This window comes from Macrosteles quadrilineatus, unplaced genomic scaffold (assembly GCF_028750875.1).
Source record: "Macrosteles quadrilineatus isolate MER2022 unplaced genomic scaffold, UCM_ALF_1.0 Scaffold_8__2_contigs__length_117827958, whole genome shotgun sequence".
NCBI classification, from domain to species: Eukaryota; Metazoa; Arthropoda; class Insecta; order Hemiptera; family Cicadellidae; genus Macrosteles; species Macrosteles quadrilineatus.
This window is the reverse complement of record NW_026542601.1, coordinates 76791426-77038222: the sequence shown is the minus strand read 5'-3', so window position 1 is coordinate 77038222 and position 246797 is coordinate 76791426. Positions and strand designations below refer to the sequence as shown.

The 246797-nt window shown below is 35.4% G+C and overlaps 9 protein-coding genes across 11 annotated transcripts; 3 read left to right on the top strand and 6 right to left on the bottom strand.

Moving 5' to 3' along the window:
- The first annotated feature begins 5090 nt into the window (after positions 1–5090).
- On the top strand, positions 5091–16656 carry LOC129000252 (TCF3 fusion partner homolog). 2 transcript variants are annotated; one of them, XM_054427212.1, is made up of 7 exons: positions 5091–5447; positions 11982–12052; positions 12785–12896; positions 14155–14356; positions 14772–14851; positions 15238–15340; positions 16481–16656. In XM_054427212.1, the coding sequence occupies exons 1-6, from the start codon at positions 5319–5321 to the stop codon at positions 15322–15324; spliced, it is 681 nt and encodes a 226-aa protein (XP_054283187.1). In that variant the 5' UTR covers positions 5091–5318; the 3' UTR covers positions 15325–15340; positions 16481–16656. The 2 variants fall into 2 exon arrangements, with proteins under 2 accessions (XP_054283187.1, XP_054283188.1); XM_054427213.1 differs by having other exon boundaries at positions 15238–15372.
- A 356-nt stretch (positions 16657–17012) lies between these two features.
- LOC129000251 (ras-related protein Rab-40C-like) lies at positions 17013–36166 on the bottom strand. Of its 2 annotated transcripts, none has more exons than XM_054427209.1 (5): positions 35785–36166; positions 32495–32688; positions 31014–31133; positions 27788–27890; positions 17013–21205 (listed from the first exon to the last, which is right to left on the bottom strand). In XM_054427209.1, exons 1-5 carry the CDS (start codon positions 35957–35959, stop codon positions 20988–20990), a joined length of 810 nt encoding a protein of 269 aa, XP_054283184.1. In that variant the 5' UTR covers positions 35960–36166; the 3' UTR covers positions 17013–20987. The 2 variants fall into 2 exon arrangements, with proteins under 2 accessions (XP_054283184.1, XP_054283185.1); XM_054427210.1 differs by having other exon boundaries at positions 35791–36166.
- Positions 36167–43910: 7744 nt separating this feature from the next.
- Positions 43911–53141, bottom strand: LOC129000247 (zinc finger protein 436-like). The gene is made up of 3 exons (XM_054427206.1): positions 52874–53141; positions 46882–46927; positions 43911–45652 (listed from the first exon to the last, which is right to left on the bottom strand). The coding sequence occupies exon 3, from the start codon at positions 45419–45421 to the stop codon at positions 44165–44167; it is 1257 nt and encodes a 418-aa protein (XP_054283181.1). The 5' UTR covers positions 45422–45652; positions 46882–46927; positions 52874–53141; the 3' UTR covers positions 43911–44164.
- A 1758-nt stretch (positions 53142–54899) lies between these two features.
- On the bottom strand, positions 54900–71405 carry LOC129000489 (piggyBac transposable element-derived protein 3-like). Its single transcript, XM_054427451.1, has 6 exons — positions 71367–71405; positions 66961–67127; positions 66598–66785; positions 57490–57585; positions 56854–57119; positions 54900–56522 (listed from the first exon to the last, which is right to left on the bottom strand). The coding sequence occupies exons 1-6, from the start codon at positions 71403–71405 to the stop codon at positions 54900–54902; spliced, it is 2379 nt and encodes a 792-aa protein (XP_054283426.1).
- Positions 71406–78184: 6779 nt separating this feature from the next.
- LOC129000488 (protein PFC0760c-like) lies at positions 78185–126615 on the top strand. The gene is made up of 9 exons (XM_054427450.1): positions 78185–78281; positions 90789–91156; positions 109210–109611; positions 119027–119112; positions 120283–120449; positions 121811–121979; positions 123167–123340; positions 124949–125083; positions 126217–126615. The coding sequence occupies exons 2-9, from the start codon at positions 90796–90798 to the stop codon at positions 126352–126354; spliced, it is 1632 nt and encodes a 543-aa protein (XP_054283425.1). The 5' UTR covers positions 78185–78281; positions 90789–90795; the 3' UTR covers positions 126355–126615.
- Positions 126616–138291: 11676 nt separating this feature from the next.
- On the bottom strand, positions 138292–190621 carry LOC129001659 (uncharacterized). The gene is made up of 7 exons (XM_054429033.1): positions 190394–190621; positions 156016–156195; positions 143487–143687; positions 142478–142631; positions 140742–140886; positions 139699–139922; positions 138292–138694 (listed from the first exon to the last, which is right to left on the bottom strand). Exons 1-7 carry the CDS (start codon positions 190482–190484, stop codon positions 138493–138495), a joined length of 1197 nt encoding a protein of 398 aa, XP_054285008.1. The 5' UTR covers positions 190485–190621; the 3' UTR covers positions 138292–138492.
- A 2011-nt stretch (positions 190622–192632) lies between these two features.
- Positions 192633–197761, top strand: LOC129001516 (protein BUD31 homolog). The gene is made up of 4 exons (XM_054428834.1): positions 192633–192829; positions 194814–194936; positions 196188–196354; positions 197618–197761. The coding sequence occupies exons 1-4, from the start codon at positions 192736–192738 to the stop codon at positions 197666–197668; spliced, it is 435 nt and encodes a 144-aa protein (XP_054284809.1). The 5' UTR covers positions 192633–192735; the 3' UTR covers positions 197669–197761.
- Positions 197762–201306: 3545 nt separating this feature from the next.
- LOC129001129 (26S proteasome non-ATPase regulatory subunit 12-like) lies at positions 201307–210932 on the bottom strand. Its single transcript, XM_054428327.1, has 9 exons — positions 210860–210932; positions 209393–209567; positions 208557–208793; positions 204934–205074; positions 204051–204187; positions 203176–203400; positions 202439–202613; positions 201641–201718; positions 201307–201523 (listed from the first exon to the last, which is right to left on the bottom strand). Exons 2-9 carry the CDS (start codon positions 209555–209557, stop codon positions 201308–201310), a joined length of 1374 nt encoding a protein of 457 aa, XP_054284302.1. The 5' UTR covers positions 209558–209567; positions 210860–210932; the 3' UTR covers position 201307.
- Positions 210933–212719: 1787 nt separating this feature from the next.
- Positions 212720–231011, bottom strand: LOC129000487 (katanin-interacting protein-like). The gene is made up of 21 exons (XM_054427449.1): positions 230934–231011; positions 230381–230556; positions 229405–229782; positions 226863–227095; positions 225232–225429; positions 224213–224350; positions 223603–223743; positions 223008–223142; positions 221919–221998; positions 220827–220986; positions 220259–220424; positions 219015–219155; positions 218737–218874; positions 218459–218596; positions 218181–218318; positions 217764–217898; positions 217468–217623; positions 216529–216668; positions 215161–215262; positions 214439–214545; positions 212720–213239 (listed from the first exon to the last, which is right to left on the bottom strand). Exons 1-21 carry the CDS (start codon positions 231005–231007, stop codon positions 213155–213157), a joined length of 3159 nt encoding a protein of 1052 aa, XP_054283424.1. The 5' UTR covers positions 231008–231011; the 3' UTR covers positions 212720–213154.
- Between the last annotated feature and the right edge of the window lie 15786 nt (positions 231012–246797).

Here is a 246797-nt window from a genome sequence, read left to right as displayed (position 1 = left end):
GGCAGGCGTACGCAGGCGCGAGCAACAGTCAAAATGAAATTGACACCCGGGGAGGCTCTCCTTCCCTCTCCCCTTCCCGGCTCCAGTGCAGCTGGAAGTTGCCAACGGGTTTCGTTGGGCAGACATACGCAAGCTGTCTGCTAAGAGGGATCTGCTGGGAGCTAAGAGCCTCCCTGGTCATGGCCATGACGTGTGTATTTGTGATGTAATGTTTAAAGGACGTCCTTGAGAAGTAGCCAAAATAATTACCAGCTTGGCACTCTGAGCGTAAAGGAGTATTCTTTTGAGAATGCCTTCCAGCTCCTCAGATTCCATCATTTGCAACTAAAGAATGTTGAAAAGTTGAAACTGGGTGGCCTCTCCATCTCGATTATTCTAATAGCTGTTTTCTCGTTTACAGGTGGAGACGTAGAGCAGCCCTGTGGCTGCGAGCCGCTGTTGCGAGAACTACACAAGATCAGGAAGAGGCACCAGCAGTAAGGGAGATGGAACCAGAGCGCTCCAGTGTAGAGGTCAGGCCTTCCGCGGAAGATAGACAGGGCATGCCCAGCCTGCAACTTGTTGCTGAACTAAACCGCCCCCGATTGCAGTCACATTGGGTGGCGTAAGTTGACTAGTGCAGTGCGCGCAATAAGTAAGTGGCAGGACACTTTTAAATGGAGCTCCAGACATTAATAGATTCTTCTTTTTCTATTATTATATAATTAGTATTCTTTCTGTGTAACTATTTCATAAGTATTTTATTAATGTACTGTTAAAAAGGACTATCGGTTTTACAAGTAGGCGCCATGGGACAGGTAGCCGAATGAAACAACGAAAATGCACTACGAATAAATGATTTATTTACTTATAATAAAAACAGTAGTAAAGTATTTAGCTATCGACTTGCTGTATAATCCTATAAATTTAGTTTACAACACAAATAAGTTATTGGGGGACATAGCCTCCCGAGGAGGCTATGGGGAAAGGCGACGCGACGCGGAATTTACATGACCGATTGAATTGGATTTAGAATTTAGACTAACTGAACTGAGTGCGCTCTTCCCATAGCCCAGAGTTGGGCGTGGAGGGGAACCAGCCAATCACGTTGCGGCTATGCCGCGTGACGTCAGTGCAAGCCCTGGACGGTGCTGCTGCCTAACGATTCATCAGGGCATTAGGCAAACTATAGTTGCGCATTAACTGATTTCATCGAGCGACTTGCTGAGCTGTATCAGCAAATTCCAGCCATGCGCGTTACACTTTCCGAGAACGTTGGCCTGACCCAGCGCTGAGCCATGCTGAGGGAATATTCCATGGTGAGGCAACTGGTTGACGCAAAAAGCTGGGAGGTTAACAGTCCAATATTACATACCCTCTTTTTATATTTGAAATAAAGCAAAGCTTCTGTGACGGTAAAGACAGGGTTTCCTGAGGGTGTAACCAAAACCTCCCCAACTGATATGTAATGGGTCTGGGAATTTTTGGGACCGTCACATAATTAGTATCACTGTACTTCAACATATATGAATCAGGCCGTAACTTGAAATAAACGCTTAGGCCAGTTACATTTTTACCATCCAAATGTAATATTATTTCGCCAAACAGCGTTGATCAATTATTAAACGGAGGAAAATGGTACCAATGGTCATTATCTTGTGAAACCCCCCAATTATTTATCAAAACAAAAATCAGGTTAACAAAAATAAAGGACTTTGGCTTTGACTTTTTTTCAGGTTATAATCCTATGTCAAATTTGTATCTAATCGTATTATACTGTATAATGAAACTGCTTGATGCGTAATTAAGTTTCAAATTAATCAGTAATATTATTTTAACCTATGTAGATACGATATACTGCACATTGTGAAAATTGTTTAGTCGAGGATACATTTACCTACCTACATATAATCATCATCATTATTTAAATATTTAATTGGCCAGCCCAAATGTTGTGAACATTGTTTTGAAACTGCTACACATCCGATCATAAAGTTTAAGGTGTCGTTGGATAGGTCGTGACTTGTAAATTTGCCATAAAACAAAACATTTTGAAATTTCATCAGGACTCTGCCTCAGTGGCCTTCAGCCAATTGAAAGCGTCAATATACGTTATTCAATTTATTTCATATCACGGACGATTACTTAATATCACACATTAGAAATGACAAAACAAGTGTAAAAATAAACGGTATCAGCATTCTGAAACATACTTTCTCCCATAAGCTTGTTAACATCCTTTATCCTGGGAAAGCGGTGATAGTATATAGTTAAAAATCATTAAATCTGCAATAACTTTTGGACCATAATTATTACAGGGTGTTGTACTATTTTTTTAAACATCATTTTTGTTTATGTTTATAATCCATGCCGGGTCTTTTCTAGTATTCGTGGTCTAATCACAGACTAAATACCGATCATTTCACCCGAATTACCTTTTGAATTCAAGTGAATACAATTTTATTTCCGTCTTGCTTTCGCAATCACCATTATATGGCACAACTATCCCTGACTACTGCCGGTTTAAATTTATAAAATGTATGCTTTTCACACGTATTTGGCGTGCGCACGTGGTGGTAGGTGCGCATAAAAACTTATATATATATATATATGCCTAATGAAAAAAAACATTGTTTATTCACTAGCAATTAAGTAAAATAATTCGTTTTTGGTATACATTATCATATCTCATATTAATACGTGAGGGCTGTTTTTTGTGAACACTACTCCTCCCTTATTTGTGGACAAATTTTAACGTTTAGGGTGTTAAAAGATTCGGCCCAATTCGTAGTTTTGCATTAAGATTTTACAATTTAATACTTACTACCCTTAAGGGCGTGAGACCCTTTCAAATGTCGGGTTTTCACCATGTTAATAATTGTATTACCTATCAATCTTTCTTCCGAAAATAAACTAAAATTTCCAGAAATGCTATTTAAGAGTTACATTAACTTTCTCTAACTTAACTGAATCAACGTACAATATATTTAATGCTACAGAATATAAATCCAACCGATTTACGACAAGAGTGCATGGTGGTGTGTTTCGAGGTGGCACGTTGTCACCTATGAGCGAGGTGGTGCGTTGACGGCACCGAACACTGAGCGTACACGTCAACCCGCCACCTCGTAAAAGAGTGGTGGCGGGTTGACGGGGTGGCGCGTTGTCGCCTACGTGCGAGGTGGCGGGTTGCCGACATCGAACATGGAGCTTCACGACAACCCGCCACCTCTGATAAAAACTGGTGTTGGCGGGTAGTCGTGGTGGCATGTTGTCGTGGTGGCTCATTGACTTGAGTGTGTACGACAACCCGCCACCTCGGAAAATTGTATGGTGGTGGGTTGTCATGGTGGCCTGTTGTCGAGGTGGCGGGTTGACCTATACATACACGTCAACCCGCCACCTCGGTTTTTTTGTGGTGGCGGGTTGACGCCTCTGACCAAAACACCGAGGTGGCGGTTTGACGTGGTGGCGCATTGACAGCGACCCGCAGTAGTTACAGTTACATGCGTATAAGGGACAATAAGAAGAGTTCGGCGTTTATAGCAGATAGCTCAGCGGTGGGGCACACGGGAGGGACTAAGGCTAACGCTAACATATCTTGTAGTGTCAGCGTTCGCCGCTAGAACTGCTAAGTTGAAAAATTTAAATTAATTTTATTTTTATTTTTAGTTATACAATAAACTTTTTAATTATAAAATATTTTTTTTAAATTATAAAATAAATTTTTAATTTTTAAAATTAAACTGTCATAACATAACCTAACCAACCAGACTTGCTGATAATATAAAAACTATATAAGATAAAATTCTAATTAATGATTACTTATAATTTTTAATTAATTATAAAATTAATTTTAAAATTTAGTATTATAAAATTAAACTGTCATAACCTAACCAACCAAACTTGCTGATATGAAAAATTTGTTGACAAAAAGTTAGTGCTGCCAGCGGGATTCGAACCCGGGACCTCCTGAACACCTATCCGAATCGCTACCAACTACGCAACGAACGTCGCTGAAATCACAATGTTTCGTTACGGTAATCGTGTCGAATCAAGAGAAGACATTTGCCACTAGAGATATGACGTCACTACACCTTTAGCCTTAGTCCCTCCCGTGTGCCCATTCCAATAGCTCAGTGATAGCAGACAACAATTTAGTTTTGGTGGTATTGGACATTACGACGGCGCTGAAGGGCCACCAACTATAAAAAAAATATTTTTCTTAATCTCTGAGAAAAAACTTAGAATTCTGAGTTTAAAGTCAGAATATAACAAGTGGGCGTTCCACTCTGAGATTAAAGTCAGAATTCAACTAGTGGGCGTTCCCCTCTGAGATTAAAGTCAGAATTTAACAAGTGGGCGTTCCTCTCTGTGAAAGGAGTTAGAATTCTGAGATTAAAGTCAGAATTGAATTGTGGGCGTTCATCTCTGAGATTAACATAAGAATTTTACTTATCTAGTCTCTACTACCACGACCACCAAGGCGGCCGTACTCTACTGTAGTCTTCTCACGGCCACCTTAAACTCCAGGCCGCGGCCTGGTAGAATTGGCAACGTTGCAAGTAGAAGAACACAGTAGAATAGACAACAGAAATGATATTTATATTATTTCTTTTGTCTAAGATAGTAGGGATGATATCATCGATATGCTGATAATATCGTTGCAATAAGAGAGGAACGCCCACAGTTCAATTCTGACTTAAGAGTTGAATGCCCACTAGTTATATTCTGACTTTTTTCCCAGAGAGGAACGCCCACAATTCAATTCTGACTTTAATCTCAGAATTCTAACTCCTTTCACAGAGAGGAACGCCCACTGGTTAAATTCTGACTTTAATCTCAGAGGGGAACGCCCACTAGTTGAATTCTGACTTTTATCTCAGAGTGGAACGCCCACTTGTTATATTCTGACTTTAAACTCAGAATTCTAAGTTTTTTCTCAGAGATTAAAAAAAATATTTTTTTATAGTTGGTGGCCCTTCAGCGCCGTCGTAGGACCTAGTATTGGACTTGGAAATTGGAAACACTGAAACACTGAAATTGAAACCCTGAGACAGAAAACAAAAACAAACAATAATAGTCTCTAGTCACTAGTCAGTAAAGTAAAGTCAGTCAACTCAACCTCAAAACACGATAACGAGTAATTTTTATTCATTCGGATTTCTGTTAAGTTAAGAATATTTACTAATATAATAAATAAAAATAAAGATAAGTTAAAAACAAGAATTCTGAACATAAAACTAGATGATTACTGATTATGTTTAACATACGTTTTATGTAAAAGTGTAATGTTATGGTAACAAAGGATCATATCCACTGAATAAAGTAATAATTTCATGAATGAAATGATAGTTCCAAGCTCTGACAACTTGTACTCAGATGAGTCAGAAGATGGAGCTGTAGAAATTGACATTTACGTCCGAAAATATCAGCTTCTTCTAGAAAGGTGTGAAGTCTTACAGCAAGTAAGTGTGTAGGCCTACTTTTGATTTGCCAAATAAGTTACTCCTAGTGTAGCAGCAAAAATTCTATTCGTCTTCCTCTCTTTTCCTCCTCACCATCACGTACTACAACTCTCGCTCACCCTGTGGGCTACAACAAAAGTGCTGTGTAGTGATGGGCGATACGGACGCGTATCGCGATACAGCGATACGATACGTATCGGAAAAAAATATCGTATCGCCGTATTGAATCGGGCGTCTGTATCGCGATACGCGAATCGTATCGTCAAAAATATCGAAAAACGATACGTATCGTATCGTTTCCCCCCCTCCCCTACCTAACCTAGAAACAGCAAATTTATTTAAGTACCTGGGGACCGAGCTTTGCTCGGAGAAAATCATTAGTTTACTCTGAAAACAGTCTTAGTATTGCAGATACATTAATCCATTCCCACACTACTCCACACTGCTCGCCTTTACTACTTCCTTCACAACTCCCTACGTCTTGGACCTGTTTCCCTTTCCTTCCCATAGCATTTTAGGATTGCAGATAAATTAATGAAATGTAATTGCCACAGACAGTTGACAGTTTCCACAATCTGCAGTCTGCACTGCACTGCTAGGCTAGATAGAACGCTAGTGGAAATGGACTGGAGACTGGACTGGGATGGGACTGGTACATTATCAAGTAAAAACCAAAAATATAGACGCTAGATAGAACGCTAGTAAAATGGACTGGAGGAGACTGGACTGGGATGGGACTGGTACATTATCAAGTAAAAACCAAAAATATAGACTCTAGATAGAACGCTAGTGAAAATGGACTGGACTGGGATGGGACTGGTACATTATCAAGTAAAAACCAAAAATATAGACGTCACAAACTCCTATTTCAAACTACACATCCACAGAGTACAGATTTTGCAGTTTGCTTGGCCTGCGCAAATAAGCTTACAAATATCGTTTTGACATGAATCGTATCGCTCTATGTGCCGATATAAATACAAATATCGTTTTAGGCGATACGATACGTATCGTTTTTTAAATATCGTATCAAAATATCGTATCGTCCCTCGCGTATCGCGATATTCCGATACGATACGATACGTATCGCACATCACTAGTGCTGTGTATGTGGCCATTGCCGTTCGGTATACATACTGTTGTCCTCATTCGAATGAAAATATTGATTATTCGATTGTTTCATTCGATCCTATTGTTTGGTTAGTTAGGTTAGGTTTACCTTACATAACTAACCAAACGATATAATGTATCGAGAATGAAACAATCGATTAATCGATATATCGATTGATGCAAAGTGCATCCGAATATTTAAAGCAATAGGGCCATTATAAGAAGAATTTCTTGTACTGTTTTGTGGCAGTTAGGTTAGTTTTGTCCAGTTTGGCTTGTTTAGCTCAATAAAAAACTAGGTAAGTTTACCGGTAGGCCTAACATTTACAGGTAGGCCTAGGCCTATTTATTTAACATGGGAACCTGAACCTATATAGATTTATATATCACCAAAAACTAGATTTTTTAGCTGAAAATAATGGTGCAAAAGTTTTTCCGCGCTCATAAATATTAACGGAACTACGGCTGTTTAAAGTTTTGTTAACTTATGTAAAATGACTAGGTCTAACCTATTTGTTAGCCTACGATATTTCCTTGCTAGAAAATTGATATCTTGCGTTAATTCTAAGGGCAAATATTTACCGTATTTACACTGGGATATGATGTAATTTTTATATGTCTACTTACAGTATTTTTAACGCTGAATCCAAAAATACAATCAGTTTTGGTCGGAGAGATTCCTAAGTGGCAGTAGCGGCCGTAAAACGAAGGTTAGGATTACGAATCTAACAAGGATAATTGAGCGGTACTGAAGGTAATGGTACTTTAATATGGCGTGGTCTGAACGGGTCCGTACCATTGTCCGTACTGAGTGAAGAGTGAGGAGTGAGGACTGAACTGAGTGAGAAGAGCAAACAACTGTTTATACTTGATCTAATGCGGAATGAAATCAAATCAATTCGTTTTGAAATCAAATGATCAGTTCATCAATCAGTTCTTATTTAGGCATGTGAGGAAGGTAGGTCGGGTTTTATGCGGATTCGTGACTGTATTAAGTGTTTTGAAGTGAGGTTAGATTAGGAAGGTAAAGGTTAGGTTATAATGAACTGATTCATTAATTTATGCAACTTCAAGACTGTTTTTGCACAATTAAATAGTGGGTGAAACACAATGAAATAACAATATCAAAAATGCTGGCGCATTTTTGATATCGTTATTTCATTGTGTTTCACCCACTATTTAATTGTGCAAAAACAGTCTCGAAGTTGCATAAATTAATGAATCAGTTCATTATAACCTAACCTTTAACTTACCTAATCTAACCTCACTTCAAAGGACTTAATACAGTCACGAATCCGCATAAAGTCCGACCTATCTTCCTCACATGCCTTTTCTTACATAAAATGCTATTTAAATATCAATATTAAGGTTGGGTTAGGTTAGGTTAGGTTAGATTAGGTTACCTTAGTTTAAAATATAATACATAACTTATAACTTTCCTACTACAGTAATATATGCAGAAAATATTCTAACTTAACCTACCTTGCTTAATATTTTGGCCTATACAGCTTAGCTGCGGCCTTGTAAAACGCGTGGACTCGGTTGTTGTTAGGGTACCTTTTCTTGAATTGGAACTCCGCCAGGTACCCGATGAAATGTTTGGACCTCACCCCGTATTTGGGGATGTGGTCTCTAACGTCTCTCCAACACCGCTCAATTCGGTTTGTATGTGCACCCGTGACGGGATCAATAAAGTCAGTACTGTGGTTCACAGTTAAATGTTGGAAGCCGTACTCCCGCAATCTGCTGTACGACTTCCAACAGTCGGTAATAATCGTACTGCCGGGCAAAACCCAGCGGCGGATTAGTCGAATTAGCGTGCGCCTTGAGCGGTCAGGAACGGGGATTAAAAATGTTTTGGTCGAGCCTCTCTGCACTCCCCCCAACACCCAGTTTCCCTTCACTCGCCTCCCTCGATTGTATTTACGTTTACCAAATTTCGCCTCATCAATTTCAACAATCTCACCTGGCCCGCCTAGTCTTTCAGAATTTGTTACACAATCGTCAATGTACACTTCTCTAATAAACGAATACCAATCGACAACAGTTTTACTTGACAGATTGAGATTTGTTTCCAGGAATCTTTGCCGGGGTGGGTCAAAAAAAAGATAATGATTGACTAATCGCCAAAGCGTACGAATTTGTAGTCTGGATTTGCCGAAAAAAGTGTCTACTCTGCAAGATCGTACCCACTCACACCTTTTGGCTTTCTTCTTGTTAATTGAAACTCTGTTCCAGCATCTGAAAAACCACTTATCGTTCAATTTAATGTTTGAATGACACCTCGGACAATTCGTTTCGTTATTTACAACCCCGTGCTTAATTAAAAAACTTTTAATTTCATTATCATCGAACACAACCGTTTCATAAAAATTTTGGTCACAAGCATTGCAAATATCAGCCATTACTAATTTCTAAATCGGCAACAATAATTAAACTTACTTGATAATTAATAAGTTGCTATTGCATTATGTTATTAATCTGGATCTATTTTCTGGGCGCATTTTAGCGTAATAATCCATTGGTTGGTTAGCAAACTACATTACAGCAATTCAGTGGCAGTGACAGTTGACAGTATCAATTTGGCATTTGGTGATGCGGTCGTGTTATTGTATAGGCTAAAAATCCTCGCGATTTACGATAGTAAAATTACATTTATTGATTAATGATACATGTTGATTTTATTAATAGTTCATATAGGCCTAAGTTATTGTTTTTGTGTAATTGTATTTTTGGAACGTCTTAGAAGTCCGTCTGCTTTTAGAAATTGAATCATTTTAAAATGTTATTCCGATTTTCACATGTCATGTTTGGTTTTGTCTGTTTAGTGAATGTAAACAACTGTCAGCTGTTTCCACACCACAAACCTTCCACCCCTTTTAGTGTTAGTCGCGACTAGAACTTGGACTCGTCCATACCACAAATATGTTAATTAATCAACAAAACTGAAGCTTAATATTAATTATATAACTGTACGGCCACTTAGGAATCTCTCCGCCCAAAACTGATTGCATTTTTGGATTCAGCGTTAAAAATACTGTAAGTAGACATATAAAAATTACATCAAATCCCAGTGTAAATAGGGTAAATAATTACCATTCTAAGTAATTAAAGTAACTATTAGAGTAGGTATTAGACTCACTTTTAACCTGAAAATAACGGTGCAAAAATTTTTGGAAGTCACAAATAGGCCTATTAAATAAGATAGTTTGAAGTTTTGATTAACTGAAATGAAATGAAAATACGAAAACTGAAGGAGGAGAAGAGAAGAAGATCAAATAAGTTAGGCTAATGCAAAGGCATTCAAAGTACCTACAGTTTTACAGACATCTAAAAAACAACTGAGCACTGAATTTTTCATATCTTATTAGGCATGTGTGGAAGGCAAGTTGGGCTTTATGCGGATTCGTGGTAACTTCTCAGTAACATCCTGTAGAGTTTAGGCTATTGTTCCCAACGCCGAAGTGTGGGAGTAGAAATGCTGGGATTCCTAGAAAGCGGCAGTAAAACCGAACCGCTCTCAAAACAAGGGTGGTTAAAACAAACTGTACGGTAATATTTTACGAACGAGGGCAGATAATCCGATTATCAGTTATTTAACCCTCCAAGTGTCCATAGTTTAGGCCTTAATGTCCACCTATTTTTGGCGCATTTGCAAGGTTTTATTAAAACGGATCTGAGAAGCTTAAAACAATGTTAATTCTAATGTTCTATATACCATTTTGTTTGGAAAATCATGGGCTTCAATATTATATATAAAACATAAGGAACATTTAAAAAAAAAAAATTTTAGGTAAAAAAAAATATTATTTAGAAAATTTTCAAAAAAAAAATAGGTTCGCGCTCAATGAAATTGTATAAATTATAGGCCTACAAATATTTGAAAATAGCCACTTTGTTCTAAATTTTATGAGGATTACAAACATATAATAATATAAGGAAGTAGATTTGCAAATTAAATAAGTTATAAGCAAAAAACAGATTTCAGTACATAGCGTTTAGCTAAGAATGCATAGCCTAACCATAGCTAGGAATCTGGCTGATAATTTACATTAATATCACTACCTACTTCTTCAGGATCATCAACCAGCACTTCAAAACCACTTAAATCTCCTTATAATGCAACACGTATATCACTACTTTTGATTTTTAACACTAAAACAATGATAAACGTAATAAAACACATCAGTCATCGGTCCGAGGGTAACCTAGCTGTTTACAAATACACGCACACGCAAGTCAGCTGTCTGCTACAATTAATTACGATCGGCTCAGAGAACGTACAGCGCTGAGACAGACCTCTGGAGAAAGCTTAGAATATTACGGAAAGAACGAGTTCCAGTTCAATCCGATTCAGTCAGTCATAGAGCCTTCGCCGTAAACGATGTCTGCGTGTCGAAAAATCGACAAGTAACACTACACAAAGTGTGCTGCTTGTCGAATTTTCGTCAAGTAACACTGGGAGGGTTAATGTGAGGTCGGTTACGATTAGAGGGAGTCTACTGTATTAGGCTACATCGAATGGAATATTTCAATTGATATTTATATCGAATTACAATTTTATCCTAAAATATATTTTAGGTTCTATGCGTAACTCTAATCGTATAGCTTCACCGAGTAAAAATTTTATTTTGCTTGTTTTTACGTTAGAGTATTTTTGCACATTTAAAATAACGAGTTAACACAATAAATAACAGTTTAAAAAATGCATTTAATTAGTTAAGTAATATTAATCGTTTTACTAATAAAAAATTCAAGACCTTGATATCAGACTCCATTGTCATTAATAAATTATGTAAAGAAGTTTGTCTTTTTTAAAGTGTGATTGAAAACAAATTTAAAACACCATTGAAAATCCTTGAACCATCCTGTAGCATACTACACCATAGGCTAATCATTTATTTCAGTTTTGTGTTAGCTCTTTATAAAAAAATAGTAGGCTATAACAGGAGTATGGAAAATGAATCAGACTGGCATTGTGCAAATTGTAGCTTTGGTGTTTAAGAATGGCGACCAAATCAGTAATAGAAGTTGGTGTGCCTTTTTTCTTCTCGGGCGGCGATTATTAAAAAAACATAATTATGTATTGTTTTTCCAGGAACGTTGTATTTAACCACAACAGGCTCTGTTGCTAGTTTTGATATAAAATTCAATATTGTATGAGAACAATTTTTACAATTATCTTTCCTATTTTTAATTTGCTTAGTCTGTGGCTAACTTACTTGTGTGTTATGTCATGGTGTGGGACTATGCGCTTCTTTTCCGTACTTTAAATTAATTTTAATAAATCACAAACATATCGACAGGAACATAATCATAGATCGTACCTAGTCTAGACTCTAGGCCTGTTAGTTGTAATTAAAGTCCCACTCATTTCTTGTTATTATTTAGAGATACTACTGAAAGAATGTTTTTTTTTTTTAGGATAATGAACGACTTGCCAATCGGATTCAAAAAGTTAAGAAGCTGTTACGAAGAAACAGGCGAGAGCGGAAGTAAGCTTTATCCACAATGAACTATAAATTTTACAAACAAGCTGAAGTTATGGAAGAAAAACTTGAAATTTATTTGTTTTAAACTTTAATTGTCCAAATAAGGAGGCCTAAGTTTTTTTTATTTTTTTTATTAAAGGCTAATCATTCTAGAAGCTAATTTTAAACAGTTTTATACTAGTTTAGAACAGTAACAGTCAGTACAGTGTATTTTCTCAAGGTTAAAATTTTGGATTGCAACAAAACAAATTTAGAAAATTTATGAACTAATGAATTTCCAAAATATCCTAGTTCATGAAGTCTATGAAAACTGTATGGGTTTTAATCCTGGGATCACGGTCAGTTTTTATAATTTGAAGTCCCAGGATTAGACACTTATCCTGAGGTTAGTAGGATTAAATTTTTTTTTTACTTGAGAAGTTTTACTCGACACAGAACTTGAAAAACGCTATTGATAAGGCAAACATAACATAAAAACTGGTTATTATTAAAGTATTATTTTTCTTAATGTTGTAAGTATAATGCTGTAACAGACCAATTGTATTATCAAGAAGTTTATATTTTATCGCTTATTAATTCAATATACACCAGTGTGCTGATTAATTATTGTATGCACCAAACTGCTGCTTCATACATGTGCAGCTAAACCAAATTTTGGTTATTTGTACTAATCTTGTTTTATTGCTGACAACATGAACGTTAATTGCTGTAATGATTTTGTGATCTCAAATATAGATTTCTTATGGAACGATTGGACCGGTATGGGGACAGTTGGCGATCTCTTCCGTTGCCGATAGAGTTGGACGAGCCCCTCGATGAGCCTTTTACGCATCCAGGTAAATCTAAGGTAAGATGTCTTTACGCTTCCTTCCATTCATCTATCAAGGCTCTTAATGCTGGGTAGAAAATATTGGAATATGTGTTCTACAAGCTATCATGGGCTTAATAGCAAAATATGCCAATTAGATTTTTTTTTAAGTGTTATGACAAATATTATTAGATTCACATACCTTCAATCTGATTGTTCTATTGATTGGTATAAAATGGTTAACTTGGTTGTGAATTAAAAAAAAATCAAACAATGCTTCTTTCTTGTCTTAAGAACAGGGCCAATAACTTTTATAATTCTTCTAACAATTTCTGGAAATGTATTTAAATCATTTCTCTAACTAATACAGTATTGTACAAAGTAAAGGTGTTTTGATAAATTACGCTATTAACCAAAATTTGGAATGTTGCAACATACTAACTGTTATTAATTATTATTATGACATAGAAGACGGTGATGCGTAATTAAGGCAGAATATGAATGAAGGGGAATAATTGTAGAATAGATTTTTGTATGGTTCTTTTACTATCAAAGATTCATCTGTTTCTTTGGTACTTTCTTGTTAAAGGGAACATTCATCATTATCGATGATTTCTTTTCGATATATCAATATTTTTGTTTTCCTTTACGATCCATATTCCATCTGTTTTAATATCTTCAAACGCATTTAAATTACAGACAGACAAACAGACATAGCAAATATGTTTAAGTTATACTTGGTTTGGTTCAATAACCGAGTTGAGTTATAAGCTCGTATTAGAGAATAGGATTAAGAACTAATCTTGTTTAGGCAAAAATATTAGCCTATATATTGGATTAAGAAATTCTATTCTAAACTAACCTAACATAACTAACCAAACTTACTGTAGCCTAAGTTACCATTTCAAAATTTCGTTTGATAACAGAAAATGAATGGGGAATAGGCTATTAAACGGAATTTTGAAATGTTACAGCAAGTTTGGTTATTTAAGAACAATTACATTTCAATATATATATATATTTTTTTTTTTATTGTTTGTTGATACTGGACAGTATTTATCGTAGTTGTCAGCTGATAAGTTTCAATTTGTTAATATCAATATATCAGATAAAAAAATATTGATATATCGAAAAGAAATCATCGATAATAATGAATGTTCCCTTTAACAGGAAAGTGCCGTTTCTTTTATACCATTTCAATGAGAGCCTGATAATTAGGGACAGCTGGGCACAGTTTAAACCTTTACCACTTACTTCTCTCAAGAGTTAGATTTATATCTCATTTCTTACCTTACAGATAATACCTACAGCTCCTACAACAGTGGCAGCAGAAAAAGCTAGTACGAGCCGCAAAAACCAAGCAGGTGGTAACTCTGCACCAAAACGCAAAACAGCTAAGGCTCCAGTAGATCCCAATGCGCCAAAACGTCCTGCCAACCCGTTCTTCCAGTTTTGTCAAGAACAAAGAACAACTGTGCTGGAGAGCTTGGTCGCTCAAGGTTTGTATTGTTTAAAACTATAAATTAAAAAATTGAATCAACTGTTTTACAAAGTTTTCTAAAACAGGTTTCAGCTTATTTGAAAGACATTCTAGGTAAACAATTATATTATATCGAAATAGTACATAAATTATTGAGTTACACTAGTATTGGCTAAAAACGTAGTGCTTTCTAGATTACTACCTAAGGAGCAAGAAAAGCAATGAAATTCTGACCATGTTGCATCTGTTAACATTATTAGCTATGCTAACATCATAGCGAAACAATCGTATTTGGTCGGGTTTTAGGTTTCCTTGAAGCAATAAACATAAAACATCCTCCTCTTGAATTTTGAAACTCATAATTTTAAATAATCTATTTCTATCAGTCACTCTATAATCTGCCGTTGTAACCTATCTGTTGTCATGTTTTTTAGGTCTTGGTGAACCTAGCAAGCAGGAGGTCACAAAACAACTAGCCATTCGATGGAATGCACTTCCCTCCAATGAGAAAAAGGTGAGTCAGGATGTCCAGCCGACCTGGAAAACAGGAAAACTGGGATATTTAAATAAATTTTGATGACCGTGAAAAAGCCTTGAATTTTAAGCCTAGTATGAATAGGTATGTTTTTTCTTTTTTGGTTGGCAAGTTTTGTTCTGGTAATTTTTTACTTTGGAAAACCTGGAATCATCCTAGAATTTTATTTTTATGGGACGCTGCACACCCTATGGTTATACGTATTTCAACTGCTTATCACTCGAATACCACTTAATTTACTAAATTAAGTACTTAAATTAGCTGCAACCTTTTCCTTTTCAAAGTGTAAAATTAAATTGGTATTTACTGTTTTGCATGATCACAGATTTGGTAATTAATTAATCTGTATTCTATTGTTGTTATAGATATACTATGACATGTATGAAAAGTCAAAGGTCCGTTATGCTGCTGACATGCAACTATACAGCCTCAACAAGGCTTCGAAATCGTGAAGTGGATTCTTGCTGTGTAAGTAACTCAGTGGATCATGCTTATTACAAGTAAGGGAAATTTCACACTGTTATACTTTACTAATATACTTAATAACTTAAATAAATACAGTAGAATTTCAACAAGTCATTTAAGCAGTATAATTTTAAAATATACTTACTTTTACTTACTTATTATTACCTCGATAAGAAATCAACCTTGATAACAAGTTATTTAACGATCCCCATGTCACTTGTCATCGAGGTTCTACTGCAGTACATTTTTGCATTAAAGACAATAAATGAAACCATTTGAAGAAATTTAAATGTATAAATGGTTTAATTAAGAAATAAATTATTGCTTAAAACGTGTACTGTTATTGAAAATCCTACTAGATGTGAGGTATGGGCTATAATACAGGTTTTGTTAGCTATAAACTTAATGGTCACACTTGAGGCTTAAATTGATATACAAAATTTGTCTTTCCATGACAGTACCTGACCTCACTCGGCAAATTGCACACAAGCTCTTTAATTTATTCAAATACATTATTTTCCTTTAACCACCCTACAGCCCATACCTTGCCCCGAGTATTTTCAAAAATTAAGACTTTGTATTAGCACTCTTGTTTGTGAGTCATGAGGGAAGAGGAACTTCAGTTAGGTTTTACCATAGATAAAACATACTCCCTTAGTAGATTTCTCATCCTAATGGAACAGCTGAAGACAATTTTATTGTTAGTTCTGTACGGTTTATGTAGAGGTCGTGTTTTGTTTACAATTTGTTTTCCGTTAATACAGTCATTTAAAACCTCGTTTAGCCAAATAATACGATCTAATCATAAACAATATATTGTCCCCTAGTTATTTAACCAAACAGTAAAGCACAAATCAAGAAATTAACCCTAAAATAATAGAAACAAAATTTCGTCGACACTAGCGCCCAGTGTGGCGTACATGAACTAGACATGAAAAACGAGCTTCAAAATTTACAATGGGATGAGAAGTCTACTTGTGTTGGTTAGTTTATGGTTTTACCTAGCCTAAAGGGTTATTCTACGTCTTGAGCAGCTTTTTATTTTATTCTGTTCTGTACTTTCTAAACAGCCCTCGTATATTTATCTCTCCCCCATATAAAGTTCTATAAAAAAATAAATAAACTTGTCATTGTATCTTCCAGCTCAATACCAAGAGAAGACAACCCACAAAATGACTTCAAGATTAATTATCAACACATCAATGCGGCTGGAATGTAACAAGGAATGATTGTTGTTTTTCTTCTGCTGGAGTTTTAACTTGTCATTTGCTGTAACATTTTGTAAACTTGTAAAAACAAAATTGTGATTGTGAATAATGTTTTTGTAGTAAAAAAATAACAATTCAAAATGCTGTTTTTCTTTTAGAGCTACTTATTATTTTTAAGCAATCAATTGATCATAGAAAGCAAAATCAATCAGGAGGATATAATTTTATTCTGAAATAACATTGATTTGTAAGAGGTTGCTATGGTTAGATTCACCATTTACACTGGTGGTGTTACAAATTAAAATCACATTGCTGCTTAACTTTGATATATGCGTACTTAAAACTTCATAAAGGGATATGTCTGGTTCAAAAGTTGATATTGCAATTAGGATTAAAAGGTTGTATAAAGTTTAACAAGCTTTGAGGATCTTTTTTAAACTTTAAGGGTTACAAAAATGAACTCACCATTACGTAATTACAACAATTTTATTTGATATTACAATGCTAAAATATGACGAATGGACAGATTCAACCAATTCGGCCCTTTTGGATGGATTAGACATCAATCATAAGACAACCTATCATTCTGCAATTGTAAAGGACTTTCTAGGCTGACGATGCTCTTCCTCAATCAACAATAAACATTGAGGTAATTTAACCTTTACCAGTGACTAGATATTATTAAGCTTGAGCCATTTTTCTGTCCCTAAGTGAAGAAAGTCCTTACAAGGCACTCTGAAGTTTCTCAAGATGTTTAAATGTTGTGGGAGATTTCATTTTCAAAATACCTTTTGAGCCAGTCATTTGTAAAAGAATTGTATTGCAAACTTTCAACATCTTGAAACACTTCAATACTTTCCCACACAATAAATACAAATCTAATACAATCTAAATGTAAAAATGTACAATCGAAACTACAACAAATATAAAAAATGTACAATAGAGTAAGAAACTAAGGACATGACAGGACATAAACTCAAGAAAACAACACAAACGTTTACAAACGTATTTACAATGCCAAACTTTGTGACGAGTTTCAGAAGTCTCACATTTTGTGCTGGTTAAAATACTAAATAAGTTAATGGGTTTTAAAAATTCACGAGAAAACTGTTTGTGCTAAACAATAACAATTTGTTTATCTACAACCTGAACAAAAGCTAAATATCACTGTTAAGAGTGTTAAGTAATTGTAATAACTGATTTGAAATCTGTATTCTTAAGTTGTCAGCACAAAAAATGCTTTCAACTTTCCCATTAATTTGTACTATTATCACCAAGAAACAAGTATGTTCGAAAGTATCATAGATTCTTTACAGTTTTATCAATCAGTAAAATGTGTAAGTAAAAGCTGATGCAAAACCTGTGGGAGAAGCTAGTTGTCAGATAATTCCTTCAACTTCGGAAATCCAAATAAATCGTTCTTCATATACCAAATAAAAAAGGTTGGCAATTTTAATGTTTAACTTTTATAAGGTTAAATACATACTGTATATCAACTTAAGGTGTGAAGTACTGTTCTCCTGTTTCATTTATTAGTTTTAACTGGTAGGAAGAATAAAAAAATTACATAGAAAAGGTTGAAGTAGGACTAGGTCCCTGGATTATGTACACACCAGCGTTATGGCCTTGACTTTAGTGTTTGTTCTCCTTAAATGTTATATATAGTCTTAAATATGTTCAACCTATATTAGCAATGACAAGTTAAAACCCTAGAACTGTTTTGCAAAACTGCTTTCCTTCAGCACGACGGCCAAAACAATTAATTTAACGGTAAAGAAGGTATCTGTGTTATGGTCTGTATCTAGAATGTCTAATGTTTTCATTTGCAAAATCGTAGTTATTCTTTAATACTCTTGACTGATATGGCGACCGTACAAAGGTAGGCCTAGGTATTTTAAAGCAATTATGAATGTTGATGAATGTAGGATGAGTGGTGCGATATTGTAGTCTTGTTGGTGACTAAGGCTGACATGTTCCTAACTGTTAATTAATAGCCCATACAGCCAAAGGCAACTAAACTAAGGGGCCTACAGTTTATATTGAAATCCGAACCTCATTTTTGCCAAGTAATTTACAAATTGCTCTAATTATCAGGATAGTACTGCGGATAGTAGTAGTACTCACTAATGTGAACGTTCATTCACACCAGGGAGTATTGCATCCACTGGTCATGCCTATAGATATCCATAATTCATGACTACAATTCAGCTACTAAGCTTTAGAATATAGCCGTAAATAAATTTAGACTGCCAAAGGAAGGTTCCACGATGTGCCGCTTGCATGCTCAGTGTTCGTTGATTTGCTGCCCTAGTCTACTCACTGTCTGCTACCAGCACTACTACCCTTGCAAACAAAAGGCTACCAACGTATCAGACCCACTTTTCAATATGGGTGAAGTACAAAATTCTCAAATCCCGTAATTTTAACAAAAAAGCCCATTTTTTATCCCTGGAAATTTTTTAACACAAATAAATAACGGAACAAACTCCTACCCCCCGGATTCTGGGGAATTCTCCAGAAGTTGGCAATCTTGGCTCCAACTACCAACTTGGCATGGTAACGCTCACTAGCACTTGACACTGCAACGGTGTGCGCCGAAACTCCTAGCGGTGGACGTCAGAATATATGCTAACCGCAGCACTGCTGTTGGTCTAAATTCAATTCTTTTGTCTATGATAGAGCCTACCCCCAAGAAATGCTTGTTAACATGTAGTTTCCTTTGTTTTGAGAAATAATTGTTTTAGTTTACAGAACAACATAGCAGTTGGCTTATTTTGCTTTATTTTTTTAACTAAAATAGGCCTAAATGATAAAATATTGGAAAAGTGACATTAGTTAGAGGGGATGAAAAATGAAGACAGGTTTTGAAAAGCTCTTGGTGTGACCGTAAACCTCAGGTTTGGGTGGCCACATTGGTAAAGTAGGTCAAAAAGTAGGTCAAACTGCCAATAGAACATAAATATTGAAAAAAAAAAATTATCTTGCTAAAGGTTTGCAATTAGCTATGTCAGTTTTATTTCATCAGCTCTTGCACGAATGAACCTATTTTGTAGCAAGATTTTAACTGAATATGTTCATATTCATTTGAGATGGGGATGCCACCTATGTGTATATTTTAACCTAAATATGAGTGAAGGATGAGTGTAGAATGGAGTGTGATGCCTTGTGTAGCTTTGTTACTGACTAAGACCAGCTGTTTCATTAGTCAGGACATTTATTGAAAGCCCGATGATTAAGGACAGCTGGGTCTAGTCACATTTACATAGTTACGGTAAAACATATTTGTGATACATGGTTGCCAGTTCTAGGGTTAAAACTAGTTCTGACAATATGCTTAAGTTTCACAATGTAACTATATTAGTTAAGAGTCTCCATCACAACTCTGATCGACTTAAGCACTGTTCACTGTTTCATTTTCATTTAACAAATCATAAAATAAACCTTCTATTACAAGGAAATTATAACAATAAACTCTACTAGAACGAGACTATTGAAAACTTAATTTTTCAACAATAATGTTGAGAAAACACTTTTTAATCTTGAAAATGTTGAAGAGAATTTTAGTAGGCAAAAAAAATCTACTACTACAAACAACCTTAACATATTTGTTGTGCTCTAATGCATGAACAGGCCAAAGTAGACTGGACATTTCCAGCCTGTAGTTCACCTATGGATTGATTGATGGGAGGGGGCAATCTATAGGTCCAGTCAGTCAACTGAGAATAAGTAAACTGTTTTAGTTTGCTTGTTTATGGATATATTTTGATCAAACTTGGCAAATTTAATTTATACTAAGCTATTAATATTTAAAAAAAACGCCCTTTTTTACCCTCCCTGTAGCAGCAAACCTAGGTACCCATTAAACCTAATGTCACTTAAATAGATTTAAGTGAAAATCAAATCAGGTAAATGAAATTCTCTTAGTCTACAGGTGTGCTGAGGCGGGGGTATTTTTTACCTGTAAAATAGGTCACCAAAGTACTGACTCCCAGATTTCTTACACAGTAAATTATTATCTAATTTCTTTAGAAAACTGGTTGACTGGTTGAAATTGTTGGTAAACTCAAAAGTGTAAAATCATTTAACTATTTGTTATCCTTCTAATGTATAGACTTCTATCTTATGTAGGTACAAAAATAAAGTTTATTGTGTTGTAAATTTTTTTGTGTGCTTTGAACTAGACACATGGAACTCTTTTCTCAGGTTGTGCATCCATTCCTTCTTCCTTAATTCCTAGCCAAGTGATTTTTTCTCCAAAAAACTTATTGTTGTATCCAACTCCTTGTTGCTAAAAAAAAAAACCATTTGACTGATGAGGGTACTTTTCAGCACCAACTAATAGTACAACAGAGCAGTGATGAAGACTCTTTACAGATATCTAAATGCGAAAATCTCGTATAAAAACATTTTAACCTACACAGTTGGCATCACTGGTGCGGGTATCACGACACAGAGCAAGAGTGGCGCGGGGTGGGGTGTGGAGGGGTGGGGGGTTGTGGTCGCTTGTCTCCTCGGCACCGTGGCGGCATCGTAGTGAATGATGTCAGCGCGTACGACCGCAGGTGATTCTTGATAGTCGTGGGGAGGGGGAGCTGGTCTATGCCGTAGACCGTGGTGCGTGCAACAATACTGCGGCAACACAACTCCTGCAGACTCACCACTGTAACAGACGTTTAATTGTAACTCTTCAACAATTGGCTACTCGTTAACAATTTGAATAATTGTTCAACTCACTTCTAGTGTCCTAAGAATAAAAGGAATTCCATTGCCTTCTGTAAGGCAAACCAGGCTTATATAGTCTTGCACTCGTTTTAAATTTTTTTTTTCACTCTTAATAGCCATGACAGCAACAATTTTGTGAAATCTCTTTGTCTACACTTAAAAATGTCCGGGAACAAAATAAATGTTGTGTGTGTGGGTGTGTTTTATGTGTTCTCTATAGTTTACCTGTACCAGTACTTCTTTTAAAGTAAGATAGGTGCTATCTCTTTACTCTACTAATCAAAATCCTGGCCTAGAGCCTTTCCTTAAAACAACTACATACCGATACCCTAGGTAATCCTTCATAGACTTTCCACCTCTCAAATAAGAAATGAAGGCCTACAGAAGAAATACTTCTTTGCCATTACAGTCCACCAACTGACCTTGTACGGATGGAAGCCACTCTACAGGCACACATTTTGTTATCAACCTTATAACAACCTTTATCGACCCAAACAACCCATGTTTAATTCTTCCTAACGTGAATGTGTAACGAGTTATTTTTCCTAGGGGGGTAATTATTTGCTATTTGGCCGCGCACCTATTGCTGACATAAGCAAGCGGCGGCGGCGAACCTGGCTAGCGCTCTTTGACCCGGCTTATCAGTTCGGATAAGCTTGGGTATCCTGGGACTACTGGACAGCCGAGAACGGACATTCTAGTCGTGGATCCCGTGCAGTGAACAGCTGGTTCGTGATTGTCGAGTGAGACGAGTAGTGCTTTGGTGACATCGGTGTGATATTGGTGCTCAAGGCGGGTTGGTGTCAAGTTGGGTAGTAAGTCAGTGACCCACTTGAGGTGAGTGGACGACTTGATATTATTAGTTTGATAATATTAATATCTGATTTATTTGCGAGGGTTAGAGTTGTAACCGTGCTAGTCAAAGCCTGACGATAGTTAGGATTTATTTATTAGTCAGGAATAATATTAAAGTATATTCCTGACGGTTCTGGGCAGGTGCTAGAGCGCAAATAATATAATTTATTGACTGTAGTAGTTATTATTTTGCGTTGTACCAAGAGTTAGTTATATTACTAATAACTCTGAGGCCCGACAAACCTAGGTTGCACGATTTAGCGTGCGTAGTTGGAAACACGTGGCCAGTAGGCTAGTAGCTAATATTATTAGCCTATTAACAGAAGCCCAGCTAAGTAACATAAAGTTGGTAGTAGCAGTAACAGTAGTAGGGTTGTTATTGTATATTCATTCGATTATTTTAATTTAATGGTAGTCCAACACGTTATCTTGGTAGCTTGGATAGCGGAGTACCGGCTATCAGATAATATATTTATCTAGTGTTTGGAACGTAGTTAATATTTATTCATCTGCTACTAAGTTGCTCAATAATTTTAATAGTGCAATTGCCATTTAGTTTTGCTTGTTTAGCTTGGTATTTATTGAGACCAGCTACTAGCGGTGTAGTCACTCTACCTATAGTGTACTTGTATATTATTATGTGGTACGATTATTGAGTGAACTGTTTGATTCTTAGCTTGGGCATTAGAGTTGTGTATTGGATTATAGTGGCCTAGTAGACCCCGCCTGGTGATAACACGCGTTGTGGTTTTTATTGGCAAGTCGTCGTGTAACTCACCGTGTTTTAGGCACTCTGGGCTTAACTATTGGATAGTTAGGACGAAGCCCGAGTTGCGTAGTCAGCAACGACCCCCTAGGAGTGTGGAGAATCGGCGTAGGCCTGGTGGTGATTATTGCACGTTTGTTGTGGTGACTTGTTTTTGACTTGTTCACAGTGCCCGTGTATGAGCCAGTCCTATACCGGTTAGACCCGGCTATTGGCCTAGTGGTTTCCCTGACCTTATCGCAGACCCTGGAACTTTACCCAGCCATTGTAGGCTGAGCTATCCCCGGCAAACGGTTGCGACTGCTGCACTTTTAATATTTTTTTTTTCCAGTGCAGAAATTATCATCGCAAGATGGCGCCTGCGAACAGGGACTGAGGTTGGCAGAGGTGCTGAGTTGCTGACATATTAACGGCGCCCGAACAAAATAATTTTATTTGTGCAGATTTGCTGCGGACTTGTGCAGATTGGCTGCGGACCTGAGCTGTTGAGCAGAGTTTTAGGCAGACCTGCTGTGATTTTATAGTCGGTTGGGTAGGCCTAACCTGTTTTCTGTTACAGCGTGGTGTGTTGTGAACCCTAATTTATTTAGTGGTTGTATACATAGATATTAGTTAGTAATTTAAATTTTGCTAATTAATTGAGCTTTATCATTGAATATTATTTGAGTGAGAACCCTTATTGTGTATTTGTGGTTTGACTTTCACACCCATAATTGGTTTGATTTATTATTTTGCTAATTAATTGAGCTTTATCATTGAATATTATTTGAGTGAGAACCCTTACTGTGCATTTGTGGTTTGACTTTCACACCTATAATTGGTTTGATTTAATAGTACGGTGTTAAATAGATTTTAATCGGTTTCGCTCTTATTTTTGCGGATTAGTCGTGGTATTTGAGTTTTAAATATGGTTGTCACTACGAGTACGACGTCTGTGCTGGGCGGTACGCCTATTACGTCTGCTATTGCTACGACTAGTTCTGGGGTTAGCTCCGAACTGTCGGTGATGACGACGTCGTCATTGTGGCCTGCGTCTTCGCCTGTTTGGCCGACTATTTCGTCGGTCGTGGGTACGACGGTGACAACGTCTCTGACCTATTCTGCGCCAGCGACTATGTCCTTGGGGTCGCAGCCCCGGGACGGTCGCGTGGGTTGGATATATGACCTCTCGAAAGGGGAGCTCATGAAGACGATGGACCAGTATGGTTTGGTGACCACTGGGACTGCTGCAGAATTACGGCAGAGATTCTCGTCGTTTTGGAAGCAGCGGAATGCCCGTCGGTACAGCGATGATAGGCTGTGTACAGCTGGGGCTGCTGCACCGACATATTTACCGCCCGCTACTACAACTGTGGAGCTTCCTGACCCCCAGAGAACCGTACCTCAGGTACTGGGTAATACGGAATCTAACCAACTTAGCAGGGAGTTAGAGGCGGTTAAAGAGATCCTTGGGTTGTCTTTGGAGACTGATACCCGGACTCTTAGAGAACATCTGGCATCGGTGGTGCGACAGGCGAGAGGCTCGCCGAGTAATGAGGTCGGCTATGGGTTCGAAAGACCCGCCAACCCTACGTCCCCTGTTGTGGCTGCTCCAATGCCTACCTTTGGGTTACCTAGTAGACCCGAGGGATGGCAGCGGCCCAATGATAGTTCTGAGAGACCAGTCCGTCCTTCTAGCTTGGAGCTGCCTCGAGGCTCGGATATGCTCTCAAATGAGGCCAGCAGGGTGGAGCCAAAGGATTGCTCCAAAGTATGCAACACGGTACGGAAGTGGGGTTTAAGGTTTGATGGCCGACGAGACCCTGTGTCGTTCCTGGAGCGCCTTGAAGAGCTGATGGTCTCGTACTCTATAACATCAGAGGACCTGCTCAGAGCGCTGCCGGAGCTGTTGCAAGGCTCAGCGCTTCTATGGTACAGGAATTGCAAGGAGCTCCTGTATTCCTTTGAAGCTTTCCGGCGTCAGTTTGAAATCCAGTTCTTCCCACCAGGATATTGGAGGAACTTGGATGAGGAGATCCGGAAAAGGACACAGGGTGAAGGCGAGCACTTCCGGGACTACGTTGTTGCCATAAGTACCTTGCTTAGGCGTAGCGGTACGTTGTCGGAGCATGGTAGATTAGACTTAATCTACAGCAACATGCGTCCGGAATACAAACTGATGGTACGCCGGCGTGACTTCAGCAACCTGGCCGAGATGGTGGAGTTGGCTGAAGACTATGAGGCCTATCTGCGAGAGAAGGCCGCCTTCCGACCTCCTCCTTCACCAAACGTAGCGCTGGTTTTGGAAACCGCCTATGTTCCCAAGAAGAAGGCTGGGAAGTGTTTTGAAACGGCCGCGGTCGAAAGACATAATTTTCAGAGACCATCCCTTGAGGCAAAGTCGGTTGGGCAGAGAGTAGATTTTGACTCTAACCGGGTCCATGAACAAAGGCCCGTAATGACTAGGGAAGTTGCAGATGGTGCAAAGGATGTGCGTTGTTTTAGGTGCCAGGAGATTGGTCACTTTGCTAGAGGCTGTGGCAAGCCGAGGACCGTCTCCTGTTTTGGGTGTGGGAAACCCGGTCTTACTGTGAACCAGTGTGGATGTCGTGCGGGAAACGGCAGGCCAGCTCAGACATCAGGAGGTCAACTGGGCACGGCCACCGAAAACGAACGACCTCAGAAGAGTGGTCCGAGTGGCTCGGAAAACTGAACAGCCTGGTTGGTGGAGTAGACGAGGACCGGCTAACTTTGGACTCTAGGCCCTTCGTTGAAGTTGTGCTGATGGGCAGCGTTTTTGTGGCGTTACTGGACACTGGGTCCGTCGTCAACTTGGTTGGGCGAGGAGTCGCTGAACATCTTCAACGCCAGGGGATAGAGCCTTACAAGAAACCCGCTCCTCTAAGGATGGCAGATGGGTCACGGTCTAGAGCCGAGTATTCATTCCGATTGGCAGGAGAAGCTGCGAGAAGACGGTGGGTAGGAGATGCCTTGTACGTCCCCACCCTCACCATAGACATGATTCTGGGTATGGATGTCATCCGAGACCTCGGATTGGTGACATGTGGGACAGAGGTAGTAAGAATGGGCGTGGGTGATTACTGTTCTGGCCAAGGGCAAGGTGGCCGCATGGACAGTGTCAAAATTGGTGACGAAGACCCCGAAGGCCCTTGCGATGGAAATCTCCGTCTGGTCCCTGATGCCAAATCATTCAGCAACGTGTTGGCTGGTAGTGGCGAGTAGAAGAGTTTTTCTTTGTTTTAAAGTTCGAGACCTGTGGTGTAGGGTTCACCATTGGGTTAGGGGTTGGAGTATTTTATTTTGGCCGGAGTTCAAAGATTTTTTTTTCTTTTTGGCCGTTTTCTTTTTTTTCATCCCGATGTAAGTGGGGGATGTAACGAGTTATTTTTCCTAGGGGGGTAATTATTTGCTATTTGGCCGCGCACCTATTGCTGGCATAAGCAAGCGGCGGCGGCGAACCTGGCTAGCGCTCTTTGACCCGGCTTATCAGTTCGGATAAGCTTGGGTATCCTGGGACTACTGGACAGCCGAGAACGGACATTCTAGTCGTGGATCCCGTGCAGTGAACAGCTGGTTCGTGATTGTCGAGTGAGACGAGTAGTGCTTTGGTGACATCGGTGTGATATTGGTGCTCAAGGCGGGTTGGTGTCAAGTTGGGTAGTAAGTCAGTGACCCACTTGAGGTGAGTGGACGACTTGATATTATTAGTTTGATAATATTAATATCTGATTTATTTGCGAGGGTTAGAGTTGTAACCGTGCTAGTCAAAGCCTGACGATAGTTAGGATTTATTTATTAGTCAGGAATAATATTAAAGTATATTCCTGACGGTTCTGGGCAGGTGCTAGAGCGCAAATAATATAATTTATTGACTGTAGTAGTTATTATTTTGCGTTGTACCAAGAGTTAGTTATATTACTAATAACTCTGAGGCCCGACAAACCTAGGTTGCACGATTTAGCGTGCGTAGTTGGAAACACGTGGCCAGTAGGCTAGTAGCTAATATTATTAGCCTATTAACAGAAGCCCAGCTAAGTAACATAAAGTTGGTAGTAGCAGTAACAGTAGTAGGGTTGTTATTGTATATTCATTCGATTATTTTAATTTAATGGTAGTCCAACACGTTATCTTGGTAGCTTGGATAGCGGAGTACCGGCTATCAGATAATATATTTATCTAGTGTTTGGAACGTAGTTAATATTTATTCATCTGCTACTAAGTTGCTCAATAATTTTAATAGTGCAATTGCCATTTAGTTTTGCTTGTTTAGCTTGGTATTTATTGAGACCAGCTACTAGCGGTGTAGTCAATCTACCTATAGTGTACTTGTATATTATTATGTGGTACGATTATTGAGTGAACTGTTTGATTCTTAGCTTGGGCATTAGAGTTGTGTATTGGATTATAGTGGCCTAGTAGACCCCGCCTGGTGATAACACGCGTTGTGGTTTTTATTGGCAAGTCGTCGTGTAACTCACCGTGTTTTAGGCACTCTGGGCTTAACTATTGGATAGTTAGGACGAAGCCCGAGTTGCGTAGTCAGCAACGACCCCCTAGGAGTGTGGAGAATCGGCGTAGGCCTGGTGGTGATTATTGCACGTTTGTTGTGGTGACTTGTTTTTGACTTGTTCACAGTGCCCGTGTATGAGCCAGTCCTATACCGGTTAGACCCGGCTATTGGCCTAGTGGTTTCCCTGACCTTATCGCAGACCCTGGAACTTTACCCAGCCATTGTAGGCTGAGCTATCCCCGGCAAACGGCGACGACTGCACTTTTAATATTTATTTTCCCAGTGCAGAAAATTTCGTCGCAAATGCTTACAGTACGAAGCAAGAATTATTATAATAATTTATTTAATGTTGATTGAATTGGATCAACACAGTATGTGATAAGTCATACCTTTGTTAGACCGCCAAAGCCTCTCCATACCGTTGCGTTGCAAGGCCCTTCTGGACAACTCACTGAAGCTCTCCCTAATGTTGAAGTCGCACAATGGGCTGACCTGCAAAACGGTGAATCATCACAACAAACTAACTGTGATAAAATAAATAATGTAAACTCTTACCTTAGCAATCCTTATTATGGTTGTCCGATATTAATTTCAAACCCGTAGGTCCATCTTCAGTCGGAAGTTTAGGTAGACCAAATGTTTATTATAAAATCCACCCGATGGGCTTCGTAGAAATGTAGACATTTAACATGAACACGATACACATTACAATTGACATAAATAATGTATGGAGTTTAGGGATAAAAACCATGGTTTTATAAAACAGTGGGATAACCTCAGTTCAGTCAGGGAACACGTTCATTCTATAAAATGTTCCGTTTTATAAAACCATGGTTTTTATCCCTAAACTCCATACATTATTTATGTCAATTGTAATGTGTATCGTGTTCGTGTTAAATGTCTACATTTCTACGAAGCCCATCGGGTGGATTTTATAATAAACATTTGGTCTACCTTAACTTCCGACTGAAGATGGACCTACGGGTTTGAAATTAATATCGGACAACCATAATAAGGATTGCTAAGGTAAGAGTTTACATTATTTATTTGATTATACAGTCTAACCTTGATATAACGAACCTCGATATAACAAATTCCTTGTTTTAATCCCCTAGAACTCTCCATAAGACACAATGTATATTTTACCTCTACATAACGAACAAACCATAACAACGACCTTGATTTAACAAATTTTTCGTGATTTTGGCTAAAATAAGACACCTCAATATAACAAATTTATCATTGTCAGAACCTCTACATTGCGAATTTAACCTCTACATAACGAATTGTCTATGTCTTTCCCTCGATATTACAAATCCCCCACCCAATTATTGTTTTGGGAAAATCTGTTTCTTTATCAAATTAAATGGAAAGGTCACGTCATCGCTTGCGCTAACATTCGTCTGCTCCGTTTTACATCTTTGTCTGCTGTCGCTGCGCGCGCTATGTTGCAACTGAGAACTGATTTCATTCACTGAGGACTGATGACGACGTAATGTTTAGTAAGCTGTGATTGGGCGATATGGGATAACTATGGTGAATTGTACAATTTTTGGATAAAGAGAAACCTAAGAAAGAATATAAAAACAAAACCAAAGAGAAAGAATAGCAACATCGTTATTTTAACATTCCTTTTACGAGTGTTTTTATTATCCTTAAGTTGGCTATGATTATACACTTTTATAATGACTTATCTAATAATTTATTGTTTTCAATACGATTTGTTTCAACTAGCAACACCAATGCTATAGTTAATAATTATTATTGACATTCCTCTGTTGTGATAAATCAGTACTGTACAGTAAGTAGCCTACCGGCCTATCGCGAGCAGTAGCTTACAAAACTTTCTACTGTTTTGTTTTGTTCTTTACATGGTTTATGACTACGCAATACAGTGTTTGGCTAGGTTTTAGGAGGGTTAGAACAAGCTGTGATTTTGAACTTACAGCTTTTAACCTGTACCAAGGTCAATGCCATTGTCATGATTGCGCAATATTCAAGATCCCTCCTCTTTATTATGCCGGATAATTTAGGTTCTACTGTACAATGTAAACACTGTACTATAAAGTATTGTAGCCTATGCTACTTTAATTGTATTTTAATGAGGTCAAATCCCGACCTATATTGACCGACGCTGGTTCTGAACCTCGACTTAGTGAAATTCCTGCAAACCTAACCTCTACATAACGAACCTCGTTTTAACGAAATCCTTGATATAACAAATATTCAGTTCGGTCCCTTCAGATTCGTTATACTGAGGTTGGACTGTATAAGCAATCCAGATGCTGAAATGATGGATAACTGTGATAGTTGGCCTTAAAATAAGCTATGGTTTGTCTACAAAAAAGGGTATTTTGTAATTAGTAGAAAGGGCAATTAGTATTAGGCTCAATGGTTTTTATGGATTGTTTCCAAAAAAATTATAAAATAGTCTTCCCTAGACTGCATATTTAGCTATATTCAAATCCTTTAATGTTCTAAAATAGGTTTAGGTTACTTGTTTGCTGTCTAAACGATCCTTAGGTACTAGTAGTACTATGACGACTACAGCTGTTTCGTGCTTGTAGAAAAATAGCACATGTTCAGGTCAAGAATATCTTACTAATAATCCCTCATGAGGAGTTCGTAAATTTTGACACTGAATGAATACGAAACGCGGTTCCGATGAAAGGTAATTCACGACTGTCGTGTGTCGGCATCGTTGACCCCTACCCAGTCGCAACTTACCTTCCAACATTGCCGCATCTCTAGGGATTATTAGTAAGACATTCTTAAGCTTAAGATGTTCTACTGTTCTACAAGCACACAACAGCTGTAGTCGCCATAATAGTACTTGTACCTAAGGATCGTTTAGACAGCAAAAAAGTTACCTAACCTAGATTAGTTGTTTTCCTAATTGACGAACCTGAGGTCAATTCATCGTGCCATTATATTATAAGAACAAATTCCTTAAAGTTAGATGGAAGAAATGTTCCCTGTGTTAGCAGAAATCTTAGATAATTAAATACGTCATGATTAAGCCCACTTGAGCAAATCTTATGGAGATTTGAAATAATGTTTTTGATAGTACCAGAAACATAAAGCCCCTTTGAACAAGAAATATGTCGAACTGTTTGAAATTAACACTAACTTAATTTAAAGCAGATTATAGGATAACATTTTTTATGTTAACCTCCAGATTACATTAAATAGGTTTGAACATCTGCTTATGTGTAGGTAATGTAAGTTGGTAGTGCCACAACTAGTTTCAACTTCTCATCCCCTAAGGCTTTGAAGGTGCCATAACCGCTTCACCAGAAGGTCGTTGATCAGTGACACATTCAACTTGTAGACAGACACATGAAGACAAACATTAAAACTACACATTAAAACGATTATGACAGTAACAACGGGAACGGGGAATTGAGTGACACAACCGGATGGATGTAGAGATTGAAACTAGTTGCAAACCTAGCAACAATTTGGATTGGGCACAGAAGCAGGTAATTAAACCAATTGCTGTATGTTAACATTTTGTACAAAAACATAAATTACAGCCATTTAAATAGTTTTTGCATACCATTTAAAATTTAAGTAAAACTATCAAAGTGAAATGTCTGCCTCTGTCAAACTCACCTCGAAGAAAGCCATGCCGTTGCGAGATGCATATGTTTCTGCGTCCCGTGTGCATACTTGCCTCTTGAACGCAAGATGCAGACGGTTGCCGACCAGAACCTTGGGAACCCCAGGAGCATGCTGCAACATTCAATCATTGGTTATTATATAACATTATAAATTTGGATTGAATGTGATTGGATTCAATATCAATATCCTCAAGTGAATGCAGGCCAAAAATAAAATTCAAATTAAGAAGGCTATTTAACTTTTTTTTTCTTTAGATCAGGATTTTGAGGCAGATAGGTTTAACAGCAGCTTACTTTACAAAGAAAAATTGCAATGAAGAAAATACACTGTAAATGAACAAATTGAATTTTCTGTGCTAGTAGCTTTACTACTAAAGAAAAAGATTGTAGCTACCTCCAAAACATTTACGTGTTTTTGTCCAAAACATTTACGTGTTTTTGTCCAAAACATTTACGTGTTTTTGTCCAAAACATTTATGTGTTTTTGAGCATTTTTATCTATTTTCATCAATTCGGAAAATCTGTTGTTAAAACTTATCCACCTCAAAATCCTTACAAAGGCTTACAAATTATTATATTGATGAAAATAAGTAGGATATATTATAATTTGGATCTCAAAATATCATAAAACCCTTTATATGCATTGTATACTTAGGCCTATATGAAACAGATTATTTTGGCATCAATGTTCTATTAGACCACTCCATAAAAAATAACTTGTTTTAATCTGTATCTAGCTGTCAAACTATTCAGACAATTTAGATAGGCCTATGAGAGAAATGAAATAGGCCTAGATACAGATATGTTATTATTTTCCTGTTAGTCAAAATCAAAAGGAAATGAGTAGGCCCATGACAAATTAAATATATTAAATTTCTGGTTCAGTAGTTTAAAAGAGCAATTGACTAAAAAAATGAGTTAGTAATGAGGTTGTGATTATTGTGATATGAGTCACATAAGTATTACACATATGAGACCATTATTAGAAACTCAGGAATCTAGACAAAGGTGCTGAGAAAAAGCTGCTAGCATTTAAAAAAAAAGTACTTTGGAAAATCTTGGGACCAAAACAGAATAGAGAATCAAGCATAATAAGGAATTAAAAGATTTGTTTCAAGCACCTGATGTGATTGCTGAAGCAAAATCTAGATGTCTGACATAGACTGTAGGCCTACAGTAAGCCTAACAAAGAGGGTGAGGGGATGAACATATCATAAAACCAATATAGCTTGAAGGAAAAGTGGGTCTAATCTGCAAATGTTTGGGTTTCTTTCATCCAAAATGAGGCCAAAAACTAATGTTAATACTAAAAATCAGATAGCTTAATTCCTATGGGAAATTCGCTAAGAGTTTAAATGAAAAGTAGACACAGGATCTGAGGAAGTGGGGGCAGATTGTTGGGGGAGCTAAATCTCTTCTTGGATAAAAATGGTCATCGGAAACTAATTGATTCAAAGCCATATGTCAACTCACATTCTCCACCTCCTTGAGCCAGCGGTCCAGTCCGTCGAAGGACCATTTGTTGGTGATGTCGTAGACCAGGAGGATGCCCTGAGCGCCGCGAGAGTACGACCGTATGATCGTACAGAACCGACCTTGGCCCGACGTGTCCCATAACTGCAGCTTCACTCGCTTGCCGTCAAGTAGGATCGTTGTAGTCTTGTAAGCTGTTTAAACGTGAACAGATTAACTTCAGTTTAGGATGCTGAATTGGACTAAGGCTAAGTTAAATCAGCAATAGTCAACTCCATTAAAGTCTAACTTGTTCAAATAATAGCCAGGAGAAACAATTTAAGCACCGGTTCATCATTGATCTGTTGAACTCACAATCTGTTAGTATATGAGTGAAGGGCAAAACTTTGATATCCGAATCTGTAATTACTTTTTAAAAAGTTAGTTAAATCAATTGTTAAATTCAATCCATATTATGTTAGGCCTAGAATTTTGGATTTTGGTAGGCAAAGTATGCTTACAGTACCATCGAATCTATATTTTTATGCAATGTTTAAAATCCTAATAATATGGAGTCGGATATCAAAATGAAGTAACTTTTCAGTTAACTTACGCTACATCACAGATGTGTAAATTTTTCCAGGATTAGGTTAGGTACCAGTATGATTTTAATAGGCCTAACTAAATTCCTTAAGTAAACAGAGTTTACACCCACGATGAAGGATAAGATTGAATGTGATTTAAAGATAAGACCAACTTATTAACCACTGCATAGCATAGTAGGCCTCAGCTTACACAATTTGAAATTAATTTTACTTATCCCAGATTATGCCCATTTCCTATCAGAAAACTGATTTAAGTTCAGTGTGCTAGCCTATTTTGAATTCGCTTAACACGTTTGCTGCGTTACGAGATGTATAGGTCTCGACCGCTATGGTTGCCCAGACGCGATACGAGACCCCGAAATTACGTTGCTCAGTAATCGTTTGCACATCATAACCTCACAAAGAAAGGAGAGAGAGAGAGAGCACTCTGTGTTTGTTTATGTGAACTAGTACAATGTTGACAACCTTCAGCCAGCCCAGGAATTAAATATGACGTAACTGTACGAGACCCTGAGATTTTGTATCGCACAGCTAGCCTATAAGACCAACAGATCGTAACATTACAGCTGTTGTTTAGTTAATTATTTATTTGCATTAACTCTTTTCAAAAAAAAAAAATGAAGTATGTGTTTTCTATTTACGAATAACGGTAGGCTACCTAATAATAGTAACAATAATGAAATACCTAGATATTTTATCTTTCTATTATCACTTTTCATAATAATGCGTTGGTACTTTCCTGTTAAAGGGAACATTCATTATTATCGATGATTTTTTTTTCGATGTATCGATACTTTTGTTTTCCGATCCATTACAAATTGACAACTGATCTTGTTTAGGCTAAAATAGTCTATTATATGGATTATGAAATGAAACTGTTCTTAGCTAACCTAACATAACCAACCAAACTTGCTGTACTATTTAAAAATTCCTTTTGATAACAGAAAAGGCAAGTTAAACACGGAAATTTTAAATGTTACACAGCAAGTTTGGTTAGTTATATTAGGTTATTTTTTTTTAAACAGTTTCATTTCATAATTGTTTGTTGATACTGAACAATATTTATCGTAGTTGTCAGCTGATATGTTTCAATTTGTTAATATCGATATATCAAGAAAAAATTCATCGATAATAATGAATGTTCCCTTTAACAGGAAAGTACCAATGTGTTTCCTTATGGCTGATTTCAGCATAATAAAATACAAATGAAAGTAGGGCCTACGTTATAATTTTGGGGTTGGCAATGACCTAGAAATGAGCGCGGAGTGGGGGAAGAGGTGGGTGCGACCTTGAAGCTATATTTAGACTTGCACCACTTCTCGAAAAGGCTCGCAAGGGGGATTCCAATCACAGGACAATGATACAAAGCTGTTTTTTGGGAATTCCTTGCCCGGTTTGACATTTGATTGTCAGTTTCCACGCTTAAAAACTTTTAATCATCAAAAACATCATTTGAAACCACAATTATTTGATATTGATTTGATATGAAATACTAGGGACCAGAAGAAATAAGTTATTCATTTAAATTCAAATTAATGCCATGATTTGCATACCATTTAAACATTAAAATACAAAATTGCGCAATCTTGATAGCCTATATGAGATCATGACCTATAGGGCCTACTACGCATCCGGTAGGGCTGTTTCAGAAGAGAAGCACGTCGATAATTATAAATTGATGTTCCCGTAGTTGAAAACAATTATTTTGTAAATCTATAAAACATTAGATCCCAACTCATAAAGATAACAACTTTAAAAAAACATCATTATTCTTTCTCTGTGTTCTTCCATTCATTCTTGGGTTTCCTTTCATTCACGCATTCGACAAGTTGTTAAGTTTAGGTACTAATCACCTGCAGTAGTCTCATGTGGCGTTTGGAATTCGGTAACTATATTTGATACGAGATCCACAGGTCTCATATCGTAATAAAGAAAAAGTGTATTAACTTATTTCAGTGTGTTACAAGATCTAAGTATATAGCCTATCTGGTTCATTTAATCTTTACTACATAGTTGTTTCATCAATAAATAAGTCTATGCATTCTGTATAGGCCCCTACCAACGGTACAAGTTTAATTTGTTTACAATAACTGTAGGCCTAGGCCTACCTACGATGGAATATCGTTTTTTTCTTAATCAAAAATCACTTTATTTAAGAACATGAAATAGGTAAGTTACTTTACAGGAATACATACATAATCATTGTAAGAATAGTATTCCCTCGAATGGACTACAAGTCCGTGCTCGAGGGAAGAAACCGTGTTGTAAGAAAATAGGCTAACTTAAAGGGAAAAGCCAAATTAAGGATCCCACACTACGGGCTAGGTACGATACAAGACCTAAGGATCTCTCAACACAGTGAACAAGTTAGGTAGGCCTAGGCCTTACAACTAGCCTAGCTAAGCACATTCCTTTAAGACGTTAGGCTTAAATTCCAATTTTGGCTTGTAGACCTAGACCTAAGTATTACCTACTTAAATACTCCCAATAATAGTACTAAATACTTAAAATACTTGTTACATTTGTATGGTCGCCATTTCTAAGTTAAGTAGGGAGGTATTAAAGTATTAAAAAGGGAGTAACTTAGCTTGAAAGTACATAAACTTAGGCCTATTATAAAAACTTATCATAACTAACTTAACATAGGCTATAACTACTACAACAGTTAGGGTAGCCTGAGACGTCAAATGAGAAAAGGATACTAACACCTACCACTCCCGCTACAAAAGGGCGATTCGGAGGAACCGTCCTCAAGTCCTTCAGCACTTAATATTTCTTGTTTTCCAACGTCACTGTCACCTACTAGTAAAAATTTCAACAAGTAATCATATTGTTTCTGTTGACATGAAACAGTCTGTTGCATTCTTTCGTCCGTTGCCATAACATAGGCTTACACTTTTATTTCTCGTACGCATAATAAACGTATTAAAAATAATATTAAATACAATCAAATGTTGCAATAATGAAGGCACAATAACTCAAAGGTAAAACTACACCATCTCGACAACATAAAAGTGCACAATAGTTCAACTTATTGATTAACAATAAACTATGACAAACACACGAAAGGAAGCCATTTTTATTTTGATTTTGGTTCCTCCTGCTGGCTGCTGGGTGGACTTTTTTTGACTGTTGACTTGCTTTGCTAGAACGAACACCTGGTTTGGTTAGCGATTTTCAGCTGCTACGAATTTTCAAGCACAGATAGTGTCATAAAGTTCTTTTATTTACTAAATTCCACGTATCATCATAGATTATTCATGTCATTTGGGTGATGCATAATCAATGATATCACCTACTGCATTTCAGTGAATTAATACATTTGTTAACGCTTTCAAGAAAATCATTGTCTCCCTTAAACAAATTCTTCCTTAAGTTTTGATTAAAATATAAGCAGTGAAGTATAGATATACTGTACATATAAAACATGTAAAAAAAAATCATGGATGTTAAACATGGTGGAAGGAAAAAACATAGGTGTGCTATTCCCACATATTCTGACGTCACTCGGATTGCAAACAAAAGATCACCTGATTGTAACTGTCAAATTAGTATGTATTTGTTTTGATTTGATTGTTATTGTTTTTATAATAATAAAAACAATAACAACCAAATCAAAACAAATACATATACTAATTTGACAGTTACAATCATGTGATCTTTTGTTTGCAATCCGAGTGACGTCAAAATATGTGGGAATAGCACACCTATGTTTTTTCCTTCCACCATGGATGTTAAAAAGTGCAACCTTGAAGAAGTTTATAAGTGGGTTCAAAAACAGCCTTACCTCCTACAGTTTCTATTGATTTCATTGAAGAATTGTTTATTGAATTTAGCAACAATAAAAAAAACTATCTTCTTGAATTGTCCATTATGACCGGTAAGACGGGGACGGACATCCTTCCCTCCATTGTTTAGGAGGGAGCTAAGATGTCTTGTAGCAAAAAAGAAACAAGTACATACGAAATTCAAGAAGTTCCATGATCTTATACTGACCTGGATAAATTCAGAGCCAGTGCAAAAGGCTAGCAAGAAGAGTGTGCCACTCCGACTACATCAATAATAGAATCGGTGAGAGTCTAGACAGTGACCCCAGTCTTTTGGAGCTATATTCGCAATCTAGAAAAATCGCCTTCAACGCAGGAAATTCTTCATCTAGGCGACAGAGTTGCAACTAATCCACTCGATATTTGTGAAATGTTCGCTGAGTTTTTTCTTCCATATAAAGACAACCAGTGAATGAAGTCCCGGACTAGTCATACAATATGGGAATCAATTTGGCAAGCATAACTGTTTCAGCATTCAAAATTGAGAAAAAAACTTAAGGATCTTGATCCTAAAAAGGGGGCTGGACCAGATGTGATACCAGCCAGTCTGCTCAATTATTGTGCTGAACCCTTTTGGCTCCAATAATAACTCTCTATTTCAACAAATTTTTGCGAGTGGGAACATTTCCTCGAAATATGAAAGAGGGGTTCGTTGTACCAATTCATAAGAAAGGTGATTTGTCTGACGCCAGAAACTACAGACCGATCGTCATTCAGCCAGCTCTAGCAAAGGTTTTTGAGAGCTTGGTCCTCGATAGAATGTCCTTGCCTTTGCGATTAAGAACTATATAATCACTGAACAGCTTCAAGCCAGCCAGGAAGATCAACAACTACGAACCTAACCGTATTTACTGGTCGTATCTTATCTGCATTTTCCAATGGAAATCAACTGGATTGTATCTTACTTACCTGGACTTCATCAAGGCATTATTTGATATAATCAGCCACCCGCACCTGTTGAACAAGTTGAAGGCTTTTGCTCAATGCTCACCTGGGGGTAAATTTCCAGGGGGATAAAATTCCGGGCCGTTGGTTTGCTGGCCAGGGGATAAATTTCCAGGGATAAAACTCCGGGTTATACATTTTCAGCTAAACTTATGAGGGAAGTAAAATTCCAGCTCGAACACTCCTGTTCATGGGCGCCCTGGCTAAAAAATAACACATACATTTAATAACCATAATGTTCTATTATCACTTTTATTAATCAAAAGTAGGTTTAAGAAATTATAAAAGTAAGTTCATAATGGCCATTTCTAAAAAAATGTTTTAAATTTATGTTTCAATCAAATAAGTACCGGTAGTTAACTCACAGATGTACCACTCTTTCATACTTAAACAAAACTTAACTTTAAATTTATTTTACTTTCTAATTAATTGTCAGGCTTGTGGATTTAACCATATACATTATACATAAGAACTTAAATAGCTTATTAGTTTTTATGTTGGCATAAATACGAATACTTACCCTCCTTGATGCACAATATACCATTTTGTTTTCGTTGGTTCTATGGGTTATCAAATAGCGTAAAAATATGTATTAAAACACTATATTTTCAGAGATTTTCCCGGGGAAGACCCCAGACCCTCCCAGATTTTCATTAGACCTATATATTGCACCCCCTGTTTGAAATCATGCGGGCACCCATGCTCCTGTTTTTTATTGATTTGTTCTGATAAAATTCAAAACCGTGAAATGATGCTTTAATTCCAACGTGAATTTATTCAATTCATGTTGTGTGACCGTGACCCAAAAAGTTCAGGTGCGGAATTTTACCCTCGTGCGCTGATACACAAGTTTTTCTCTGTGGGTATAATTCCGCTACCTCTGGATGTGTACAGACTCAAACGTTGGTCCAATTTGATGAAATTTGGTATGTGAGGTACCTACTGTACTACGAATCCATAGTATCTATAGGAATTCTTCCATAAAAAATATATATATATTTTTTAATGGTGGTTCTTCAAACTAACGGAAAATTCTGAGTATTGTACAAAATACGATTCAAACAATTTTGGTGGAAAATGTGTATGTTATACTAGTCTTTTACACCCTGAACAGAAAAGCACAATCCCTAATGCTTTAAAAATTACAGTTTGAAAGTAATTGCAATTGTTAACAATTTAACTTCTGGAGATAACAGTACCCACATTACCAAATCTCTTCAAAAGCACAGGTGTAGTCTGTAAGTTCTGTTCGCACTCGCATACAATTTTGCAATACTTCGATTGTTGATAAAAGACTTCCTTGCATTAGATTTCAATGAATCAATTTCATACGTATGGAATTTGTCTGATATGTTAAATATAATATGATATATCTAAATATAAGTTGTTGAGAAACTCACAGCATACGATGTAACCTGTTTTTCAAATTTCAAGTATTATACATAGAAACAAACACCTGAATTTCACAGTAATATAGCAGTTCATATTTATGTTATTTTGGTTAAATACATCACCAGCTGCATTATTTTTTGGTCTTTGTAAGGGAAGAGCCCAAAACTCAGACTCAAGGTCTTGTTACTGTGAAGACTTCAAGCACCAATATTATAATTGCCATGTGACAAAAAGGGTAAATATTTTTAAAAATATTGGAAGGTTAGGCTACATAATCTAATATATAAAATTCTCGTGTCACAGTGTTTGTCTGCAAACTCCTCCGGAACGACTACACCGATCGTTATGAAATTTGGTGTGTAAATTCTGTAGGTGAGTGAAAATTTAAAAACGTACGTTTTCATGTCCCTGGCCTTTTACTTCGTAGATACTGGATTTGTAGTTTATTATTATGTGTTTTAATATTTTTTGGGACGGGGGCAACATGTTACACACATTTATTTGGTTTTAAATATGTTCTAGGTATTTTTTTCATATTTTTAAAGTCTCGAAATTCACGACCATGACGTGTCCCTAGGGTACATTTTCCAACTTTCACGCTGTTTTTAGACTAATTATTCATGCCGAAATATATAAAGCCATATTTTTATGTCATCAATGGTTATTAAACTTACAAAAAAGGAGCATATTATAATTTTATTGTCATTGTAAACTGACTACCATGACAAAATAAGTCTGTCCCTCGATTTGGCGTCACGACCATTTGGGAAAATTTTTCAACTTTGGAGCACGACAGTGGCAAGCCTGGCGTCGATGGAGTCAGTTGGTTTTAGAGACTAGTTCGGGGTGAACGTCAGGATTGTATTGCCGGTCGTTTCGAGTTGAAAGGAGGAATTACAAGATTAGTAAAGGAAAGATTGTGTTTTTTGTAATTTTGGTGTGTCCATGACCGTACGTAGTCATTCGACGAAGTAGACATGGTGTTAATTTTTGTTTATAAGATATTTCAATTGCTGGATTAACCTAGAAGTCCACTTTGTATCCTCGAACATGAGGTGCAGGGCTACCGCCAGAACAGTGCCAAATAACACGTAATTTCACGACCAAAGTTTCACGACCATCTCGGGTTTTTTCACGACCAATCCAGCCTTATGGATTATAGTGTGTTTGGTCGTGACAATAACTTTATTATAATTGTAAATTGAACAGTTTAGTTCAATTAAAACACATAGTCCTATTATAACTAACAGTATAATTGAAGGATTGTTTAGAAAGATTTGGATTATTCTAGACAATTCACGACCGTACCGCTTGTCCCTGACCATCACGTTTATGATTTCTATCATAAAAATTTCAAAAATTAAAATATCGTCATATTTCAATGTTTTATACACAAAAGAAGCACACCTCTATACAAACTTAACGATTTTTCGGGTCTCAGGTAAGTTTTTTCGGAGATATACAAACTTAAAAAGATTGTATTGGCTTTTTTCTATTTTTTTAGTTTTTTTTATTTTTTTCTAGAAAGACCAAATATACCAAAAGCTCAGTGACCTTTTTATTGTATAATGGTCATAAAAGTAAATTAGTTTATAGCAAAACATAGTTATAAAAATAATATTAACTATTTTTAATATTCATTTAAACGTCCGCTATGGTCGTGACAGGATTTTGTGTTTCTCCACTAAAGATGCTCTTTTAAAAAAAACTACCAAAGATATTGCGTTACCATGGACATTTTATGAAACTTCAAATGTTAATGAAATAAAAAGAATAATAAAAGTTTTGAAAAAAGGAAAAAAAAATTTGCTAAGTGCTTTTCCTGAAAACGTACGTTTTTAAATTTTCACTCAGGTATGCGAATCGGACGTAAACTATTTCCCGTTTCGAAATTCTTAAAAGGGCTCCGCCCCAGTGGCTCTGGAGTTTCCCATGTTAACCTTATGAGAAATGGAATTAATGAATCTTAACAGCTGTTTCAATTAAACAAGTTGGTTCTGTTCTATGATGTTCAATAGCATTAAAGTTACAAGGATTACCAACAGGGTGCAGCACTATTATTTCTTTTACATTTATGACAACAGCTAATTTGCAACCAAAAGGTGAGTGAGCGTAGCGAACGAACCTCAACCTGGAGGCGAGTGAGCGTAGCGAACGAGCTAACCTGAAGGCAAGTGAGCGCAGCGAACGAGCTCCAACCTAAAGGTGAGTGAGCGTAGCGAACGAGCTCCAACCCAAAGGTGAGTGAGCGTAGCGAACGAACTTCAACCAGGACGTGATTGAGCGATGCGAACGAGATCATCTTGAAAATTAAACGTAACGGTACTTTCTTTCCATCGGTCTGTCTTAGGGGAAACCTATAACTTAGGCGATACGAAGTTCGCCGGGTCAGCTAGTTCAACTATAAAGTTTGCTACTACTTTATTTTGGAAGAATGTTTAGACTAAATAAAATTAACACAGTGATTGATTGATTCATTGATCATTGATCTGACAACAAGAGTTATAAGATGGGTTTTGCACAATTAGAATTATGGTTTAGGCAAAGTTAATTATTATGATTGTCTTGAATTGATATGATTTAGTAGGGGGATGATTTTAGAACAGTGAAAAGTAAAATGTAATAGCCTACTGTAGTAGCTTAACTGATTGTAAAATACAAAGTAACCAAATAACTAATTGTTAAGTTCAACAGTTTGGAATGCAGCTGTACATATTCTTGAACAGAATTCACATCAATGTAAAATTAACTTTGACTCAACGTATGTTATCATACATTACATTACAGATTTCTTTTTTGGGGTGGGGTGAAATAAGTCAGTATAAGAAAGCCAATTTTTGTACGATAATGTAATTATCCTTAATGTGTCTGGAAACCATGTAGAGTGCTTATTTCAAGTAGCGGCTCAAAATAGTTTACACAGTATACATTCATTCATTGGCACAACTAGTTGTCTGTTACAAAACAGTTTTAAAGTGGGAAAATACAGGAGAACTGGATTTTACATGTTACTGTTAACTAGACACTTTTTAAGTTCACGACAAATAATAAAGATAACATCTTGGCTGATTTAAATTTCAACACCTATGTAAAACATCCATATCTTAAGTAATTTTTTAAATGACACATTTATTCTTAAGGAGTACCTACCTACATCTAAAATTTTCATTATGGTTGGCTAACACGTAATATAATTTGTAACTATTCTTGAAATAGCATAGGTCTATTTATCTATTTATACTTTATTTAAACATTTTATACCAAAATCAACAAGCCTGTCCCATAAGTACACTAACTTAACTCAAAGCTACCTTTTGAAATTATTTTAAAGATTTGTTAAGAATTTGAAGTATTATTAACGCAAAATGTTTCTTTTGTTGTTCAAAGGTTTATTGCGGACATTTTCCATCACGAATGTAAAAAACAATACACAAAGTTTCGGGATCTGGAATCTGATCCCGTCTTCAGGTGAAAAAAACTTAACTAACATATTACAACTGACAATACACAAACGCCCAACCTCAGTTGGAATACACTACCGAGGGTAGTAGTCAAAAAATATATGCACTGTATAGCAGTCGTCATGATACAACATGCAATTAATAACAAATCACAAAACACTATAATCTATAAAAGGTTTAACGTAAAAAACTCACACAATGGAACACTAATAGCACCGTACGCAATGACTCCACCAATGAGACTGTCGGTAGTGTATTCCAACTTAGGTTGGGCGTTTGTGTATTGTTAGTTGTAATGTGTTAGTTAAGTTTTTTTCACCTGAAGACGGGATCAGATTCCAGATCCCGAAACGTTGTGTATTGTTTTTTACATTCGTGATGGAAAATGTCCGCAATAAACCTTTGAACAACATTAACTCACCATCACCAACAATGAACTTCAAACAAAGAATGTTTCTTTTGATAAATATTCTCACTATAGTAAGGATTTGAAAGGTTCTGATGTGCTTATTTCGCAAAAGAAAATTGTAACTTCAGAAATATGATAGCCTAGTAGTGTTCAGAAATGAGGTTGGAGAATAAAACAGTTTTGGTCAAAGCTGTTCGGTTAGTTAAATTTCTTTATATTATTTTATTTTAATATTATTTTTAACATCTTTGGCTTTTAACCTTGCATTTGCCTGTCCACATAGGCCTGAAGCTTGTGCGATCGTATCCAGCAAAAGCAAGGTGTGAGCCGAGACGCTATAGAGTGTAAATGGGCTGATAAAATGTAGTGGCAGGTACAACGATCCGAATCCAAGACATCACTGCCATAGATTGGAAGTGTAGCCCTACTGACTGAGCCACCGACTAACCTGATAAACTAACCTAAATGGGTTGATTTAATTTTGTTTGATTGATTATTAAAGTAGAATAAGAAATAAGCTAAATAAGATATTTAATTTTAGCCACAAGCAGTGGCCTGATACTTTATGAGTTGGCTGCAGTAAAAAAAAATTTATTCCTCCTTTGATGTGGTTCTCTTTAAACAGCAGGGTTCCTTTAACACTAAATTGAAAGGACTTGTATTGAAAATCATATCAGTATCCAGCTGAAACAGTTAAAATTAAAAGAACACTTTTAAATCTGCAAATTAATAAACCAAATATCCTATCCATTAGGCTAACCAAGAATATAGATTACACCATTTATCGTACACAAAATGAATATTTTCCTGAGCTATTGAATTATTTTACTAAAATTGGTAAAAGCGTTAACAAAAACAAAGAAAACAAAATCACAATTATTTCTTAAAAATAAAAACATCTTATCACAAGTATTTACACTGCTGTCTGTTATTATAAAATCTGTGACTAGGTATGGCTTCAACGTACTCTTTATAAAGGTCCATCTTGTCTTTCATTTGACTAGTTTTCTTGTTACATAGTAGTTTAGTCACACAATTGTATTGATTCCAGACTAGTTACTCTGTTCAACACTAACGAAGTGGTCCGGGTGTTTTACCATGTGGCGCTTCAAGTTGGAGTTTGAAGTGAACTCTGCCTCACACTCTTGGCATTTGAACTGCCGTACTCGGGCATGCACCCGCAAGTGCTTGTTTAAATTGTTCTTCTCGCCAAACTTTTTGCCACACAGCTTGCACTCAAAAGGTTTCTCCCCAGTGTGTCCGTGTTTGTGGCGCTTCAACGTCCCACTTTGTGTAAATTCCGCATCACAAATGTCACACTTGAACGGTTTAGCGCCGGTGTGCGTGACCAAATGTCGGTTCAAGTGGCTGGAGTTCGTGAAGCGCATTTCACATAGAATGCACTGGAAAGCCTTGATATCGTTGTGAGACAGCATGTGTTGCTTGAGACTGTAGTTACGAACAAAGTCTTTGCCACAAATGTCGCATTTGAACTGTTTAGTTCCCTCGTGCACCAGGATGTGTTGTTTCAAGCTGCTACTCCTGGTGAACTTTGCGTCACACAATTGACACTGGAAGGGTTGCTCACCAGTGTGGCTCAACATGTGCTGGTTCAAGTAGCCGGTGTGGGCGAACTTGGCTCCGCAGATAAGACAAGCGTACGGTTTTATCCCCAAGTGATTAAGGAGGTGCTGCTTGAGACCGTTGCTCTGAGCAAAACGTGCATCACAAGTTGGGCATTTATGAGGCTTTATACCGGTGTGCGTCATCGTATGCCTCTGAAGGTGATATTTGTTGGTGAATGAGGCATCACACGACTCGCATTTAAAAGGCCTTATCCCAGCGTGACTCATTAGGTGTCGCTTTAAACGGAAACTGTTGGAAAAATTTGCTTGACAAAGAACACATGTAAAAGGTTTCAAGTTGGAGAAATTGCTTATTTGTGTAAGGTAAGATAAATCTTCTAGATTTCCGTTCTCTACATTACTTTCCTCATCAAGAGAATTACTTACTTCTGTACTGGATGGATCTTTACTTGTCCCTTCTAAGTCTGGCAGTTCTTCACTATCTTCTGTTAAACTAGATTTCATTTCATTCTCTTCTAAAGTGACAATTTCACCACCTTCCTCCATTTCAGATATGTAGCTTGATTTTTCTTCCGTATCAACATCTTCATTTTCTTCCAAAACACCATTAATTTCTTCTTCTACAAAGTATTCATTGTTGTCCCCCACCTCAGCTGAGTTTTGATCCTGAAGATTTAAAACTTCACTCATTTCAGACTGTTCTATTGGTAGAGGACTTCCCATCTTTTCCGCAGCAATATTTTTTATTTTCACTTACGAAAATTAAATGTCGTAATCTACATTGGTAAATTATTTCTTCACCACAGGAATACCAAATGAAATTGTATACATGTTTAATAAGTCTTGCTTAAAAAATCTAAACTGAGGGTAAAGTTTATTTCCTAAGATCCCTTTCCTATCACTTATTGAAAATCTTGAAAACCACATCCTGGTCTGTATGAGAGGTTGTACTTCCTGAAAAATGTAAAAACACAAATTCAATAATCAGTTCAGGCACCGTTTTTTACAATTTATAATAAATCCTAGAGGTTTTTAGTTTTATATTTTGATAAAATTAATATCACCACTTGAACTCACCATTTAAGTTTCACACCAACCTGACCAAGACCCTAAATCTATAGATTTGTCGGTAGGAACACAGACATTACTGGCTGTTAGTCAACAATTGCATAATGAATCTTAATCAGATGTACTGTATGGCTCGTTCAATAATGCAACTCACATGTTTGCTTCCTGTTGAAGTTTTTTTTTAAAGCACAACAGATTTCTTTTCATTGTACAAAACAAATGGAATGGGTGCCCGCAGGAATTTTCTTCAGCAGGTGCAAACCAGTATTTTGTTTCTGGGGTGGGAAAAAAGGCCATCCTCCAAAATTAAGTTTATATAAATACCTCCGCAGCAGCAAATCTAAAGATTAAGTGAATTTTCATTATTGTCTGTCGGAATTTTACTCAAATACTTTGTTAAACATAATTTTAATTATGTTAATGACATTATATTTGACGAGTATAGTACCAAGATTTGCTGCTGGAAGGAGTGAGGAAGTGGGTTTTAGCAAATTTCCCATTCCTGTAGGAAATATGCTATTGTTACCAGAGTAAAGTACCAGACCCGGAACCAATTTACTTTTTCATTTGATATTCCCAGAGGCCAAAAACACCATTGGTTTAAATTCATATATATGTGTTTTTATTTCTTAAGATTCCTTTCCTAGCACTTAATAGCAATCATTGAAATCACATCCTGGTCTGTATGAAAGGTTTGACAGATTCCAATCCATGAAGAAAAAAAAATTAAAAAGAAAAAAGTCCATGAACAGGATGATTGAACTGCAAAATTGATTAAATATTTATTTTTTATCGCGGTTTATGTTTCCTGAAGCTTCATCTTAAAGTTTGTATGTCATGAGGCTAGAGCCAATGTAGAGGGTACATGAATAGGCCTTTATGTATTAAACAGGTATAGAGAGAATATTGCAGTAAATTTGTATGACTGGAATATATGTTAATTTCAGTCATATTTTAGTTAGCATGGTTAAAGAAAACCATGTTGTTAAATTATGAAAATCAATACCAAATCTAAATATTAAACTTAAAATTTTTTTAAAGTGTTATTAAGTTAGGACCTTTTTTAAATTTAAAGTAGGCCTACCCTTAAACACAGAGATAAGATATTTTAATACCTGAGACAGGTGGCATTTTCTAGGTGTAGGCTTTTGAGAAATATATCTGCAACAGAAACACAGTATTACATATTATTTAGTATTTCGTGCATATTTAGTACAAAAAAAGGCCTATGCTAGTGATGGGTCAGTAGCAATTTTCAAAGTCGGTATCAGAATAGTCCATCAGTTCCTTACAAACAAAGATTTTCGGGTTTGGTACTAGTAGATTGGTATTGGTACGGCTCGTGACACATAAGCTCAAGTATATGAATCACGAGGAGTCAAACCCATGAGTCAGCGGAAATGTTTGCACACGGGTTTATTCTTTGTACCTACACTCCCCTCCCCCCAACGGCCTAAACTAACTGCGCTAGGCCCAAGTGCTAGCTTACGTGTCACGAGCTGTACCTAACTACACAGTAGGCTTAAGTTAAAAACGTTGTATTTCTTATCATGTTCATCTTGTGAACATAATTTGGCTAGGGTACATGCAAGTTTTGTGATTTACAGGTTTCAATCGCAAATACTGCCAATAGGATCGCGCTCTGTACCCAGCGCTAGTACCCAAATACAAACATTTCAATTTCAACGTCTGTTCTCAGTGCCTATACAATTCTCAAGAATCCATTTAAGGATTTTATTCAGTGACCAACACATAATTTAACTTTTTGGGCAGTATGCCTGAAATAGGGTCAGTTGGGGTAATTATGACCACTTTTTTATTTTAAAATGTTAATTACAGGCTTTAAAAAAAATAATTTAATGGTTTTAATAGTTTAGGGTGATCTTTTGGATCTTTAGGAATGTAGAGAAAATCTAACTTTAAACGGGTGGTTATAGTAAAAAAAAAATGAAAATGTGGGGTACCTACTAATTCTGACCACAGATGGGGGAATTATGACTAGGTACTCTTTTTTCTTCAATTTAAAGATTCGAATTATGACCAATAATGTTTTAATATTTGAGCAATCAAGATATTTTTTATCTCAACAAATTCAACTTTTGGTGGTGGTCATAACTACCCCATCAGAGGGTAAAAACAAACATACTGTCCGCGAGAGTAAAGAAGTCCCTTGAGCCAGAGCGATACGCAGCTAAGTTTTGATGTATCGCACACTATTTGCAGGCGCTAAGCATCTGGGCGCCTCGCCTCGATGTCTGTCTGTCTGTAAACAACTGTTGTAAACATAATTTCTCATATCTTTGTTTTCTTAAATGGACTATCATCATGTGGTCACGTCATTTGATTCAGTGCAGTCTCGTGTGTTCGCGTAGTGAGTTCGTTTTGTTTTGGACGGTCCTTGTAGCTGAAGAACAAAAAAAATGTCCCTACATGTAAAAAACTATTACCTGTTTTGAGAGAAAGAATTAATTTTAAATGAAGCGAATGGGCACTTCGGCGTCTCTTAAAAGATATGGGGTTCAGGTGGAAGAAATTTGGTCCTAAAAGAAAATGTTTGATTGAAAGGCTTGGCATCGTTAATTGGAGGTTTAAGTAATATGCAAGAGATAAGAAAGCTAAGGGAACAAAAAAGGAAAATTTTCTATCTAGACGAAACTTGGATGGATAGTAATTTAACGTTCCAGAATTTTGGTAAAGTATAGACGTCAATGGCGTGTTACCTGATGTGAACGCGTCAAACCGTGTGATTGTCGTAGACATTGGGTCAAACTAAGGGGTTTTGCTTGTTTTCTTGATTTTTTGCTTAGGTTTATGGTAATAGGATTAATAACTTTAATAATAAGTTGTTTATTGCGATGAATGCTATTGAAACTGCTGCACTCGTGTATTACCGGTAATATGCATTCACCATAAGTATATTCATGGATTTACTAATTATTTGGGTTTAATGCTTTCAAACTCGGATTTAAAAAGGATTTTATTGTATTGTATTTTATTGGTATTGTTACATTTAACTAAACAAAAATCATAAAGTAGAAAGGTTATTAATTTGCCTTAGTAACACTAGAAAATGGGTTTCCTTCGATTGTATGACTATGCAAAAAAATATTATGACAGATTTATAAAAAACATACAGATATTAAATATAAAAATTAAGCCTTAAAACTATCAGACCAGCGTCAAGACGGCTCTACAGTAATTGTCGCGCGAAACGTTCAAGCGTAACGCCTTCAAACTACAAATAGGCCGGAGCTCAGGGGACTTAACTTAAGGCGATCCGCCACCTTAAATATGATTTTTTTTATTTTTTAAGTGAATTTTGCTAATAACATTTTTGCTTGTTTTATTAGTGTTAGAAATAAGGTTTCCAGGTGGAATTATTTTTTTAACCCTTTTAAGTATCTTATAATTTGAAATGTTAACGTTTTTTTACGTTTTTTACACATATTTTATACTTTAAATAACTTTTTTGCTTTTTAACCATTTGGCTTGATTTTTTTTAATTTTTATTCCTTATAGCTTAAAGAAACTTTTGTCTTATGGAAAATAAGATAAAATTGCTAGGAAAAAAGTTACAAACAATTAAAAACACATAATATTTATAGTTTTTTTTTTTTATTTATAATTTTTTTTTTTCACAGTTAGTTTTAAAGTCAGAGTGTTTTCCATAAGACAAAATATTGGTAATATAACAATGAAATAGTGGTAAAAATTTCATAATTTTATATAATATACTTTAGAAGTTATTCAAATTTTTGTACCAAGAAACACGGAAAATCCAAATTTTGGGAAACAGAGTTTAAAGTTGAGGCTTACTCAGGGAAGCTCGATACTGAAGCTTGAAGCGTAGCTGAGTCAATATTTTATTTCATTTCTTTTTGTATGAAAAAATAATCAGATTTAGATAAAAATCTACACACATACTCAGAAAAGTGTGTAGAATAAGAAAATAACATATTTGGAAAATTAAAAAAAATTTAAAAATTGGCCATTTAAAGGTGGCGGATCCCCTTAACTTATTTGTAAATTCTCTCAAACTCAGTCAAGACAAATTTGTTGTCAGCTCAAGTGAGCCTTCCCCACTCAAAATTTCAATTGACAATTAGAAAAAGTTAAACTTATGTTCAAAATCCATTTTTCTTGCCCTTGGACTATTTGTTAAGACAATAATAGATAACTAGGTGAAACCCGTCGAAATCGACGGTTACTTTCAAGGCTTACGTTAATTCATCTAACTGCGATAAATTGGGTGAAATATACATATTTTGAGCATTTAGCATTGTTTAAAGAGTAATACAGTAAGTGTAAAAATAATAATGATATTAATTGCGTTAGTTGCCAAATTTGGTTGATAATTCAATGATTAAAATATTTCCTATACTGTACGTCATCGGAGTTATTATTAGTATGTTATATGGTATCTCTTCTTCCTTTGGAAAAACATTTAAATAGTATTAAAATTGTATCGGCAGATCTTTTGTAGTTAAACACTTCAGTGATTTCATTTAATATGATTTTATTTTAAAAGAAAATATTTTTTGGGAGGACATATTCTAACTTCAAAGGGAGGTGTATCCGGTACAGTGTAAGTTTGATTTTTCCTTCGTCGTGTCAGTTCATATTGTTCTTCTGTGCCAATGAATGAACCCTCTAGCATAGTTTTGAGAAATTGACTGTGGGGTTACTGTTAAAGCTGGAATTCCTTGACATGGGGGATGTCAGTTAGTTGCCTCAGCCTTATCAATAACATAAAGTCGTCAATATAATCTCTCTACGGAATGTTAGGTGTAGAGGAATACTTGAAGTGAAGTTGGCTTTTATTCTTGAACTGTTAGGGACCTCCTAGGCCATATGGTCTTGGCGGCTTCATTGGCTTCAACAGTTAATGCAAATGACATAGAAATGGGACATTATCAAAAAGCAAAAATACTGTAAAATGGCTGTTACGTATATATTGACATTTACATATTGTTAATCAACATATCTTTTAAAGGATTATGTGATCTAGGCCTAGTTTAAAAGGAATATGACCGTTCTGTCATGACAGTAGCTGCTTAAATCATATTTTCTCTTTGTAACATATTTTACAGCCAAAATGTTGTGTTATTTTCAATAATGTTACCAACCCAGTGCGCTAAATAATTTGTCAAGATGGGTACCATTTTAGGCAATGTTTCTATGTTTGGATTTTATTAGACACGATAAGAGCAGATATTTCTACATAAATATTTGATATGTGTAGAATAATATGATAAAATGTAGGCAAAAGTGGTGAAAAAGGTAGACACCAACCCAACCCGTACAATAGATATAAGATAGTTCAATAAAAAATAATTTAAGAATTGCTGTGATAAAAGGATTTTCCACTGATTTCGTAATGGAACGTTATATTGCAAAACATGACATGATAAAGAAGAAAATCAATTTAAAAATCAGAAAATAACATTGCAAATACTTATTTGGTAGGATCAGAATTCACTAACTGCCAATAAATATGAGTTGCTTCAAATACAATTTAAAAATGAACAGCTGATTCATTAAAAGGTATTATTCACATGGCCAAAACGTAAAAACAACTCTGTAGAGGGATCTTTAAAGGCTTCTGGGGCAGAGTCCTAAGGGATTTTGCTTAGTTTTTCTTTTGATAACTCATCTACAGACCAAGACCTTTCATTGGACACCTCTACCAAGTTGCTACGCCCAGCCGTTCTTTCAAATTAGTGGGGACAAAGTTTCAAATTAAATATTTAGATTCCCCCATGTTAATCTTATGGGAGAAACTCCAACTTTTATGGCCTGTGGGGCAAAGCCCGAGGACTTTTATTACAGGAATTGTTGAAAGGGGGCGTCTACACAAAAAATACTTTATTTTGACACGTCGATTGTAAAAATCCGTCCATTATTAACGGAGGAGTAGTGTTTTGTAGAAATCGCCTTCACGCATTATATATAAGGATACTTTCTTTGTACTTTCTTATTAAATGGCGACTATACAAAGTAGGTATTTTAAGCCAAGCATGAAAGGAGATAAGTGTAGGATGAGTGGCGCGATCTTGTAGTCTAGTTAGTGACTAAGGCCGACATTCCCTAGACACAGCTGTTAAATTAATAGCCCATACAGCTAATGGAAACTAAGGGACCTACAGTTTTTATAGTGGAATCCGAACCACATTTTTGCCTTGGTATATACAAATTGGTCTTGTCGTAGTACTCACTCGTGCAAACGTTTAATCCACACCAGGGAGTATCGCATCCACAGTGCATGCCTATAAATATCCACAATTCAAGACCTCCTAGTAGCTGGATTACAGGACGACGGCACTCGTGTTTACATACCTCCGTCAAATAGTCCAACAATTAATATTGCTCATCAGCTTAAATGTTTTGTTGCGAAAGACAACATTTTCAAAGCTTGAAACTCGTCATAAACACAATTGAAACACAGAAGATATGAACACAAAAAACATTAAAATGATGCGAATAGGCTATAGGCCTACGTAAAAAACATTTAGATAGCCCTATCATAATGTTCATCATAATGACGAAGGTATGTAAAAACCTATTATTGTCTTAAACTTAAGCTATTTATAAGTGGTAAGTTACTTAGCCTATGATTTGCTGTAGGCCTACTTAAATTGTAAATAGGCCTAGGTATTGCTTATGGATCTAAAATGAAATTAAAGTTAGGGTAAGTCGTTTGAAAAAAATAAATTAATGAGATTTGGTTGGCAAAATTATGATACGAGTAACTGATGGATTTAAAATACCGATTTCTTTTGGTTGGGTATTTAGGTAAATAGGCCACGATAACTTAGTCGGAAAAGTAACTTAAAAAGACAATCGCCAATCTGTCCCTATTTCATCGTAAACTGCGGCCCATTTTCAGTTTTAACAAGCTTGTGGTGGAATTGCCTAGTGGCCTAAATCATCACTCAAACTTGGCCTAGTCATGACATAGGGTTAGGTCCTAGCCTCTAAGTAAGTATAAATTAGAAATTGGCTACAAATATGTTCCAGGTAATACAGTAGGCTACACCGATTGTTTGAATACATGTCGACAAATAAAACACATTTCTCAATATTGAATATCAAGAAAAAATACCTTACCTGCTGGGAAATGGTTGGCCCACTGATTGCGGTAAAATGTAATAGGCCTAGGCCCTGAAGTATTTTAAACTTTTGCCCGAGATGTTACATTCTTACATTTTACAAACACCAACGGGAATTCATTCATATATTTTATTAACTAGGCCTATATGGTTAAAAAGAATACAGATTTTAACATGAAACGGAATACTTGTGAAATAGGGCTATATAAATTAATATTAATTTCTAAAAGAAGGGCTGTGTAATAATATTTTTTGTTGTCACTGAGTTCGAGTTGCCTGTCATCAGTTTTATTAGCCTTCTCCCTTCTCCTTCTTCTCTTCTGTCGTCTGTCCGTTCCGTTTCAGTTTCACTGTTTCCCAGTTTCAGTTCAGTTCATTGAATCTGATGGAGGATTCAAAAACGATCTGAACGATTTGATCGAATCGCGGAGTCGACGGAGTCGACTCGAACGCAAGCGGTGTAAGCTAATTTACACCGTAGATTATATTATTCTCCCAATAATTATTTGTTATAACAGTCTTACGTACCTATCAAAAATATATGATGATACGTTCTGACATTGTCTTGTAAGGATTCTTTCTGTAATTGTAGTACGCTAAAATGCCAGGAAGTAGGTACGAGCATGATAGTTCCCAAGTTCCCATGAGGGTGCGAAACATAAATCTGAGCCTAAACAAAATGTATCTCAACACTTATGAATACGGTATTCATAACTACAAGAGTAAAGGTTCCTCAGCAGCCCCCCTCCAGTGCTAAGTAAACAAATAATACAGTCACCAATGAATTCAGAGAAACACGTCAAAATTGAATGAACAAAAAACATTCTGCAATGGTAACTCTGATCCTACTAAACTAAAAAGTACTTGGAAACCAAAATCATTCGGAATTATAGGATTATACACTCCTGTGCATAGCTTGCCGAGTACGGAATTTTATGCGGGTACCGTCTACACTCTCTACATATACAACCGCATAAGTCGCTTGCTATACTTTTCGCCACACTGACCACAAATAATAATAATATACACAGAATAAGTAAAACTAAAACACAACCTTAATAAACATACACCTAGAACACTCAGAACACTACAAATTCATGTGTAGTATACAGTTCACTATTTTAACTTTGCTGTTTTTTTTATTATTTAACGTTTGTAAAACTGTCTAATGTTTGTGTGGAAGTGCAATCATGGACTTAAGTATAAATTCTCACTCTTGTAAAATCGGAAGTTTATTTTTATGTGTTTTTAATGATAGTAACGTTGAGTTCATGTTTCGGCGAAATCGCATTCTCTGTTTAGAAATTTAATAAAATTTACTTTAATGTAAGATATAAAACCATTTATAGTAGACACTATAAGTAGACACTGTAAGAAATCAGTACCGGCACATACTTCCTTAGACAATAGTAAGTATAAATGGTGGCACTAACCTCCTGGGACCCAACCGCCTTATACAATGACACAATTACTTACTTGATATAGCCCTGTGAATTGTAATGTGTTTTGTAGGTGACTGCCTAATGTCCTTCTATAAGCACCTTTAACGTACCCCCTGTAGAATCCTGAGATTTTTTTTTGCTACTGGTTCAGATTTGACTGTGTAACCTTGCTTACTTTAAAGCATAATTAAGTGGAAAAATCATTAAAAAAATATTATCACTAGGTTTCTATGGTTTTTTAATGTCCTTATAGAAGGACATACGGTTTCTATCCACTTAAGGCCCTGAAATACAATAAAGAAACTTTACCACAGAAAACTGTAGGTGCTATTAGGTAGGAAAAAAAATCTAAATAGTATTTAATAATACATTTTAATTATAGGCTACAAAAACTTTTAGTCAGTATGATAAAACGATTTTACCAAATGGCCTATTGAAGTAATAAACTGTTTCAATCTAAAAGGAGTAAACTATAAGAAATAATAAAAGATAAATAGAATAATATATGAATAAAATATAGGCCTTATGTAGTATAAAACTTTAAACTGGCTGACCCGTATTTCGTACGAAACTTGACTGAATCTACTTTGAGTGGAAGGATGAGAAACAGTTTCGGTTTCCCATTAGACAAAGGTAAACATTACACTTAATACAGAACACTGATGTTTTCTTTCCACAGTTCTTTCTGCGACATCTTTTTTGCACTCCAGTTGTTACTTGTGGGAGGTGGATGGCGCCTCTTGTTCGTACTTCGATGGAAGGTGTTGCTACCTTTCTTCCATCCCCGACATCATGGACAGCGTCACATTCCTTAAGTTCAGATCCACAACTTTCGTTATCATCCTGAAGGTTTTGTTCGATCAGGCGTACACCAAATGCCAGTTTAAAAGCTCTGAATTGGGGGATGTCTTTTGGGCGGACATTTTGACTTCTCTTGAACTCTCTCATCTGCAGCCATGCATTAGACATTGCAAGGTCAAAAAAGTGCATTATGCACCTTATAGTCCACTTTTTAGTTTTGGAGCGGTTAGGGCAGTACGACATGATTCTGTCCGCCAGGTCAACTCCCCCCATATTCTTGTTATAGGAATTTATCACTGCCGGTTGACTAACAGTGATATATTTCTTTTCCTTTTTGTTCCACCTTTTTACCTGATGTTGTGGTTCTTTGCTTTCACTGGTTGACAGCATAGATACTGGCTTGTTATCCAGCCACTTAGTGACTGCCATTTTACCATCTTCCCGTACAGACACTTGACTGGAACCCCTTTCACTTTTCTTAAATTCCTTATCTGGGACCAAATCTGTATTTTTTGGTACTCTATTTTTCATTATGGTACCAGAACATCGAATACCTTGGTCAAGCAATGCATCTGCTAACTTTGTAGTAGTGAAGTAGCGATCAAAATACAAAGTATGGCCAGGAACTAATGAGCGAGATAAATACATCACTGCTGCTTCCCCAAGAGAAAATCCTTGGCTTGTTTCTTCAGGAAAAGTATTTTTTCCTTGATAAATTTTAAAATCGCAGATCACCCCATTTGGGTTTGCCAAAACAAACACTTTAAGTCCAACTGGGTTTGGCTTATTGGGGACGTACTGTTTCAGTGCACACGTACCTTGAAATGGCACCATCATTTCATCAACGCACAACTCTTTTTGCCGTGGTTGATTCATACAGCCTTGGAGAACTCTATCTAGTACTGGCCTTACTTTCCAAAGACGGTTAGTTTTTTTCTCTTCATCTGAGAAATCATTGTCAAAAACAACCTTCAGTGATGTACGAATCGCATAGAATCTATCACGGGTCATTGCACTGGCTAAACAAGGGATCCTGAATCGTTTTTCCCAGTACATTCTAATCTGCGGAAAGTTTAGGGCTGACATCACACAGTTCATGCCAATCCAGATTTTAAGCTCCTGTAACGTCAATTTTAAGCTTTTACCTGTTATGTGAATTGAAGTTTGATTTGTCTTTAAAACCATCAAATCCAAGAGTTCATCATCAAAGTACTGATAAACAAATGTATCATCGTCCCACGAGTCATCACATTCTTCTTTCTTGTAGCTTGGCTCCATCAATTTGATTTCTTCAGGTTTAAATGATTTAGCAGTCCACTTTGGTCCAGGATCAGCCGGCTTCACAGTAGCAGTTTTCTTCTTTTTTTTGCCACTAGCATTTTGTCCATAATTTTTTGTATCCCGCTGTAAAAAAAGAATTATTTTAGGATTGATATATTAAATGTATTATTCTGAAAAAAGGTTTCGAGTTTTCACGAAAGTTTTCATGTTTAAATTTAACTAGTTACTCATCACAAGAAACAAAAAGTTGTTAATTTTACCACATAGTTAATGACTGCCCTCTGAGCGCTTTCCCTGAAGGTATACTTACATTTTGGCCTTGAAGGTACTACTAAAGTAGTAGAAAATATAAACTTTAAAACGCATTTTTGCCATTTTCAGGAGAATTCTCTTAAAAAAATATATTTACTTTGGGTTGGTTGATGCACAAAATTACTATAGTTTAAATTCTTACCTTTCGCTTGGGTTTAGCTGATTCATCCGCACATTCGGAATCTGAACTAGGGATATCTTCTAAATCTGGATTATAATCCGGATCTTCATCCGTATCATCATCACAGTCTCCTAATAACTCTTCTAGACTTAGACCCATGTTTCGTGGCCCTCTTGGATGTGGCATCATATCTGGCTCGTCATCTCCTATATCTTCAAAATCTGACTGATCTAGATCCAAATCTCCAACCAACTCATTGAGGGCTTGATCTACTTCCTCGTCATTCACTGTAATACAAACACAATTGTTTAGTGCTTACAGCAAAAGTGGAAACCAAGGCTTTTGTAGATAAAATAAATAACATTACTAAAACAACACTTGACCTATGTACAAAACCAACGTCCTTTTAAAATCCCATTTAAAAATAAGACTATAGGATGTAGGGCCCGAATGTCCTTTTATAAACCAGACCAAAAAATGGGATGTTTGTGATAAAGACCTGATGTCCTTCTAAAAGGACATGTACATTTAAGAACGAATAATAACTTAAATAATGCATCTGGATAGAAAATTATTTAATAAATAGTCAGTCAAACCATTACACTTCATGATTATAACACTCAAATCAACATTGGTATAAATTAAATAAGTACTTACGGCAATTAAATCTTAGGTCTTCATGAGTCCTTCTACTCGCCATCTTGTTTTCACTCAGACAAAGAGAGCAGAGAGCTCTGGTGGCAATTGGTGAAACTACATCAACAGCAAAAATCATACTATAGCCAGTGTTGCCAAAAGCGAGTGGTCCAGAAAGTAAAATTTCCCTTGGCTGATTTTTAAAAACTGTGGCATTATATAAGTACGTTCGGCAACTGCGCATTAAATATTCTAAAATAATTCAGTTCTTAGGCAAGTAATGATATTATGTCTTATATAAGGACATTAGGTATTTAGTGTTAAAATGAAATAAAAATTACAGGACTCAGGAGGCTAAGTATAAATCATTTAGTACTGTATTTATGCTTTATGGCTGCTTACCCTTTCACCATGGTTGCTTTCCAAAAATCAGATTAGATAGTTGGACGGAGTATGTTTTATCTATGGTTGGACTTAGGTTGCTCTCCGTCCGAGCTACTATCTTATCCATCATTTAGTGCCCCCGTTTAATAGTTATAACTATAACTATAGTTATAAAACTAATGTTATATCATACAACTCTCAAAGTCTGTGATGTGACTGAGAAGAAGAAGAAAACCAAATTGAGCCGGTGAAATTCAAGTCTTTTGATACGAGTTATTCATGATTCGACTCACTAAGGTGAACCAGAATAGTTGCCTTTACAATCGGTCCCATTTGCCACCCACACCCAGTCCAATAATCTAAATTGAAAATACCCCCGCCGCAACTAGAGATGCAGACTAAGCGAATTTCCATTTGCCTGATTGGATTTTCACTAAAATATTTCCTTGAACATGTCGGATTGATTCACTGTTTAAATAACATTACCTTTAACGAGTACTTTAAATTAGTTTACTGCTCAAATGTACTAATGTACTAATAATATGAGGATTTTTAGTAAAATGTGAAATGTAGGAATTGAATAAATAAATTTGCCAAATTGATAAAATCATTTCCATATACCCCCACCACAGAAAACCTGCAGAATAATCGAATTTCAATTTGTATGATTGGATGTTTACTAAAATGTTTCCATAAACAAATCATATTTGTTCCCTATCTAAAAAACTTTAGATTTAACATGTTTTTTTTTAGGTATTCATCTGCTTTGGGAAGGGAAGACGTATTTTGTAAATCAAAAGTCGATAGTGTAAGTTGAAATAAATACATTTACCAAATTTGATAAACAAGTAAACTATGACAGTTTCTCCATAAGAACAACATGGGAATTTTAAATGTACATTTTTTAATATTCTCCTCAACCTCAAATCCTACAATAACGCTTTAATATTCAAGATTATATGTTTTTAAGCTCTACACAGTGGCTGTAATGATAATTTGTCATTTTTATGTAGTAGGGGTAAACACATAAAAAATCAATTTTTGAAAAACTACAAACTTCTAGAACACCCTGTGATATATAAATATTTAATGATTTCAAATTCGATATTAGTCGAAATCAATCGCTATTGAAACTTCAATTATTGAAATTTACCGCCATGCAAATGTACAATAGTACAGGTGTGTAAATGTATCGAATAGTTTTAGAAAACATATTTTATTTACTATTCCTATTCAAATGTAAAATACTCTGGGACAGTTTTAATTTTATATTCAATCTGAAAATACGTAGCTTAACAACAACAAAAAGTGAGTTGTTTTTTAGCGAATTTCCCTATAGGGAAGTAGCTATTACCGTAGGTGGCATGGTAAGACCTAAGGCCGGGAGCGATTTACTTTTTCATTTTGATGTCCCCAGAGGCCAAAAACACCAATCGTTCAAATTTTTATATATGTATATATATATATATATATAGATTTATATATATATATGTGTCCGTGAACGCGATAACTTGAGTAATTTTTGTCTGATTTTGATGAAATTTGGTTTAAAGGTGTAAAGCGGGATAAACTTGAATGAGTTCGCGAACCAGCATGATCGGACCATGGGAACAGGGCTTTACGGGGGGTTTTATGGGGTAAAAATTGGTTTTTCTCACTTTTGACCTTCAAAACACAAAGTTTCCCAATTTCTCTTTAGACCTTTTTAAAGAGCTTAAAAAAACAAATAATTTAGTATATAAAAGTATTTTTGTACGGTTATTGGTAACGGAGAAAATTAAAAAAAATTGTAAATTTAAAATTCCCATGTTATTCTTATGGAGAATATTGTAAAATATTGTAGTTCGGTTGTTTATGGATATATTTTGATCAAACTTGGCAAACTTATTTATTTTGTACTAAGCTATTAATATTTTAAAAAAACACACTTTATTAGTTTCCTTGTAGCAGCAAACCTAGGTACTCGACCTATAATGTTATTTAAATATATTTAATTGAAAATCAATTCAGACAAATGGAAATTCGCTTAGTTGTCATGTTTGCTGCGACGGGGGTATTTTTTTAAACCAATTGTAAAATAATAAATATTAAGTCATTTTTATATGGAATATGTTGACCTATTTTGGACAAATAAACGGTTTCATGCTTGAGAATGTGTTCACAAACATCTAATAAAGTATGCAAAGTTAGGAAACGCGCGTTTTCAAAAGCATTCCAGGATTGTCTGGATGTGGGTGAACATATTCATAAACTCCTTCAAGAACCACACACACACGTTGTAATTACCGTACTTAATTGTGTCAGGGGAAATATAGCTGTAAATACGTGACCTTAAAACGTGTTTCAAAACTTCAATCATCTCAATAATTTCCAATTCCAACATTTTTGTCCAATGACACGTATACTCGTTGAAATTAAGAATGACCAACTTTGGGCCGAACTGCCTAGGGTAATTTCGCGATCTACAAGGAATTCGAAAATCCAGTGGTTAAAGAACGGAAGTTTGTTTAAGTACAGTTAAGCCTGGATTCCAGTCCGAGCGCCGACGGCGATACAGGAGGCACTTTCTACTGGATATCTGGGACAAGCGACCAGTGGCGGCGTTGAAACCAAAAGGAGTCTTCACTGAATATGAGGAATTCGCTGGACTTGAGTTGTTGTCTTGAATCAGCTGATATCAAGAAAACCTTATAAGGAAATTGAGATATTGGTATCGCGGTGATGTTGTTTTCATGTTGTTTTCTGTAATGTTCACGACATCAGAGGGTGGTTACAATTAAATTACAATTGAATTAGAAAAACTTACATAGACAACTCCTTATACAAATAGCATCATGAGCTACTAAAATCTATAACTCATCTTATCTTATACTCTAATACGAGCTATGTTTGTCTGACTGTAATATATATCTCGAAATCCAGCGGAAGAATTTTGACTAAATTTTGGAATTAGGGACTTCCCAACGTGATTGGTGACAGCAACAACCTCAAGAAAATTCGTATTTCGCTACACAACTCATTTGAAAATTTAAAAAAAACTAACATTGGTCTTATGGGTTGCCAAGTAACTATGTTGGTTGAACAAAATAACAAGGAAAACGTGAGCAAAAGGCTTGTCACATGTGTTTATAACAAGCTGTAATGTTTCAATTTAACTTACAAATAGTGGCACTAAACAATTTAACTCCATACAAAGCATTTGTCAGGCCCCGGCTGACCGCTGGTGCTGCGGCTTAACACTAAACAAGCACGCACATTTGGTAGTTGTCTGGCACCTTATTTTAAGAGTGCTGCGACCAAATAACACTTACACGTAGTGGCTCTGTACAATTTGACATTATATCTCACGTTTCACACATTCTACAGTTAGGATAAAATCAGCTACGTGGCAAAGAACCCATCCCTGAGAAACTTTGATAAAAATACAAAATAAAATAAACACAATTAAATGAAATTCAGAGTTAAGTCATTGAGACGTTACAAATTGGCGCCCAACGTGGGGCTTGATTTTATCACGGTTATAGATTATTTTAATGCAGAGATATAATTTACGAAAATATATAACACCTACACTTAGAGCACAAGAAGCACACTTAAATATGAGCCGGCAATTAGACGAAATCAATATGGAAGAATTATTAAGTCCTAATAATGACAATCCCGGAGATGACTTATACAGTATCGACAATCAAAATTTAGCGTCTGGCGACAATCTAAATCATAGTAACGTAACAAGTCCCAGTAGAACACAGCACACAAACATGGACCAAACAATAATTAGGCCTATATTACAGACACTTGAAGAGTTTAAAGAACAAGTATTGTCACAATTTAAACAAACTAAACAAGCACGCATATTTGGTAGTTGTCTGGCACCTTATTTTAAGAGTGCTGCGACCAAATAACACTTACACATAGTGGCTCTGTAAGTATAACTTAACATTATATCTCACATTTCACACATTCTACAGTTAGGATAAAATCAGTCACGTGGCAAAGAACCCATCCCTGAGAAACTTTGATAAAAATACAAAATAAAATAAATACAATTAAATGAAATTCAGAGTTAAGTTTTTTACAAATAGTGGCACTAAACAATTTAACTCCATACAAAGCATTTGTCAGGCCCCGGCTGACCGCTGGTGCTGCGGCTTAACACTAAACAAGCACGCACATTTGGTAGTTGTCTGGCACCTTATTTTAAGAGTGCTGCGACCAAATAACACTTACACGTAGTGGCTCTGTATAATTTGACATTATATCTCACGTTTCACACATTCTACAGTTAGGATAAAATCAGCTACGTGGCAAAGAACCCATCCCTGAGAAACTTTGATAAAAATACAAAATAAAATAAATACAATTAAATGAAATTCAGAGTTAAGTCATTGAGACGTTACAAAGCCATCCACAGTATACTAGGACATTACAAAATACAGTACAAAGGGGGAAACATCACTTGTAACTATTGAGCAAAGATTACACTGAAGATTACTCAATATAGGCATATATTAAATGAGTACACACTCTACTCCTTTAATATATGATATAGAGGAGAATAGTTCCTATCAAATATTTATTATTTTACTTAGCCCTCTCCTACCACTTAATCCTCGAAGTATTGAGGCAATTTATTGTTAGCAAACTTTGGTTTACCATTGAAATAAATATTTAAAAATATTATATTTATTTTACGTAAATTACAATTTAATCAACATTTTCAATCAGCTGTTAACCCAAATAACCACCAAAACGGAGCAAGGCTTGGTACTCCGGTACTCGGTGGGGCACACGGGAGGGACTAAGGCTAACATATCTTGTAGTGTCAGCGTTTGCCGCTAGAACTGCTAAGTTGAAATAATTTAAATTATTATTATTTTTTTTATTTTTTGTTATAAAATTAACTTTTAAATTATAAAATATTGTTTCAAATTATAAAATAAATTTTTAATTTTTAAAATTAAACTGTCATAACATAACCTAACCAACCAGACTTGCTGATAGTATAAAAACTATATAAGATGAAAATCTAATTAATAATTACTTATAATTTTTAATTAATTATAAAATTAATTTTAAAATTTAGTATTATAAAATTAAACTGTCATAACCTAACCTAACCAACCAAACTTGCTGATATGAAAAATTTGTTGACAAAAAGTTAGTGCTGCCAGCGGGATTCGAACCCGGGACCACCTGAACATCAATCCGAAACGCTACCAACCATGCCACGAACGCCGCTGAAATTTCATCGTTTCGTTACGGTAATCGTGTCGCCTCAAGAGAAGACATTAGCCACTAGAGATATGACGTCACTACACCTTTAGCCTTAGTCCCTTCCGTGTGCCCATTCCCTCCGGTACTATATAGTCTGGAGAGAGAGTGAACTTTCCTTGAAGTATTGAAGTCAAGTTTTAATAATAAAAAATGGTCCTGACTAATTAAACAGCTGGTCTTAGTCAGTAAAGCTACACAAGACATCACATTCCAGTACCTAGGTGGCGTCCTCATCTCAGATAATGCTATTGAAGTAACTATTTTATTAAGATTTTAAAGGACTCTGCTCGCAGTGTTAGGCCTACTTATCCCTTATCACAAAGTAATGGCCATATCAGATATCGAAAGAACAAAACTATCGGAGGTAAACAAAATAGTCCAAGTTCAAACAGAGCTAGCTATTCTATCTTCGTTTCATGGTACAGTTACCCATTTAAAAAAGGAAATTCCACATTACTTCTATAAATAAATGGCAAAAAAATAATAAAAGTATAAAATGTATTGGCAAATAAGATCATTGTTGAATCCTCTTATCTGGCCAGGAAAGTGTTTATAAAATGTTAAGGTCTCATTTTAAAGATGTGCAGCCTCAAGAACTCCGAGGTATACGATAATACATATATCAAACCCATATACAATATATAAAATATATAATATAAAAATATATAAAATATATAATATAAAAATATATAAAATCATAGTTTTCACAAAACTAAATTATGTTTACAAAATTATAATCTAACCTTAATTTTTTTATTAATAATATTTTTACCCTTCGGACCGGAAGTTTTAACCTGATCTTTTCACGGACACAAGTATAATAATTTTATTTGGTAAGAAAATTGTACAAAAGTATTACTCGCTAAGCTATTTAGATCCTTGATCGAAAAACAACTTCTAGCTGTTTTTAGCTTTGGACAGTTCGCTACAAATTTAAGAAAACAACTTCTTGAAATACCCCTTTTACAATACAATTACTTAGCACTTAACGTCTTTGGTTGTAACTTGTGCTGTTTCTTTAGCTCCCGACGTACACTCACTCAGCAATCATTACAATCCTACTATTTGAGCAGTTAACAATAAAATAAACGGTATTAGCATTCTGACACATAATTTCACCAATTAAGTTGTCAACAACCTTGTTGCACTATTTTGTTTAGACTTATCCATAACAGACGAATTTCAATCAGAACTGTTTTCCGTAAAATCCATTTTTCCCTTATTTTATGTTTTTTTGGGAAAACAGCATAAGTTTCCCGTTTTGACCCGTAATTGATACAAAATTTGTTCAAAATTTAAAAGTCTACAACATACTAAATGTTAATTAAAATCGTTCAGGCCATTTTCGAGAAAATTTGAGCTGTTCGTTATCTAACACTTCGGCCCAGTAACATTTCGGCCAAACTCAAATTTCTTAGAAAAACAGTATCACTTCGTCCCACTCGCTTTTACAGATGATTAAATGAGCTAATGGAGTAACATTTCGGCCCGACGAAAAATTGACAAGGGTTGAGGAACGCAGTTCAGGTAGTAAGAGGTACATGACCTGTATACTTTGCAACCACCCTCTGGTGGAATGTCGCCCAACCGTCACCCCTTGCATCCTCTGACCTCACATGACGGAGAATCGGTGGAATCTTACCTAACCTAACCTAACCTAACCTAACCTAACCTAAAATAACCTAACCTAACCTAACCTAACCTGTCAAATATTTTGTTGGGACGAAGTGTTACTAGTGGGCAGGTAGAGAGTTGGACCGTAGGCCACATCTGAGGGTTTCGGGCCGAAATGTTACTGGGCCGAAGTGTTACGACACGTTTTTTATGGAAATATCACGATTAAAAATCCAAATTACAAAATATTTCAAAAACACCTGGAGGTATGGATTAGTACCTACATATCGAATTTCATTAAAATCGGACCACAGGTCTGTAGCTCTGTACACATCCACACACAGACACACACGCACACGGACATAAATCACTTCGAAAACCACTTTTTTGGGTTCAGGGGGGGGGTCCAAAACGGATATATCCACTCAAAACTCTAACTCGAAAATTTTTATGAAAACAATACTTTCTCCATATAATATACTATGTATAGGGGGAGAAAGTAAAGTGCACCATACTATGGTAAACTGTACGTATTTTAAATAGGCAGTAAAGCTCTTACATTTGTCAAGTGTTTGGAGAGGATGAAAACCAAATTTCCAAATGATCCGAATCAACTATACTACTGAACTGATTCATCGAAAGAATAGTTCAAAATAAAAGCAACGAAGCTCATAATTAATTTTCTAGTAACATTACTCACGTTAAAGTATAGTAGTCGATTTGTTATTGCATGATATAGTACATTTGATATAAAACGTTCAATAATGATTCAGATCCCCCAGCTGAGTTCCTCGGTGGTGAAAGGGGAGTGGTCATGTCCGGTGGGCAGTGGGCCAGTGGGGCAAGTCTCCCGCTAGAGGGGCGGAGTCCCCCGTCGTAATGTTCACTGATTTTCTTTTCCGACGACCGAAATATTTCGAGAGAGAGTGTCTCCGAGATCGATAGTTGATTTACAAAAGAGCCAACTCACTGGATACGCAACAAACACTGTAGTGTAGGCTGTTGAATTTGAAACATTTTATCAACATTTTATAATTTCCTTTACATTTATATTTGATTCAGAAACCTATGAAAATATAATTAAAATCAATTCATATCAATCCTGCAGCATCAGTTGTGTAATTTACGCAGGTTTTTTTGACGAGACTCCGTTTCCGGATGATTTGCAATTACTTAAACGACGAGAGAATGTAAAACAAAAAGAGTCCCTTGATTGCAAACCGAAACCCGTCTTTTCTATGTCAGTCAACAACATGATAAATACTTGTTTCTACTACCTTTTCCAATTGAGTTGTGCTGGGGAAATTATTAATTCAAGACGCCATACCAGGAACAGTGTGAGAAAAAAAATGATCAAAACCCTGCCATCCACGTAAAACCAGACCGGGCCAATTAATACTAATTGACTTCATGACTCGACTTGTTTCGTGTACTAAGGGAACAAGGTCTAGTTTTAGTTCCTAAAGGAGCATCAGGAAACTTCGGGACTATTCAAGCACCCCTTGTTTTACCTTGAACAGAGTAACAGATAAACATGGGAGGCTCCATCACATCCTGGAAACATCACCTCCTCAACTGCATCCAGTGACAGGTTTGTAGGGGCGAACCATCGCCTTTTTTCGACGAAGTGTCAGCACTGACGGAGGTGGTCATCGCCATTCTCCAGGTAGAAAATACAGCGAGTTTACCCTATCTCCCTCGTTAGGGTATTCCCTATACTGCCCAGGATCTGTAAGGGAATGTTATGGGTAAAAGTCAATACGTAGTCCCGAACTACGGACCTGGTGAGATTGTGGATGAGAAAAGAAATTTAACGCCACACACGACATCGCTATCCCACTGGTCCTACCAGACCTGCAGTCTCCTGTTTAGCAGTTTCTTCCCTGCTGGTTTTCTGGGCAAATCGAAATATACGTAACCTCTCAACGGCGAGCTGATGAAGAGGAATCACTCCAGCAACAGCCACGTCAGCCGGTCCAGAAACAGCTTTTTCAGTTATTTTCATGGCACCCACCCAGACTTCGGTGGAGCACAGAATGATTCTGTAACGGTCATGAAAAGTAATTAAAGTTTACTTTATTTGCAGAAACTACTGCGATATCATAGATTTAAAACAAATCTTGATCACCATTCTAATATCTTTCTAATGTACAACAATGATTAAGCATTTCACTAATTGACGACACTAAAGGTAAAATCCACACAAGTTACTCTCACTTGTGCACATGGACTTGTATGGATTCCCTCTTTACAACTCTGTATCGTCCACCTCCTGGATCCTCTCTCTGGCAGAGACCCAAGACTCCTCCAGTTCCCCAGGTCCGCATTCTTCCACCCACCCGAGCCCTCACTCTCTCCGCCCCTCTGGCACTCCCGGAGACATTCTACAACCATCAACCATTCATATTCACTTCCATATAACTCTTCAAAATTGTAGAGACTTATTGATTAGCATAACTAAAGAAAGAATAGCATAAATTGTGATACTTTGGTTAATTTTTGAATGCGTGGAATAAAAGCTTTTCGTGTTCAGGTTGATCATTGCATCTTTAGAGTGAATGAAGGTGTATAAAAAGTGTTATACAACCCAAAATATGTATAGCATCAGAAGGCGCAAATATACAATCCTAAAGATTGATATTATCTAATCACTAAACTTCTCCATGATTTTCTTTTAGGAATCAAACGACTAGAAGATTATTCATGCTAGTTCATAGCACATCACATCTTGTCTTAAGCCCTTCTAGGTACGCAATGAAAAAATTCGAGATGGTGTCATCGACCGTAGAAAAGGTTTTGCTGAACGCTATATTTTATGACACAGTAAAATCAACGCTTAGCTTTCCTATTCAAAAGTTAACAAAAATATATGGCTCCAAGAACAAAAACATCTTGGTCTACCAACATATAAAATCGACAATAAAATCCAAAAACCAATGAATAGCGTGTTGGAAGTGGAGTTAGTTGTCTACAGTAAAAACTAAATTAACAGCCGATCCACAGGACTATAAGTGTAGTTTTTGACCATATAGCCCAAATATTATATATGGAGTAACTATGATTTTCTATGGGCGATGGTCACAAAAATAGCAATAACTTTTGGACCATAATGTTCAAAGAATTAGGGTAGGGACTGTACAATTTTGTTTGGAATTAAAATGACCATGACTAAATTTTAATCAAAATCATTCTAGTAGACGTTTTCGTGAAAATCAGATTTTTCATTATATTATGCTTTTTGTTGTAAAATCCCCATTTACAAATATCAAAATTTCACAAAATTACAAAAGAAACTGGAGATATTGTATTGTATCGTATCAAAATCAGTCCACAGTTGAAATATGTAAACTCGAACAATTAAAAATCTAAAACGTTGACGAAAACAATACTTTCCCTATATACCATGTACTAGCTGTTGTACCCGTGCATTGCAACGGGAAGAGGACAAAAAATAGAATCATTTTAATCTTTATCTCTTGCATATAATAGTTAGTTACACATCCGCCATTTCGCCAACGCTTTTAGAAACAAAATTAAACTTTTATGGCCTTAATAGAAAAGTTTAAGTTATGACTTTTAAATCTGGTAAGTATTGGATACCACCATTTTGGTTTTGATTCATTTTAAATCTTGTGTAGGATGATATGAGAAAAACTGACCAAATCTTCGATTAAAACTGACATAAATGATTTACCAGATTTACCTTCATCTCCCTTAATTACACATCTTTTAATTTATTATTGACATTTTAAATTTCTATTTTGAAGTTACAAAAATACTAGTTATTAAATTTAAATATCTTTATATTAAACTCTTCTTTATATTAAATCACAAATCCTTTCATCTTCAGTTTTTTCACTCACAATAAATCATTAGCAAAACTAAGTCAGTTGTTATAAGCTTTAGAAATATTACTGTGCCTTATCAATACCGTCTTTTGAAATATTAAAGAAACTGTATCTATAGGTACTATAACAAATTTCAAACAAATAATTTAGCATTAAAGACAGCAGACAAAACTAATATGATTATCAAAGCATCAAGGACTAAAAAATGTAATAGCAAATACAGTATATGTTTCATTGCATCTCTGATTCTACTATACAAAAATATCAACAAACAACTTAATATACAAACCAGTTCTTTTAATCAGTTCCATCATCCATTGCCTTTACATTTTCACACTTGCCTTTAAGAAAACATAGTAACAGATATTTCATTGATTTTAGAAACAAAAGAACACTGTGTACTGCTTAGTTTTATGATATTTTCCTTGGTTTAATTTAATCTGTGGTGTGGCAAAACACAAAAATTAAATGTATCAAATAAAGTAAATGTGAACTGAAAGCTATGTTAAGATAAAATAAGAGTATTTTGTATTAGCATTTGATAATTAAATATGGTTACACATATACAACAGATTGTAGAAAACAAAAATCAACGACAATTTAGTTATTGATGATATTCTTTAGTTTAATTTAAGCATAGGTTTAGCAAAACACAATAACTTAATTGACTTAAATATACATATAAAAAACAATGTGATGTGCAAGTTATGTTAAGTTAATCTAACACATGTGAAGCAGTTAGAAGTTATTTAAAGTAGCCTCCAAATTCATACAAAACATCTATACATTGTAATTTTCATACTGTTTCCATGAAAACATATCAATAACATTATTTTCACTTAAGATTATTAACTTAAGACGCTTTAAAAAATCCAAAGCAGAGCCGGAGTTGATACAGCAACGGTTATAAAATCTTTTTTTTTCTATAATCATTGACATAGTTTTAGAATAAATAATCCATGATAAAAGGTTAGATTAAAATAAACCTACCTCATATTTATGGAAAATATTATATTTAATTTCTTTGTATCAGCTGTCTGAAATTGTGAGATATGTAGTTTAGCAGTTCTTGTTTATATTTAATGTCAAAGCAAATGTAAACAAACATTTTTAGTGTTCTTATCACAGCCATGGAGACCAATCAATATTTACTTTTAAAATGTTCACTTCAGAACTTTTAAAGCCAAAGGGGCAAAGCCTACGGTCAGAATCGAAATGTGAATAGTCCTATAATGGTCCTTGGTATGGTAGCTATATTTTTGTAAAATTTAAGCCCAGTTGGTTCAGTAGTCTTTGCACCTATTAGTAATACACATACAGACAGACACCATTAGATTTTTATATAATAGTATGGATGGATATGGATAGTTGGGGAAAGTAAAAGGATGTCCAAACTGTAAACAATAGATAACTTTGTTGCTAAACAAGTTTGATCAGGTTTTTTTTGTCAATAAGAGATAAAATATAATTGCGAGTTGAGATAGAACAAATAACCCACTAGCGTTGCAATTCAAAATGCGCGTTCTAAAGTTACGAATTTAGAGCAACTAGAGAACCTGGCGCACGAAATCGTGCGCAATTTAGACAAAGGAGAAGAAGGATTTTGTATTGATTTTTTTATTTGGCGTTTCTCGTTTCTTGGTTTTGCTGCTAAAGCTGGTGATGGTAAAAGGCCTAATTGTGTTCACATATTACCTGCCGTTTATGCAGTTTCTTTGGTGGAAGTCAGAAAAAGATTCTCTTTTGATTGATTGATGATAACCTAAATGATAAACCAAACCCTCTCGTTCCCACCACCACCTTTGGCTGAAGTCTGGGACTTATTTGCCAGGTCCCGTGATAAATCTTCTTTCTTTCTAGGAAACCCCCTCGTTTTCACCACCACCTCTGGTTGAAGTCTGGGACTTATTTGCCGTGAAAACTCTTCTTTGCATATTCAAATGTTTAGTTTGAAATCATTCAATCCTAACATCCTTACCCTAGAACTTGCATCCGTAAAGCATTGATGGCTTAACACCCTTTGTACAGCGTCATCAAATGCTTCCCAGTTCTGCTCCTATTTTCTCTGGCATGTCCTGATAATTTCATGAAGACTCCTTTTAATTTTTTTGTACATTTCCTCCACATGTTTTTAAAAGTTATTTCTTTACCTTCCTAAATCAAGCCTGACGACATATCAAGATTCCTGTTTGACACAATAATGGTGTTTTCCAGAATCTTTGGGACCCACCCTTCCTTACTTCCGATCTAATCAAATATTCTTTTTGGAGGTGAAAACCATGTTATAACTAATATCAATATCTTTAGATCATTATTCTTGTACACTTATCATAAATACGTATATGTATATGTCATCTCTTAAAATAGATAAAATTACATAAAATAATTTGTTCCTTGGTTATATTCTCCACTCATTTAATATAATCCTTTTATTTAGTTTCTGCAAAACAAAGATCTTAAAAGTCACAACAATAACGTGTACCTAACTGCTGCACTGTCAGTTCACTTTAAAATTCACTGAACCCTATAAAAAAAAACAAAAAAAAACAGTGTACATTTTTATATCTTCAAAGTCTTTGTTATGTTTCCATTCATTTCAATTTGAGTACAAACAGCTGTTTCAAATATTAGTGTAAATTTCAAAGTATTCATCTTTTCAAATGTAAACAAACATTTTCTCCATAAGGATAACATGGGAACTTTGAAGGCCACTGGGGCAGAGCCCTGATGGAATTTCAAAGATGTTTTGATAGATGGCAAATCTACGTGCCACACCTTATCCAACGACACCTCAAACTTGGTAAACGGATGCATAGCATCTCCAAAACAATGATGACAAAAATATGCCTAGCGTATTAAATATATAGATTATTTCCCCGTAAAATAATTTTTGATGAGCAAAATATCAACATCATTGTGAGTACGATCAACCACATGACGCAGGCACTTTGCGATTTATATTAGTCATACAATTCCTTTCAGAAAATAATGTTGAACACTGTGAGAATGCATTTATACTGCAGTAGAAAAGCGAGAAAATGTTTCATCTTGTCGAAGACCTACGAACATATCCTACATAGTACAATCTACCTCACACACGCACACCTACACAGCTAGCTCCAGATGTCCGTCGTAGCGTGAGATGGTGCTTCGTTGAACGAGAGTGTAGTGAGAGAGCTACAACTCCTAATTACAAGACATTACTTCGCCAGTTAATGAACTCAATAATGTAGAGCAGTATGGCACGGCGCTCGTAGGCAATATGGGTACAGGGAGTATATTGCCTATCTTGCGCCTGCCTAGCTTTCCAAGTACAAGACTCGTCAACACTAGCACGGCGCTGGTAGGCAATATGGGTACAGGGAGTATATTGCCTATCTTGCGCCTGCCTAGCTTTCCAAGTACAAGACTCGTCGACACTAGCACGGCGCTGGTAGGCAATATGGGTACAGGGAGTATATTGCCTATCTTGCGCCTGCCTAACTTTCCAAGTACAAGACTCGTCGACACTAGCACGGCGCTGGTAGGCAATATGGGTACAGGGAGTATATTGCCTATCTTGCGCCTGCCTAGCTTTCCAAGTACAAGACTCGTCAACACTAGCACGGCGCTGGTAGGCAATATGGATACACCCTGTACATATATTGTATATCTTGAGCCGTGCTACGCTTTCGACGTGCCGATGGAACTAAAAGAATCTACCTGTGCAGATATTTAGAACTTTGCATTCGTGTATGTTCTCTTTTGGTGTAAGGACATAAGGTTGTCTAATTTGTGACGATTGATTGGAATTGGGTAACTAATAATATTTCCTATAGGTTGGTAACAGAAAAAAATGGAAAACAATTTTAAAATGTATAACAAAATAATGGAAGCATTTTTATGTGTTGGCAATGAAATAATAATTTGTGACCTACTAAATGAAGGAAGTTTACACTGATGACACTGGTGGTGTGGATATTTATACACTTTTATTATGTATAATTTCAGTATAAATATAAATGGAAGATACTGCATTTTATGGATGAAAAAACCACAGTATACTGACAGCGTAGAATCAATTAGTGGCTTTGACTGAATCGATCGATGTCTTATCAAGATCTGCTTCAGGTCTGATTGGAAAGTAGCGTGTGAACCATTGACGAAGGGGATTCATAATTAAATGAGTCATCAGAAAACATAGCCAGTTGGTAGGTTTAAGTAGTGAGTCTTAAATTAGTTACAATACAAAACGCTTTATATTAAATCCAAAAGTGAAGTTTTCGTTTTTTGTCTGACTTTCCTTTTGACTTATCTTTGGCAATTTTAACATAAAAAAATCTTTCTTACAAGTACTGTTTTCCTTTTGACATTACTTGCTTGAGTTACGCTATTTTTGACAACAAATTATTTAAGATGTACACTCTGAGCGGAAGAAGAAAAAGAAGTCAACGACCTAGAGCGGAAGTGCTAAATACCACTGAGTACATAGACAGTTACTCGCTAACTGTGCGCGGTAAACCATCCATAGAGTAATAACTTACAAGACAATGCGAGCTGTAGTAAACAAGCTAGTACGACAATAACCTTCACTAAGAGGGCTCAAGTAATATTATGCTTCCAGTATAGTACTGATGATTTTGTGAGTTAAGAGTTTGTAAAACTAATTCTCTTTTAGCGAATTTCCCATATAGGGAATAAGCTATTACCGTAGGTCTCATGGTAAGACCTAGACCCGGGACCGATTTACTTTTTCGTTTTGAGGTCCCCAGAGGCCAAAAACACCATCCGTTCAAATTCATATATATATATATATATATATATATATATATATATATATATATATATATATATATATATATGTGTCCGTTAGCGCGATAACTCGAGCAAAATTGATCCGATTTTGATGAAATTTGGTACAAACGTGTAAACCTACATTTATTCGAACGAGTTCGCGAACCAGCATAATCGGACCATGGGATCAGGGGTTTATGGGGGGTTTTATGGGGTAAAAATGGGTTTTTCTCGTTTTTGACCCTAAAAACTTTAAATTTCTAAATTTCTCTCTAGACCTTTTTGAAGAGCTTAAAAAAACAAATCATTTAGTATATTTAGTATAAGTGTTTTTGAATGTTCATTGACTACGGAGAAAATTAAGAAAATTGTAATTTTTAAAATTCCCATGTTATTCTTATGGAGAATAAATAAACTGTTCTAGTTTGCTTGTTTATGGATATATTTTAATCAAATTTGGCAATTTGATTTATTTCATACTAAGCTATCAATATTTCAATTGAAAAAACACACCTCAACATCTTCCCCGTAGCAGCAAACCTAACTACTCACTAAAATAATGTTATTTAAATAGGAAATAAATCTGAAAATTTATAGGGAATATTTTAGTAGAAATCAAGCCGGGTAAATGGAAATTCGCTTAGTATGCAGGTTTGCTGCGACGGGGGTATTTTTACCTGTCCGGTTGTCTCCCACTACAGTAAAACGATAAACATCCAGCAACCAAATTTCAACCTGGCTATTCTTTGAGTTAGTAAACCCATTATGAGAATAACCGAATACTGTTTGTTCAAATTAAGAATTTTGTGGTGTAAAACATAGATGGGTAATTGTAGGAAGATAAGGGTAAAGAATGAAGAGAAACACTCCAAGAATGAGAAAGTATGAAATTCTATGAATGCACAGCGAGCAATATAACAGTTTTACTTAAAGCTTTATTTCATATTTTAGGAAATATTTGAACAAAAATAATATAGTTTTATGATACAGCCTAACAGCTAAACATGGTTCTAACATTGGTGATTATGGGGGTTAGTTAGTAATACCATTAAATAATTTATTTCGTGTAATAGAAATTTAGAGTAATACTTAGTGAGATAAAATTGCTGCGAGTTGTGGATAAACGTAGGATTGACTGGCATAAAACATATTCTCTAGAATATCAAGGGTCACAATTGCCTCAGATGGTAAATTTGTATTGAATATTTTCTCCTCTACAATGGATGAAATTATTGCTTTTACTGGATAATATCAGTTGGTTCTTTACCATAACCATTTTAAACCCAACGATCAAAAGCAGGTGGATCCAGTTTCGAACCATCGATTAATAACAAGGCCAAGTTCCCAGTTCCATTTCCGTCATAGTTTTTCCTAAAAGGCGACACTCATAACGCTAGGACTGTAATCCAGCCAAGTCAGCTGTTACTTCAGGTGTACTTTCTTTCATAATTCCTCATCAACCACGTTAGAAAAGATCACGACCGTTGCTATGACGTCACGCCCATCACGCTCTGCACTCTACAGTTGCTGTCGAGCACTGCTAGACCGCTAGGTCGCCTCCGTTGCGTCAGACGAGGGCTTCGCCCCGCTGGGGGACGGCCCGACAGAGGTCGAGGACGAGGAAAGCTGGGAGAAAGTCACTCCGGAGTCAAGGACAAGGTACCCACCTGGCGCGCTACGGAAGAGTTGTCCTCACTTGAGGCTGCTGCCGCTATACGAGAATTGTACTTACTTGGTGGCCTATTGGTTGGATTAAAAACTGTTGTTGAACTTAAAGTTTAAGTACAACACAAGCGGACAAAGGTGTATTAATAGAAATACTTTCGGTAGTCTATACAATTACTACCCCATTTGTAGTAAAGTATTTCAATTTTCATATAACTTTTGTTTTAAATACCATGGTTGATTAAAAAAGTCTTGGTACTTTGGTATTATACCAATCACACCGATAAATCGATTTCCAAATAAGATTAATTAGCTTAAATAAGAAAATATTCCTAACCTAACCTAACCTAACCTAGCCTAGCCTTACCTAACCTAACCTAAAACTTAGTCCACCCTTAGGTTAGGATTATTAGGTGAGGTCATAATACCAAAGTAATTAATAGTCTTAAAACCACGGATATTTTTCTGAAATACCGTTTGAAAGAACACTACTTTAATGTACAGTATTTATTTCTCAATGGTTACACCCTTTTACAATAATATACATGGATATTACAGGCATGATTAATATCTAATGCTTCACTAAAGTGCTAATGTAACAATAACTATAGCAATAAATAATATGACAGTAAATAAAACAATAAATTTAATTTAATTGAATTATGGTTACCACTATTTTACAATAATTCTGTAAATAAGACGTTTTAGATTAATTGTTATAATTATTCAATCACCAACGTTCTTTACAAAGCATACAAGCAAATCGTAATTTTAAAATGTATTGCTGTGGACAAGGTATACAATTTAGGTGATGGAGTCAAAATGAAAATGTAAGAAAATTATCTTTAGCAACCAAACCCAATGTCCAATTTGAATGAAACAAAGAATCAGTTGAGGAAAATAAATAAATATGTTTAAGCCCTTATACAGGGTGGGGCAATGAGAACACCACAATTTGTTTTAGCTGTCACATGTTAATTGTTGCAACAACGAATGATCAGCTGTGCTTAAAACATCAATTAAATTATGCCATTTTAGTAAATATTATGCCCGAGGCTATGAACACTGAGATTTTGTTGTGCAAACCTATTTTAAAAATAGTGGTTCTTGTGCAAAAACCCACAGATTGTTTGGACTACATTCCATCCTTGGTCAACATGGCACTGTTCCAGATTGGAAAACAATAGTGAACTGGGTAAAATTATTTAGGATAAACGCTTAAACACTAAAAATAATCGGTGGGTGCCGCAAAACTCTTTGTACACCAGCAAATGTTGAAAGAGTGTGAGTCGCAGTAATTCAAAGTCCAAAGAGATTTGCCAGGAAGCTGTTGTTGTTGAAAGCTTTACGTTGTGGACAATTCTTAGCTTCGGTTCAAGCAAACTGTGGGGTGACTTTGAAAAACCTCGAACTTCAAGTAGCTTATTAGAAACCCCCCCCCTTCCAAAAAAAAGGAGCCAACGTAAAGCTTTCAACAACAACAGCTTCCTGGCAAATCTCTTTGGACATTGAGTTACTGCGACTCGCACTCTTTCAACATTTGCTGGTGTACAAAGAGTTTTGCGGCACCCACCGATTATTTTTAGTGTTTATGCGTTTATCCTAAATAATTTTACCCAGTTCACCATTGTTTTCCAATCTGGAACAGTGCCATGTTGACCAAGGATGGAATGTGGTCCAAACAATCTCTGGGTTTTTGCACAAGAACCACTATTTTTAAAATAGGTTTGCACATGAAAATCTCAGTGTTCATAGCCTCGGGCATAATATTTACTAAAATGGCATAATTTAATTGATGTTTTAAGCACAGCTGATCATTCGTTGTTGCAACAATTAACATGTGACAGCTAAAACAAATTGTGGCGTTCTCATTGCCCCACCCTGTACTTATCCAGAGATTGTTTGCGCCAATACATATTTTATAGTTCCAGAAGTGTATTTTTAACTTAATTACCTAATCTTGTGTTCATCTTATCTCATTAGAAAACTTGTTTTAACATATTACTTGTTATTTTGTTCAACCAACATAGTTACTTGGCAACCCATAAGGCCAATGTTAAATTCTAAAATTTCTTTAAAGATTTGTGTTGCGAAATCCGAATTTTCCCGAGGCAGTGGCTTTCGTCAATCACGTTTTTAAGGCTATAAGTAGTTAATTCCAAAACTTAGTCAAAATCCTCCCGCTGGGTTTTGAGAATAAAGTACAGACTGACAGACAAACAGGCTTTGCCCGTATTAGAGTATAGGAGTCTCCAAAATAATTTTTATAATAGCACATTAATAAATATTATAAACAATTGTAATGGGAAATAAGTGTGTCTTAAATATATCCTCACCAAGCTTATAATTTTACTCTTTGTAAATCATCGCCGGAAGAGGCAGTAAACGAGATACAAACAATACTAGTCATTGTAGCAATATTTAGTATATTTAAGTACAGTAACATCTTTGTCTATTTGACTTAATTTATGATGACTGAAAAAAAGGATTGTGTAGTCAGGAAATTAAAACAAACAAATACACTTTTATTTAACATAACTTTATCTCGTGATCCCGTTCCTTTAGCGAGGTTATGAAGCCTTTTTTCAGTAATCATCGGAGGAAATTTATTATAAATTATTCCATTCCACAACTATTATAAGAAAAAATAAAAATATTTATTGCCATTGATTAAATTACTAGAAATAGACATTGTCATGTTACATTAAAATAAACATGATACAGATATGTTAATGTTTAACATAGAGTCGAGGGTTCTAAATCTATAGTATGCAAATTTTACTTGAACTAGTAATTTTATTAATTTCTATTTTGAGGTCCGTGAATTCTTTAATTGCTTAAAACGGATTTACTACAAGCCGATTTTGAGTTTTAGATTTTAACATATTTAATCGGAAAACTACTTAACCTTACAAAATATATTTATTTTACACAATACTTTAAAAAATAAACATTACATAAAAATATATATTATTCTTATTTAATTCCATGACGATTCAACTAAATTAAAAAGCGAAAATCCCCTATGGGTATTGAAGTCTAAAATCTAACCTATAATCAAAGGATGCGCGCGGACTGTTGCGCAGCTGTTCTGCGCAGGTCACCACGGCCTGCTATATTAGCCCAGATCCGTACGTCGCCGCCCAGTGCCTACTTGATACTCTGCGTTGACAGTGCCTCCTCGATCACGTGTCTGTGGACTAAATAGTTTTGTGTTATTCTTCCTCTTTTAGTTTACTGCCCGCTCGGAAGGTGAGTAAAAAATTAAATTTTTTTTATTAGTTTAATGTTTTAAATGATGGACTGGATAAAGAATTATATAAAACAATCTTTGTACCTTATAAACAAATTGGTTATAAAATACACAGCAATATTTTAGTTTTAAATAAAGTAATTATAATTTTATTCAAAAATAAACCAAAAATAGAAAATAAGCAAATAATGTGCTTGTCATTTGCATTTGTGTATGATTAAAGTTATTGATGCACGAGAGCAAATTTTGTAAGATTAGCTGACTAACAAACATTAATACGAAATAATGGAAACAAAAAACTATGTGTAAACTATTTCATATATAATATCTATTAATACTTAGTAAGGATTCATGATAATTTATTAATACAGTAGTATGAATTAAATCAAGTAAAACAATCATTTGATAACGTATACAACATTTAAATATTTTTTCGTACATTTTTCGTGACTCTTTAGCACTCAAACATCATAATATTAGAGATATTCGTATCAAAAACAGATACGAATTTTGTATCCCGGTGAGATAAATAAATATCATGAACGATGTACATTCGTAATTTATCTGTACAATCGTCCTTAGTTGATGTAGGCCTAGATATTTGGATTAAGTTATCACTACAATTCGCGCCTCCCACCTAATTTTTCTAATTCTCTTCGAAATATTTATAAAAAAGTAAACACTAAATATGTATATACACTATAAATATTCAAATATTGAAAACAAACATCAAAAGTTAAGATTCGTGGTGAGTGAAAACAGATATGTATACACAGAAATTTTAATCCTGAGGAATATCATAATTATGTAGATTGTATAGAGTGCATTCGTTATTACTAATAATTTACATAGTAATTATGGGACTAGTGCGTATGAACAAATTCGTTCTAATTCTGATTCTACTCTAAAAAACATAGAAAATTAATAATGTACCTCTAACAAACATACCTCTAACGGTTATTTGGGTGTTTCATAATTGCCAATTAAACCTGTAAATATGAAATTTAATTACGAATCAGCTCGATATTACTATGCGAATGTGGTTTCCGATCAAATTAATGATTTGTTGTTTTATTAGATGACAATTCCTGATGATGTGCCAATGACAATTAATTATAGAAAATATTAGATTCATGCTTGATTGTTAAAATTCAAAACTAAATAATCCTAGTGGACAACGTGATAATTCATGAAATGCTTGCAATAAGTAACGATTTTATTTAGACTTACATAACGAAAGTGGGTTATTCTTTCTGTCAGGTCAGTGGGTTTATTGTTTATTAATAGTTCTGCATTTCACTGTTCATTGATTACAGCGTAAGTTTACATTACTTGTCTGCTTTAAAATGTTAATCATCTTAATGACGTTAGGAGCGAGTGATTTGGAGTTTGAATTAAGATGTAACCTAGGGTTTAATCGTCTCAAGTGAGATATATTTATACTGCAATCAACATATTATCTCTTGGTATGATCTAAAATTTATTGATTTTTCAGAAAGACTATGAAGAGAAATTAAAAAACCAAAGAATTTATACACATGGAATTCTTATTTAACACTTCGAAAAAATAAACCCAAATGTCGTATGCTTTCCTTTGTAAACAAATTCTTAATCATCTCACAACAGGAGATGAATCTAATTAAAACCTAACTGTTCGGTTATCAACGTGGGTCATAGGTTGATGGGCGTCCCATTAATTTTCAAAACCAAAATGAGGGTCACTTACCCACATCCTGCGGGTGAAAGTCGTGTTTTGGGTCAATCCACCCGAGGATGGGCTCCAGGATATACCACTAGGTCGCCCCACCGGTTTAGCTTTGGAAAGTTGCTTTATTATTCTATGGCGGTCCCGAGCTTTATTACTCTTTGCTTTCCCCTTGATCGCTTTTGTTCTGTTTATCGGATCAAGACATCCATTTTTGAAGCGTTCCAGACTTTGTAAGTAGGCCTAAACTTGTAACACCTTCAGTTATAAAATGCAAAAAAATTGTGGAGTACTTAGTTTTGCTTTGTGTATTAACTGATTTACTGAAGCAGCACATATTTTGTTGGTTGATAAAACAGATTTTGCGATATACATGAAATGAATCGTAATATAATAATAAGATACTTGTCAATAATAAATCAAATGTTAAAATCAATTTGTCATTATATGTAATATTATATATCATTCCATTTTTTTTCCATAAGTAGACACACTTATGTATAGTCTTTAACGTACCTAGCAAGGTTGTAAAACAAAGTAGAAAGTTGCTATCTAACTTTTTAAGCTGTTTTACTTTGTTGTAATAAATTCTTACACAATATTTTAAACATGTTAAGAGTGGTTTTGCAAAAAACATTTCTCCTTACAATTTGTCAGTACAGTAGTAATTTTGTTACGAGGTTTAAAGTTTTGACTTTGCTAAAAGTATGTCTTTAAAAAAAGTTCAAACGTAAACAAGGAACCTTTGTTCTCAAAGTGATTAACAAGTTAACAAAACTCAACAAATTGCTTAACTTGTATCAGTTAAGTAGTAAGTTCTTATAAACTAAGTTTATTGAGAAAGTTTAAAATTCAGTAGTAACTTCATGAACAGTGTGATTAAATTTTAAACTCATCACTTTCTATGCAATGCTAAAAAAATCTTATGTATTTTGATCAATGATAACTAATAAACATAATAAACCCTCGTTGCATTTAAATACCATAAATTGATAAATATATTATTTACTTATACATGTTTTACCAACCAACTATAAATATTTAAAAAATATAGTAATTAGTTGTAGACTGAAATTAGGTATTGGAAATGTGGTGTAATTTAACAAGAACTAACCCAATTCGTGGGTAAGTCATATTTTACCTGGACTCATAAACTTAATAAATAAAGTCATTTTAACATAGGTATAAAAACGGCCAACTATGGTTGAATTTAACAGTAAAATCATAGAATAAATAAACAAAGTTTCCAAAAATTCGTTCATTAAATCAGGGTTTGATCGTAATAGTTGACGCTAGACTATTTCAAAATCATTCAAATGTTTCGTTAGGGCTCAAAAATTCACTTCCAAAATAATATAAAAGAATCCATTTACATCTACGACACATATAAAAAACGCAATCGCTAAATAGCTAAATGACGTCAATGTAGATTAATTGTCTGTTAAAAATTCTATAGGATTTTAACGTTGTTGTGTAAATTAAATGTAATAAAGGCTTTTACCAAGGCGTATAAAAATTTTTATAACTTTTACAAGACCATTGAGCCGCAGACTGTTTTATTCCCACCGTAAATAATTGATGACGTCAATCAAACAAAGATGTACTCAAGTGAGGCCATCGATACGACGGTGATCATTACTACATCATTATGACGACTGACAATGAAGAATGACGTCATTCGATCGATCAGCTGACATCCTTGCACTGCGGAGTGTTAAAAATGCATAGAGCTATCAATCGTTTACATAGAGTAAGCTATCGTCGCTTGAATGTCAAAGCAATAACATGCATTGTGTTGTAGGAATACTGTATAAGCATGAAAGTAGGAGCGTTGACTATTAATACAACTTCAGTATCCAATAGTCTATGGTAGGTGTGTCTAAGTGTTCAATTTTTCGTACATATTTTCACTCGCATAGTTTATTGAGATAAAGTTTCTTTAAAATATCTACACGGTAATTGGAGGATAGTTTAATTTTTTTTTAAGCCGTTTTATATTGTGCCTTAATAATTATATATTATTAAAGTTTAACTATATATTTAACTAAAATTTTCTATCGATATTTAATAGTTTAAGCATTAATTATGGAAAGTCGTAAATATAGAGTAAGTTCTGCTCTCCCATGTTACGTATACTTTTGTGTTTTCTAAAATAAATTATCATTCAGCTGTGGATTCCGAACCACTGGGTTACATTAGTGTCACATAGGTAAAAGCCATTGGCGATTTGTGGGGTTTGAACCCAAGCCCTCTAACCAGTAGACTGCATTAGTTTCAATAGACGGCAACCTTAGTTGCAATATGTTGATTATTTGATATATATTCTATGAGTAATATGTATTTGTGAATATGAAACAGTATGAACTATATCTATTTCTAAGTTTAATTAGACAGGTATATTCAGTTATATTCCCACGTCATATTTTTATAAACGCTGTATATTGATTCAACTTTTTGTTGGATCTATTGAAAACAAGCGGAACTAAATAACTCAGTTAATGGTGACCACGAAATAGGCCTAATTCCCCTTGAGAGACCAGTTCACAAGCGGTCCCGTGAGTCAGGGGACAGATTCACAGGCGGATCTTGGGTTTCCTCTGACGAGGTTCGCTGACTCAACTAGGGGAAAGGGGAAAGACCTCCATTAACAATCACTTCCTCTTTCGGGGAAAACTTCCTCCTTTAGAAAACATCCGGTTGATCACTCATTATTTGTCAGAGTAAATAAAATACTGGAAATTATTATTTCTCACTCTTGTAATGAAATAAGGAAGTTATTATTTATCGTTTAAAGAATTAAAAGGCAATAAAGAATTAAATTAACAAGTAAATGACTTCTTGATTAACATCGTACGTGTTATTAAATTAACTGAAAGTACAGCAGTACGTCAATTAACACTCTAATAATATATTTATCATATAGTAAACAGTATAAGTGTAAATATATTATTACAAGTGTTATTTGACGTATTTTTGTACTTTCAGATCAAGTAAATGGTACTACAAAACCAATGTTTTGATAGCTTGTACTATGTCTACCTGTGTTAATAGCCCAATGGTTGTTACACATTTACCGATCACCGTATGACAATAAACGTACTTGTGTGCTTATCCCATAAATGATGAAAATAATGTTTATTTAAGTTAGCTATACGAGAGTTATACACATTTAACACGTTACAACTATACTATATTTCTTTAATCATTTTGAGAACAAAAGCCCATAAGATATCTTTTACTCTGAGTTTTTTTTTTACGAAAATAAGTTTTCCATGACAAAGTTTCCTTTGTTTTACAGTTTTCACTTGCCCCAAACGAATTGTAACGATAAAATACAGCTGAAATAACAAGGGCTTTTCACGAGGTCTTATGAATTATTAAAGTAAAGCTTTATTTCAAGGTTTACGAGTCGAAGGGCGTGGATAAAGTGGAAGTTATTTTCATTTTTATGTTGAATTTATAAAAAAATTATATTTCCCATTTGCGACGCGGACGCCGCTTCAAACAACAGTTTTACATATAATCCACAGATCGATCCGCTAATCCGAGTATTGTTCCGAGTTACCCTCCAAAACGGGTCAACGGACACTCCAATCTGTTTTTATGGAGGGAAACTGAATTGTAAAAAAAATCTACAAAACCTAGACGTCATTACAACAACTTGTTTTTTAAAGTAACTAAATCAACCCTCGAGACTTAGTATATAAAATGATGTTGTTCATAACAATTAATTAATAACTTTGGTAAATCAAATTATTCTTCAATTATATCTTTGCATAATTATAGAATTATGCAGTGAAGTTGATTTTGAGCTTAAATCAACGTAACAAATTAATGCATTGTTTTGTGTAGGATTAATCTTTATTGTAGGGTGTGAGTAAGACGAACATCTACTAGTATATTTCGACTAGGACGAAAAATTTAACAAGATTAATTGGAATGTAATGACCATATTGTTTCGTAAAAAAACAGAACAAACTATTTTAATTAAGGTGGATATTATATAATGGTATCAGGTACCACCCAAATACTGAGTGAGAATAAATTTTAGTTGTTGAACCTGAACTCAGATAAAAGGTATATATACTAATAATGTTCCACACAAATTGCATTTATGATTCAGAATATTTATAAAAATATTGCCAAACCTTTTGCGGTATATTCTACCAGAGTATTTTTATTAATATCGACTTTATATTGAGAATTTTCAAACCTAATGTAAAACCAGATGTTTAAAAACCGCACTCTTGATAAATAATGTCAAAATAAAAATCTATAATATAAGAGTCCTTACTAAATGTATAATCAAAATCGTCATTCAAATTATATTATTTGAAAGTATAGAAAAATAGTTTTCAATAAAAAAATTAACCCAGCCAAACTATCCAACTAATATTGAATGCATTAATCCTATACTACAGAGATAATTTAACTTGAATGAACTCAAACAAAATAATAATAAATAATTAGCCTATAATTTTAAAATGAGTTTGCTCTAGAATAAATTTATTTTCCTACAATCATTAGTCACTAATTATGTAAACCTCGTATGGTTCAATTTGTTTGCATTAAACATATCAATCTACTTCATTACTATAAATTATTAAGTGATCTGTGTAAATTGAAATTAAATGTGATGATTACAATATTTAGTTTTCACTGTGGTATCTGATCAGTATTGACTATTGTGTAATCAAAAGCAGCAAAGTCATCTTCCTGACTATTGATATGAATTTGTCTAATTTGACTAAAATGATATCACGCAACGCCATCATGAAGAACAATCAAATACATCTGTGTTTGGATTAATCAAAATGTAACAATAAAGCCAAACGATATTAAATTTTCCCGTTTTGCATTTTTCAAGCGCGAGTAGTAATGAGTCCATAAAATCACTTCACAATCTCTAACTGAAAGAAGGTAAAAGAGGAAATGCATTAATTCAAAATGTTTACAGAACGTACGTACAGAAATCCACAACTTGTAGTTTTAAATAGAAATACGTATATTGTAGGTAATAATGTAGTTCTGACTTCTATACGGACCCCACGATGAAATACGCAATGTAAACAAAGAAGACTACTTTGCATGTTATAAAACCCGAGCGGACCGGGGTTTTCATTATATGTTTATTAAAGAAGGTTTTCATTACGGAATTTAAATCTCGGTATATTCCCTGATGTAAGGTTTTTGCTGATGTGTTTTTACTGGTTGATAATGTAATAATGCAAACCAAATTAATTGTTGTATACTAATTTTTACGCAGTAAACTGTAGGTTACGAGAAAATGTTTATAAAAATTAAATTAAACTACCAAATTTATTTACATTCGTTTTATCACATATCTATGTTGTTATAAAACAAGTTTATCATTCTTCTACTATCAAGACAAGTTAATTTATCATACATTGTTTTGACGTATGCAAGGAATATACGATTAAATTAGATCCGGTGCTGACAAAATCGGTGGTTTTCAAACGCTCCTCATGTTAGTTTGTTGATGAGATCGACCAAAACAACGGTTATTTGAGGATTGTAACTAAAATCGTGTATTAGGTTTGGCTACATAAAATTAATTCTATTAGCAATTGATGAAAAGTGATTGAGTGAACAATAATGCATATCTTACAGAAATGTAGTACAATTACGATTAAGTATTTTGTGCATATTGCTAGAAAAGATTTGTTATTAGCTTTACAACAGTTAATTCCTTTTTAAACTTTCACTATACGTCTCTTGAGACAAAAATTTCGGTTGTCCAATCTAACTTGTTTAAAGTACAACAATGGAAAAATATAAACAGCTGATTTGATCAGTAACGGTCAAAATCTTCAGGTCCACTACCATACAGCTGACTTTCTATGAAATAAAATAAACACATTGTAAACATAGACCAGAGGTTAAGTATGGATTACTAGGCCAAATTATTTCCAAGCTAAACATCTCACCCGTATGGCCTTAGTAAACAGTTATAAACAGCCATGGTATCTGATGATGGTCTTATCTGTACTAGTTCCCATACCTTCATGGTTGTTTGATATGAAGGTTAATTCTATTGTTTAATTAACCTAAAATAGTAATGCTGGTTTGAGCGTGTACTAAGGACACCCGCATTTAACACTAATTTTTTGTAAGCTTTAATGATGATCAAATAATAATATCTAAAATACAGTGTCCCTGAACTCTTTACCGACCTTTTAAAGTACAGTATCATTCCTGGACCAAAAACACACACAAATGTTACGTTAAGATATCACTCAAAAACTACATAGCTACCATTTTGTTTTCTGTGCAAAATTATATTTTATTTCATAAGTGTTATTTGTGGTGAATTGAGATTCATTGCTTCAATTAATAACACAAAGCCCTATTTTACGAAAGAATATTATTTTTGTGTCTTGTTAAGCTTCAAAAAGGTGGCCATTTAAACTTAGCTAAAATACTGTAATATCTTCTTAGGTAAACAAAACTACTTTCGTTAGGTTTTATATTTAGAAAATTCACTTACAATTTTGACGACACCACATGTTTTGAAACAATATCTGTGGTCATTCGGTAACATTACTGCTAGTTAGCTAAAAATCAGCTGTTTTATTGTTGCATGAGTGCAATTATTGGTGTTCACAGTATCTTAAAAACGAGTTTTTATACCTTATTTAAGAACCGATTTTTAAAATGAGGTATAGCTACAATTGTAAGAGAATCGTCTAAATATAAAATTGCGACAGTAGTTTTGTTTATGTAAGTATTTCTTATGGTTACCAGTTTACAAATTTCAAATGGCCGCTATTTTGAAACAAAAAATGATGCAAAATAATGTTTTCTTATAAAATAGGTCTTAGCATTATTCATCTATGCACTACATCTCAATTCAACACCAAAAAGCCATTATCATATGAAAATAATTTGGTGGGAAAACAAAATGACGGCTTTAGGGGTATTTTTTAGTTTTTGAAACTGTTAACGTGGTATTTGAGTTCTTTGGTCCAGAAATTATACCTCAAAAGGTCGGTAGAGAGTTCAGGGACACTATATACTTGATCCGAAATATCAATATCTAACCAATAAGACTTGAGTTTCACAAATGAAGAACAGAATTAGTTACGAGAGAAGAAGGTATAGTACATTTCCAATAAAAGTCTATAAACACTATTTAATAATACATTTGATATTTTATAGGTTTTACATTCGACACGATATTTGTTTTATATAATGATACACTGGCCTGATATGAAATATTATTGATAGATCATGTATTCCACGGTTGCGTGATGGCGAAACGATAAAATCATCGATTCATCGATATGCGATATGCATGCTTTGTCCGCTCTGACAATAAATAATTGAGCTTGTTGGCGTACAGTCTAGTAACTTATAGACAAATGACGTGGGGAGAAAAATACACACATTCTTGGTGCCTTGATACAGAACCTACTTGTGGAATATGTAGTGTAGAATACAATCTACAGTTTTTCATTAATTTTTTTTTTAGTTTTTTTTTTCAAGAATCGTCTATAACGAGGAACTTAATGTGTATATGTTTTATGTAAATTTCTTCACAAAGACGTAGCCTAATTTTTTTCATGACCCAGTTGCAGAAAATAAATTTTTCCATGTTTTGAACGATAGTTCATTTAACGTTTCAAATCAATTAATTTGAATTTAAAATTGTTATTAGTATTCCAAGTGAACTACTTTTGTACTATTAAAATTTAGCTCTTGGTGCGTTGCGATTATTATATTCGAAATTACCATCGATACTTTCTATTAATATCGCTAATAATCATTATGTACACACCGGACATGCTAAATGGGAGTGGAATTATTTTTAATTTCAAAATTGTAATTCGATACGAGCTCCCTTACACCAAGAGCAGTTAATGTAAATGACGCACGTAACTTTCCCTTAACTGCAAATGAATATTTAAATCAGTTTAATTTCCCACTACTTTTTACTTTCTCCACTGATATGCTGAGTAAATATTTGCTAACGTAATTGCTTCTAAATGAAAATGCGTCCGCGTAACCTTCAAAGAGCTACTGAAACGGAACATAACCTTGGTGGTACATAGGCATGGTAGTACATAGGCATGGTTTGTTACTAAACTGTCTAGCATTAAATTAGCAGTTATAATAAAATTATCATTTGTTAAATGTCCATAAAATCCAAATAAGTAATTAAAACTAAATACATAGATGCAATACGTAGAACTATATTACAGCACTATATTTTGTATATAGCAAAACTACAAATCTTCATTGATTTATAACGAACTAGTGTCCCTGTTACTCGATTTCGAGCAATTGCTAAGTATTACAGGCGTTATTTTAAAACGAACAACAGTCATAATTTCTGATGACTTTAAAAGATTCGACTTAAGGATTATGGAAACTAAAGATGTAGGCTACATAACAGATCGATATAATCAACATTTTAGGGATCAGCTGAATATCGAATTAAGATATCTTTTGTCCTGTATAGGTAAAGGGAGTTTTGTTGTTTGCTTTCTCCTTTCATATTATATTAACACTCAACCATTGGGGAGTGAACTAGTCTATTGGTAGAGCTCGGGGCTTCGAAACCCGAGGTACCGTGTTCAAATCCCGCCAATCACCAATGGATTTTATCTCCGTGATAATGCTCTAACCCTCTAGCACTAGCCTGAAGTAATGTGTTAAACAGTTCCGGGATAGAACCTAACGTCCTAGGATGTGAAGACGTGTCATTAAAATAAAAACACTTGGCCATTGCGATTACATAAAACATAACGATTTGTTCGTAATCCCCTTCTTTGTCCTGGTATTATTTTGATGAGTAAGGATCATGCTGTGTAATTTACTCTACAATAAGAAACGTTTAGACGACATTAGTGCACTCTAGCGTAGCCGGACATGTAACACATATCAAACAGGCTTTAGGTTTTACGAGAAGTTTAGATGTCCTGAAAAGTTTTACTCAGATCCAAGTTTTTATGGGTTCTTAACTATTTTGGTTGTACTCATATTATATTCCCCGACGTGACCTACTTTTATAATTATTATTCCTAGTTAACTAATTTTCTTCTTCTTCTTAGAGATGTTTAATTTTTTCAACGATAGTGATACTCGATTATAATCAACGGCTATTTTCATAGAGTAAAACTGACGTGTTTTTGTTTCTCGTTGTTCAAGTTGTTTCTTGTTCTGTTCTAGTTGTACAAGTAGATACTGTTTGAACGTCGTTATTCATATTCAATATACTCATATTCAATTCAAGAGAATGCTTTTTTGATTCTGTCTTCTTCAGTTAAATTGACACTAACAGTTATGTTTTTATACAAATATTAACCTTAATTTAATAACAATATTGTGACGATATTTGTGTGAATCGAAATCATATGGTGGCGCCATCTCAGAAGTGGCCTTGACCTAGTTTATAATAAATGAATATGTATTTACCTAACACATAACAGTTATATGGTTATATTACATTTTTGTATAACCAACTGCAGTAGTAAGTGTTTTGCAATTTCCCTAGTCTCTTCTTGTAATATTATTTAAACTTGTCTAGATTACAGCATTACGTCATATATTATACACAATTGATTTCTTTTTCGATGTTACGTTGAAAATACTTTAATTCTCTCTTATTCATTTTAATCTTGCCAATTATTGAATTTATTGTCTACATAGTTTTTGTTATCACATCGACTTAAGATATTACGCTCTATTACGAGTATTTAATGCATAAGGTTTAAATAGAACGATGTGCGCAGTTAAGTAGTCTAAAATAAATTTTCTCATCCTTTTGATGCAAATTTATATATTCTTCGAAGGTATTTTAATTTTGCTTCTTTAATTAGTTCTGAAACTGTAGAATTGTTTGAAGTACAGCCCTTATATTTTATTATGTTATTTTATTTCATACTTGTCTCAAATTTTATATTTATAGTTTCTTTCAAATATCCATATCTCTTTAAATATCTTTAAGCTATACTGCCCTTTCATTTACCAATAACAGTACCAATATCGTCGAGCTTATAATATACGTGTTCCCGTTTACCAAAACAACAGAATAATCAGGTAATCATCTTATTTTCCGTCTGATATTATCAAGGCATTTTTACATTTGCCAATAAAATTTCATCCTTCATCGGTTACAACCGTCATCCCAGTTTAGTTTAGCTTAGATTTGCTAATATTTTGCCCATGTTATATATTATATTTTGATTTAATATTACCCTACTCAAATTTGATATTCCTCTGTTTTCTACGTTTTGATCTTGATTTTTTCACGCATACTTCATTCGCCCTTCTTTCTCAGTGTTAACTGTTTTTTTAAGGCTGTCCGTGATCGTCCGATATATAAATGATTCTTGTTAAAAACAGCTGATTTAGACAGTAACCTAGCTACACGCAACATTTCACTCCAATCTATTCTTATACTTAATTCATATTTGAATTCAAACCAAAGCCTCCTCCATTACAAAGCCTTTCCAAACAATGGACAACACCGCACTCGACATAAAAATAACAGTGATGACAAACTAGAAACATTAGAATTGCACATACGCTTCATAAATGAATGCACCTGTGTCGATAGGCCTGGACTGCGACGTTGCCAAGTTTATCACGCTGCGGCATTGTATTAAAGGACGCTATGTCTCTATACCACTCTATACCAATTTGGTAATAACTCTTACTATAACTGTATATCTAATTGTTTCTTCATCCTCCACAATGCTAAGGGGTGTACACGTTCAGAATGTCTTGTCACTTCCACAACGTCCCTTGGAGTCTTCAACCCTCCGTTGTGTTCCAGCCCCATCATGATCCGGTGGCTTCTGCTCCTCGCCCTCGCCGTCGCCGTGTCCAGCACCCCCATCATCAACGCCGAGGGCGTCGTCAGTGCGGGCCGTCAGAGCACAGTGACGGGGGACCAGGCCGCCCCTGCCCAGGCAGTCGCCGCGGCACCCGCCCCCGTGGCGCCGGCCCCCGCCCCTGCCGCGCCTGACGAGGATGACGATGACGACGACGATGATGACGACGATGACGACGATGTCGACCTGGGTTTAGACGATGATGATGACGATGATGACGAGGACGACGATGATGCCGCGGCTGATGACGACGACGATGATGACGACGATGAGGACTACTTCGAGAGGTTCTTCGACGACATCCTTGGAGGTACGAATTTTATTTCAGTATAATATTAAGTACAATTTATTATTAATATTCAATAAGAAAATTGCTTAGTAGGGATATTTTGAAGGGGTTAAATTATCAATGGTTCTAAGCTTCAGTAGAAATTTCATATTAACATTGTTTAAAAGATCGTGACTTAAAAAAGTGGTTGCATCTCTTATCCATGAGACCACGATGTAGACTGTAAAGTTTACCTAATTGGTTCTATGCTAGAAACTCAGATATACTTTAAATTGAAATTTAACTGCAGCAAAAATATACTTAATCGTCTAACTTTAAATGCTGCAATAGTTATATATTTTTCACGCTACTGAAAATACGCCAGGCGATTCTCTTATGAAATATATTAGTTCGTGCCTGAGAGCTGGAACTCGGCATTTTCAGTCGAGAACCAATTTTACAAAAAATACTCTCTTATCTTTCTTAGTGTTTATCCTCATATGTCTTAAAAACTTGCTATTAACATCTAAAATAAAAATTAGCCTAGATAAAATAATCGGATAAAGTATAGCAGTAATTACATTAATAATTTAAATTTAAATTTTACAATTAATTACAGTTGTGGGATGAAAACCACATTATTTTAATATGTTAACGGTAATATAATGTGTACATTTTTCTTACGGTAGCCTACACTAAAATAACTTTGAAACCACTTGGCTGTGACCATGTAAAGTTGAGAAGTTGGCAACATTTGCTTCATATTTGGCAGCATTGTAGCAGAGTTGTTAAGTAGCAAGATTTATCAGCTGACATTTAACATTAAATCTTTAATCATTATTTTTAATTTAATATCCCAATACATATTTATTTTCATCAGCGAAAAACTCTAATGCAATCATCGCATATAGTTAAATACCTTTCAGTGCCAAAGTGTTCTATGTCTAGAAAAGTGGAGCGAAGATGATTGTCTTTAAATTATGTAATTTAGTTTTATTTACACTCTAGCGATTCATCTCAGTTTTCGTTTACACTAAACTCGAGAGTCAAAATCAACCCGGCCATTCACTGGTTTCATGACTTCATTTTTCAGAAAGCTAGTTCCAACATTTTACCAGATAGAAAATACAGACTAATCGTTAGTATTACAATATGCATCATGTATACTTTCCTATAGAAATGGCAATTCCGATTTTATTGCAATTAAGGTAATAATTTATCCTAAAATCTCGACCTAAACTGGTCACTGCCACGGCACTCATTACAACTATACTACTAAGGCACTCTTTTATCTTTAATTATAATTTACAGTCGGAGCATGACCTGATTCTAACATTATTTGAACATTATTTGAAATGTTTGAACATGAAAATACTGACATGAAATCATAGTACATAATATAAAGTCTTCATTATTAATATATATTTAAAATATTTAAATATTACCTTTTAACATGACAAATTACATCCTTTATCGCTTGATGTATTTAGAAAATACCTTACATAATCATAGACAAGATTGAGGTATTGGAATTGTTACATAATTATTTTTTTAATATGTTGAATCACTGACGTATCTGTTTAGTGTTTAATTTTTTGATGAAATAAAAAAAATACATTGTAAAATTTACAGATAAACTTGATCTATTAAGTACAACTTCTCAGTTATGACGAAATATTTAACAACATAAAGTACCATGTACTACAATGTATTAGTGAGCCTACATATATTTACATGTGTACCTAGATAAACTTCTTGTTTAAAAAGATAATCAACCAAACTTTGTACAATTGTATTTAATTATTATTATTATTATTTATTTTATCTATTATTGTAAAGTTTTATTTATTTTAAATAATTTTTCACAAAATACGCTTTACACGAGGTTAACACAAAGAAACACCAACCGAACATATCCAGTACTATAATACATTTCCCGGTCCAATACGAGTGCCCCAGGATCAGTATCCATTACACCCCAATACTCAATACCCCAGATTGCTCGGCCATTTACATACAGCAATAGCAATAGCGATCTGCTGAACATGCTTTCAATAATCCGCCCATTTAAATGCCCCCATTAACAGAATGCGCTAGAGTCGATGTTAACATTTCTGTTTTGTGCCACTGAACGTAAATAGCCATTTAACTAATGTGAATTTTTGTTTGCTAATGGATAGAGTTAATGAAAATTCGATTAATTTATTGTGGAATTTTGTCTGATATGTTCTTAATAGAAAACTCACGGTTGTTGTTTACTTAACAAGATAACTGTAGTATTAATTATTTAATTTATGTAAGGATAACTAATTAATCTTTACAATGCTGTTTAAAGATAAATTAAAAGATGAAATTAATTATAATATTAACTACGGCTTTACAATCAATATGGATTATTTTACTTTATTACAACTGACGTTTTAAGACAAATGACCATTCAGTTTAAAAACAATTGAATATAATTTACATTTCTTTTAGTTTTAATAAGTATGACATGAACAGTTAGTTTACTATCTTAGGGGCTTATAAATTTGTATTCGTTTCCAAACTTGTTGTACAAATAAGGAAATAGATGAATATATTTTTATTATGTGGCTAGGCCTAAAAATTCAGTTTTGTTTTACCGTTGACAAATATAATTATTTAATTCTATTTGTCCATGGTTTTACATAACTCATCATAGCTATAAACTGCGTGAAATTGGTCCATGGTTGAGTATTATTTTTAAATTATAAAGTAAACAAATTAACTACTATGACTTCATAATGTCTTATATTTCAATAATTTATATCGGTAATAATCATAATTGTGCATTATTAAGCTGGTATAGTTCAAAAACCTTTAACTATCTTCACAAAATCTTTCTATTCCGTGCCTTGATCCGAATGCCTAATTATTTTTTTCACCCAATACAAAAAAAACCTTAAAGCTTATGTTTTTCAGAAACGTACCAAGTTTTTTACATAACATTCAAACTGTAGAAATCGTTGAGTTTTACCTTAAGAAGTGAATAATGTCCCCCATTGTTGACAAAACGGGGTTTAAAAACCTCCCAAGACCAGTGACTTTTTGTTTACCATAGAGGTTTGCTTAAAAGCCTTTGCAACTGTCAACACGTAGGACCAGCTTAGCTGCAAAACAATGCAAAGCCGTGTTCGTGTTTGTGTTTGTGTCTGTGTTTTGTGTGTTTGTGTGTTGTGTTTGCACACAATAGACATGTGTACACTGGCATTAGTGAGATAGTGTGCGATGCATACTTCATTACCTATAGCGGGGTCAATAGTTCAATTCCACCTCGCGTGAATCGTTCCAAGCGGTCACCAATTTATTTGATTGTCAGTTTCATTTCTGTTCGACAAATTAAAACGGAAATGTTTACGTTTGCATGTTTGATTTAACTTTTGATGTTAACATTTTTTATTTTATTAGGGTCATCATTCTCAATTGAAATAATTAAGCGTCGTGTTGAAAACATCTACCTCAGGATTTAAAATTACGAAATTACTAATATTTATAAATATTACACCATTATGCAATAAACTTGAATCATGGATCTAGACGTTTAGATAATTTCCAACAGTATGTCATAATAAAAATAATTGCGAACTATGTTGAAATTATGTTACACAAGTATATATTTTATAGAGTAAAATACACGCTGTTCCGTTTTTTATCGCTTTGCACTACACAATATAATAAAACACAATACATAGGTACAACCGTGGATTAAACGAGACCTGCCTAATCTTTAATCTATGGTACAAATTACTATTTCTATGAACTTAATGAATCATCTTCAAAAATATTTTTACTATTTGAAACACATTTTAGACCTAAAATTTGTTAGTTAACAGAAAGTCATAAATAAATCAGCACTGTAATTAATGTAAATTCAATTTTACTTCCCCTCATAACAGTTCAAATATTAACATAAGTTGCATTACGATTTTTTGGTAAAGTCTTATTATTTAGTTCTTACCCTTTTTATGTAAATGTAATAAAACTAAATCTGAAAGTTGGATCTTTACTCAACAAGTAAATCAACTATGTTGAATGTTTTTTCTATATCTATAATATTTCATTAATTTGCATGAAATGTTAAATCTTATTTGCTTCTCCTCATGATGATGGTATTATAGACGTTGGTTTTACAAGTTTGTGTGTATAATTTGTGCTTCTCTTTTTCTATCGCTTGTGGTTTGCTTTGACAAATATAATTAAATAATCATCATTCGAAATTTTAGTTTATTCATACACCCTAAATTGTAATTTATAAATTTACATTTTTATTAATAAACACGTTTACATAATGTTCCTTACTGACTGCGATTCACATGTTTCCATCTTACCTTTAATACTTTTGTATAGCCATTTTACTTGTAACGTATTACCCTTGACTATCAATACAACCAGACATTCCATCCCCATGTTAAATTTGTAGCCAGTTTTTTTTTTTATCAAAATCGTTGTAGTTGATGTGAGCCACCTACAGATTGCGCTGATCTAAGTCAATGGTATTACATTCATTCTTTTCCTTCATTTGTCATTATTAAACTTTCACTTTAATTTTTTCGATCTTTTGTCCTTTTATGTATATTCCTAGTAAATTGATTTGTTCGCTATATTTACTTTTACAGTATCAGAGTGTACCATTGATCTCGAAAGTTCCCATATAACATTCATGGTGGTAGTTAAACATGGGGTCAAGAGGCACTTTCATTTTAGGCACCCATTTTTAGGCAATTCCACGTGCATTTATGTACATAATTATTTAGCCATGACGTATTTTGTGGTCTATACTCTATGACTGTGACTATACATCTCACACTGATGTGTCTGTTTTAGCTTGAGCGGACTGTACAGTGACGTCATCAACGTGTATAATACCAAAGACCCGACCACGACCCGACCTGCCCACACTGCCCAAACACCACTGTTCCATCAACAATAATATTTTCAAATCAAACGAAACAGACTGTTAATTTATTTATTTATTTATTTGTAAATTATTTGTAATACTTTTGTACTTTAATAAAAAAAATACAAAGCACGTGTTTGAAAATATTATTGAATCCTTGACGGGTTTTCCGAAATTCTATTGGGATTTCCATTCACGATTTGTACTTGATTGGATCAAATAAAGAATCCTACAGTAAAGATTTGTAATTTTAAAATTCTCCAAACTCATATTCTGTATACCCTTTTCTTTAAAAGATTAACTGATTTGATATTTAATTTCACTAAGTGAAAGAATTTCGGAAACTCCCATCACCCTGACCTGCTTTACTGCTACTTGATCACTTTCATTTTCGAACACTGCTTTATACTGTTTACTGCTTTGTGAATACCACTTTTAACTTTGTTAGTTTTAAGACACTTCCTCCTGTATATAGAATGAACACACAATACTTCTTACAAAAACAATCAGGAAGTTAACGATAACATTCCAGAGTTAAAAAGTTCACATGGCTTAACACGTTTTCGTTAATTTGAGTGTAAAAAATGGTTTCGAGGGTTACCTTTGGCAGAATTCATTTGAATGCAGACAAAATATTCTTAAGCAAAAAGTAAATTAAGGAACGCGGCAGCGTTCCGCCCCGCCAAGTCCCCCAGCGGTACACAGCTGCTGCAGTGTATATATACATGACGTGACAAAGTGGCTTTTTTACTCGTCTATAGCTCTGAAGAAACAAAAGCTATTAAAATAATTGTTCATCCACTGGATAGGGGCAATCATTCTTGGCAAAATAAAAAAAAGAATTTAAAAAAAGGTTGTGTTTGAGCCAAGAAAAACTAGTTTGAAAATTCACAAATTTTCCGTGTTCTCCTTCTTCTCCTTAAATGTTGACGGACCTACAGCACAAACCACTGGCTCAATTTTAATGTTTTTTATGTTGTTTGAAAGCCCTTAGCGTGTAGATGTGCCTTTTGAGGGTCACAAGTCGGTGCGTTGACCCATAAACCCTTGGCAAGCCCTCAAAGTACGATTTTGGCCCATTTAAATAACATGGGATTAAAATCAAAACAAAAGAAGGATCAGCTGCGATTAAATCTCAATTAATTTAAAATGTTAGAGAAATTCATAGGATCAGCTGAAAAATTATTTTAAAACTTTTATAAAGTATTTTTTTCAGGTATACCGAATGATTTGAGCTACTTACTATATAAAATTACTTAGAGCAGTGATATTCCCCGATACTTTCCATTGGAAAATGCAGTGTACCGATGGTACACTGGTACAGCAGCTCGTCATTTTTAACAGTTTAATACTACTTATCAAAACATATGAAACCTAGGAACTTGAAGTACTAGTACTAAGGTTAGTTTTAACATTGTTTCTTCATAATATTGCCAAAATTTATTTAACTAAATAAGGTTAGTTTTATGTTTTGATACACTAAAACAAATAAAACAATCGGGAAAATCCGTCTACGTATGTTAAACAAGCAAAAAAGTGAATGTAAAAAGTGATATGTAAATTTAGGATAAAAATGAGTTTTTCAATATTTGTTTTGCCTTATGCTATTTCTAACAAACCTAATCTGTTTGATTACATTTTTACTTCTCTAATAAGGGCTCAATTTACACTAGTCTTTAGATATACGGGTTTAATTATCGGAACACTTATGTAACACCAATGCATTTTATGTGTAGTTGTGCCCTGGTCTATATATAAGAGAAAAGAGGATTTTTCTTTTAACTGTTAATTTTCTACAAAAATAAATACAATCTAACAAAAAACCACTAAGTGGTAACACTTCCCCCGCCAAGTCAGCAACCCAAAAAAGACAATAAATCACCACTTTTCCGCCAAGTAAAACAATGTAATGTATGTAAGTTTGGCCACTTGGCGGCAGACTTTTGCTTGATCACTTTAAAAAATACCATAAAATTAGTTTCATTGAGCAAGTATCTCTCCCAATAGTACATTGCTAGATGAGAGCTTATTTTACAAAATTTGACCTTATTTGTGTCACATTTCATAAAATCATAATAGTGATGGTTTTATATTTACTGATTACCTCGAAATTATTATACTTAGTTGGACTAATTAATTAGAGAAGTTGATTTGTGAAATTATCCACCAACGTAACTTTAATGAAAAAAAAAAAAACAAGCAAAAGTCTGCCGCCAAGTTGCCAAACTTACATACATTACATTGTTTTACTTGGCGGAAAAGTGGTGATTTATTGTCTTTTTTGGGTTGCTGACTTGGCGGGGGAAGTGTTACCACTTAGTGGTTTTTTGTTAGATTCACTATTTGTTCGCAACGTAGATGTATTTGTTAAATTATTGGGAAAGGTTGTGATTAATAAATAAACCGTTTTGCCTCAACATAAAAAGGAAGTTCCAAAGAGATTTTATAACCCCAATTAAAATATATTTTGTGATTTTGATGCCAAGGATTAGAAACATTAGAAGTAAATTAAAAGGAAAATAATTAAATACATTAATACTTAATACGAGGTTATATTTACATATAAATGCCCCAAAATTCATTACCGACACGTCGTATTAGACTAGATACCAACTAAAAGGAAATTAATTAAATTGGTAAATACTTTGACGTTATATTTACATTTAAATACCCCAGAATTAATTACATACACGAACACTTCTGCTTTAATGCACTAAGGCAATTAACCAGATCTTATCAGCCATGTCGTGTACAGAGGGAAGGGGAGAGTTTAGGATGTATGTTTGGTTTCCTCCCTTACTGGCGAGTGTCGCCTAAAGATTAATTAAGGCAAAGAGACGCGGGTTTGTAATATAATTTACCTTTTGTAAAACATTTACCTAATTTTTAACATAGCTTAAGCCAGGAGTACCATGATTAATCCAGAATGTATGACACCTATTTTTAATAAAGGTTTGCACAAACATTAACTACGCTATATAATTCTAAATCCAGATTGGTACGTTGACACAATGTATGCAAGATTCAATGTCGTTAAAAGTACGAATAATGAAACAGTTTCCATTATTGAATTGAAAGTGAACACTAACAATTTTGTTCGAATTCTGAGTTAAGGGCCCAGAATGTAGTGTAGAAACAAAGGTGTCTAGTAGAAGAGGTTAAGTATAGGATAGGCTAAACATATTTTGAGACTAACTGTGTAGTTACATACCTAGACAAGTACTTTAATTGCTAGAAAGATCAAAAGCATCTTTCTAGACATTCGCATTGAAAGGCCGAATAATTAGTTAATAATTTATTCAAAATAAATCTGAGTGGTGGATGGATTAGACGAATTCGAGCAACACTGATAATAGGTTACTATATTTTAAATATTTATAAAATTGTAATATTTGTCAAAGTAAATATTTGTCTTAAGTACTAGCATAGATAAAACATACTCCTTGTGTTGGTTAGTCTATGGTACTAGCATAGACCAACCAACACAGTAGACTTCTCATCCCATTGTACATTTTGAACTAGTTTTTCGTGTCTAGTTCATGTTTGTGACACTGATCGCTAATGTCGACGAAATTAATTATTTTAGGGTTAATTATTTATGCTTTACTGTTTGGTTATGTAACTAGGGTACGAGTTATTGTTTATGATTATATAGTTTTATTTGGTTGAACGAGGATTTTAATTACTGAAATAACAAACAAATTGTAAACAAAACAAAACCTCTACACAACACTGAACGGAACTAACAAAACAATACAATCGTTTTCAGCTGATCCACAAGGATGAGAATCTACTAAGGGAGTATGTTTATCAATGGCTCTAATGTACCTCTGGTCTAACTAAACTACCTAAAAAAAAATACTTATGATACAAAAGTAATACATACTACTGTTGCAAACCTCACTTTGGAAAGCAAATCAGTACTGCATAGCTTTCCCTCCAATCACAACAAACCGACAACGGTTGAGAGGTTAGTTCTCTATCCACAACAGATGACCGTGAAGCCACTAAACAGCTGTTCTGGCCAATTTCCCACCAAAATGCATCACTTGTCAGCTGTCCGATATCTGGAAACAGACAAGTAGCACGATTCTTCCTTCTCAACTTTCCATTTGACTAAACAGTACTACAACTTCCTCGTATTTTTTTATTTATTTATGCAATTTTAAATTTTGCAATATAAAAAAAAATATTTTAATATGTTATTTAGCAATCGTGTAGTCGTACTTTATAACTATTCTGATGAGGCTCGAATGAGGTGTATTTTATATTATCCCAAGTTGATAATTATTTTATTTTAAAACCATGTTCTATTCCATATACTACTTTACCTTTTGAAAAAAAAAATATTCCTCGATTCAAAACGGTATTGCTAAATAAACCTTTTAAGGCATGACAGGTTTTTAATTGGTAACATTATTTTTGATTTTTCGTCATATCAATATTTAGGGAAAACACGATAAGTATAATATACACTATTTTATTCAACTAAAACCTTTGTAAGTAAAAGTAGACAATATCTTTATCCACAGAGAAGTAGGGTATCTAATCTAATATGTATTTTATAAAATGCCATTGGTATTTGCTTACATTTTTTAAAGAGCAAGGTCCAACACTACTGGTAGCCATCTTACTATTGGTAAACCTTTACTCTACCTACCAAATAATTTGAGCTATAACATAATTTGTATAGTTTGTAAGTCCGGTGTCTATATTAAAACCCCTTAAATACTGATTCGATAGTTTCTTTTTTACTTTGGTCACTAGTAAAAGTCCATTAAGTGTTTAAGCTTTTGGGCTTGTAACACTAGTAAAATATTGTATATTATACGCACGTCAGTTATACGTAGCTAGCAAACCCGTCGTGGCTTCGCTCACGATAATGTTCTTAAAAAGTTTAGTGCTTAATCTGATAGGCCAACAAAATAATTAGAAACAGCTTATTGGACCTAAATCCATTTTTATTTTATCACTTAATTTAGCTAAGCATGGGACTAACGAAGTTAAAACCAATAAAAAAACTTCTTCATTTACAACATCAACTGCCCTTCTAAAGAAGAGTTTCGGACTATTTACTATTTACTCTGAAACCACCTACAAAATATGTTTTTGGCCATGATACTATCCCCGCTGTATCTCTTTTGAGTTAGGCGACCTAATTCTCCAATAGTACAGTCAGTTACTCCATAACGTTATTTAAAAGTATTTTGTATCATAAAATAACGTTAAGTAATAAATTTACTTCAACCAATAACACTTACTTTACTAATCCGACAATAACAACAACATACTTAGGCTATCATTCTGCAATTGCATGATTGTGGCATTGCAGAATACTATATCTAGCTAGGAATGGATGGGATTGTACTTACCAAAAACTTCTGCTCTTCTCTCTTGAACACCAATTTTATAAATAGTTATAAGTGATAGGAGAAGGCAGAGCCATCCCTTCAAATAATAGATTAAACTCGTTAGCAAATGATTGTTCCTTTGACATTGACATTCTGAACACATTTCAGAGACCACACAGATCTTAAAAACCACAACAAAGAGAGTACATCTTGATTTTTTTAGTTTGTTTGACTATTAAATATGCAGCAAAACACTTTTTCAAGGCACAAAAATAATGTAAATATTTCCATTTCATCTTATTAAATATAACCAGCTGTTCCCTTAATTAATAGTGCAGATTGAAAGTATTGATATGTTCAAATGTAAACAAATATTTTCTCCCTAAGGATAACATGGGAAGCCTGATCATGTATGTATGTACATGTATAAATTGATAGATGTATTCAGGCTGTGAAAAACTCTTGCACAAACGTAATCTGTTTTCTATTCAAATTTATCATTAAAGTGACGTACATTGGTTTTGATTAACCACTTCAAGTCCATGAAATTTCCTAAATTAATTGCATTATTAGTTTTAATTTATAGTAAGCATGTTCTGTTGTTAAAGGTTCCCCGTCTCGGTAAACCTCGTATTGGAAGCGGTAAAAGTACTTTACGTTTTTTACTTTCTGGTGTCATTCAGAACTTTAAAGACAATATAAAATTGTGATAAGCTAAATCTTTTGCCCTAAAAGCGAAATATACCATCACATATGCGATGCTTATTTATTGTGAAATTAAATCAGTGTTGGTAAACTTATGATAACAATATTAGGTTGATAAAGAAAAAATACATTTTTGTATATATGGATAAAATAAACGGCGGGCATTAATTGCGCCAACTGACCTGAGTCAGGTTTTCGGGTAATCCTGAATTGCGCCAACTACTCCAGGGAGCTATCCGGTATGTTCATTAACTGCACCAAGTGGCGGCCCTCTATGACTATAATTGAGTAGGTTAAGTTAGGTTAGGTTAGGATGCCACGTAAACAAGGACATTCCTTCTGCCCGCAACTCACCCCTACCTGGCCTTGGGCTTGGCGCAACTAAGGAACATTTTAGGGACCCTTTGAGGGCTTGGCGCAATTAATGCACGACCAAAATGAAACTATTAACTGAATCTAGAGCATTCTAATAGTTTTCTCACTAGCTCGTTTACCTTTGAGGACCTTTACTGGACCAATTATAATCATTAGAGATAACAAGGGGACGTCTGATTAGTTTTGTGTGTCAGGTGCAAGTGTAGGAAGGCAGGGGAAGTAACGGTAAAGGATTGATTCGTTCTGTAGAGACGTGTCTTCCTCATCCTCTGCACATACACACTACTGTCCGCGACACGTCTGGTTGGCCTTATGACAAGATGGTTTGGACCGTTCCGCTACTAATATGTTTAAAATACCAAAAGCGTTGGAACACAAATAAAACTAATAAATGGTATTAGCAATCTGACACATACGCACTCCCATTAGCTTGTCAACAACCGTTATTAAGGGTAGGTGGGGACTAACTATGATATTTTATAAGGAAAATCAGAAAAGTTGCAATCACTTTTGAATCGTAATTTTACAGCAATAAGGTTGTACTATTTTGTTTAGAATTATAAGGTTCTTAACATAATAATTTTAATGAAAACCGGCCATTTTTCAAAAATCCGATTCTCAGTTAGTTTATGGGTTTTTATGGGAAAATAGCTTAAGTTAGTAACAATACCTTTTATACCGTAATTAATATATAGTAATGTGAGTTGTATTATTTTTTTCAAAATTCAAAGGACTATAGCATAGGTACTATTTTTTTAAATAGATATCGTATGGTCCATTTTCGACGAAATTGGATTTTCCATTATTTAATGGGTAAAATCATATTTAAAATCAAAATTACATAATAATGAAAATAACGCCTGGAGATACCATAGATTAGTTCCCACATACGAAAATAACATCAAAAACGGAAATAAATGGTATACGACTACTACACAAAGTCACATCCGTTAGATTGGAAACATAAATTACAATTTCTTTATAACTTTTATTGAAACCCATTTTCTCTTAACCACACATAATATTAAGAAATAAACTATAATCAAACAAAGATTTTAAATTCAGTTAAAACATTTAATTCAATCTGTTTTTCATCCCTCTTTAAGCAAACACACAACCATTGTTTTCCTTCACCTAATTATCAAGGTAAACCATTTTTATATAATTTGATTCACAATATAAGCCAAAATATTTAACATTCATTCCCATAAATATTTGCTCTATTTTGTGCAACATGTTTACACGAAATAACACGAAATATAGCCTATATACTATATTTGAGAGAGTAAAAAAACCTGTGACTTCATTTTAAAAGAGCATTTTAGAATACATGATGCCTTTGTAGGCTATATATATATTGAACTGCAAAAGTCTCAAAAGGATGTAGTCCTAACGATATTCTTTCAAACAAGTTTCTTAACAAGCACTTTAGGATCAAAAGATAACTGGGCACACGATCTACTGCTATGCATCTTACTTTTCATAACTTTCATCATGCATTAATAATAAATATTGTACTGTAAACAAACAGGCTAGTAAAAAAATAGCTTTATATAATTTCCCAAGAACCGTTGGAATAACTGCTTTATTAAAACTTGCAATAACATATTACGAAATGCGTGATACAACATGAAACATAATAAGACTTGTTTATGCAAAAAAATATATAAATCGTGAACAATGTAGGGAATACTATCACGATGACTTTTCACAATTATAACTTTTATAATAACCTGGGAATTTAAAGTTAGTCTCTACTGATAAATAGTCGTAGCCGCATCACTTAATATTTTGTTTTTGAATACATATCGAAAACAGAAGGGCTCTTAATTAAAAATATACGTTATATGTTATATTCACACTTTTAATCTAAAACTATTCTCGTATATATATTACTTAGTATTACGACTTCAGGTGCATACTAAGAAGTTAAAAGAGCGTAAACTGTAAAAAAAATGATCGTTAAACAAAGGCGTTTGAAACTGAATAGTTTATACCAGAAAGGGGCTATACCTGAAAAATTTAGTTATTGGTGGAATATTTAATTGTTGATTGATTGTGTGTTAGATAATCGTGATCTTAAAAATGGGTAAAATTAACATTGACACTAAGAGATCATAAATCGTAATAATAATGAAATTTGGGACAACAAGTGGTTTTATTTTTATTTAGTTTTCAACAAATAAACCCCTCGCTAAAAAAGGAGAAACCTGGGCTTTATTTGTCGAGTTTACCGTAAATGTGGTTTTCATAACGAGAGCGGAGAGCGGCTGTTAAGGTTGGTATCACTGATTGCAGTAGCTGTCACGGTGGCAACACTGCTGTGAGGAACAGCTGACCGTGACAATCAGCTGTTGAGTGTTGACGCTTATTGTTGCAACACGTGCCACTACTCACCCACCTGCCTCGTTAAAGTTACTTTTAACTTACTTTCTTCTCCAAAATAATATTTTCTATACATTTAAACTAATGTAGACATTTTACGTGCGCATTTTACTAAAAAAATAATATAGTTAATCTATTTCGCCTTAAAATATAATATTTGAAATAACAAAATATCATTTGAAATTTGAAGGGTTACCACGGATATTAGCGGATCATAAAACGAATCATAAACATAAACAAATTACTCCGTCAACTCAAAATAGAAACTAGTGCTGTAATAACATTCGTAGGTTGAGGAGCAAAATAAAATATAAATAGAAAAAAAAACTAAAAAAATATAATGCCACAGAAGTTTACCTGTATAGTTTATATCTCGCATGACATCCAAGTCTCTTTTCACTGTGACTTAAAATTACATCACCTCCTTATCTGCTTGAGCTAAAACAATTGAAGGATGAAGATAGTTAAATTTATAAGTAAAAGCTTGAGGAGGATGTTTTATCTATGGTAAAAGTAATTATGAATGGGAAAATAAAACAGTATTTTCCAGCATACGATCTCATACTATGCTGTACAACTTAATAAGACCTTTTGGTTGCTACAACGGAAATACAATTACGTTTGTCTGGCAGGATGGATGAGCTGCCAAGGTGTGTAAGACATTTAACCATGTTATACAGGGTGTCCCGGAACTCTCTACCGATATTTTAGGGCATTGCTCCTGGGTAAGAAACATAACTAAATATCATATTTAAACTGTCCGGAAGTCCTTAGTTACTCACACAGCCGCCATTTTGTTTTTTTTCAGTTAGGTATTAATTTTTTTCTAAAGAATGGTTAAACATACGAAATGGAAACTTTGCACAGACATTTATGACAACTAGACAAAGCTACCAGAGAATTATCACGATTTTTCAAATTCATAAAACAAAATGGCGGCCATTTAAAATTTTTGTAAAATCAATGGTTTTTGAATTATATAAGAAAGAAAATTTTTAATGGCCGCCATTTTGTTTTATGAGTTTGAAAAGTCTTCATAATTTTTTTGTAGCTTTGTCTAGTTGTCATAAATGTCTGTGCAAAGTTTCCATTTTGTATGTTTAACCATTCTTTAGAAAAAAATTAATAACTGAAAAAAACAAAATGGCGGCTGTGTGAGTAACTAAGGACTTCCGGACAATTTAAATATGATATTTAGATACGTTTCTTACCCAGGATCAATGCCCTAAAATATTGGTAGAGAGTTCCGGGACACCCTGTATACTCCACCTATGTTAACCTAAAACATAATATAAATCAAATATTCAGGCTGCAATAGCATCCTTAAACGTCAATGGAATATAAAATTACATATCTTTGATATAAGACCAAGGTATAAAGATTTAAAATGAATGACACTTTTAATATCACAGCATGTCAGCACCTCGCCCTTTGAATTAAAGAAATCTCTAATCCACTTTGAGTATAATTGTATAAAAGTATAGATAAAGTGTATCTACGTCCAAACGCTAGCTACAAATGCATAAAAATAATTGTAAAACAGTTGGTTTACAAAGGCTATTTAGGGCAGTCGATAACGTATTCTGGTGATACAGTATCATGCATTGTTAGATGTGTAACCTTTAACAAATTAGGAAAGATTATACCTAGTTTAATTTTATGCCACGTAAAAATACTGTAAATTTTATTTTCGACCCAAATAACTTTCTGACAAAATCCCCCAGTAAAATAGTAGCAAATGCATGTTCTTGTTTGTTTATTGGTTCATGTTGAGTTTATTTTCAGCATTTTCATGATACTTACACAAACCTTTTTAATAAGTGACGTAATCATTGTATTATCAAATAAACAAACAAATTAATTAAACAAATGTTTTACCATAAATTCTTCTTCGGGGATTAATAAATTTAACATTCAACAAAAGTTAATTTAGTCAACAAAATATTACAACAATACTAACCGGCTGTGATTTTTCCCGAAACTGAGCTCTCCCAGAAGTTCTACAGTATTCACGATGTCGTCGATGTCAGTGGTGTTTTGCGATTGTAACACAAATTAACTTCTTCCTCAACTCTCTATCGGTTTCTTGTCACTCATTGTTCAGTCTCTTCACTTTCTATCGATTTCGACGCTTCTACGAATCCTTTTTACACCTCCAGCTGTCCTGGTTTTGATTTGAACTACAATGGTTGGATGAGGTATAATTAATATCTGAAATAAATCCAAGTTGGGACTTTTCCTTTAATTCACTATCACTAGTTTGTAGAGTAATAGATTATTAGTAATAGAAGTGGTAGTTAGGTTAGGTTAGTATGGAGTTTAACATAGAGTAAGAAATGCGTAACCTAACCTAGCCTAACCTAACCTAACCACATTTCACTAGTTGTTGTGAATTAACAGAAAAGGTCCTTAGCTTTTTGTGACTGGAAATTTTTAATTTTTAGCCAGATTTGAAAAATATGGTTTTGTTAGATGTAATGTGAGGCTGTCCCCCGCAGAACTCCAGAAGGGCAAACTCTAATGCGTTTTTATTAGACAAGTGACACGTTAGGCATTCTAGTTTTTAACTATCCAGATTATCAAATTCAATATAATTTATCAGTCTGATGCTCAGTACCTGAAAACGGACAATACTAATGCCTATTACAATTTTTGGGATACAAAAGGGATTTATGAGTAACTATAAGTCATACCCGTCCTTCGTACGGGGTTGGCATATAAGTATAAAATGATTATTCCAGTTATACTCAAGCTTTGCGTTTGCAATAGGGGAGGACACGGTTTGATAAAATTTGCTTCTTTAAATTTACAGTATACTATAGTATGACACATCTACAATAGTCATAATGTTCTACCACTTCACCTAAACAATAGAGAAAAACAAATTATAAAAAAAATTGCTAAATATCACTAATTATTCATGAAATAAAAAAATAAACATAACTGTAAACAATCCTACTTTGACAGTTCTCATTGCTTATCACAGTTTTTTACTGCTGCTCAGTTCAAATTAGCTGTTTTCATAAATGCAAAAAAATAATAGTGCTGCACCCTGTTGGTGAATATTATCACTTTTTAATGCTTTTGCAAATCACATAACCAACTTTTTCAGTTGAAACAGCTGACTAAATTCTTTTTTTCTTTTTTGCCAAATCTCAGCCCAATTCGTCCAGTGGTTAATGCGTGATTGAACTTCAAACAAACGAACAAATAAACAAACAAACACACAAACTTTCACATTTATAATATTAGTAAGATTTACATAATAAAAGCTTGTATTTGAAAAGTTTAAATGTGTATAAATAGAAACACAAACATACGGCATTAAATTTTCTGCAGTCTTTTTCATCAGCTGAGTGCACTCAAGCTAAACGATTTCTAGAAAAACATATCAAAGTGTACAATCTTGGTTGATTGCGTTGTCTTATAACTGTATCGGTTAACTTGCAATCAAGGTATTGTATTAAAATGTAATTCATTTCAAATCAATCTTTGTTAAAATTATATTTTTGTGTCAAATCACGTTCATTGGTTTGTGTTCTAGTAAATTGGTCATTGGTTACGAGATTGACAAAACGTATCACTGAGATTACAAGGTGTAGCTAATTTAATCCGTATGAGGTGTGAAATATTTGGTGTTTGCTGAGTTAGGTGTTTTGAAATATAAATATTTTAACTGGTTTATTAGTAATCTTAGCATAGCGAAGCTTCAAAAGAAGTAAAATTACACATTAACATAGTGATCAAGGTCTATGAACTTACAGTTATAAATCTTGCCACAAGTGAATGCATACAAAGAATCATTTCATATCAAGGGTTGTTAACCTGGAAAGTTCTGGGATTGTTCTATCAAACACGTATTTAATTCCATTTAAACCCTTACCTAAGAGATTTTTAAGTGTTGTAATTTGGAGTAAATTTGATACTTTTGGGTTAGCCTATATTTGTATAAATAAAAAATGTACAGGTTTTAGTAGGCAAGAAAGTCTTATAAATATATGAAAATCATAACTCAGGAGCTTTTGACAAAATGGGGAATGTAAGGAATAAAAAAATTGTAAAATAAAAGTTCAAGATGGAATTTTACCTTTTTTGGGTTGCACAGTAGTGTAGCGAAAGAAATATTTGTGAAGCTGGTGGAAATAGTGCTCGCATACTAAGAATTCAACAGGCACAGCTATAGTAGATTATAAGAAAGTCACCAAATTGATCTTGAGACTCTAGTTCGCAACTAGACCAGCTGTCTTTCCAGAAAAAGCATGTTCTGGCAACTGAAGCAGTTTGAAATATTTTAAAACAGTGTTTAGTTTGTTAATAGTTGTTCTAGCCAATGATTTAATTAATTTACCATTTGATTCCAGACGAAGACGATGATGACGATGACGACGAAGATGACGAGAAACCATCAGCTTCGCCAGCGGCGACTCCGGTAGTCCAGACACCGGCGGAGCCCGCAGCCGTGGCTCAGGCAGCCGAGGAGGTCGCCGACTACTCGGACTCCGCCCCCTCGGAGTCCTCAGACTCAGAGGCGTACGAAGACGAAGAATCTGCCGAGGAGTCAGGTCAAGCCACGGTGACTCTGACCACGCAAGACGTTCCTGAAAGAGACAGTGCCGCTGCGGCCTCCGCCCCCGTGGCTCAGCCTCAGACAGAGGCCGACGAGGACAACGACGACGACGACGATGACGACGATGTGCTAGAGGACGATGACGATGACGAAGACGACGATGACGACGACCTCGACATCGAGGCGAAACACGCACGTGAGTCAGAGACCAATAAGATACCGGGGAGCAGTTGATAGTTTGGAGGTCCTTGAGTTACCACGAGACGTGTATATATGGAGGTTTGGGGTTTGTGTGAGTTGTGGATTGTTTTAAGTAGATTGTGCCCTGTTCTAGTCAGATTGTGTAGGGTTACGGACTCCAGAGTTCCGAAGTAGGTTGAATTTTTGACTGAACTATTCTATGTATGTTTCTGTTGCGAACTTACTTCGGAAGATGGAACAGCAAACCAAAGACGACAAATACTAGAAACCTTTACGTCCGAAGATTAATCTGTTATAGTGCTTGACGTAAACATTGCATATTTGTCTATTCACGTAGTGTTTTTATATTTTGTAGTCACTACGGTCTGACAATTTTGTTCTAAATTCTTCCCATTAATCAATTGATGCAATCAATTAACCAATTCCAATTCAATTAATTTAATCCTAAATATTTGCTCACACATTATTTTAACTCTAAGCTACATAAGTTAACCCTTTGACTTGATAAGTCTACACAGCCTATATGCAGTTCAATTATCTTAGAACAATTTCCACAAACCTGTCTGGGTCACTAAGAAACCTTATTATTTATTTATTTATTTGTGTGTTTATTTATTTAATTTATTATCCTCACACAAACCCCCCACACCAGGTGACCTGTTCGATTCTTCGTAGTGTCTAGATGTAGTTTAGCTATCTTTGCTTTAGCGTTCCATTGTATATTAAAGCTATAAATGAATTTCCTTCGAGATTTGCTCTTTTTATTTACCCTCATCACTGTCCCATTTCCCCGCTTTCCTGCTAGAGCTAACGTTTAACTAATTATGGTGGAGGATGAGTAAGATGTTTATGTAGTATATATGAAATAACACAATGCACATAAAGAAAGAGTTACAATTCTAAGCTAATTAAAGATTGGCAAATGGAATGAGGCAAATAAAGATAGAGATGAACAAAAATTAGTTGTAAATTTGGAAACACGTGAGAGTATTGACCCTTCGGAGTCACTTGAAATTTCCAAATATATTATTTTCATACCCCCAGTAGATAGTATATTCAAATATATTCACCCCATAAGGAAAATGTACAAAAATATATCAAAGGGAGCTGTCGCACAAAGATGACAATATTGAAATGTATTGGGTATAACATTACTTTTTGTAGGCTTGAGGAATGTAATTTGTTGAATTATTCGACCATGAGATCCAACGATCCAACGCACAAGGATTCAGACTCAGTTTCATTTACTTAATTTGTCATTACTAAAGTCCTTTAGCTTTGGGTAAAAAGTGAAATACTGTTACTAACATTTACGTAAGTACCTGACAACTGGAAGATAATTACGTTGGCCCTAAGATCGCATTGTGTAGTTTAGATACGCTCACTTCTAGAGTACAAAAGGAGCTATACTGGTTGTAACGGCTACCCTAATATTTAACTTACTAAATCATGGCTAAAATTTTATTTGTATGCATGTGTATTGTTATAGATTTTTGCTTAGACACCTCATCGGAGTAATTAGAAAAATTACAAGTAGAAATACAAGTAAATACGCATACAGCGGATATTGAAATTAGTATAATATCGTGTTCAAAGGTGCCTAGGTTCAAAAGTAACTGACATGTTTTAAGTATGAAGTCAAACTATTTGAACACATAAGGGTTAGGAGTGAAAAGTAGTTAGCCATAGTAAAATATTGACCAATTCTTGAATCTTAACGCTCTTAAAAGACTTGACTCATATCGAGCGTGCACGTAAAAGTAAACATTTATTTTCTGTAAATAAATTTAAACCTGTAACTCTGCTTTTGCACACCTCTATTTTGCAACTTTGCAAATGACACCAAGGTGTTCGTGAGAATGGTAATGTATAAAGTTGCCTGTGTATAATGTATATGCAATGTTTAGTAAGCATTTATCAAGTAAAATTATCCTTTATTCGTTTTAATTTGTACACAAATGTACAGTACTGATAAAAAACAGCGCATTTATTCATTCAAACGAAACCCGAGTTTCACCAGCTGACGACACTCGCCGGATCAGCTGATCGTGTGAGAGGCTTCAATGGGAGAAATTTCAATTTCAAGTCGAACAATGTTATCCAGGTCGGAGCGTGAGGGACAGACCGTTACAAACCGGCCCGACCGAGGACCGGGGGATAATCATTTCCAAAAACACGGTCATCCGGAGAATTTACATAATTCGTTCTCATCCTGGGCCCGTTACCTGCGTGTACTGAACGATCTTGTACCGACAAGTAGAGGAAACAAACATTACATTGTGGAAGAAAGTGTATCCGGTTAGATGAGATCGTTTGAAAATCGTCAAATTAAGTAAATGTTATTGTTATTGCTGTTTCTTCAACAAGTATTTTCTAAGACTGTATTTCACAGTTATAAACGTTAGTAGTCTACGTAAAGTAAATAATATCTAGGGGATTGAGCTGGTCTAGTGGTAGAGCGCGGGACTTCGGTCCCCGAGATCTCGGGTTCAAATACGCCAAACTACCAATGGATTTTATCTAAGTGATAATGCCGCAACCCCTAGGTCTAGCCTGAAGTAATGTGATAAGCAATCCAAGGCTTGTGCCTAGGATAATAAATATAATTTTCCTGGAGTTTAGCAGATCAGCTACAGAAGAAAGTGACAGCACAAATAGACGAAATAATTGTTTGAAAGTACTAGGAAAGCACTTCATCTTCCAAAGTCTCTTGTAAACATTTTAGCTTTTTAGTACTATACAATCAGAACGTACTATTTTAATTTGTGAATATATTTATCTGCTATTGTGAGAACGACTTCCAATACATGTCTAAAAAGAATGTACAAAGAGTTATATGCCAATAAGTACATAATTTCAAGTCCACATGAATAAAACGTATGCTGTATACAATGTGGGTACATTGACAGTTAAAACATATTACAATTCTTATTGGAATAATTATGTCTAGCTTATCCGTTGTTGATTTAAATTATTACACTGTAAGAGCCGAAATATTTATCTAAACTCAAGTTAACTAAAAATACTAATGTGGGAGAAAGCGGAAGGCACGCGGAAAACCATTGTAGGAACCACTTGGCTCAGTAGCGGCAAGGGCGCGGCTACTTTCCCGCCAGAAACGACCGCGGTGACCTTCAAGGTCACTGACCTCTTGTCAAGGTCAAGGCCAAGGTCACAGCTCTACTTTGCTGCGCTCCCATCGTGCCACCTGTTTTAAGGATCCAGAACAAGAAGTTGTTAATTACTTGTTTCTTAGAAAGTTTGTTCTGTAAGTTTGTGTGTTTGAGGACCTATCAAGGGTGCAGTAAACTGTGTTATGACACGAATTAAAATATCAATGCTACAGGTATTTACAGTTTAAGGATCTGAAATGACACTTTTGACAGGTCTGAATTTACAGCTCTTTCCCAGCAGGTGACATCTTAATGACATCTTCGACAAAATCAAAAACAACTGAACAATCAGTAAACTAATCAATTTGGTTATCTGTGGTTGTTAACACTCACCCATTAAACTATCATTGGAAAAGCTACGAGCAAAGTGCCTGGTTTGTGACAAACGAAGTGTATTTTTATTTCTAAGGGTATTACATTCAAAGCAGTGCAACACCAAAGCTAATACTATTCAAGTAACTTTTCAATCTGATACGTAACGTGTTTCTATAATGAATAGAATGGCAAACATAGACAATAAACGTAGTAAGTTATTGCAGAATGTCTAATTGTTCAAAACCAGCTGTTAAAAGTGTGAAATGAATATCAAATTGAGAAACGTTAACAAATCATATGTTAACAGTGTAATTTTTCGTTTTGATTTTGATTCTGGGTTGACCAAAAATAATTTACTTTTCAAAACTTTATACATCAGAACTTTTAGAGCACATAGTTTTAGGTATCAAAATGGGAATAGGTCCATGATAGTGAATAGTGATCTTATTCTTAGGTACGTTCTTTGGTTGAAATTTGAGAAACGTTGAACTAGTGGTTTTTTTGTGATGGTAACAACCCTAATTTGTTATAATAGTAGGGTTATAACCATATAGATAGACGCATTGGAGACAGAAAAACAGAAAAACAGAAAAACGACTTAACTGTATTAACATTACTGGGTGGCTGGGTGGATACAGTTCCCGCCTTAAAATCAGAAGTTTGCCGGTTCAATCCCGAGAAAAGTCGATATTTTTAATGGTTCGAAACTGAACCCAGCTGTTCCTGATCACTAGGGTTTTAGTAAATAATCCTGGATAAATATCAGCTGATATAGGTTTAATCAGTAAGAAAGCTGTCATCTCACTATCTCACTCATTAAACACTAGTCGTTCGCATTAAACATCTTCAAAAAAATATTAGTTTGTTATCAATGTAACAGGAAAAGTGAAAGTAAATAGCTTGGGATTTGACAATAACACAAAATTAATTGGTTGCTGTTTCCACCTTTTCTGATATAAGTTATCCTTATAATATTTTCATCCTCCATAAACTAATAAATATCCTGAGGGTATTGATTAAACCCTCTTCACTATTAACAAATGTTTTAATAAATTTATTTTAGTCAGATGTGTCCTAATAGAAAATAAAGTGCATCTGAAAAAGTCAACTGTAATCGTCGTAGAAAGGTTGTAGCTATTCTTTTCGTTGCCATGGAGCCCATTCAATATTTACATCCCCAAGCCCTATCCCATAACTTTGAAAACCTGAGGGCAGAACCCTTGGTCGATTCGGAATCTGAAATACTTACTCGGAATGGTACCTTTGTGTGAAATTTGAGCAAAAACCGTTGGTCTAGTGGTTTTTCGTTCGGCGTGACGGAAAAACAAACATACAGATAATTATTTACTAGATATAAACTTCACAAGAATGTTTCACAAGTTGATTTTATGAACTGTACTATTGTTTAACAAATGGTATACATATTGAATACATTTTGAAACGTTACCTACAAATAACGTAATTTGAACGTAATGTACAAATTATATATATATATATCTGTTTAAGGTTATGTAAGTCAAATAACGAGCACTACCAACCGCTAAGAATTAAATTATTCGTAAATTGTTTGATGCCCAAGAAGAAAACGAAGGCTGCCTTGAATTTCAAGTGGAACGCGTCGAACGTGCTTCGGTGCGTACCGACGTACGTAGAAAGTACGTCCGTGCGTAGAAAGTACGTACGTGCCGTGCGTCCGACTCTCGCGTAGGTAGCAGGTTCGAATTTGGTCACCTACTGGCATACAAGCCTACTTATCGAGCGTGTGGTAGTCAAAATTATCATCTTATTGGTTAGGAATCGTCCAATAACATGACGTCACCAGTATAAATACACGTTAACATACCGTGTAAGATGACTAGGCTTTACGACAGCTGTAACTGACTAGGTAACAGTAGTTACAGAATTAGTCTTGACTTCGTAAACGGTCGAATCTGTCTAGATTATGTTGCCATTTTCATTTGTAGGATAATTAATGATCCGTGGCCGTTATTGTTAAAAAATGTTCCGTAGTTTTTTACACCAACAATATTTTTTAACCCCCCTAACAGGGTAGGGGGTAGGGGGTGACTTATTTGTTTCAAAAAGCAACCCCTCATTTTGAAGGATGTGTCAAAAGAAACACAATGACGCAAACCCGAGGTTGATATCTCACCCCTAGCCAAAATGGCAGGTATTCCAAAATTTGATTTATTGTACAGTATGTGAAAAAGCGCCAATTTCACAAATAATATGGATACAAATCTGTATTTTTAAACCCGAAATAGATAGAAATATTCTGTTTGTGGAATTGATTGTTAACATAAGTTCCGCAATTTTTTACATCAACAATATTTGTTAACCCCTTAACAGGGTAGGGGATGGGGGTGATTTATTTTATAGTAACAACACCTATTGAGTGACCTCTCATTTTGAAGGGTTTGTCAAAAGAAATACTATGACGCAAACCCGAGGAAGATATTTTATCCCTAGCCTAAATGGCGGGCATTCCAAAATTTAATTTATGTGAAAAAGCACCCATTTTGGCTAGGGGTGAGATATTCACCTAAGGTTTGCGACATTGTGTTTATTTTGATAAGCCCTTCAAAATGAGGGGTCACTCAATATGGGTTGTTATTTGAATAAAATAAGTCACCGCCTACCATGTTAGGGAGTTAAACAATTTTTTGGTGTAACAAATTGCGGAACCTTTGTAATGAATCGATGCTACAAACAGAATATTTCTATCTATTTTGGTTTAAAAAAAAAACAAATTTGTTTCAAGACTTAATTTACACACTTTATATATCATTCTAGCATAGATAAAATATAGTCTATGATTCTAGCATACCTACTATATAATAGCTCATTTACAGCTGACTCAATCCTAAGTGGGGTTCAGTGTTATTTAAATCCAATATTCTATATTTATATTATATTACATAAGATCATAAATTTTGTTATATCTGCTCATGTGAGCTACGTCACAGCTTGCACACTTCCCATCAAAATACAACAAAAATATACTGGAAGGAGAGCACTTTACAGAGTATTCTATGTCCTTTTATTTCAAGACTGCTAAAGATAAGTAGGGGGTTCACAAAAGGGGTTTTAGTGGAAGTTCAAAACAAAAGCGGTTGAGTAGCTCAATTCCGCTCTCAACCTCTGAAATATCCTCCTCGATACAGGGCTCTGATGGATCTGAAATACCTGGATAAAACTACATAGAGTGATTGATATAAGTGTGCCAGCTGTTTTATTCGAAAGTTATAGGAGATATAAAAATTCTTTAATTGTAACTGCATTGGATTTTTTATTAGAAAAACTTTGGTCAAGTTGAAAAAATAATTTTATTCGCTATTTTTCCAATATGGCCACCAACTTTGTTTTGTCTTACGGAAGACTCTATATTTCATGATTAATGACCACACAAAAAAATCTTACTAACAATTACACAAATTAAACTTAGACCATTAGAACACACGTCCCCCCCCCCCCCCCGATTCACTAGTAACACATCTAAATCAAATCAATTTACAGCCTAATTTCAAATTTATCAGCAACAGTTGTTTAGTATGTTTTCCCTTGCGAATTGCATAGTAATGCAAATAAAAGTATGGTTTCTTAATATACAACATTTTAACTGATCATTATGTCTTCACTGAATAGACGGATAAAATAATTACGAAGACATTTTAATTAAGGCTGCTGAGTTATGGAGGGGAATTAAACTAAGAGGCTTTCTAATATTAAAAGAATTTGATGAAAGGGGGTTTAAACCCCTACAGTGAATAGATTCAGTGTTATTCAAGCTTTATTCAAGAGATAATCAACCAAGGATTAATCGTTAATCTAAACCTCTTGTGCCGTCTTGAATGCTGCGATTAGTATCATTATCTATCATAATTACATAAATAATTACAGTAATTAGTTTACTCTTATATTGTATGGAGTAAACATCAAGGGACAAGCTGTTGCCCATTACATGAAAAATACCTGTAACTGAATGATGTCAGGATTAATTAAGAATTACTTACTTATGATTATTAGTGGAGGAATACAAAATCAGGACTCAAATGAATCATTTCGATTATTTATCAATTAATTGTTTTATTATTATCAATTCAATCAATAAAGCCAAATATTGTGTTTTTTTTTTATCCTCGCACTTCTTTAAACTCTAAAGTTGTGATTGAGACAAATTTATATTTTAAAAGTAACAAAACAATAGTTGGCTATGTTTTGGAGGAAGTTTACTCATTTCTACCATCAAAAAGAATTGAGCTAACTGGTCTAGTGACAGAGCGCAGGGTCTCGGCCCTCAAGGTCCCTGGTTCGAATCTCGCCTGTCACCCATGAATAAGATTTTTAGCTGTAGCCTAGACTGTAAATTTTTAAACAATTACAGACAAGACCCTAACGTCTTAGGATATAGATATGGGAGAAAAGTCCTCATAAAAATATTTAAGTACATCAAGTTCTGCTACTAATTTACTAGTATGCATTAGTTGAGTATTTATTGTGATTATGAGTATTTTTTCATTTGTTTTCTTTCAGGTGTGTCTGTTCAAAAATTAGAGGCAAAATTGTTTCTATTAATGCCAATTATTCATGATACAGTTCTTTAGTTTATTTGCCGTTTTTACTCCAATGGTTAGGTGACGTTGAAATAGACTGGGCATTGTTTATTTTTGGTAACAAACATATTTTTATAACAATGTACAGACCTCTGATTTAAGCTTGTAGACAAACTTGAAAACATACAGATATCTTCTGGGGAAACCCGATCTTCGTGCGGCTATTTACGTTTTATACACCACACCGATATAAATTGACTTCCAAATAAGATTTTAATTAGTTTATTAAATAACAAAATCTTCCTAAACAAACTAACCTAACCTAACTACCCTTAGATTAGGTTAGGTTAAAATTATTAGGTGTGGTCGGTATAATACGTAAGTACATTTGTGCGCATTGAAAGTTTGGGTATTGCATTACCAAATACCAAACGCATTTCTATAACAATGATGGAACTGAAAACAAGGACCACTTCTTGGTGCCAAAACGTCAAATATACAATACTGCGACACCAATTTCCCAGCTGGCTTGTTCCCAAATATCAGCTGAGCGGACAAATCAGTATTGCCAACGGTTTAATCATAAGAAACGGAAATTCCCATGAATCAATGTCCCCTTATCCTTCTTCATTAAATCAAGATGATATTGTCATGGGATTATAAATTATGCTTGTATTTACTTATTTTACTGATGATGTAAATACAGTTGTGTTTTAGTAAGTGACGCCTCGTTGACATATTACTATATTACTTTCATCACTAACATTACTTTCTCAAAATACGAAAACGTAAAGTATATAAAAATTTGTGTTTACGTCCTGTAAATAAAATCTTTAATGTATGTATTGTTAAGTATTTGTTATGCTTGTTAAAAATAGTAGTAAGACGAGTGTATTAATTGATATTTTAGCAATAAAGCAATGGTGGAAATTTTTTTCATTGGAGTTTTATTGATTTTAATAAGTTATTCAGTATTAAGTGGTACCAGCACTTAGAAGTATTGAACCAAAATAATTATAATTGTATACATTTTCCAGCAGTTTATAGTATTTATTGATCAAATTTATCCAATTGTTAGGTGGATTACTTGGCAATAACTACTATACATTATGACTGCTAATATATGATCTATGATTGCTGGTGTATATAAAATGATCAGTGATATACTTATTATACTGATAAAAGTAAATTATCTGGATTGCTAAAGTATAATTTACTATCAATGATGTATGATTTATGACAGCTGATGTATTTTTTACCATTTATTTTTTAAATTTATTTCACTGATATTAAGGGGGTCGCTGAGGTATGATTTATGATATTTGACATATGATTACCATTACTAAAATGTATGATTGCTGATTTCCAGGCTCCATGAGCTCTCCAGCAAGGTCTGCTCTGTACATCGCCAAGTACAACAGATTCGTGGACAACATTCTCGACCGCATCAACAAGGTAAGATAAATTTACAATTGGACAATTCCTTCTTAGCTCTCAACCATTGTTAAATGGTTCAAACACTCGATGGTTTAAAACATTTTTTTTTCTTTCTTCAATAAATGAAAGATCTTAAAACTTGTATTTCGATAATACAGAATTAAATGGGGTTTTTTAATAGAAAATTTGATTTGAGAGGTCAACAAGTTTTTTTTTAGTTTTACAAATAACTATAACACGTTTAAGCTTGTGAAGGATTATCTTAGATTTTTTCCTAGATGTTTGTAAAATGACAGGGTTACAGGGTTTTACTACGCAAAATCTAAATTAAACAATAAATCGATAATCACCGTTTCAGTTCAGATTATGTGTTCTCAAGTTATCTTATGTTTATATCTTTAGTGTTTTGTTTTGGCCTACAGTATATTAGTCAAAATATCAATAAAAGTTAGCAGGTGTATATTTTATTATACAGGGTGATTGATATAAGTGTGCCAGCCGTTTTATTCGAAAACTATAAGAGATATCAAAAAAAGTTAAAAGGTAAGTGCCTTGGATTTTTTATTTAAAAAACAAAAAAAATTATTTTAGCCGCCATTTTTCCAATATGGCCGCCAACTTTGGTTTTTCTTACGGAACACCCTGTATTTTATGATGTATTCTGGTAGAAAAAGTAATTTTAAGACGATTTTATTCTTGTGATTTTTTTCATAAACCTAACCGTTTTAAAGATAATAAAGGTTAAAGTTTTGAAATTTCTGCATGAGAAAGAGTTTCGATAAAGGCCTAAGCAAGCATGCCAGCTGTTTTGCTCGAAAACCATTCAAAATTTCACAACTTAAACCATTATTATCTTTGAAACGGTTAGGTTTATGAAAAAAATCACAAGAATAAAATCGTCTTAAAATTACTTTTTCTACCAGAATACATTATAAAATACAGGGTGTTCCATAAGAAAAATCAAAGTCCATATTGGGCGGCCATATTGGAAAAATGGTGGCTAAAATAATTTTTTTGACTCGACGATAATTTTTTTAATAAAAAATCCAAGGCACTTACCATTTAACTTTTTTTGATATCTCTTATAGTTTTCGAATAAAACGGCTGGCACACTTTTATCAATCACCCTGTATATTTGCTCTTTAAAAGTTTAAAATTGATTTTTTACGTATAAATTCTTGTTGACAGATTCTACGCCGAAGCTACGACCCGGTCAACGTCAAGCTACAGAATGCTTCTGACGTGAAGAAGACGAAGAACAACACCAAGACCAAGACCAAAGGCAAGGGGAAGAAGAGACCCAGTGCTACCAACAAACAGGCTGATATGGACCTCACTGCCAAGACGGAGAAAGAGTTGGTACCCTTGTTGACAATATACACACTAAATTAGGTTTAAACAGCCCCAAATACCCCTACTATCTTTTGTGAAAATGTGAATTTTCTGCATTTGAGTGTGCCTGACCCCACGGTCCTTGAACAAGAAAGCAACACTAAACGGTTTTATCTTTATTTCTGTTACATAGGCATTTCTTTGTTTTTTTATTTATTTTAAATGTTCAGTAAAGCATTACAGTAATCACAACAATGTATTTTAAATATGCTTTTAGTAGTTCTATTCATCTATTAACTAACGTAATTTATTTAAACAAACACAATCTTGAAAATGAAAATTGGTATTCTCAGAAACGACTTTTGGGCCCAATTGAACAGCGCATTTTGTGCACGGCCCCCTTCGTTGAGTTTTATTTGTTGGATTGGCAATGTCAAATCGGTTTCTAAAATTTCTAGCGCCTGCAAACATACTACACTATCAGCATAGCAAAACTGTAGTGCTGGAAGTGTCGTGGTTTCTGTAGGGGTTACTCAAATTGTGGCTGCACTTTTTAATGATGGATTAGGTCTATACAATAGTGTCTACTATATATTTCATTGAAATTAGTCCATTGTGGGGGATTTAATTGAAGTGTCATGGAGGTCTTGGTATAAATACTATCAATACTTTGCAAAATCTTTAAACTCTGATCAATCCACTTTTTACTTCAACGTGTTTGTTTAAGACACTTATCCAGCTTTTCTTCATTTAAAGCCTGTATAGTGCTTCCATTCGGATATTTATTAAATTACTCATTTTTTAAAACTGTACACAGTGTAAATAGTTCGTTATTATTTACTGTAAAAAACAAAAGAGCCAACTTGTTTCTAAAACTATCAACTAGACACTATTACTGTTTATAGTTTTGAAATTGTTTTGTTGAAACATACTTTAACAGGGTGTGTCTTTGAAATCTTGTGTGTGATATATAATGCTAAGTGTAACTTTTATAGACGTGTAATAAAATTATATATATATGAAAAAGATCAAATCAAAACCTACCTAGTAGTTTAAATACCTCTAATCAGGGCTGGCTAGAGGAGGGGGGGGGGCTCCGAATGGGGCCCTGTCCGGTCCAATATAGCATTTTTTCAATACTGGACTTAATCAAGAAAATAGGGGCCCCGGGATTGCTCAGCCCAGGGGCCCGTGAGGGCTCTTGCCGGCGCTGCCTCTAATTTTGAAGTACTAGGTACTAGCTATTATAGCTATTAGTGTCAAATAACAAGTGTATCGAGAACTTATCCTTCTATTTTCATTGATTACTTATTATTATTAATATTTATTTGCTCAAACCACAGTTTTACTTTATACTTTTACTAAATATCAATTTGTTTCTCAGGGAAGAGGCAAATACAACAGAAGAACTGATGACAACCGAGAGGGACTTGTCCAACGACATTCACCAGCAAACCACCAACATCAATACTGACTCAGAGACAAGCACTAACAGCAGCAGGGGAGAAGCACAGAGCAGAGCGACATCCAAGAAAACATCCAACAAGAATAAGGTAGATTTAATATGATTTTAATGATTTTTGGTCTTGTTGTGGATCCTTAATATTTTAAAACCATCCTTAAAACACCCTGAAAAGAGGATTAAGTCTTTTTAGGTTCATGCCCTTATTTACCTTGCAGTTGCACTCTCACATAAACCTCTGGGCGCAGAACATAAAATCCAGCAAAGCAAAGTAACTAAGCTACCGACTCGCCAGTAAATGCATAATTGTACCATTTAGCAAAGGGCTAGACAGTCGTTTGTACTTGAGAACTGTTGTTATTAACTGATACTGCATGATGATACCTGGGGGGAAGATTACACTGCGACCTGAAAGATCTACTGTGTCCCCAAAGGCCAAACTAGTCTCCAATCTTTGCCTAGAGAACCCTCTCCAATCCTAACTCCTTAATGAAGTTCAGCGTCAGGAGGGGTTCTATCTGAGGAAAATCTCCAACTGCTACTTGGTGTATTCCCAGGCTCCTTGACCTCAGTCAGCCTGAAAAATACTGGAGTGTGCCAACGACTCATTGTACAGTATACTCCCTCTTATCCGGACACCTTTTAACCGGACATCGGTTTAACCGGACTACACTTGGCGGAAATGACATCTCTTTAACCGGACAATTTTTATTAGCACATCGGCTTAACCGGAATAGATCGGCAGGAAGTGGGCTGTACTGAAACGACTGTTCTCGTGGGAAAGATTTGAGACCAGTAATCACAAGTCTAAATACAATGCTCTCCTAAATTTAAGTAAAATACAGTATTTGAGTTACATGACGAGTATTAGGGGACGTCGGTTTAACCGGAAAACCCGTTATCCGGACTGGCCTCGGTCCCGAGGAGTCTGGATAAGAGGGAGTCTACTGCATTTGGTTCTTGGCCCAAATACCCCTACTCCGGTTCCCTAATTCGTCTTTGAGCCATCGGTATACCACCTGAAGATATGACTCCCGAATAATTTTAGGGTTTTTCCATTCCAGCCAAGTTTATTCCCTAGCTCAACATCAAAGTTCTTTTCAAAGCTGTACTTCCTTACCATAGAATCCCTTGGAAGGTTCGTCAGATCCCTCAGAACTGGGGGGAATAACTCACCGCAAATGCCGTTGTTACCTACTTAGCAAAGAAGCTCTATGAAGGAATTTTCATCAGAATCTATTAAATTAATAATTGGAACAATATAATACTTTGTTTTAGAACCAAACCAAGCAGAGCACCAAGCCCAAGAGCCGACCCCGAGCCAAGGCAACACTCTACGGCCTGTCTACCATCAAGAGAGACGGCAACGTCACTGTCAACATGATGAGTTCTCACACAACCATCAAGACTAGGTTCCTGGTGGGACCTCTCATGCTCAAGGTGGAAAAACAGGTAATAGCCTGAAATTGTTTTATACCTAGCGACTGAATTTACTTATTTAACCTTTTTAAATAAAAAAAAAAACCATGTGGGAACGATTTCCTGATACAGTCTACCCTTGGTAATTCAAACACTTGATGAATCAGAACTTTTGATCACTCAAAATAAAAGCTCAGTCCGTAGAGAACCTCAATATTTCAAAGTTTTACCACGCATTTTGATACACTCGATATTTTGAAGTGCAGGCCGATTTGGAACACACAGTAATTCGAAGTTACGTTGGCAAAACACTCAATTCGAAGGGAGGGATATTTTCTTATAATGAGAGGAAACTATATGTCTAGATCGTGTTAAAACAGTAGTTTTGGTGATTAGAGCAGTAATTGTCTTGTTGGCAGTGTTTCCTTACACAATAAGTTTTTTAGTTCGCTGTGTTCTTGTTGTCGAAGCTGTTTGTTGAGTAGAAGCGTGGCGGAAACATAATTTCTAGTATTGTCATGGAAACTAAGCTTAAGTTACAAATCCCTTTTGTATGATAAATATTTAAATATGATAAAATACCATGTTGTTTAGAAATAAAATCCCTTTCGATTATGGAAAAAAGTAATCACAGCAGTAGAAAAGTGGTAGAGTTAAGTCAGATGTTGCAAAAGCTTTTTCACTATACTATTATGAGTTGAACTGTTTTCGTTATGTGTTTACAACCTGCGAAACATCATATTCTCAACAGCTGTCTATTGTTTACTACTGAAAGTAACATTGTTTACAACTGAAAATTTTCCACTGTCAACAACTTCAAATAGTTGTTATTGTTTTATCAACTGTTTCAATTTTCAACAACTAAAGTAAAATATTAACTTTGAATTGAAGGCATAACCTAAAAAGTCCTATGAGTTTTGTAATGTAGAAAATAATTATTCTTTGTAGTGTAGCGAAAAGTAACGTTCAAAACACAAGTGAAAGTAGGTCTATACATATTCTTGACCATTTAAAGTGCTCGATAAATCTCACACTTCAAACATGGTGTCAAATATGTAATGACTTACTTTCTACTCTTGTTATGAAATATACTATTCCTTTCAATTATATTGTCTACAATCATGAAAAGACAAGGAAAAAATTGTTAGACTCAATGCCTATACGGGAAGAAAATGAACCACAAATTGTGAACATCCTAGACTAGAAGACTAGTTATGTGACTGAGCTAACGTAGAAGGTCAAATGTGTTTGTAAGAAGATGTTTCAAAAAACCATGTCATATGCAAAAGAGCTTAGTTATGTACCTTTAATAATACAGTAAAAAATGAACTCTTAATGATTCAAATGGTTGATTTTTATCCCGATAAATAAAAAATACCTCTTGGTAATTCCAAACTCTTGATGATTCAAATTTGACTGGTCCACCAATTTTGAACTATCAAGTCACTATCAAGACTTTGCTGATTATGCAAACTGTCTTACTGATTTTTGCTGTGCTATATAATACAAGTTTATCGGGCAAGGGGAGGCAAAATGATGGACAGTAAAAGATTGATAATAGGGAGTTATCTCAAATTCTATAAATCAAGTACTGTTTTGGATATTTATCAATTTAGCTGACGATTACCTCACTTATTTCAGTTTGGCCGAGGAGCCAAGAAGGAGCTGCGCAGTGCGACGGCAACAACGGCAGAGATGAGCGGCAAAATGACACTAAAGGTTGTGCAGGGAGGAGCAGCAACACTGTCCAGCATCAGGGTGCTACAGCCTAAACAGGTGGGTGGAATCCACTATCTTTCCTTTGGGACAGGGACTCAATGCTGCATCTGAACCTGAAGATGAGTGCAGGAAAATTAGTCAGGATAGGAACTCTTAATGTCTAGGGAGAGAACACTTATTCCGCTCGGCCATTAGCTTGCTCTCACTGCAACAGGATAGCCTGACAACATTTATCTCGCAGCAACCCTGTTATTCATCCTGATATGGAAAATAACTTATATCTCTAGCCCCTAGATCGCACCACATGTCACTTACATTCTGCGGTGTTTGTTAATTCATGCTGGCACAGAGTAAAGGTTTTTTTACTAATTCTTTGCCTTACAAATCTTTAGGGTTCTATTCTAGAGTAGAATAGATTTTTTTCTTGACCGTACCCTTGTAGGGAATGTGATGTAAGAACCAAATGAAAGGAATTGGCAAAATCTATACTTCATTCTTTGTTCACCGTGCAGTATGGAAGTATGGAGTATCCATTAGTCAAACATTTCAAATGGGAGTTTCTAGGACACTAACCGTAACAACATTAGTTACTATCACAAAACACCTTATGTTTGTGATATTTTGTAATAATTTTTTACAACTACCTACACTCACTCATTTTGGCTATATGAGAGTCAAAATCTAAATTATTACGTTGAAATACAAATCTATAGAATGCAAAGTTACAATTTCTTTTTTGCGCCTTCACTAGAGTCGTAAGGACAGCTAGCCGAACCTTCATGACAGTGAACATAGTTTCCAGTACTGTTAATTGTTGATCATGTCCCGTAAAGCCGGGTTTTCCTAGGCGTGGGACCGGAGTGCAGAGTTTGCACAGAGACAAGAGGCGTCTTGTCTTAGGTAATTTAATGGTACTATTTTCCTAGAAGTGGAGCTATCCTAGTATTGAAATCACTTCTCCGCACTCCTCTTCCGTGCCTAGAGAAACCCGTCTTAAGGTATCAGATACTCCACAGTAGATGAATTTTTAATTGAGTGCAGTTCTAATAATCCTTTCATAACATTTCCGTTACCTATTTTATGGCTCATATTTTTTCTAAGAGCTATGAGTGGAGTAAAATGTAAAAGAAGTCTTGAACCTTTTGTATTTTTTATTTCTTGACTTGTAAAACTGTGTTCTCCGTTTGCAGGTTCGTGTGGACAGCATGGACGACCATGATCGTACAAGAGAGTTTGTCTGGAAGAGGAGCAGCAGCATCGCACACCTAGTGTCTCAGAAGCTGCTGACAGCCACAAGGTCAATGCTGAGACCACCTCCCAAGCAGTAGTGCCAACTTGGATGGCTCCAAAACAAAATGTACCTGCTTCAACAAAGCAGTTCACGTTGCAAAGACTACTAGGAGTAAACTTAAGAATCTCAATGCTAGTAACTAACTAATTAGGGTATACTAAAATTTGTACAAACTGTTTGTGTTTCAATTCCAACTAAATGATATTTGTTAGCACTAAATCTTGATTAAATTTTTAGAAAGTAGGAAATTTGGGATTGTCATACAAAAATGTCATTGTGTTCTGTTTGGAGGAAGATACATTTTTAGAGTATTTTACAATGGAAGTATTCGTAAGACAATTTAGATTTTTACAGTAAACATGCTTTACCTGAAAGTATTTTTGTTTGTTAAACTGATCATACATCAGGTATTTATTTACGTTTGAGTAGGAAGTGTATGAATTGTAAACATTTTTGTAAATATTATTTATTTTATCTATTACAATTTATACAGTTTTCTTACAACAGAGTGTTTATGACTAACTAGCTTATGAAGTTGATCACATTAGGCTATAAAAATATCTAGTTTTAAACAATGAGTACATTATGTGAAGACTTGATGTAGGCTACCTACTTTATTTCAAGACCAAACTTAAAAAATTTCAGCATTTCATATTTGTATTTAATAATATATTTCTACAGACCAAACTTGTTGGTGATCAACCTCTATTACAATATTTATTTCAAATCATCACTTTTTCAATAACACTAGACTGTAGCAAAATAAGTTTTAATAGTATTTATTTATTTATGAAGACATTTATTTATTGTTATTTATTGTAGTAAATAGCTTAGTAACAAGCTTGTTGATTTTGTGTGTGTTATAATAGAAAATAAATATACTGTACTATAAACCATATTTTTTTGTAAGTTACCTTGCAGCTATCAAAACCATCAGACACAAAACCTTTGATGCATCTTATCTTATCTTATCTAACAGGGGCAGGTCGAGACCTTAAAGCACTTCATCCGAAATCGAATTATTGCGCACCCCAGATACTTAATTGCTTTCTTGTTGACCTACAAGTTGAGGCGCCCAATGAATGCCTGTAGCTTCCCAATTAGTTCATCCTCAGGAAGATATCTACCTCTAGCCATATTTCCAAGAGTTATCGATCTAGCGTCAGAGAGCTCGTTACAATCAAAGAGTAAGTGATCAGCTGTCTCTTCTGACCTATCACAGTACCTACAGATCGGTTCACCATCATATAAGCCCATCCGTTGTAGATGTTTCCTGAATCTTCCATGACCAGTTATTAGTTCAACAATTAATTTAATTCTTCGTCTGTCTAGTCTCAAGAGGTCAAAGGCAACCTTTTTGGAAGGCCTAAACAGAGTAAGCTTGCTGACCCTAAGAAGGGGAACATCGACCCAGCGTTTGCGATGCTTTTCCTTGGCCCATGACGCAATCGCAGAACATACACTCTGTTTCGTGAGATGCCACAGAAGGGTTGTGGGCCTAACAGTGATGTCGCAGAGGCAGTATTTGCCAATCTGTCTGCAGCTTCATTTCCTTTAATGCCTGAGTGTCCTGGCACCCAGCAAAGCGTAAGGTCATTTCTCCTACCCAACTCAGACACAGAAGCAAGGCAATCCCACACGAGCCTGGAGTTGAATTCGTAAGAGTTTAATGCTTTTAAGGTCGCTTGACTATCAGTATAGATATTGATTGTTTTGTCTCTGATATCTTTGTTAAGATGTTCTTGAGCTCAAACTAGAATGGCAGTGACCTCCGCTTTAAAGACAGTTGGGTACACCCCCATTGGAAGACAAATACCAGTGCCTCCATTCATCCAATGCACACCTGCTCCAGTGCCCCCATTTTTGATCTTAGAACCATCAGTATAGCATTCTAAGTCACCTGTGGGTATAGGTCCTTTTCCGCCAGACCAATCCTTCCTATCTGGTATTAGTACTTTGAAAGGCTTTCCAAAGGAGTATTTTTTGGACATGTGATCTGAAGGTAAGTCCAATTCATCATTATGAACCTGAACAATTTTGGAGTGCCCTTTATTGTTTCCTGAGGCTATCCATAAGTTTTCGCATATAAGGCGTTGGGCTGTTTTACTTGCTACCACCTTAATATAAATGTCAATAGGTAGCATGTCAAGCAGACAGTCAAGTGCCGCTCCAGGACAGCTACTTACTGCCCCAGTTATCATAATAAGAGCAAGCCTCTGAACTCCTGCTAAAGCTTTAACAGCTATAGTTGATTCCATCTTTGGCCACCACACAAGCGAACCATATGTAAGGGCGGGTCAAACAACAGATACATACAGCCAGTGCAAAAGTTTAGGCTGTAACCCCCATGTGCCACTTACCATCCGCCTGCATGCCATAAGGGACCATTTGCCACGCTCAGTGACTTTTTGAAGATGTGGCCCCCAGTGAAGTGATCTGTCCAAAATTACACCAAGATACTTCACCTGATTCTGCAGCTCTATTACAGTACCCTGCAGTCTTAGTGGGCCGATCCCGTCCAGTTTCCTTCTTCTTGTGAAGGGTACCATTACAACTTTCCTGGGATTTATAGAGAGCCCAACTTCCTGGCACCAACGGTCCACTACCCTTAAAGCTCTATTCATAAGGTCAGTTATGGTTCCGTGGAACTTTCCAACCACAAGGATTGCAACATCATCAGCATAACCTAAGGCGAAAACCCCACTTTCGTTGAGGGTCCTTATAAGGTCGTCTGCTACCAAATTCCAAAGGAGAGGAGAAAGAACCCCCCCCCCCCTGAGGACATCCTCGAGTAGTTCTTGCCTCGATCGTGTCATTATGGAGTGAGAGCCTAACCTTCCTACTGAGAAGCAAGGATTCAATCCATCTACATATTATACCGTGAAAACCTCTTGCTCTCACCGCATTAAGAATCGCTGGAGTAGTACCAGTATTATCAAAAGCACCTTGAATATCGAGAAAGGCACCCAGGGCCACTTCACTGCTCTCTAGAGCTTTCTCAATCTTGCTTACAAGTTGGTGCAACACAGTCTCGCATGATCTTCCTGAGACATACGCATGCTGATTAATATGTAAAGGATGTGTCCTAAGAGCTGTATCCATCATATATCTTGAGACCAACTTTTCTAGGATCTTAAGAAAGAAAGAAGATAGAGAAATGGGTCTAAATGACTTAGGGTCAGTGTAACTATCCCTTCCTGGTTTAGGAATAAATGCGATGCGCGAATTACACCACCCTAAGGGAATGTGTCCTAAGGCTAAGCTGGCTCTGAAAAGTTTACAGAGTGGGTGTATAATTGTATCAAGACCCTTCTGCAAACAAACAGGTCTTACCTCATCAGGACCCGGCGATTTGAAGGGTCGTAATAAGCCAACAGCCCATCTTACCTTGCTGAAGGTGACTATGCGGCAAGCAGTGCTCCACATAGAATGAGTGGCACGACGGCCCAGGTTAGGCCGCTCTGGACTCACCTCCTCCTGCTGCACTTCAGAAACAATACAACCAGGGAAATGAGTTTTTACCATAACCTTTAGTATTTCGGTAGGTTCAAAAGCCATTACACCATCCGGTCCCTCAACGGCACCCAGAGTAACATGCCTGTCTCTAACAAGTACCTTATGTATTCTAGAAGTCTCCTTGATACTATCTAAATTTCCACAAAAATTTTTCCATGAAAGCCTTTTGGCCTTACGTACTGCATGGTTATATTCTGTGAGAGTTGTATGGTATATATCCCAATTATTGGTTATCTTTGCTCGCCTAAAGTGGGCCCTTACTCTCTTCCTAAGAGAGGCAAGTTCAGGACCCCACCAACTAGCCCTGTTGCTCTTTCCCTTGCTCAAAGGACAATTATCCTCAAAGGATGTAACTATGCACCTAGTTAGACGATCTGCCGCCTCGTCAAGCGCATCAACTGTGTTCATAGGAGATGTGTTCAGGTTTGAGGCAATTCCGCCCCGAAGATCAGCTCTGAAGGATGCCCAGTCGGTTTTAACTGGGCTCCTGAATAAGCGAACCTCGCCGCAGAAATTCCCCAACCCGAAGACAATGTGCCTATGATCAGACAGGGATGGCTCAAGGGACACTGACCAGTCAATAATCCTGTCAGCCATACCCGCCGAACACAGGGTAAGATCAATTACCGATTGGCCTATCCTGCTTAAAAAAGTTGGTTCTGAGCCTACGTTTGCAACAAGTAGGCCGCAAGAAGCTATGTATTCTAGAAGTGACCTACCTCGGTTGTTACTATTGACACTACTGTGCAGTAGTGTCCCTGCATCCCCAGGCCGTATTATGGGCATTGGAGTCGCAGCCTATCACGAGTTCGGATCCAGACTCGTGTGCGAGGTCGACCAATCTTATTCTGACCTCGGCCGATGGGAACAGTCCATCGTCGCCCTGTGGCATGTAAACAGAGGCCAGCAGCAGTTTTATGTTGGATTTAGTACATACAGTCTTAATTACTGTTACTTCCCTCGAACAAAGCTCTAGAACTGGATTACATTTTAGCCCCTCTTTAACCCAAATGCAAGTTCTAGGGTGTGGTACAGATGCAGAGAAGATGCTACCCTTTATAGTTCCCATCCCCGCAATTCTAAAATTATTGATCCAGGGTTCCTGAATCAAGGCATAATCTAAGGACTGCTTAACCGTGCTCAGACAGAACACAGCCGTGGCAGCCTTACTGTGTTGTAGGTTCGCTTGAAGGACCTGAGTCATCAGAGGGAGCACCAGAGATAACTCTGAGCTGTATTTTCCCCAGACCCAGATAGATAATCCAGCCACGATCTTTCAGAACCTGCGCATTCATTTCATCAATAGCAAGAACAAGAATCTGATGATCATCCTTCCTCTTCCCACCAATGACGCGCCAGTCCTTTGTAGAAGCACTCACTAATACAAAGAAGATATCAGTAGTGTTGCAGAGCCTGAAAATCCTTGAAAATTAAAAGAAAAGGTTTTATCAACAGTTTATCTACCCTACCATGGGTACCTGATCTGCATTTTGGAGCTTCAGTACCCATATTATTTATTTATTTATTTTTATCATGTCTATCTACGCCAGTGAATTTTACAGTACTGTATTACTATTTGTTTGTAAGAGAACGGTCAAGCAACAAGGGAACTTAATTTTTTGTTTGCTTCCAATCCAAGTGCACTTTGCACATGCACTGGGAATGGGAATGTTGGTACTTCACTAGTGCATACCTACAAAAACTAAACACAAATCACTTTTCTTTTCTAGCTTACAATTACAATTAATTAATTGTTCCATAGTCATTTGGTGCAATGTGATTAGGTCAATCACCCTAAAAAAAGATAAAAAATCAAATCCTTTATCAAATGCTTTATGATTGGCAAGAGTTGGGGAAAGGCAATGTGATGGTGAGGTTTTGTCAGTCCAAGGAGATGAGATGAAGAAGAAAAATCTTGAGCGTGATTGCACATCACTATTCTCTGTATACACTAACTTGGCGTCTGGACCCTTGACTACCTGCGACCGGCCGGGACCGTCCCTTGCTCGCTCACTTCTTGAACAGCTGTTTCCATAATTAGTCACCAAGTCACACCCCCAATGCACTTATTAACTTTTTTGTGCGGGGCGGAATTTTAAATTTTTATCTGTACGAGCAAAAAGTCCATGAATAAATAAGTAAAATGATACCAAACTTGACCATATTCTTATTACGTTTGTAGAACCTACAGGCATAAGTACAGTAGCTACTGAGGAATAGAAACTTTATTAGGGATAGAAATAAAACTGTAATATCGTTATGTATGAATTATTTTTAATTAAATCAGACGTGCACCGCGAATCTGCAAACACAAAAAAGGAATAGTGATTTATATAATTAAATTTCCTAATATTGTTACGGGAATAAAGTTTAAGAAGTAAAAACATGTAAAACGTGTTGAGGCGATGTAGTTTGTCCCAACCTAATTCATATGTTTCTTTGAGTAAATCTAACCAATCACATTTAAGTCTATTGTAAACGTGAAAAGATCTAACCAATCACATTTAAGTCTATTGTAAACGTGAAACACTTTTAAACCGTACGTTTCATTAAGTATACGTAATATTATGTGTTAAAAGGTAAAAAACTAATCGTAAATGCGAGCGAAAGTAGCATTTGGAATGAAAAGTCAAAATTGCGTCATTTTGTACGGGCCAAATGAAACTTAAAATAATCATACAATCATCATGTTTCTAAGGATAGGGCAATTGTCGATAAAAAATTACAGAATTATGTGTATGTGTTGAGTAAATGTTTTTAAGCTAATTAAATTTTTGTATAAAGCGTTGGCCTACGACGGGCCTACCGTAGTTTTTCGGCAGATTATACATATTTCATCAATAGCATTTCAATACGCGATTAATCTAATGACGATACCCCCACGTCAGAGGTCTTAGGACGTGAATCACTCATTTCCCAGAAGACATGGGGGTTGGTTTAAAGATATAAATAACAATATCAACGGTATACATAATATGAATATTTTACCCCCCCCCCCCCACACACGACTCGACATATTTTTAATATGAATAACATTGTTAGGTATTTTGGTAAATTAAATTTAAATACAATTATATCAACCATCAAACAGATAAAAATCATTTAAACGTAAGCTTAACTTAACGGAATATGGTAAAGTTTAGTATCATTTTTCTTAAAATTTCATAAACTTTTTGCTTGTGCAGAAAAAAAATAAAATTCCGTCCCGCACAAAAAAGTTCATAATTGCAGTGGAGGTGCTACTAGGTGACTAATTATGGCAACAGCTGTTCAACGGGGGCGAGAAAGGTTTCGGCCCCGGTCCATCTGCAGGTAGACTAGGGTTCAGACGCCAAGTTAGTGTATACAGAGAATAACAACAAATCATACTTCACAGTTGGATGGTGATCTTGGTTGCCCAAAATGAGGTGAGGTGGGATCTAGAAAATTTGCACACTTAACAAATACCATTGAAGTGGGAGAAATATTAATTTAAAGTAATTTTAGATTCAAGGAAAATCCCAAATGTTGATTACAGACACGGCGTCTCATATTAAGGAGTAGAGGTAACGCTGATGACTGTTTACCTCCTCTTGCGTATCGCCAAATTTCAACCGCTGAGGAACAAGGTACGACAGCAGTGCTGCGATTACCATATCTTCTGGCGTCCACCAATAGTAGTACCGTGTGGTTACGGCACACACCGCTGCAACGTCTGCTAGTAGCATTTTTTTAATTCCGCAACCCCCTTTGATAAGATCAGCTGTTTCATCAGTTAGGATAATTTATTTAAAGCCTAATGATCAGGGACAGCTAGGTCCAGTTTTGAACCATCAAAAAGCTACTAACTTTTCTTTTATACTCTTTTTTTTAATGAAGAGTAAAGCACATCAACAGTCTGAAATCAGGAGGATTTGGATAAGGAAAACTAAATTCAATAATAATACTGTAATTGGTAATTATTTATCAATTTACAACTTTACAGTTACAAAGGCTTCATGTACAAAATATATTTACAGAGATAAAACGAAAAGAAATATACACATCACAATACAGTACAATATACACATTATAAGTAGATTTATGTAAATGTAATAATTACTATAATTTAACAATGGCAGAGATATAAATAGACAATATTGCTACTTAATCACATTATTATGTCTTGAAGATTTATATCACAACCTTTTTTTAAAAACCTGACAAAAATGGAACCCACATTTATAAGTAATAATCGTTAAAAATATAATTTAAATTGGACACTAAAACCTTATTGCCTATGATCTCCAATGATAAAAAATTACTGGAGTTTTTTCACTCAAAATTCTTATTTTATCAAACAAGAAATTTATTCAGATGAGAGCACTTTCTTCCGCAGAGTGTTTAGTGATTGGTTTGAGGGTACTTTTAAGCATGGTCTACTTAAAAAAATAAATATGTGAATACAGTTTTTAATTCAATTTAACCAATGAGACTTTATTTATGTAAAGAAAGGTGTTTCAAACTTTACGTTACTTAGCTTAAACTTCTTTAAACGGGTTAAATTTTTACTTTTTTGCAAATCAATTTATTTAAATTAGTTAATACAGTATTTCTGAAGTACTGCAAGAGCTTTCCATAAAACCAACAAAAAAAGAGATGCATTAAAAATGTAATAAGAAATTTTACTTCAGATATGATTGCATCAAGTTAACTAATTGTTCTTATTTTTCTTGGAAAGTACTTTTATGGATAATTCTCTAAGAATCAGTCAGCATAAATTTTAAGTGCGTAAGTAGGGGTAAGTCAAAAAGTTCAAAATAATACAGATCATTCAAAGCTCATGGGTATTAAAGCTTTGAGAAATATACATTCTAACATATAAAGTTAAAAAAAACTATCAAGACAATTCACAACAAAATTAAAACAGACTAAATTGCAATACTTTTAAATGAACTTCTCCAAAATAGTTTGTTTGTACAAAATAATCTTGCTGGTTATTTTTTGTTTTAACAGAGATTTAGGCTATGGGTACAATAGTAAATATTAACAAAAAAATTCAGTAGATAGGTTTGTTTTTCATCAACGTTATGATACATTCACACATTCACATTTTACAAAACTTAGCACTGTTGCAACAGTGATAGTAATGGTTTTACAAATTTAGTTCCGCATAACCATTTAAATCAGTTTAACTATAATATATGCTTCTAAATAGCTCTTAATATGAACACAGTCGTTCTCAGTAGGTCTTTGAAACGTTACAACATTAGAATGTAAAAAAGTGCAAAAATATTTTTAATACATTTCTATAAGTTTAATTGGCAATATAATCTGATGAACCTGTAAGTAAAGTAATATTATATTAACCTTGTAACATATGACTTATTATTATAAATTATTTGAGATGGGGACGCCACCTAGGTGCATATTTTAACCCAAATATGAGTGAAGGATGAGTGTAGAATGGTGTGAGATGATCTGTGTAGCTTTGTTACTGACTAAGATTAGCTGTTTCATCAGTCAGTATCATTTATATAAAGCCCAATGATTGGGGACAGCTGGGTCCAGTATCGACCATCAAAAAGCTACTGACTTTTCTCAGGATTGAACCGGCGATCTTTTAAGCGTGACCCTCTTATATTATATTTACATTATAGAAGACTATCGGATTAACATCATCATGACAAAGGTCTGAACCAGTTTTACCATCCTACACTTTTTAATCGTAGATAAACCAACTGAAAACAAACCGCATAGTTTTACAAGCATATTTAATCATTTTTAATTGTTTTAATTTACTATCAATGTGTTATAAAATTAGAGATGACATATGATTTTTATCTCAATAAAACAATCAACAAAAAGCCTAACCTAATCTAGCGATGACTAGTATAGTGATATTTACATTACGATTTGGTGATGTTAAAGCAAGAAATAAACTTGTTACCGGTTACTTGTATTGCACAGAGCACCAAAGATGATTGTTTTTATATGTTTCTTTTATTTGGACCAGGGTTGTAATAAGAATCTATGAAGCCATAGTAGTGGCTAGTAGTAGTAGCTCCTAGAGATTGTCAGTCTCTGGGGCTTAGGAGGTTTAGAATTACACAAAGTATTGTTTCAACACGAATAACTCTACCCCTCTACATTCTGAACAAACTAGTTTAACTCGGTTTTCTATAATACGATTGGTGAATAGAGGTAGGAGACTAGCTAATAAATAATTTAATTTTCTATGATAATATAGTAGTGGTCTGTGAACCAGACCTTGGGACGAGTAAAAAATGTCAACCTTTGAATCTCGGGCCAAATTTACAGTTGCCTTATAAACCTTCAAAATCTGATTGCTTTGGAAAGTATTGATTTTTATAAAATATTAATTGTTATACAATAATCTGATTAAAAGCAGCAAATACGAAACTACATTGAAAATTAACGACATTGTCTTCATCATGAGGAAATCATAAGCGTCCCCTGTGGTTGCAGCAAAATCATGGATATCTTCTGCGGTCGTGGAGGAATCATTAACGTCTCTTACCCTCACGGCAAAATATTGAATATCTTTCACAATCACGGAGGCACCTCTACATTTCCTGCGGTCATGACACAAAATTCCACGTTTACGGGGACATCATCTTTGTCTCCTGCGGTCGCGACTAAATAGTGAACATTTTCACCATTGCAGAGACATCACTGTCATCTTCTGTGACAAAAACAAGAACGTCTCTTGTAGTCAAGGAGAAATTGTGTACATCTTTCGCGGTCGACTTAAAAGAATTTGGCAATCAGGAAGATACAAACTTGGCTCAAAATGTATTCATCCCTAACAGATTATTTGTGAAATTCATTTTCCAAAACAAAAAAAAATCCTTTGAGGCCCCTGGCAACCGCCATGTCTGCCATTAGGGAAATGACACCCTTATTTGGACTGATCAACTGGCTTAACACTACTTAAGAAAAATGTTTTTTTATTTAAATAGTATTAAAAAAAATAATGCTACTTTCATTGTGCCATAACTTGTGGATCTACCAAACTTTTAAAAGCATTTGAAGTTTTAAGAGCCACAAGGGTGAAATAGATAAATATTCTTATTATGTTCAAATAGTTTTTAAAATAATGTGTAACAAACAATCAAATTAGTGCTCTGTACATTAACAATTAACAAAAATATGAAACAATATAAACAAAAATACACTGTACAACGTGATGTATTTAATACACAAACTTCTTGTACTCAATAGCTGAAACTGATTTGTACTCTTCAGTTTCTATCGAAAACTATAGGTTTTAATTATGTTTGCAAAACATAATCATTATATACACTTTAAAAAGCAATATAAAAATATCATTATAGAGTTAATAATTATTTGATAATATTTCGTGAGAGTATTATTTTCATGAGCAAGTCGCAGAAACAAAATTCTACACTTCCTGAAGTTCTACACTAACCAATGAATTTATTAAAATAATTTAAAAACTTTTAAGTATTTGCCTTGAAGGAGTATCCAGTGGAAAAATTGTATTCCTCAAATTCCTAAAAATTTAAAACTCTTTTTCTTCAATAAAAATTAATAACAACGTTAGTAAACATATTTTGCTTTTGACAACTTTCTCTTGAACTGACACTCAACCATTTATGGTTTATTTTCATTCCTTAACTACTAAATCAGATATTTAAATTAGAAGGAACTACCAACAACCCATTCATGAATTACTATTTAATGTGCTCGTAGTAATGAGTTGATTTTGAGAAATAATTCAAACATTGCTATTTAAGATAGGTATTCATCAAAATCCTCTAATGCTGAAATTATGAAAAATATGGTAGGTATTTGTTGTGGGCATGAGTTTCTTTAGGGAGAGGTCGTGTTACTCTTGATTCTAATGCAAAAATGTGCCGGTACAAAGGCTTTATTTATTTTTCCCAAGTTAAAAAAGGTATTTTTTAAGGGATATTACAAAGCAGTAATTTTTTAAAAACAAAATAGGACACATATTTATGGGTAGTTTATAACATTTAAAAAATCTGCATAACGTTTTTGATTTGTAGAGAAAACATTTTTACAGAGGTTTACAGCCTCTTTCACCTTGCATTTGCCCGTCCACATGGGCCAAAGAGGTCAGATTGTAGAGCATCTGCAGAAAAGCAAGGATCGAGCCGATTCAGTACAAGGACGAACTGTACTGATAAAAAGTAGTGGCAGGTACCAGGATCTGAACCCACGACATCACTGCCTTGGGCCTGAAGTCCGTGGAGCCACCGACTGAGCCACCAACTGACCAATTACTACTATAGGAATGTTAAATAGAATTTTTTTGGGTACTTAAACAAATGTTGAGAAAAATCAGCACTTATGTTTTTTTTTTTTTACAGAAGTACAGAATAATAAGAATATATGCTAAGAAAACCATTGAACAAATATTTGCTGTCAACAAATTTCAGATTAAAAAATGTCTAACAATGGACACATTGAGGTCCAGTAGAATCAAGCCTTATTACCTATGACATAAGGATATGCATGTATACGATTCTAGTAGCATGACCGAGTGACACACACGCGTGAAGAAACCACATTTTTCCGCTAAAATTTGTTTCCTCAAATACTCAACTGAACCATATATGTTAAAAATACCTTAACTGGAAAACATCCTTCAAGGACAAACCCATATTGAGACTAGAGCAAGAGCAGCTTGGAATCATAACTCAGTTGTGATCTCGTCCTGTGGCCGGAAGCCGAGTTGGAAGAAGTCGTCGTCGTAGCTAGTGATGCTGGTGGGCTCCTCTGAGGCCGTCCACTCGGCCAGGATTGTGTAGTTGCTGGGAGGGAACTCCCACGAGGGGTTGAAGTCAACTCCTGAGTCTATCAGGGAGTTGTGGTGGAATGCGGCAGCAGGAGACCTACGCAGGGTAAACATGTTAAACTCTTGACAATAGAGTCTAAATAGCTTATTTGAGAGTTCAAGTGGTTTAAATTTATTTAAAGCAGGGATTTCTTACTAGTCTGAGAAAACAAATGTGTTAAGCCTTATTTTTTATCATGAATTCCTTTAAATTATGAACATCCAAATAATTTCCTAATAAATATTCCTGTTTAGTGTATGCGGGTACTTCGCCCAAGATTTTGGCAATACAGTAGAACCCCTCAAATCCGACCATAACGAGACCGGGCCATGGTCAGATATTGGGAGGAGCCTAGCTATGTCCCACGACCCCGGCAACACCCATGAGCATATCCTGCGGTCTCGGCAACACAGGTAATCGTCTCCTGCGACCACAGCTACACCTTTGCAATCTTGGAAACAACGATAACCTTCTCCCGCAATCACGGCAACACCTGTGAGCATATCTTGCAGTCTCTGCGACATCAGTAATCGATTCACGTGACAGGGGCAACACCCGTCCCAGCACATCTTAATCTGTCGGCGACAGCAGTGTGATCTTCTGCCACGATTACGGCACGCCCGAGATCAGCCTTATTAGCTAATCAAACGTGCTCAACATTATCACCCAAGACATGAAATAACTAAATGGTTGGACACTAGGTCAGATACCCCGAGGAGTCTGTTAAGCCAAGGTTGGATATAAGGAGTTCTACTGTACTGAAAGTCTCTTGTCAATTTTGTTTTGTTGGTTTTATGTAGAACTACATCCACAATGACTGGAATGCAGTAAAGTACCTCTCCTATTGGATGAAACTCAATTTAAAAATTTTTGCCCACTCATTCATGCAGCACATGGGCTATTCCCGCATTTGGTTGCAGCTGGCAATCGTGAGCAAGTACTTATGTTAACCGATTATAGAACTGCTGGTAACAATTGCCATTCTTCCCAACTAGAGACTGATTGTTCGTACTCGCAAATATTGTTAGTTATTAAAATTGTTTGTAAACATTCAACAATACCTGTCTTCTCTGGTGTCGCTATACTTGTCATCAAAGGCGTTGATGGCAAGCTGCTGCATGGAGGGGGAAGGCTGAGTGGAGGGGGCGGAGCTAGAGTCCGTTGTGGGAGGGAGGGGACGAGACTTGTGAGAAGGAGTAAACGTTGTAAGCGTAGAGGGGTAGGGGGAGGGGGGTGAGGGGTGCGTTTGCACTGGCACTTTGAGAAAGTTAACCAGCTGCGCCACCTGTGGACAAGCAGAACAAACTGTCATTGTGAGGGAAACATGCTGCTATAATTATGATAAGTCTTATGTGAATTACCTAACAATAAGGTAAACATCCGAAGCTGACATTCATCACCAAATGACTGAAGGTGATGTCCCTAAAGCGATGAGTGAGAGTAAAGTGCGGAAATGGGTTATGGAGTGTAAAAATGGCTGTAAAATAATTTGTTCTAGGTGGTCCTCTTTGAGAAGTATGGGTACCCACCAAAAACAGAATTCCTTCCAAAATGAGTATTTTCTCGGCCATTTTGAAACTACCTAGCCTATTTCTGCACTTTCCACGCTATCTTTGTATCAGGGTCACAGTATCCAGTCATCTGGCCATAAATGTCGGCATCGGATATGTTTCTTGTAATAAAAAAAAACGTATCCCTGATCTTACCTCACCTTTTGATAATGTTTTCGGCTCTTGAATACGTTTTTAAAATGTCATATTACTTTTGTAAATGCCAGTATTACTTTTGTTCATTAAATAGACAATCACCGCTTTCTAGGATGTTGTTGCAAGAAAACGTGTTAACTTAACATACAACCCATATGTGGAGTTGTATTTAGGAAGTAGAGTCATGTACTTGCAGGATCAAAGGCTTCATGACAATGTGAAATGTTGAATACTACTGATAAAATGTTGGAAGTAAGTGGCAATGTGGGTTTTGTATGACAAAAACAATAACTTTTGAACATCACCAGAAACCTAAAAAAAACTAGATCAGATTAAGATTACTCAACAAAAAACTAACTTAAGCTATTTTTTTATGTTCTAACTCTAGCCCCTCTCACCTGGTTAGGGTTGTGTTTCTTGTACCTCCTCAGGACCCTCTCCCCCCATGCCAACAGAGTCTCCCAGTCCGGGGGCGGAGGACCGAGTCTCTCCTCCCGACGGTTCAGAAGGATCAGGATCCTGGACAGGTCCTTGAGGACAGGCCTGCACATACACAAGATTATAACTATGCTCCAGCCAAATAACTTTTAAGTCACTCAGTAACTGATGAGGCTTGGAGAAGTAAGATACAAAGAACACAAGCTTATGGGGCAACTGTGCGATTTCAGCTCTGGTATGTTGGGGCGGAAATGTACTTGTAACGAGCCAGGAAAATCCCAAACGGTGATAGCCACATAGCGTTTATGTACAGCAGTTGTAGCACAGGGTCTTTCTACAGCGTGAGCGCTGTAGTGCGTGATAGCGAGGGGAAAGGAGAGCAGGAGAGGACGACAAATAGAATTTGCTCTAGACACTAGTGAATGGTGCTAGACACCACTTAAGAGTACAATTGAATGTATCCTCTGTATGTTATTTCTCTGTGGATGGAGCTAAGTTAGGGATATGTTTTTGCTTGACTGTCTAACAACTTAGCCTGTGGTGAGTTCTAAAATACCTAATAAATAGCCTGTGGAGATGTTCTGAAGAAAATAATCAACCTCATCCAGCTGATTTATGAAGACCACAAGTGTCAAGTAGTACACGAGGGAAAGCTTTACGAGTCAATTAGAATTAAGACCGGTGTTAGACAGGGCTTTTTGTTATCTCTAATTATCTTCTAGATGGTCTTGGATGGGGTGATGAGGAAAGCAACAAGAAGACCCAGAGGATTGCATTGGGACTCACAGATGGACTAGAATACCTTGGTTTGGCTATAAACTGTACTTTATCAGACAGAATACTTTCATGGAAGAAAAGATATCGAAGATAAACCTAAAGACCTTGATAATGAAGGAAAAAGGTTGGTTTTACAATTTACCTGAGAAACAAAGGAAATGAGAATAAATTAAAAAGGTAACCAGCAACTTGAGCTGAAAGGTAATGTCATTGAAAGAGTAGAAGATTTTGTCTATCTTGGAAGCATTGTGTCTATGTCAGGTGGGAAAGACTAGGACGTGGCATAGAGGATCATGAAGGCAAAGGGAGTTTTTGCACAGCTAGCTCCAATTCGGCAATCAAACCAATTAAGAAGAAGCAACAATCTTAGGATCTTTGGAACCAACGTAACATCTGTTTCTCTTAATTAACTCCTGGTATTCAGAATCCGGTGCCTTAGAAGAATTTTTAATGTCTGATGGCCTGATATGATCACCAACGTAGAGTGATGGAGGAGGGTGCAAACATCTCCCATTACTGATGTTATTAAATTAAGAAAGTAGGGGTGGATAGGGAAATTCTAAGGAAATTGGACATTAACATCAGCCACCAAGAAGAAGCAGGAACAGGGACAGACCGAGGATGACTTAGGTGGAGATAGGTGGAGAGAGAGAGAGCTGCGAGAAGAAGGCAAGAGTGGAGAAGCAAAGCACATGGCCCAAAGTTGAGTAAAGAGCTTTAGTTTCGTCTCTACGTCCACCTCAAGAACATAGAAATTAAGTCAAGTCTTTTTTAATTTACTTTGTATGTTTTCTACATTGAGATACCTGCAAGAAGTATTATCTACCCTCTTCAATTTGTAAACCATTTGAGTTGACACAGGATATCTCATATCTCTGAGGACACTCTGGATCACTGGGTTTCAGAATTAGTTACTTACTTATACGCCTGGATAGTGGAGTCATTGCGGTTCGGCCTCCGCAGTTCTCGCACTTGTCTCCTCGTCTCATTGAGCATCGCTAGGAACACTGGAGCTTCACTCCGCAGTGACGACAGATGCTTCAGGAACTCTGGCCGCTCACTGTCATCACTGTCTGCACACAGCACAAACAAACGATCGTCAAATGTCAACTTATCTTTATAAACCAACATATGCACTATACATAGCAGAATTAGCTCAAAATATGGTCTTGTTCTAGAAAACAACCTGATCAAGACTAAAAGTAGACCAAACCAAAGAAATTGTAAGTTCTATACAACTTAACCTCTTGAAGGAATTGAAATTTAATAGTGATCCTGAGGCAAATATATTGCTAAAATATAAGCAATAAAATACTATAGGACAACAGTTGTTTTAATGCCTCAGAAGCAAAATAAATAGTCTTTTCGACATATAATATATGTGTCATCTTTCACAAACTGGAACCTCTTAACTTAAATGCCACATCATTTTACTCTTAAGTAAAGTTATGTTATTAGCCATTACCTATGACACCTCTCTCCTGTCTTGACATTTCTGTGTAAATATAGAAAACTTTTGTCAAGATATCTGTAGCTCTATTTCTTACAGTACTTGGTTGATACTATAGGAGACTGGAGCTTTGCTCACAATGTCAACCTTAAAAAGTATACTGGCCCATACATAACCTTATACCTCTGTCTTTCCACTCTTTGCTTGGCATAACAAAATTATCTGGATATTTAAAATTTCCTAGATAGACATTTGAGTTTGGGTCCCACATTCACTACTTCTGCGCCAAGGACTTAAGGATTCTCAAAATTATCTTCTGCCCTGCACGACATTGAACATCCATGGTTGCTCGATCCAGTATAAATCCTTCGTGCGCCAACAATTTTTGTCCCCATACGGGAAGGATGAGCTCTAGTATGATCCAGTGGCTACCTTAGGAGAGTACTTATGGCTATTGGAGTACCTTGAACCAACTTACCTTGGCTACGTTGTGTTCCTGTCAGATGTCCCAGGCTGGGGCTCTGTCGTGCCTTGTCTCGCAGTGCTCTGTATCTCCTATACTTGACACACAGCCCCGCCGCTGCTACTAGGCCCAGACAGATCACTGCCCCCGCCACACAGCCTACTACCACTGCTAGTGATTGACCTGACAATGCTACTCCACCCAAAAACAGGCTTTCTGAAACAAATATTGAAAATTTTGAATATTTTTTTGTACGCTCATCTAAAGATTTGTTTTGAAAAGTGTAGTTCCATTATCCTTATAAATTTGACTTAATATCATAATACTTTCATGCACTTATAAGATGCATTTTGTTTTAATCACTACATTTTTAAGTCCTTCCCATAATTTACATAGGTTAATTGATAAATTTCTCAGAATTATTGTACTCAAACAATGTTTGAGAAAACAAACTAGGCTATAGTAAGACAGATCTTTTATGCAATCTCTATGAACTCTATATATTAAAATGTCCACACAAAATTCACACAAGTAAAGTTTATACCTAAATGATTCCTCTCACTTCTATTCTAACCAAAACTACCATCAATGTCACGGTATTAGCTTGTGTTATTTCTTGCAGCCAAATTGTGACGAAAGATCTCTTTCTCAATACTTTTCTCAGACCTGCTAACTTCTGTGACACCCTTAGCCACCTTGGCGGGTTACTACCCTAACCCTAATGACGTCTTTGCAAATTTAAACATTGTATTCCAAAAGTTCTTTCTGCTGGTTAAGTTGATTGTTTTAATTTATTTTTTGAAAAACCCAACCCAAAAATATGTGGCAAATACCTCACTAGTACAAAATGACTTTGTCCCATTAGTAGAAGTGCTTCTGTCAGAATTGAAATATCTGCCACTTTGTCAGTACCCTTCATGATTTAACCTGATTCAAATACAACATCTTCCATTTGTAAACCTTCTTGAGTGTGTGACCTTTAAAAACTACAAAGACAACCTTCACATTGGAATCCTCACATCAAACTATCTCAAACCAGAAATACCTTCAAGGTAGTTGACTATTGGCAACTCATGTGTTAGCGAAAGTCCCATTTCAAAGCTAATTAACCAGGATAATGCCATCAATAACTAGCAACACTCAGCCAGGAAATCCTACACTTTCACTCTCGAATATAGCCTCAGTAGCCAAGAATGTAACACACATTAATCTAAACTACATATTATAACATTGAGGTGGTGTCTGTCTGTCTATCTTCGCGGCTCTTACGACTAAAACACTAAACTGATACAACCAAAATTAAGCACAAAGATGGTCGACATTCACATATCTAGGAAATTCATAGACCTATTCTATGCCCTGAGTTCCTCTCGGGCCCCTTGGATGTCCAAAGTTTTGAGATGAGGTTTTCAAAAGTAAATATTAATTGGTCTCCATGGAAGCATGAGAAAATTCACTATGTTTACCTTCGCGTTGACATTTCAATGTAAACAATCACAACTGTCTAATGCTTATTTCACAATTTCAGACAGCTGATCCAAACAAATTAAATCTATACAGGGTGTTTTTTTAAAAACTTGCATCTTTATTTATGTAAAAACTGCAATAGATAGAAATATGCAATTTGCGGGAATCATCTATTGACGTAGGGGGCCCAATTGTTTTGAATTCTACGTTACATTCACATTCCCCCCTTTCCCCCCTGCCACCAACTTAATTATTTTTAAATAGCAAGGTACCCCTTGTGACATATCAAATGAAAGAGCATGAAAAAAGAAAATGTTTGATGAAAAAAAATTGAAAATCGGTTCATAAATTTGCAAGATATTTCCCCCTCCCCCTCCCCGGAACTTTATTTTTTTTAATAGCAAGATACCCCTTGTGACATATCAAATGAAAGAGCATGTAAAAAGAAAATGTTTGGTGAAATTTATTTTTCATTTGATATGTCACAAGGGCGGGTACCTTGCTATTAAAAAACAAGTTATGGGTAGGGGAAAAGGGGGGGGATTATCTCACAAATTCATGAGCCGATTTTAATTTTGTTTTCAACAAAAAATTTCTTTTTTCATGCTCTTTCATTTGATATGTCACAAGGGGTACCTTGCTATTAAAAAAAATAAGTTCCGGGGAGGGGGAGGGGGAAATATCTCGCAAATTTGTGAACCGATTTTCAATTTTTTTTCATCAAACATTTTCTTTTTTCATGCTCTTTTATTTGATATGTCACAAGGGGTACCTTGCTATTTAAAAAAATTAAGTTGGGGGCGGGGGTGGAAAGGGGGGGAATGTGAATGTAACGTAGAATTCAAAACAATTGGGCCCCCTACGTCGATAGATGATTCCCGCAAACTGCATATTTCTATCTATTGCGGTTTTTACATAAATAAAGATGCAAGTTTTTAAAAAAGCATCCTGTATATATAAAATCCAATGTATGTATGTTTGTTTGTTTGTCCTTTATGGACTCCGAAATCGCTCGATAGATTGTAATGGAACTTTCAGGCATTATTAAGCATTATTCAAGGATGGTTTGTGTGAAGTTTGGTGCAGATCCATCAAAAGGGCTCCGCTCCAGTGGCTCTGGAGTTTCCCATGTTAACCTTATGAGTACTCATATTTAAATGGAATTAAAGAATCTTAACAGCTGGTTCAACTGAACAATTTGATTCACTAGCAGGTGATGTGATGTTCACTAGCATTAAAAAGTGAATAGGTTTACCAATACGGTGCAGCACTATTATTTTTTTAAATTTATGACAACAGCTAATTTGCAACCAAAAGGTGAGTGAGCGTAGCGAACGAACTTTATCCTGGAGGCAAGTTAGCGTAGCGAATGAGCTAACCTGAAGGCAAGTGAGCGCAGCGTACGAGCTCCAACCTAAAGGTAAGTGAGCCTAGCGAAGGAACTTCAACCAGGACGTGATTGAGCCATGCGAATGAGCTAATCTTGAAAATGAACGAGCATTTGACATAGGACAGGACGACGTCTGTCGGGCCAGCTAGTATAATATATACACAACTCTATGTAGTAGATTTATTCATTATAAAATTTTGCCATTGATTATTTATTCTAAACCCATTTCGTTGATTATGGAAATAAAAAAAAGGTTCTATAAACCTTGCTGTATCAACGCAGAGATAGTATTAACTAGGTTATCAAAATATGTTTTAATATAAAGGGAACCCGTTCATCAAAACTGAATTTTCTTATAGCAGCTAGTATTAAGTTATTAAATACATTTATTTACAGTTATAATTAAAGGTCAATATGCAAAATATGATGAGCAAAGCAATGATCAAATAATACATAATGATAGGTTATGTCATCTTGACAAAAATATTTTACTTTGGGTTTCTTGTAGTCAAACTCTTCAACATGGAAGTACTGTGGTACTGTGAATATATCAGAGTAGGGATGCATAAGAAAAATGTTAGAAAAAGTGATCAAGTAGGTAACTTATTTCCACTACTTATATACAGTTCCGTTATCATAGACTAAGCAACACAAGGGAGTATGTTTTATCTATGGTAATACTTTTTGGAATTGTCCTTAGTGGCAACCTAAACACGGAAAACTCCAACATGACGTCATTAAGCCTTAATACAATGGTAATGGTTTCACCATCTGGAACGGACTCCAATGTTTAGCCTCATAATCCTGCTGGTTGAATATTCATAGTCGGTGTTTTCTATTCCACGTTCCGACTGGTTTCGAAATGAAAACAATCGAGTGCGCTGGCCCGCGGCACGACTCTCATGTCGGACAACGGCAGCGCGGCAACGTGCAGTGCGGAGGCGTCGGTCGGCCGCGGTCACTCCGAGAGATAGGAGTGAGTTGACACTTGGCAGGAGACTGTGAAATGAACCAAGTAAAGTGACAGGAGAATATAAAGTGAACAGAGTAACGGGATAACATTAACTAATTGAAAACAGTAACAGGAATATATAACATGTGCCGAGCTATTAATCTGACAATGTCTGTTAAAGAAAAAATGCAGTTGTTACATAAAAGTGGTAAAGGACGACAATAGGGGTAAAACCGAAAAAGAGAAGAGTTTTTGAGTAATGCCACCATTAATCTATTCCGTAGCTTAGGGAAGACGGTAGGTTCTTTAAATACACGAAGATGTCACTACTTTTGACTACATTTTGAGCAGATTTAGATGGAGTAATGAGCTAGTGGGCTGGTTTACAAAAGCACTGCATGGTTTCCAACTAGTTTCGGCTGAACTGAAGCATATGACCCTTCTGAGCGGCGAGCGGCGTTTTTGCGAAAATCGGTCTAGAATTGGAATCATGAGCGGCGTCGCTCACCCCTTAGAAGTATCGTGGCCACCCTCAACAAATTTATACGCACTTTAGAGACCCGATGTCAGAGCGGCGCCGATCACGCCACCGCTCGTATCGAACCCGAGGCATATTCAGCTTAGTACATAACAGGAGAATTCAATGCGACCAGAGTAACAGTTAAGTTATGAAGTGAGCTGATTACAAGACGCAAGAGAAAGCTGAATATCCAGTAGTTTTCACTAGCCATTTGTGTATCACTACGTAGTGCCAGATCTTTCTTCGATGTATACACCTTAATACATACAAACTCTTTCAAAGACTCTCGCCACTACGTAACATCAAAAACAAAAAAGACAGAACCTTTTGAGTAGACCTCGCCTGGAGTCAAGCGCGGGTGTGTAACTAATGAATAGTGGGAGTACCTCAGGGTTCAATCTTGGGGCATCTATTGTTTCATTGTGCTCGCTCGTCAGTGGTAGACATGTACAACCGTAGAGGTATTTTAACTTACGTTTCTTAATACTGTACCCTACAAAACGAACATGATTGAGGATGATACACATCCAAGAGGAGGTAGTGAGAAAAAAAGCTTGAAGCGGTCGTAAACTCGTTGACGCCACCGACGCGTTTCGTTCCGGTCCTCTTCAGAGTCATAACCGAGGCCGTAACCCTAGGTTTATGGACCAGTTCGCTCGTATTTGTTGTAACGGCTAGTTGTGCAACCAGTAATCGGTGACATAACTAAATGTTCCACAGCTGTATATTACTGGTATATACTGGCCTCTATGTTGTATAGCGGCAGGCTGATTATGTTAGTCGGTATAGGTGGGATTTATTTGAGTATTTGGATATTGGATATATGACGGGTGGCGTCGTCCTGTAATCCAGCTACTAGGAGGTCACGCATTGTGGATATTTATAGGCATGCACTGTGGATGCGATACTCCCTAGTGTGGATTGACATCCACACGAGTGAGTACTACGACTACCCGCAGTACTATCCTGATAATTATACCAACTCGTATATACCAAGGCAAAAATGTGGTTCGGATTCCACTATAAACTGTAGGTCCCTTAGTTGTCATTAGCTGTATGGACTACTAGCAGAGTACCCGTCCTTCGTACGGGGTTGGCTTATAAGTTAAAAATGCTTATTGCAGTTATACTCAAGCTTTGCGTTTGCAATGGGGGAGGACAAAGTTTGATAAAATTTGCTTCTTTGAATTTACGGTATACTATGGTATTACACATCTACCATAGCATTATGTTCTACCACTTCACCTAAACAATAAAGAAAAATAAATTATTAAAAATTCACAAAAAATCACAAATTTTTCATGACATTAAAAACTTGAACATAACTGTGAGTGCCATCCATTCCACTTTGACAGTTCTCATTGAATATCAGAGCGTTTTGTTGCTGTAGTTCAAATTAGCTGTTTACTTAAATGCAAAAAATATTTAGTGCTGCACCCTGTAGGTAAATCTTATAACTTTTTAATGCTTTTGTATATCATAGAACTAACTTTTTTAGTTGAAACAGCTGACTAAATTCTTTAATTCCATTTAAATATGAATACTAATAAGGTTAACATGGGGAATTACAGAGCCACTGGGGCGGAGCCCGAGAGGATTTTTGAGATAAGAATATGCCTATATGTTAATCGGGAATGTGAGCTATCATTATGCCAAATTTCAGCCCAATCCGTCCAGTGGTTTATGCGTGATTGAACTTCAAACAAACAAACAAACAAACACACAAACGTTCACATCTATCTATACTATTATAAAAAAGAGGTGGTGTCTGTGTGTGTGTATGGGAAAAGTAAACGCGAAAACTACTGGTCGGATCGGGCTGAAATTTGGCATGATGATAGCTCACATTCCCGATTAACATATAGGCATATTTTTATCCCAAAAATCCTTTCGGGCTCCGCCCCAGTGGCTCTGGAGTTTCCCATGTTAACCTTATGAGAAATGAAATTATTGAATCTTACCATGTCCTCACTCATAACTGCTATAAGCATTTGATACTTATATGCCAACCCCGTACGAAGGACGGGTACTCTGCTAGTTTATAATATTAGTAAGATTAATTAACAGCTGTGTCTAAGGAATATCGGCCTTAGTCACTAACAAGACTACAAGATCGTGCCACTCATTCTACACTCATCTCCATTCATACTTGGCTTTAAATACCTACTTTGTATGGTCACCATTTAATAAGAAAGTATAAGTATAAGTTTAATTACTAAAAACAGTACTTGTGATACCAAAATCTTGTTGATAACCACCCAAATATAATGTTAGCAATATTGAACAATTCTAAATTTTAATTTTATATTTGACCAAACAACTGAAGTACTTTGTGTACAGCCCTTGAACGGGGATTCATATACTGAGATTTCCACATCAATATCTATCTGAATTTATCATAATAACAACCATAAGACGTAAAACTTATTTATCGTCATTGATGGGTCAGCATGTTCCACATTCATAATTCTAAAAAAATGATCCTGAATACTTATTGCTTATTGCGTAAATAACTCAGACAGAATCATGCAATGTGTATTATTAGTAACTAAGCAAATATGAATCCCACCATTCATAACATTATGTTCAACACAATTACAGCTGTTTCGTCACATCTCATTCTTATAACCTTTAAAACTCTAATTTTCTTTTTTACCACAACGGAATCGCAGGTAGACTATTTCCCTGTCTCAGATCAGACAAGGAATTACAGTATGGATTCACTTCATTGTCATCTTACTCTGACCGGCCTTCACACCTTCTCACTCACACTTCCTACAGGAATGTGTAGATGTACGGCGACTACACCTGATTTGTTGAGACTTGGTGCTGAATCGCTTCTAATCGAAGTTACCATTTAGAATAGTGCATGTATACCTGTCAATCTTTTAAGCTATAGTAAAAACTGAATTTATTTGTATCTGTGTATCAAGTCGGATAAGATTGAGTGCGCTGATGTCGACCTAATGTCTGTCACTTATTTTGGGGGATAATTTACGGTTTATTATTTCCTCTTCGGTTGTGGTAGCCTACTAAAGAACAAGCGTTTGTTTCATATTCAATAATTTTATTTGGTTCCATTATTGTTTTTAAATGCGGTTTGGTAAACATATAGTAAACAATAAACTGAAATTTTCCACATTAACCAAGCAGAACTAACCTGAAGGTCCTAGATCCTTATACATGAACTAATAGGTCATGTTTAATATGTTATTGGGAGCGTTTCCACTAAAACTTAAGCAGACTCGGAGACATATTATTAGTATAATTTATGGATTGAGATTTACTGACGATTACAGATGAATCAAAAAAATTGAAACACATATTGAAGATTACACTTTTTTCTCGGAACACTTAAGAAAATTATCATAACACGGATATCACGGCACGGTGGAATAAGAGAGAAATCCGTGTGCTAAGTTGGGATAGGGAAATTGATACAGTGGGCAGACATAAAACTTAATACAGTATTTCCCCTGAAGTCTTTCCTCTTGCTCTTAATGAAAGTAAAGGAAATGACAGAGAATAACAACTTTTGGAGTAAAATACGTTACGAATGAACACAAGCCTGTTTCAACTAGGAGATGCAACGTAACGTATTAATTAATTACTGTAGTACTGAAGGAATATACTCATTATTGGCGTTGCTCAACTGGAATGTCTGGTGATAACGATTATTTAGATGCCGAGATTATATCTTAACTGGTGATAGGGCGATGTGTCCAATTAACAATCACAGTAATTGGTTTGATGATAAACTTCATTTTATTTAACATGTTATGTATAAACAACGTTTACTACCTACTCACAAAATGTAGTAAACACTTAGATTATGACCGTGTACATTTTATAATAATATTGATGGAAAAAAGTATTTTTTTTGGGGACAACTATTAAAAAGTATAAAATGAAAGAGGATCTGTAAGAAGCCTGGAAAGGCATCATATTAGGCAAAACTTACGACAGTGAAGATAAATTTTCCATATCAACGTTGTCGTTATGTTGTTATATAATGCTAAACAAAATATTGTAAACTCCAAATATTGTACTACTATACACAATCTTATATACCTACTTTTTTTGTACAAATTAGACAAAATCGAATATCTAATATTACCGAAACCAAGTTTGATCCCATTGATTTTACACGGCCCACAATTTCGCCAACAGAGCTCATTACTTTTTTTGACCAGTTGGTACACATGCGGTCACAATTAATTTCACCCAAGTGCATTTGACTAAAACATAGCAAAGTCCACCCCAGAGGCATACAGTTGTTTACAAAGAGCCATCAATTACAATATTGTGTTTAAAGGGACCCCCTCCCCTAGCATCCTGCGCTGTGGGGGAGGACCCCCTCTGTCGCTAAACTCTACTTCCCCTTCCTGCCACAGGTTTTGCAACCTGCCTCTGTCCAGTGGTGGAATATTAAACAATCCAAAGTCATCCTTACAAAAATAATTTTGTGGAGGAAATTAAATGTGTGTTGAAAGGGTATTAATTTTTGCAGAGGTTTTTGAAAATATCAGTACAAATAGAATTGTAAAATCTAACATTTATTTATGAAAGACTGCAATACTGAATGTACGGAAGACTATAAGTGCATCGGAAATAAATTCCTTTGCTGGACTTATTGGGGAATTGTCATAAAGTAAATGTTGAAACAATTTGTACTCAGATCACTTAGGGAATGAAGTATAATTATGAGTTGGGTTATCACGACCATCATCAGATGTAAGAAAGAGAGAGGGAGAAATTCATGGAGATTAGAGACACCGACTAATGGATAAGAGAGAAAATCATTAGAGTTTTGAGATACTTGAATAGGCTACTTTACATTGAAAGATACTTCTGTAATCATCTTTGAATCGAATTGTCATACAACAGAATGAATGATTGGGCTAAAATTAGTAGTGGCAAAGAATTCAAGTGGTACGAATCGTTCATGATTAAATAACTAAACTCAATTAAATAATGTAGCTAACTTTATTTGGATTTACAATTTTGTAAAGCCACTCATTTAAAAGCCAGATTGAAACCATATCAGCTACTTTTAGCAACATAACAACTTTGGTTTAATATATTATAGCTTTACGAATTTATACTGTTGCGATTCGCATCACAATATCCCTTCTCAATATCAACCCCGTGGATGAAACTGCATTGTAAGCAAGATAATGCGATATAAAATTGTGATTAATGGTTACATCTACAGACATTATTCGAAGAAAAGAAAGGAACCTTAAACTCCCTTTAGGTTGCTTTCAGTCGCTTCAATGTGGGGGAATCATATTTCATACTGATGGGGATTCTGACACTTTGGAAGCTTCTTTTGGTCGCCAACCCCACCCCTATTCTCTTGTCATCAGTAAAATAAAAACAGCCTACTACTCCAACGCTAACGTATTACAGCGATATGGTTTACGTTTGCCAAACAATTACACGTATAGCCACAGTGTTAACATCACACAATGCTGTTGTAAACATCGTATCAAAGGCATCAACACTTCCTACTCCAACCATACAAAAACATATATTTGTCAAGCTCAACCCTGTAATGAAGACGAAAAATGACTAGTGTCTAGACAATTGCATTTGAGGGGATGTAATCAACGATTAGTACGGATTGATGAATTACAGACAATTGCACACAAACAACAAAATCAACAATGATGTATTGAAGAGATTCAACATAAGTTATCGAATTTATCTTGATCTCCAACACCCGATTAATATAACTGAAAATAGTTCGAACTGTGCAACTAATATCAAAATAACAAGTTCATAATGACATACAAAGTTCCAAAATGAAACCAATTGCTGTATCAACCGCGACCGCGACCCCTCTTTACATTCATGTCAACAATGGAGGGTTAATCCACGCGACGTGATACATATCAAGTGTTGCCAACCCTTGACGGCTTAATACAAAGGGATAAACAGCACACGCCTGTGATGCAGTGGTGCCACCTGCGACATGAATATTGCATTAGGGCTGCCAACTGTGACGAGAAAAAACACACCTCCCCCAATGCACGCCCTCATAACTTTCTATGTTTACTACGAACCAAACTATTCAAAACGCATTCAGATAATTATTCGATAGATGGTTACGCAAAAACGTGCTGTGGGTTGTATGTAATGGAGGAATGGTCTGCATAGTATCGATTCTAGAGAATCGTCATCATACTTATAGAAGTGAAGACATTCGTCAGTTTATTGAACTATTGAGAACACTCATAAATACATTCAGTACAGATACGTGCACAATTCTAAACCCCTGCAAATGCGATCCAAAGGCTTAAATACTATCTATAACAAACCATCAAAAAATAATTGTTCCTAAGCTCAGACATTCCTGTAATAAAACCGAATGTATCACTTTCGATTTGATAAATCCAATGAACTAAACGTAACCAACCCATCCAAATGGCCAATAACACCGATGATATAACATTTAATTGGAGGCGCATAACCTCAATCTGGAGCATCTTGATTTGCCGGGAAGTAATCGGAGCATTCCTTTAATCAGCTGGCCTCTGAACCCAGAACAGCTGATTGCTAACTGCTGTGACGTCACTGCGTTAAATCAGCTGTTTATGGTCCAGCAGGCTCTTGACTCCAGATAAAAGACGTTTTATACCCTCACTCGTTACGTTAAGTGGTTAATCAGCAAATACTTTCTCTCAATTAACTGCTGATACTGTGACAAGTTTTGACATGACGTGATAAAGTGTAAACTTGTCAGAAATATAGTAGTTTGAAATGAAAAATGATCTCTGGAGAAAACGAGGAATTTATCATAAATCTTGCGTTGTATGTTGGTGATTATTTGTCAGTTAGAAATACGACGCTGGTTTGCTCAATTCACTATTGAAATAGCTGTTGGAAGTTGGAATATAAATTTATTCACGACATGTCAAAATGTACGAAAACATTATGAAGACAAATTTCCGATTACAGTGGCCACGGAGATGGTACACAGCTTCAATTTTCACAATCACAAATCCGCACGCGCAACTAAAATATTTATCGGTACGTTAAGGTACCTAGATTATAAAATTTGAACAAAAATCACAAAGCATAAAGATTTTAACAGGTAGACAAGCCTCAGGCGTAGTGACTTTCCGAGACCACTTTGTTAAAACATGATACAGTACATTTAATTTAAATTATGTGATCTGCTAAAATGGAGAGAAATTTCTCACATTATATTCCCGTCCCTGTAATTATATTGCAGAAGAGATTTTCCAGTAATAACACACCCCTTCAGCATTGGAATCGTTGGAAATCCTCACATTACGCACTACTTCGTCCTCATTATTTCCTTTCCAAACTTTTTTCTCACGTTCTTCTTCGACTGCGTGTTGCCAAAGAAAGCACATCCGAATCTCTGTGCCATTTCCCTTCGTTGACCTCTGACTAGATAATCGCCTCAACATACGAATGTGAGTGTCTGTTTGTTTCCACAAAACATGTCATTACGAAAATAACTCAGTTCTTACACTGCCTGTCATCTCGGCGAAGTTCTTGTGCTGAATTTCTAAAGATGAACTCATTACAACTTTTTTATTTGTACTATTTCATATCCATTACGTTCTAAATTAAAAATTTGAAAATATTGAAAGAATTGACATTTTAGTCTTAGAAACTAGTTATAAAGTTTCTAAAAACGTGTGTGTTCTGGATAACATCAGTTTATGGCTGATAACAGTTTTGCGATTTGTTATAACACTGATTTTGGTAAATTATATAGCTAAAAGTTAAAACCTCAGCCTCAGGAACTAACCGCTTAACTTAACTTAAAGTACCATTGATACAATGTTTTTGTACACAAATTTGTAAAGCAATGCGTATCAAACGTTACATACAGTAACGTTAAAACAGGATTTGCAAATTCGGAATGTGACAATCATTTTGCATGCTGCTAAAAATTAGACATTCAATCAATAAACTAATGTGCAAGATGAAATTCTAAGGGGATTCAGTTTGACTAACACTGATTATGAGTAATAATATCACCTTCGCCTCCTACTTACTATGTTTGACGGTTAACACAACTACTTGGTTTAACAGAATCCTTATTGGAGCTATAATATAATCATGTATTAAAATTCTACAGTAATCCATGAAACCTTGACCACATTGGAAATGAAATTAGAGCTTCTTGAATGAGTAGCACAACATTTAATTGCACTGAGCACTTTAGTAATACCTCTACAGACTCGGCCCATGTAGTCGACCAGCGTGCTCCACTCCTGCGAGTAGCCCGGGGGACAAGACTCTACGCACTCCCTCGTCCCCAGGATGATCATCTGGCGGCACTTGAGGCACTTGACGTCGCTGGAGTTGCGGGTGTCGCACTTCAGGCAACCCCTCATGCCTCCGCAGCCACCTGCAACACGGGGTGATGGTCAGACAAGGCTAAAGGGGCGGGCGCATTGAAGAAACTCTGCCATTGGAAGATCAAATCCTCTTAAGGTGGAATAAAGAGGGTAAATTCACATCCGTTCACTTAAAGAGCATGACAAATGTATTTTCTCAACAAGTATTCATTTTTCAAATGTAATTTTTCCTCGGAAGCAATTTTCTAAGACAGCACGACCAGTTAAAATTAGATTTGGACTATAGTTCACTATATTTGTTCAGATCATAATTTCCTGGTGTTTTATTCGTTCTTTTGGTAGTTAATTACATAGGCTCTACCCATTGGTCGGAAATAATTCAAAAAACTAACTGAAGGGTTGGTAGGCAATGGTATTTTAACATACTATAATGTAAGTTCATCGAAAGTGAGATTTCTTAAGCACCTATCGTTGATGGATTCTAAATATAACCAGAAAAATATAATGATACAGTTTGATACAGCTATCTTGTGGTAATTAAATAAATATTCAATTATCTGTGTACACAACTCCCATTTCAATTCAGGACGTACAGTTTCTTCAAATGTCATAAGTATGTCATAAACAAATGTCATATAAATACATCTCACAAATAGATCATCAGAGTGTTATGGGAAATTCTACACCCTCGTAATGTTTACACGTTTATAACATATCCAATAACCCTTGAGGAGCAAAAACTAAACCAGCCTCCAAATGAAGCCCAAACACAGCGAGTGGTGTGAAGCACCTGTGAGAATGTTTACATGGTCGACAGATAAGAGGCCGCCGTCTGGCAGGTTTACATAGTTTGTTTACGCGTCTTTGGTCAAAGACCTATAAACGAACATCGAAGACCTACGATAACACTTTCTTTAGCTTTATCTCCGACCCGACGTCGGCCTGAGTATTTCATTTGACTATCCCATTGAGATTCTAATAAAAATATCCCCTTCCAAAAACACAACGGACCTAAGCACTTCTTCAGTTACATAAATAAGGAAAGTTTTGAGCCAAGGATAACTTTAAATTTTGAGTTTCATGAATATTTTACTTCTAGTAATCCGTCTTAAAGACACATATTACAAAAATATTGATTTTGATATAAATTATAAAGTTATGTAATAGGAATCAGTACTGCAGCCTGTAGTGATAGATATTTACTATAACTACCACTTAATTACTAAAATACACGTTAAAACGACGCAATCTCTTTCGAGCTAGTAGGTAATATTTCCACAAAACATTTGACGGTGAGCATTTGAGCCAATCCCAAACTAAGTTGAAACAGGAAGGAACGAGTAACAAACATACAAAATCTCTCGTATAGAAGGGACTGTCTCAACATAAGCAGTATTTCAATAGAATGTTCCTGCCAACCTTGAGTGTGCATGTAGGAGGACAGGAGAACGGCAGGAGTTATGTGGTGACTTTAGACACAAACTTGTCCCAAAACTTTGGAGAATTTAATGAAACACTTCCAACTGTCGAGTTGACAAAACCAACTCTGCTAAATTGATAGACCCTATTGACAGTTGAGACGGTTGCCGGTGCCAGTCGCGGGCTGCGGCGATCTCGTCAAGTAGACCATTGTGGAGTGATCAAGACGTGAATGGGACTGCCACAAGGTTTACTCTTCGGTCCGTTAATGTTCAATGTGTATACAGAAGTGTGTAGTTGGTGTTCTCCGAGTAACGTCTTACATTTTTTAACTACTATTATAAACAGGAATAATACATTATTTAAAAATTACCATTGGGTTAAAAGATAAAATATCAATGGCACTACGTCAAAAATAATATTATTTTCTGTTGCACTCCAAAGTGGTATTTATAAATATTTAAGTCAATAGGTACTAAAACATATTTTTTGTATTTGCATTCGAAGTATTGAACCCTTTACTGTCGAGAAACAGATCTCGACAGAGCGCAATGCAAAAAGTCCAATACAAAGCAAAATACAGAAGCAAAAAGAATCTAAATAACGCAGAAGAATCAGGTACAAATTATTTTGTACTCTGAATTTGTTTGAGTATTGAGATAGTCATTCTACGACGAATGCTTCCAATTAGTGTATTCTGTGGAACTTAGAATAGCACAAAAAATACTGAAATCGATACACAGCATGTAGATTTCATGCTTCCTGCTGACTTTTATAAGGTAATATTTCATCAGGCTGAAATTACAGTCATATAAAACCACCACCAACTTGAATGAAGAAATTAAAATCAGGTACTGTGCCGCTGAGAGATAGAATTCTCCTTCTTCATGACCGTACCAGTGCTGCAAGTATTATCATTAACGATACACAATGCACATACTTTAACGATATATCGACAGATAATCAATGGTATCATTCTATTCAAGAATTAATGGGAATATGTTATTCTACTGAATTTATATGACACACGTGTCTGTTCTTCACCGCTTTAGTATGAACTAGAGCAACAGAAGAAACCGAAGTGCGGCAGGGCAGTTTAGAAAGTGAGGTGTCGTGACTATCATTTACTGTCAGTGATAGTTTAGAAGTTAGTGTGACAGGTACGGGGTAAATAGTTCACCATGACTTACTCTCTCTCTCACACGAGTAGAAATAGTTCATATCGGGAAGAACTGTCATATTACACATCCTGGTCATCTCTTTTTTGGATCCAGGCAAACACAATCAAGCAGCATTTAGATTTTGAATGTATTGAAACATTGATCATAATAGGGACTGATGGAGTTTTATAGTTTGAAAAAAATTACAGTCCAATGCACAGATTAGTTCGTGGTTATTAAAATTAAAACTCTTGTAGCAAAGTCTGACAGTATAGTACAGTACTGCCTAGGCACATTAGACAAAGTAATTTTCCTAAGAGCATTTACATTATCTTGATATATGAAAATGCCTTTTTAGCTATACATTCGGATATCATCTAAAAAATTATCATACGCACCATCCTGGACACATTATAACTATTCTGATTTGAGTGATTCAATATTTTATCAGAGTAGCTACGACTAACTCACATTTACAAACCAGAATCGTTTACTAAAACTGACTAAAACATCATTTCCCAACAAAACATCCAAACCCTGAAACCTCAGTAACATTAACCACAATCAATCAAAATACTACACCATTAACCTTAATCAAATAAACACCATCAAAGTGTACATAGCAATTACATAGATCAGATCTACTGCAGCTTTGTTGTTATTGGCCAATTTATTAATGGACCTGTCCAGATGACAAACGATACTTCACCAGAGATAATCTAAACGAGGTCTTCATCCTACGTCCCGTCTGAGTGATGGGTTTGTGTCCAAGGACGGACTCAACAACCGACTACTGAGTATACGAGCCCGCCGAATATACAGGTGTATTAAAAAAACTCGCGTGTATTGCTTCGTACATGCAAAGACAAAAAGAATTAATGACTATGGTACAGGTGAGTTGTTGCATCTTTACATAGACAAATAGAATTAAATATAAACCGACAGCAGTGCTGTGGCTAGCATGACTTTGGCGCGAGAGTTATTGTAACATTTTCTGGCATATCCACAACCATTTGAAGTTTGGCGCAATTATTTCACATAAAATGTCACAAGCTCTAACACTGATTAAAAACATACTCAAAACTATAGTTAAATTTATATTTTTCAACCTTAATTTACAGTCACCATACACTGACCTGGGCGTTAATCAAAGGTCAGTAAACAGATAGGTAAATCAGTGGTGATCTTGGGTATATAAAAAGTATGAATAAAATTCATAGAATAAAGTATTAAGTTTAAAAACTACACACTTTTTTGCAAATTCCACTAATGAATGTTTGTTTAAAGGGTCATGTGTCTGCAAATGAATAAACTCGTTCAAGTCATCAAACAACAACGCTTATAAACTTAAAAAATTAAAACCAACAAACAACGATCTTGTTGGATAATTATGACGTTGAGTACTGTACAGCGGATCTCAGAATGTTTGGTAAACTAAGATAAAAAATATGTTCAACACAACATAAAACCCCGAAAAATTAAGAGGACACGAATATTGATTGTCTAACTGCAGTACATTTTATCACATTTCATCTTCACCCCCCTTGACAATCCACCAAGAACACTACAACAAGAAACCTACAAATCGTAATAAACATATGTCAAATTCCTTTAAACGATCGAACCGGAAAATCAATTAACCTGATGCCGGACTCGGTAACAAAGGCAAATGAAACAATAGCAGATAAATCAGCCTTAGTTAAAATGCTGGAAGGAGCGGTGGGGCGGAGACCGGACCCTAATGACATTACTTAGCGGTCGACCACCGACGAGACATATGATAGGCTTGATACCAGATACTAGCGCTGTGGCGAACTGGCGGATGAATGAAGAACTGCGGTGCCTGTCAGTGAATAGGGTATAGGGCTTAAGGGGGGCTCTTAGCAAGGCCACACTATATAGTGTGGCCTTGCCCTCTCTACCAGGGGGTTGAGGAGTTAAAAAGTCGTTAACTCTTTGGAAATGTAAAAAAGTCGGTTTCTGCCTTTGGAATCTCATGTCACAATATTGTACTTCTAGCTTCTGAGGATCATCTAATGTGCAAGACTGGTCTAGGCGTGGGCAGATCAGCAGATGGCCAGGATCCTGAACAGCACCACACGCGCACGAGATGTTTTCTTCCTCTGGTAAGAGACCCCATTTCTGCATGTTTGTCTTGCATTTTGGTACCTGAACCCCAATTCGATTTAGGGTCTTCCACACCGTGTAATGAAGGCCTCCACCAGGAGCCAATTCTTCCCTGGCTGGTATGGGAGGGTTAGTCAACGTGGCCTCCCACCTTGCCACCCGATTGCTTGAGAGTGATCCATCCAGGACTCGTGTCCGTGATAAAATTCTCTTTCTGGAACGAAGCCGTCGCTCTGCAGGTTGGTGGCCGTGTAATGGGTGACGAGGGTCTGTCTCTTGCTTAGTCCTTTCTGCGTCGGCAGCGACATCACGTCGGATTGATGGAGGGGCGATCCCTATGATAGGATAGAGTTTGTGTACTGGGGTTGGTTTCAAACACCCAGTTACAATCCGAGCCATGTCGTTGACTGCAATGTCAACCTTTTTTTTGCATGTGACGATGCATTCCATACTGGTGCAGCGTACTCCGCAGCCGGAATGATAACGCTAAGACCAAATGAAGTACTGTACAATGAGAATGTTTTATCAGTATTACAGCATCGCTACTGATTTTACTACTTCTCTTGTGTTTTGGTAGATATTTTCTCTGATCATTTTTTTGTATCTGATCATGTTTTTTTAGTTAAGAGCATTGAAATAATCTTCAAAACGCTGAACCCATTTTATACCTCTATCGTTTGTTTTGCAGAGTGGCAATAAAATAACCAGCAGACCAACCGCTAAGGTAGTTGCTTGTCAATAATCAGCTGTTCTTTTGCATTCTCCAGCTGACTGGAATACCACGTGACCGCACTGCCTGCCAAGGACATGGAGTAATAATATTCTGCATTCTGCTCAGATGTACTGTAATTAAACCAATCCCACTCGCTCTTGGAAACACTGCCCTGGGACGTTCAGGTATTTGTATAGGCGTGCAGTAGACGTTTAGAGATTGTTAAAACATACATGTATTACTGGAGAAATCGTAAAAAGGAAAGTTTATTAACATGAAACTGTTATTTCACCAACTAAAAATCGATCAACCTCTGGAATAATTTCAAATAAAATAGGTTTACAGACCTTACGTCACGTCGTCAATCCTATTGCAATCTCGGATAGGAGATTACGTAAGGAATGTAACCCTATTTTATTTGCCATAAATCAATCCTGGAGGCAATGCTGGATAAACTTATAACTTATTTGATTTATAGCAGGACAACGAAGAAAGCACGATTTTTTCTGTTGTTTATTTCTTAAGTTTATTCTGTTGAGTTTTGAAATGTTTTGAATCAGAGCAAAATTACAGTACCAACTTTAAGAAATATTAAACTTCGGTCTTTTGTCTACTTTCCGATATAGGCTATGAAGTCAGTGCTGTACTTCATGTTGCCACAATTAAGAACTTGTATTTAAGTTCAAAAACAACAAAACTGAGACAAAGGTACTTTCCGAAACACTTCAAATGTTGAAGACCCTCAATTGCGCTACAGGGGAATCAAGTGACGGAGATCGAAGCAGCGCTGCCAATCAAACTGCAGATGCAGAACCGTGAAAAGGGCAATTGTCATCAATAGGAAACGGAAATGCAACTACTGTATCACGAAACCCAAACACTTCCGGGGACCAGAGGACTTCCGGCAGCTTGCACCCTTCCAACTACCATCAGCAGCTGTAAATAAGGGTTGGAAATCGCGATGATCAGCTGTTTCCAGCTGTGTGTTTGATTGCAAGATGACAAATCTGTAAAACAATTACAACACTTCAATTACTTCAAATAAAGAGCTAGTCAATCAATCATGGGTTTAAATTGACACAAGCACAACTACAAACTTAAATTCCTTCACGTGAAAGCAAAAACCGCAGTGAAATACTTGACAGGATAACCTCACCGTGGGAGATGATGGAATGCTGGGCCGGACAATCAAAACGGAATCTGTTTGTCGTGATGTTGCCGAACGTCAAACAACAAACGAACCCAGAGACGGACAAACCACAAAAGAACGCGGGTACCGTTTGTAGAAGACCTCTGCCAAACGAGGTTCTTTGACCCCGGACATTTTGATATGGCGTAATCTCAACTGGACATTCATTACAAGCCATGGTATTTACCATGACCCTAACTGTAGGTAGGGAGTAATGTCGTGGAAAAATTATTTAATGTGTCACCAAAACGTATCAGGACGAACTTATAAATCTTGAAACAAACTCAAAAATACATTAATCAAATTGGATATACACGTGGATCCAAATTAGTAAATTATTCCAATCTGTAAATGCTACGTTAATTATCATCGTGACCCATAATATTCTAAACAACGATTGCAAATAAACAAGTGATTTTTAGGTCTATAATATTTGTTACATTGTTAGGTTTTCAAACCGAAGTTAATAAGTTGACACAGTTTCTAAATTTCATCCATTTTATTTTACATTTAGTTAACACTTCCCCATTTGTTCTTTTCTCTGGGTTTCCGATTAGATTGCTTCTGGATCTCCTTGCGAAATCGGGTTAATTTTACTTGCTAACAAGTTTTCTGAAACCTTACACCTTCCCTTATACCTTGAGTGGTGGTCACCGACTGCGTTACTACTTTTAGTATTTTTTCTTGGACATGTAAAAAATTATTAGGTACCTTTAAATTAAAAATTAAGAACTGTCCACAATAATCCAGTAACCTAACACATTTTACCTTGCATGAAATGGGGTAGTAGGTTTCCTTTTTTTATTGTTTGTAGTTTAATGCAGTTTCAAAGTAATTATGGTTGCTTTAATGAAAAATAACGATAAAGTTATGCTTAAGGGTTAATGTTAGGCAAACTTACAAAAAATTCAAAATTTGGTAATTTTAGCCGTTGTTTGCGGAGTCATATCTTGAAAACTATTAAGCCTGTAATAACCATTTTGGTCTTATATGATAGGTAATTTAATATACTTTAAAAATGGTTATGGTTGTTCTTTATGAAAAAGTGATGCTTCAGGGTCAAAATCGGACAGACGTAAAAATAGTGCGTGATTCCGCCTATTTTTAAGCTTTTTGGAGGTGATCCGGAAGGTCGCCGAGGTCGAAAATTTGGATTTAGCAACTCGGTACTATTACAAACAACATAAAAAAAGAAACCTACTACCCCATTTCATGCAAGGTAGACCCTGATTTTTATAACAAGGTTACTGGGTTACAAGTGATTAAGGCCACCTTTACTGCATTTAATTGGTAATTAGTAACTATCAAAAGATGGAAAAGAGACAACTTGGCATCAAAACTAAGTGCACAAGTCGATAATCCTATTAAATCTTCAACTTTTTAATACCTTAGTAAAGCAGCACAGGTTCTCAAAACAAATCAAATGGTTTATATTGACGCTGTTCTCCCGTTGATTAATTTTGATCATGATCGTATGGAGTCTCTTACCATTGTTTACATTTTCCCGTTGTAAACTACCATTGCTGCACCACAACAATGATGCGATAAAATCGAGTCGAGGTGGGCGTGGTCGCGATACAACTATCGATACCGTGTATGGCTGACCTAACTTTCGAATGCATCCATTACTCCGGCCCCACCTACAACTGCATTTGTCCACAAGCACATGGTGCCTGGTTTAAGGAAATTCCACATCGGAGATAATTTTGTTTTTGATCCCAGAGAAAGGGGAAATTCTCATCCAATCTAGCACTAGTTGAGCTTAAACTGTTGTCGAACGGTGAATCAAATCGTCAACCTTTTTCGTATATAACGTATTAATAGGTCAATGACAAATGACATCAGGAGCGAGTTTCGATCACACTCGGGATCGAACAAACAACCTACAGATCGAATGCGAGTGCTATAACAATAAAACTACTCAAAAAGAAAAAGGTCGCGGCAAGTAGGCCTACCACAAATTAAGTATTGTTTCCATCAAAATTAACTATTCTTCAGAAATCTTTCAAGATTTTTTTCATATTTGAAACCAAACAATTGTGAGGATATTCAAATTACCTTCAATCTGCTTATATTAGTACGCGTGACAGATCAAATACAAGGATCGGTGAAAATCAAACACTTCTGGAATTGTGGGTGTTCCCTCCGTGTTCATGAATGAAAGATTCCGTCAGCAAAGTGCTGAATCACTCTCCGTAATACACTAACTGAGATAGGATAGACCGGCTGCTGACCTTTCTGCTGTAGGTTCGTTGTTTGATTGGGCAGTTGCGGAATATGTGCATTTAACATTTACCATAAGTACTATGCGGTATATATAAAGAGAGTAAATAATAGAACGAGCTGATAGCACCAGGTTGATCGAAGAAGACTTTTTTTGAAGGGCAAAAGCGAATACATTTGACCTAATTATACTGATTCTTCTGTTCACTCGATGGGATTTCGACTTAAAACAAGCCAACAAGATAAGTCAATGGCAAAGATAAAAATGATCAGCATAGGCAATAACCATTTGCTGAAATATCTTTGAGTATTTTTGCGGAAACACATTTTTTAAATCATTACCTAGTACACTAAAGAACCTAACTTGGCCGATTTGACATACAACAGGTGGACCGGTGGGTCTATATTTTTGACTGTGCAAGCACTGAATAACTGTGATTACCAAAAGTCAAGGAGACCACACAGTGTAGATTTCTCCCGCACAAGGTTGTGGTCTGGTAGTTGTGACTGTGGCCAGATGTAGTTGTAAACGTCATTCCAGTTCTAGCGGCCTTCGTCGCACAATGTATAAAACTTGTAATGGCACTGTGATGTAAATACCTTTCACAGTTGTCTTACCTCTCCTTCAACTTCAAGCTTGCATTAACACGGAATAAATAGTGGCTACTACCTCTACTACTCTACTGGCTAAACTTTTTTCTGTGGCAATACATAACGACAAAACTACCGGTACAAATTAGAAGGGGATTTGCACAAATTTACACATCCACTGCCTGCTGTCACATGATCTGAGATACTCGGGACTAGGGAGAGAGTTTACTAGTAGGGAACGTGTTAACACTTTACTAATGTCACATGAGTTGAGATACACAGAAATAATTCTTCTGGTTGTCTACCTACTGTAAGATGACCTCAATCACACAGGTATGAATCTCCTGGTGGAGAACTTGTTAACACTTTTTACTACCGACTGTCACATGACTTAAGATACACAGAAAGAATTCTTCTGGTTTACTACCTAATGGTAAAAGACCCCAAACACACAGGTACCAATCTCCTGGTAGGGGTGTTAAAACATATTTTTGAACCTGGATGGGCCATCCTAAATGATTTTTGGTTTCAATAAAAGTTTTTGGAACTAAAAAATGTCTATTTAACAACAAAAGAAATAACTTTGAACAGAAAAAATATAGTGAAAAGTTGCTGATCGGCTGTTTTGTATTGACAGTTGACATTTTGTGTGCCGCGCCCGCACCCAGCCACATGTGTTAATGTGTGGGGTCCTCTTCTTCTCTCAGTGGCATTGCTGTGGGGACACACATGTGTGAGATTGTTCATACAGTAGCAGCCTATACTGTACATAAAAACTGTCGTTGCATTAGGTTGAAAAATTCATCTCTGAAGCTCTACATAGAGAACATTAGAATCTCTGATACTATATTTCCTGCCAAAAAGTAAACGGTGTGTAGCAAACAAATTGATCTCTTAAAATTTGACAATCTAATACTCTATATACCGGTATTTTAACTAGGCTTCTTGGACATCTCCGAAAAGCATTTTTTTATAAGATTGTTTAAGATTTTTTAAATGATCCCAGGTTTGGACAGAGCATGCGAAATGTCTAGGACATTTTATATGTGCACTGAGAAAGATGTCTTCACATACAGTCATGAAGTTTAAAAATCTCAAAAAAATCTAATTACCAAGTAGGCCTACCACGCTGTTTTCAAACATCTAGAAGGGAATGAAATTTTCCCATTTGACCCGTGTAACTTATTTTTCATCCCTGTACCCCTGGGATTTCCTATCACCGCTAAATCTTGCCAATAGAGCATTTCACAGCGTTTAACACCTACTGAAAGCCACGATTCTTTCCATGCATTCCACGTTGGAAGGCCGCCCAGTCAGCCTGTCACCAGTCTTTAACACTCCTCCGCCCAACATCTGGCGGCAAGGACGTGAGAATTTCCCGCCACGGCGCCCCACGACAGGAAACGGAAGAGAAGACCCGAGCTCACCTTCACCTTACGACTTCGGTTTCGCTTCACGGATTTTTTTACCGTTAGAGAAATCATTGGGATAGCCTGCATTCATTCAATAATGCTAGATTAGTACAGTAGGTAGTAAGATTTTGGGAAATATCTCATTGGATGAGGGATTTGTACACCCACTTTCGTGATTTAAGGTTTCGTTATGTAACACTTTACAGTGTTAGCAAAACGGGAGTGCCGATGGAGACCTGTGGGGGTGAGTGTATTTGAAGGGACTTGATCTGGTATCTATCGGCAATCCCGTTTTGCTAACACTGTAAGAATAGTAAATGTCAAAAGACACTAACAAACTGCCGCAAAAATGTATGCTACCTCCTTTGCTAAGTCAAAGACTTCACCAACAGCCCTTCACGGTCTGCAACTTCTGCAAGAGAGACTATTGTGGAATATGATCCTACTGGAACTGGTTCACCCACACGCAACTCGCCACCGCGGGCAGTAGAACACAACCATTCATCAAAAGGCACAAACTGTTGCGTAAAGAAACTACGCTGAAAATCTGCTAAGTGAAAAGTAAAGTTGGTCAATACATTTCATAAGTCACAGACTGGTCAAATTTATCCTTATAACAATAGTAAGTTAAATGATGTAAGAAAAACTTAAGTACAAAAAGCTTTACTAAAGGAAATATGTTGCTATCAACTACACATATTTCTCGTTGGCTTGAAAATTTCACGTGAGTATATTTTAATGTTAAGTGTCTAGCCTCTACTGAAGACAGTACTTTCTTTGGAAGTACTATCAGGGTAAAACGGAACTTTAAAAGGTAAGCACGGGAATCTTTCGGGATGCCTTCTTTTCTACCGATGAACTCATATTCAAGTACTTTTACATTCGAACCATCCAAAACCTTCGAAGACTATCCCTCGATTGTTCGACGCCTTTCGATGACCTCATCATACTGAAGGTAACTGAGAAGCAACAAGGATATAATACACATCCAAATGATTCGGCAACAATTACCCCACGGATAACATAAATATATGACCGGACAGAAGATAGAGCGGGAACTAGAGTTTGAGTAGCATCATAACTTTATTTTAAGGTTATAATAAGTAATCAAAATAATACGTTTTTACATTTGGAGAGAGTAAAGGCTGATGCAGTATTTAACACTTAAGCGTCGTTCTAACCTCTTTTTGGTTCCTGCCTCACAATTTGTCTCACATTTTCCTGGAACAATGCTGGAAAAAGTTTTATTACAAGGAACTAATTGGTCCGAAATATCGACTTTTGGGGTTACAGACAAGCGGGATTGCCAAATGATCCTCTAAGCAGTGGCGCGGCACGTTGGGGAGATCAAGACAACAGCCTCTTAATACAGTTATATAGTTACAGTTACAGCTAGATTTTAACAGGCAATTGACGTAATTGTCGAGGGTGACCCGCGCCGGAAGCCATCATGAGATGCAGCTGTTCTTCTGCAATTAACTCACAATCTAATTGCTTCTCAGTCTTCCTTCACTCGGCTCACAGTTTGGCTGACCAAAGTTGTGTCGCGTTATCTTCAAGGAACAAAAGTAATATTGAAAATTAACTTTGTAGGAATTGTCGTAGGCTAATTAGTTTTATATTAGCTGCCATCAGTTGTAAAACCATTTGGAACTGATGTGACAGGTACAGTATTGTCACCAGGTATTAAACCACTTAGTCAATATTACAGTTACGGGGCGAATACAATTCATTTTAATGAACGTAAGTTGTATGCTGTTGACATCACTACCATCGTAGCTTTTTTCGTCAAGGAAATAAAATGATTTATCACAACTAGCCAGCAATGGACCGCAAAGCAAACGATTTTGGAAGCTTAGTTAATTTAACAACGTTAATTTTTAGAGGAATTGTTCAATTTTAAAAACACAAACAATGGGTTATTTTCTTGATATCCATAGGCAAAACTATAATTCAAAAGACGCTGTACGATGTAAACACAATAATACGACTTCAGTATACAGAGATAATTGATGTTATATATTTAAAAATGGATAAACGGTCTATGTAGTTTTTGATCAATGACTAAAAAAATCAAAATAATTTCACGAGTTAAATAAACTACGGTACTAATTTAAGAATACAGCGCGAACTTAGTTAATTTAATAATCGCTCGAATACATACTTAAACTGTAAAATACCCCCGCCGCAGCAAACCTGCAGACTAAGCGAATTTCCATTAACCTAAATGGATTTACACTAAAATGCCTTCATAAAAATACCACATTTATTTCCTATTTAAATAGAATTAGTTTAACGAGTACTTAGGTTTGCTGCAACAGGGAGGGTAAAAAAGTTTTTTTTTACAAATAGTTTAGTAAGAAATAAAAGTATTTTCCAAAATCAATCAAAATATGTTCCTAAACAAGCAAACTACAACAGCTGACTTATTCTCCATAAGAATAACATGGGAATTTTAAAATTACAATTTTTTTGAATTTTCTCCGTAACAATTAGGAGCATAATAACGCTTCAATATACTAAAATATTTGTTTTTTTAAGCTCTACAAAATGGTTTAAAAAGAAATTGTGAAATTTTGTGTTTTTAGGGTCAAAAAGTGGAAAAACCTATTTTTACCCCATAAAACCCCCCATAAACCCCCGTTCCCATAGTCATGCTGGTTTTGTCCTATTTTGTCCCCGATCATGCTGGTTCGCGAACTCGTTCAAGTTTATCCTGCCTTACACCTTTAAACCAAATTTTATCAAAATCGGACAAAAATTACTCAAGTTATCGTGCGGATGGACACACACATATATATATATATATATATATATATATATATATATATATCCTATATATATATATATATATCTATATATAGATATATAAAAATTTGAACGAATGGTGTTTTTGGCCTCTGGGGACATCAAAATGAAAAAGTAAATCGGTCCCGGGCTTAGGTCTTACCATGAGACCTACGGTAATAGCTACTTCCCTATAGGGAAATTCGCTAAAAATATATTAATATGCAATTCTTGTTTATTTCAACAATTAACTATCATCCTACACAATTCAATATCTGTGTAACCAATTTGAAATATAGGTCAGCGTTTTCTAAGTGGTGACCTAGAAAAAAATTAAAAGAGGGAAATTAACCCCGGGTGGTTGGTCACAATGGTACCGTTTCCGGTCGCAGAGACCGCAACGTTGCCCAATATACGGAGTGTTGTCACCGCAGCATTGTTGGCAAAGGGATGCCATTGTTGGGAATTGTGACATTTTAAATGCCTTTGACGCTCACTGGAGTATACATCCTGGCACGAACGACACATTTTTCTGACAAAATTAGATGAAAGAAGTAACAGATGCTGTGGTAAAAGATAAATAAATTATTAATGAGTCGTTTGAATATTGCAAGGGGATTACAGGGATTTGGATCACGCTACAAGGTTGGAAAATTCTGAAAAGTTACAAGTTAATTTATTATGTTTATATTGTATTACATTTTGATTAAGGGGAGTCGCTACTGAAAAATTGCCAATTTTGTAAAAAACATGATTTTTTTATTATTTTTTTATCTTGTTCTATGGATTGTAAGGTTTCAGAAAACATAACATTTGGTATAATATATATTTTTATCACTGTGAAAAAATATTTGAAGTTAAGCTTGCACACCTCTTTTGGGGCCTAGTATAAACTTCAACCGCTGTTTTCCGCGACTTTAAATTTTTTATATATAAGTTCTTATAACTTTTTAACTATTACAGCTATGTGAATGAAATTTTTACCACACATTGTTTATACTATAAATCAACTTTCTGTGCATGGATATTATAATTGGGTAAATAAAAGTACATGAAAAAAATTTATTATCTATAAATTTTTCTAAAACTTATTTTTGAAGCCATAATTTATAAACAAATTGAGAAAATAAAATGAGTATGCACAGAAAGTTTGTACTTTCTTTGCTCTTTAAAATGAGTTATCAAACAATAAAATTGGTTCAGTAGTTAAATAGTTATAAAAGATTAAAAAACCCATTTTTCCCCCAAAAAACTTTAAAAACTTCAAAAAATATGTAATTTTTTTCCTTACTTTAACAGCAGTAAATCTTTTTCTAAGACTAAATGAACCTAAAAAAGTATATATGATAATTTTTTTTTAAGGATTTAAAAAAAAATCACTAGTTTCAGTAGCGACTCCCCTTAAGTTTTCACGATTAGTTTACATTGTTCGGATTTTCAGTCATAAGATGATTTTTGAAACCCTAAAGACAACGGGTTTTTTACAATGGGTCATAAAATATATATACAAACGAGCTAAAAATATTTGTTTTCACAGAAATATGTGAAATAAAACCACGGAAATGTTAATACTTTAATGCTTTTCTAAGTACAGTAGTTTGGGGGTTTAGTTACTTTCTTGTAAAGCTCAAAACTCGGGTATCTGCACTTTTTTCCCCTGACAGTAAATGCCAGACGGTTAAATTTACTGAAAAAAGATCAGACCCAAGAGACAAATGTTCAAATGGCGATTACAAGTAGTAATGTAACATTGCCATAACTAACCACAACAAGTTTGGTCAAAGATCATTTTTAGTTCATTTAATTACTACAAAATAACCAGGGAATTTATCAACTTAATGTTTCCAAATCCACCCTGAATTATTAGATATTGGAGTGACGAGATATTAATTTCAATAAATGCTAACTGTGGTAAAAAATGTATTTATAAAATCATCCATCATGGTACTTGTAAAATGTGTTGTCAATACAACAAAAAAGGGGAAGCAAGTACAACCTACATACAAACGACACTTCTTGGTTTCGAAGTTGTAGCTATTTCCCAATTGGACCAATTAAATGACATCAGAATCCCGTTCGTAGCCTGTAAACCTGATTGAGGGAATGTCAAGTCACTTTGATGTACTTCCGTCATGGTGCTCTCTAACGTGCTCTACTTGCACTGCACGGTCGTCACGTTCGAACAAAAGTAGCTTACTCACGGCTGTACAGCTTTTAATACAATGTGTATCTTATTTCAAATACAATTTAATTTGATCAAAAATATTGACACGAGCCCTTTAAAGCTGTTCTCACTTCCATCGACAATAAACAGAACTACGCATGACCCTCACAGACTTCTAACAGTAATTATTGAACTTGGCAAACCACAACAAACAGAAGAAAACAAAAACTTCTGTACACATCATGAAGAGAAGGATCAACATTGATGAGTTGAGTGCGTCAAACTACGAATTCAATGCAGCGATATCATAGGGTCGCGTCAATCGCGTCGCGGTACCGCCACCAATATTTAAGTACAGTTAATCATATTACTGTATCGGCTCACCCCTTGCTTTGCTTCCTAAAATTCACTCAAAGGCCCGAGGCCCATAAACGGGAAAATTTAATTGTTAATCCACCAACCTCAACAAAAACAAGGCACGCAGGTAAAACCTTATTGCCAACATATATAAAAAAAAAATGTTATAAGTCCTACAACTCCACTGAGAATTGCAGTTCAATATAGGGTATCAGTTTAAACAGAGGTCATTTATCTATCTATTTAAGTCATTTATTTATCCATTCAAGTCATGGATGCCTTAGGTATCAAAGGCGAATAACTAATTGAACTGTTGTTCGCGCTCAATCCATCGTTATTGCACTGAACATTACCTGCAAACGGACAAATATACCGCGACGACTAATTTAAGACTACGGAGCCTGCCAATGTTTAAACTTACCACGATGCATCTCCCAAGAAACACTGATGCTATTTTGAAACATTCCTAATGGAAATGTAGTACACGAATTCTTTCGTTGAGTTTGCAGTACAATGAAGACATACTTTTCGTAATGATCGATTGACAGTTTGTTTTATTTAGAGCGCTGATGAATTGGTGGCTCAGTTGGTAGCCTTGCGCACTATGAAAACCAGGGTTCCTCTTGTTGGGAGGGTTTATAGGCATGTCCATGTCGGGGGTACGCGTGCAGTAGTTAATACGCGTTCTGTACCGGCTCATCCTTTGCTTTACTTGATACTTTCCATATCTCTAATGTCCACGTGGATGGGGGAGCGAGCTGGCCTAGTGGTTAGAGCGCGAAACTTCGGTCCAAGAGGTCCCGGGTTCAAATCCCGCCAAATCAATGGATTTTATCTAAGTGATTGCCGCAACCCCTAGGTCTAGCCTGAAGTAATGTGAAAAACAATCCCAGGCTCGTGTCTAGCGTCCTGGGGGGGGGAATGTCCACGTGGATGAACAAATATTATGTTGAAGAATGTCAACCTCTCTTTTAAAAACGTTTTCAAGAATAATAGATGCATTAAAATACTAAAAATTAACCCTTTTAACAAGAACAACTTGAAAAACGTGTCCAACATACGTAAAAACTTATCAGAGCAACAGTTGAATGAATTCCATATCCTAACCTCCAATCCTGATGAAAAAAAAGCGGTCCGACAATGCTGCCTTGGGGAACACCAAGTAACAAACGACCAATGAGTCGACGATTGGCCGCGATCTGAGTTCTTTTTATGTGTCTGGGCCACTTAGAGGGGTCAGTGAGGTAAAGGTATAACGGGGATCGACAACCAGCAACCAACAACCAGTCTCTAAATGTGGGACAGCGACATCTGACGGATGAGATAGTGTCAAAGAGAGATATGAAGGATAGCCGGGTGAAACTTTTACTTTTTGTGTAAAATATGGTTTTGCACACATAGGTACTAAATTCAACCGATTATGTCACTTTAACATAACTCGCAAGTCCTAACTCTACGTCGTATGAGGTGTGCTCAAACCTGAAAGAGTTTTTCATGTTACTTCCATCTGGGCTAAAAGGCTCAGCTTAGCTCAGGCTTAGCACAATCACATGGCTAAATACCATTGGCGATTGGTAATATTTGAACTCGGTACCTCGGTACCGAAGCCCTGCTCTTTGTCAGTAGACCAGCTCACCCCGTAATAAATTTAAAGGAACCCATGACGAAAATGCCTCCAATGAATCCAAATGCTGCAGATTATAATATACTAGTGGTCAACTGATGGTTGAAAACTCGACCAAAAATCTGTATTGTGCAAACTTATATATTTTCACCCCACGCTGTAAATAAAACATTGTGATTGAAATGTCTTCCATTTGCTTTGATTTTCTGTTTATATTTCATTGTTATTTCGTCCCCAGCCTGGCAACCCATTAGATCCATGTTAATTTTTAAAAATTTTCTATTCATTTTTGTCCTCATTTTGAGTCTATTTTAATTTATAACGGGATTCTGCACACCTATAGGAAAATATCTTTCTAACAGTACATTTTCCATGCGATGAACACGATCCGAGAAAAGGGGGTTCAGAAACATGCTTGTCAATCAATATATAAATTTGTAATTTTATTTTCGTATTGAAGATTTTTAAGTTATAAATTGAATCATTCTTTTGGCTAATAGGCAACTCCCTCATTCTCAAATTTCGTAATAGAATCAGTATGCTACATAACAAGATGTATTCCCAACTGTGCTATCACAGAGCGATTTTCAATAACCGTACATTCCAAATAATATCACATAGCAGTTGGTTTCCAGTATTCTAGTTGGAGCTAGTTGAAGTCCATACCTAGCCACCATTTTTCTAAAATAACACATACACTAATTATAAACAAAAGTATTCGTCCCAATAGGTGAGAGCTCAACAATAAGGAAAGAACACCACATCTTACATGCACTCAGTCTTCACTCAGTTATACACTACAGAAAATTACGCACTCAATCTTCTCAGTCTTCCTTGGTATGATACTGAATGACAGCTAAATCATTGACCTGCCCAATATTATGCCCGATTAATGGGCAGTTGTGCCAAATTAGCAGGTGCAAATTTCCCCTATTAGCGTCCGGTTCGCGATGTACGCGATACAGCCACATTATCGGATCGTTGCCCGAATTCCGAACGTGTTTTCGCCAACCCATCTGCATGTGACCCACATAGAGGCATCGTTCCGTCCAACCGAGCCGGTTTTGCAATGACTTTCTCCACGGAATTTCATCTGCATCTACTTCCACCTTTATTCCTACTATAGTTTCCTTCTTTGCATACTTGGGCGCTAGGCATACGTAGCCCTTTTCTCAAACCAAGCAGAACCATTTTAGCACTCTGCATTGATATTGAAGAAAGTGACAATGTACGAGAGATCAGTCAAAAGTTCCTTCTCGTTCAGTTCCTCACGTTAACAAATAACGTGATTCGTCAATCACAAATTTTGTCTCATGTTTGACTACACTTATAGTGGTACATTCCAGCTTTGAATCCACGTAGGAAGGAGTTTTACTATAGGCCTATGTCTCGCAGGGACTTTGCCTTTATACGGGCATCGGACTCTGATAACAAGTACGATAGCAAATTATTGCTATGTTTGTCTTATTTATCAATCCAAATTATCTAAATTATAGCTTGTGTAACCTCCTGCCTGGAAAATGATAATATTGAACAATTCTGCATAGTACTAGAAATTTAGACTATCACAAGGGTGGAAGTCAAAGGGCGTACCGGTATCATCGTATGTGCATCGTAAAAAATATGCACTACAGTGCGTTCAAACAGCCGTGGCACCTGAGGGATTAGGAGACTTCAAGGGTTTCTATGGGGTCTCCTAATCCGTCAGGTGTCACTGTAGGTGTCGAGATTGCTGTGGCAAAAACCTCAAACAAACACCTAAAACATGCTAATACATTACAGGTAGAACAAAGCTCCACGAGACGTACATCTCTTGGATATTAAAAAGTCTTTAGCCTGAATTCCAACAGTGACAATTTTCGGAATTATGGTGAAAATGTTCAGAGGATTCGGATATACCAATGAAGTGATTGTTGAAAAATATAACTAAATCTACTAAATGAATTAAAGTCATTAAAGGCATGCATGTTTTCATGAGGAAAATGCACCAGTGCGAATAGCTCGAGGAAGTTTCCATTGCGCTCATGTATCATCCAATGCGTCATTTAGGTTTCACAATCCCCAGTGTTCCGGTATTCACATCACGGTATGTGACATACTACATGCTATCACTTTAGAAATCTGACGTTAAACTTCAAAAACAAGTTTAATTTTGTAAGTTAAATACTACCCTTTATCCAATAGTTAATTATACTACTAAAATGTAAACTCACGAACTTATGAGTCGAAATGTCTACATAGAACGAAAGTAGTGTTCTCTTAAACAATAAAGTTTAACAATGTAAGTAACCAATAGCAATAAATAATAAACAATAAAGTAAAACAAAGGTTAACAATGTAAAATTAGACAAGTCGCTATTTTCAACTACTACTACAACTTTTATAAACAATCTTTTTAATTAAAACTGTCTTCAATGATCTGTTTTAGAAGTACCTACAACAAACAGATTGTTGATCTAAAATATAAGGAATGGCTGTTTAATTTATTATGCTACTAAAGTAATAAGATCTTACGAAAATAAGCATGATTTTCATCTTTCGTACAAAGGTGAAAATGCAAAATCCAAACAAATAATTTATGGACATGAGGCTAAAGTTGTAGATAAAACAGTATTGTATTACTCTTTTTATCGGGGTAGCGGATTTTTATCCCCCTGGAATTTTACCCCCTGGGCAAACGTGATGTCACAAACCAGGGGGTAAAATTCCGGCCGCGAACTTTTGAGTTTCGCGACATCAGCTCGATGGATTAAACGCGGAATTAAACATAAATTTTCACGGTTGTGAGTTTAATCAGAACACATCAAATTATAAAAACCTAGAATGTACGGCCCCGATTTTTACCCCCCGGAATTTTACCCCCGGAATTTTACCCCCGGAATTTTACCCCCCGGAATTTTACCCCCCGGAATTTTACCTCCGGAATTTTACCCCCCGGAATTTTACCCCCTGGCCAGATATAAATTAGTGAGAATGATTACTTATCGTCATTCAGTTTTAATTTAATGGTAAACATTTTATTATTAAGTAGCCTATCTTAATTTATATGTAACATTAACTAATCGAACAGGGTTTTAATATTAATTTTGAGATTCGAGTGTCAGGATTCGATCTTTGAAGCCAACTGTTGGTTAATATGATCAAAATAAAACAGCGAATTCTGTTTACTTAGTTGATATTACAAAATAAATAAATAAAGATAGGCTACTAAATAATGAAATGTTTACAATTAATTAAAAACAGAAATAAGAAAATCAACCATTCAATTTCTAAAATCAGCCAGGGGGTAAAATTCCGGGGGGTAAAATTCCGGGGGGTAAAAATCCGGCCCGTACATCTTTAGTTGCCTAAACGCTAGTTATATGGACAGGGGGTAAAATTCCGGTTTTTATCGCTAATCTAATTAATCACGCTCTGACTATTTTCATTAGACTTCCAAATCCGCGGGGGTAAAATTCCGGCCGCGAACAAACTTTTGGCCACTCAGGTTAATACGTCACAGTGACGTCAGCTTTGCCCAGGGGGTAAAATTCCAGGGGGATAAAATTCCGGCGACCCTTTTTATCTTTTCAAAATCCCTGCCAAACGAATAGAAGGCCTGGTAATAAAATGAGCAAAACACAAATCCTAAACACAAGATTCCCTGGTCTGTGACACTATAAAATCAACGCAGAATTTTTCAAAAAATTCTAAAAATTTTCTTTTCTAAGAAAACATAAATTCGCTCTCCAACCCCAGGTGCAACAAAAATACAAAATTAACCGGGTGAACGTGAGGGATGGTTAAACCCTAAACCGGAAACGGGGATTGAGGCGGATTTGAACCGGAAGTGGAGTTGGCGAGATAATAAATGTGAAAGAGGGGAAAATAAAGTGCTTGAAGGGGAGAAACAAGAATACGAAACAGAGTTTACACTCCCTAGGGTTACGCTGTTGTGGAAACGGGGGATTGTCTTGAAAAGGCTCTCCTCACTTTGTAAAACATATTGGATGCTGGGATGTGTGGTTAAAAGGAAATTGAATTTTCATATTTTAGCGAATTTCCTATATAGGGAATTAGCTATTGACGTAGGTCAGACCTGGACTCGGGGCCGAATTACTTTTTCGTTTTGAGGTCCCAGAGGCCAAAAACAACATTCGTTCAAATTCATAAATATATAATATATTTTATGTGTGTGTCCGTTAGAACGATAAATCGAGCAAAAATAATCCGATTTTGATGAAATTTTGCATAAACGTATAAACCTACATTTATTCGAACGAGTTCGCGAACCAGCATGATCGGACTAAATGGGGGTTTCCCATTTTTTACCCCAAACAAGAAATGTTGAAATTTTTTTCTAAACCGTTTTGTAGAGCTGAAAAAAATAATTTAGTATACTGTATTGAAGCGTTGCGCCCAATCAAAAATCCTCATGTTATTCTTATGGAAAATTAGTAAACCGTTGTAGTTTGCTTGTTTATAAACGTATTTTGATCAAATGTAGAAAATTTATTTATTTCATGAATAATTACTATTAATTAATATTAATAAATTACTATTAACATTTAAATATAAAACTATTTATTACCATCCCCGTAGGAAGAAATCTAGGTTGGTACTCGTTAAACTAATGTTATTTAAATACGGATTAAATATGGCATTTTTAAGGAGATATTCTAGTGAAAATCCGGTAAGGCAAATTGAAATTTGCTTACTCTGCAGGTTTGCTACGGCGGGGGAATTTACTTGTTTTACTGTAAAGCAATGGCCTAAGAATGAAGACAATTTTCTCACATGACGCAATATGATTTTTGGAAGAGAACCCATCAACGAACTATTTACGGAATCAAGACTGTGACAAATAAATAGAATATAACATTATTTGTGACTTAATAGCGAAAACGTTATCAATGTTACCCATCTTTAAGTTGAAGAAACAACTAAACCATTTAACAGAGAAATTGGATATAGTGAGATAAGTAAGCATATACACAGTAAGAGAATCTGTAGGGCATACATTTTACGCCAACAAAATAAATACAAATGTTTGAGAGCTTCGCGTAAATTGTAATGTAGTTGAAATGTGTTTTCACACATCTTAGTAAACCTACAAGAATTTGTAGTGCCGGGAAATATTATACAACTTAACTTTTAATTTATGAAAGTAACATTGTAACTTAACAATTTGTACTGTATTATAGATAATAATCCTATACCAATGTCTCAACCACCAAGTAAACACAAATTGTATGTATTTCCCAGTGTATCATGACGTCATCTGTTCAACATGCATCTCACGAGTAGCACTATTGTATTACACTAACAACCCGACAACTCAATGAGACCAGTGTACACTGTATAACTGTATATCTACCCACGGGGTTAAACTGTGGGTGGTACATAACAAGGAGACATTGGTCTGAATGGAGCTTTTATTGTGTTCTAGTTGACCATTATAACCACTTGAGGACAGAGATTAAATAAATTACAACAGCAATTCATCTAGAGATGTTTACAATTATTGTTTTATATGTATTATTGTTTAATCACACCTGATTTCAATAAGGCAATAAATTGAAAGAATAACAAACAAATAAGAACAGCTGATTTCAATAAGGTACCTAATAAATTGAAAGAATGAGAAACAAATAAGTACAGGTGAGGTATTTTTAACATTAGGTATATGGAAAGTTCCCTTTAGAAAGAAATTACGACCTTAAATGGCAATTTATGAAATAATGGTTTTGAGCAAGGTTTCTCGTCATGACGAACATTTTAAGTATATGGTTTATGTGGGTGTGACTTGTAGTTTCTCAAAAGTTCATGGGTACTTTTGGATTTATACAGGGTGACAAAAAAGTCTGGAAACGGTTTAATATCTTTTTAACTAAATCCGTTAGAAAATTCAAACCTTTTTCATCAACTTACATGTATAAAAACTACTTTTCCCAAGAATTATATTTTTTTTACCTCTACCAGGAGACGACCCATGAGGAGTAGGTACATAATCTTTAATGTAGGCATAGGTTGATATGCACATCATTTTAAAGGTCTGGTCAAGTGGAGTTCATTGCCGGTCTGTTCAATGGCGGCAGTCCAAAGTTCTTGCGGAATATACCTGCAGAGGCCTTAGTATTGGTAAATACTCGTATTAAACATTAGCTTGAGAGCTGAAACTGTATTTTAAAGTCAACTAGCTCATAGACTAATATTATTCAATCTTCAAAACAAATTTAAACGGGTTTCAGATTTCCCGGCTAATGTTGAATATGAGTATTTACCAATACCAAGGCCTCTGCAGGTATATTCCGCAAGAACTTTGGACTGCCGCCATTTTGTAACGGATGAACCTTTTTTGACGCGGTTTCCGGCAATGAACTCCACTTGACCAGACCTTTAAAATGATGTGCATATTAACCTATGCTTACATTAAAGATTATGTACCTACTCCTCATGGGCCGTTCCCTGGTGAAGGTAAAAAAATGGTAATGCTTGCAAAAAGTAGTTTTCATACATATAAGTTGATGTGAAAAGTTTTAATTTTCTAACGAATTTAGTTAAAAAGATATCAAGGCGTTTCCAGACTTTTTTGTCACCCTGTATATGTATTCGATATTAGTAGAATTTAAGCGAACAGTGCGTTGGAAAGATCTATATAACAAATGTGTTACTATTGTATTTTACAGTTGGCAAAAATGAAGATAAGATGGTTGTAACTGCTTGGTTCTTCCTGTTCCACGTTCCATTAGATACACAAAAATATAATCGAATGATGACAAATAAAAATCATTCAATCGTACTTATTTATCCATACTCATTCACCGTTACTCATACAACCGAACGATGATAAAATCGTAATCATTCAATAGTAGGCCTACTCCTTTATCGTCATTCATTGACCATGATTCATATATTTGTTAGGAGTAAAGCAATAATCAACTTCACAATCCACAATGCTAATTGTAATGCATCTGCACGAAACATTTAAAACACAAACTCCATAGAGGGTACAAAGAGTAAATGGAAATCGTATAAGAGCAGAGTAAACATAGAGTAATGAACCACAGAAAAGCTAACAAAAGAGGGGAGTCTTGTCAACATTTGACTTGTCTGGGACTTGGGCTGTGTGGTGTACAGTGCACAGGCAAGTGGAAACCGGAGGTTTTGAACTGCTCAACTAAAAAACCCATTACACTATAAATATGTGAAATAAGATCATTAATAAAAAAAACAGTAAAACAGTGGATGGAAACTTATTTTGACGAATAATTACTTGGTGTTTGATCAAACACAAGTCCTAGATCTTGAACGATTTTCATGTAAATTTAGGGAAGCATCTACGTCTCCTGTAGTATACAAACTAGCCTTTGATTCGTGGCCCCTTTTTTCGGTTGGGAGATTGTTGAAAATATCCTAGGAGAAAATCTATTACTGATAAATACTTTTACTGATTAAAATAATACAATAATAATAAGGTAGTAAAATACTAATATTGTAGTCTAATGCAACTGAAGTGTTTTTGATAAAGAAATATTAGAGGGGGTTTGATTTTGTGGGGGGGGGGATGTTATAGACTTTTCTAAATTATTCCATGGTTTTAAAACTAAGACTAGTAACTGTGAAATATTTAAGTCCTTACCACTACGAAAGACAGTGTTTCAAGAACTGTTGAGGCGGTAAATATTTAAAAATACTAAATTCCTTTAATATTTGGGGTTTTAGTACCTCAGTCTAGCCATCCTGTCAGATGTCAAGTATCTAGTACGTCTGAGAATGAGTGACAGTTGACCTTTAAACATGTAGTGTTTAGAAAAAAATATTATATATATTTTTAAAAATCCGCTATTTCAAAATTTTCTGAGGGGGGTAAAAGTTGTTATGACTTTTTTGAGATTTTCCCTTTAAAGTAGAAAGAATTATAATTCCAAAAAGTAATTTAAAAAATTAAAAACACGTCAAAATTCCAGGATATTTATAACATTTTAGAAGTAGGGCGTTTTTTTGGGGGTAAGGGGTGTGATTTTCAGAAAACGCCCAAAAGGGTTTTGTAGAAAGTTTAATTCCTAACCATGATTATTCTTTTAAATTTTTGCTAGCTCTTATAGTTAGATAAGTTGATTCAAAAGAGTCCAAAACACTCCTATCATAATTTTGCTGAAGTCGGAAATACAATGTTATGCACACGCTTCTCATATCAAGAGGGAAAGTTTTGGCAGGTCGAGAGTTGAAAACCGCGGGAAATTCAGTGATAGCAACAATGGACGGTCACACGTCATACACATCGGAGGGAAACTCTGCAGACAATGGAACGATGGAAATGACGAACAGTTGTCAGAGTAAATATAGTGGAAACGGAATAACCCTAATGTGAGAATGAAATGAGCGTAATTTAGGTTCTTAAGACACTAATTTTGTTTTTAAAATGACACTTACCCTAAAAAAGTCTCATTTACACGGATCAACCATCGTGTACATCTATAAGTATAAAAGAGGATGTTTGTATATATATATATATATATATATTTGTTTGGCAGTGATAAACTCAGACACCGCTGAACCGATTGCCACGAAACTTGGTACATACGTGTAGAATTTCATGGAATAGGTTTATACACCATCAATTTCGTGATCCGTCCAATCGGCTCCGCCCCAGTGGCTCTGGAGTTTCCTATGTTAACCTTATGAGAAATGGAATTAATGAATCTTAACAGCTGTTTTAATTAAAAAAGTTGGTTCTGTTCTATGATGTTCAATAGCATTAAAGTTACAAGGATTACCAACAGGGTGCAGCACTATTATTTCTTTTACATTTATGACAACAGCTAATTTGCAACCAAAAGGTGAGTGAGCATAGCGAACGAACTTCAACCTGGAGGCGAGTTAGCGTGGTGAACAAGCTAACCTGAAGGCAAGTGAGCGTAGCGAACGAGCTAACCTGAAGGCAAGTGAGCGCAGCGAACGAGCTCCAACCTAAAGGTGAGTGAGCGTAGCGAACGAACTTCAACCAGGACGTGATTGAGCCATGCGAACGAGATCATATTGAAAATTAAGAAGTTAACCGGGACAAACCCCGCGGGTTACAGCTAGTTATTTATAAAAATTTAAAAAAAAATATTTTGCCCAAATTAGTTTGTTTGTTTCAAGTAACTTTCTTAAAAATTGATATTAAATTTGGTACCAATGCTAGGTGAAATAACAGCTTTTATAATGAACTAATGGACTATTAAGTCATTTTAAGCAAAAATACATGAAAATAAATATTTTTTCCAACAGTCACCAGACAAAGTGGACTTCCTTGCACAGAGTATAGTACAGAAAGCCTTACTTTGGCGCATAACAGTATTCAAACAAAATACTGTACATAACACAAAACAGCGTGCTTTTATTATACTCGAAATCCGTGAACGCTTGAAAATAGGTTGGCAACACTCGAAGATATTACGACTACGATCAGCTGGTGCAGCGTTTCCCATTTCGTTCAATGTTGGGATATAACCTAACCTAATAACTATATAGTAACTGTAGGACTTCGCCCACTAGTTACACAAATAACTATAGTTATCTGACAATCTATAATTTTGTTGTAAATTCTTCTATCGTATGCCTACTTATCTTGTTAATACCTAAACACGTATGTGTCTTATAAACGTTAGATGTCTACAAGATAATCTCATTCATACGATATTTACAACAATACTTGTACCGTTTACATACACTGAAAGACGACAACTGACTTAGGTTATGTCCCCCATAAAACGATTGCACTAACGATATATTTACTTCCTAAACCCTCCACGTCCAAAATAACAGCCAAATGTACACGAAATTGTACAATTACGCAAATTACACAAACCACAGATTGGGTAGAAAGCCTTTCTCGAAGTAATCAGGAAATCCCCACACACAAATAGGAAACATTAGACTACCATTACAATACACTACCGAACAATCTACAATAGTGACGTTAGGACAGATTATGATCCAATCACTTTCACTCCAATCAGCTGTTGTCCACGACAATGTAACAGCTGTTCATCACGCGCTTCCGTCTGCTTTCCCCGCGGCCGTGCGTTTTCCATTATTTCGGGATGTAGGTTACATGGAAAGCGCGCGCCGCACTCCTAGATCCGGTTGTTAGGGCATGCGTAAAAATAAGCGCTGGCAAAGGAGAAGGCCGTTATGTAAATGCATAATACAAAAATGTATTTAGGCCTAATTTCAATTAGTAGTAAAGTTTTTACAACAAGCAACACTACGTAATGGAATAATATACGGAAAATTATGTCAAAGTACCTAGTCCTCTAGATAATAGAATACGAGTAGAAATAATTGTTTTGTATAGCTCAATAATATTAAAATATTAGACTCATTTTCCGATTTTTTTTAGAAACTAAAAAAACTATGTTGGTAAATTTGAGCCAGTTAACAATTTCAGCTCAAATTTGAGCAAGGTTAAGGGTGTCCTATGGATATTAATTGACAATACAGCCATTGCTCAACAAAATTAGTTTCCAACAGCTGTGGCTGTGACAGTTGGCACGCAAACGAACAGGTGGGAATAATGAAAGAAACACAACACAACCAGATACACGCAACAATGGGAGCCGAAGCGAGACCTAGCGATGACGGAAGTAGCCGAATGATTCCGGACGCTCACGAACGCTGGCGGAAACAACCGAACACTCCCATCTGTTCCGACGCGTTGTGTTCGTCTTGTTTTGTTTGTGCCTGATTGAATATTCCGACGGCCAATGTCAGTGTTGCATTGTATCGTGGGATGAGTTGGACCGAAATCCCACACAACAATAAATTACAGTTCCTGGTTTATTCAAGGAACAAAATGTATAGTAATTGCATCCTGTTCTGCAGTTTCTTCAGCAACAAACTGATTGAAATGGTATTGGTATTACTGTACTTAAGTAATAATTCTAAAATGATTCTAGATTTGAGTGACCTTTAAACATATTGAATTTTATAAAAATGTATATTTGTACCAGTAAATTTTTAAGGGTTGATAACATGATGCTGTCAAATAAAACGTAGAGATGGTAAATATTGGCTGGGTTGTCTAAAGTTAGTTGAAACTGACTTTTTCAAGCCATACCTGCCATTAGGTCCGGCAACTGATTAGTGACCGATGCCAGAGATTGATAACTTTTACTGGATAAATAACAAGGACATAGAAGGTGTTATACCATTACTGCAACTGAGTCATGACAGTAACGAGACTGGTCGGCCTCGTACTATATAGGTCACAGGTCAGGCCAGTCTACGCTGGAATTGTGCTAACCTGGGGTCGGGCAACAAAGCAGTTCAAACCCCATAACTGGAGCTATCCTTGATTTAAGGCCTCTCGGCAAATCGATATGGCTCTATTTCGGGTGGGCATTAATTGCGCCAACTGACCTGAGCCGGGTAGTCGGGTATTCATGAATTACGCCAAATACTCCAGAGAGCCACCTGATACGTTTCTTAACTGCTCCAAGTGAATGATTAGGTTAGTTTAGGTAAAGTTAGGTTAGGATATGTTAGGTTAGGTTAGGTTGGATTCGGTTAGGTTGTGTTTGGTTAGATTATGTTAGGAAGCACTTTTGTTTTTAGCTAAAAAATCACATCCCGAAAGATAATCGTTCAGTTTAAGTTAGAACCGCCCAGTAAATATTGAATCACTGAATAAAATTGGGTACTGTAGTACTGATTTATTACAGAAAAATCCTTGTACATGCATACAACTAAACCTTCGAATTTTCCTGCAGCTGCATTCCATTTCATGCATCTTAAAATATGATTCATGACAGCAATTAATCATCTTATCATTCAATATTCATTAGTGACCCGTCATATGCCATTAGCTAGTGATAAGGCCTTATCTCTGTGCAGTGTTAATTGTAACGCCAACGCGGAGATGGCATTTCATTTATTCACCAACACTGCTACAACTATGGAGGAAGCCATAGAAGTTAAATTTTCTTCGTGATGTTCCAATCCAGAGAGCTGAAACCCTACTGGACTGAGGCTGTTTTAGGACTTAGTCCTCTTCAGCCAGCAAACACTGGAAGTAAAGGTTTCACTTTTTTAATTGTTCCTGCAAGAGGTTAGAACTTTATTAAATCTTTATGTGTACTAGTCCTAGTGGCACTAAAAAGCGTTAAGAACACCATTGACTATATAGGAACTACTAAATCTGGCAACAATACTAAGTTTCTCTTTTCTTCCCTCACTCTGCAATTTCTGGAATTTATATTTCTACGTATCTTGTAAAATGTTTGTCTAGCTAGCGTATTTTAGCATGCAATCTTACTGTGGTCACACCAAACATAATTGATAATTGAAACATATGTATCCTACCAGCGACCACAGAATTAAAATTTTAATTCTGTGGTCGCTGTAACCTACATACTAGCTGCGGACACGCGATCCGCTTCCCGAGTTGATCATAATATTGTGATTTAACAACCCAATCTTAGTGTTATAATCTGATTATTGTGGTACGCATTCCTTCTATTTTTCCTCCGTCTTTTGAAATAGCCTCAGCTTCTACTTCTAGCACAGATGTATGTGGTTCTGTCTAGCTACTCACTTTAAGAACGGGAATCACAATTAAATGCTGGAAATAAACGCAGATTTGGCAATGTTCAAGACACTAACTGGCCCAAGACAACTGCAACTTATAGAGCTGGGAGTGCCATGATCAAGTTATAATCAACAAATTTTTCAGACTTAAAAACATTACAAAAATGATAACAATAAGGCTGTTTATTACTGTTTTGAACACGACACATAGATATCACGCGGATTGAATATAATTTAGATTAATGTACGTTTACAGGTATGATTTATTGCTTATAAATGTATCAATTAATATTAAAAACAGTTAAATCTAATCTAAAATAGAAAGCTCAGATGACGGAAGTGCAGTCTGCAGTGACAGCTGGCGACTCGACTCAACAGTCAACAGTCAACAGCTGGTGAAAGTGTAATCAGTGTAGCCAACTTTTATGATGCAAAAAAACAAAATTACCCACCAGTGGCGCGGCTCCTTTTACACATAATTGCATGAATTAACTGTAAACCATCGGAGTTAGTTATTTTAAAGTAATTAACTTTCGGTTTAGTTTAAGGGGTGATTTAGAAGGTGTTAAAAGGCTTAACTACAGTAGGAGGATAATATGGCGTTTTAAAATAATCACTACCTTGAGCACCTGTGGTATTTTAAACCAAAATATGGATAAAATTCATGTTTGCCAAATGTGTTACTCCACAGAATAAAGAGTAGTTTGTCTACTATTTATTTTGCCTATTTGTTCTACATCCTGCAGTGCTTTGTCCATATTTTGTTCTACATCCTGCAGTTCTTTTTCCATATTTGTTCAACATACTGCTGTCCTGTGTCCACATTCCTTCTAGATACTGCAGTTCTGTGTCCACATTCGTTCTACATACAGCAGTTCTATGTATATATTTGTTAAGTATCCTGTATATTCTGTGTCTGTGACAGTCGTGTGTCCTGTAGTTCTGCAGGAATGTGCCAGGATCAGACACGGTAGACGGAGCGGCTAGATAGGTCGGGTTCCATGACCTCTGCTTGTGTAGTATAGCCGTCGCGGCTGCGGCTACAAGATATAAAGGTGTGCGGAGGTGTATCATATATGTATCGCGGTGCTACATACTAGCAATATGCATAGGTCTATCATACACCCCTTGCTGCCTTGCTGTGATTGTAAATACGCTCAAACACTCCAGGGCCATTTCACAACGAATAACACGTTACATATCTAAGGACACTTCACAGGCTTTCAACAACTTATTCGTACTTTCTTTACAGTAACTAAATTAGAAAACATTGTTTGAACAATAGATTTAAAAAGTTAATTTTAGAATGTGCTTAAAACGTTTCGTATGGTTAATCTAATTAAATACTTCTCGTACTGGACTCACACAGTTTTAACTATCGAAGTTTCTTCCCCAATGTAGTTTGCAGAGCTAAATACTACAGAACCCCGTTATCAGACACACATAACTAAGTTTACACACAGACGTAGGTGATATTTTTTTCACTTTAAGCGTTGATACAATTTTTCTCAGCGTAGCATTAACATACCAACATTGGACGCATGAGGTCATTAAAAGGCATGTGTAGCTATACAATTTTATAGTCCAGGAACCAACAGGCATATGTTTCGGTATTATCGCCATTGCCTGTGTTTTTTTAGTTTTTTTTTAGTAGGGTCTATATAAAACACTGCATAAAATATTCCTCCGCCAGTGACCGCCTTGCCCACTGGTCCGCGTAGGCGTGAACACATCACAACGCGATCAGCTGATAACTAATAGACTTGTCGAAAACGCTCTACTTTCATAAACTGATAACATCATGATTTCTACACTTCATACGAAATAGAGAGTTTTGAATGAGAGGGAGTTATTAATTATATATAGACCTAGGTCTACAATTGCATTGATATTATTTGAGTTTAATGCAAACGTGTAAATTTTGACTTAAAATTTTTAAACAAGTAAACAAAATAAATGTGGAATTAACTAGCCTATATTGCTAACAAGACGAAAAACTAAATTATACAGTTAAGAATTAACAAGTTTACAAAAGTAATTTAAATTTAGTTCGGATGTAGGCCTACACAATTTTCTTATAATCGTCGTTCAAGTAACTGATGGCTTTAAATCCCCCAGACGATACAATTATCAAGTCAGCCACAATAAAACTGGTACCTAGCCTACCTATATTAAATAATGCTCGAATAGTAATTATCTACGATCAAGAACTTTGCTAAGATTCGTATAGCAAAATAAACGCTCCCTAATTGACAATAATTGTGAACATTGTTTTGATGTGGGATTTATTTTAAATAAGTTACTACGGTAAACGGTAGGCAAACTCTGTTGAAATTCAAACCTTCGAGAAGAGAAGGAACTTCGAAAGCTGATTGGATATTTGCATTGTTTAATTGTAGTAAGCGGATCGATTTATTTAGTTCAAAGTCGCAGGCTGGACAGCTAGTCAAGTCACCGAGTCAGATGCTGCGCAGTGCGCACTCCGCAGGGCGCAGACCGTTACCTAAATGCCATCTGATTGTCGACCAGTGTTGCCAACCTCTGCAGGCGGCAATTTCACCGACAGTAGGAACATGTTGTGAAGTTTCTAGCCACTTTCACTGGTACATATCGAAACGAATTGAGTGGGTGGAGTGGACTGATCGAGCACACCCAGATAAGATTTTCCTGACCAACAACTGCGTTTGGCATTTGGCAAACGTATCCTCCTAAATACAAAAGGCTGCAAGGTTCACAAAAAGTAATTGAGAAAAAGTGTACTGTAGAAGTTGATAAAAAGGGGACATTAGCACTACGCAGGTTTTTAAGTGCCTTCCACGGTAAGGATAGCGACGACGCTTCGTAGATACGAACGTCCGGTTTCCTTATCACCTACTTCCGGAGTTCACTTTGTCTTTGCAGGCAAGTTGAATGCATTTAGTTTGCTAATGCCATCCATACACTAAATAGTCACTCTCCAGAACAAGTGAATAAATGTTTTCAGGCGCATTTAAAGCTTTTATTTAGTTTTAAGTACAGGCAAGGGAAGTCACGTATTCCCTCTGTGCCCTGTGGTGTAAGTGAAAAAATGTTAATTTTATTAGCTTACGCTAACATAAAAAAGTAATGATTTCGATCCAAACCAACAAACATTCCCTGCTCTTGAAAGTTTTTTATACAAATTAAATTGTTTACCGTTGTCTGTGGTAAGGACAAATAATGAACCTTCTCTTGGAGCTATTCATTCTCCATAGGAGTTTTAACCAACACCTGACATGAAACGATAACAAAGTAATTATGACACTTTTTTACATTGGGTTTTCTCAGTTTGAATGAATTACAAAGATTAATTTTTTTTTCTGTCGATTTATATTGGTGTACAGTACTGCAGTATAAGTTAAGAAAATGTAAACCTGTTAATTCTTTAGACAGATAATGTCATTGAAACAAACAAAACCAGCATTCTGGACACTCTGGTGTGCAAGATAATATAGGGTATTCCCAGCCATACTACAGTAAGTAGTTGAGGGCATTTACCACAAGTAAAATTAATAGCCAAGATCTTATTGTTGGTTTGTTTACAACGTTTATGAAACAACGGTAAAAACTGTAAGTCTAGTACCCTCTGCACTTTTTAAAGATTTCAAAGGTAATTGACATAACGCTGGTTTTGGTTTTATCTTTGATATCACAAGAAAACTTTGAAGACAATAATAGGGAGCTTAAGGGAAATTGCTATCCATTGGTTTTTACAAGATATAACTTAATCTCCAAAATAGGCCTACTAGCTTACAATAACAATACGTTAAAATATATAAAGAAGATCTAAATGAAGATGATAAATTACTTTAATTGAGTCTTATACCTAATTAGTTTGAACACTTATGTGCAATACTTTATTTTGCATCGAGCATGACGTAAGTATAAAGTACAAAATTTAGTTTCTTACCTTGATCAGCAACAGAACAAATAATCCCAAAAGTGAACATAACCAAAACACAATAACAAACACCAAAAACACTTGTCCGAAAACGACCCATCGTCGCTACACATTATTTAACTGGGTTGTCGAATTAGACCACATAATATACTGTGCACTAATAAATCAAACGGAACAAAATTTCCACAATTGTCACACCATTCTGTCACGAAAAAGACAGACGATAACTTTGTAATCACCGAAACACACACTCATTCGCTCGCCTCCGACTGTTGAATTCAGAATTGTTGTGATTCTGAGAAATAAGAGGGGAGAGGCAGTCGGCGGAGAAAGGAAGCCGACATTCCCCTCTCGTTTCATTGTGCACTACGAACGTTGCACACATTAGCGCTACCTATTGGCGCTAGTTATAAACTACTAGCTCAGCTCAGCGACATCCAAACTGGAAAACATACTGTATCAGCTATTCACAAAGAGGAACAAACGGTACAAACATTCTCAACTGTGATATCGTTGATTAATTTGTCTTCCCAAATGGAGATGTATAATCAATGTTGATTCTTAGTAAATGAAAATAATAAGTAGATATATTACCTTAAATTATTGAGATTCCACCATAGACTAACCAACACAAGGGAGTATGTTATCTATGATTCCACTGAAATTTCAAAATGTTAAAACTTTTGCCCATGACTAAACAAACCTTTACCCCACCGAGTCTGCAAAAATATATTGTCAAACACATATAGGTTACCGGTTTCCGGAGTTATTTTCCTTTAAAAGGGCAGCGAAAAGTGGAATTTGTAAACTATTTGAATCTGTGCTGTTACTTATTACTGTATTACAATAATTAAAAGAATGGTTCACAATGTAGTAAATACAAGTGTAATAAATGCGTTAAAATAACGTTTACCACAGATTATACAATGGGTTACAAGCATCTTTTTCAGTTAGTTGTAATTTGCTATTCTGTGCTCTCTGGGGCCCATTTCATAATAAACTAATTTCCTTTAGATTTGCATTGGGCGATCAGCTGATTTACTAATAATATTAGTTTGTACTTTATTATGAAACTAGCTGTATCCACGGGCTTTGCCCCGCTTAACTTCATAAGTATTCGCATGGCTCAATCACGTCCTGGTAGAAGTTCGTTCGCTACGCTCACTCACCTTCAGGTTGGAAATCGTTCGCTGCGCTCACTTAATTTCAGGTTAGCTCGTTCGCTACGCTTACTCGCCTCCAGGTTGATGTTCGTTCGCTACGCTCACTCACCTTTTGGTTGCAAATTAGCTGTTGTCATAAATTAAAAAAAAAGTCAACCCTTTTATTGTTTATAATACAGTACTTTTATAAAGGTTTTTATGTTTTAATATTTAACATTGGAGAATTTAAACGTTGTTAAGTGCACAGGTGTGCTGCGATTGGGGTTAAATACATTTGGACTTATTCAAAAGTAAAATAGTTTTCTGTGCTGCAATCTGTAGAAACACTGTGGCACTATTTCAAATCATGACTAATGCTAATACAGAATGTTGTGATTATTCAACCTACAAAACAGTTGGTGAAAGTAAACATCTGATTTTAAATTATATTTTTTGTAAACATTGTAGATCAAAAAGTCTGACATTGGTCCACTTAAAACACTCTGGGGCAGAGCCCTTTTGACGGATCTGCACCAAACTTCACTCGAACCATCCTTGAAAAATGCTTAATAATGCCTGAAAGTTTCATTACAATCTGTCGAGCGGTTTCGGAGTCCATAACGTATATACACACACACATACATACATACATACATAGTTCCTCTTTTATAGATATAGATGGGCCCCTGGTTGTAATAATTCTTTTTATAGAGTAAATAAATTATAGAACTTTAGAAAACGTTAAAGCTATGATAACTTGTTCCACAATTTATCTGGGTTCCTTTTTTTCAATTGGATCACAGGAACAGTAAATAAAAAAAAAAATAACATTACAAAATTGAAATTTGTGTTAGACTGGATTCTGGAACAATAATATATAAGTTTTAGATGGTTTTAGTTTAGTAACAGTTTAATTATTTATTTTGAATAAACATATATGCCAAGGAATCTCGAAGTACTACTGTATTCGTACAAATAGTTGGTCAACCTGGAATCGATTCTGTGATTCTGTCCACTCCTCCTTGTAGTTTGTTTGTTTGTTTGTAGTCTTTGACTGTCAAATTCTTGTTGCTGTTTGATTTTACTATCTACTTGTTTTCCTGGGAGGTTATGCGTTATTTATATTAATAATATTTGGAACTTAATTAAGTTATTGTCTATTTAGCTATATAAAAAGTTGTGTTTTGTACTCCGGACAGTTTGCTCACGATGCCTAAAGTCAGGCGTAGCAAGAAAGCTCCTCCAGAAGGTTGGGAGTTGATTGAACCTACTCTTGAGGAGCTGGAGCAAAAGATGAGGGAGGGTAAGCTTCTATAGTTTTAACTTAATTATTTACATTCGACGAATATTTTGGTGAAGGCGAAACCACAAGTCTTTAAGCCCAGTGATTTTGTTTAGTTATTTCCAGTCGATCAATGTAGAGCCTAATAATTAGGCATAGGCCTAGATTCTATTGACGGTACTTATTAAAACATATTAATTGTACTCCAACAGTGTAAAATTTTGATTTAGGAAAAGGCCCAACGATTTGTTATTGGCTATACAGATTACTTATTTGTATAACTTAGGCCTATAGGCCTACCTGTTAAGTTATAAGTTATAGTGAGTCGGTGGCTCAGTCGGTAGCGTCGCGGACTTCGGGCCCAAGGCAGCGATGTCGTGGGTTCGGATCCTGGTCACTGCCGATAACATTTTATCAGTACAGTTCACCTTTGTACTGTACCGGCTCACTCCTTGCTTTGCTGTTAACGATCAACGCACGGGCGCTTAGTCTATGTGGACGGGCAAATGCAAGGTTAAAAGAGGCCGCCAACCTCTTAAAAAAAAAAAAAAAAAAAAAAGTTGCATTAAGTTAGATAATTTGTCATAATAGGTAAGTAATGTCTCAGTAAGTAGGCCTATGCAGTACAGCTCGTGACACCTAAGCTGGCACTTGGCCTAGCGCGGGCAGTGTAGGCGGGAGGAGGGTGGAGGTAGGGTAAAGACCGGACTGCAAACATTTCCGCTGCCTCACGGGGTTGACTCCCCTTGCATTGTACTTGAGTGCCTTCATATGGGTCGCGAGGACAGTTGATGCAACCCGCATGGCGGGACATAATGTTTTTGAAATAGGTACTAGTAGCGATAGGCCAAGTGCCAGCTTAGATGTCACGAGCTGTACAGGATCTTCATAGGCTACATTATTTTACATGCTGCATCCGGAAATGCTATAAATTTTAGTTGAAAACTGCCTTATTTAATGAGTTGTTTAGAAAAAAACTCTGACACATTGTTATGGGCATTAGGCTTTATAACCGATTACCAACGGCTGTGATTTGTTTAGATGACAAGATTTTTAAGAGAAAAGTGCATTCATTCTTAATAAGTAACCCACTCTATAATGTAAAAGAATACTTTGATCTGCCTGATAATTATGAAATAGCATAGAGCATTATATAACTTATAGACATATTTTATATTTTTCTAACTTTTTTGCAATCTCTCGTCATGGACACTGTATAGTTGTATTTTTATATTTCATTGAACCTCAGATTATGTCTTATATTTTTTAGGTATTCATTGAATATGTGACGCATACAATTGTATGAAAACAACTTGACTTGTCCATGCATGTAAAAATGACAAATAAACGTCTTATATCTTATGTCTTATAGTCTGTTAGTCAAAATCAAAGTTGACAAACAGCATTTAATTGAGTGGTTCCGATGCCTATATACAAAATATTCCTGCTTTTATTTCAGGTAGACTTCCGTATCTGTTTTCAAAAACAACTGAATGAAAATATCGATTATTTCATTCGATATAGCGTTTTGTTAGTTAACATAACCAACCAAACGAGATAGGCCTATCGAATGAAGTAATCGATTTATCGAATAATTTTTCATTTTCATTCTTGTTTTTGACAACAGATATGGAAGTGTACCCTTTATTTCTCAACTAGGGTTTCATAATTATAGTAGCCTAATATTAATAATTCACAGTAACTTAACTTGTTATTGTTAGGCCTACTTAGTAGGAATGCCTGGCCTATTATTTAAGACTTATTTATTGTAACTTCAACCATTATTATTTCAGAAAAGTCTAGCCCACAGGAAATAACTTAAGTTTTTACAAGTGTATAGATAAAAAAAAATATTTAAAGCAAAACATGATCTTTCCTAAATGACCGATGTCGTTACTTCAATTTCCATAAGTTGTAAATATATTTGAGCTAATAGGTGTATTAGTCTTCGTATTCTACTCAATCATTCTTCCAACCAATTTCCTCACCTATCTTTTTATTACAGCTGAAACCGAACCTCATGAAGGCAAAAGGAAAGTGGAATCTCTATGGCCCATATTCAAGATTCATCATCAAAAATCTAGATATATATACGATCTATTTTATCGCCGGAAGGCCATAAGCAGAGGTAAGTTATTATTTGGGTAACATTGTTAGCTGAAATCACCCAAATTTATAAAAGTAGCACCGTGGGCCTTACTATTGACTGATTTGAATCTTGCTGCTCTTTGTATTGCTCAAAGTATCTTAGTATTATTATAAAGAAATTATATTTTCCATTGCTTGTGATCAAGTTTTGATTAAGCAATTATTACCTAGTCTACATACTTGGGTTTAATTTCCGTTTACTCCATTAAAATTAGTAGGTGCAGTTAAATGAATTCTACACATAACAATTTTAAAACAAAGAATTTTATATTTGTTTTCCTTCACAACTTCCTCTAAATAAGGCTGCAGTTTGTGTGTGGCAATTTCACACCAATAACAAACATATTAACATGTACCTATAACAAACATATAAATAAACATTAAGAAGCTTCATTATGTATTTGTGCAACAGCCATTCTTCCTCAAAAAAAAAACTTACAATGTCAACTTAGTCACTGAAAAACAAAACCACCGCCCACCACCGCTTGAGCGAACACCATTTCCGCAACGATACGTTGTAGGCCATCGGTCTCAGTGGTGTAGTGGATAGCGTCCCGGGCTGATGTTTCGAAGGTAGCCGGTTTGAAACCCATCGGAGCCACAACTAACTTTTTATTAGATTTTTTCATCATCAGCAAGTTTGGTTAGGCTATGACAGTTTACTTTTATAATTTAAAAAGAATTATAATTGAATTTGAGGCATTATAACTTAATTTTATGAACAGAACTATTTTTTTGATCAGTAAACCTAAATTCAATTTGTTCATTATCAGCATGTTTGGTTAGGTTATGACAGTATAATTTTATAATTAAAAAATATAAAATTGAATTTGAGGCATTTAAAATTTTATTTTATAAACAGAACTATTTTTCGATTAGCCTAGTAAACCATCATTAGATTTTTTTCATTATCAGCAAGTTTGGTTAGTTTATGACAGTTAAATTAAATCAAATTTAACCTACAAACGATACCATAGATAATTCATCTATGACGATACGTTTTGACAGCGACAGTATGGTTTTCTGTCGGGAACGTCTCGTACTAAAAATGCCTCTACTGATAGTCACTTTCCTGAAGAGTGGTTTGCAGCTGCAAAACTAATTTCTTACCAGCAACCATACTGTATGTTTCTGGAATTTTTTATTTGCATCGCTCCTGAAACTAGATATAATACACCAAAAACCTGTTATTGTCTTTGTATCACATCCTTCATTCTGCTTATATTTTCAGAACTGTATGAGTACTGTTTGAATGAGAACATAGCCGACAAAAACCTAATTGCAAAATGGAAGAAGCAGGGCTATGAGAACTTGTGTTGCCTCAGGTGCATTCAAGCCAGGGATACCAACTTTGGGACGTCCTGCATTTGCCGTGTCCCCAAGGCCAAACTTGAAGAGGTTAGTTTTACGATTTTAATCTTAGTTGTTTGGTGGAAGATTTGGAATAAGCTAGGCAGATTACTAAGCAATATAATAAAAGCAAAAAGCTAATAAGTGTATTATCCCTCGGCGTAAATAAAGTGCTATAGTCTGTATGATGAAACCTGCTCCTGACCTGGGAACTGGTTAATGGCCAGGGGGTCAGGAGGTATTAATCATCAATTAGTTGAGATGGGGACGCCACCGAGTTGTGTATTTTATTTTAGCCTAGGCACAGTAAGACGCTCGTTAATTCGGCAAGTTTGGGACTTCGCTGAATTACTGAATGTCTTCTAAACACAGCCATTATTGCAAGACAAGCGAAATACCGCTAATATTAGCACTTTTCACGATTGCCCCCAATGCATGTTGATCTCTCCTGTTGCGACCGACTTTTCCAATTGCTAAAGATATCTTCCAATTGCTCATGACTGCAACCGCTCTTCCGATAGCTATCATCTGGCCCAATCTCTCTCGATGTCTGCACAATGCTACTGACTGACATCGCTGATCACTCCTGTCGTCGTTTGCTGAATCCCCCCACCGACAGCCGAACACGCTGCAATGGCTTAAAACTAAGTTTTGTAGACCTGTGTATCGATGCCGGGAAACGTTACCAAGTCTCTGGTGTACAAAGCAAACATACCGTGTTGACTTCTTTACTGTCATTCCCCATACATGATAGTCTATTTGCAAAATTATTGTTTTGTCAACATTTTCAAGTTTGAGTTTTATATGGACCGTTTTGGATCTGGCTGAACCAAAAAAGTGGTGGCTGAACCAAAAAATATATGATGTCTGTATGTATGGATGTATACAGGTGTAGCTACGGAGTCCACCTATGGTCCGATTTTGATGAAATTTGATATGTGGATATCAAACCCTCTCCAGACATTTTTTTCATTTTTTAGAAATTTCAACTTTTAATTATGACAAGTTTTCCATAATCCCATCAAAATAAAAAAATAATCTTATGTTTACAAAAATTGCTCAAACGCTTTAGATTAAAATTTAGTAGAGCCCTTTTTATCATGAAAAAATATGTAACAATCCCAAATGCTCTCAAAATTCTGGTTCTAAAGTTAATAAAAATTTATTTAGAAAAAATTGCAACCTTCGTGCTCTTGTCCGTAAAATATCATAGTTACTTCCACTTGATATGGGTTGTTGACAAGCTAATAGAAAGTATTTGTCAGGTTGCTGATACTGTTTATTTACTTATAAAATTAATTTGTTCTCCAGGGACGCATCGTGGAATGCATTCACTGCGGTTGCCGTGGATGTTCAGGTTAAACCCAAGACTTCAAGATATTTTGTAATGTATATTAAATCACTTATCACTGTATATTTTAATCTAATTTAGTGGTAATAAATGTTTTTTATGTATTATTTTGGTTTTTATTCCTCTACACTGTTTTTTTTTTTAATAATGGGAAAGCGTCAAGGTCCTCCCCATATTCTTTGAATAAAGGTTCTGAGAAATCATGGCCTGTAAGCCCAAGCTCGAGTAAGAAGGGGAATAATTTTTATGAAGGGTCGCTGGAATAATTTTTTTCTGGTGATATTTTGGCCTTATTTTCAGAGTTTAACCAATAGTTTAGTTTTATAAAATTGATATCAGTGTCTAAACTGTTGCCGCCTCATAGCCTGTGGGTTTATTGTGAACAATGTTGGTACTGATGTTATTCCCCTCTTCTGAATGTAAATACCAATACAGTAGACCTCCAATTAACAACCGAATCGCCGATTACTTGAATCGTTTACTTCAACAATTTTAAAAACATAAAGCTACAGTAATAAGTTTTGCAAAATATCAAAGAATTGTTATTAAAGACATTTAGCCAATGAGTAATTTTGGACTTTGATGGAACACTTTTAACTTAATAACATGTATAGAACACATACTATGAGCATTGTAAACTGTAAAAATGTTCCGATTTAATTTATTAACAATTAAAAGTTCATTTAGTACTGAAAATAAGGATTTTTAATTAAAATTCCCAGAATTCCAGGTAAACTCCGATTATCTGAATGGCATCTGGTCCCCATTGATTCGGATTGTCGGAGTTCTACTGTATTATTCAATCAAATTTGAAGAAGGTATCTATACTTATAAAAGGCAAAGCCCTCACTGACTCACTGACACACTCACTCATCACTAATTCTCCCACTTCCCATTTACCTAGGAGGCTGAAATTTGGTACATTGATTCTTTAGGCATTAAATAGGAAAACTAAGTTGTTTTTATTATGATCGGACTCTCGGGCTCCGCCCCAGTGGCTCTGGAGTTTCCCATGTTAGCCTTATGATTTTTCATATTTAAAACAGGGTGTCTACTACATTCTGGATAAAAAATTCATGGACAATTCCCGTACATTTAAGGACACTTTGCCGTAACCTTTGTCGGTGTCATTAGGCCTACCGAATAATTTTCCTGATTTGTCAAACTGTATTAATCTTGTTATTCACTGTAGTTGTACCAGAGAGAAAAGTAAATAATAATAGATAAGAGTTAAAAATTACAAAATAGAAATTTATTGAAAGTAAACAAACATAGGCCTACCTATACTTTAGGTAAAGCTTTTATAGTGTAACAGAGAAACGCAATCATTTTCTCCTGCGATAGCGACAAATATCTCCATCCATCACGTAAACTTCATAACATAGCTTATCCGATCCAGGCGGATTAATTTGGCATGATTCGCCCTGGCACAACATTAGGATCTCGACTACTTTTGAAAAAAAATCTTTAATGCATATTGTTACTCAATTCTTAGTACAAAATCAAGGTATGGTAAGCGGCTATTAATAAGCAATAAGCACAGAGTAAGATTATTGTATTTTCATTTGTAAAGTTAATATCGACACATAGCTATCATTAGTTGTTTATCTTAGGCTCAATTACATTTTCTAAATATATTTTACAGCTCTTTCAAGAATCAAAATACCCAGGCCTAGACCTAATTATTTAGGAGGGCCTATATAAACTGAGTAACAAACAATGAGGTTATAATAGCAGCAAAGTTACTATCATCATTCTAGTTCATAAGATTTTGATTGCTTAAAGCATACAACTCAATAAATAAATATATGGGAAACAAAAAACATTGAAACCTGAATAGCCAACAGTATGAGACAAAGATACAGAAAATGCAATGACATAATTTGAAACCAAGCAGGCCTACATAGTGATAAAACATTAATGCAAACAACAATGCTTGTGGTTTTGTCAATTGAAAGATAAAATGTCCATAAAAAAGGGGTTAACTTACATAATAAGACTGTAGATTATTTACATTTTTAATATGAAACCATAAACAGTTTTATGGCACTAGGCACTGGCCGCGGCAAATTGAATCTTCAAGCCAAAAGTACAAGAAGTTAAATTTAACAGCCATTATAAAGCTATTATTTTCGAGATAAAATAGGTTTGGGATCTAATAATAATTACCCTAGTAATAAAAAAAGAAGTTGTAAAGGAATAAAAGTGATACAACTTTTATGAGCTAGCTGCTGAGTCAACAGTTCTTGTAAGTACTTGACTTGACACTTGATTGTCGTGATAAAATATTAATGGGTTTGAGATTGTTAATGGGATTTTTATTGCATAATTACTCTAGTAATAAATTATGAAAATGTAAACAAACATCTGATAAACCTTTTATGTGCTCCTAATCAACTAGCGATCAATAAAATTATGGCCCATCAAAAATTTAAGGACATTGTCTGGCATTTAAGGACAATTCCCGTACATTTCATGGCCAGTAAAAATTTAAGTACAATTCCCGGTTTTCCCGGTTGGTAGACACCCTGTAAAAGGAATTAATGAATCTTAACAGCTGTTTCAATTAAACAAGTTGGTTCTGTTCTATGATGTTCAATTGCATTAAAGTTACAATGATTACCAACAGGGTGCAGCACTATTATTTATTTTAATTTATGACAACAGCTAATTTGCAACCAAAAGGTGAGTGAGCGTAGCGAACGAACTTCAACCTGGAGACGAGTTAGCGTAGCGAACGAGCTAACCTGAAGGGCAAGTGAGCGCAGCGAACGAGCTCCAACCTAAAGGTGAGTGAGCGTAGCGAACGAACTTCAACCAGGACCTGATTGAGCCATGCGAACGAGATCATCTTGAAAATTAAGAAGTTAAACGGGGCAAAGCCCGCGGGTACAGCTAGTATGTTATATAATCGTGCCGATCTCTAAAGTAGCACAATACATTTGATATCATATTTGTATAAAATAAATTGTGGATGGAAAGTAAAGGTATTAAAGCCACCAAATGTGTATTGTGATTTTCTGTAAATTTAAATGACTTTGATCAAACATGCTGGAATGATAACAGTAATAATGTTACACAGTTATCATTCCAGCATGTTTGATCGGAAAAAGAATAAAAGAACAATGAATTGTCTTTGTAATCCTTTAATTTATTAATTGTAAGTAAACTATTATTAGTCCTTACAACTAAATATATATTGAAGTACTATTTACAGGCATTAAAGGATCTTAATCCGACATTTTATTTCATAAATTAAATACACCACTGAAATAATTTGATGGTAAAAACACCATTCAAGGACAAAAGTTCTTAAAAAGGTGGAATAGACCAAATTTTAAATTTAAATTCAAAACAAAGGCGATTGATAACAAATTTAGTTTCTTGACAAACAGCCATTAACAAAATGTTAGTACAATAGAAAATAATTGTTGTGACAAAAGTTCATGAGTGACACAAAAGGTGTAAAATTGTTGTGACAAAAGTTCATGAGTGACACAAAAGGTGTAAACAGTTCTTATAAAATTTCTCTATAAGAAAAAAATAACTGCCCACTTGAATTAAGTTGAATTGAAAAAGTGTAAATGCAAAAATATCAAATCAATTTAATAACTTATTTTTACCACACAAATGGTTGGATCATTCCACTACTAAGATATGAGGTGGCGATGCACCATCTGCTCTTTGTTGATGAGATGGGTCGTGTGGTTGACAAGTGACATCAGAGAGTCGAGTCCACTAGCCCAGTCGTCCAACACGTCACTTGGGTCCTTGATGGTGCGGAAACTGACCACTCCGGCCGGCCGGTCGATCTTGGCCGTCACCGTCTTGTTGACCACCATCTCACTGAGAAACTCCTCAGTTTCCTGAACAACAAGTACACATATGTTATTTGGACAATTTAACAGGTTGATACAGGTTTAACAGGTTAAGCTAAAACTATCAATCATCAAACTATTGCCGCAAGTTAGTTGGTTACACACCTCGTTCGGCAGATCCAACAACTCTGACATCCGCTTCAGTGTAATCCGGGTGTAGTACTTGGACATTACTCGGATGTTCTGAAAAAATTACAAGGTGTGAGCGTGAGCTAATGTCTATTATGTAGGCAAATCTTGGTGGATGATGACTATAACTTACATTTAGGCACTGATCAGAGTCTAAGATACAGGCATACAAAAAAAAATGTCTCTGATTTGTGACAAAACGATTTTAAGTCATGCTTTATAAACCCCTAAGGTTGAGTTATCAATCACTTCACTGGTTACTGGAAAATGTGCACAAGAAATAATTGATACCAGCACTTAATTGGTGGGTAAATATTTTCTTTGGATTTACGTCCATATATTAGTATCAAATGTTTCAATGACAATGAAATACAGTAGGGGCCTACCTAAAAACCACCCATTTGGTACTAGTTTAGGGGACTGAGGGACCCTGACAAACTCTCAAACTGACTGGACTACTTGAGGTCGCTAATCTGGTGAGAGATTTATTTACTATTCATTTGTGCAAAATAATGTGATAAGCTACATTTCAATTGAACTTTTTAGTTTTTTATGACTTTTGAACTTGGGGAAAACTGTTATTGGACAAAGGCCTATTGGACAGTACTACTAGCCCAACGACTGCAGATTTCCCGGTCTGTCTGAGAATATGTTTGTAAGGATCGCTTAGTTCTCTAGTGTACAGTGTATAATTAGCGACAATAGGAAGCAAATCAATTAACCACGAGAGCCAAATTACGACTTACTATTCACCAACTACTCCCTTCTACTCACATGTTCGACCACCCGACTCCGCAGGTCCTTCCAGCGCTTACGACCGTCCTCGTTGTTTGCAAACACCTCAGTCGCCTTCACTGTGGCCGAGCCTTGCTTCAATTCTTTCTCGTAAACCTCACACAAGCCTGACCACTTGATCAACTCCGGGTTAATGAACAGACGGAGTAACTCCCTGACAAAGGACAGAACAATTACACAATTAATTTTTTCATTTAAAAAAAATGTAGCCATATTATCTAGGTAAATGATAGTTTTTTATGCTATCACTAATAACTGTTTAAAAGTTTATTTAATGATAACTATTTATTTATTTAAGTAATACCAGCACAGGATAGTTATAAATTAGCAGAAATCAAATCCTGGTTACAGATCGAAATCTATAGATGAAGAAGTTGAAGAAAATGGTTTTGTATTTTGTATTCTACAATGAGGTGGTTTTTAATGTACCTGTAATTTAATTTTAACATGCACAATAGGTAGGCCTAAATTCTTTAAACTGTACAGGATTGTGGTTGTAAAGAAAACCAATAGAATGCATAATAACTTGACTATGAAGTAATTTGTAGAGAGTAAATAACATTTTTATTAGAAAAACGAATAAACAAAACTAGCACCAAGTGTAGAAACAACTGGTACCAATTAAAATAGTGTGCTCCCTTACATTACTCGGAGGATCAATTTGTGTGTGTTTTTAATGTGAAACATTTATCACATTCTCAACTAGGCCCACTCACTTGTACGATGGGATCTCTTCCATGACCTTGTCCTCTAGAACACGATGTGTCAAGTCGCTCTGTTCATTGTCATACGGCGCCAACACCAGGTACAGCACAGCATTCTGTGCGACTGTCTTGCGCAGCTCTGCGTCCGCTTGCACACTTGGCGTAGCGGCCACTGCACGGTAGTGTTTACACGTTGCAAGATAAAACCCTTGGTGACAGTCCAGCTCGATCATCAACCTACACACAAACAGATGTTCAGTATCACCTCTCATCTGTGTTGGTTATTGTCTGGCTCCAGGAAGTACATTGATTGCATCAACTTTAACTCTGCAAAAACGAGTCATGTAGATGTGTTGTGGCATTGAAGCACTAGGGTAGGTTAGGTACTAATCTCTACATATGTTAAGGCGAAGATGAGCAAAGAATGTTCATCACGTGAGTTAACAGATTTGTAACTGATTAAGATCAGCTGTTACTTTAGCCACGGCAATTTATTAGCCGAATAACCAAGGACAGCTTGGTCCAGTTTCGATCCATTGAAAAGATTCTAACTATTCTCAAAATCTAACCGGCAACATTATGATTATTGAGGGAGCACTGCATCTACTCAGATACATATTTGATAAGTCATGTGTACAGCAGAAGATGTGTACATTACCACCAGTGGTCACTTCTTATAAAAGACAAAGTAAACTAATTTTACTACACACATTTTGAAATTCTTATTAAAAATTTAACACCAGGACCAGACAATAAATGTCTTATCTCAACTATATTAGCATTAGCACACCAAGAAGTCAGTGGTGGGGTTCAAAATGGCCTGAGAGACTATTTTGAGAAAAAATCACAGTGATACTCATACATCAAGACAGGTCAAACATACTTACTTGTAATACTTCAGTTTCAGATCAGATGTAGTCTCATCTTCAAAAAACTTTGTGTTAATCTTCTTTGAGATGATTTGAGTTCTGATATAATCACTCTTGGCCAAACACAGTCGCATCTGCTCCAAGATCAGCTCCACCTGAAGATAAAATTGAGAATATTTTTGTAAAATTAGAAACAAACTAACATCGGTCATATAGTGAGACATGGAAAACCATCTTTATTACACAAAGAAATTTGGGAATATGTAAGAATTAATTATGGTAAAACCCAACAATAGCCTACATTAAAAAGTCACATAGGAGTAACAAGTGTGCCCTAAAACAAAAGTTTTTGTACTTTGATTGATGACGGTTGTTTGACCAAACTACAGTTCTCTATGTGGTTTTACGTAGTGACTTTCCAGCTTTGGCTTCAAGGTTAATGTACTAATTTTGTTACGCTCTTCAGGCACTTTCCACCCAAATATGGGACCAGATCCTGAAACTTTGTGAAAACTTTTACTATAGGCCCTACTAGCTTAATCATACAGGAAAATGATTGCAATCATCTCTTAAATAACCAGGTTTTTATAGTCATACGATAACATGGGGATGAAAATGGTTGATTTCGCAAGGAGGTTACATAAAAAGAATACAGCTCACTCAAATCTGGGTAAGGTCTATGAATCAATTCGTCACTGGTATAAATATCTAAAACTATCTAAATAGTCCTTGTTTGACATTGTTTACTGAAAGTTTAACTTTGCCAAAATAAATAAACTAAAAGTACGACAAGTACTACCTTTAACTGTCTCTATTCTAAGTTGCTATTTAATCTATAATTCTAGGCCTACTGCATGCCTAGCCGCCTCAATCTTATTTCCAAGTCAAAAAAATATTTTACCTTCTCACGTTTCTCCATAGAGCCATAAGTTTCAACTTGGAGCTCTTCAATGATGTTGGCCGCTTCTGTTATGTTTCCTTCTTCTTCTTTCATCTGGGCTAACTTGTGAGTAAGCCTAGCTCGCTCGACCTCCACGTAAATCTACCAACACGAAAAAAACAATAGAGGCGGCGTCATAGAAAATTTTCATTAATTTTACATGATTTTAAATTTTGTGTAGATGAATACAAAATTTAACACAATCACAACAGAGAAAGATGGCCTAAGAAACATCAGAGTTAGTCGTCTGGTAACTTACATGAAAACTAACCAATCTAAGTCTTCCATCTTCCATGTAATGATTTCCAATTTTACTTCTATCAATCTTCAAAGTGACGTAGATATTTAAAACAAAGGAACTATTGTAGTCCAAAACATTATTGACACAAAAACATTAATTGAAGACGACAATATTAACTGAAAAGGTGACATTTAAGAAGTAGTATCAATAGAGTAAGTAAATAAGGAATGGAGCTCTAGAAAACACATTAGGCCTATCTTCTCACTACTATATTTTTTCCCAAACGCTACAGTGGCATTTAGTAGTTGAGAACAAAGCCTACTCTACTTCCTCAAAGCAGAACGTTTTTAACTTTCTGCAACGGACTTTATCTTTATGCTTTGCTTTGCGTGTAAATGAACCGTGTGTGATAGTTTTAATGAATATTTGGAAACAAATACGTAACCAAACACATATTAACGTATCGTTTCAAAAACGCATACTGTTATTACATTGTATTGCTTTGGTAATTCGGTTATTCCATCTCACAACCAAAGCACCGAATATTGACTTCGCAGCTTTTGTTTATGTAATGCATGACGTTTTGTAGAGTTACTGTTTGTAGAAAGGAGAACTTTTTTGCAGAAAATAAAGTTGTCAACTTGTAAGTGTAAGAAAGGGCCACGTAGTCCTAACTTTGCCTGTAAAAATAAATAGTAAAAAAAAAAATAGGTATAGGCCTAGAAACAAAAAAAAGTTGAAACTAAAAAAAACAATTTAAAAAATTAAATTAATTTTGTTTTTAACTAGTTGGGCAGACTGGGCTTTTTGCAGCCCTCCCCGTCTTTTTGCGACAGTGTTGCACTGTCGCACGTAAGTTAGTTCTGCTTTGGGGCTCTGCTTTGTGCCGATTTTAAATTCAAAGATTTAAAATCCGCGCCAGGCAATGGACAAGTCAGTCCAACATGACGTAACGCGGAGGAATACTACACTCGAACCGTGTCGCGTGCAAACGTCTCGTCGTCACTCGTGGCTCAGTAATCGCGTAGTCAACATGTGAAGTCGCGTTTTGTCGCTGGTGTAGGACGAATTTATTAATATCTTAATTCGTAGCTCGGAAATTAGCGTTCGGGCGGAAATTGTACGTGCATCAAACGATCGCAATTGTCAAAATTTCGCCGAATTGCATTTGGGGGTGTGTTTTATTAGTATTAAGTCGAGACAGTTGAGATGCCGGATTGATTGTTCGCGTTCGTGATGAAAATTCGTACATGCATCATATCGATAGCAAATGTCAGTTTCTAGCGAATCGCGGGTCGTCGTGACGGTATTTTCAATTGAATCATTAAACGCCAGCTCGAAAAAAACAAGAATTAATAAGTCCTACACCAGAAAAAACCGTGTCGTGATATTCCGCTCGGTCAGACAAAAAGTCAAAATTACCACGAGTCAGTTTTTAAATGTTCGGTACGCGTGAATCTTCGTCGGAATGAATGTTAATGTGTCGACATGTGTACGTAAGTAAATGTTTGTGTTATTTGTGTTTTAGTATTAAAATAGTCTTGCCAATCTGCCACATTTTTTCACATGTACCACTCGTTCTACAAGTTATGAATCATGTTTTGTTTGGTCTGAGATTTTCATGTTTCATTTGGTCTACTTAGAGCACATGGTCACGATTCAGGATAAAATGTTTTATTAAATTTGGTCATGTCATACAAAGAATTTAAGTTATAATAGTGAACCTAGTCAAATGAAAATTATTTATTAAATTGAACTGAAATGGTATATTAATTTAAAGAGCAATGTTTATCTGTGATATTATTATTTTTGTATTCTATGTAAAGTCAGATTCTATCATCATCAGTATTATTATTTAAAACGTTTGAATTTCATGTGTAGAATAATTTTTGAACAGTATTACATTTTTAAATAGTGAGAGTTTGATTGTGTAACGTAAATGGGGGTAACAGAGTGCTCGGTCGAAGGCTAGGGTTGATAAAGGGTCATGAGGATAGACTCCCATTAAATTCATAAATATTAAATATTAAATAAAAAATTATCAAATAATCGACTCAGCAGTCGATTGGCCCCGTTGCACTGATCAGCAAGGAGTGATGTATATCACAAACCTACATAATAGTCCCTGTTTGATTAAATTGTAAACTGGCCAGTTTGATAATTACGAACATCTTTGGGGAGTCTGGTGATCCAAAACAAATAAATAAAATCATCAAGGCTAGGTTTTCCCGAGACTTTGCAGTTTTAAAAAAAATGAACAAACCGCCAATTTGAACATTCAATCTTACAATCAACTCTCTCACTCTCTCTTTCAAAATATTGTTAAATTGTGCACAAAAAAGGTTATTACATTGTTTATATTTGTTACTTGTATCACAGCTCAATTCGACTCATTATACAGTATTTTTACAAATCACCATCTTTTCATTATCCTGTGTTTCAGCTGTTAGTATCATTAGTATAAAACTGGTAAAGTAAAGAGGTAAATGGCTTAACTGAAAGAGGTATACAAAGTATTCACAATGAGTGTTGATGATCACATTTTGTAAATATTTTTTGACAGTGCAATTTTTATAAGCTCAGTTCATAATATTTAATATTAAATTGGTGAATTCATGAGTAATCGGCTTAACCGAATCCAGTATATATAAACATCTTGAAGTCATACTTTTGATAAATATTTCCTGAACAAACAGTTTCACAAATATTTTCAATCAATATTTCAATATTATTATTTGCAGTATTACAGTTTTACAAAGAAAACAATTCACATCACAGTCTTTCATCTGAACTGACATTTCAATTCATAGAGTGTTCAAATAAACACATCCATTAGTTTTAAGAAGTGTTAGAATTAAGCTGAAGAAGGTGTGAAGGAGGACAACACATCAGACCTCTCACGGTCCATAAATCGGACTTCTGGGATATTTAATTACAGGGCCCACACTTAACATCTTTATTTCCACTGCGCAGCTCTGTGATTGTAACGTCCTCAGTAGTCTGATTAAATAAATTAAATTTCATTTTCAAACCCCACCAGGGGGCAACTTTTTATAATACTCACACCTGTATGGAATAGCCAAATTGTATTACATAAAGGTGTGAGGTGATTTTGGTTGATGGAATGATCAGTTAAGTAAAGAAGATATATTTTTAATATAGTAAAGAACATTTATTTTTCTTTACAGCTTTCAAAAGAAGTTGGTCCTAACGCTTTAAAGTTTTGTGGATTGCAAGAGATCTAACTTTAACCAATCATTCTCACACCAAAGTACGCCGCAAACACTAATCTAGCACACACATTCAAGAGTTCTAGTAACACAATAATGAAGGATGAACATACCTTTCCCTCAGTGACACTGCGTAGAGTATCAATCAACTTGAGTTTCAGTTCCTTGGAGGGCATCAAGTCAACATAAGAGCAACATTCTTGTACCATTTTAGCTACTGCCTGCTTTAGCTGTGACCTTCGCTTGGCCAACAATGTTATGTGTTCATTCAGCGCTGCATAATTCTTGGCTTCAAAACATATCTGAACGATGGCGATAAGTATGCGACCGGTCGAGAACATGTCAGCACCCTGAAATATTTTAAATTGCACTCTTGTTATTTTTTATAGGCTAGATTGAAACTTGATTGCTGCTATCAGGGATGCAATAAATTAACTTAACAAGAGTCGTTAAGTTTCTTGGCTCAAGTTTGATTGAATATCCCATTATAATTATAAGTGAACAATTTCAGTAAAACCCAAATAACCTGAGAGTAAAATTGTATGCAATTTTTTTTTGGGCTATAAGGATTGAGAATTCATATTGAACCAAGGTTAGCAAAACACTTGAATGCAAACACTTGAGTTTGAAAATGTTTCATAATGTAACACAGGATGATATGAATATTAATTAGGCATACAACCAATTTCTTTTCATAGATTTCAAACTAGCCAAGGGCTATATATTCAGTTTGACGTTACTAAACTATAGGCCTAAGTGTTACACTGTTATCTTGGTGTTAATAAAATACCCACTACGGTTACCGTAGTATAAAATTAATAACCTTAACAAGTGAACATGAGGAAACTCCACAGGGAAATTTCATATATCTGATAAGTTAATATAAGTGGGAAATTTTCTTTCTACCTGTTCTAGTCTGCTTAATATAAGTGGGAAATTTCTTTCTAACCGTTCTAGTCTGCTTTTCCAGAGCTAGGAGAGCGTCAAGCGCATCATGCATTTTCCCTTCTTGTGCCATCTTTTTACATTCTGGAATCTTCTCATCGCATGTAGTACTGTAATCCACTTCCATTTTGACAATGCGTCCCTCAACAGCAAGATTCCCGTCAGCCATGGTTGTAGATCTAAGAAAAACACATGATCCCAAATGGTGAACACAAAAATTATCAACCCGTCATAAAAGCGTCTGGAGGTTAGCCTATTTATAAGATCATTAAATAAACTTACTACACGTACGTTAGACCTACGATACAATAAGTTAAAAACTCAATTATTACTACTAAATCATGGCACCTAAGCATATCGTAGGGTCTGGTTAGTCAGGGTTGTTTCAACAGAGTCTAAGTTACTAAGGTAACTGAATTGCAGATAATCAAAAGGACCTAAGTTATAACAGAATTCATATCTCAGAATCTAATGAATCTCAGAGACTAGGATTGTGAATGATGCAGGCAATAGTGTTGCTAACTTGTGTAGCCTAACTATCTCAGCCTACAATAGAAAAGACAATATCGCAATTGTGAATATCGCAAACATTTTACAAGTCAGTTAACTTAGGCTAGGCAGTCACATAAGTAAGTTTCTTAACTGGGCCTTACCCCCTCCCTCCCTGTGTAATCGATTAAAACTTATAAATTCTCAAAGTATTGACTGAGACCTAAGTTATTTCATTATAAAATGAAACTGTTTAGTTATAAGTTATCCAACCTAACTTAACTAACCAAACTTGCTGATAATAACTTAGTGATAGGTAATGAACAAAGTGGAATGAAGGTTTAGTAGGCTAACCAAATCAAAAGTTTCAATCGATATACGAGTAGCCCAGTTAAGAAACTGTAGGCATAAGTTGGTCCTTACCCGTCGTCAGTAAGCTACCCGTTGATAGATTTAGGTAAAAAAAAACACTTAATTTCTATGGGTAGCTTAGCATTGTATTCATACAAGATTCTTGTTGAGATCTTTCAATACCTTAAAACCAGCACAGACGTGAACGGAAATTAATAAAGCAGAAATGAGCTTTAAGTTATTGTGTACTGCAGTAGGACAATAAGATAGGTAGGCCTACATGCTGAGTTGTAGCATTTCACCTTAGAGGGAAAACTATAGGTTTTTTTTTCGTAATGGACCTAGCCCACTAAGTTACATAGGCGATAAATGTGTATTTTCCTTTATTTATTCAAGTTGGATTCAAATCACTAAAACATACAATAAAGGGAGCAAGGGCCATAAAGCGGGTTGAAATTATATGCCTAGCAAGTAGGCCTGTAGCCCGTGTTTAAGACCCAATAAATAATTGAACTTAAGGAGTGAAATTATTACTAATGTAAATTATAAGATTAATTCAGTAAATAAAACAATCAAATCAAAAATTATTTTAAATTTATCATCACACGGACTTCATAAAAATTTTACTTACATTAGACTAAAAACAATCCAAAATCTAAGTACACAAAATTGCTAGTCACTCACTCAAGGAGGTTAAATTTTTTTCTAGATTTCAATTCAATGTAGCCTGACTAATGTGACAGATGGGTAAACTTAAATTTTAACCATGCAACTGCGAGATCTAACTTATTACAAAATATATATCCCCCTTCTACCATGATATGTCCCTTTTGATTGCCTTATGAACATATCGTAGATTATACTTCTTACCCTTCTATCATGCTTTTTACCGGCTATTTGCTATTTTAAGTAGCATTATGTAATTTTATTGTTATTTGTGTAGCTATTATAGCTGCACACGACAGAAATTACTTGCTGTATTACTTGCAGTCGTAATATCTTTAAGTGTTGCCAACTTATTTTCAAGCATACATTATGTTGTTTTATTGTTATTTGTGTAGCTATTATAGCTGCCTGTATTGTCTAGAAAAAACATGCTGTTTTGTGTTGTTTTGTTGGAACACTGTGCCACAAAGTAAAAAGTTGGGTGGGGGTTGGGGCCCCACCCGGAAAAATGTTTAATTTAAAGCATAAAAACGTATTTTTATACATATTTCATCTCTACAATATGCTCAACCTTATAGTATTTATGTTAGCTAATAAAATATAAAATATTTGGGGGGGATATCCCTCCCATCCAATAATCTCTGGGACGGCCAGTAGTGGCTGGAATATAACCCCTACAGGACAAAGTTTATACATAGCGCTAAAATAAGTAGATTTCATATTACATACTCCACTACTGCTTACTACTGTTACACTCGCTCATCACAGCAAGGAACTAGGCTGGTTTATTCTCAAGATAATGTAAATTTATTTCATTAGAACTTTTCAAAAATAACGCTTATCTTTCCTTTATAACAAGTCTCATAAAATCAACCAAATAAGTTTGTATATGTTTTCTTCAGAATTCAACAATATTATACTTTATAATGAAATAGCAACCATACAAAGTAGGTATTTTAAGCCAAGTATGAATGGAGATGAGTGTAGGATGAGTGACACGATCTTGTAGTCTTGTTAGTGACTAAGGCCTGGCCTACATTCCTTAGACACAGCTGCTAATTAATAGTCCATACAGCTATTAATGGCAACTAAGGGGCCTACAGTTTATAGTGGAATCCGAACCACATTTTTGCCTTGGTATATACGAATTGGTCTAATTATCAGGATAGTACTGCGGATAGTCCTAGTACTCACTCGTTTGGACGTTAATTCACACCAGTGAGTATCGCATCCACAGTGCATGCCTATAAATATCCACAATTCGTGACCTCCTAGTAGCTGGATTACAGGACGACGCCACCCGTCCCAGTCTATACCGTATTTTATACGTGAAATTTACACAACATTTAAGACAAGTTTGATCTCTGATAATCTTTTTACAATCAAACTTTTTATTCTTTATAACCAATCCCTTCAGGTGTTCCCTATGCAGTGGTGTAGTGGGGCGAGAACTTTGCTTTCTGCTTTTTCCAACAAACCTAAGAAATGGTAAGTGTCCGATGTGTTATGACAGATATATTCACCACCTATTTTTATCTAAACTACCTGTAACCAATTATTCCAAACTATTCACGCAAATGGTAGCATAGGCTTTTGTAGACACTGAAATGAATGTTCAAAAGTTCAGGACCTACTTAATAACCAAAGTATTAGTTTCTTTTTTACTCAGGGAGTTCCGGAGTTGGCTAAATAAAAATTAAACTGAAAAAAATAAATGTACTCAGTTTTTAAAACTAATTCATTTATTTTTTTATGTTATACAAAATAGCACATATAGACATAAATTAAACCAAACATATATTTGTACAAAATATACAGGTCTAAATTAGAGTGTACTTGTGGCAAACTGATGATTATTAAAATACGGCAAGAAAATATATACTAGGCCTATCTACAAATAAATATTTTAAACATTTACTATACTTTTGTACTTAAAACTTACAATACATATTCCTGAAACCATTCAAATTAAACTAAATATATATTTATTTAGGAGAACATATTACAGCCAACTAATTTGTTATTGAGGAATATTGATCAACAAATGAATCAGATTCCATATTTAACACTAAATACTTTGACAAGAAAGGATACGAAACATAATATATACTATCCGATAGTTATTGATACATGCGCAGTCTAGTTGTCTTAGTACTCTGGTACAATATATTTCACATTTTATAGAGTAGACATTACAAGTTTCCACAATTTTATGGGAAACTTCATAATAATCATAACTGTTACAGGGATTACGACCATGTCACGTTTGGATGGAGGTAAATGGACGTTGAGATTGGTCAGGTGTGATACTTGACAATCGGTCTTGCTCCTTTCCACCGCTCAAGCTGAAACATAATATAGACTATATCAAATTTCATAACAATACAAATATTTAATCGTAAAATAATGACCAAACTAAATGGGGCTAATATCTCATAACATCTGGTTGATTTTTAGGGAGTGGAGTATAGACACCCCACCTATGTAGACCAGATGTAGCATTTTATTTAAATAACATAATTGAATGAACTTTTACAGATAATCTCGCATGTAAGAACATTTCAGGAAAATGGTACATGTCATAGTCATAGTCAAATTTCTTCATTTATCTTGTATATACATACATAAATAGTGTCACAATAAAGTAAAATAATTATAATCTTATGGTAAACTACATCAAAACTCTCTCAAAGCTATTTAAAAAATAATTGAAATAATTCATTAATCAACTTACTAGATTTAACTTATTGAAAAAAAACAATACTTAAAAATTTGTATATGCTAAGTTAAATTACATGAAGTATATACATTTACATGTATTTTGGCTTCTTTTACTACTGGCAAAGACTTAAACACCACTGGGACAGACCTGGAAACTTTTACTGGTGCCTGCAGGTCTGCTAGTGGCATGCAGATGATGTTGCATATATTATGTATATTTTGTCCAAAACGTGGTGTTGTAATTTTGATTCATACAAATTACAAATATGTGTTTAGTAATATTGGGGGATATGGAATAAATACACAGATTTTTATGCATCTCAATAAGTGGGTTTCATGAGGAAAAAAACACGGTTTTTGACTGATGTGGTTACAGTTAAGGAATCCTACAGCTTTCAATCATTTCTCTCACCCTACTTTTGTCAAGTTTTGGAGCAAATCACCATAAGTGAGAGGTCACACATCACACTGAACTCCAATTCACTTAAACATTCACACAAACACGTAGTAGAGTAAATATTTTTTTGGTCCTAAGACGCTAGGCACAAGCCCCGGATTGTTTTTCACATTACTTCAGTCTAGACCTAGGAGTTGCGGCATTATCACTTAGATAAAATCCATTGGTTATTTGGCAGGATTTGAACCCGGGACCTCAGGGACTGAAGTCCCGTGCTTTAACCACTAGACCAGCTTGCTCCCCAATAGAGCAAATATTAGGTTGAATATACATTTAAACAATGGACACATAGATTTAAAAAAAAATATGGAAATATACTTCAGAGATTAAGCGTATGGTTAGGACGTAAAACATCTGCCAAATTACCTGTAGTTTACATGTCGATGGGTAAAACTGACTGTGTGAACATTTGAGACACTTCCAACAATAGTTTCCAAGACTCCGTTGTAAATTAGCAAATCATCTACCAGGATCTGTAATATAGAAGCTGATTAACAAACAGTAATACAATTAGTGACCGTTATTTACAGTTTCTTTATAAAAGATCATACTTAGATAATAAAACTACTAGACAGTTGATAGTTGAAGTGACATCTTTTTCTTATTCATATGAATTTTTAAATATTAGTACTTTTTCCAGAAAAATCTGAAAAGAAACTGTTTACAAATTTTAGTGCTATGGCGATTGTATTAGACCGGACAAGAATAAAAAGTTATCTGTTATAGCTTTTGTATTTTCATTGAAGTTCATCATAATCGGTACCTATCTAATGTAATTCAAGCAAATATTACTGAAAAAAGAGGTTTTTTTTCATGAATAGGCTTCCACCATCACACCCAGTAGATTCGTGGTATTTGGGAGAGGACTGTGTGAAAATTTATAAAACACCTCAGTTTACCAACGTTTCGGTATCAACTTAGAAGTTCTTGTTATACGTCAACTGTTCAAAAGTCAAGCCCTCCTGAAGGACTATATCACTCTATATCAAGACCAAACAGAAGTGTTTCATCGATTTTGACAAGGTCTTTGTGCAAAGACCATAAATCCACCGAGAGGACTTTTGTTTAACCAAGTGTATAGTGACTACCCCAAACTCCTTGACTCCACGAGATGGCGTCTTAGTGTAGTTCCAAATTTTGATGACAGACACTGCTACAGGACTGTCAAACACAATGTACACTCTGTTCAGCTGAAACAAACCACCAAACTTGTCAATAACTTGAGTAGATTCAAATACCATTATAATTTCTTTTAATCTTTGACTATCACTATTGATACAACTAAAGATTCCCTCCCCATATTAATGTTGTCACCAGTTTTTTTTTAAATCAAAAGCACCTTAGATGATGTGAGCCATCTAAATTACTAAATTTATGTCAAGTACACAATCCTTTTTACCAAGTCAAACTCAAAACTCAAAGACAAAAAGTCAATGGAATGACTTTTTGCGAGCGATAGCAGCTGTTATTCGACCAATCAAGTTGATCAGTAACACAAAAATATAGTAGAAAATAGAATGTAGATACTAGCACATTCTGTGACACAAGCTCACACAACTATGACCTTTTTTGATACAAATTGGCGACAGCTGGTCTATATAGATGGGACGTTCAATTCAGTAAATCCTATAGTCAATGATACAGGTATTCTTGTCGTCAATCTACTATTTATTACTATAGACTAACCTACAAAAGTCAACTTTTCATCACATTGTAAATGTTTAAGCTCGTTTTTTGTGTTTAGTTCATGTCCAGTGACACTGATTGCTAGTGTCGGCGAAATTTTTCTTTCTATTATTTTAGGGTTAATTTAATAATTTGTGCGTTACTGTATGGTTATATAACTAGCGGAGTTATTGTTTGTGATTAGATTGTTTTATCTGGTTAAACGAGGTTTTAAACAACTTTAATAACAAGAAACAAATTGTAAACAAAAAAAAACAGCCTCTACAGTGAACCAAAATACAATTTTCTAAAGCGTCAAAGACACACGTCGTCTCGTCACAAGATACATTTTAAAGCTGGGTTTTCCTAGGCGGGGAGAGAGGAATGCGGAGAGCGGACCTCTCTTGTCTTAGGTAATTTAATGTTACTGTTTTCCTAGAAGCGGAGCGGAATGCCATGTTAATCGGTTTCCCGCTCTCCCCCCCTCCACGCTCAACTTCCGCGTCTAAGAAACCCGGCTTTATACTTTTTATTTAAATAGTGATACATCAACCTTAAATACCAGGGCAAAATTTAGTTGACATGACCTAGCCACATGGCTAGCCAATTGAAAAGATGATGTCTAGACACCGAACTTAATGGATAGAAGGTTAGCCAGACGTTAGATCAATATTACAAAAGTTGTAAAAAAAACCAAGTACACACACATTTTTTTCAAAAAATAAGCTGTAAGCTTCATTGTTAGAACCGTGCTTGGTGCAATCTGTCTTAGCAAATAATATATTACTTACCTGTCCAGGCAGTATGGGTGCGAGCCAAGCATGTCTGCCGTCGCTGGAGTTGTTGACACCATCGATCAGTTTATCAACCGTCCTCACGTCGTTCTCCATTCCATCCAACTCTCTCACACTTGCCGGATGAGCACTGATATCTAACAAAGTGTGACTAATTTAGGCGTACATATGACTTTTAATGTCACAGTCCAATAATTCAACTAATCTATATTACAACTTGATAGGATTAAATACAAAACAACTTGTCAATAGACTTTTCCACAAACGGTCTAATGTACCAAGTTGCAAGAAATGACCCAACAGAAGAACCTCGATAGTTCAACACTTTGTGGATAAGGGGGTATCGAACTATCTAACGATAGAAAGTCAAAGTATATTGGACATTTTCACACAGCGAGGATTTAAAACAAATTTAATGAATTGTATAACACTTTACAAAAAATAAACATACCTATCAACTTGCAACTCTACTGTACATTCTTTGACACCTAACTGTATAAAATAGTTCGTAATGTTTAACTCCTTTTCACTTTGGATGTTAGAAAAAAATTTAAATTAATGGGATAGGCGGGATAGGCCTAGTTACAGCATTGAGTTTTTGAGTTCACAAAAACAATTGTGAAGGTCTAGTTTTTGACTTCAGCGTATCCGGCATTGGCCGTTGCCAACACAACATCTCAGCTTGTGTCAAACTATACGGTGCACCTATCGAGGGTAAAACTACTGTTTAAACTAACAATCCTAGTGTAAACGTCATTTAAAGCTTGGTACTAATATAGGGAAAAATTGCAGGGATGATTATTACGGCGAAGTCAAACAATATATAAATTTAAAAACAACGCTGTAGTTTTGGATAGGGCAACAGTGACACAAATTTCTTAGAGAAAATATAAACTATACATTATAGTCTGCCATAAAAAACTGTGTTTTACTCACTAGAAGGCGTGAGAGTGATGACATTGCCAGCAGCATTATACATCTGTAGACCATTGAGACCAATGTAGTAGAGATCTCCCCAGGTAGACAACAACTGTAGTTGGAACACAAAGCCCTGTGGCAACTCTGGGGGCTCATAGTCCAGTGTCAGACCTACTGTAGACATATATAGAATTATACATCTGTAGATCATTGAGACCAATGTAGTAGAGATCTCCCCAGGTAGACAGCAACTGTAGTTGGAACACAAAGCCCTGTGGAAACTCTGGGGGCTCATAGTCCAGTGTCAGACCTACTGTAGACATATACAGCATTATACATCTGTAGACCATTGAGACCAATGTAGTAGAGATCTTTCCAGGTAGACAACAACTGTAGTTGGAACACAAAGCCCTGTGGCAACTCTGGGAGCTCATAGTCCAGTGTCAGACCTAATGTAGACATATACAGCATTATACATCTGTAGACCATTGAGACCAATGTAGTAGAGATCTCCCCAGGTAGACAGCAACTGTAGTTGGAACACAAAGCCCTGTGGCAACTCTGGGGGCTCATAGTCCAGTGTCAGACCTACTGTAGACATATACAGCATTATACATCTGTAGACCATTGAGACCAATGTAGTAGATATCTCCCCAGGTAGACAGCAACTGTAGTTGGAACACAAAGCCCTCTGGCAACTCTGGGGGCTCATAGTCCAGTGTCAGACCTACTGTAGACATATACAGCATTATACATCTGTAGACCATTGAGACCAATGTAGTAGAGATCTCCCCAGGTAGACAACAACTGTAGTTGGAACACAAAGCCCTGTGGCAACTCTGGGGGCTCATAGTCCAGTGTCAGACCTACTGTAGACATATACAGCATTATACATCTGTAGACCATTGAGACCAATGTAGTAGAGATCTTTCCAGGTAGACAACAACTGTAGTTGGAACACAAAGCCCTGTGGCAACTCTGGGGGCTCATAGTCCAGTGTCAGACCTACTGTAGACATATACAGCATTATACATCTGTAGACCATTGAGACCAATGTAGTAGAGATCTCCCCAGGTAGACAACAACTGTAGTTGGAACACAAAGCCCTGTGGCAACTCTGGGGGCTCATAGTCCAGTGTCAGACCTACTGTAGACATATACAGCATTATACATCTGTAGACCATTGAGACCAATGTAGTAGAGATCTCCCCAGGTAGACAACAACTGTAGTTGGAACACAAAGCCCTGTGGCAACTCTGGGGGCTCATAGTCCAGTGTCAGACCTACTGTAGACATATACAGCATTATACATCTGTAGACCATTGAGACCAATGTAGTAGAGATCTTTCCAGGTAGACAACAACTGTAGTTGGAACACAAAGCCCTGTGGCAACTCTGGGGGCTCATAGTCCAGTGTCAGACCTACTGTAGACATATACAGCATTATACATCTGTAGACCATTGAGACCAATGTAGTAGAGATCTCCCCAGGTAGACAACAACTGTAATTGGAACACAAAGCCCTGTGGCAACCCTGGGAGCTCATAGTCCAGTGTCAGACCTACTGTAGACATATACAGCATTATACATCTGTAGACCATTGAGACCAATGTAGTAGAGATCTCTCCAGGTTTTAGACAACAACTGTAGTTGGAACACAAAGCCCTGTGGAAACTCTGGGGGCTCATAGTCCAGTGTCAGACCTACTGTAGACATATACAGCATTATACATCTGTAGACCATTGAGACCAATGTAGTAGAGATCTCCCCAGGTAGACAACAACTGTAATTGGAACACAAAGCCCTGTGGCAACCCTGGGAGCTCATAGTCCAGTGTCAGACCTACTGTAGACATATACAGCATTATACATCTGTAGACCATTGATTGACAGCAACTGTAATTGGAACACAAAGCCCTGTGGCAACTCTGGGGGCTCATAGTACAGTGTCAGACCTACTGTAGACATATATATAGAATTATACATTTGTACATCTGACAGTTGATAACGCACAAGCAATCCACAATACAAATAGCCTGATGTTTTGATTCTACAAGGGGGAAGTAAGTTGTGTTGTTTATTGTTCTGTTTTTGATAGTAACTCCATGGAACTCTTTTTCCGGGTAAGTTAAAGTTGTGTATAAAAATTATTCTTTTTTAATTTTCAATAGTCATTGTAATGTCTTTGGAAATAAATTGTATATATTCTGTTTACCTGCCATTGGCAATTGGTTCATTTGTCTTAAATATCTTTTAACAAATCCCTGTAACTACAACTACTTCAAATGACCATTTGAAAATTGGTTAGAGTACAGCTAGCTTACTTGCAAAGTTAGAGTCCATGGACTAAAGTCTTATCCTTTGATGTACAAATTTTATTGTGTATTATCTACTAGCTCATAGACCCTGGTATTCTTGGGTAAGCTAGCTAAACTTCTCAAGCTCACTGCTTTAAATAGTAACTAACATCGAAAGAAAACTTACACGAAATTGACATTACAGTAACTATATTTTTAAGAGGTTGCAGTAATTTTGTAACATTCCGTTGTCCAAGAGACATAGTGTCATAACAGCAAAATGGCAACTTTTCAGGAGAGCAAGTAAAAGAAATTAACTTAAATTGCTCGGTAATTACGTATATTACTTAGAAATGCAAACATTACTTAGAAACCACTCCTGACTCAAAATCACCAAATTGGGCAGTTACGACACTACGTTTCTTGAACAACGATTTATATAGCTACTCCAAAACAGGTACTGAAAATATTATGCAAAATCTATTCTTTAAAATAATCATTCTATATGCCTACCTCTAGGTGACAACTCAAGATTATCGATGATGTCGAGAGAGGACTCACACCTAGACGCCACAAGAGGTAGGACCTGTGCTAGTCTGTGATGGCGATGACCCGGAGACTTACGAAGTGTGAACATCAACGGCTCAGAGTTGTCAAGGCGGACCAATAGTCTCTTCACCTGTTTGTAATACAATAAACTGTCAAGAAATAACAAAAAAAAAAAAAAATTAAAAACATTAATTTTAAACAAATTTGCTATGCAGATAATAGGTGGATAAATGACTGGAGTAACAAAAACTATTTGCAATGGAACTGTAATTATTAAATAACAGGTAATCAAACTGTTGAATGAATTTAAACTAAACTTGATGAAGGTTAATTTTTTAATCAAGACATTGATAATACTTTCTCATTAGCTTATCAAACTTTACTTCCAAGAACATCTTAACAACGTAGGCCTATCCAGATTCCAAGCTCATCAAATAAAATGCCTTTCATTTTACTCAGTAATTTAATATATGACGACAAATTTTCTCGGCTATGAGAGCAATAAAACCATGGGCAGAACATTTTCACTTACACCGCAGTAGGACGTATCAGCCGAATGGTTGTAGTTCCACACCAGGATGGCGCAGATGTGGAGGGGCGAAGGGAGAGAGAGCCGTAGCGAGGGGGGAGGGGTGGAGGGGCAAGACCACATGTGGGACGAGTCTGTCGTGTCGTTAACTCCGTCTAGCAGCCTGCGGAGAGATAAGAGTAAAGTAACAGTGGAAAATTGTTTAGTAACGTCTGCTGGTTAGAGGAGTCAAAGTCAAAATCCCATCAACTAAAAAAAAATTTCTCCGCCTCAGCAAACCTGCAGACTTAACAAATTTCATTTGTCTGATTGGATTTGTAATATATAACAAATCTCCAGATTTATTTGTTTGAATAACATTTGGTTTAATTAGTACTTAGATTTGCTGCTATAAAAAGGTAATAAAATTGTTTCCATTAAAATGTTAGTACTGTGGCCTAATGTGAGATAAATAAATGTACCAAACTTAATCAAAATATCAAACAAGCAAACCACAACATTTTATTATTTATTCTCCATAGGAAAACATGTGAATTAATGTATTTTTTTTTTCATTCTCTCTGTAACTATCAAGTGTACACATCACTTTAGCATACTAAATTAATTTATTTTATGATCTACAAAGTGGTAAAAAAATAAATACGAAATTTGATGATTTATTAATCAAAAAGGGAGAAACCCCATGAAATCCTGTTCCCATTATCTGATGCTAATTCACAAACTCATTTGAATAAACGTAGGTTTACACGTTAACAATTTCATCAGACTAGTTAAATTAAATTTTATCTCCAGTTATTATACATTAGTTGGACACTCATATACAAACATATCCATTTGAAAAAATTGTGTTTTTAGTCTCTAGGGATATCAAAACTAAATCGGTCCCGGATCTATAGTCTACCATCACCTGTGGCAATAGCTTCTTCTCTGTAGGAGAAATTCACTAAAATTATGGTTCATTTTGAAACCCAGTATGTATTATACTGAGCTCATTGGGATCATTATTTGCCTAGTAATTGAGCTACACAGATCACCTCACTCCATATTCATATTCATTCTACAATTTTTACTTATATTTATGTTTTTAAAACTCACCTGTGTATATGTGCGTTGGCAGGGCTGTGAGAACATGTTATTTTGGCAACACTCACTGGTTCTCCAGTCTCTCCTAGGACCTGAAATTATAAAAACTGTTGTAGCAGAGCTGAGACTGTTAAACAATGTGCACACAGGTAAAATAATCCTAATACTGTAATAGAATCCTTCCTTTGTTCGTAATGTATGTGGACATCATACATCTTTAGATGGATTTCAAACCATCGGATCATGGTATTGCCACAAAACCATTGACAATTACCGTAGCTGTCTCAACATAATTTGAGGCAGACTAACTGACCAGAGGGTAGAGCAGGACAATGGCTAGGCCAACCCTTCGATGGACCCTCCCGACCCTTGGGGCATATCCCATTAACCACGCATCACTGTATACTCCACTTAAAAGAGTAAACATATAATAAATTTGTTATGTCAGAAAATAATGTATTCTAGGTTATCACAAAACAAAATTGTTCACGTTCGTTCCATGTAAATTAAGTTTGGCTTGTTGTCCATTGTTGTATTTAGTGCTAAGAAGTTATTTTTGTACACTTATTTGTAAATAAAAGCACTTTTTCATTCATTCATTCCATGTAAATCAGCCGACTTGGTCGGGAGGGTAAGATCTAAAATTAGGTTTCAAATTCATATTCACTGACTGGTACACACCAGTGTTGTTAATTTTTGCTGTCCCAGACTGCATTAAATTCCAGATACAGTAGTTTATACGTCTAGTACCTAATTTTAGTATGGAGAATATCCACAAACAATATGTATACAATATTAACTCAGAATCACCACATATGGTCTTCTTACAAACTATTTCAAGTAATTTTTATATATTTTCTCTTTGTCGAAAATCATACTTATAGTGATTTTAAAGCAAATATCAACAGGCAATACCACTTATCCATCTTGAATATAAACAACAGTGAAAACTACAGTAATTGTTTATGTAATCCATCATGCAGATGTCAATAAAATCACCTCTTAATAATGAGTATGTAGGACAAGTTCAAATTTTAAAACTCTTCAGGAACAAACCTTCCACTGTTGATTTAAAAAATTGAATTTATAATGTGTGATTACCTGTACACCAGTCAGGCCCACAAGGCCGTTGTAACCCCAGTTTTCTACCAATGAGAGTGTGAGCGACCTCCGACACATCACTGATCCCGTAGTCAGCGTACTTCCGGCCGGAGCACAGGTGAGGGGCCGTACATCCTGCGGAAAATATCATAAAAGTACAATACATGCTATTAGAGACAAACTTTCCACTGTGCTAGATATTCCATTTTTAGTTTAATTCAGCCTCCAACAGAGTAGGATCTACAGTTGTCAATTAGACCTACTGCTTTGTCGTACACACCTACTTTTTAACCAAACTAAACTAAAGGACAACTCACTATGAACTACAGCATCTTTCATTTCAACTACCACAATGTCGAAAAAATAAGAGAAAAAAATTATGTTGACGGAAGCTTGTTCTATGAGTGGATCATTGATCTATTTTCACTTTGAATAAAAAAAACTAGCTCACAGTTATACCACTGTGCATTAGTGAAGTAAATCAAATATTACACAGTTTAAACCAGCAAACCAATTGTGTATTTAGCTGGTCCAAATAAACAAGATGCTTACCATGATAATTAATAACATCTACTGAATGTTTTTAAATACTTACACCCAGACTGGCTGTAAGAGGCCGTTCTGGCATCTTTGAAAACATCGGCTCGTGACTCGTGTCATTCAAGATGCTCTCAAACGCATCATCATGCTGAGACACCCGCTCCAAGATGTCTTCATCCGTTGTGAACAAGATTGTCTACAAGTGAAGGGAAATTTATTAAATATTAAGTCCGAAAGACCAAACCAAGATCAAATCACTGGACTGAAGGCTTGGCATTGAAGGCCTTAATGGCACTAAAAATGTTTAAAAATCAAATAAGTTTAAAACTGACAGAAATCCTGTTGATAAGAGGTGTGGCATACGTAACACCTTTAAAGCAGGTTAGCCATTAGAAAAATCAATTTGTATTATGAGGTATCCATTGAAGAAGAAGCTAGAATAAACTTCTTAGGCTTGCATGAAAAATGTCAATGAGTAACTATAAAATCAAAGGAAAAAAGCAATTTTAATCAATGTTTTTATCCAAGGGACTACTTAAGTTTTAAAATCATTCCCCAAGTAAGGGCAGAAAAGCCAGGGAAATTAATTTTGTTTAAAGTCTACTCTATCTAACTAGTTTATTTGCATGTATATACTACAGAAGTATGATTTCAGCCAAACTTACATCTCCAAATGCATCAGTGCTCCCAAGGATTCCGCCGCATGCCCGAGCAACTTCTCCTTGAAATATAAGCTGACCGTCTAGTACGACTGTCATGTCCTTGGCACCACGATATGAGTGGATGCGCGATTTGTTGTAGTTCTATGGGCACATTGTTATACATGAGCCATACTACACAATGAATTCAACATTGTTATATTCAGTCTAGTACAAATCAGACCATTTTTTATAGTTCTTAGGCCTATATCAGACATTAGTGATATAGCCTATGAAAAAATATGAGTAAAAGGTTTATGATAGGCTATATTGTTTTTGAAGATGTTGCATCAAATTGGTTCTGTTGAGTCATTGTAGCTCGACCCAAAGGTTAAACTTTTCAACGCATACGAAGCATCACCCAATATTTTTATTTTTTTTTAATTCATTGTGTAGCACCTGAAATGTTCAATTAGAGTATTATAGGTCAACCTATAAAGGTATACCTTACGTAAACATGTTTTGCCTATTCAGGCATTGTCAAGTACCTAATCATTACAAGAATGTGTCATCCAAATTAGATTAGTCAAATACAATCAAATAAATGCACATTACACATGCACGAACAGACTTTTAAACATTTAGAGTAAGCTTATTTATCCAAATATTTTATCCAAATATTTATCCAAATATTTTTCTCACTTCAACTTGAGAATAATTTTGGCCAAGCTTCTGATGCCTTGCAGAAGTCCATCTTTGGGTCAAGCTACAATTCAACTGAACCAATTTCATTCAACAAAAAAGACCAACTGAATATTACAGTTATCTTTTAAAGAAAAAGGTTAGACAGGTCTACACCATCATGATTGTTTTATCCTCTACTACAGGGGCAAAGCATTTGTTGGTGTCTCTTAGACTGATGGTTTATAGAGCATTCATTATTAGTGAATTTAATGACAAAAGTTGTTCTGAAAAGCTGGCGTACCAGATAAACGCTTTACGAAGACATTTTTTATTCATTATTTGTTACAAAGTGTGTTCCTCACCCAGATCCGCAGCATGGCCAGTGTCTCGCGTTGCTGGAAGGTGATGGTGATGCGGTGGTGTTTGCCTTCAGTGAACGGAGTGAGCCACAAGTGCATGTCGTCTCTCGTCCTATTTACCCGGTCAAGCAGGTTGGACACAACACGAGGGTCTTTATCGTACTCGGGCAGCACGTTGATGTCTGCCGGATCTGCTGTTATCTGCAAGTCATACGTCAACAAACTGTTAGCTAGTCACTGTTAGAGAGGAGGTTCTATACATTGGAAAAGTAATTTAATTGCACAATCAATTGGCCATACTATAAAAGAGATGTCTACCCCAATTATTATGTAGGTACTAAAACATTAGATTCATTCTCAATATGACAATTGTATCAACATCATATTTTCAACCTAGATAGTTTTTAAACTGGGTGCTTTCATTGATTTATAGTTTACAGTTTTGTAGGATATTATTGTGCTACGGTAGTAAATCAAGTAGTTTTCTTATGGCTGTTGTTTTATTTTCAGTCTATTAAAACCTTGTAATGGGACTTCCATTTATGGGTCAATTTGCCATTGTTGTTGTTAGTCTAAGATATTGTTCTAACATGACTCTGTCAACAACTAAATAAAATATAGTAACAAGACTAGGGTTATAACCCTCCCCATTCAAAATACATAAAAAATGCCACTGGCAATAAAATTACAAGTATTTACTATATGTTTGTACGAATATACGGAATATAAACTTAAATTCACCCCCATTTTTTATTTTATTTTGTGTGTCTTTACGCCAGTGGAATTTTTTACGTTTTAGAAAAGGAACACGGTCCAAACCCTGGTCTTGTTACAATCTCACGTTGACTATTTTGTTAGATGGCATCATTAATAATCAATAATTCAATCTGGGTCTGGAAACGATCTCGCTTGGTTTCCAACCAGCGACCTCCAGATTTATAACCACTCAGCTACCCAGAAACTTATTATGGATTTTGAACATATTATTAAGATGCTAGTCAGTCTGTAAAATAATTAAAATTTGAGGTCTATGTGTAATGGCAGTAATTGAAGTTCATTAACCTTCAGATTTGAATTTCGCTGGTTAAATGCCAAGAAATAAAAATACTAAGGTTCTTGAATCAAATGCCATTGCCATTGAGCAATCAATTAATTAATGAGTTGTAACAAAAGCTCAACATTAGATATTATACTAACAAGACAAAGATTTGGACTGTTCGCTAAGGAACATGTCACTAACAAGACTACAAGATCGCGCCACTCATCCTTCACTCATATTTGGGTTAAAATACGCACATAGTGGCGTCCCCATCTTAAATAATTGATAATTGATAATCGGTCTAAATATCAGGATAGTACTGCGGATAGTCGTAGTACTCACTCGTGTGGACGTTAATCCACACCAGGGAGTAGAGTATCACATCCACAGTTACATTTACATATTTGACATTTACATTTACATTTACAGTTACATTTGACACCTGCACATCCAAATGTGCCTTTTTACTTTGGTAAACGAGATTACATAGGCCACCAATCTTCCAGTTTCCAGATAAATAATTAGCCTACCTTTTACTAGTCAATAACGCATGTAGTATGTACTGCACACATACCTCATAAAATATTATTTGTACCTGAGCTACTCGTGCCAACCGACCGCTCACAGTAAACATCTCCAGTCCGTTGAGTCCAACGTAATGTCTGTCGCCCCATGTAGAGGTTATGTCCAGCTCAAGTCTGGTGCCTGAGGGAAGCTCCGGAATCACAAAGCTGGCCGGAGGTGGAAAAGACACTTTGGGTATTACTACGGGACTTCTGTCCGGGTGTACCTCAGAGAGCTCACCTTGGATCAACAAGTCTTCTGCAACTGTCCACACATTTGTTAACATTTAGCAACATTAAGGCGATTATATGTTAAAAAGTAAAGAAATATCCCATCTAAAATTCAAAAATGGATACTAAATTAGGGAAAAGTGGTAACGCAGCAAACCTACGGACTAAATAAAATTCCATTTGCCTGGATTGATTTTAAATTAATCTATTAAATTAACATTTATGTTTAACGAGCACCAAGGTTTGCTTCTACAGCAAAACTAATAAGGTGTGTTTTTTATTAAAATATTAATAGCTTAGTATAAAATAAATCAATCTGCCAAGTTTGATCAAAATATATCCATAAACAAGCCAACTATAGACATCCCAAGAACAAAACGGATTTTGAAAGTAATAATTTATTTTACAATAAACATTTTTGGTTTCCGAAAAAACTTAAGCACAGTTTCTGCTCTTACTCAGTTTGTTAATGAGATTGCAGAGGCCTTGGACAGGTCTCAGGCCACAGTAGGTGTTTTCTGTGACCTGTCTAAGGCTTTTGATTGTGTGGATCACTCACTCCTGTTGCTAAAACTTATTGATTATGGGATTGGGGGAAGTTGCTTTTCTTTAATGCAATCTTACCTTTCTGAAAGAAAACAAAGAACTTTAATTTTAGAGGATAACAACAAACATTATTCACCATGGGAAATTATATCCACAGGTGTTCCCCAAGGCTCAGTATTGGGCCCACTTTTTTTTCTTATTTACATTAATGATCTTCCAAAAGCTATTAATAAAGAACTAATTCTTTTTGCCGATGACACTACTGCTTTGATCAAAAATAATAATACAGCTGAAATGTTTTCTTCTCTGCAAAGTGTGGTAAAGGACATGGAGCAATGGTTTTTAGAAAATGGGTTAAAACTTAATGTTGAAAAAACAAATATTATTAAATTTTCTACTAGACACAAAAATATGGAAAACTGTTCCTTTAATTTAGTTGAAGCTCATAAATTCTTAGGGGTTTACGTAGATGACGCAGTTAAATGGGATTGACATTTGAATTATTTACGTAACAAAATTAGGTCGATATCATCTTTATTCATACATTTAAGGGACCGTGTTTCTATTGAGTCACTTAAAGTAGTTTATCATGCTTATGTGGAGTCAGTGTTAAGATATGGCATAATTTTATGGGGTCAAGCTACTGGTATTAAAACTTTATTCATGTTACAAAAACGTATTATTCGTATTATTACCAACTCTCATCCACGCAGTTCTTGTAAGAAACATTTTCAAAATTTAAGAATTCATACATTAACGGGGTTGTATATTCTAGAATTATTAAATTACATACATTCAGTTAAAAATGAGCTACCAGAAACAATACATTTTAATCACAGGTATGAAACCCGAAATGAAAATATATTTAGACTCCCCAGACACCGTTTGACCCTATATGAAAAATCTCCATTGTACGCTGGGCTGAGATTGTATAATGTGCTTCCGCCATGCTATAAGTCATTAAGCAAAACCAAATTTAAAGATACAATAGATCATTTTCTTATTGACAAGGCTTTTTACTTAATTGAAGATTTTTACAGAACTACAATTTAGACATTTTTTTTAAGTGTTTAATTTTAAGTTAAAGGTTTTAATGTTAAATATTTTATGTATGGATTTAATTTTGACAATGCACCTATTCTAAATTTTATGACATGTATGGAATGTTTTGTGCAAATAAAGTCTATGTCTATGTCTATGTCTAAAACAACCTACGCAGAAACGAAAAGATCACGTGGTTCGCGCCGGAAAGTGGGGCGTACCCTTCAAACCTGTGCGGCCCGAAATGGCCCAGGGTCTTTATTTGTTTCCGGTATGTCTATACAACATTTGACAATATAAGACGTTTCATCTCCAAAAAAATAACATAGGAATTTTAAATGAACAATTTTTAGAATTTTCTCCGTAACCAATAACTGTACAAAAACACTTTTATATACTAAATTATTTGTTTTTTTTTAATCTCTTTAAAAAGCTCTGGAGAAAAATTGATAAGTTTTGTGTTTTAAGGGTAAAAAATGAGAAAAAAACCCGTTCCCATGGTCCAATCATGCTGGTTGGTGAACTCATCCAAGTTAAAGCTGGGTTTACCTAGGCGCGGAAGCGGAGCGCGGAGAGAGGAACGTGGAGAGCAGACTCCTCTTGTCTTAGGTAATTTAATGTTACTGTTTTCCTAGAAGCGGAGCGGAACGCCATGTTATTTGCTTTTCCGCTCTCCGCCCTCCTCTCCCGCGTCTAGGAAAACCCGGCTTAAGAGGAGAAAAAGGATAAAGAAAGAGTAACCACACTCTTTTTTACCTTCTGGCCTCTGGGAGATTCTCCCACGATGTTTATGGTTGAAGAAGCTCAATGAACTCCAAGACTCTTCGAGCACATCATCGCTATGTCTCACCCTTGACTCTTGCCGGGAGAGCCTGCCTTTTAACCTTGGACTTGCCTGGATGATATCAGACAAGTCTGTCTCTTGGTTGTTGAACTGGATGTTGTTGGAACTAATGTCATCTGGGTTTATAACGCGGTTGTGTTCAATTCTTGGAGTTGTTAGTTGATGATTGTTGTCTCGATTATGATTTTGTGTAAGTGGAAGATCCCATGAATCCAATAGGTTTCTAGCGTCAGAGTCGGGAGAAGACAGTGGGGAATTGGCCGCAGCTCTGCGGCCATACCTAGCTGACCCTGGAAAAGGCACATAGCTTAAGACACAACCCCAAAGAAATTGGCAATTGAAGTTAAAATAAAACTAGCATTATCCTTTAACCAGGACACAGTGTTGTTTAACACTTTATGACATTAAATCTGTCCCATGAGGATTAATAATGTAGACTTATTGCATACTTCATAAGGTTTTAGGTTTTGTAATAAGCCTTGTAAATTATTTTTAAATGATACTGTAAGCTGGTAATTTAAAATTAACCGACCTATGTAACCCCTCTGGAGGTACGTACCATTAAAGTCAGTCAAATTAACTTTAACTTATAAGGTTAAAATTCTGTATTTGTTTTATTGAATTAAAGATTATTATTAAGCTGAACATTCATATTACTATAACCTACATAGACTAAAGTAAGTCACCTAAGTGAACCACACCCTTTTACCTGTGGATGTTAAATAAATTTCAGCTTACTACGTAGACTAAGTTAGAATAAAATTGAAATTGAAATCTTTAACTTAATTTCTTCAGCTATGAAACGCTCATGTGTAGGAACTGACATGAGATTTTTCTGAGAAGTTTGTCAAATAATGTCAAACTAAAATGTAAAATTTGATGGCTAACCTTCCCTTCTAGGCGAGACACAGACAGTATCATCTAGTTGAAGTGTGAGAAGTGACTTCTTCACTGGTGTAACATCTACTCGGCCAGGAGTAGTAATGGCTCGACGTTCCGAAACATCAATCCTCTCCCCATTGGCTCCAGGACGCCAGGACTGTGGTCTTGGCTTGGCTAGGCTCCTGCAAGTCAGATAAACAAAAAGAGTGATTAAATTATTATGCTTTGATAGCTTCCCTAAAATATTCATCTTAAACTTACAGTTAACTTTCCTTAACTGACAGTTGAAATTTTGTTAAGTTTTTGATGGTGTGTACCAAATAGATACTTGTATATTTTTTTACTGTAACGGTGGCTTATGACTCATTCAATATTAGGCCTAAACTTATAGTTAATCATGTTAATTAATTTAAAAACGTAAACAAAGAATTAATTATGACGAGTGTATGATGTAGGCTACAATGCCTACTTAAGTTTATGCAAGCAACAATTAAGAAAATTTTAGAACACTACTATAAAGCAGCAAAGCTATGCACTAAAAAAAATTCACTTTACTTACTTGGTCAGTTCTTCCAGCCATAAAGGAATCTTATTGACAGAATTTTGTTCCATAATATTGACAACATTAGACATAATATTCATCTGGTTTCAATTAGAGATTCTAAAAAACATTGTCTATCTAAGTAACTTAAAATATATGTGTTCAATAGTAAAAATATTTGTTGGATTAAAGTTTGTAAAAGTAAGTTTGTAAAAGCTGCTATAATGGTGTAGCAATGAATTGATTGCGTTCTTCTGTTAATTCTTTTGAAGCAAAACGACGCAACTTGACCGACTCCTTAAACTGTAATCATTCACATCAGAATTTTTAATCACTTGGATATCACGCAAACCCCCCATTTCAATATTTCACCTCACAAACTTGCAGTTTACTGTACTTGCAGACTTGCTTACTTCACTTGCACTATTCACTTCCACTTCCACTCCACACTCCACTCTTGTGTTCTGTTCTTGTGTTTATTTACGAATTTCCATGGCAACGACGAGACAGACACGGCCTTTTTTGGCGTAGCCAATATGATCGATAGAATGTGATAATGTAGTACCGTTGGATACCAGTTGGATACCTTAAGGATTTACAGTCAACGGTAGTACGAAGGCGCTGAGGGGCCCCCAACCAACTGTAATACTGTAATATTATATTACGTTACTAGTCCTGAAAATAAGTGTTTACCGGACGAGTGTGGTCGTTCCCGTGCGAGACGAAGTCGAGTACGGGATTACCATACGAGTCCGGTACACACATTTTGGACGAGTTAAGTACGATAGTTTACGCCATACTACTTAATCCGTACAAATCCTTATATATTTCCACCAACTAAAGGACTAATAATCACTAGTCAATGTTTTTGTTTATAACCACTAATTGCCACGAAAATACAGTATAATCAGCGGATTGGTGTCCGGTAAAACTCATTGCAGAACAGTATTACGCAATGAAACCCCTTTTGAATAAGCTGGTGGCAAACAGCTGTTTTCTGGACTAAATCCTTGCGTGGAAAGTTCATCAAAATAATGTAGTGTCGTAGTGTGGCGTACATATTTTTTACGCCACACTACATTATTTTGACGAACTTCCTACGCAAGTATTTAGTCCAGAAAACAGCTGTTTGCCGCCAGCTTATTCAAATGGGGTTTCATTCATTGAGATATAGATTATAACTGGAGTCACTACTCTCTGGTTAAACGTTAGAGAAAAACGTACCACTGTTTTGGCTGGTTTGTTTTTGGTGTTTCGTGTTGTTATGTTGGCCGTGTGATCGGTTGGTGGGATGCTGTCAAATAATTCCAATTCCAATTCATTCTAACCTAACCATGCTATTCATTTGGGGTTATGTTATCCGTTATTTCAAGGACTTGTATCAAAAACTTATTTAAGTTATTGCACGTTAAAACCTCTGTATTTAAAGTTATATTATAAATGGTTTTTGTTTGATAGTAAATAAATACTAACTTATTTACCTCTTTTCAAACTATGTGGTAAATATAGGCTAGTCAAGTTTCCTGGTTTGGAGATATTGGTTTAGGCCAATAGGCCGGGGACAGCTCACTTACTCTACAGATCATAGACTATACGAGCTTTGTAAATAATATTGAAGGTTCACTTGCACTACAGGCTCGTATACTATACGAGCCTATCGAAAATAAAAAATAAATGAAGAGGGTTCACTTACTCTACAAATCATTGTGCCTATGAGCCTCGTGTATTATATTTAAAAATACAGTAGGAAGGTTCGCTTACTCTACAGATCATAGTGACTATGAGCCAAGCTTACGAATTATTTGATAATTCAGGAATCGGCTCGTATAGTATACGAGCCAAAATAATGAATAATATAAATTATAGGAATAGGCTCGTATACTATACGAGCCTGCAGAAAAATATTAGATGGCTCACTTACTCTACAGTTCATTGGCACTATGATCCGTAGAGTAAGTGAACCCTCTTCAAAATATTAGATGGCTCACTTACTCTATGGCTCATTTAGCTACTCGTTGCGCGGTTTGCGTTCGTAAAACTCTAGGCGCTATGCCCGGCTTCGACTGCTGCGACTGCCTACATAAGTGTATTGCATCACCTCAATTATTTATTAAAACGAAATAAATATGTATGCACAAGTAAATTTATTACATTTTTGGACTGAATACTTTAAAAATGGAGGGAGCATGACTTTTATGTTTAACTAAATTAAACGTTATAGAATAAAACATATTTTGACTAATATCAGGTTATATAATACACACTTGTATGATCCAGATACAGAGCTACAGACAAAACCTGTGGTCCGATTTAGATTAAATTTGGTATCTGGCTTTATCCACGAGTCACTAATTTTTTAAGCACGGGTTGAGAAATAATGGCAAACATTTATAAAAACAATTCACCCGTTTAAAATATTTCTCAGTTACTGTGAGCTGCAAAATAAATTGTATACAAAAGCATTTGTGTACACAGAAAATATAGAGGACTAGATGTATACAGAAGATGTATAAAAAATACAATACGCACACAACTATCAACGTTTACTTATGTAAAATTAATGAATTTGTTGTATTGAGTATTTTTTACATTATGACGAAGCCTTAACAAAAAATATTTTTTTTTATGTTACTCTAAGGAGTTCTAGGGTGTTTAAATATATTGTATTTATCTTTTGTGGAAAATTCTGTCCACGATTTATGATTGCTAACAATTTAATACAAACATTTAAGTATCTGTACGTGAAGACTAAAAACACGAAACAAACTTTAAAGTGATAGAAAAGATTTGCTCAGGAGCTTGGCGTTTGATACTTTTTGGGGATAAATATAGCCTCTACTTCAAAGGTCTACAAGTTGGTTTCACACCAACATTTCATGCACTTATGAAATCTATATAATTAATACGCGAACACGAAGTTTGTCGGTTGAATCCTCCGCCATTTCTTAACCAATTTTATCCATTGACGTCTCATTGGAAAGAGCGTGTTGCGTAGATTTGCTAACTGGCCTAACATTTTTTTTAAAGTCCCTTGGCCTCTGCCCTAGTGGTTTTTTAAGTTCCCATGTTATCCTTAAGAAGAACATAATATTGTTTACATCAGCTGTATAATTTAATTGTGTTATTTGTTTTTCAATTCAACGAAACGCATTGGTTACATTTACTGATTTTGTGGAAATTAAATATTTATCCATATAAAGCCCAAAGTACCCATGAGCTTTTGAGAAAACTACAAGTCACACCCCTATAAACTATATACTTAAAATGTTCGTCATGACGAGAAAACTAGTGCAAAACTATCCATTATTTCATAAATACCTAAATGATAAAAAGAACTCAACTGTACTTATTTGTACATTAAATCAGGGGTGATTATTTGTTTGTACTACTGTATTCTGTTTTGTTCATTTCAGCTTAACTTAATCAATCAAATATTTATAAAGTCAAACTGGTTGAGTCCCGTGGGTAACAGCTAGTTATTTTAATTTACATTCGTACATATTACGAGTACAATGTAAAAAAATCGAGAAAGCCTGGACAATCTATATATATAATACGCTAAGCCGATTTTTGTGAACAGAACTCCTCCCTCATTTTTGGACCGATTTTGATGATTAAAATGTCAAAAGAATTGCCCTGATCTGTAGTTTTGCAAAGTGTTTTTCGTTTTTTGATATCTTTATTAGTTTGGGCAGGATCTTCCATCAAAGTTGGATTTTCTCCCATCTATATAATACGCTAAGCCGATTTTTGTGAACAGAACTCCTCCCTCATTTTTGGACCGATTTTGATGATTAAAATGTCAAAAGAATTGCCCTGATCTGTAGTTTTGCAAAGTGTTTTTCGTTTTTTGATATCTTTATTAGTTTGGGCAGGATCTTCCATCAAAGTTGGATTTTCTCCCATAAGATTAACATGGGGGAATCTAAAAATTTAATTGGAAACTTTGTCTTCACTAATTTGAGAGAACGGCTGGGCGTAGAAACTTGGTAGGGGTGTCAAAAGAAAGTTCTTGGTCTGTAGATGGGTTATCAAAAGAAAAACGAAGTAAATCTATATATATAATACGCTAAGCCGATTTTTGTGAACAGAACTCCTCCCTCATTTTTGGACCGATTTTGATGATTAAAATGTCAAAAGAATTGCCCTGATCTGTAGTTTTGCAAAGTGTTTTTCGTTTTTTGATATCTTTATTAGTTTGGGCAGGATCTTCCATCAAAGTTGGATTTTCTCCCATAAGATTAACATGGGGGAATCTAAAAATTTAATTGGAAACTTTGTCTTCACTAATTTGAGAGAACGGCTGGGCGTAGAAACTTGGTAGGGGTGTCAAAAGAAAGTTCTTGGTCTGTAGATGGGTTATCAAAAGAAAAACGAAGTAAATTCCCTTAGGGCTTTACCACAGAAGCCTTTAAAGATCCCTCTACAGATTTGTTTACATTTTGGCCATGTGGATAATACTTTTTAATGAAACAGCTGTTAATTTGTAAATTGTATTTTAAACAAGACACATTAATTGGGAGTTACTGAACTGTCCAAAAGAAGCATTTGCAATGTTATTTTCTGATTTTAAAATTATTTTTTTTCTGTATCATGCTATGTTTTGCAATATATACCATCACGAAATCAGTGGAAAATCCTTTTATCACAGTAACTCTTAAAATTATTTCTTATTGACCTTATATCTATTTTACGGGTTAGTGACTGCCCTTTTCACCATTTTTGTCTTTATTTTTATCATATTGTTCTAGACAGATCATCATAGGTTCATGAGATTATTGTCATACATGTTTTCAATCATTGGAAAAATATTAAATTGTGTAATACAATACAAAATAATAGCCTACAAGTGCAGAAGGGCACGGTGCCTATATGAGCCGTGTCCATATTTTGTTAAATTAATAGTAGTTTACAGCAACTGGATAAAACATTTTACAATATTTATGTAGAAATATTTGCATGATAAATAAAGTCATTAAGCTGGAAAACTGCAATATACTGCAGACTTTTCAGAAAGGTTACTTCGATGTATTCATTCAGCTTAGTGAAAACATAATATAGATATGTACCTATACAAATAAGAACTTGAATTCTTAGAGAGCCTTTGAATGTTATTAGACTAACGAAAAGGGTTGTGCATGTTTACTAGCGCTACTCTGTAACAAAAACCATTTAATTAATCTCCAAAATATATATTCTTAAAGTGCACTGATCAGCAGCAAAAAAATATATGTAACTTACCCATATGTTATTGAAAATAACACAACATTTTGGCTGTAAATATGGCCCAATGAGTAAATAATATTTAAGCAGCTACTGTCATGACAGAAAGGTTATATTCCTTTTAAACTAGATCTTATCATCCTTTATAAGATACGTTGATTAACAATGCATGTAAACGTCAATATTTACCACATAACAGCAAATTTACAGTATTTTTGCTTTTTGGAAATGTCCCATTGCTATGTCATTTGCATTATTTGTTGCCAATGAAGCCGCAAGACCATATAAACTAGGAGGTCCCTAACAGTTTAAGAATAAAAGCCAACTTCACTTCAAGTATATTCCACTACACCTCATATTCCGTAGAGAGATTATATTGACAACTTTATGTAATTGATATGGCTGAGACAACTAACTGACATCCCCCATGTCAAGGAATTCCAGCTTTAACAGTAACTCCACAACAAATTTCTCAAAACTGTGATAGAGGGTTATTCATTAGCACAGAAGTACTATATGAACTGACGCGACATGACGAAGGAAAAATCAAACTTACACTGTAATGGATATCTCCCTTTGAAGTTAGAACGTGTCTTCCCAACAAACAGATATTTTTTTCAAATTAAATCATAGATTAATCTGCATTACACTGATGAAATCACGGAAGTGTTTAACTACAAAAGATCCACCAATACGATTTTAATACTATTTAAAGTTTAATCCAAACGATGAGATACCAGATAATATACTAATAACTCCGATGATGTAGGCCTACAGTATGGGAGATATTTTATTCATTGAATGATCAACCATATTTGGTAACTATCATTATTGTTTTTACACTTATTAATCTTTAAACAATGCTAAATGCTCAAAATATGTACAATTTCACTCAATTTATCGCAGTTAGATGAATTAGCGTAATCCTTGAAAATAACCGTCGATTTCGACGGGTAGTTTGATTTATTTTACCAAATAGTAATAATTAATTGACAGGGTACTGTAATTCTTGAGCAATAATTGAAAGAACCGATTCGTTAACCATGGAAACATAGGAAAGTCATAGAACGCCACCAAGTAGCAGAAATCGAGATTTTTAAAAAATACTATCGTTATTATCCTATATAAAGAAGAACACAGTCTACAATATGAAGATTCCCACAAACAATGAACAAGGATGTTATCGGAAGTGCTACTATTTTGTAGGAAACACGGACTTAACTTTATGATGATTTGCAAAGGAAACCCCTCTAAGGCCGAATTAAACTGGTACGGCAAGGACATTATATACGTTTTCATAAAAGTCAAGTGATTTTAAAATAATATGACTACATCCAAGAAACCTTAATAAAACTTGCATTGTAGGATTCGCATTATTCACATTCAAGGGAAACAAAAACCCATCTGAACAACATTAGGCCTTACAATTCTGCATATTTTCAGGTAAATATAACTTACGTTATAACAGTAACTAGCCAAATTAATGCCAATTGAGGCAATTAAAATTGTGACAGAGAGGTTATGCAGAAAATCAGGCAGTTCTTAAGTACCTATTGTAAAAACAAAATTGTATCTCAATAAAAAATTACTGAAATTTGTAAACGTACTGGTGACCATGGGTAGTACCATGCTGACTACGTTATCATTGACGAAGATCAACATGGACTACCTAATCTGGCTATAAGTGGGAAAAATTTGTAGAATACACTAAAAACCAGATCAGCTTTTGAAAAATGGTAAAATATTTACAAGAAATGTTTAGGCTATTATATGGAAATGTTAGGTACGTCCCATCTATGAGTTTAGTCTTTTAAACTCATCGGAAATTATGACTTTTATTTGTTTTTAAATAAGTTAATAATTCTTTTTTAAATAACTACTTTACTTCTTTGCAATTGCTCGATTTAGAGCAACATGTACACTAGTCGTTAATTATACTAGCACATTTTTGACGTGAGATAATAGCACGTTTGAAAAACAATGATAATGACATCAATACACACAGTAGGAATTTATTCGATAAGAAAACTCCTTAAACGATCTATTTTTAGCTTTTAAATACTATGTTTAATCTATAATACTACCCTGTGTACGCCACTATCTGCCCTGTATTTTGCTAATTTTCTTTACGCTGACTCTACCCTTAATTCAACTGAACAAAGTAAGAATATGTGTGTTATAACATTTTGGATCTATGGTATTGCGTTTTAAACCATAATAAAAGCTAAAATACAATTTAAGAGTGTTACTGAGAGAAAGTCACGCGACCTGTAATTTTCTACCTTTTTCTATCCCACCAACACATCTTACGCTAGTTCTAGCCCGTAACAGTAACTGTGTACAACTGTTTTACACAATATTTCAGGCAAGTCCTAGATCGTACTAAGAAATAATGTACAGACAAAACTCTAATAATTTTATTTATATAGAAGATGTCTCGTGTTCACATAAACTTTCAGTGAACTGATAATTTGTCACTTAGTAATGCTATCATACTTCATTTAAATATTGATATCAGTAAACAAAACTATGAACATCGGTTTTTATATGTAATTGTTTTGGCAGAGCTTTGCTACTGCTAAAAAAGAAGTTTCCCTACTTCTATTTATTTCAAACTAATTAATAAAACAAATAATAAATAAACATGTCTTTATTTATCAAGCCGGTCTCTCAAATTAGTTGAGACAAAGTTTGACATTAAAAATTTCGAATCCTCCATGTTAAACTTGGTGTGTAATAATATCAAATGTTAATAAAAATATCTTATGGTACTCCTTATATAATACGTGAAGGCGATTTCTACGAAACACTACTCCTCCGTTAATAATGGATGGATTTTTAAAAACGATGTGTCAAAATGAATCGACATCATTCAGTTAGTCTACATAATTTTAAGTACCCGGACTCCTTTTACCATCGGCACAGAAAACATACTACTATCTGATTGGACCGTTAATACCCTCTAACATTGAACCAAAGTGCCCAACTTTATGTATACGACGTAAACACAGCTGTTACTTACAGAATGGGCCACAATCCGTGAAATGCGAACAACTGCAGATGCGTGATCTAAGTGAATCTATATATTAATAGGCAAGCAGAAATCCTTATATATAATACGTGAAGGCGATTTCTAGAAAACACTACTCCTCCGTTAATAATGGACGGATTTTTACAAACGACGTGTCAAAATAAAGTATTTTTTGTGTAGACGCCCCCTTTCACCAATTCATGTAGTAAAAATCCTCGGGCTTTGCCCCACAAGCCATCAAAGTTGGCGTTTCTCCCATAAGATTAACATGGGGGAATCTAAATATTTGATTGGAAACTTTGTCCCCACTAATTTGAGAGAACGGTTGGGCGTAGAAACTTGGTAGAGGTGTCCAAAGAAAGGTCTTGGTCTGTAGATGAGTTATCAAAAGAAAAACTAAGCAAAATCCCTTAGGACTCTGCCCCAGAAGCCTTAAAAGATCCCTCAACAGAGTTGTTTACATTTTGGCCATGAGAATAATACTTTTTAATGAAACAGCTGTTCATTTTTAAATTGTATTTCAAACAACACATATTTATTGGGAGTTGAATTCACCCAAATAAGTATTTGCAATGTTATTTTCTGATTTTAAAATTTATTTTCTTCTTTATCATGCCATGTTTTGTAATATAACGTTCCATTACGAAATCAGTGGAAAATCCTTTTATCACAGCAATTCTTAAATTATTTCTTATTGAACTATCTTATATCTATTGTACGGGTTGGTGTGTGCCTTTTTTGCCACTTTTGCCTACATTTTAACATATTATTCTACAAAATATCAAATATTTATGTAGAAATATCTGTTCTTATTGTGTCTAATAAAATCCAAACTTAGAACATTGCCTAAAATGGTACCTATCTTGACAAATTATTTGCACCTGCCTATATTACGGACTTTGGCGCACCGAATTTGTAACATTATTGAAAATAACACGAAATTTTGGCTGTAAAATATGGTACAAAGAGAAAATACAATTTAAGCAGCTACTGTCATGACAGAAAGGTCATATTCCCTTTAAAGATCACATAATCCTTTGACTGGGACGGGTGGCGTCGTCCTGTAATCCAGCTACTAGGTCACGAATTGTGGATATTTATAGGAATGCACTGTGGATGCGATACTCCCTGGTGTGGATTAACGTCCGCACGAGTGAGTACTACAACTACCCGCAGTGCTATCCTGATAATTATACCAATTCATAAATACCAATGCAAAAAAAATTTGGTACCAATTCAACTATAAACTGTAGGTCCCTTGGTTGCCATTCGCTGTATTGGCTATTAGTTAACAGCTGTATCCAAGGAATGTCGGCCTTAGTCACTAACAAGACTTCAAGATCGTGCCACTCATCCTACACTCATCTCCATTCATACTTGGCTCACCTACTATGAATGGTCGCCATAAAAAACGTATTAAAGGATTAAAGTATTTATCATATACGTTGATTAACAATATGTAAACGTCAATATATACGTAACAGCCATTTTACAGTATTTTTGCTTTTTGGAAATGTTCCATTGCTATGTCATTTGCATTATTTATTGCCAATGAAGCCGCCAAGATCATATGAACTAGGAGGCCCCTAACAGTTCAAGAATAAAAGCCAACTTTACTTCATGCATTCCACTACACCTAACATTCCGTAGAGAGATTGTATTGACAACTTTATGTTATTGATAAGGCCGAGACAACTAACTGACATCCCCCATGTCAAGGAATTCCAGCTTTATCAGTAACCCCATAGTCAATTTCTCAAAACTATGCTAGAGGGTTCATTCATTGGCACAGAAGTACGATATGAACTGACGCGACGTGACGAAGGAAAATCAAACTTACACTGTAACGGATATAACTCCCTTTGAAGTTAGAACGTGTCTTCTCAACAAACATATATTTTTTCTCAAACACTGATGAAGTCGCGGAAGTGTTTAACTACAAGATCCACCAATACGATTTAAATACTATTTAAAGGTTCTACCAAAGGAAGAGATACCATATAACATACTTATAATAACTCCGATGACGTACAGGATAGGAAATATTTTAATCATTGAATGAACAACCAAATTTGGCAACTAACGCAATATTGTAATTTTGTACACTTATTACTCTTTGAACAATGTTAAATGCTCAAAATATGTATATTTCACCCAATGCATCGCAGTTACATGAATTAACGTAAGCCTTGAAAGTAACCGTCGATTTCGACGGGTTTCCCCTAGTCTATATATAAAGCCAAAAGTACCCATGAAATTTTGAGAAAACTACAAGTCACACCCTCATAAACCATATACTTAAAATGTTCGTCATGACGAGAAAAACCTTGCGCAAAACTATCCATTATTTCATAAATCGCCCTTTAAGGTCGTAATTGTTTTCCAAAGGGAACTTTCCTTATACATAATGTTAAAAAACCTCAGCTGTCCTTATTTGTATGTTATTCTTTCAATTTATTTTCTTATTAAAATCAGGTGTAATTATTTGTTTGTATTTCTGTATTCTGTTTTGTTTATTCAAGTTTAACTTAACCAATCAATAATTTTATTAATACTTATGAATTAAAACGGGGTGAAGCCCGTGGGTAACAGATAGTATGCTTTAAAACCTTTTTTCTCAGCTTATGTGCATCGCAGGGAAAATCTACGCATACTGTTAGAAAGATATGTAGAGAATCTATATATTAATTTGAAACTGTTTTTCTTTGTCACAGCTATTTTGAGAGAACGGCTGGGCGTAGAAACTCGGTAGAGGTGTCTAAAGAAAGGTCTTGGTCTGTAGATGAGCCATCAAAAGAGAAACATGGTAAATTCCCTTGGGGCTCTGCCCCCGTGGCCTTTAAATTCCCATCCCATGTTATTCTTATGGAGGAAAACGGGGTTTTTGTCACAGCTAATTTGAGAGAACGGCTGGGCGTAGAAACTTGGTCGGGGTCTCTAAAGAAAGGTCTTGGTCTGTAGATAAGCCATGAAAAGAGGAAAGAGGTAAATTCCCTTGGGGCTCTGCCCCAGAAGCCTTTAAAGTTGCCTCTTCAGATTTGTTTACATTACGACCATATGCATAATTATACACTACTTTTTAATGCAACAGCTGTTAATATTTAAATTGTGATTTATTGAATTTGTCAAAATGAAGTACAGTATTTGCAATGGATTTTTCTGATTTTAAAATTGATTTTCTTCTGCATCGTGTCATGTTTTGCAATATAATGTTCTATTACCAAATCAGTGGAAAATCCTAATATCACAGTAACTTTTAAAATTATTTCTTATGGAGTTAACTTAAATCTATTGTACGGCTTGGTTTCTGCCTTTTTTACTACTTCATGGAGATTGTACGTAGGTGATATTCTTTGGCATATTGCATCTGTAAACGAAACTTGGGTTAATGTAATTATTACAATAGAAAATACCGAGAAATCCTGGAAAATTTGATATAGGCTAAAAATAAAACTGAATTAACACTGTGCTACATTTCTTGAGCAATCATTGAAATAACCGATTTGCAAACAATGGAAACACAGAAAAAGTCATAGAACACAATTAAGTAGAAGAAATAGAAATAATGGTTTTTTACACTAAAAAAACAAGATCAGCTTTTTGAAAAAAGATAAGATATTTACAAAAGATTTTGATTATATCAAACTGTTGTGTAGATCGTGAGTATTTCCATAATCTTTGAGTCCCCTGTAATGCTTCGCAATTGCTCGAATTTGAGCAACAGGTACACTAGTGACTTTATAAATTAAAATACATAGGCTCAAAAATAAGCACAAAATATGAATTTGAAAACTTCAAAAAATTAACATGGGTCTTATGTTAAAATTTGCACCTAGGTGGCGTCCCCATCTCAAAAATTGATAATTAATTGATAATAATTTATGGGTTGCCATGATGGTAACGAAATAACAACGAAATATAAACAGAAAGTCCAAACAAATGTGAGAAATTCCAATCACATGTTTTATTTAAAGTGGGGAGTGAAGAAGTGGGAAGAAACTGGCCATTAGTCGAGTAAATCCGTACGAGAACCCTAAAAAAATTGCTTTAAATTGTTTTATTGGTTATTTTGACTTAAAATGATGTTAATTTTCCTGGAAAAAAAGTCTAATGAAATCGGAGTCTCGGAAGTCCAAAATTCAAGATGGCGTCCAAGATTTTGGTCAAATGTGTCCGTTAGCACAATAACTCAAGCAAAAATGATTCGAATTCGAGGAAATTTGGTAGAAACATGTAAACCTACATTTATTTGAACAAGTTCGCGAACCAGCATGATCGGACCATGGGAACAGGGGTTTATGGGGTGTTTTATGGGGTAAAAATTGGTTTTCCCCATTTTTGACCCTAAAAACGTAGCTTTTAACGTAATTTTGCAATTTATTTCGAAACCATTTTAGGGCTCAGGAAAAAAAAACAATTTAGTACGATAAAGCGTTGTCATGGGCCTAATACCTAGTTACGGAGAAAATTAAAAAAAAAATTTAAATTTAAAATTCCTATGTTATTCTTACGGAGAATAAGATAACTTGTTGTAGTTAGCCTGCATATGAATATATTTTTATCAAATTTGGAAAATGAATTTGTTTTAAACTAAACTATTTAACATTTTACTTTTACTAAAAACACTTTTTTACCCTTCCCTGTCGCAGCAAACCGAATTACTAGTTAAAGTAATGCTATTTAAATAGGGAATAAATGTGATATTTTTAATGTGATATTTTAGTATAAATTCAATCAGGAAAATTGAAATTCACTTAGGGTTTAGGTTTGCTGCGGCGGGGGTATTTTCATATATGACTATTTTTTGCTTGAAAAATCCAATAATAGGTCTTAAAATAATGATCACAAGCTTTGCTAAAATTCAACATACATTTTTTATTTACTTAAATAAATATCTATTAATTTTTAGCCCGAAAGGGTTTTTTGAGATAAGAATAGGCTTGTATTGATAAGGAATCTGAGCTATCATAAAACCACATTTCAGCCCAATCCGACCAGTAGTTAATGCGTGATTGAACTTCAAACAAACAAACTGTCACATTTATAATATGAATAGCAATAGTAATAGTATAATATAGTCACACTTTTTTGTGGTTAGTAGTAGAGCATTATACAAATAATAATTCATAATTTTCATCAAGTTGTACACTGTTATGATCACTTTACGAACTGTCACATTGTTCTCCAAGCTGTAGTACAAGGTATTCCATACTTTGTTGCAGGAGCATTGCAAATTCTTGCAGCCAGTAGAGTAGTTGCACTGAACAAATCTTAAAAGAATCTCTGGAGCGGCACTTTGGGTCATCGAGTCGTTTTTATTGTTTATTTTTTTCCAGCAGAGCATCTCAACATTATTTTTTTACATTAATTGAAAAAAACTCTTCAAATGAATAATAGTTCTTTTTTTAGCAGTTGATTCACTAGATTTATGAAATGATTTTGGTTTATTTTACTTTTTAATTTGGTAGGAAAATGATTCAAAAATGTTGATCCCATGAAGGTTTCCTTTTTTAGTTTTTTCATAGAAGCTGAGATTGATAAATGTATATAAATTTTATTTCTAGTTTCATATGAATGGACATTTTTTCTAATTTCCAAATTTTGTTTTAAAATTCAGGGACAAATTCATAGATATATTTCTGACTTACTACCGCGAAATGGGGTGTTTCCTTCATAATAATTAATAATAATTTTAACCTTTACATACTTTTGGTTCTCAAAATGGAAACTATAACAGAATTCGTAAGATTACAAAACAAATCTTCAATTTTAAACTAGAAAAGATGTGCAATGTTTGGCTGTATGATTTCAGCTCTGATTCGTCGTTCTCCGGGCTCAGGCCAAACCGTGTGCACGTTTCCATTTGTTATGCTGTGTTAGTGATTTAATCATTATTTTATAATTGTATTTCATTGACACATAAGAAGCAACTAATATACGACAAATACGGAAGGAAAACCAAGATTTAAAAAAGAAACACTGCTAATTTTAAGTAACATAAAATTGATAATTTTAAAAACATATTTCGAATATTTGTCTTTTTATTAATGGTTTTTTATTGTAGTCTAAATTAGGGGCTATGGCCCCTACAGGCCACTAGTACATATTTACACATATTTACACACACACACATACATATTTATACATACATACATACGTACATATTTATTGATTATACAGTCAAAATGTGTAGTTTTGAAAATTGATCTTTTACAGTTATCGTTTGCCTAAGTATAGCATGATTCTTATAGCATTTTTAGAGTTTCATAACTGTATCTACATTTTTTGGGCGATCCTCCATAGATTGCCAGACCATAAGACAAAATATTTTTATTTTAGAATGCCCTGGTTACATTAGTGACACTGGCCTAAAAACATATAACCCTGAAGAAAGTTGTTGTATTATGATTTGTGTATATTTAAGATTTGTGTCTAGGTTAAGCCCAAAAATTGAGTATGCTTAAGATCTCCTATTTTTTACGGGGTAAAAATGGGATTTTCCCATTTTTCACTGTAAAAAGTTGCAATTTATTTCCAAACCATTTTGAGGAGATCATCAAAACAAATAATTTAGTTTACAGAAGCGTTGTTGTATGCCTAACGATTACGGAGAAAATAAAAAAGTGTACATTAAAAATGACCATGTTATTCTTATGGAGAATAAATAAAGTGTTAAAGCTTGCTTGTCTATGGAAATATTTTAGTGAAATTTGGAAATTTTGGCCATATTGAAAAAACCCGATTTCCGAGACTCTAATTTTATTAGACTTTTAGTATATTATTTCACTTACTTATTGGAAATGTAAACCATCAAAAAATCTTTTAAATCAATTTTTTTAAGGTTAAGGGGTTTTATTTCATATCTTGACTAGACCAAATATGATCTACATAACTGTAAACATGAACAACAATACGATTGGATCATATGAAGTCAAAAAAACATCTGATTAACAGCAGTATTGCCAAAATAAACCTGTAAACATTATACATATATTTTTTTTTTAAACTACCTGTGAACTATTACAAAATAAAAGAATTGAATGAGCGTAAAAAAAGTATTGAAACAAATTCTATTACTTGACTCAACACAGAATTCGCTTATGACAAATATGTGTGTGTTTGTATCTGTGGAGACGATACAGGCCACGATGAATTGTTATCAAAGCGTACCAACTAACAATTAAGATATGGTAATTTTCAGAATTTCCATAAGAATTACATAGTTTTTATATAACTATCCCGCCACCACTTAAAATAATTTAATGATTAAAACTGCTAAATTGCATATATTTTTTAAGGATTTACAACATGGGTATAGCACAGACTAGAGATAAAAAGTTTTGTTCCCTATAGTGACCAAAATTGAAATAAGTTATTTACTACTAACAACTTAAGACAGATTTTTACCTATTTTCAACCCCATACAACACGTTTACTGTATATTATTTATCTTAAATCATGAAGAGTTTATAGATAATACGGTTTCAAAGGTTTGTACCAAATTCGGTCTAAATTGGAGGTTCAGAAGAACATTTACAGGGAAAATAGTAAGGTTTATTATTTTTTCAAATTTTTGGACGCCATATTGGAAAAACCCAATTTCCGAGACTCCGATTTTATTAGACTTT

What these genes read in the sequence shown, in the direction of transcription:
- LOC129000252 (XM_054427212.1), top strand. Translation starts at nt 5,319, where the DNA reads ATGAATGAAATGATAGTTCCAAGCTCTGACAACTTGTACTCAGATGAG. An exon ending in GGAGAGCTTGGTCGCTCAAG is followed by an intron (nt 14,357 to 14,771) that starts GTTTGTATTGTT and finishes CATGTTTTTTAG; the next exon opens with GTCTTGGTGAACCTAGCAAG. An exon ending in TTCCCTCCAATGAGAAAAAG is followed by an intron (nt 14,852 to 15,237) that starts GTGAGTCAGGAT and finishes TTGTTGTTATAG; the next exon opens with ATATACTATGACATGTATGA.
- LOC129000251 (XM_054427209.1), bottom strand. Translation starts at nt 35,959, where the DNA reads ATGGCAACGGACGAAAGAATGCAACAGACTGTTTCATGTCAACAGAAA. An exon ending in TTGTAGCGGGAGTGGTAGGT is followed by an intron (nt 32,689 to 35,784) that starts GTTAGTATCCTT and finishes ACGTTTAAACAG; the next exon opens with CTTACAAGACTACAACGATC. An exon ending in GGCTCAAGGAGGTGGAGAAT is followed by an intron (nt 31,134 to 32,494) that starts GTGAGTTGACAT and finishes TGAATGTTGCAG; the next exon opens with CATGCTCCTGGGGTTCCCAA.
- LOC129000247 (XM_054427206.1), bottom strand. Translation starts at nt 45,421, where the DNA reads ATGGGAAGTCCTCTACCAATAGAACAGTCTGAAATGAGTGAAGTTTTA.
- LOC129000489 (XM_054427451.1), bottom strand. Translation starts at nt 71,405, where the DNA reads ATGCATCCGTTTACCAAGTTTGAGGTGTCGTTGGATAAG. An exon ending in ATACAAGTCCATGTGCACAA is followed by an intron (nt 66,786 to 66,960) that starts GTGAGAGTAACT and finishes TGACCGTTACAG; the next exon opens with AATCATTCTGTGCTCCACCG. An exon ending in TGCTAAACAGGAGACTGCAG is followed by an intron (nt 57,586 to 66,597) that starts GTCTGGTAGGAC and finishes CTGTTGATGTAG; the next exon opens with TTTCACCAATTGCCACCAGA.
- LOC129000488 (XM_054427450.1), top strand. Translation starts at nt 90,796, where the DNA reads ATGATCCGGTGGCTTCTGCTCCTCGCCCTCGCCGTCGCCGTGTCCAGC. An exon ending in CATCGAGGCGAAACACGCAC is followed by an intron (nt 109,612 to 119,026) that starts GTGAGTCAGAGA and finishes GCTGATTTCCAG; the next exon opens with GCTCCATGAGCTCTCCAGCA. An exon ending in AAACATCCAACAAGAATAAG is followed by an intron (nt 121,980 to 123,166) that starts GTAGATTTAATA and finishes ACTTTGTTTTAG; the next exon opens with AACCAAACCAAGCAGAGCAC.
- LOC129001659 (XM_054429033.1), bottom strand. Translation starts at nt 190,484, where the DNA reads ATGGGTCGTTTTCGGACAAGTGTTTTTGGTGTTTGTTATTGTGTTTTG. An exon ending in TTGTTCTGTTGCTGATCAAG is followed by an intron (nt 156,196 to 190,393) that starts GTAAGAAACTAA and finishes CCCGTGTTGCAG; the next exon opens with GTGGCTGCGGAGGCATGAGG. An exon ending in TCCACTATCCAGGCGTATAA is followed by an intron (nt 140,887 to 142,477) that starts GTAAGTAACTAA and finishes GTGTATGTGCAG; the next exon opens with GCCTGTCCTCAAGGACCTGT.
- LOC129001516 (XM_054428834.1), top strand. Translation starts at nt 192,736, where the DNA reads ATGCCTAAAGTCAGGCGTAGCAAGAAAGCTCCTCCAGAAGGTTGGGAG. An exon ending in CCGGAAGGCCATAAGCAGAG is followed by an intron (nt 194,937 to 196,187) that starts GTAAGTTATTAT and finishes TTATATTTTCAG; the next exon opens with AACTGTATGAGTACTGTTTG. An exon ending in CCAAGGCCAAACTTGAAGAG is followed by an intron (nt 196,355 to 197,617) that starts GTTAGTTTTACG and finishes TTTGTTCTCCAG; the next exon opens with GGACGCATCGTGGAATGCAT.
- LOC129001129 (XM_054428327.1), bottom strand. Translation starts at nt 209,557, where the DNA reads ATGGCTGACGGGAATCTTGCTGTTGAGGGACGCATTGTCAAAATGGAA. An exon ending in CTGAAACTGAAGTATTACAA is followed by an intron (nt 203,401 to 204,050) that starts GTAAGTATGTTT and finishes GTTTGTGTGTAG; the next exon opens with GTTGATGATCGAGCTGGACT. An exon ending in GAAGAGATCCCATCGTACAA is followed by an intron (nt 202,614 to 203,175) that starts GTGAGTGGGCCT and finishes GTCCTTTGTCAG; the next exon opens with GGAGTTACTCCGTCTGTTCA.
- LOC129000487 (XM_054427449.1), bottom strand. Translation starts at nt 231,007, where the DNA reads ATGTCTAATGTTGTCAATATTATGGAACAAAATTCTGTCAATAAGATT. An exon ending in TAATGCTGTATATGTCTACA is followed by an intron (nt 218,597 to 218,736) that starts GTAGGTCTGACA and finishes ATATGTCTACAG; the next exon opens with TAGGTCTGACACTGGACTAT. An exon ending in CACCCATACTGCCTGGACAG is followed by an intron (nt 215,263 to 216,528) that starts GTAAGTAATATA and finishes GGTTTGTTTCAG; the next exon opens with CTGAACAGAGTGTACATTGT.